General features: G+C 45.8%; 7 protein-coding genes across 10 annotated transcripts; 4 read left to right on the plus strand and 3 right to left on the minus strand.

The window, feature by feature from the left end:
• Positions 1–32,902: 32,902 nt before the first annotated feature.
• YTHDF1 (YTH N6-methyladenosine RNA binding protein F1) lies at positions 32,903–46,727 on the minus strand. Of its 2 annotated transcripts, none has more exons than XM_083873119.1 (5): positions 46,618–46,727; positions 46,205–46,229; positions 44,664–44,743; positions 39,306–40,832; positions 32,903–33,420 (listed from the first exon to the last, which is right to left on the minus strand). In XM_083873119.1, the coding sequence occupies exons 1-5, from the start codon at positions 46,642–46,644 to the stop codon at positions 33,394–33,396; spliced, it is 1,686 nt and encodes a 561-aa protein (XP_083729245.1). In that variant the 5' UTR covers positions 46,645–46,727; the 3' UTR covers positions 32,903–33,393. The 2 variants fall into 2 exon arrangements, with proteins under 2 accessions (XP_083729245.1, XP_083729244.1); XM_083873118.1 differs by having other exon boundaries at positions 39,229–40,832.
• Positions 46,728–54,768: 8,041 nt separating this feature from the next.
• Positions 54,769–63,374, plus strand: BIRC7 (baculoviral IAP repeat containing 7; the record flags this gene model as incomplete). Its single annotated transcript, XM_083873564.1, has 8 exons — positions 54,769–54,804; positions 57,076–57,604; positions 58,641–58,740; positions 59,329–59,410; positions 59,498–59,543; positions 60,448–60,666; positions 61,559–61,624; positions 62,116–63,374. 8 exons carry the CDS (start codon positions 54,769–54,771, stop codon positions 62,316–62,318), a joined length of 1,281 nt encoding a protein of 426 aa, XP_083729690.1. The 3' UTR covers positions 62,319–63,374.
• A 2,528-nt stretch (positions 63,375–65,902) lies between these two features.
• Positions 65,903–116,477, minus strand: NKAIN4 (sodium/potassium transporting ATPase interacting 4). Of its 2 annotated transcripts, none has more exons than XM_083873409.1 (7): positions 115,984–116,469; positions 91,552–91,689; positions 90,963–91,043; positions 82,455–82,652; positions 74,588–74,648; positions 71,445–71,529; positions 65,903–67,184 (listed from the first exon to the last, which is right to left on the minus strand). In XM_083873409.1, exons 1-7 carry the CDS (start codon positions 116,035–116,037, stop codon positions 67,175–67,177), a joined length of 627 nt encoding a protein of 208 aa, XP_083729535.1. In that variant the 5' UTR covers positions 116,038–116,469; the 3' UTR covers positions 65,903–67,174. The 2 variants fall into 2 exon arrangements, with proteins under 2 accessions (XP_083729535.1, XP_083729536.1); XM_083873410.1 differs by lacking the exon at positions 65,903–67,184 and adding an exon at positions 67,627–67,704 and having other exon boundaries at positions 115,984–116,477.
• A 9,977-nt stretch (positions 116,478–126,454) lies between these two features.
• On the plus strand, positions 126,455–146,897 carry ARFGAP1 (ARF GTPase activating protein 1). 2 transcript variants are annotated; one of them, XM_083873000.1, is made up of 14 exons: positions 126,455–126,546; positions 126,767–126,896; positions 130,325–130,388; positions 131,224–131,333; positions 132,318–132,489; positions 133,385–133,485; positions 134,156–134,242; positions 134,737–134,833; positions 136,167–136,223; positions 136,417–136,449; positions 139,542–139,598; positions 140,937–140,996; positions 142,132–142,208; positions 142,665–146,897. In XM_083873000.1, the coding sequence occupies exons 3-14, from the start codon at positions 130,329–130,331 to the stop codon at positions 142,990–142,992; spliced, it is 1,239 nt and encodes a 412-aa protein (XP_083729126.1). In that variant the 5' UTR covers positions 126,455–126,546; positions 126,767–126,896; positions 130,325–130,328; the 3' UTR covers positions 142,993–146,897. The 2 variants fall into 2 exon arrangements, with proteins under 2 accessions (XP_083729126.1, XP_083729127.1); XM_083873001.1 differs by lacking the exon at positions 126,455–126,546 and having other exon boundaries at positions 126,675–126,896.
• An 8,377-nt stretch (positions 146,898–155,274) lies between these two features.
• Positions 155,275–172,335, plus strand: LOC310916023 (DEP domain-containing mTOR-interacting protein-like). The gene is made up of 10 exons (XM_083873262.1): positions 155,275–155,307; positions 155,474–155,856; positions 162,634–162,812; positions 165,772–165,895; positions 167,079–167,257; positions 167,845–168,030; positions 168,387–168,527; positions 168,819–168,889; positions 170,506–170,610; positions 172,057–172,335. The coding sequence occupies exons 1-10, from the start codon at positions 155,290–155,292 to the stop codon at positions 172,180–172,182; spliced, it is 1,512 nt and encodes a 503-aa protein (XP_083729388.1). The 5' UTR covers positions 155,275–155,289; the 3' UTR covers positions 172,183–172,335.
• Positions 172,336–175,684: 3,349 nt separating this feature from the next.
• On the plus strand, positions 175,685–227,656 carry COL20A1 (collagen type XX alpha 1 chain). The gene is made up of 40 exons (XM_083873002.1): positions 175,685–175,785; positions 179,166–179,250; positions 182,122–182,232; positions 183,740–183,883; positions 184,100–184,258; positions 185,156–185,347; positions 186,558–186,713; positions 187,680–187,799; positions 187,985–188,149; positions 189,469–189,633; positions 190,573–190,745; positions 191,789–191,918; positions 192,671–192,816; positions 194,461–194,584; positions 195,243–195,382; positions 195,975–196,104; positions 196,631–196,773; positions 197,702–197,834; positions 202,674–202,816; positions 203,396–203,525; positions 203,999–204,055; positions 206,963–207,001; positions 208,752–208,890; positions 210,570–210,712; positions 211,103–211,212; positions 211,908–212,066; positions 214,027–214,104; positions 214,750–214,836; positions 217,089–217,142; positions 217,942–218,037; positions 218,555–218,608; positions 218,955–219,008; positions 219,324–219,377; positions 220,757–220,828; positions 221,509–221,544; positions 222,828–222,894; positions 224,340–224,528; positions 225,841–225,918; positions 226,710–226,862; positions 227,359–227,656. Exons 2-40 carry the CDS (start codon positions 179,178–179,180, stop codon positions 227,370–227,372), a joined length of 4,410 nt encoding a protein of 1,469 aa, XP_083729128.1. The 5' UTR covers positions 175,685–175,785; positions 179,166–179,177; the 3' UTR covers positions 227,373–227,656.
• A 5,596-nt stretch (positions 227,657–233,252) lies between these two features.
• CHRNA4 (cholinergic receptor nicotinic alpha 4 subunit) lies at positions 233,253–254,643 on the minus strand. Its single transcript, XM_083873438.1, has 6 exons — positions 254,170–254,643; positions 252,833–252,984; positions 249,265–249,309; positions 249,065–249,174; positions 238,976–240,356; positions 233,253–233,844 (listed from the first exon to the last, which is right to left on the minus strand). Exons 1-6 carry the CDS (start codon positions 254,228–254,230, stop codon positions 233,719–233,721), a joined length of 1,875 nt encoding a protein of 624 aa, XP_083729564.1. The 5' UTR covers positions 254,231–254,643; the 3' UTR covers positions 233,253–233,718.
• Between the last annotated feature and the right edge of the window lie 29,702 nt (positions 254,644–284,345).

Consider the following 284,345-nt stretch of genomic DNA (forward strand, 5'->3'; position numbering starts at 1 on the left):
GTGTATTCCTGCCATATGGGACATTCTGGCTGACCAAACCAGAATAGGTTCTGTAATTATTTAATTGCTATAGCAGGATGATACCTGTTATTAATATTATAAATAATAAACAATATGTCTTAAACTATAAACGCCAAAAAAGCAAGTCAGACAAATGCATGGGGGGAAAAAAACAGCAATGTGAAAAATACTTCTCTCCAGTAAAGATGAAACAGTGGCACTGTAGGAGTCAGGGAAGTGGAAATACTGGGAAAATAACAGTGTGGTCCCTGCCTTGTGCTGAATCTGCACAAACACACACAATATGAAATAGTTTCTGTCCTGAGGACTTAAAATTCATGGCTTTGGCTGAATGAGAAAATGCCTTTATGAAGTCTCTCCCTCGTGTCTCACTGAGGAAAGATCTTCAGGGGTAGAAAGAGCCAAGCCAGTGGATTTTATCATCTCCAGCTGGATTTTCACCTCCATGCCCACCGAAAGCAACTCTCTCACATAAAAGGTTTGCAGAGGGACAGAGGGCAAGGACTGCCAGAGAGAAGTACAGGAGCAGAGACCAGGGCAAGGGAAAGAGAGCAAGAAAAGAAAGAGGCAGGACAAGGTCTCTGCTCATCTTTTTTCAAGAGACAATGGAAATGCTTTAGGGGGACAAGGCAGGGGAAGCCAAGCAGGGTAAGAGGCAGGGCTGGAAGTGATAAAGAAAGGTTTCAGTGCCAGGGAGGGTGACATTCAACTAATCTTTCCCTGCTGGCACTGAGCCGAGCCTGGACCTGACATCTCCACAGGCAGGTCCTGCATGGGCTCCCTGCCACAGCCACCTCCCCAGCTCTCCCCTCCTCTCATGTCTGTGCAGAGCAAGAGAGGGGGCAACATTTACCATGCTTTTCTTTATGTAAAAAACAGTGACTTGGATAGAAACTGCTCAACACCTCTTAACCCCCACCCCATCTCCTCTCCTAGAGAAACTCTTGTTGTTTTTTTTACTTTTTACTACCTCCATCAAACGAGAAGCAGAATTTCTCTTAGTGCTGGAGAGCCTGGTGTGTATCCCCATTTCTCTGCCCCCTCACCCTGCCCCTTCCAGCTCTGGAGGCACCTGCCCATGTCTCAGCAGCAAAACCAAGGAAAGTGCTTTAACCCTGAGGATTTTCCCTGAGTACCTTGGGAGAGGCTGGGAAATTTGGCAATGAGGAGATAAAGAAGAGGAGATAATAATAAGAGGAATAACTATACCCAAGCACAGAACTCCACATGAATGAACTGCTCCAAGGTCACCTGGTAAATGGCATGGAGACAGGTGGGGCAGATTTCCTCCCTGCTCCCTGTCCTCTAATGAAAGATGCACTTTAATGTGCTGATTTCATTTGCACCAACTTCTTTTAAGTGCAAAGCAAATGCAGAAACTCCAGAGATTTCCTGCACTGCTAAAAAAAAAAATCTTTAGTAAATAATTAGCTAAATCATGCATTTATGTATGTAAGTTTTGTGGTGTTTACAGATTAATAATAGTAACAGACTTTGAGTGGTAGGGTCAGGGCAGTGGGTTTTACACCTCATCCCTGATTTCATTGAAATTGTCCAGCAATATATATAATTTTTAATTCTAGGGTGTTGGTGATGCCACAAGAAGAGAGAAGAAATAAATCTCACTGGGACAGTGTGGACAGGAGTGCCTGTTTGCTCTGGAAAGGATTGGAAGAAGAAGAAGAAAAGGAGTGGATTGCTGTGGTACATTAATTGTACAAGAACTGCAAAATGGCTGAAAAGAGAAGGATGATATATATAAAGCTATGTAGCTTGGAAAAGATCAAAGGCAGAGGTAGGGAAATAATCCATTGGATGTGTCTAACTGCAAAGCGCATCTTGTAAAAAAAAAAAAAAAAAAAAAAATATATATATATATATATATATGTATATGTATATGTATATATATTTATGTATCCCTGGGTGTTTCCTTTGGCTCCTGCTGTGCCCGGGGCTGGGTCCGCAGGGCTGGGCGGGCTCTCCCCGGCCGCTGTGACAGCGCGGGGAGGACAAACCCTGAGCGCCTTTGGAGGATAGAGCTCGGGGCAGGTCACCGGGCCTGTGACACCCAGGGCTGCCACTCTGGGGACACGCCAGGGCTGGATTTAGGGGAAAAAACCATCACCCTTTGATGGGTGGTGGGAAGAGGCCGGATCCCCTGGAGAGCCGCCCCCAAGTGCTCCATGGCTGAGTGGGCTCTGCGGTTTATCCATCCCAAACTCAGCCATCTCCTCCCAAATCCGGGCACTGCTGTCCCCGCCAACCCCGGGGCCAGGACAGGCTGGAGGGGACAGGGACAGGCGGGGACAGACAGGGACAGGGACAGGGACAGGGACAGGGACAGGGACAGGGACAGGGACAGGCAGGGACGGGCAGGGACAGGCAGGGACAGGCAGGGCAGGTGGAGGTGGGCACAGCCAGGGCAGCATCAGGCGAGGCAGGCACAGGACACAAACAGGCAGGGCAGGGACAAGGCAGGGAGAGCAGAGACAGGCGCGGGGGAGGCTGAGGGAGGGAATAGTGCCCCTGTCCCTGCATTTTGTCCCAGGGGCCGTGTCCGGGCCGGCTGAGCCCGCCCTGTCCCCGCAGGCAGGAGGGCACGGGGGGATGCCCGCAGCCCCGGGGGCACCGCGGGGACGGGAGAACGCCCTGTGCCCACCCGGCTCTGCTGTTCCCCACTGCAAAGGGGAAGAAGCCGCTCCCCCGAGCCCACCCCGAGCTCTCCCCAGAGCCGGGAGAGGGGCCGAGGGTCCCCCCGGGCCCCCCGAGGGTCCCCCCAGCCCCCTCACCCCGGCGAGGAGCCGAGGCAGGGACTCAAAAGAACAATTTCACAATCGCCTATTAAAATGAGGCTGGGCGGAATTGCATTTCCCCGTCCCTTTAATCCAATAAGTCAGAAGTTCTTAACTGATTAATTACAAAATTAATGAGTAAAATGGCAGAGTTTGGGTGAGGCAGGGTTGGGGGGGATTTTATTTATTTTTTTTTTAATGTTGTGCTCTTTAAAAAGACTGATGGAAATAAAGTTACCTCAAAGCATCAGGGTGCTTTGATGCCTATAATAGCAATTTAGTTATTATATTAATAGATTTCCTCTTTATTTTTAACAAGGCATTGTTAAATATGGTCTTGTTTTGTCTGAAGGAGGAACATCGGAGTTCGCATTTCCCATTATACGAATTCTCCCCGCGCTAAGAATTATTTGGCATTATTTCTCTGCCTCAGATCTCAGGCATTAATGTGAGATTATCAGCGCATTTCACGGGGGGAGCAAGACTGGCAAAGCCCCAAAATCGAATATCCCCGGGTGTCCCAGCGCTGCTCCTGCAGCACCAAGAGTGTTTACACCACATTTCCCCTCTGGAAACTACAGCACCCAACCCCTGAGATCAACCCCTGTACCCACAGTTCCAGCCAGACAGGGCTGATGGTTTCAGAAGCACCACAGCAATAGTTCAACGCACACAAAATGTATGTTTCCCCTCCACTAAAAAAAAAAAAATCCGCTGGAGAAAATACGGAGGTGACGCAGCAGCAGCAGCAGCAGGGATGAAGGAGTTTTTACTCTGTCGTAATCAAGTGTGAGGTGCCTTCCCTTCACTCAGCGACTGTCACTGTTGTCACAGAGGGTGCGAGGCAGGGATTTGTGCCGGGATGGGACCCGCGGTACCTGCGCTGCCTTTTCCCCAGCGCGGCCCCAGCTCGGGATGCTGCGGCTCGGGAGCGGCTGCAGCGGCTCGGGGCAGTGCCCGCAGTGCTCACACCGCTGAACGTGTTTGGGGAGCTTTCTTGGGTCAAACAGGCTCCTGCCTCCATTAGGGGCTCGGATTTTTAGGGTAAATGTATAAGGAGATGGGAAACTTGATGTGGGTGGGAGATTTTTTCCCCTCTCTAAGTGCTTTTGGTAAATAAAGGAAGCGGGAAAGGGGAAGAGAGGGATGCTCAGTAAAGCACTAATGGGCATTTGTCCCCTCTGCAGTTGCTTGGAGAGTGACATCAGGCACAGGAAGGTGCCTGTCCCCTGTACTGGGACCTTTGCTGGAGATGGGCTGATTCAGTAAGCGAGGAGGGAAACCCACAATGCCAACCCTGTTTCCCCCCCATTCCTTAGGGTAAAACAGCCTCTCCAAAGCCCTCATGGCCAGGACCACATTTCTAGGGATGGCTCAGGATAAACACAATTCCTAAGAGAAAAAAAAAAAAAAAAAAAAAAAAAAAAAAAAAAAAAAAAAAAAAAAAAAAAAAGAGAGAGAGAGAGAATTTTGGTGCTTTCTCTCTCTCTCTCTCTCTCTCTCTTTTATTTTTTTTTTTATTTTTTTTCCTTTTTTTCCTAGGAAAAAGCTCTTCCCATAGCCTACCTGGGGGCACTCCCTAACACTGAATACTGAAGATACCTGCGGGAAGGGGTGTGGGGTTAGAGGGAGGGGGCACAGGGATGCTCCAGCCCCACTGAGTGGGGTCCTGCAGCTCAGCCTTGGCTCAGCCCTGGCTCAGTCACTGCTCCTGAGTGGAGGAAAGACCGAGCTGAAAGTGCTACTCAACTTCTGCAGGAGAAGCTGAGGGAACAACACCAAAATTCACACATGGAGTGGGGAAATGACACCTCTGAGGGCAGGACATGTCCTTGTGTCTGGACAGATGGACAGCAGCACAGCCAGCCCTGCTCAGAGCCCACGGGAGCTGTAGGGATTTCACAGATACATTCTGCAAAATATCTCCATGAAGCAGATGTGTCCTCCAGGCTCTGAGTGAGCCATGCAGGCTGCACAAACACAGCTGGGGGGACGTGGAGCACCAGGGAGTTACAGCATGAACTCACACACAGCCTGGCCGTGCAGGGAGATGTGCCACCCCACTATGTGTGTGCTATAGAAATAAACTCCAGTGCACTCAGCACATCCATGAGGAAGGAGCTGCCCCAACACATGGGCAGTGTCACAGGCATGGGAGAGGGGCTGTGGCTGTGCCCACCAGAGCCATGGGGGAAATTGTTCCTGTTTTCTCCCCCGAGGGAGATCCATGCTTGGCTGTGGGGTGCCCTGAGCAGATGGTAGGGAGCAAGGCAGGGGCACCAGGCCTGGGGGGTCAAAGGCTGTGCCAAGGGATGGAGGGAGCCCTGACCACCCCCCTCCTGCACCTCCTCACCCTGAATGAACATCCACAGCTGGGCTGAGTTAGGGGGGATGCAGGGGAAAGCGAAAGTCAGAGGGATGGGGATGGGGAGCAGAGAATTGTGGGGGTCCTTGAGTGGGGGGGAGCAGCATCAGCCAGGGATGTCTCCAGCCCTTGCACCCCCTTTCCCAGCATCCAGGACCCATTCACAGCCAGACCCCTCCTCTCCCACGGCCCTACCCTATTTCCCAGTGCCATTTCCCAACATTTTTGCAGAAACCCCGTTAAATAAGTGGCGAGCACTTAAACACAGCACTGCAATTATCAATTCCCCCCACATTCCCCCCCCACCCCTTTTCAAACGCCAGAGTTTAATTGGCTCCGAGATGAGGAAGCCACAAGCAGTGTTATAAAATGAACTGACCCCGCGAAATGATGCAACATCTGGAGGCAGGGCAGGCGGGGAGGCAGGAGCATCTCTGCGGAGCAGCGGTACGTGCAGCCTGCGCCGATGGGAAGGGCCCTACGGAGCTGCATCCCAGCTCCTGCCTCGGAAATCCCCCTGCTAGAAGAAAGAGAAGCCCCTCGGTGCTTACCTGCCCGCGGCCAGGCGCGTTCCCCTCGGCACCTGCACAACAGGAGCCCTCTCCTCTCAAACGGCCCTCAAAAATTTCCCCCAAGTCCACCCGGGTGATTATTTTTTTAGAGCTAATCAAGGAAATAAAGTTAAAGAGGAGGAGAGTTCCTCTTGTTTGGGGTCTGATTTGGGAGAAGGAGGGGGTGGGGGGAGTTAAAGAGACCAGTTGCTGCCCACTGCTTTGACCAGTGAGGGATTCAACCCTTATTACCATTTTGTTTTTGTCCAGATTTCCAAGTAGGGCCCCCTGCATTCAAATCATCGCCCTCCATCCTTATTGTAAAGGACAGGCCTTAGTGGGCCCCCTTTGGATTGTCCTCCATTAACAATCCCTTCTTTTGTGGAGGTGTTTCTTTTTCTATTCACACACATCGCTGATGGTACTTCAGGCCCAGCTCTTAAAGAAACTGTTTGCAAAATTATACCTTTCCACACACTACTCCACAAGGAAGCGGGGAACTGTAGTTAGGAAAACATTATTGAGGCTTGTAATTTAATTAAAAATGTTAAAGCTGGCAAAGGGGAAGAGAGAGCATAAGGGTGCAAAAGCAGGAACCAGGTTTATTTTGTCTTTGAGCTCTGCAGTCCCTGCACAGGCAGGGCTGGGGGTGTGGGGCAGTGCTCACCCTCCTGCCCGTGCACAGCCAGAGTGTGTCAGCCTGCACAGGGACAGAGTGTGTCAGCCTGCCCACGGCTGTGTGTGTGCCACGCTCCCGGGCCAGGCACAGAGCAGGCAGCCAGACACCCTTAAGCAAATAATGTGTTTAAAATGTGAATGCAAGCTCGGACATGCGTGGACAGAGCCCCGGGGGCACGGCTGTGCAGCGGGCGCCTGCAGCTGCCGGGTGCTCAGGGCAAAGCCCTGGCCTGTGCTGACTGTGGGGGGTTGCACATTGCACCCCGTCAGCCTCCTCCTGAAAACATCCCTCTTTTTACGAGTTTAGGCTGAAAGAAAGCTGGAGGAGCTCAGCATCCCTGCTCCCAGAGAGGCTCAGGAGCACGTCTGCAGCGAGGATGCCCTTCCTTTGGTTATTGTTGTTATCCCCGTCGCCAACAGATCTGTAAATGTTCAAAGAACAACACGACTTAAAAAAAAAAAAAATCATAATAATTCAGCTGGCGAAGCAGGGCAGAGCCTGACCTCCGGCTCCATGGATGAGTGCTTCGCTGGGACCCCTGCTGAGCCAATGTGGACCTTCAACATCAACTCAGAAATTGGTGTGATTTGCCTGGGAAACCAGCAGTCATAGAGCAACTGGCCTTGACAAGATGAAGAGGAAATGTATAGAAGACGTTTAATGGGTCGCAAAAGGAGGAGGGGGGGAGAAACTCGGCCTGGAGTGCTGCATTTTATATGTCTGGAGGGGCCCTTGTGCAGGAAGGGAAGGAGCAGGGCTGGGGAGGGGAGACTTTTTCAGGTTGGGCTTCATTTCCAAGCCATCCAAAGCCATCCGGGAACTGCTCTGCCCTGCAAAAGGTTATTTCCCTGTCCCTGGCTGGGACTCAGGCCCGGGCTGGGCTTCCAATAAACCCGGTGATTTCTTTAATGTCAGTGAATAGCTGAAGGCAGCCCGGCTGGCGGGGCTTTGTACGTCGGCGCACTGGGCTGGGATTATGCACGCCTAATCGCCTAATTTTCTTCGAGTGATCTGGATGCCGTACTCTTGGGCTGTGGAACATTTTATAAATAGCTGTGCTTGGAGTTAATATGATTTACTGGAGAAAGACCAGTTAAGCAATTCCCCACCTAAGTAGAGCAGTAATGAACAGGCTCTGGAGAAGATGCCTTCCCCACCGGCTCCAAGAGGGGGTGGGCAGGGAGGCAGGGATGCAGAGAGGTGATGTTTATTTGTGTGCGTGCACAGAGTGTCATTGATTTTTAATTGTATTAAAAGAATTGCAGTAGCCACAGGCTGCCTCTAGGACTGGACTTTTCCCTTAAATATGTGCAGTGAAGCTGTGGCCTCCCCCTCCTGCTAATGCTTGTACTGCTGCAAAATCCCACTGCGGGAGCGAGCGGGGACAGCAGAGCCCTGCCCCATTGTACCTGCCTTCTTCTTCCCCTTCCCCTTCCCCTTCCCCTTCCCCTTCCCCTTCCCCTCCCCTTCCCTTCCCTTCCCTTCCCTTCCCTTCCCTTCCCTTCCCTTCCCTTCCCTTCCCTTCCCTTCCCTTCCCTTCCCTTCCCTTCCCTTCCCTTCCCTTTCTGAAGCCAAATCGAACCAGACCAGGAGGTCTCTCTGCTCTCCTGTTTCCCATTCTGAGGAATCTCCATTGTCAGGGGGTGCCAGCAGAGCCAGGCTGAGCCCTGAGGGACAGGAGCACCCCTTGGCCTGTCCCCTCCACCAGGGAGGGGACAGTGGCTGCAGCCTTGGCCAGGAGAGTCAGCAGTGCCTGGAAACCCAGTGAAGCCACTGCGGAGCACAGTGTCCCCCTGCCACCACCACTGAAGCCCTGAACCAAAACCACCAGGGTCTCAGTGAGAACCCCAGTGGGGTCTCATTCAGGGATGGCCCTCCTCCCCATTCCCAGGAAAAATACACCCTGGGACAATTCCCTGGAGCTCGGGGGAGCACTGCTGGGATCAGGGGTTCTCCTTGGGGAAGAAGGGGGAGATCAGCAGGTTGAGATGATGAAAATAACACTCTTCTCTTAGAAAATTCGAAGAGGAGATATACACAGGCTTCAAACCTTGGTGGTGTTGGGAAACAGTATCCAAGGCTGGTCCTGGCTCTGTGCAGGCAGCAGAGGATGGAGATGGGGATAAAACAGCCAGGCCGGCCCAGCTGGCAGGGGCAGAGGCAACATTGCTTGGTGGCCCATTGAGAGATAGGAGACACCTCCCCATGGTGGGGCAGGAGAGGGTCCCCCATCCCCACCAGCACAAACCCCACACCCCAGCTGTGCCACCTCAGCAGGGAGGGAGCTGTGCACCCCCTGACACCAGCACAGGGGGGACCCCCAGGCACGGGGGAGCCCCCCAGGGCAGCCCCTGCTCCCCCCACACCAGGGGATGTCAGACCCCACTCCCAGCCCCACACAAGGGCAGCATCCACACCTCAGGCACACAATAACCAGGACCCCCCCACACACACCCCCAGCACCTCCCCTCCCTCAGCTGTGCTTTCTCGAGGTGACCAGGAAAAATTAGGCTGGAAACTGTCCTGGTGATTGATCCGACCAAATAAACATCTCTAGGGAAAGGGGGGAAGGAAGAAAAAAGCCTTTCTGCAGCGTGGAGCCCGAGAGGGGAAGCAGGTAATTAGCTATGTGATGGAGCAATCCTCTCCCGCCGAGGAAATTCTTGACACCAGAATTCTGCCCTGGGAAACCAAGTGTGACCCAAGTGAGGATTTTTATTTTCCCCTCTTCCCCTTTTTAAAATTAAGATCATTATAGGTTTTTTTTAAAATGTCAAGCCCAGGAAGAAGTGGCGAGGGTGGGGGGCTGGGGAGCTGCGGGCATTCTTCACTTCAGAAGCTTGAATGTTTCAAAGTTGCTGCTGTGCTGTTAGCTGACGGCTATTGTGTGTGTTTAAGGCTGGGGGGGGCCTGGGGAGGGGGCTCGGACCCCCCGTTGGTGTGGATTTGCTGTCCAAAGACCGTTAGAAAGAGGCAAGAATGAATGAGATTGAATGGAATTGTAATGCACAAGGCCCTCCTCCTTTCTCAAGGAGCTGGGAGGCCAGGAAAGCGAGTCGTGGGGAGAGCAGGCAGCTTTCCTCCACATAGGAAGAGGCTTTGCAAATCAGCAAATTGTATATTTCTAGGGGAAGAGGAGAGGGAGGGGGGTTATTTATTTTTTTTTTATTACAGATCTGGAAAAAAAATAAAAAAGCCCTGCAGCAGCTCAGAAGACCAAAAGGAGACAGAGAGAGAAAAGAGGGAGAGGAGACTTGATAGAAAAATCTGATTCCCAAACCTCTTGTAAGTGTAATTACTTTCTAAGAAAATGAATTGCTTTCTAAGAAAGATAAAAAAAAAAAAAATTGCAGAAGAATGTCTGAAATTATATCAGGGACCAAACTCTGCTGATGCCTTTTCCTACACAGAGAGATTTCTGGGGGCAGCAACCAGAGGCCTAGAACCCGCGAAACCTTTGTCTGAGACTTGAAAGGGATCTGGGGCTTCATTTTAAGGAGATTTTGCTTTCTCCCCCGGGCTGTGGGTGAGCTCTGGGGCGATGCTCGGGCTCCCGGAGGGGCAGCGGCCGCTCGGCATCGCTCCGGTGCCTGGGCCGCGTCCCGGTGGCATCACACAGACAAAGGCTGCCTTTAATCGACTTATTCTGCAGAAACCAGGACGGGGAGATGAGATTTTTTGGGGTGTTTTTTTAGCGCTCTGCAGTGTGTGTGTGTGTGTGTGTGAGAGCACGTGTGTGGTGTCTGTGTGTGTGTGTGCGTGTCACGTTGGCCAGGACGGGGCCCAGCGCACGTTTTTGCCGCGGTTTGTTTGTGCCGCGGTTGATTCGGGGTTCGGCCTTGTATATTTTTCTAACGTGGTCATCTGTGCACGGTGGAGCAGGGGCTTGGAAATGGAAGGAAAGTGGAGGCATGTTGCTTGTCTCTGGGATTTCTTTGTTCGGGGAACAGTAGGTGGTAGGTTTAAAAAGGCAGAGAGCGACAGAGGAGGAGAAGAAGAAAGAAATGAAAAAAAAAAGGGGGGAAAAAATGGCCCTGTACGAATCATCTGACTATTTTCTTCTGGGATGGAGAAATGCTGCATTAGAGATTAAGGAAGGGCTGTGCTTAAGACAAAATGTCTCGCTGGAAGTGTTGGTAAAACAGCAGCCGAGCCCAGGCTGCCTTTAAAGCCTGGGATCAGGAAAAGGCTGCAGGGCCGCACCAGCCGGGGATGAGCTGGTGAGGGCATTTAATGGCAAACTTTGGAGGGGCCGAGCCGATGGAGGGTTTGTTTTAGAGGAGAAATAAGCCCTGCTGCCAGCCCGCCGAGCGGCAGCGCTCCCCCCCTCCCCACCATATGACACCGCTCAGTCACCGCCACGGGGCTTGGCATTGACAGGAGGCTCCGAATACCCCAACCCCGCCGCACCGGGGGAGGGCAGAGCCAAATCACCCCTTTGGCTTCTCGGGGAAGGGCTGGCGGGGGGACAGGGGCAGGTGGAGGGGGACAGACAGACAGACAGACAGAGGCAGCGCCCCGCAGGGCCCTCAGCCCGGTGCGAACCTGTCGGGACGGGCACGGAGAGAAATATCCCCTCGGTTTTGGGGAGAAACAAGCCGGGAGTGTCCCCCCCAGGGCTGAGCCCCGCGCCCCCCGCGCCGCTGCTGCGGCTCCGCGCCTTCAACACCATGGACAGCGAAATGGGCCCGGCCGGGGGGAGCACGGGGACACAGACCTGGGACCGGGGACACAGGGCGGGGGGACGGGGACAGAGCCACCGCGGGGCTCGGGGATGCCCGGAGGGGAGGCCAGAGGCCGGGGATGGGCAAAGGGGGAGGCTGCCCAGCCGTCCCCGCATCCCGGGCATCCCTCCTGGAGCCCCTCCGCATCCTCATCCCCGGCCCGGAGCAGCATCCTCGGGGCTGGGTGCGGGTACCGGGTCCGAGCTTCCCTCGGGGACAGGCCCCGTGCAAACGGTGAACCTGAGCGTTTTTCCTCCGTGTTAATTTGTTTAGGTTGTTTTCTTTGAAATCGATAAAAGATTGAGAGCCTCGGTCTGGCGGAGTAAATAGGTCAATATGGAACAGGCTCTAAATAAGCAGAATTTTTTTTTTTTTTTTTTTTTTTTTTTTTAAGTTTCAGAAGATGAAAAGCGAAGGGAAAATTCCCTTTGCTGTGTAATGTCAAACGCTGATTGTACCTGGTTTGTGCCTGTCATGAACCGCAGCATTATAAAAGAGGAAGGGGAAAAGGCACACAAACAGGGACAGGGGCTCTCAGTGCTGTAAATATGGCTCTTGAGTTTGGGAGGTGATATTTCACCTCCCTGCAGAGCATTTCAGCAGGCAACGGGGCCCAGCAGTTTTTTACGAGCTGCTATTTGGAGGCGGTTTCCCCTCCGGAGCCTGGCCTGGCGTGGCACGGCCACCAGCGAGGGAAACAACGGCCTCAAAACAATTGTTTTGCTCCAGCGGGGAAGGGAATAGATCCCTCTTCCAGCGGTTGTTGCCCAGCTGTCCTGGAAATGCTCACAGTGCTGAGGCAGGGAGAGACTTCCAGCGCTGGAGCAAGACACCTTCCATCAAAATCATTGTGTCCTGCCTTCCCCCACCTTACACCCTTCCTAGCATGAAGGAAAATACCACAGTGCATGGAAATACACCCAGGCAAATAAATCCTGGCCTGAAAGCTCTGCCAGAGAGCACGCACAGCGCTGCTGGCCATAAAAGTTACTCCAGGCGGGGAATAAGGGCGTGTAGAAAGCCACAGAGCTGCTCATCCTGACACAAAATTGAGTGATGTACCTGTGTACAGGTTTTTTGGGGAATGTGTGTGTTTGGAGCGGGAGGGATGGACAATTAGCACTGAAGAAGCAGGGTGCTTACCAAAAAATTAAATGCATTGCAAGGCTTCTAAACAAGACCTCTACTAACTGGACATGGTCTGCTCGTTATTGAACACGATTTCTTTTCCCAGAGATGAAATTTGGTGACCTGAGATAAATAAATAAATCAATCTCAGAGCCTGTTCCCACTGTAGCAGCCGCCCTGTGATGAGGTCTGTAAGTTTAACCAACAAGAGCTGCAGCAAACCCATCTCTGCCTCCCAGCTCGCAAAATGGATGTGGTGGAAGGATATAGTGAGGCACCAGCTAAACTGCAAGTGCAGGATGCCTGAGAGGGATGGGGAGATGCCTGGGTGCCACGGCATAGGTTAGAGCGGGTTGAGGGCAGCAAATCTATACGTGCTTTCAATGTTTTCCACAGTGGAAGTTTTAGCTTAAAGGAAAAAAAAAAATAAAAATAAAAATACTCTCCCTGTTTGTCACTTGGAAGTCAAACCCATTTCCTTCCAGGTCCTCGCTCCTGTGAATCTCTGAGCTCATGCAGCGTTAAGTAAAAAAATCTAGCATTAAACCCCAAATTATAAAATTCGTATTGTATATTTAAAGGGAGCCTCTTACTTTATATAACTCAGGACACATTGTCTCTTCTCGGAGAGAACGGGGGTGAAATCCTACACATTACTTTAAAAAAATATATTAAAAAAAAAAAAAGAAAGAAAAACACGTTTTAAAATTACATCCATGTCAGCTTTAAAGAAAATTATCGCTGATGTCTTTTTGAGCTTGGAAATATAACTGTAGGATTCAGCTTTCCCCTCCCCCTCTGCCCCTCCACCCCCTCCCTTCCCAACGAAAAAAAAAAAAAAAAAAAAAAAGAAAAAAAAAAGAAAAAGCAACAGAATATATAAAGCTCCTCTGATTAACAGTTTAGGTGCAGAACCCTATTTATAGGGTACACGTTCTCCTGTGCCGCCTCGATCCCCCAGCCCGGAGCGGTGCATTATTGATGCAGCTGCAAGTGCTCAAAGCTTAAACAATATTTTTTTTTTTTCCGAAAGCCCCAGCAGCCCGCCCGGGAGGAAGGTGGGGACGGGCTGGCGATGGAGCCCTGAATGTTACTCCTCCAGTTTCAAGGACATCTTGCTGATGAGGATTTGGTTAATGGAGGAGAACTTATGTCCTAGCGGTGACGTCATTGGGTCCCAATGTAATCCTCTTGTGCTGAACCCAATCAGCAGATGTGCTGAGAGCCGGGATGCGGAGAAGAAGCTCTAATCCCTTAGACTGGATGAGATCAGCTGAAACAGCCAGGACTAGACCCCAAACCCCTCTGCTAGGAAGATCAAGAGAAAAGGGATAAATTGAGAGAGACGCCTCATAACCCCTTTAAAGAGCTTCGGAGAAGAGAAGAGAAAGATGGGTGGTGCACCAAGTTCATCTTGCTTTTAAAGCCTAGCGGGAGCCTGGTTTTCACTCTGATGAGGTCCTTCTGCATTGTTCCAGGGCAGGAGGAGAAAAGAGGAGGAAAAAAAAAAAAAAAAAAAAAAAAAAAAAGAAAAAAAAAAAAAGAGAGAGAGAGGGAGAGAAAAGGGGGGAAAAAAGAAAAGAGAGAAAAGAAAAGTCTGTAATTCAAAGATAATAAGAGACTAGGCGCCTTTCTTATTCATCTCCAGCTTGCCTACACAAAAACAAGCGTCCTGAGCCACGGGAGGGCGTTTGCACTGGATGTGAGCGAGGAGCGGAGTTTGTGCCGCCGGAGCCGCCGCGACCACGAGTGGGTAAATCCGCTACGAGCGGGGCTCGGCCGCGGCTGCGGCTGCGAGCGCGGGGCGCGGGCGGCACTGGCGGGGAGCGGCCGGCTCGGCCCGAGCGCTCACTTGGAACAGCAGCAGGAATTTTTTTTCCTCCCCTTATTTTCTATTTTTTATTTTTATTTTCCTCCCCTTGTGCAAGCGACCTTAATGGGCTTGTGGTTTTATTTTTTTTCCTTTTTTTTTTTTTTTTTAAAATTTTTAATTTTAATTTTTTTTTTTCTTTTGAACAAAAAAGAGGGGAGGAAGGGGAGGGGGTGAGAATTTTTTCAGACGCGATATCTAGAGAGAGAAATCGTCCTAAATTCTAAGTCTGACGGCGATCAACGAGACCGGTTTAATTGCTTTACTCCTTTTCAATCCCTCTCAATTTTTATTTTTTTTTCTCCCTTTTTTTTTGCACTGCTGGTAATTTTTTTTTTTTTTTAATGAAGCCTATTATTGTGCCAACCACGGCGGAGCGGAGAGATGGGAAACGCGTGTTTAACCTCCGCCTGTTTCCCTTCAAGAGGAGAGAAACGGGCTCCTTTGCCTGGCCAGCAGAGACGAACACACGGGCGGGATTTTCATTTCGGTCCCCGCATCCCCCGCATCCCCCGGCGGCTGCCCGGGGCTCGGGGGCGGCCCCGGCGTGGAGGGAGAGCGGCTCTTCAGCCCCGGCACCGGGGGAGGCTTGTGCAGCATCTCCAGGCGCTTCCCCGCCTCTCTCCCTCTCTCTCCCTCTCCCCGTGCCGGGACGCGCCGCACGGCCCCGGCAGCCGCAGCCTCGGTGCGAGATTTCCTCAGCGCTGCCGGCTCTGTTGTTGTTATTATTGTCGCTATTGTTGTTATTATTATCGTCACCACCAGCCGCATTTTTCAGGCTGGTGGGGCCGGAGCTCGGGATGTGTCCTCTGCCCCCGGGGCCGCTCCGCACCTGCCCGGGGGCGCTGGGAGGAGCCCGGGGGGCGCTGCCCGGCCCGGCAGGGCGAGGAGCGGCGGGGAAAGGACGGGCAGCGGCTCCCGGCCGCGGGGCAGCCCCTCCTGGCCGCCCTCCTCCGCTCCCCGAGCCCCCGGGCCGGCGGAGGGGGGCCCCGGGCGGCGGGAGGGCGGCCGGCGGTCCCGGCGGGGCGGACCCTGCACTGACAGCCTCTCTCTCTCTCTCTCTCCCCCCGCTCTCTCCCGCAAGCCCCGCTCGCCGCCTGCCCCGCTCCGAGCGGGGACAGCCCGAGCCCCTCTCTGCGTGTTCACAGCGGACCTTGATTTAATGTCCATACAATTAAGGCACGCGGTGAATGCCAAGAGAGGAGCCTCACAGCTTCATTTTCATGGAAATTGGGGACATAAACCCTCTAATTACACTTAACAACAGCCACGGAGCGATCTATGGAGCATCCTCGGCCTTTTGACAAATAGGAGTAACAATGCGCCAGCGCCCGGCGGGGCAGCTGTCTCCTCGCATTAACGGGGGCACGGGGGGAGGCGGGGGGAGGCCCCGCTCCGGCCCCGCCGGGGCTTGCGGGGGCTCCCGGCGTACAAAGGGCAGGAGGAGCGGCAGGACAATGCGGGCAGAGCTGGGGGGGCCGCGGGCAGGGAGCGCTGCGAGGAGCGGGGCGTGGGTGGGGGGCGACGAGCGGCCCCTCGTTGTGGAGCGAGGGACCCCCCCACCCCACCCCTGCAAAGGGACACCCCCCTCTTCTCAGACTCCTTTTCAGTCCCTCCCTGAAAAAAAAAAAAAACAAAACACCCCTCTAGGGGATTTTAGGAAGGGGGGCGCTTTTTGCTTCATTTTTTATTTTTTTCAGTAGCTCTTTTTTGGTTTTATTTTTGCCGTTGCCCCTGCAATGCTCCTCCCTCGCGTGGGGGCTCGGCCATGTGGCTCCCGCTGCTCTGCGGAGCCGCAAGGCAGGTCCAGGCTCCTGTCCTGCCCCTCTGAGCCCCTCTGCGACTCAACTATTCACAGAACTAAATGATGAGCCTGCTTTTTTTTTTTTTTTTTTTTTTTTTTTTTTTTTTTTTTTTTTTTTTTTTGTCAAAAAAGCAGGGCTGGCAAGGTGAGGGGCTGCAGCACTGCAGCGTCCCCAGTGCCACCTCCGGCCCTGTCACCGCAGCCTGCAGGGTGGCACACGTCCCCTTTCGCAGTCTCCAGCGAGACTGCAGCAGCACACACCGGCTCCCAGGTTAGGCTTTAGACCTCAATAAATCTCTGTTGTCAGACTCGTGTATTCAACTTCCTAAAGACATAGCGAGCCCCAAGTTCCAGCTTCCTGAGGACTGTGCTTGGGCAAGGGAGAATTTGATGATCTGGCAGCAAAAAGCCATCATATAGAGCCGGATTGAGCAGCACACACCCAACTCTCTGTGCCCCCTCCCTGCTTCAGCTCTGCTCCACTTCTGCCAGCACTGCGTCTGTCCAAGGAACCGAGGCCGTGGATGTCTCCATCCTCCACCCCTGCAGTGCCTGTGTGGGACACACGACCTTGTCTGCAGTGGAAATGTCAGTGGCACAGCACTCGCCTTGCTTAGGAGGGGGGGAAAGGAAAACCTTCCTGTGCTTTGTGGGATTACTTGACTTCAAGCTGGCCTATGAAAAGCAGGGACTTTCAGGTAGGTTTCTCCTGAGGGAAGCGGGGAAAGGGAAGGAGCAGAGGACATGGGCTGTGGAGGACAGGAGTGTGGTGTTGAGGCTGTTCTGCTGCAGAGGTTGAGCACAGATGAGCAGTTGTGGATGGGTCATGCCTCCAAAGCTGTCAGGAGACAGCAGTGAGCACCCGATGCCCACAGGGCTCCATTGAGGGGTGCAGCCACCCATCCCTCCCCTGGACCTGATACTGAGCATTGCTCCAGCTCGTCGCTGTAACTGCAGCAGCTCATGGGGCAAGAGGCTGCGAGGTGCAGGATGGCCCAGCTGCATCAGGAGGGCTCTAGGGGCACAGAGATCCTTAAAAGAAGCTGGATTTTTCCCCTCCCTCTTTCCCAATAGATCAGCACAGATGTTGGAGACCTGCTTGCTCTCACATCCATCATGTGCTGCAATGTCACAGGACACATTTTGACCTCGTTTGCCCCATGCATAAGCCGGGCTGTGCAGTGACTGCATTCACTGCTGTGGGATGGAAACACCCCTGATCTCTCCTCTGCAACCCTGTGGGGACAGAGCTCCAGCCACAGGGCACTTCTGCTCTTGGACAAGTGTTTGGCTCTTTGTAAAGCTGGGAGGAATAAGAGGCAGAAATAAGTACCAAGTGCAGGGAGACAGATCCTGGTAAAGCTGAAGTTGACATTGACAGAAGGGAGTGAGCCGCTCCAAGGTAATCTGCAGTGCAGCAGGAAAGCTGCTGGGCTTCCTCCAGGGGCCACCAAGAGGCCAAGGACAGCTCTGAAGGAATGCAGGTAACTGGTGGGGGCTGTGTGGGGCCCAATGGACCAGACTGGGCCTGGTCCCCAGATTGGGATTGAGAATGAAGATTGGTTGTGCTAAAATGGCGCAAGCCAGATGCTTATCCTGGACCAGATCTCTCTCCAGGCTTGCACAGGCTCCTCAGCAAGCAGGACTGCCTCAATTCCCAAATGTTCTCCCTCAGGTTTTCTGTGTGCTCCCTTCTTGGACAAGAGGGGATTTATTAAATTTGATCACTTCGATGTAACCCTCTTTCCTCACACAAAGCCCCCTCCTGCTCTACCACACCTCTTGCTCCAGAGTGCCTGGCAGCCTCCATCCCCATCCCTGCTCTGTGCAGAGCCAGAGGCTGCAGCACTGCTGGGAGGGGCCACACAAACACCACCAAGCCCTGGGGCCACCACGCTGCAAGGAGCCCTCCCGAGTCACCTGTGTGGCACCCAGGGGCCACAAGGGAAGGAGTGGGGAAGGCTGGCAGTGCAGCTGACTGTGATTTCCTTCTGCACCTTCCCTGCCCCCACACTGACCCCTCTTTAGGTAAGTCAAGGCTCAATCACCCGGGAGCAGAGAGTTACTGCCCAGAGAGCTCCATGTGCCCATAAACTGCTCTCTCTTCTCTGTCGTCTTTGCTGCTCAGTGTGGATTCACAGGTCCCTCGAGGATATGGTCCCACCTCAGTGCCAGCTCCTTGGCCGTGGTTGGTGGTGATCCTGCAGTGATTCCTGGCTGGTTCAGAGGCTCAGCTCTGCACTGGTTCAGCTGGAGGCACCTCCTCCAGGAAGTCACACATCCCACAGGCTGCTCAGCTGAAAAAAAGCCCCCAGAGCAACATCATTAGTCACACAGCCAGGACAGCACTGCCACCAAGTCACCTCCAGTCACAGGCACCACCTCCTTGACATTCAGGAGGAGGATTTATCCAAGATCAGATATATTCCTGTGCCAGTCACAGCTTTAGTCCAGTTTCCTGGTGGGAAAGCCTTGGGGAAACCACGAGCTGCAACAATGGGCCTGGATCAGGCTGTTCTATGATAAAGTCACCACGGAGGAGAAATCATCATCTCATTTCCCCTGTACAGCTCTCCCCCATTCAGGGGTGACACAGTTTCCTCCCCACAGGGAAAAGCATGGCTGGAGCCAAGTTGGGGTGAGAAGGAAGCATTACCTTCCCCCTCCAAGCACCTCTTCCTTGTACATGTACACAAAGCACCCCATACACAAGACAACTGCTCAGGGAATGGCTTTGCACACAACAGGCTCATACTGTACCAGTCCTGACATCAGCCACTAAGGACAGGTTAAAAAATAGGTGTCTTTTCTCCCAAATCACCACAGGGCAGACGGAGCTGCCTCCTCAGCCCACTGTGTGTGCCAGGGAGGCCTTGGGTTTGAGCTACATTCAGAAATACAAGCACCACTTGCAAATAAGATAAGGAGAAACCCAACCTGGGCAGAGGCCTGACTTTTGATGACATGAGAGTAAACCTAAGAAAGAAAGAGGGTGAGAGTGAAGTGCATAAAAGGCTGCTGCAAGGAGAGGGAACCAGACAATTTCCATGGCTGTGTAGGTAGGAACAGGCCCAACCTGCAGCAAAAATGGTTCAGGCAGTAGGAAAAGAACCTTCTGGTGGAAAGGATAGAGAATCACTGGTACAGCCTGCGAAGGAGGAGAAATTCCTGCCCAGAAAATCACCTAACACGAGTCCCAAGGTGGCACTGGCCCCTCCAGCCTTCAAGTGCCACAAGCAGAAGGTGGCATCACACATCTATTTCTCCTGAAAATATGGCAGAGTCCCCAAACACCTTCAATGCCTTTTCCTAAACCCAGAGGGCTCATCTGTGTCTCCACAGAGACCACAAAGGTGCCACTGCTCAAGTGACAATAAAAGAGTGCAGTGCCTTGTTGTTCTCATACAAAAACAAGGTTGAGGCATCACAAGAGAAGTGGTAAAATTCAAATATCTTTTTTTTTTTCTAAAATGATAGAAATCTTCAGCAGTCCTACGGAAATAATCCTGTTTGGGATTACTTCCTCACATGGTTTGTCCCAAGGCAGCTCAAAACCAATTGAGAGCATTACCAAGGTATAATACCCTCAGGTGCCATCCCAGAGGGATTGCCACTTTCTGTCACCTCCTAACAGCTCCCTTTCCATTGACTGCACACCTTCCTGGGTACAGCTGCAGGAACAGAGGAAAACATCGATAATCTCATGTGTGTAGGATTATATGCATACTATACAGGTGCATCTGAAAAGAAATATAAATATAAATAATATAAATAATATAAATAATATAAATAATATAAATAATATAAAATTATAAAATTATAAAATTATAAAAATAGAAATAGAAATAGAAATAGAAATAGAAATAGAAATAAATATAAATATAAATATAAATATAAATATAAATATAAATATAAATATAAATACAATGCAGCTGCCTCTGTCCAGAGGACCTGCAAAGTCAGACAGGGAAGGATGCAAAGCACTGACTCAAGGACCCTAAACCACTCCCTACCATCGAGGGAAGGGAGAGGTGATTTCTTCAGGCCGTCAGGACAATTCACCTCACCTGCAGCACAGCTTTCCCAGCCTGGACTGCCCGAGTTTTGCCATCAGAAAGTGAAGGGACCTCCAGCACAGCATCCTCCCTCCCTGCAGGCCTTGCCTGCATTTCACAGCAGCTTTCCTGTTGTTTGTGGAGCTGCTCCAGGGCAGGGAGAGACCAGGGATCGCTTTCCCTGCCGCTCTCAGAGCCCTCTGAGCCCCCCCAGCACCAGCCGCTGCCCAGCCCGGGCAGGCAACGCCTCTTTAAACTTTTATCACCGTTAGCACAAAGGGAGAAGGAGCCGAGACAGAAGCGGCTCCTGCAGAGCAGAGAAGACAAAAGCGGGACAAAGCCACCGTGCCTCCTGCAAAGGGCCAGGAGACCGCAGGATGGCACCAGTGTCGCTTCTCCCCCGGGACAGCGGGGACACCGCTCCGGGCCGGGCGGGAGCTCCCGGGGCAGCCCCCGGCCCTCCCTGGTGGCCTTTGTGTCACCGACCCGCCCGTGAATGACCCGGTGTCCTGCACCTACACACGCCCCGAGCTACCAATTGGGCTTCAAGACTGTGCCTTGAATTAAATCTCATTGTGAATTGAGGAGGAAACGCTGCCTCCTCCTGCCAGTGCAGCCCCAGCCCTCTGCTCTGGAAACAGCCAAAAGGGATCTCCTGCTATACCAAAGGGATCTTCTTCTACATTCTTCCATCCTCAGCATTTTAGGCTATCGCCCCTGTCTGCTTCTAGCTTTGCTGCTTGGAAATTCTGTGTGCTGGAAAGGCAACCTGGCCCCATCCCGGTCCCCCATCTGGATCCCCATCCTGGTCCTCATCCTGGTCCTCATCCTGGTCCCATCCCGGTCCCAGCCCGGCTGTCTCCCGGGGCTGCTGTCCCCTCCGCAGGGCCGGGGAAGGGACGGGAGCCGTGGCTGCTGCCGGGCACACGGTGGCACTCGCTCTCCATCCCAGCAGAGGCTGCGGGGAGCGGCAGCCGGTGCAGGAGGCAAAGCAGGCGGTGAATGGCTCTGTCAGGAGCTGCGGGCTCGGCTCCTTCCCTGCACCCCCCGGCCCCTCTGGATCATCCAGACACGGCCGATCTGCTCCTGCCCCTGTCCCTGTCCCTTCTCTCACACGCAGCGGTTCTGGATGTCAGGGCTGCCACTTGCTCGGGATGTTGGCCAAGAATTCGTGTCTAAAATGACAAGGCCGGGAGTGTGCAGGGAGCAAAGCCTTTCCTGCTGCTCTGCAAATGAGCACCGTGATAAACCAGACAGTCCAAAGCCCTTTCACCCCAGGAAATGGGTTCTCTCCTCTTTACGACGAGAGAAGATTACAATCTTCACCTAAAAACCAATTCTCCCTCCTTTCCCTAATTTCTAAAGGCCTCCCAGCTGAGATCCACATGAACATGCCACTTCTCCATCCCCAGGGGCAGCACAAGCCTCCTCTTCCTTTCCCTTGCCCCCCACAAGTTAACACAGCCTCCATGGGGAATGGGAGCTCCTCAGCACTTCACTGCACCGTGGCAACATCCAGCCTTCCCCCACCTCATTCCATAAAATCCTGTATCCCTTCCCATATGGAAATGCCAGCTGATTCAGAGAGGTTCATGTTTTGTGCAAAGCAATGATCAAAGGCTTTGCTCGCAGCTGCTGAGCTTGATTTGAGCTATTGCACAACACAAGAAGCTGCCTCCTAACCCACCTTATCCCCAACAGCATCTCCAAACGAGGAGTGGTATTTAAATGAGACCTGCAGAAATCACCTAATATGATGTGTCAGATCTCTTGCATTCAGATGGGAAAAAAAAAAAAAAAAAAAAGAAAAAAGAAAAGAAAGAAAAAGGCAGAAGCAAGGGAGAGGAGGAGGTGGTTTGTGCACATGACAGAATTTGTCAGGAGATTGTGCATCAGCTCACAGAGAGAGGACTTTCATCCCATTCTTGGAAATGGGCATTTTCCATTTTAAAGGGGTTACTTGTAGGGTGGCACACTCATAAAAGGCATCCCATGGGGTCCTGCAGCAGGAGAGGTTGTGCAGTGCTCATGCCAAGGCACAGGGATACCAGATCCAGGGACAGCAGTTGCAGGCTTGCAGCAAAAGGCATGAGGAGCTGACACCCAAGTGCCTGCAAATAAATTAAAGCAGGGAGAAGGGAGGTGGAGCTGGGATGGAGCAAAGCAGCACTGCAACCTGGCCAGTGAAAGCAGGAGGACATGGGGGCTGTTTTCCTGGACTGCCTGGCAGTTTTCTGCTCTAAACTCTGCTGGCAGCACAAACCCTTCCCACCCAAGGCTGCCCCTTTTCCCAGTGTGAGTGACAGCCAGCAAAGCCAGGCATTCCCACTGTCAGATCCTGATGCAAAGCCTTTCCACTGGAAACCTGTCATTCCACAGCCACGCTCAGGTGCAGGCCCCAGAGACAGAAAAGCTTTTGGCATCGTTACAGGAAAAGATCTGGAAGTGCTGTAGGAAGTTACATCCCAATTAGCTTCACGTAAAGGTGGGGTAAGCATTACAAAGCATTTAAAAGATCAAATGCAAAAGCACAGCTTGAGTAATAGGGACCAAGGTGATTTCAGCAAGGAACAGTTGTGGTTAATCTGGTGGAGCTCTTTGAGGCTGGAACTGCTGCAGCAGCCAAAGGGGAGGGAACAGCACAGCACAATTAGGTTTGCAGCATGCAGTGGACAGGGCTTTGCAAAAGAAGCTAATGACTGAGATGTGGAGTCCCAGAATAAGTGGATGTGCTGTGGCTTAATGCTCTGGAAATTGCCCAGAAACAAAGATGCAAGCAGGAAGGTATTAATGGAAGCCTTCTGTGTCAGAAGGAAATGATTCCAGGGATGCAGCAGTGCAGCCAGCTCGTCTGGAGCAGAACAAAAGGCAGTGAAGGAGAACAGATCTTCCTAGGGCAGGGGGCTGCATTTCAATCCTGAGCATCATATCCTATATCCCCTCATATTCCAAATCAATATTCTTTTTTTTTTTTTTTTTTTTTTTTTTTTTTTTTTTTTTTTTTTTTTTTTTTTTTTTTTTTTACAGAGCTGCTGGAACTTTGCTTTGTTGTATTTTTTCCCATGATTTTTTTTTCTAACAGAGTTTGTTTTTTGGTTTTTTATTTGGGTGGTGACGTTTTTTGCTTTGTTTGTCTGTTTTTAGTTTTGTTTTTTTTTTTTTTTTAATTTTGTTTTTTGTTTTTCTTTTAACAAAACCAGAAACTACTTTCAGAACAAACTGTGCCAGCAGCACCCACAGGCCCCATCAATGTGGGGATGGAACAGTTGCATGGCTGTGATCACTTCCTATACTTGGAAGGCCAAGCATGAGCTACGCCAGATGGTGCCAACTGGGAGTTACATTCCCCATATCCTTCCCTGCATTCTGCAAATCTGCAGAGAAAGGGGAATGGCAGGTGAGGAACAGAAAAGCCTCATTTTGTACCCTTTGGTTTGATAAGAGCCTTGCAGTGCAATAATCTGACACATGTGAAAACAAATTCCGAGCAAATGGCACCTAAGAACCATCTCAATTCCCAGGAATTCTCAGCAACCTGAGAGCAGAGACTTAAGAGAATACTCCAACATGACTAAGACTGGAGCTGAGCTTTTAGCTCTAGTCCTTGAATTCATTGCTTGGTTGTAATTCTCACAAACCAGGTTGATTCTCAGCTTGAGCTACACCCCTGCAAAGACCCCAGTCTGAGGGGTTCCCACCTTGTGGGAATCACATCCAGAATTCAGAGCTGAGCATGGCATAAGCTCAGGAGAAGAAAACAAAGGGTAAAATATTCTTGGCTTCTGAAGCACCCAGCCCACAGGGAACAGAAACCCAGCCTGACCTGAGAGCAGCAGAGCACACACAGGTTAAGGAATCTGTTTGCCAGAGGAGGATGCAAAGCACTCTGAGGGGTCAGCACAGTCACACAGTCCACCACAAACCAGTTTATTTCCACTTCTCCACTCAACAGAACTCTGGGAACAATTTACCAACTGCATCACTTGATCTCAGAGTGATCCACAAAAACCTGTACATTTAAACCAATTTAAAGGCATCCGAAACATGCAGTTGGACCTATGGAAAGAGCCAATGCCCTGCCCAGCTCTCTTAGGCTCATCAAACTGAGCTCTGCTGATGGCCACTGAAATGGCAAGGCTGTTAACTACAGCAGCAACACCAAATTAGCACCATGGAGATGATCAGGATCTCTGCAGTTGGCTTCTTGGCATGGAGTGTGCTATTACATTTCCTCCAGCTTTGCTAATTCTGATCCTTTACCCTCCACTAGCTGTGCTAACTGTGCAGCTCGAGGTGCAGATCCAATCACTGAAATAAGGGATTTTGGGTTTTATAGTTCGAGTTCAATTAGAAAACAAAGTATGGGCAGGATTGTAATGGGCAGGGGAGCAGCTCTGTGACAAAGCCTGTGCTGTAAGCCAGTGTTGCTACTGGAGAAAAGGAAACACCGAATAAAATCCTTATTTCACCAGCACTTTTACACTGTAAAAGAATTGCAGAGCTCCCCACACCCATTGCTTTTTTTTTTTTTTTATTGGCAAGTTCTTGCAGGAAGGAGAACCCACCCTTGCAGAATCCCTTTGTTGGGCTGGAACCACCCAACGTGGGATGTGCTTTTACAGCATGGGCAACTGGGCAGGCATCACACCAGACCAACTGTCTGACAAAAGCTGTGAAAAAGGGGTTGCTTTTCCTGGTTTGCATCTCTGACAACAGTCTCTGATGCACACTGAGCCTTCCAGACCTCCTACCTCCTTTGCTATTTCATTTCATTGTTAATCATCCCACTTTCCTCTTTGTTAGCATCATTAATACCTTTAATGCATTCTTATAAAAAAGCACAGTGAGATTGCCAGCTAGTGGAAATCAGCAGCATCTGGGGCTGTGCCAATTCCCTTCAGCTCAGACACACAGTGATAGTTACCACCTTCCCATTTGTATGAAGAAAAAGCCATCACTATTTGTCCGTGCACGTCTCCTCTTGGAAGCAAATGCATCTATGTGTGTGCATAAATGTAATATACACACTGATATACATAAGGCTATTATATAGAGGAAAAATCCCAGTGTTTATTCCAGAGTGTGATTTATTTGAGAAGCTAATGGCTTATTACATGCAGAACGCCCTTGTTCTGCTGAGGGTGGAAAGTGCCTTGGAGAATGAAGTCTGAGAAAGCTGCAAAAGTAGCTGCATTGGAAAGGATGACATTAGATCACAAAGAAAACCATTTTAACTGTCCAGGACTCTGAGCCTGTGTTTGTACATTTCCTGTGGGCAGAGGTGTCAGAGTGGTCCTGCCTGTAAACCCCCTTTTCTCTGTGTGTAACTAATCTCTCAAACAGACTGAATGCTCACTGCAGTCACCAGGCCAGAGATGCTTTGTGCCTCTGGACAAACCTCACCAGACTGACTAATGGCACAGCTGGGATCCCGGGAATAATTCAAACACCACCTTTATTGCTCCATGAGCCACAACTGAGGGATGCTGCAGCAGCCACAAGCCTCTGAGGAAAGCCCATGTGGGCTCCTCACTGCAGGTGTGCTGGGGAAGCTGATGACAGCACATACTGTGCACCACTTGTTTTCCCTCCCCTCCTCCTGTCTTCCCATTTATCTCTAACATAACCACACCCTCACACTCTAAAAACAAGTAAGAACAAAACCTGCAGGGTTGTTTTCACATTTGCCACCTTCCCCCTTCCCTGTGCTCAGGTTTCTCTTCTCTAGCCCCCTTTGTGCCCCCCTGCTCCCCCTGCAGAGCCGAGCAGGGCTCCCTCATGATCCACTTGTAGCACAAGATTTCCACTACTAATGACCCCCACACTTGGGGTATTTCTGAGCAAAAACCTGCCTCTGTTCACTGACTGAAAAGCAAAGCTCCACAAATGTCTGGTGTGTTTTTACTCACCCCCTTCATCACCTCAGTGGGCCACTCACTTGGTGGAGGATCAGCCCATCAGGAGGAGGAGAGAGGGAAAGGGGCTGTGGGTTCTCTGGAGTCCCAACACAGGTCACAGTCCCCAGAGTGGATGACAATTTTGAATGTTTCTGAGGATGGTTGTGCCTCACAACCTGCTCTCATTTCACCAGGAGGCTTTTGGAATTCAACTAAAGGAACCTCTGTGCAATTTATGATCTGCAGGTTCACATCCTTGCTTGTATTTATTATTTAAAATAAACTCTTATGGATAAATAATTTTTAAAAATCTGTCTAAAGATCACCCTATCTGCTGGTCCTTTATTAGCACCCTCCTTTTCATCTTCCACTATCACATTCTCTGAAATAACTGAATTAGCAACTTGCAGTGTTTTCCCATCCTCAGCAAGGTCAGTAAGTTCAGGAAAAAATCTGAAATTCTACCTGGCTCATAAAATTACTCCTCTTCCCCCCGTACAATTTTACTCACTACAGGGAGATTAGATTTCCCAGGGGGACTCATTAGTGTTGCTCTTTCCTCAGCATCAGGAAATCTTTTGGAGTCGTTTTTACTCCCAGTTGATAAAAATTGCTCTTTATTTCTTCTCTCAACTCGCTGACCACGACTCCCCGGTTCTGAAGTGGCATTTTCAGAAAGACAAAGATTTTGGACCAAAACTCCCCACAATGCTTCTAACCTTGATCCTGCTGCTGAGTGTCAAGTTCTGCAAATCAAGCGTTCGGCCAAGGCACACTGAAAGATTGTTCTTTAAGACACTGACAGGTTAAAACTAGGAATTCTTGTTCCTTGTCAGAGCAAACAAGGAATTACTGCAGTTACAATGTTTTAGTTGTATTTTCTCCTTTACAGAGGTCAAATACATAAAACTGGAGGACACAAAGCAGTGTCCCTTGCTTTCATTTTGGAAATGCTGCCCACCAGTGACACAACATGCAGCTACACCTCTGTAATTGGTTCTTTGGTTCCAAATTTCTAGTGGCTGATCTGAAATTAGTGGGAAAAAAAGCCCCATAAATCCCTGAACACTGTGAAATATGCCAGCTCAGTTAAGCAGGTACTACATATAAAAAACAGGGCACAACAACACTGAATTTGGTGTGATTGAGTGTCTGACCATCCAACAGCTGCCAACAGTTCAATTTCAGTACACCACAATGGGGTATTTTAATTCAAAGGGAGATCTCAAAGTGACACAGAGAGAGGACTGAAAAGGATAAACTGTGAGAAAAATCTCAACAATTTGCCAGTGGCTTCAAAATAAAACCTGCTTTGATTCAGAATCTACTTCTGTCCCAGAAATGGGGTCCTAAGGAGTAACTGCTCCTTCCTGACACCTCCAGAGCCTCCATGCTCAGCCTTTTTGGCTCCTATCCCTGGTCTCTGCTCTACCTTAGAGCACCTGTGGGAAAGTACAAAATAGCTCCTTTAAGGATTAAACCTGAACTCTTTAAACAAATGGTTGAAAAATCCTCTGCAATGGCAGAGTTTTGTTGTCAGTCCTACCCTGCACCTTCCAGCCTTTGTCCTACCCCAAACCTGAGCAGGAGACTGGGAAGGATCTCAGCTTTCCTGGATCTCAGAGCACCTTTCAGAGAGGCTTAGCATGAGCTAAAGATTGGAGCAGAGGTCTAGAAACTTTACAGATAGTTGTATTTAACAAATGTGAATTTTCATGCCAGGTAACAAACATCCTGCTGTATTTATGAAATAAAGGGTGACATTTGTTACCTGACAAGAAAACATCAAAAGCACCTTATCTTTTCACCACAGTGTTTTCAGGGGCTCTGGATAATCAGCTTTTTCACAAGTGGCCAAAAGCCTCTGCTGACAGTTTTTGATGTTACAAGCAGGAGCTCTTTGCAGACTTCTGAGGAGTTCTTCCCCCAACAAATCAGACTATTTGCACTCACATAAATGCATACTGCCAATATTTTACAAATTTGTGTTGAACAGATTTCTATTAGAAAAGGATTTTCATACACACCAATGGAGTAAGAAAGCCAAACAGTTTCTATATATCCCCAGACTTTCCAAAATCCATTATTTCCTGAATGAGCTGATTGCCCACAAAGGGGGTGAAGAAGAAGCCACTCTCCACCAGTAAGTTTAACTGCAAACTTGGTAAATCCGGGCCTCCTGCAGGGCATGTGCAGCCTTGAATTAAAAAGTGACTCTCCCTCCAGGTGTAGACAATGATCTGATTTGCTACTTCTGAGCCTCCAAGCTCCCCAAAGTTTTATCAGAACTGACTAAACACTCTTTCAGCAAAGTGCCTTCAGCTGCAAGAACCTGAACATTCCACTTCTCTGCCATCAAGCTGAAATGTGTTGTCACAAGAGAGCAGCAGCAGCAGCAGGAACAGTTCCTACTGCATCAGTGGTTTCTAACTCAGGAGGGTTTGCAGAAAACTTCCAGGGAGATGCTGAGCTATCCTAGAGACTGAAATGTTATCAATAATCAAATTGCTCAAGTTACAATTTGCAGACCCACAGAGCAAAGCATAAAATAGATATAAATAATGAAAAAAGCTCCCTAATAATACCTGTATAAATTATTGTATCCTTTACTGATATAAATTATTTTCTTCCTATTCTCACATCCAGATGGTGGTGGGGGGGGATATTTAAGGAGGTTGCTTGTAATATGTATTACTGCCCAAGGCACTGCATTAATAATCTAAAAATACCTGGAGGATGTATATTTGGTAAAACAAGTATTTACACCTCTTTCCCACTGTCTTCATTATTGAAAGAACAGCAAAACACCAGATCCTACTGATTTAGCAGCAGTTGGACATTAGAAATGCATTTGGTGAAGACTTTACTGTCTGTCTGTTGTCATGGTAACATCCCAGGTAAAAATAATTTCTTGAATAACTTATAAACAGACAGATGGCATAAAACCTCCCACGCTCTCCAAATTGAAGGATATTCAGTAAAAGAGTGTTGATGCCAGTTCCATGAAGTCCTGCATGTTGAAGAAGGCACATCTCCAAGGTCTTGCTTGTGCTGGCAAGAAACTCACCTCAGAACATGAACAAAAGGGAGATCAGGGATGCTACAGGAAGTGAAATGAGGAGACACAAGTCAAGTCAGCACTCTTGTGTGCAGCATTTCCCAAGGGATTACAAAGGTGCCCTGAAATGATGATCCTACATTAAACAAGGAAATTAATCCCATATTGTACCAGGGAACAAAAGCTGTTCTTGGAACTGCTACAGCCCTGCCCTGCTCATGCTCTGACAGGGAAATGAGAAACATCCCTGACTGCTACCACACTGCCTGTGCAATGCAGTGCTGCACTTCCAATAGGCAATTTGAAAGCTTTTTTTATTTTAAATCAACATAAGCTCTCTGAAGACAGGAAAGCTGTGACATTGGTAATGTTCATACCCAAGGCACTTTCCTTCACTCTCACATTAAGACAAAGCACCAAGAGAGGTGAACTGGGAAGTTGCACTGTGGGAATGATGTCAGCTGTGGAACAGTCCATCGGGCTGGACCATGTTTCTTGTGAAATTCAAAATCTCCCTCTGCCAAGTCACACCCCAATTAAGTCATTTCAACATTCTGACTCAAGTCCTTTAATTCTAAAAATAGGCTGAACAAGAGCTGTTCCTTCTCAAAGGAGCTGTGGACAGGGCAGGCTACAGCCAAAGCAGTGATCACAGCCCCAGCCACAGCCACACTTGCTCTGTTCTTGGGCAGGATCACAAATTCCAATTAAAAACCTGCATTTTCCCAAAAATAGTCAACAGCTTTCTCCTGAAATGAGCAGATGCTGAGCACTGTTGTCAGCAAGAGCTGGAGCTTTTTCCAAGGGAAACAGATTGTTCAACATAAAGAATTCAAAGTAGCTGAGAGACCAGGAAAAGGAGCATTACATCAAAACACACTTCCCTCTGTCAGATGTTTGTGCTTAGTTTTGCATTTATCTGCTATTTTAACTAAATTTCCCTTACTCCCTCACCTTCTTTTTTCAAGAGGTGCAGAAACCAGAAAAGGGCAGTAACACTACATCAGTTAGTTTTCTTTTGATAGCTTTGTACTATCTCTGCCTACAAGTGTTTTGGTTTTTTTTATGGCTACATCCATTGGAATTTCCAACTTCTCTGGCCAAATAAAATCCCTCATTATTAAAGAGGAAAAGCAAACCACTTACTCATGCTCTGTAGTGCACTGTGGTCAGTCTAATGCTTAGAAATAAATACTACTCTCTTCTTCACTGAGATCTCACTAATGCCCTTTGAGTAAATTCATAAATACCTTTAAGTTCTCCAAAGAAATGCCAAGTATTTAGTGAAGAAACACATCTTTGAAATATCAACAGCAGTGTAAATTGGTGAAAGAAAGAAAGGAGATTTTTAATTTTACATCCACTATTTCCATCTCCCAAAAATGGGAAGTAAAAAATCAGTCTGGCCTTATGAACATGATGTGTTATGGAAGAGAAGTAACCTTGAATTTCTGTCTGCCTGTTTCTGCCCTCACACCTCAGTGTAAGTTTAACTTCATAGTTTTCTCTACAAGCTCAAGTGACTCCCACTGACAAACACAATCTCCATAAAGATTTAATTATTCAGAACTATTATTTTTGGTGTGACTACTTGCAAACAAATAGGTTTTTTCCCTTCGTGATGCATATTCAGAGCTTCAGAGCAGTACAATGTGCTACCATCACCAACCAGTAACTGAACCAGAGAAATAATTTAACTTTTTAATCAGCATTTGGTGCTGCCAGCTCCATTTGGCTTAGAAGTGAAAGGCAGCAGCATTACTGTCACACCCAAACTCCAGAAACATCAAGCAAAGCAACTAATTTTAAGGAGTGAGTTTAAGCACCAATTCCAAAAGCACACAGGAACATTCCTTTAGAACTATTACTTGGACTAAATAAAGAATAAGCAAGACTTGTGACATGAAGTTATTCTTCAAGAGACACTGGAAGAATGTTTCTTCCCCCTCACAGTGAAATGTGAACTCTGTGAAACACAAAAAGTGAGTCATCCCTTGGAATTGCAGTGGCAGGGGATTGAAAATCAGAAGGACCAGCAGGCAGCACTGCAGTTATCCGAGCACCCAACGTGCTTGTGATGAACAGGATTATTTCACCCACTGTTAAATCTTCTCCCACCTCTGATAGGGCTGTACTGCAGTGTCAGTAACAAATCTCTTCTTACTGAAGCTGTTTTCTGTTGCCCACAAAGCCAGACAGCTGAAACACATCATCATTTCAGTAAGTCAAACCAGTCTCAGCAGAAGGCTCCCAATTATTTCACAATTATGGTTTTTTTTAGAAAAGACAGAAGTCTATCAATATATTACAGCAAAGAGTGTTTAGATTGAAAAAAAAAGTACTTTAGTTGTGTAACTAACTTTTCTCTTGAGGGTCCAGGTGCAGCAGTTGTTTTTGGCTCTAGAATCACCAGTGGAAGGAAGTGCTCTGATGTAACAACTGAAACTAACAGCAGGTGCTTTTAATGGATGGCAACACATTTATAAAATGCAAAATTGCTTCAATAAATCAGTTAAAAAGAAGATATCAAAGTAAATTACTAGTTAGAGCTGGGAAACACAGCTAAGTGCTGGGAAAGAAACTGGTCAGAGCATTACTGGATTTGGGAAGTTCTTTTCTTACGATGGTGACCCAAGGCTGTGCTGCTGCCTCCTCAAGGCCACAGCACAACTTCCACTCCTCTCCTCAGCTTCTCCACCGTACAAGGAGAAAGGGAAACACAAGTGATAACCACTGCACATGAATGTAGGTCCTCTAAGGAAAGGGAATAGTCAAAACAGCCTAAATGTCCTCTGCAGAGTCCTGTGAAACCATTCAGGTGTGCTGAGAGCAAACAGCTGAGTTACTCCATCAAACCACTTCTCAAGTTAGATTCAATTGAGGAGTCAGCATAAAGGGTGATTGGGACAGAGGAAGAGAACTGAATATAGGGAAAAAATGAAAATGACATCAAGCTTGCTAAATATGTATTGTTTATTAAGGCTTGTATTCTCCTAGAGGAAAAAGTTAATCTGATGCTGTCCATTACTCCTTACAGGCAGTAACAGTCCAGAGACAGAGTTATACGTTCTAAATACAAGTCTAAATGATACAGATTAAACTTTATTTAAATTGGAGGTCCTTTTGGAGTAAATAGTATTCAGAAGATACTTGCTTTCTAATATAGTAAAAGATCCTCTACAATAAACACGTGCAGATTCAGTGTGCTAGAGCAGCGGACATGAGCACCATTTCCATGCTTAACTGGAACTCCAGTTGGTGACAGGTTCTCCGACGGTCCCCTCACTCCACAAAAACATGACAGCAAATTCATTTTCTTAAAACAGGTTTTTTTACTCATCCAACAGAAAAAAAAAATTAGACATACACACTGTCAATTTTAAACATCTGAGGCATAATCCATCATATTATCCGTACTATTAGTTCCTACGTTAAAGCTCAGCATTATTGGTATAAAAACTTTAAATGGCGTTAGGATTTTGGGGAGGGGTTGGGAGAGAGTAATGAAGGGAAGGATTAAAAATGATCTGCAATTAACTAATAACACCTGAAAGCTGAAACAGGTTTAAACACATTGTTTAAAACCCCTGCAATGTCGATAGCATCACATTATTATTTAATTAAGCTACAAAAACCGTAAAGCAGAATTATGGCTGAGAGAAAGCGTCTCGCTCACCCTCGGCAGGATATGGAATAACAGATGCACACTGAAGCACTGGTTAACAGAATGTGAAAGGGAAATATTTTCCAGAGAAACAATTCCACTGACAATTTGATTTTCTACTAGACAGAAAAAACCAACATGGCGCATCAGCAGTTTGAAAAGAGTAATTGTACAGATAAATAAAGAGGCAGAGCAGCTGCACAAAGTGATCAGAAATTTAGGGGTCTTTTAATTTTAAAATTCTGAAGTGCAGTATCTTAGGAGGTTGGTTTTTTTCTTCTTTTTTTTTAATGAGAAAAAAAAAAAATCAATGCATGGTTTCTTACTTCTGCCATGAAGAAAAAGGGATTGGGAGGAGGATAAAGGAAGATTTGTCATGTATTCTCCATAATCTCTATATCTGGCTAGGAACATAATTCGTGCCAAAATAAAGTCTTTGGGAAGCACTGACACTTTAGTATGCTCATGTATAGGTCCACATTAGGTTAATATAACTGTTTATCAACTTAAAAAAATAAAAACAGACACACCTTTATTAATGATCTCTACAGAATTTTACATAGAAAAAAGATACAAATTAATGCAGATCCACTTGGGCAAAAATAAACTACAATGTACTTAAAGATGCAACAACTTAATTTCCCCTGCACGAGAAGATATATTGGAGCTGAAAGCTTTAGTTTGTCCTGATGCCAGGATACAGCACCAGTTATACTTAATTTTGTTTCTCATAGTCGAATTTAATATCAGTTCTAGTATATATATCAAACTGTATATGTTTATTCTTATTGTTTGTTTCGATTCTGACGTTCCTGCAAAGAGAAAAAAGTTAAGATTTTAGTCAAAGGAACAAGCAAAAAGTTTTTAGTAGTTAAACAGTAACACTAATGTGATCCCAGATAATTATACACTTAAAACAATGCTGCTATATTTTATAAATATATCCTTTATACCCAACAAACCCAAGGACTTGATAACAACGTTTTTAAGTGCAGCCTCAAGTGGAACATCTGGATGAATACCTGCAGTCACTTCAAACCAAGGTCACAGAGAAAGGTATGAAATATCAAAACTCCTAAGGAGAAACAGGATCTGCAATATTGTACTTTCTGCATTATTTTAGCTACTGCAGTAGTAGCACAACCAATACACGAGCAGAAAGCAGATGGCAGATTAGTGAACTGGTCTAATTTTGAAGCACTCAAATGACTTTGGAGTTTAGTCACATTCAGTAAAAGCAGAAATTTCAACTGTCGAGAAATTCTGTCCCTAACTCTTCCTATTGGTTCAACTACTCTGGGAAATACTTGGGGGTAAGAGATAAAAACAATATTAGGTAGAAGGAATTTTGTGCTTCTACATAGTCAGATCAAACCCAGCACAGTTGGACTGAACAACCCAAGCATGCCCCAAAGTGCCCCAGCACAGCAGCTGGGAGGGTCTTTGAGCCTTTTACCAAAGTTTCTGCTAATCACAAATCCTGAAGGCAGCTAAAAGTCACCTAAGGGATAGAGCCTGCAGGTGAGCTCCCCACCATGACCCTGTGCTCTCCCACAGCCCCCTGAGCAGTGCCCAGCACAACAGGGAACTTCTTCACTCAGGGTTTCAGGAGCCCCACAAGTGCAGGACAGGAGGACAGCACCAGCTGCTGTGTCTGTCCTGGGCATCCTCCAGCTAAGGCACCACTGCACACTCAACAGAAAGGGCTCAGCCCCCCATCTTTGCTGCTCACAGTGGAGAACTGCCATGGAAAGACTCAACTCTGTACTTAAAGGCACCAAAATGACACCAAATCTATTCCAAAGGAAACTGTGAACTAGCCCAAGCACCATCAACAGCCAACTCCTGAACTAACACCTTCAGATTTTGTTTTGCGGGCACATCCTGTATAAAGTTCATCTCAGAATTGTTTCTGTGGTGATGTAAAGCTTAGTTGCAAATATATCAACCATTTTAAATGTAACAGACTGCATTTGCTGCTTCAGCTGGTCACAGCATAAAAATCAGAAGAGATTTTTCAAAACTGAATATACTGATTTCTGCCTCCAGACAAAATATTAGTATTTGAATTTTCATAATAAAATTAAGTCAACAAAGTTCAGAATGAATTATTAATCTATAATTTAAGACAGAAGTAAGAGATAGCAAAGTTGTTTCACCAAATCAACAAAACAAGCTGTGTAAAGTGATAGGATTTATTATAATCTATATTCCTCCTGTCTTTTAACTCTCAACTATGATGAATTATCAATGAAAGCCATTTTTTAATGGCAGAGTGTCAGAACATTACATGTTGTTCTTAATAAAAAGTGCTTATGTCTGCCTGACCTTTCAAAGAAAAGGTGGTTACAAAGTATCTAGAACTGAATCATATGAACTTCATTTTCAGGCTTCCAAAAAAAGTAATTGTTTCATCCTATTTCCTACTTCCATTTCCAAGGTGGCAAATCCCCTTAATAGTCCCTTTAATGTTCATGAGCCCAACTCTTTCCTATTGCCACCTCATGTAACTTATTTTCAGTTTTCTGTGTAATCATCCACTGACCTCCCTAATCCCATTTTATTTAGCAATGGAAGCTTTCCATTCTCATGGACTAGCCCCACGTAAAAAGAGGCAGGCTATCACCTGAGACTCCCACAGGAGGTGCTCATGGCATTCAGAAACTCAGCTCAGACTCTGTAATTCTGTAAAAAACGCTCTTTACTGAGCAAGTTCCCAAGCAGTTCTTCCTACCTTGCTTTTTGCTTTCTCTCTTGGGGGCTAATCTGAGTCTTCCTCTTTACAAATGTCTGAAACCACATAAACTGATGCAACAATTCTTCGTGCTCTCGAGCATGGCTGCTTTCTAGAAGCTCTAACTCTCAAATTCTCTTCCTTATTGCTACTTAGCACTACTGCAAGGAAGAACAAACAGTTTTTTTAAGCAGCTAAGAAAGCTGTGCTCATTTTGGTTCTGAAGATCCGGAGCCTTCAGTTTCTCTTCTCCAGTGGAATACTCTTGATATCTCACAGGAGAGCTCCAGCTGCACACTGCTCCTTCAGGACACTAATCTGTATGGTCTTCAGACACAGGGAAAGTAGGTTTCCACAAAACTTGCAGAGATTTCCATCTTGAAGACACTCATCCCTGTCAAACTTCTTTTCTCTTCACCTCAGGCTAAAGTAGCTTCAATTTTCCTACTAAACTTGGTTAAAGTCAGTGGGATCAAAGCATTCATCTTCAGACACAAATATATATATATATATATATATATTAATCCCAACATGGTATTAATCTTAAAATGTGTTTTTTAACTAGAGCTTTGGAGGAAGGACAATATTCCTTTTAAGTTCTGTGATTGTGTTCACAGAAAGCTCCTCACTTAGAGGAAGCACACAGTGCTAGGAGAAAATGAGTATTTCCAGGTGCCAACACGCACCAGGCAATGCTTTTCAGTATTTAATCACCTAAAGCAGAACTGGCAATCCTGGTGATTCGGGAGCTTTCTGAGACTCTGCAGCTCTGCCAACACAACACCAAGGTGCAGAGCTGAGTGCCTTGCCCAGATCAGAGGTGACAGCACAGCCCAGTACAGGAACTGGGACCATCTGCTTTGGTGCAGATCTGGGGGCACGAGCTGCTCACAGCTCATCTGTCACCTGTAAAGTACCAAGATCTGCAACAAGTTTGTCTTTACAAGCTTTTAAGCTTTGGAAGACAACTTTGTTAAGGCTCTGATGTCATGCTTTTACGGAATATTAATAACTAGTACCACATTACGCTCTATTTTCTTTTTTAAAAGAAGCTCTCTCACACGTCACAACTTTTTACAGTTTTCAGAGCATGAGTTCTGATGACAGAAGTAGCTCTTTAAGGGCACTGAAGCAGCTCTGTAAGTGACTGAAAAAGGCTGTGAGGGTCAGGTGAGAATTCATGGCACTCAGTGTTTTGCTATTTCATTCCAGACCCCAATACCCTCCTATTACTCCCCTCCCAGGTTCTGGGTCACCAGACTGAGTTTAAGTATTCCCATGTGACAATTCAAAAGCTGGACTTATACCCCAGCATGACCAAATCCTCTCTCAATTCTGGAGGGATACCTTTTGTCAGCAATGCTGCAAAGAGATGAATCTGTGCCACCTGAAAGGATTTCATCCAGCATTGTACCTGCCAAAGCCTCACCAGATGACACTGAGGCTCCTACATCAGTTCAACTCAGCAGCACAAGCTGGAGCTGGCTCTGCACACAGCAGCCATGGAAATGCTGGTTAGCAACAAACTGGAACCATCTAAAGAGCTTGCCCTGCACAGATTACATTATTAGTCTCTACTAAATATTTGCATATAAATGAAATTGTATCATTTAAGCTCTCTACGTACAGCTTTTTAAGAATTGTGTCCCTTTGTAATCACAACAGCAGTGAAATGGAAGTACAAAATTACAACGATTTTACAGCTAAACAAGAATATTATGAGTTAAACCCAGCAATCTGAAAACCAATTAAGGCACACACATATACAAACAACTATCTGAGAATGTCAATTAGGTCATAAGATACTTTAACTGGCAATAAGATTCTTCAAAAATTACTGTCATAGGAAGATTAACTTTGTTAATAGGAAAGTTTGAATTTCAATAGCACAAACTTCTTAACAAGAACTTTAGGTGTGTATATATCCTGTAAAAAACCAAACTCTTCTAGTAATCAGCTGGACTTCTAAAATTCATTTTGTCAAGGAAGGGGAAAAATAGTGACTTTCCAGGCAAGTTTTATAGAGTACAACCTAACAAGCAGCATCTTATTTTTCATTCCTTCATTGCTGCTCTGCTTTAGCTCTCTAGCACTATTATCTTCCTCAGTGCACTTTGGTGTCCCATTTTCTAAGCTATTCAGAGGAATCTAAGAAACATTAAATTAGACTTCATAGTTCATTTTGTGAATGTGTAATACAGCTCTGCTTTAAATGAGGAAGGAAAATCATTATTTTGAAAAACTGATCCTGTTATAAATAAAGCAGACCTGGGTAAGAATATTTTTGAGCAGATAGTGGGAATTAATTGTGTTTATTAAATCAACCCAAAATGAGATCAGCTCAACAGTCAAACACCAGCCCTCTGAGATCCTACAAAGCACAGGAATTCTGGTGTTTGTGCAACCACTGGGATCTTGCTCAGGCCAGGGAGTTATCTGTGCAAGAGTAGATCTGTTATTACTTTCCCTGTGCTCTCACTTGTGGAACACCCACAGTTCTCCCCTCCAGCCTTGGCAGCAGAGCACAGGGAGACAGAATTAAAATCCCAAAGCAATCACACCCCACTACACCACAAACACTGGACAGAGGAACCCACGCTGCCTCACTTTGCCAAGACTCTCCTACATGAGGGAACACCTCTCTAAGTCACAGGCTGCATTAAATATTGAATTACTGATTACCTACTGAAGGAAGGAAGTGTTCAAGTAAAGCCCTCTAGGTTTTACTTTGTGGGACCCCACAGGGAGTACACAAGAAAAACTTGCAATTTTAAGCTGTCCTTCCCTGCTGTGCTGAGGTCAGCTATGCACATCTATCATGGCCAGGAAAAGTTCAGTCACAAAGTTTTAAAGACACTGAACTCCTTTTCTCACATAATTTAAAGGTAAAATCTATGAAGACAGTTTGAAGCAAGTTTTATCTACACTTTTAAATGGCAATAAAAACTTTAAAATGGCAGTTTTAGAATTTAAGCTGCAGGAACATGCATTAAGTCTTTACTTTAAAAACATCTTAAAACAAGTGTTTAAAACAAGCTACCTTAAACTAAACCAGCCTGTCAAACAAATGCTGTATTTGCAATGCTATACAAGAAAGGTCTAGGAAACACTATCAACACCAAATTTAAGTGTTACTTCAGTAGCAACTACACATCCTGACATCTGTTATTTTGTCAGGTCATTATTTCTAGACTGCCTAATTAGAGAAAGGCATTTTTGAAACTGAGGCCGTGGGATGGAGAGGACAGAGATCCCTTGTGATAGACTTAGGGCCATGAAAGGGTGTGGAAAGTTTTACTACACTCTCCCAGTTACTGCCCAGACTTCTCTCACTACATCTTCACTCAAAACTTCAAGAATTAGTAGACAGATTAAACCTGGGAACTGAAAACCTTTATTTATCCAAATAATACATGTGACTTCAGCAGCATAAATGCACTCTTTCTAGCACTATTCCAGCAATATTATGCAACTCTTTCTTTTCCAGAGAGATAAACTGAATAAACAAAATCAGGTTTCTTATTCTTAAAGGTGATGTACAAATTTCAAATACCAATACAGGTATCAATTTTGATAGCCCAGTTGCAGTCAAACAGTGTTAAAACACCTCATATTTAAGGCAAAAAAACTTAAGTGACAATCACTGACAGAACCCAATTCTGAAACAGAAACTATTTACTATTAACCATTTTAAGATAAAAAAATAAATCAAACTCCAATAAACTGGACATAAAGTCCTTTACCCGTATTACTGCTTAGCTTTCTGCTTTGAAACTCATTGACTTGTGAAACTTCCACAGAGAAATAAGCATCAGCTTTGTGTTGTTAAACACACAAGAAACCATAAAGTTGAGACGTACTAAAAGCATTTTGAATTCCTACTTACATTTTTTCCACCATAGCAGCCTTCACATTTCATTTTCCCCATATCTGTGTATAAAATAAATTTTTTAATAAGTTTACCTTCCGCACCACCTCCTCCTCTTCCTGGCGCTTTTCATAATGAGAAAAGTCATCAAAGATGGAGGTCGTGTGCTTGTAAGTAGCAATAATTTTAAGCACTTGTTTTGCTTTTTCTAAGGGCACCTCCTGTGTGTCACGGGAGTTTGTAACGGGTTTGTTGTCATTGTTCTCCAGCCTGATGTGTCTCAGTTGGTTGTTGGGCACATCCTTCACAAAGATCCACTTGACATCAAATTTCCCCTTCCACTTGTCCTGAGACCAGACACCTGCACTGGTGCCGTAGTCCACAGGTGATTTCATCTCTGCTACTCCACAGAAGTGTCCACTGCCATTGACACTGAACAGCAGGTACACGGGGCCCTTGCTGTTCATGGAGCGGAAAGCGCTGTCCAGGCGTTTGTTGCCGTGCTCCGTACTACACCAAATAGAATATTTAATGGAACGATGAATATCATCCTCGGAATAGCTCTTTATTATGAACACGCGTCCATTTTTAAGGTTCCATTCGAAATCTTTAGGGTTATAGCTGTGAGCAGCTTTCAGTTTTTCAAGGACAGGATGGGACTCACCGCTGGGAACGGGGTTGGGCTGGGTGCTGCCAGCCGAGTTGGTGTCGTTCCCAGTTCCCCCACTTTGGCCAAAAGCTGCGTTTCTGTTGCGAGGAGCTACCCAGCGGTTCTGGGGCGGCTGCTGAGGGGTCTGGTACTGTGGCTGAGTCAATGGAGGAGGCTGAGCTGGAACAGGCTGAACAATTGGTTGCTGTGGCTGTGGAACAGACTGAGGAGAAGGTATCTGTTGGGGGGCAGGAACTTTCGCCACAGGACCCTTATTGTCCCAAGTACCTATGTCCATATTATGCTTTATAGGGGGAGGAGGCAACGCTCCTCCGATTACAGGTCCAGATTTTGTTTTCATTTTAGGCTGTGGTTTTGCAGGCTTGCTGGCAATAGCAGCCCAAGAGGTTGGTTTAGATACTGGCAAGTTTACATTAGATCCACCATTCCCAGAGAGGGCACCTGTCATCCCGGCACTGTTAACAACAGAACCTACTGTTTTCACTGCAGAGGTTGTAACATCTCCACCAATCTTAAGTCCAACCATTCCCTGCTCAATACTGTTCATTCCAGGAGCTTTATTTAACGTGTCATTATGAAATCCTGTTTGTCCATCCACAATGGTACCCCCCAGGGAACTGGGTGGGTAGCTGTAACTGCTCCCATATGCTGAGCTTTGTGTCTGCTGTCCTTGGGATCCACTTGTTCCCCAAGCTGAGAAGGCAGGATTTTCAGGGAAAAAGTTAAACCGGTGTTGATAGATATTATTTCCCAGACCCCCAGGCTGTCCAAAAACGGCATCGTGCATAAAGTGATGATCCCCATTACTGAGCTGTCCATAGGTGGTGAGATAAGGGATAGGAGGATCTCCTCCTGTAGACCATGGTGCTTCACTGAGAGAATAGGGGAACCCAATAGATGGTGGATAATAACTGGACAGATAAGGATCAGTCATTGATGGATAGCTACTGTTCTGTTAAAGAGAAAAAACAGTCACCAGATAAATAAACCCTTCATTTATAAATAGCCACAACACCAAACAGAAAAGAACAGTAGAGACAAGGTAATGTAATTTCTAACGACAGATCTTAGTTCACGCTCCAAGAAGGATTCAGGGCTAAAATGAAGTATCTGGGCATTTATAATATCCCACGACTAGGGGCTCACATTGAGGTTAGTACTTGAAATTTTGAAACCATGTAATCTGACACTACTAAGGTTATTTAGTAGCCAACACCCCAAATTATCGCAAGGAACATATCAAACTATATTTTGTAGCTCACAGAACCAAGGATATTTAGCTACATGGAAGAAGCTTTCGACTAAATTACCTTAATATGACAGTACATCTAACCTACTGTTACAACCCTCATTATGGAGTTGTTTTGAGGTGCCTACAGTCTCCAATAAAAACTCCACACCTCAAGCAGTAGAACATGCACAGGCTGCTTCTGACACACATGCCAAGTTTGCCACAGGTAAGAGATACAAACTGACATTACAGGGCCTGGTGCACCAGAGACATCCAGGCCAAGATGGCACAGGCCATCCAAACTCTTGGAGAAAGAGCTCCTTTCCTGCCTTCTGCATAAGTCTTTTCCTCCCTCAGTGTAGTAAAGTTACAACTGTGCAGGAGTGTCCTTCCAAACAGGACATATCACCCACTCATGAAATAAGAGAACAAACATTTATGAACCAGCAGACCCCCTCTGAAATTTCCTCCCCTTCAGCTGTTTCTTAGACCAAGCTGAGAAGCTTTTCCTCTCTAACACTCTCTAACACTTTGCTGGCACCTGATTTTGAAGCATTCCATATGATTGTTACATTCAGCAACGCAAAAGAACAAAGCCAGGATGTTCTAAAGTGGGTTTTATTCCTCTTCAAATCAACTTGAAGCACATATATTGGAGACTTTCCAAAGTGACACTCCAGCAGTAATTACCAGAGAGGGGGTGGGAAGGTCAACATCTCCTGTTAATGAGTCAAACAGCAGCTCGCCTTTCCTTACTCATAAAGACTATTTTAAGAAGAGGAACTCTTCTTTCAAACTGCTAGATTTCAAACTTGAAAAGAAAAATGTAAAAAGAAAAAAATCTGCAAAATCAGGAGATTTGCACCAGAACTGCAGCCATTTTCCTCAAAATCTGATTATTTCTCAGCTTTCTAAAAAAAAAAAAAAAACACCACTCCTCCTTGCTGCAGATAAGCCTAATATCCAACTCATACAGAATCATTTTTGCTGCTCATTTTTCAATGATCTCTTTTCCATGACACCCCAAAGCCAGAGTAATTCAATACCCTTATGTTTCATACACAGAATTATACCACAATATCCCTCCAAGCCTTCCATACAGTACTACAAACACTTCAGAGACTGAAACAGCCTAAATCCAATGTTATTGATTCAAAAGAAATGATCTCTGCCACTGTTCAAGCTGCCTTTATTTACACACAAATTCTATCACTAACAAGAGGTACAGAAATCATCTTCCTGTGAGATGATCCTCTAACATACATTGAATTTTCTGTGCCTCCCAAGCTAATGTAATCAATATTTACCATAAAAGCCCCACTTTCTTCTGAAAGACTTTGACACTGTTGAGTGTTACATTTTAAAGTGTTAATTTAAGAAAAAAATAAAAACAAATGCAGATGAAAGAGAGGAGATATAAGCAGTTCTCTGAGATACTCATGCTCATATTCTGTAAGTTTAGATTTTAAGACCAAAAAAGAGTAAACCTGGAGAAAAGCAAGTATTTTGTCTCAGAAATATTTAGGCTAAAGGATTTTAGACAATTCCTGCAGCTGTCATCTCTTCACACAGCCTGTAAAATCTCCTCAAGGATTTTAAGAAGATTAAAGGAAAGTTTCAGCATCCATCCTTACCAAACATTCCATCTATTTTGACTGGCTTTATGCCAGAGTGTGTAAAAGAAACCCTGACAGAAGTTCTTCCCTGCAACAGCAGAACAGTTTATTTCAATAAACTTATCCTTGACCTTTCTGCACCCTTCTGTATCTTTTTTTTTTAATTAAAAAGCCCCAAACAAAACCAACTCAACCATTCTGTCAATTAGGAAAGAATCTCTTTTCCCCCAAAATATGCTACTTGCTGGTGGTTCCCTGTTCCATAGGAATAATCTCTTGGTTCTGAATGCCTTTACAGGAGGATGATTTCTTGCTGAGTGTAAATCTGTATACAAAGAGTCTACTTGACTCAGTTCCCTCTGCTCTTTAAAATACTTTTAATACAATATCACTAACCTACATTTGATTTTTGATGTCAAATATATTATTGTGTCATCTGAGGCTTAAATTTTTAAAGTTTTTTTTTTTAAAGATCCAGTTGGTTTCAAATCTTTTTTTTAAAGTCATTTATACTTTACAGTAGTTTTCAACGGCTGAATAAATCTGACTGGATAACTGGATAATAAGGCTTTGTTCAGCAACGTGGTTGTCTTCAGTACAAACTCTCACAGTCCTAATTAATGCTACTGTCACTTTCCACTTAAAATTGTAAGAGGACCTACACAATTGTTTCTTGTGCCATGCCAATTTTTCACTGCAGCATAAATAAATTGGTCAATGGAGCTACACTTTCATAAAGAAAACTTTTATTATAATTATGAGAATTCTAACAGCCGTAGCAATTTTTCTATTTAATCCTAATGACTGGGCTTGTTGACAGCAAAGACAGATTTCCTAGAATAAAACTATAGTAGATGGGTCCATTTTTCCTATGTGAACATTCAATGTATTTCACAGTTTAGTTTTAAGTAATTAAAAATTACATACACATGTGATGAAGCACAATTTTTAAAAATCAGAGGGACATGAAAACCTCAATCTCTTTTATAATTAATTTTGCATTAAAAATTAAGACTTTTTTTTTGCCTACAGAAGCTTTGCTACCTTCCACAGCATGTTAACTCTAAAAGAAGGAATGCCTCCCATTAAATTAAGTCTGGAGAACATGTCTGTGCTGCAAGCAAACTCAGTGATGTCATCAATATTAACACTGGCATCTGACAGCTTCAGGCTGAATTATAAATTTCCTTTTAAAAATGTAACATTTAACCTTCCCATCATGTACCTCTGGTAAGTGTTTCTCTCTGAAATGGTGTTTCATACTTGTGAATGAAAACTTTTTGCTTCTCCAGTTTCTATATCTCTTGCTCCCTTTGAAGATTTGAATGTGAAGTCAAAAGTTACTTCAGAGTACACTTTCAATTATAATGTGTTTTAGTCATGGATGTTGATCTCATGTACATTACAGTAAATGTAATATAAACTTAAGTAACATTTTAATTCTTCAAATGTATCAGAAGACATGAAAGAACAACATTTGCTGAAGTGCAAAAAATGGGACAACTCTGCAAAGTACCTAGAGAGCATCCAACCCAAATCTCACCTACATTAATTTCTATGATTCTATAAATAACAGAAATCAGGAGAGGCCAAAGGCAGAATTTTCAGACTCCCACAAGCATTTCATCTATCAAAGACCTGTAAGATCAGTCTGTGACAGTCCAGCCACACCAATAACCTGCAAGGGGAGGAGGAATCAGCTCCAGCTCCTTGGAGCATCAACTTCATTTTCATTTGTGGCCATCTGGAGGTGCAGAGTAATATTAGCTTTGGGAACACAAATGCTGGTTGTATCACCAAGTAACACAATATGCTGTCATTTCTTTTTCCATTTCTATTTAAGGCATTTGCTCCCTCCACACAATCCTATGAATGGAGTGCCAACAGCATGCCTAAGGAAAAAAAAAACCAACAACTAAGTTAAAAATACACTAACCTGATTTGACTGCCCGGAAAGGTAAGGTTCAAAATCGTTGTCATGAACTGTGTCCTTCTGATGTAATGAACCATTTTGTACTAGAAAAAAAGGGTTACAGCACATTAAAACACCAGCAGCAGCATTGCAGGAGTGATGTTCCACCCTACGCTACTTTAGGAAAAGCCATATTTCTTCTGCAAACCAGGAAGACTCATAAAAAGACCAAGGGATGACATTTCCCATCCCCCAGATAGTTTCTCTTTATATTACTGCTTATAAAACAAAGTTGGAGTAAATTTAAAAAAAAAAAAAAAAGGAATTAAAAATTCTACAGCTGAGTGTGAGTAAACAACTCATGTGAATTAACTCCAAACAAAAAAATCATTATTGAGAACAATTTTGTGAAAAAAGATTGGGAAACAACATCTATTGTTCTGGCTCATAATTAGAACACACAAACTCACAGTTCTCCCAGCATGTGTTATTCACTGCTTAAACTGGCTAAAATAAGATGAGGTGAGGTTACATTTAATTATGAAATGAAGACTGCTAAGTGCTTTGGTATCCTGATATTTTCAGGAAAAGTTAAATCTCAACGTTCTCATCTGTAAAATAAAGATACCTGCCATAAAGTCCTACTTCAGCATAAAAGAATGTCTGATAAGCATCCAAAACCCATTACTGAATGATATACAAACCCAAAATGGCTATTAGGTCCCTTACAATAATTTCCTGTTTGCTTTAAATTTGAAAAAAACAAGGTCAAATACACGGTGTGATAGTTGCTGTATTTACCTATTTCACAGAACAGCTGAACTAAATACAACACTACACCAAATAAAGTGTTTAGCAAACAAGTTTGGGGATTTAGCAGAATATTTCTGCAAAGTTTGCCAAGGTTAGTAAAGGTAAAAGAGTTTTTACAAACACAGGGAATGTGTTTCTTCAACTAGAAGGAGCTGGATTTTCAAGGCAGGTTAAAACACATTAAAAAGCATTTCTGAGTTGGATATTATTACTTACTAAGTCTTAATACACTTGTTAGCAATCACAGTAAGAATGAAGGTATTTTTTTGGCTTTAAGTTTAATTTCAAATGAAGCAGGAGAGTTATAAAAATGCCCATTATCTCATGAGAAGTCAACTATCTTTTAAATTCCCTAAACTATTAAGTTTATGGGCTTAAGCAAATATCTCATCCAACAGCAGAGCAACAACAAAACTGCACTAACAGAGCGTGCAAAAGCAGGTAAAAATACATATATTGTACAGGGATATCTTTGTGACTTAATGCTGCTTCATCTCAAATGAGGAGAATTATTTAGTTCCATCACAGAGTCCTTCCCACTGCAAACCCAGCAGCTTTAGGTGGGATGCAGGCAAGCTCGGATGAATGGCAGCCGATGTTATTTTTGAAACAAAGCACACATTCCCTCACTCACAGGTTATTTTCCATACAGAGTAACAGCGATACAGTCCTGCTCACCTACGGGTACCTGTGTAACTGATCTGCTACAGTAACAATTTAAGCTGTGACCAGATCACAGCGCGATTTCTCACCTTTATTATCCTGTCCTTTCGGTCTCTGGGAAGCCACAGCACGTGATTACAGAGAAAAAAAAAAAGGAAATAAAAAAAAGTTAATTTTAGAAAAACGCTTTTATTATCACACGCACTGCAAACTCCACAGGTTCTGAGGGCGGTGAAGAGACATAAAAATAGCCAGCAGCATCGCAAGGTTTGTTTGGACCGGGCTTGGAGCAGCGTGTTCCACGTATCACTCGGCACCGGCCTTCCCGAGAAATGGCCCCGGCTCGGCGGAGGAGGCGGGAACGTGCAGTGCCCGCGGGGGAAGTTGAGGAGAACGATGGAGGGCTAAAGCAGCCAAAGGGGGAGAAGAAAAGCCTCGCGGGGCCTACCAGCCGCAGGCCCGGGAATCCCCCCGCCCACGGGCCGCCTCGCCGCTCACTTACCTGAGGGTCAACGCTTGTGGCAGACATAATTCATGCACAGGGCCGCCGTGGTTCAGCAGAGAGCGCCGGGGGACGAGGCAGGGCCGCTCGGCGCGGCGCGGAGCTCCGGGGCCTGGCGGAGGGGCGGCGGCGGCGCCTCCTCTCCCCTCAGGCGGCGGCCGGGCGGGGAAGGGGCCGGGGCCGAGGGGGAGGGAAAGGGGCCGCCTGGCGCCTCTTCGGGGCTCCTCTTGAAGGAACGGCGGTGCGGGCGGCGGTGGCGCGGCTGGGCCGTGGCGCTGCCGGTGCCGGAGGCGGCCCGGTCTCTCACATGCCCGCGGGCCGGGCCTGGGGCCGCAGCGAGCGGGGCAGCGGCGGCCGCCGACTCCAATGGCGGCGGGCGCCGGGCTGCGGTGACGTCAGCGCCGAGCGCGCGCGGGGCGCGCCGGGAGTGCACGGGGCGGGGAGCGGGGGAAAGGCGCGCGGGGCGGCGGCGCCTGGTGCGCATGCGCGGGAGCGCTGAAGGGGGGCGAGGGGGCGCATGGCGGGCGCGGGGGGCATGGCGGGCATGGCAAGCTTTCTGCCCGCCACAGCTCTGTTCTCTGCCCTCCGCCCGCCTACAGCGCTGCCCCTCCACCCGCCACGGCGCTGCCCCTCCGCCCGCCGCGGCGCTGTCCCGCCGCCCGACACAGGGCTGCCCGGCCTGCGGAACAGGAGGCTGAGGGCACAGACCGTCGCTGAGTGCGACATCCTCGGGAGGAAAGGGTTCTTCGCCCAGAGGGTGGTCGGGCACTGGGACGGGCTCCCCACCTGGTTGCTCAGGATGTGTGTGGAAAATGGCACATGGAGGGGTTCTTGGGTGTCCTGTGCAGCGCCAAGAGTTGGACTCGATCCTTGTGTGTCTCTTTCAGCTCAGGATGTTCTCAGATTCTGTCCTTTCTCCATTCCTCTCTCAGCCTTTGTGAGGAGTCCTGGCCCGCAGGCTCGGCTGTGCGGGTTCACAGGATCACTGAATCAGTGAGACAGGATCACTGAATCAGTGAGACACAACCACTGAGCTTCCCGAGTTGGAAGGGGCCCAGGATCACCGGATGGCTTAGTTTGGAAAAGACCTCTGAGATCAAGTCCAAGCTCTGACCCAGCACCCCAGTCAGCTACATCATGGCACTGAGTGCCACAGCCACTGCACCACCTCCCCAGGGCCACCCATTCCAATGTCTAATCACTTTTTCTGTGAAGGAATTCCTCTTAATGTCCAGCCTAAACTTCTCCAGGTGCAGCTTAAGACTGTCATCTCCTATTGACAGCAAGGACCATCAAAGACCAACTCCTGTCCTGGCACATGATGCCCCCAACAATCCCACCATGTGTCAGGGCACTGTCCACATCTCCTGGAGCTCCTCTCCTCAGGCTCCATCACTTTCCTGGGGAGTCAGGAATCTGAACTGTTCCAGTTCCCCCAAGAGCTTTGGGAGCCCCATTTCCCCTCACACCAGCCCATGGTTGCCTTGGCTGGGATGCCCTGGCAGAGGATCACAGCCAGTCTGGCCACTGCCAGCAGCCGCCCTCAATATGGGTTTTTATCAGATTCTTTTTTTTCTGCCTTCCAGCTATTTTGCAGAACCTGGATGGAATTTGGGCCACTTAGGTAAATTTTTGTTGATTTCATCAGTGCCACAGTCTATGTCCCGCAATTTACGAAGTCTTGTAACATCTCCATGCTAAATTTTGGTGGTAGATGTGGCAAATTCTGGTCCTTGTGAAATACACTAAACAACACAATCATGTTTCCTTTAAATGCAGTTAAAACCAGAGACTTCTCTGTGTTCACATGTTTGGAAACTGCTAGTTTGAGTTTGTACTTACCATTCTAATAAAATATCTGAAACGAGGAGTCCACTTTTGTACTTTTTCTGATCAGACATCCAGAGATAAGGAAGAAAGAGTGGTGCTTTAATCCTCAGCACCTGGACATGCTTTGCATTCTCTGTTTGAATTAGGTAGCAAGAAATAATTGGTATTTTCCTAGATTCCCAGAATGATTTGGGTTGGAAAACACCTCAGAGATCATCTTGTTCCAATCCCAGCCGTGGGCAGGGACACCTCCCACTATTCCAGGTTTCTCCAAGCCTTGTCCAACCTGGCCTGCTCCAATTCTCTTTGCCTTTGGTGTAATTATGGAGCAAGTCAGTAAATCCCTGCTGTGGGCAATCCCTGAGCGAGATGGGAAGTCTGTCCAAAGAACAGAGGTTCAAAACACAGGACAAGAAAAAGTGATCAGTGTGGCTGGAGAGAGGAACATGTGTGGAAGGAGAAGGGAAAGGCTGGATGCCTGGGTGATGGGCACTGCTCCGAAGTCCATGTGATTGTGTATGTTCACATCTCGATATAGAAACGATGTGACTATGAATCATCCTCGCCAGGAGAGCATGTGGGCAGAATGTTAGAGCTCTCTCTGCTTCAGCATCCCAGTGTACAGGGGGCTGCTCTTGGGCTGTACCTGTTCAATTAGACTCAATGGCAGCATGTCACATATATACATGCATGTACACATCTAAGTCTTGATGGGAATATTTTTTTTCTGTCACATTTGGAAAATCCAAATTTTTTTTCTTCCCGGTGATGCTAAGAATGATCTTGTCTATCTGTTGAGAAGTGCACAGTCTTTTAGAAATAAAACCAGTAAGATGAAAAGTCTCAGTGGAAGGATATGGATAAGAAAATAGTAATCTTTTTATATATATTATATAACTTAGGATACTCTTGGAGTATAACACTGTAGCCCGGGGGAAACACGGGGTTTGAGTTTGTCTTAGTTGAATGAAAGGTGTTCTTCTAGTTTAAGAAAAAGTTGCACTTACCTTTTTCTTCCGTGGCTAACACTCTCTGAAATCTCAAGAGAGTTCATGTGTAAGCTGTGACATACTTTTGTTGGTGTTTTTATTATTCGTTTTTAATTTAGGTTTTACAGGAATTTTATGTAGCCCTCTCTGTTATAAGCATGGAAGAAAATCAAATATTTCCATAATGTAATCATCTCCCTCCTGCACCTTACACCCCTGAGGAATGTTCCTAAACCAAGGATCCAGCATCCACTTCCATCATTTTAGGGTGAAAAATAAAAGCAGACACAGAGAGAAATTGTATCTGTTCTCCTCTCCTGTTTCTCATGTCACTGACACATTGTTTGTGAAAACATGAGGAGGGAAATCATATGCAAAGAGTGTGGCCTGTGAACAGATCCCATCTGACATCAGCATCACACATGCTGTTCCCTGCAAGACAACTTCCTTGGAAAGCTGTGGCAAGGAGCTCAACGGAGCAACAACTGAGCACAGGGGCTCTCCCCTGCCTCCCTCTTGATCTTCATCCTTGGCAACTCCTTCTTGCTGCTGTCGTGGGGTTTCCATTCAATTGTAAGGTCAGTCTGTCTTTGGTTATTTTGTCGTGCGTTTTTCCCTTCAGCTCTTTGCAGTGACTTCAGGTTGCTCTGTTGTCTTTTCTTCCTCGTCTTTCAATCTTGCTATTGATTATTGATGCAGGGACAAAATAAACTCATTCCAAGCCAATTTGCATGGAGAAAAGCAGGTGATTGTAGTGTGAATAGCTCAAGAATAGATCTTTCTGCCTGTTGCCCAAGCAATATTCAGGCAGTCAGGCACATTCTCTGCAATAAAAACAGTCCAAACTATAACAGGATTTAATTGGAAAATCAGATGCTCTATGATCCTCGATGGCTGATTTTGTGCCAATTATAAAGTAGGATGAGCTCTGTTAGAATCACAATATTGTGTGATTCACACAATACCTGACAAATCCTTCTTTACAGGTGAGTTAATGGCTGAATGGTGGACACGTGGCCACAATCAGTAAGGATCTCTTCTGAGGAGCTGTTCATTTTATATGTGAATAATTTAGAGTTGCAATGCCACTCAGTTTATGTGAGGCTCCAGGTCTGTTTCTGTTCCTCCTGGCTCAGAGTAGGTAAAGGGAATAGAGCCCAAATGTGAGGCTCCTCTATGTCAGGATCAGAAGGAATTGGGAAATGATCAAAGTCAGTCAGAGGGAGAGGAAGAAGCACAATCCCAGGTGCTACTTAGAAGGAAAAAAACAAGGGAATATAATTTATATTTTCCATACTCACTGTGGGAATGTACTTATCCCTACAGTTCTCAAGTTTTAATTTTTATTCCCAAACCCTGTGCTGCTGCTCAGGCCTCTAAACACTCTGTGTGCTTTTTGGATCATTGGATTGTTGATCTGCTGAAAAGTGAAAATAGTTCATTCAATTTGCAGGAGCAGTGAAATTTTACAGATTTTTTCAAGTATTCAGAATGTTATGGCAAACAAAAAAAAAAAAAAGACAACAAGTAGTGGATGGGGTTCGGGGTTGTTCTTTATTTCACTTTTTCCCCACATGATTATTGGGTTTGTTGGCGAGGGCAAGAAGGGCTAGAAAACTAAATGAAGAGAAAAAATGACCCTTAAAACAGAAACTCGCATTTTTTGGCCCCAATAGACATTTAGAAAAATAAAAGCTATTTTCTACAAACACTTTCCTTTGAAAAAGAAATGAACAGTGGTCAACCCACTCTTCAATAGCAGAAATATATTTTTATAATAGGCTGGACACTGAAACCCTGAAGTTTTTTAGATTTTAAGGCCAGTTCCTCTACTGATTTTTTGACTATCTGCTGTGCTTTGCAGATTTTCCTTTTCATATGTACTGTGTTCTGTTCTGTGGGCTGGGATATTAATAGGATTTGATTTGAAGCACTTTCATGAATCACGTTGCAAGCTACATTTAGCTATTCCTAACTATTACAATACCCAAAGTTTTGAGGCAATCAAATGCCATGGTAGTGGGGGCCAGGGGAAAGAATTAGGGCAGGACATGAAAAGATTTGAATCCCTAGGAAATCACTTCACACAACAGGTATTTGTTACACACCTGTGCATTAGTTCTAGCAGTCTCTATGTGTATGTGCACTTTTTACAAGAGCACACAGTGATAAAATAAGGAAGAAGTGATTTAAACTAAAAGAGGAGAGGTTTAGGTTTGATATTAGGAGGAAGTTCTTTACTCAGATGGTGGTGAGGGCCTGGCACAGGGTGCCCAGAGTAGCTGTCCCGTCCCTGGACAGTGTCCAAGGCCAGGCTGGATGGGGCTTGGAGCAACCTATGGAAGGTGTCTCTGCCCATGGCAGGAATTGCAATGAGATGAACTTTAAGGTCCCTTCCAACCCAAACCATTCTGGGATTCTGTGATTTAGTTCATAGCAACATTTTCCAGGCTTGTTATGGGAAAAGAAAAACTTGAGCTGCATGAAACAGCAAAGTGAGACTTTTGAGCTTTGCCCTGCCCTGAGGAAATGGCTTTGTGTTTGTCCCAGGGGCGAGCAGTCACTTTTCAATGCATCTTGTCGCTATTCACTGAGTTGGATCCTGTTTCCTGTCCGCAGTGGATTTGTTTTATGGATGCTGTGGAGCTCTGTGTGTGTTTTGATCCCTCAGGGCTGCTCTGGGAGGCAGCTGAGCAGATGGGCTCCCTCCTGGGTGTTCCTGTGGCAGGAGCTCCCCAGGGAGCAGCAGTGCAGGTGCTGTGCTGAGCTGCAGGACCAGACCAGCAGCTCCTTCAGTGGGGAGGAAGGGGGAGGACAACACGGAGGGAAGAGGCAGCCAGAAGAGGAAAAGAGAGGCCCTAAATGGAGAAACAGCAGCAGTCATCTGCGTCTAGGGCTTTAGGTGTAATGATTTTGTCTACTCTGCTTCAGGCTGCAAAGCAGTTATATCACAGGGTCTGAATGTTTCATTCTGCAAAATGGATCCACATCCTAATATAGTGGCTGCTCAGTGACACCTGCGCAAGTGGGAATGGGAACTATGCCATAAATTTGCTTGGTACCCAGTTTCTATGCATCAGCTGCAGTGGCAAGGTGTGGTGTCTCCTTTTGTGTTCCAGCCTCTTTGTTTCTTCACCAATGCCAGCTGATACCTTTTTTCTCTCCTGTTATAAAAGCCTCTTTCTTCGGTAAACTCTTAATTTATTGATGAAAGCACAATGGTCTTCCTTGAACTAAGCCACACAGAGCAGCTTCAGCCCCTTACAGCTGTGTGGCACCTCCAGAGTAAAGATGCTGAATTCTGCTGGAGTTTTTCCAGGGGCTCCAGTCACTTCAGTGCTTTCAAGCTCTTCATTATGCTGTCTCCAGATATACTCTGGCCCTTGTATTTATTGATTGTTTTCCTTCCGAATCAGGTTGATAATAGCAAGCAGATTTTTGATTGATTATGTTTATATTGCTTTCTTCATTGAGTGTTTCCAATCACTGTCTAGTGATGGCACTGTTGATCACTATCACTGATCTGTCCTGGGCTCCTGATTGAGGTTTACTGATTCCCACATTTGTTTATCACTAGCTCATGACACTCCTCATTTTAAGAAGCATTCAGAAGTTCAGTAGGACATCTTAATGCTCTGAAAAGAAACTGAAAGTGTATGACTTGCTAAAAAAGATCAGTTTAAGCTGCATACAACAGATTATATATGTTATTTGCTTTCCACATTTTGGTGTGCTAAAATAAAACTCTATCATTTATACATGGTGACTTGTTTTTACTTGCTCTCAGCACCACACTTGGTGTCATTTCATCTTCTTCTGCTACAGTCACCTCACTGGTCCTCCTCAGCTTTCCTCTGTTGGTGAAATGTTCTCCCCAAAACCACATGAGCATATCCCCACAGATAATCAACCTTAAACCTGTCCTGAAGTTTTTATGATGGAAGAATGTTATTTATATAAGCGAAAAAACATAACCATTGCCAGAAATAGACCAATGTTGTCAATTAACTTAAAAGCTGCTTTTGTGCTCCTCTGAAATTTCTACAGCTTTTTCCTCTTTAACAATCAGGCTGGGGCTTCCCCTAAAACAGGTGGAATTGTGCACTCCTTTGAGAAGCCAGGTTGTTATAAGCAGTAGAAGATGAGGTCATTGCTTGTAAAATGCTTCATAAAATCAGAATTATCAATCACTCTTATTGATTAACAGGTGATTTGCTATAATCCATCAGCAGACCCCGAACAGCTTTGGCAGGAGGGATTTTGTTAACTCTGTCCCTTGGATTTTTAGGATGCATTCTTCAAAAATCAGCATAGACTTAGAAAGGACAGGGTCCATGGAGTGGAAGATAATGTGCAATTATCTTCATATGTATTTTATTACAGAGAAATCCACTAAGGACAAACCTCCCCAGCACATTTTCTTGTTACAAGATTCTGTAAATGTCATATAAAAGCACTGCCCTCTACTGCTCAGGGACTTTCATTAGTGAGTATTTAATTAGCAAAAACCCAACACTGTTCTTTTTAATGAGAATGATTGTGTGGGCTCGTCTGCAAAAAAAAAGAACTCTGAATCACTTTATTAAAAGAAAAATGCTAATTTATCATTTCTAAGAAACATGAACCACCCATGTTCTTATGTTATCTCATGGAGAGATGATATTTTGTCGAGTTTAGAAGAAGCTTTATGTATCTTCTCAGGCTGTGGTAAAGGAAAATACCTTTTTAAGTAATTGCACCTTTCAAAACTGTCCTTAAAAATCTTCCATTTTGTGGAATTGTGACCACAGGAAGGCAAAGGAATAGGAGGATTTCAAGTTGTGAAGATGCAATTGTAGAAAAAGACTTGATTCCCAATGTAAAGGCAATGCAACCTGTTCAAGCTGCCTGGGGAAAATTATTGTTGCTATTTATCTGCTAATTTTACAATATATTTTCTTAAGAAATGTAAGGTGCAAAATACATGTGAAAAATCTGAAAAGGGTGCAGAAACACTGTTAATAGAGGCACAGCAAAATAGAGATGTGACAGCCATTATATCATAGGGGTCAGGATAACCTGGCACTAGACTAAGTTTTAACAAGATCTGTTATTTTCTGGAGAAAGTTTGAGCTTAACTTCATACCTTTGCCTTGTGGCTCCTTTTTATAAAGATGAAATTTGGAGTGGTCAGCCAATGGAGAACTTCAGCCCATCCCAACCAATTGGGGGCAACTAAGCATTATAAATGGCCTCTGAGTCAGGTGGGCTCACTTACTCCTTGGCAGTGTTTCTGCTTTGGGAGAGACTTTTTTTTTGTGTGAAGTTTGAGGTGTTGAGAGAGCTTTAAATCATGGAAGCCTTCTGGGGTTTAGTTAGCATGTTTCAGGTAAAGTTTGTTTTGCTTTTTTAAAAAATAGTTTTATTTTTATTGTGCTAATTGTCGGTACGAGCTGTAATGTTGCTTTGGCTTTGTATTGCTCTGTAAGTAATGGATTGTGGTAGAATATTGGTTTTTAGTGGTGTTACAGCTATTTAAAATTCTAATTTGGTTTGGGGAGCCTTGTTAGCAGAATTAATGAATCTGCTGCTGATTATATGAATATGCAGGTAAACCATAATGAGCTTCTTAATAAGCAAAAGGTAAATGTATTTGTTCTCCTATCTTGCACCTCTTATTAAAAGGTCTTTTAAGGAAGAAATAATTATTTTTGTGCAGACACAAAGTAAAGAGCAGTGAAGCTTGCTCTCAAGTGCTTTCTAGGTGGAGGAGGGCTAAGATAACCTGGCCCTCATCTCTGTGAAACCTGAAATTTGTTGTAGCTTAAGAGTTACAGCTTTTGCTTTGTTAAGGCTCAAGAGTAGAGCAGTGCTGATTGTGGAAGAACAAGTGTCTGTGTTCTGGGAGCAGAATCTGCTGTCAAGGCAAACAATCTGTCTCTCCTCAGTTTGCTTAGCTTGCACATTCTGCTGGCCATCAGTGGCTAATGGCTTCAGAACTCTCTTTCTCTATGAACTTTTCCTTATACCAGTGACATGGTTCTCAAGTAGCTTCTTTATTGCATTAAATAAAGCACAGTTTCTGAAAGGGACTTCTAGAGCCTTTTCTTCCAGCCCAGATTTCCGTCCCTGTCATTATAGAAGGAAAATTCTGCTTGTAATAAACTTTCTCTTCCTTGCTGCCTTTTATTATGAGAGGCATGTGGTTTGAGTAAGTTTGATTTTGATTTTAAAATCTCACTGAATGTGTAATACCTATGGAGGACAACTGTGGGTTTTGTGGCTAAAATTACCTGTAAGATTTTACTTCCCTAAATGTGCTGCCGCTCTTAATTAAGAGAAATAGTTCTTTGGAGATGCTACTGGCATGAGTGTTTCTTAAGCCTCCTCAGAGTCTCTGTGATAGTGTTTGCTGCAGAGTAGCTGCTGCATTTCTGGTCTCCACTTTTTTGTATTTTGCTGTGTACTGCTGTAGTTATCTGTTATTTTAATGTGCTGTACCAGCCTCGAAAAATTGTAGCTTTTAAAGGTGTGTATTTATATTCTTTTTGCTTGATTTACCATTTTCCTGTGTGACGTTTTGGGGTCTGTGCACTAATAAAGCTTAGCCCTGATAACCAGTAGATAGGAAATGCAACTTCCTTGAGTTGAACTCGCTTGTTGAGTTGGGTGGGGAAGGGATTTTGAGTGCCCTTAATTAAAAAAAAAGGGGAGTTGATTGCACGTTTCACTTATCACATTGTGTAGGGACTTTATTCCAAGGGGATTAAGTTGGTTTTGGTTCTCAGTTCTGTCATTGTGGAGCCTTTTGCAAGTGTCTTTGCCAGCCATAGGGAAAGTGTTGGACTCAGTGGCTGAGTTGCAGTTCAGCTTAATCACCCAGGGAAGGGCTGTTAATTTAAGCAGGATGAGAGCTTGGAGAATCAGGCACTTGGTGACTTCTTTAATCTCACTCTTCTTCTTACACAGAAGCAGCACAGGTAGAGTATGACAAAAACTAGAAAATCCTTGATTTAAGGACAGCACCTCATAGAAATTGCACCTAATTATTTTAGGCCATGGCTTGGAAAAGTTCTCTTTTATAGAGCTATTTCTAGATAATCACTGCTTAATAATCATGACAATAAAGACATGAGAAATGTGATTTTTTTTTTGTGTGTGTGTGTGGTGTTTGGCTGTAAATGGGAGATTGAGACATAATTTGTTTGGGTGTGGCCGTTCTCTGTTTTATTATGACACGCCTGGTTTGGGGAATAAAAAGCAGAGCCTTTCTAATGCTCGTTTAAAGGCTTAGCAAAACGGCTGGGGATTTGTCTTGCAGATCAGATGCCAAAGGCTGGCCTGGTTCAGCCTGGGGGGCAGCGCAGGCTTTGCCCTCCCCTCTCCGGTCCATCTTTCCTGTCCATTGGCAGAGGGCCTTGGAAAGCGCTGGGCTCTTCCTGTCAGACCCCAGCGAGGGCTCAGCAAAAGTTCAACAGCAAAGCACAGAAACACCAGATCCATGACTGGGCTGCAATTCCGAAACAAGCCCGGCTTTGTTGAGAGCAGGAGCTTTCTGGAATGTGCACGGGGCCGGGGATAATAACGCGGGGTGAGTTGGTGCCTGGCAGCCGCTGGGGATGCAGCTCACTGCCCTGGGCTCTCCCGTCCTCTCTTTCAGAGCGCGGCCATGGGGGATGCAGCACCGGCACAGCAGCCCGAGCCCAGGGGTGCTCGCTGCCAGCTCTTTGATCCCGGCATGAGGAGCGTGGCCAGGAGGATGAGGACTTTCCAGCAGTGGCCCCGCAGCGCCCCTGTGTCTGCCCGGGACCTGGCGGAGGCTGGATTTTTCTATTTGGGTCCCCGGGATGAAGTGCAGTGTTTCTGCTGTGGTGGTGTCCTGAAGGACTGGAGACCTGGTGATTGCCCCATAATAGAGCACCTGAATTTCTTCCCTTCCTGTAAATACCTCCGTGGTAAGGATGTTGGGAAAGAGGAGATGCTGTCCCTGCAGGAGATCTTTGACACTGTGGACGGGCAGTTCCTGAGTGTCCTGCAGGGGATAGTCAGTGAGGACACAGCCCTGCCCAATGAGCCAGAGTACCCCGAGATGGTGACAGAGGAGATGAGACTGTCTACATTTGAGAACTGGCCACAAAATTCCAACATGCATCCAGAGCAGCTGGCCAGAGCAGGGTTCTTTTACACAGGTAAGGTACTCTGGGGAAATGTCCTTAAGTCTGATTCAAGTTAACTTTTGAAGGTTTCGCTGTTTTATTGCTCTTAGAAGTACCTGTGTGTACATGAATTGTAGTTAAAAACCACATCCTTCCTTTTTGCCTGTGCTGTTTCTCTTGCTGCTTATGCAGAATTCATTTCAACATTTAACCCCTTCTGGTACCGAGGGGGTCTGCTAGTAAATACCTCCTTGCCAGCAGGAGAGGGAAAGGTGATGTGTTTGAAACAGATGATTTACTGACAGAAAAGTGTGTGCTTTAAGATCCATTGAATGTATTTAGTCCTTGCACTTCTAAAAGGACTTGCTTGGTGTGTCATGTTTTGGATAGGCTCTGTCTTGCACTGAAGCCTTTTCTTCTCAAAACCCCAAATCTGAGTGACAGCTGTATGGACTCAGCCCATCTGGCTGTTGCTGTAACTTGTTTCTCTAAGGACTCTTCATTTGAAATACAGAAATCAGATACTTTTTTTTTTTTTTTTTTTTTTTTTTTTTTTTTTTTTTTTTTTTTTCAGAAAATTGGCAATATTTCTTGTAATCACATGCACGTGAATATCAATGCAATGTTATTCTTTCCCTCTGAGAATGCTTTGCTGTTTAGGTAACAGGTTTGAAGGAATACTCCTCTCTGAATTGACCAGTCAGAGGAAGTATTGGCACTATGGCAGATTGCGGTTAGTGAGCAAAGTGTGTTCACAGGTAAAACTAATTACAGCTCTGCTCTAAAGGCAGGCAGAGGGGTTGTGCATGGGAGTTCAGCTGCTCCCATGGGTGCTGCCTGTTAGCTTGTGACCCCCTTCTGGAATCATCTCAACCACCTGCAGCTCTGGGAGCTCACACCGAGTTCCTGCCCCTGTACAATGTGCACTGTGTTGGTGAATTGTCATGTGTTCATCTCTTCTGTCCAAAGCCTGTGCTTTGTGCTGAGTTTCACCCCAGGTTCTCACCCAGGGTTAGAGTAGGGCATGCAGTGTCTCAGGTGTCAAATAATCTCTTGATCTCCCTTTCAGGACAAGGAGATGTAGTGAGGTGTTTTTACTGTGATGGAGGTGTGAGGAGCTGGTCTATTGGAGATGACCCTTGGAGGGAACATGCCAAGTGGTACCCAGAGTAAGTCGGTCTTGGTTAACAAATACCCCTCATAGCAAGGCCAAAAATAGGTCATGCATTCCACACTGATACTTTTCTTTCATAGGATAGAAATATTTATATCCTCTCACCTTAAAAGTAAAATAAAATGTTCAAGCTCAGGTGGAATGGCACAGTTCAGGCCTGAGATTCTCTAATTTGACCTAGAGTTCAATAAAATAACTTTCTTCAGCATCAAAGAAGAGCTTTCATTACTCCTACTCTGAGGTACAAGAAGAAATGTATTGTAAGCCTTGGGTTTCTGCAGCAGTTCTTGTTGCTTTCCTGTGAACTGCTCTCTCATCACGGTTCCTGTGGTCTAGTGTAAAGCATGTTATGACTGAGCTCATCTTGGGCCAAAATGAAGACTGAATTAAGGGGGAGGGATCATGATCCTTTTACTGTCGACCTTTGTGCATAATGAGAGCAGGTGAAACACCTTATACCCTGTCTTTACTGGATGTATAACAATTTGCTCATTGCCCGTAACACCCTTTGCTTCTAAATTTCAAACTGCTGTTTCCACTTGGAAGATCCTGTACTAACCTACTTAAACTTTTCTGCTCACAGGTGTGAATTTTTACTGCACTCAAGAGGGAGAGAATTTGTTAGCAGTGTTCAGGCAACCTTTTCTACCACCCTGCTGGCTCCAGTGAGTCATGAATATTTTGTGTGCATTGGATTAGGCTTGGTAGATGGGAGAGTTTTGAACACATGCTTCTTTTTGTATCGTTTTCAGAGACATTCCTGGGATCAGACTGAGCAGGACTCCTCTCCTTCCCAAGGTCAGTGCTGTAACTCCATGGTGTTTTATCTTCTGGTGAATGTGGTGTAGTCCGAGTTCTACCAGCCCACCTCAGCTGCTCTGTCCTCTGTAGACATGGTGCTTGTGAGATGTTTTGATATTCTAGAAGCTGTTTCACTGTGGTTTTAGGAAATGTCTCTAGCTAAAGAAACAAAATTACTTGTTCTCGTGAGACCTCTTAGTCTAAGGGCAGAGACAGTTAGTCTGGATAATCATGTGAGTTTTGAGTGCTTACCTAACTTACCTTTGACTTTTGCATGCTCTTGCTGTTGATGTTTGTCTGTAAATCCTTCACTGGAACATTTTAAACATGCTTGATAAGAAACCAGAGAACAGTAGAGGGTCTAGATGTTCATAAAAATGTTGATCCTGGGGTTTATTCCCATTTATCAGTGGCTCCCAGAAATGTAAGTACATGAAATTTGGCTCCCATAAGCTTGAGCAGGACTTGAGCCTTTGAAGAGACTGCCAGCTGAATTTTCTACTTCTGTTGTTCTTGATGAATAGTTGAGGTAGGAGAAGCTTCAACTGGGATGTTCCACTTGATGTTCATGAAAGCAGCTCTGAGGCTTCTGTTCTGGGATGTGCATGCAGAGATAAGGATTCTGGACTGATGCCAAACACAGGAGACTCTTCACTGATAACATGAAATAAGCCATTCAGAATAAGTGTCTGGGCTTTTCTGAAATTGGCTTTGATTAACTTTTGTGTGAATTATGATTTGAAGTAAAAAATAAATGTGGAAGTTAATCTAGCTATATGGTAGCTTGAGGATTATTCTAGGATCTATTAATGCCATTTTATGTAGAATGCCTTCAAGGAATGGCACACCTTTTGCCCAAAGCTCTGCCTTTTTGGTAAAATACCTGTTCACTGCTTTACAGATCCTCTGAGGAATTGGGAATTGCTGGCTCATCCTTCTGAGGATCAGAGTCTCATAGTGCAGAATGTCCTGCAGATGGGCTTTGACCCCACCTGGGTGGCAAACCTGGTGGAGAATAGATTTTTGCTGACTGGGACTTTGTACCCGTCTGAGTCTGAGCTGATTTCAGACCTGCTGCAGTCAGGCTGGGGGGCCAGCAGCAGTGCAGCAGGAAGCAGAGGTAGGCCTGACTCACAGCTGGGCTAGGGGGTGTTTAATCTCTTCCTCACTACACCTGGAGCACTGCTGGGACTGTGCTGGGGCTCTGCCTTCACTCTGCCCAGCCTGGAACTGGGAGGGGTAATGTCCCCAAGCCTGCCTTTCCTTTGTAGGCTGAGCAATGAGGGTCTGATTTAAAGGAACCTGGAGAAGCTGTGGTTACTGGGATGTCAGTGGCTGTATCTGCCTGCACTGGGCTGTGGTGGGGGTATCCTTGGTGTTTCCTGCTGCCCTCAGACCTGCACTAACCAGCAGCTCCACAATGTGCAGGCCTGTGCACAAATTCACAGCTGATCCAGACAGAGGCAGTTGTCTGAAGCAAAGCTCTTTGGATGGATGGTTGCTCTGAGCCTATTTAAAATTGGAAGCAATAACTTGTTTAGAAATAGGCACAGTTCTTGTCTAGATAATATATATCTTCTTTAGCTTCTGTCTTGTGTTATCTGTTTTGTGAAGTCTGTTTGCCAAGTGAAGTTTACTTGGAGATGCAGTTCTAAAGCTCCTGCTTCCACAGCATGGTCTGCCATTCCTGTAGCTAACATGGAAAAAAAATTCCACAAAACTGAAATTTTGATTAAATAGTAGCACAGGAGCTGGAATGACCAGCTGATGTGACAGATAAACCAACTTTGAGGAGAGAGTATGATGTAGACAGACAGGCCTTGGCAAGGAGGTGAAGTGAACTGAAGTAGCTACGGAAGCACCACAGAGAACATCAGCCACACCAGGATGAGTTAAGAAGTTTTTAACCAAATGCTTCTGAGGTCCAGGGTAGTTCATCTTTTCACACAACACTGTTGGGAGAGGGATAAAGGGGGCAGCACTGAATACCATCTTCTCTTCTGGTTATACAGGTGCTGTTCAGAGAGAGCCTGGAACATCAAGACAACAAACACGATCTGTGCAGCAAAAGGAATCAGGTGCTCTGGGCTGGCAGTGATGGGGAATTGAGCTTAAGCATAACTGGGAGGAGTTCTAGAGTAACAGTAGTCATTATACTAACTCACTTATTTTAAAGGGGACTGTGTGTTAGAGTGGTACCTGAGCACAGGAACCTTTATTCAGGGATTGGAGTGCCCCTGTGAAGCAGCTGCTACAAAAAAATCCAGTTATGGGGATGATTTATGTACCACAGTAAATTCTGTTGATCTGTGTCCCTGCTCAGTCCAGCATATGTAGATAGGCTGAATCTTGTGTAGATAACCCAGTCTACAATAGCTGTAGTTTTTCAGCTTAAAGAAAACTTGCTTGAGAGATACTTTTGCCACCTTCACAGTCTCTGAACAAAACAATGGGCAAGTTGCAGTGTGACTTCCTAAGCTGTCACAAGTGGCACTCTGGAGCTGTGACAACACTAACAGTTTGGGCTTTTGGTTTTTTTCTTTCTTTTTTTTTTTTTTTTTTTGTAAAGAAGAGTCTCAGCTGAGCACAGAAGAACAGCTCCGCCGCCTGCAAGAGGAGAGGATGTGCAAAGTGTGCATGGACAAAGATGTGTCAGTTGTGTTTGTTCCCTGTGGCCACCTGGTAGCTTGTGAAGAATGTGCCCTCAACTTGAGGCTGTGTCCCATCTGCAGAGCTGTCATCAGGGGCAGTGTGAGAGCTTTCATGTCCTGAGCCATGATGCACCCTAGGGGAAAGAGAAGAAAGAGAAGTCTATACCCTTAAAGATTTATCTTTCCTTCTAGACAACTCTTTCACAACTCAGCAGAGGGAGAAAATAAGGAAATAGTTTGCTGGAGCAATCTTATTTGCAGGGTAACTCAGCATAAGTGTAAAACCTCACTAAATGTGTCTCCCATGCAGTGTTTCTAGGAAGAACTGCTGGTTTGATCTATTCTTGCTTTAGGAGTGCTCCAGGAAAACTCTGCTGGGTTCTGTTGGCCTCCAAAATGAGGCTTTTATTGACAGAGATCCTCCTTCTGCACTTTTTTGTGTTCTCAAGTGAATCTTTGCTCTCTGTGTTGAAATCAAAGACTCTTTTCAGCAGACTCTCTGGTTCTTTCTCACTCACTTAGCAGTTGTCTAGAGATTATTCTGCTAGGGATTCTTTCAGGAAGTTTGATTGAAAATGAGAGTGTTTTTTGTACAAAATTCATTCCACTGAGACTAGAATACTCAGCAGCAATGTGTTGTGGGGGAGGGAGAATCTACCTTTTTTTCCCCTTTTTGCTGTCTTTTTTTTTTTCTCCTCTTTTTGTTGAATTTTCAACAACTGATGAAACGTTTCAGTAATACTCAAATTTGCATAACTAAGGGGAAAAGCCTGGCCTGACTCTCCAAACTCTCTGCTCTCAGCTGACTTTCCCAGGTGGAAGGCTCTTTGCTCAGGGTCACTGGATGGTCTCTCTGATGGAGCTCTTCCCTTGCTGTTGGGTATTATCCTATTAGAAAACAGCTCTGAAAACATACTTTTTTAGAACGTGTGTTTGCTGGCTAAATTGGTAATTCTTATTTAAAGTGAAATATTCTATCACGTAGCCAAAATGAGTAAGTTTCATCCACACTATCCCTCGTTAAGTGGAAGGAAAGGAAATATATTTTTAAAAATAAACTTTTTCATGGAATAAATTTTTTCCTTTGTTTAACTTTGAGGTCTGAGTATCTGATTTGAGTACAATTCTCCACTGGGGGAGGGGTGTGGTGGTGTCCTAAGATGTTAGAGTGGCATCAGGGTGTAAATCACATCTGTCCTTCAGTGCTACATGGGCATGAGTAAGAAAAGCAACTGTTCTTACCATCCACTAGTTTCCTTTGGAATTTACCAGACAGCACTTGGGTCATAGAGGCTTAGAATGCTTTGGGTTGGAAGGGACCTTAAAGCTCATCTCATTCCATGTCCCATCTTGGGCAGAGGCACCTTCCACTATCCCAGGTTGCTCCAAGCCCTGTCCAACCTGGCCTTGGGCACTGCCAGGGATGGGGCAGGCACAGCTTCTCTGTGCACCCTGTGCCAGAGCCTCACCACCCTCACAGGGAAGAATCTGGCTCCTCAAGATTCTCTTAGACTGCAAAAGAAGGGATAAGGATGAAGGAGAGTAAGGATCTGATTACATGAAACTGTGCAAATGCAGAGTAATTCTGAACTTTTGTAGAGTTTTGATAGGGGGTTCTGTAGTGTATTTGTGGCTCTGGAGCTGCTTCTCTTTGGTTCCAGCTCTGGTTACTAAACAGCTTAGGGACTTGCCTATGAGTAATTTAAGGTGTCAGTTATCTCTGATAGGAGGGCAGCTCTCTTCATCCCTGCCTTCAGAAGAAGGGAATATTAGTGCAGTTCTTGGCAAAGATGAGAGAAATTACAACTTGAGTGGTTTAAACTCTGCAACTCTTGGAGGAATTGGTAGAGTCTCTGCCAGACAGCAGCTTTCCTAGAGAGCAGAGTGTCACCACCATGCCGAATTCAGTGTTGTCTGGGTTCAAGATACCATTGACTTTGTTTTGCCTCTATAAATACAGCAAAAACTTATAAATAGTTGTCCTAATCTGAGAAGGGAAAACACCAGCTCAGTGCTGGAACAGGGTTATTTCCTTCCAAACTCACCTCAGTGTGACTGGAACCCCATGGGGCTGGACATGCACCAACTATTTCTGGGGCTTCTCCTATAGACCAGTGTGAGAAAAGTGGCTTTTCCACATGAGGAAGAGGGAGGAGCTGGTGTGTTTTCCTGTGGGGAAATGTCCCTTCAGCAGCAGGTACCACGCTTTGGCCAGAAGCATCTCCAGCACTGTCTGTCCCCAACAGAGGGCACTGCGAAACTGGAGATGAGGGAACCCAGCACCTCCAGCTGCTCCAGGATCGGCATGGGATGGAGTGGAATGGTCTGGCAGTCCCTGCCCTCACACAGCAGGGTCACTGTGTCACCCTGTGGTACTCAGAGGGTCTAGCACAACCAGACCATGAGAGGAGTTCTCAGGGCATGAGGAGGAATGGCTTTGCTGATGAAACCTGGAGGAGATAATTTATTGTGGAATATGACCCTTGGTAGCTTTGTTTCTTCTCAGACTGATTCTTTTTTTTAGTTATGATTAATGGCACTCATTGCTACTGTATATTATAGGCTTACCTGAATATGGGCTTGGTTTTTATTTTACTTCTACTAATTGGTGCTTTATGCTACAATGAACACAGGCAATTGAGTGGTAGCTCTGAAGTGTCTCAGTCAGCCCACACTTTTATTCCATTGATCTTCGCCAGTGTGTATTAAAGCCAAGGGGCAAGGCTGTTAAGTGCATAATTTGATGCTTTATATCTTTAGAGTACCTGGCAAGTGGTTTTGATCAGTTTTATTGGTGAAAGTGGCATCAGAGCTTGGTCAGGTGGAGAGGTGTAGTGTTGAAGACATGCAGACGTCAATCCCAGAAATCCTTTCTCTTACCATCTACAGGAATTCTTCCCAAAACTACCAGTGAAATATTTCAGGTATTCAGAGCTGAAACTCTGCTCTTTCCACCATCGGTGCTGAATTTTGGTTGCTCCCAAACAAGGCTGATAAAGACTGCTGGTATCTGATGGATGATAATCTCTCTCGGAGGAAACAAAATCATATTAAACCTGAAAAGTGTGAAGTCAAAGCTAACTGAAAAAATATTAATTTAAAAAGCCCCAAACAAATGAAATCTTTCACGGGAAAATCTCATTGAATAGAGAATGTGTATTCTTCTCCTTTTTGTTTTTCTGCCTCTCCAGGGACCATCAGGTGGGGCAGAGAGGAATGAGTGTAACCCAGAAATCAAGTGAATAAAGGAGAGGTGGAGAAAGTGTTAACAATGTGTGCACACTGCTGTGTGTGATCTCAAAATGGGGAGAGCAGCTTGTGTTTCACTGGTATTTTTTAACTTGGTAGTGACACAATATTACTAATAAGGGAGGTAGTTGTGTTTTGTCACACAGAGCTGTCAGGGTTGAGCTTTTTTCTTTGAGGTGTTAAACTAGGATGGAACTAGTTGTTTGTTTTGCTCAGTCAGAAGCTCTGGCTTTTGGTGGCTAAAAGAAGAGGAAAAACACCCTAAAGAAAACAACATTTTTACTTGCAGCTGCACCCAGGCAGAACTCAGGATGTTTGGGTATCTTCTATATGGAATAGAAGTCACATAAAAGTAAAAAATATTCTCAGTGCTTATACATTTGGGATTATATAAGAGGATTTTGCTTCCTGGGTTCTTTAGAATGAGACAAAAATAAAAAGCTGCATCATTCTGTCTTTGATTTAGCACTTAATGTTTTTATTTTTTTTTTAAATTCTTCCCTCACACTTCTCCCTAGCATGGCTTCGAGCTTGACCCTTCTGAAAAGCATTTCTCAAAAAATGCCAAGTAATCCCAAACAAATTAGGAAGACAATAAGGAATTACAACAGCACTTGAAGCACCAGCCCACAAATGCCAGGGCTGGCTGACAACTGCTCCTCCTCTGCTTTTGACACTTAACATGCTGGGAGTCACAGCTAACAAAACTGGACTTGGTTTTGTTCTTCTTTTTAATTAATTGCTGCAGCTCATTAATGCCACTTAATTGCGTTCCCCCGTCAGCCCTTTCCCTCCCCTCAAAAAGCCTGTCACAAACAAACCTCTTCCATCAGGATGTTACCATGGAATAGGTGTGGCTCTAGCTGAGGAAGGCAGGTGCAAACCCACCTCTGATCCATGAGGATCTGAGCCTTTTCCCGTGGCCTGCAGCAGGATTCAGCTACACCAGGGTTAACTCAATGTAGCTGGGCTGACCCAGAGTAAGCTACAGCTGCTCCAAGGATGGCTTGGCTGGTTGAAAGGGGGTGGTGAAGCTGCATGCTGAGTGAGGAGCTGATGGCTGTACTAGTTTTCAGCTGTTGAGCATTACAGGAGTTAAGCCACAGAACCCTGAACTCCAGGACAAATGCCTACTGCCATGTCTACAGAGAACAAGGGAGTCCTGGATGGGTGGGGACCAAGAAGGGAAAAGTTCTCATCTATAACTTAGAACCCAACAATGCCTAAGTAACTCAAGTGTAAAGAGCCCCCACCTCGTTTTACACAGGCAGGGAGGAGATGAAGTTGTGTTAGGGGATTTAGGCTCTGTTCAGAAAAAGGAGAGGAAGCTAACTACAGAACATATGGAATGTCCCAGGGAGTCACACAGTGCTTCCTTCTTTCTGGATCCGTGGTGAAGGAAGCAGCTCCGACTTCAACTGTAGCTCTTGAGAGAGGCTCTTGGTGAACTTGTTCTGCCAGAGGTCTTTAGGCCTGTGCCATTTCTGGGCCAGTACAGCAGACTGTGGTAGGAAAGGTTCGTCAGGGCACTTGGAGAATTAAAAACCAACCGTGTGGCCATTCTTTGATGTACATTCATTGCGTTTGAAAAGAAGACAAGGAACAAAAAAATGGAATGGAGTTCACCATCCTGCATTTCCTCTGCCAAAGATCCAGGCCCCAGGGGACTGTTTCCTGCAGCACCTTTGGTGGAGTGCAAGGTTGATCCATCCTCTGGCTCCTCTTCACTTACGCAGGCCTATAAAGGGGGGAAAAAAAGGTGAAGGCAGGATGTGAGTGTAGAGCAAGTACTCAATTGCTTTCTCAATGTAACAGAAATGGTGTGGAAATAATGAGGACAATTTTTTCTTTCCTCTTCTGGAGTTTCAAATATGATTGACTACAGAGGAGGAATAGGATTGAGAGCTCAGAAGTAATGTGGTTAAGTAGTCTTCAAGCCTGGAAAGAATGCTATGCATATGTCAGACCTGAATATGCTGCAGTTAGCTCAGGTGTTAGATCTATGGATCCTCAGCATTTGGAGCTGCATAAAATTTGGTTAAAGAAAGCTAAGGGGTCATTTCTAGGATAAAGGGGCTGCTCGAAATTGCAGTGATGTGCTTTTGGTGTAGGTGCAGCAGGATAAGCAGATCTACTTTTGGAGCCAGCAGTAAAGGTGAGTGAATGCTTTTGGCTGAAACATCACCTCTTACACATGCAGCTTCAGGATGATCAAAAGAGTTTGCAAATTCATGTTGTTTGTTTGGGAAAAAGTCTACCTAGAAAGAGAAGCAGAAGTGTTTTGTTTTGTGTTTTCTCTCTCCTCAGAGCAAAGTGGGATTTTTTTTCCTGTTTAAGTTTCCTTTGTAAATTATTCTGCTTGTCAAAGCTTGGAGAAGATACATGGGAAAACAATTCATAAGGAGTTTTCCTCCCCCTCCATCTTACTCCAGTGTTTCAGTCTTGGATTCTGACTTTTTGACTTAATGTTATTTGTGTACTTCTACACATTGGTGTATTGAAAACCCCCTTTAAGCCAGTAAGGGATGATGGTTGTATGGGGACAAGTCCTTTAATGCTCACAGCTGCTTCGTGCCTGTGGCCAGCAGACAGTGCCCCACAAAAGATTGATCAGGGACCATTGAAGTGAGAAATTGCCAACTGGAGCCTCAGATCCCTCAATTAACCAATACCTCCTGTTGCTGCTCTGTCAATACTGAGGTCTCCATCTGATGAAAGTCACACCCTGTGTTAACACAGGGCCCTTTCCACTGGTAGATCTGAGGGAAGGAAAGTCCATAAAATCTGGTGACACAAATTAAAGCTCTGAAGCCCCTCATGTGATGTGCTTGAGGTGCCAGATGAGTTTTAGGGGCTGGAGCCTCACAAAGGTGCAGTTCACTGCTTGGCCTTGCAAACACAGTCTTGCAAGGCAGGAAGAGCCAGTGCTTGTCCCTTTACCTTTTAAATAAACAGAAGATCCTTCCTGTCATCCAGCAGGTTCTTGTTTTAGCACTGCCCTGGATACAAAATCATGCTTTGAGGCTATTCTGCTTTATAAAGAGTGCACAGTGCTGCTTTCCAAAACAAATTCGGAGAGTGATGTCAGGAAACTGAAAGGATTGAGCAGGCAGGAGGTGCTGACAAATGCTCAGGATGCTCTGGGTACTTGGCAGGTAGTGCAGGGGCTTGGAGAGAACAGCTTGAGTGAGAGATGACAAAGCTGGCTTGGCCAGCACTTCCACAGTTATTGGTGCAAAAATGCTCTTTTGCCTCAAGGGATGAGAATTCTGTTACTACAAATGAAAAAACAAAAAGAAAAGCAACCCAGAGCTGAGGTCTTGTGCTGTGCAGCACAAGGGGGGCCAGCAGGCACAACCTGAACTTCAGTTGAAGGAGGAGAAAGAGTTCAACCCTTTCTCCCTAAAAACTCCCTGGAAATACTCTCTTTTAGCCTCAGGTGAGCAACTTTGTCTTTCCAGAAGTGATTTACCATCCTTTGGATAAGTACTTTGTCACAGAAACTTGGGCACTGAAGACTTTAACGTGTCCTCTACCAAGAGTGCTAATATATTATTATTAAATAATTAGTGTGTTGCCTTGATTGGTAATCAGCAGTGAGATTAGGGCAATTCTTTTGTGCAGTAAAACTTCCAGAACATTTTTTTTTCATGATAATTTGAGCCTCTTTTACTTAAGGTTGTGACTTCAAACTGTAACCATCATAATCAAACTCCCCTGGAGTCAGTGAAATGTGGAGCAAAAGCAGTTGTGGAATGTGAAACAGAAATAACTTTATTTTTAGAATACCATTGTTGCTGTGTGAGTGTTCAAGGTGTGAATTGAGACCTTAAATCTTGCCTTTGTAAACAACAATTTCAAAATGATGGTTGATTGTTGTTGCTGGCTTTTTTTAAAAAGAGAAAAATAACACCTGACTTGAAAAAATGGTGAGGTTTTCCACTAACTGGAGGCTTGCAGCTGAGGTCAGGGAGATCACTGTAATAAAGCTGGGACACAAATGGATTATGGTGTGGAAGTACCTATTATCAGTAACAGTTTGGGGAGGTGGTTTTCCTCCTAGCAGGAGGCAAAGGTATTTAGGAACTTCTTTCAATGCTGTGACTGGAAGCTGAAGGCCAGAACTGGGGTGCACAGTTTGAATACTGAATTTAGCAGCTCATATCATTGTTCTGTGGGGTCTCAGATCTCTAAAAACTCATGAATTCAGAGATATGGGGAAGAGAGACTAGAGAAAAAATGCAGGAAAGGGCACAGTGGGAGGAAAGTGTGATCTCATCAGAAAAGGACAGGTAAAACTGGAGTGAATAGAATAATTCCATTAGGGAATGAAGGAAGTGATCCTGTTAGAGAAGTGTGGCAGCCCAGAAAATGCATCTGACTGCAGCCAAGGGGGTGATGCCATCCTAAAATGGAAGTTCCTGCTTGCAGTCAGCTCCAAGTGATCAGTTGTAGAATAAATTCAGTTTCATTCAGCATTTCAGAAGGAGTTCAAACCAGAAAGCCCATGTTCCTGATCCTTAGTTCTTCTGTGAACTTAAACTTCAAGTAAGTTGGATGTAGTTGTTGTTTCTCATCTTCTTGAACAAGATAGAGATAAAAAAAGAGATGCCTTCAAGTCATCCCTAAATGATTTCCACAGCAGGACAAGGGCATCTGGCAGTCAGTGCCCCAGCCTGCAACACTCCATAACCTGGGAATTAATGATCCCTTCCTCCCCTCACTCCCATTCACACACAGGGAAAAAAGGCAACAGGCTGAAATAAATAAACAAAAATTGCTATTTGGTGGCTGCTGAAATTTATAGAGGATCACATTATCTACAGCTCAGCAGCTGTTTTCACCTCCTGTTAGCCTGAAAGAAACATTATTTTGTGCTGGCAGAAAATATCAGCAGAGAAGTGATGGGCTGAAGAACAGGAGGGAAGAACAACAAAATTATCTGTGGACTTGAGCAGCAGCTTCCCCTCTTACTGAGGCCCAGAATAAAGTTTTACATTTCTAACTTCTCTTCATATAAAAGTGTCAGCTTCTTTCAGAAGCAGAACTGGTGGTTTTAAGAAAAAAGCAGCCCAAAACCTGGACTGTAAAAATGTGATGCTTCTTCAGCACGCTGCTGCATCCAGCCAGTAAATCAGGGAGCTGCTTAAAGCTGCACAGTTTCTGCAGACTATGAAAAATTCCACCCCACTGTGACAAAATGAGAGAGAAATCAATATTTAATCTCCTGTAGCATCTCTTGTAACAACACTATAGAACCCCCAAAGTTACAGGGAATTCAATGGCTTTGCAAAAATTACTTGTATTCCTGATCTTGTGCTGCAGTGACAAAGTGGGCAGTAAGTCCTTATGAAATTAGAGGGGCACATCTACCAATCTACCTCAGGGAAGTTTTTCTTCCCTCAGCCCCACTCTTTCCCACCATCCTCACATCCTTCTTTTTGGCAGGACTCTGGTAACATTGTTCCTGAAAAACAGCCTCCCTCAGCAGATGCTGTGAAAAACTTCCATGTGTTGAACTGCCTCTTGCAGATCAATTTAAAGAATATAAAATCAGATCTCACTGCTGCTTTGAACAGACAGAACAGGCCTTGGTGTTTGAGAATCTCATTAAGAACCAGCTTTTAAGTGGACAGAGTGAAATTGTGATCTTGTGCCTCAGAGGGCAGAAATGGGAATTCAACAGTGGCCCTTCATTATTGGTATGAGAGAAGCTGCTGTGGGCAACTCCCCTTTCTGCTCTCAGCTGAATTCTTGGGCTGCCCCACACATGGAAGGCTCAATTCTTGGAGGCAACAGAATTTAAAATAATTCTGGAGCTGAGAAAGGGCAGCTTCAATCCTTCTGGTGTCAATTTGCTCACTCCTTCCATGCCTGAAAACCTGCTGGGGAAAAGCAACCTGCAAGGAGGAAAAAGCCCCTGTGGTTTTTCTCATGTGGTACCCTCGAGCCATGAAACCAAGACCAGGTGGAGTCTCTTAGCACAGATGATACTTACAGGTATGTCTGCTTGAACAAAAGGTTGGTGGGTTTTTCATTGACATGGTAGAGAGGAAATGGATCAAATCCACCAATGAAATCAACTGAAAAAAAATCGAAACTCAAATAAACAAACAAACATGGCCAGAAAGTTGAACGGAAATGAAAGAAAGGCTCGGTGCATGTCATGGCATAAACACAAAAAATTAATGACAGAACAGAAAAGTGATTTTTTTCATGTATGGATTTCTGGGCTCTCCTGTCAAAGAGGAGATTCCAGCTAATACAAAACTTAAAGCAGAGCTAACAAAAGGTTCTAGAAAAGCCTCCTTGGGTATTTCCACCATGCTGTGACTGCACATGAGAGGAGCAGAGACAAAGCCAGAGCCAAGGGAGGAAGCTGGGGAACAGCTCCTGAGCAAATGCCAGGGAGAAGTTGGCAGCACAGCCCTCCCCGTGAAGGTCACACAGTGAAGGGGGAATTTTCTTGCCCCACTTGTCTTTCCTGCAAGGCAACAGCAGCTTTGGAAAACTGCAGCCACCTCATTATCTCCAGCTCTGGTATTTTTCGCGTCCCCTCTGCCAACTGAATTTCTTTTAACTGTGCACAAACAGGAACAATGCTTCCCTTCTCCAGGGCTCACGGAGGGGCAGTGAAACTCAGCAGGGAGAGTCCCAAGTGACAATTCCCTCAGTAACCAGGGAAGAGTTTTCCAAAGCTGCCTCAGCTCCCAGGACTTCAGGCCAAGCCTGCAGCACAGAGCTGGCCAGCACAGTCACCAGGGCAGGAGGAGTGTGAGGTGCTCTGATTTGTGACTGACCTCACAGGCTTTGCAAAACCCTTTAAAACAGACCTTTAAAACAGTTTGGATTGTTTTTTGGTGCCAAGTTAGTACATTTTGCATGGAAGTGTGAAAGCCATCCTGTCCAACTGCCATTTAAAAGTAACTGGAGAGTTTTATTAACTATTTAAGCGCCTGTTTGTTTTTCTTTCCTGAAGGTGGCACTATTATTTAAAATTTAAGCTGAAGAGGTTTGAGGGTTTTGCTGATCAAATAATAGAAAAAATATTCACTAATATACTGGATGTGAAAAAAACCCAAACTTCTTAAAATATATTTAGAAACCTAAGGACAACAGATTCTGACAAATTCCATCTTGATGGGGAGCTTCATGCTGATACTGTGATTTTGGGATAAATGACATGTAATGGGTGAAATCTGTAGAGGCTCTAAGTTAATTGTGAGGATAATTCCCAAATAGTTTCAGTGAAACTTTATCTTTTCTCAGCCACTTTAGAAAGCATTTGAGTATTCCAAAATCAAAACAGGCTGCCATTTAAAACTCCCCAAAACATTAACTTCATTACCTCAGTTATACTCCTAAATTGAGAAACTTTAAAGAACTGCAGTTTTCAGTAACTATTGAGCTTGAACAAACACAAGTCTTATCATCTGAACATACAAGCATCAGGGCACTCAAAATCCAAGACACTAACAAAAAAAAACCAAAAAAAACCCATAAGTGTGGTTCCTTGTGATTCAATACATTGCATTAGCACATCTAAAATATTCTTGTCCACAATTCAGCATTAGTAGGTCCCTACTGCTGTGTTTTCTCATGAAAATCACGTTAGCATGAGCTTCCTGATTAATGTGCCTCAGCACTTATAATTACTTCATGCTGCATATCAAAGCAACATTTAAAGGAAACCACAAATGGAAAAGAAAATTAAAACGCAGCTCAAATTTATTCAGGTCACTGGAAGCATCTACCCCTGTGAGTGTGAAATATTGATGGTTTGTCATTGTTAATTATTCAAGCTGGCATTTTAACTCCAAGCTGGGAAACTGGGAGGGAAAGTAAATTTGTTAGTGGGAAGAAGAAAAAAAAAATACATATCCTGAAATTACCAGCTCTGTGTTTCCTAGATAAAGCTTCCTTCCATGTTGTTGCCTCTCCTAACAGATCCCTACTAGAAAAATGAGTTCTGTCAAGTTATTGCTTTACAATATTCAGCAGGGGCTCAGAACTGGAGCTATTTAGCTAATAGAAGAGCTATAGCCTAATTTAAAAAATATTACTATAATGTAGCACCTTCTCTAAGTGCACTGCCAAGCTCTAAAGAAATGATCAATAAAGCCAAGAGAATGAGTTCAGCCAGGAAGGAAGGAAGGAAAAAACATAAGGACAAGGCAGATAAGTAATGCATCTCCTCTCGCTCCTATGAAAACACATTCTTCACATACTTTCAAATATTCAGTTCAAAGCTGTTGTTTTCCAGCTCTCCTCCATGCCAGCTGCTCTTTAAAACAACAAAGCTACTTGCACAAACCTAATCAATGCCTTAAAAGAATTGACACTTGGATGTAAAACCTTTGGATGAGATCCTCTGCTGGAGTAAACTGGCCTAGACCCAACACGGTGCCAAATAAATCTAACTTTGTGTTTACTTTAACTTCATGCATCCCTTTTTCTGTTTGCAAAATTACTGGTCTCAAAGGGTGTTTTTAGAGGGACAAAGCAATCCAGGAGCAGGTGGGTACCTGCACAGGCCCCACAGAGCTGTGAGTCTTCACCTTGACATGTGTCACAGTGACTGGCTGTCACTGAAGAGATTTGTGTACCCAACACGAGGGACCTGGCTCCTTCCTCCTTGTAATTTAAGAGCAGAGGAAGTGCTGTGTTTGAATTAAGTGGTCAGATTGGTTCTTGGCAAGAACTCTCATGATCTACTTCATCCTCAGCTTGTGGCACATGAGGCTCAGCAGGTCTCCCACTTGAGCCCTGGGCTGAAAGCTTTGTTGTAGGTGCTTTTAATCACAGCAGTAATATTTCAGAACCATTATTCTCAGGCTGTATGAGCTTGAGAACAGAAGCAGCTGCCCAGTTTCTCTAAAGCTAAGTCCAGCTGAGAAGCCAAAACCAAGCTGGTTTTGTGCCCTAAGTGTAGCAGAATTACAGCATCTAACACAGAGTGACACGGGGGAAAAAACCCTCACAGTAAAAATAGCTGATCCTTGAAGGGTAATTAGTGCCATAACACACAGAGGCAGAGGTAGAAAGAAGTCTGATGGCAGCTCAGTCCTGATAGACAAACATCTGAGAGGGAAATAAAATTTACTAAAACCTTTGCCAAAGGATCTGTCGATAAATACTTACAGCTGTCTTCTTCTTCTGTAAAAACACTAACCACGTAACAGGCATACACAAAGCCCACGAGCTGGAAAAGAGAGAGAATAAATCATTTTAGCATCAGCCAGTGTGAGCCTGGTCAGAACCCACTGGGCACAACTTCAACAGGCACTGTTTACACTCAGCTTGGCAGCATTTCTGTAACTGTGGAGCCAAGTCATATTTGCTGCAGGCAGGGGGGCAGGTGTGGGTGTCAGGGAAGGCATTGATGGAGCACACCCAAAACTCGAGAAGGAAAACTTGCAAGACCCACCCTCACCTTCAGAGTAGCACCTTCAGTTGCTTGAATGATTGGCAAGGACACGGGTTGGCTCTGTTGAAAGTGAAACTGCTGTGTAAAGTTAACTCTCTGTAGGAAGTGATGGAGATACAGGAGAGGCCCTTGTGGCACAGACAACAATGCCCAGGAGACACAGAGTTTCAATGACAAGAACTCATCAGCTCAGCATTCCTGTCACATGGGGTAAATTACCAATTAGAGGTAAGTAGTTTTTATGCAGATGAGATAGGAAATTAGTTAACCATAAGAATGGTGCTATATTGGCAGAAATGCTCAGAGACACCATAATCTTTAGTAACTCAGTAGTTTCTAGAAGCTCTAAAGCATCAGACCTGCCTCCTTTAGGCTCACTGTCAAGGTGCTCCTCAGCCTAAACAGAGAAACAAACTCCTGGTACTATGGGAGTTAAGCATTCCAGATGCAGCAGGGTCTTATTTTGCTTTGCTTTCTTCCTGTTAATCAAATATCCTCCCCATCCTTCATTTTACATCTTTACATAACACCCCACTTAGCGAGATCTTGGTTGACACTAACTGCGTTAGTAAAGTTATTGTGAGGCATAATTGTTTTCCACTGTGAACTCAATTCCTGGGAACAAGAGTCAGCCTGTAACACACAGTGACTCACTCCAAGTGGAGACAGGATGATGCATGGGAGGGCTTGAAAAGTAGAGTCCATTCATTTTTAATACGACAGAAAAATACATCACACCCGAAAACAAAAGGCAAGATAATGAGATTTCTGCTGGAGAGCTATACAATGTTTGTGGCTCCTCCAGCTCTCCCTGACAAAACATGCCTTGTTGGGAGGAAATGGAATGTTTTCGTGGCATCTCTAAACCCTGCTTTTCCTTGAAGGTTTTTCTATAATCATCTGAAAGAGAAGGCAGCTCGCTCCTTTCCTCTTGGGTGAGCCTTATGGGAGCACATCCCAGAGGCTCAGTGGAGGAAGGGCAGCTCTGGGGACTCCCTCATTCCTCTGCTGGGCATTTCTGAAACCAAGGCTGCCTCAGGCCAAGCTGCTGTGAGCTACAGGGAAACATGAATCCTCTTGGCCACATGCAATGGCCAGTCTAATTGTACCTGCTGCCTTTTAGAATTGTCTCAGAATAGAACTAGCGCTGTTTAAGGCAGACAAATCAAAACCAAACAGAGTATCAGAGATTTTTCCTCTCTCCTATTGCTTGTACTGTCTGGAAATTGTTTTTTAGTTGGGGTTTTTTTTGTGTTTTTTTTTTTTCCTGAAGTTTGTGTCAGTTTTTGGGCAGGTCAGAACAACAAAGCTGGGGAGGGGTCTGGAGCACAGAAGAGTTTGATGAGGAATGGCTGAGGGGGCTCAGGAGAAAAGGAGGCTGAGGAAGGACTTTAATGCTCCCTGTGACTCCCTGGAAGGTTTTAGCCAGGTATAGGTCGCTCTCTTCTCCCAGGAAACAAGCAGACAACAGGAAATGCCCTCAGGTTGTGCCAGGGGAGGTTTAGATTGGATATTGGGGAATATTTCATAATTAAAAGGGTTATCCAGCCAGGCACAGGCTGCCCAGGGCAGTGATGGAGTCACCATCCCTGGAGGGATTTAAAAGACAGGTAGATGTGGCACTTGGGGACAGGTTTAGTGGTGGGCTCGGCAGGGCTGGGGGAGCTCCATGGCCCCGGACACTTTCCCACCCCAAAGCCCTGCAGGACTCCCGGCTCTGGCCGTGGTGCTGAAGCCCCAGGGCCGCTCCCTGAGCCGGGACACTCCCGCCCATCCCCGGCTGCGGGAGCTGACCCAGACGCTTTTGGGAAAACAAGAGTGCTTCCTGCACGTCCCAGCGCTCCAAGAGACATCCAACCACCCTTCTGCACACCCTGATCTCCGGCATAAAGGCATTTGAACCCAATAACAAATTCGGGCTGTGCTGACACACATCCTCTGTACTTGCTTGAGCATTTTTAGAGTTCCAAGATCCAGCCTCTTACATCAGCCAAATCACACAATTTACACACACACACAAATTTCCAGGCAGGAAAGATGCATCCTGAATACACATCCTGATTCCAAGGGAACTCTAGGACGGTTTTCTCCCTCCCCAGGTTTCCCATCACCTCTCAGGGTGGGAACTCTGGGTTTACAGCCATGCCAAGTGGCAGCCCTGAATCCACTCACTATTATTATGCTCTACAACACATAGACACAAATCTTATGTGGTACCTGTGTCAGGAAACTCCTGATAGAATTAACAATGAAAATGATTTACCTGCCCAGTTTATGAGCAGAGTTGGGAGCAATTATCAGCTGTACTGTCACAGCACACCTGATAAAGCTCTGGACATTTTTCACGGTTCAGAAGCACCAAGCAATGTGATTGACTTGGGAAGTTTGTTTTGCACAGAAATTAATGCCCCATAACCCTCAACCATCACTCTGCTCACCCCATATATTTTTCACTTTATGACTAAGGTGACTTTTTGCATTCAGAAAAACAAACCAACCAATCAAAAACTAGTGAATGAAGTGAACTTCCCTAAATCTCTAATTCCAGCTCCATTGGAGTGGAGGGTTTTCTTTTTTGATTCCTTCCAACTTCTGGCTTTGTTTCAAAATCATCTGCTTAGTGTTTAAAATTTACTTTTTATTGACTTTATAATCCATTCCTTCTTTAGATGCATTTCAGCAATTAAAAAAACCTGTTTATTTAATGGAACTTTTTATTCAAAGAAGCTTTGTCTTGTGATCTGGCCAGAACAGGAGAGTTTCAGTTACAACGTGGGAAGAGATGTACAACATAAATATGAATTCCAGGTTTTTGTGTGCTGACCTAAACTATTATTAAATACTCTAAAGGATTCATCTGTAATTAAATAACCTCAAATTATATACTCTCAAGGGTTAACTGAACTCACAGGAATCCCCATGTCTCACCTTTGGAATAAATTATGAATAGAGTTTAGGAGGAGAAATGCTGCTCCTATTGTCCAGTCTTCTCCCTGGAAGAGTCTGCTGGAGTGTGGAATGAGCAGAATCCAAGAAACACCTGAAATTCTCTTCTGACTACAGCTTTGATAGTGATGTGTCCAGCCCCCAAACACCACCCAGTTTATCAGCAATTAACACAGAACAGGGAGCTTCACAGAAGTCAACAATTTTGAATCATTTCGCCCTTGCTCCTGCTGATTTCAATACAAAGGAGGGGTTTAAACTCTATATCCCAGAGAAATACCAATAATTCCTGGATCTTTGCAAATTACATCGGGCAGGTGGAAGAGGAGGGGAAACGTCAGCGATGTAAAATGACACTAAGCCACTGCTCTAATTCCCCAAGGAATGTTCTAGGGCTTTAGCCCCTGCTGCTGTTTCTCTGCTTGTTCTGCATGTGCAGTACCAGCTTTCTCCAAGCTGCAGAAGGATCCGATTAAGCTTTTTATTAGGAACACATGTTGAGGGCAGGTGTGTTCTGTCAGCCTGGGAACGCACACGCTGCTGCGCAAGAGAGGATGGAGCTGGGGTGCCCCGAGCACTCTGCAGGCAATCACAGTGGGAAAGACTGGAAGAGACAAGTGTGCCCCGAGGGAATGAGGGAAACATATGTCTGAGCATCATCCCCCTGCCCCTCAGACCTCTGAAGTTAACTTTTTAATAGAGAGTTGAAAAACTGTTCATAAAACAGCAGCGTTGAGTGAAGGCGCTGGAGCCAGGAGGAGTAAATTACAGAAAAACCTGGAGAAAGGGACCAGCTGGCTGCAAGTGTGCAAAATACACACAAAGGATGGGAAGGCAAATTTTAGGAGGTGTTACTGTTACTTGTGTAAGGTCTTAGCTGTAATCTACCTCTGTCCTAGTGGAGATTCTCCAACTCTCCTCTCAACAGACAAACTTGCCACTGCTTTTTCCACCACAGAGAATAAGTGTGAAGTCTCTTTTTTTAGGGTGAAGTCTCTTCTTTTAGGGAAATGCTTTCTAGGCTTCACTTCTAATCAGATGAAAGGTGCACACTGACATCAGTGCAAGAGAGGAAAATGAAGGGAAGCCTGCTATGAGAAAGCAAAAATCCAGCTTGTGAAAGAGCTATTGTGACAGACAGCCAAAGAGAGGCAATCAAAATCCTTTAATTCCTTGACCTTCTTTACTCTTTGGATGCAATTACAACCACTGAAAATCTACCTTCTGCCAAGAGAGCAAGGCATCTCTTGTACACTGGTTCTCACATAACATCTGCTGTCAAGGCTTGCCTTGCTGCCTCCCTGGGAACCTTCCAACCTGTCAGTCTGAGTGAAAACAACAGACAGGCAGGCAGTGAGTTCTGCTGGCTGGGAAGACATTTCCAATTTCTACCCCTTTTAGTGCAGCCTCAGGAAAAGCCCAACCCTCCCCACTCCCAGAAGTACCATATGGAGAGCCCAGAGCTATGCCAGGTATTTCAGAGCTGGGAATCACTCCTCTCCCTGCTGGCTGGCGAGCTAGGGACATGCAGGATGAATCCTTGGTAAGGAAATAGCAAAGCAAATTCTTATATTGACAAAGGAATTGCCGCTGCATTTCCTACCTGGGCTGGTAGGATTATCTTTGCAGTTCATTTCTATACCAGGACAGAATTTTAGATGTTGCCACAATGAGCTTTTACCTCCCGTGTGTTTTGTGCTAAAGCATTGAGAAAGATGTTCATACTGGACCCTAGAGCAACTTGTATCATGTGTGGTGACTAATATGCCCAAGTTTGATTGCATTCCAGATTAAAGGAATTGCTTTTGCCTTCAAGGAGTACAGACAAGCTCTGAGCAAAAGCAGACTGAGACCTTATGTATCCTCAAATGTATGCCCAGGAGCAGGATGATATAATCAGCAGGAGTCAAGCTGACAGCCAACACTGTGCTCACCATATGGGTCCAGGTTTGCCTTCCCTCTCCTTTGGCATGCAAGACTGAATTCAGGGAGCCTTGCCCCAAGTACACAACACTGCAGTACAGTCCCTCAGTAATCTCAAGGAATTGGAACTTCCAGAAAAATAAAAATAAAAATAAAGCTATCACAGTTGAGCACTGCATATTCAAACAGTGTGGATTTCACAGTGCTGTACCTGGGGTGAAAACCAACCCAAGCAGAACAAACCCCCTCACCCCGCAACTTTTAAAAACCATCAGACAAAGCAAAACCAAACTACTGAGAGCACAATTTTACCTGTCCTTTGCCCTTCCTAACAGGGAACTGACTATTCTGGTCTCAGACAAGGAGGGAACTGGGTCACGTCTCTTGCTGCATCCCCTGAGCCTTCAAGCTGCTGCTTGTGTTTTTGTGCTATTGATCTGTGTCCCTGCCTGTCTGCAGCACTGTACCTGCCAGCACTCTGGGGACAGCTGCCCGTAATAAAACCTGCCTCAAAGTGAGATAAAGAGAACACAAAAAGATACTGGCAGGGATCAAAGAGTTTGACCCTCCCAGAGTAAAAAGGGAGAGAACTGCCTGACTGCTTCCAGGCAAGGTCTCAGGGAGAAAGAAGACTTGCTTTTTGCCTGACCGCAAAGAAAAGGGGAAAAGCTCCATTTCTCCCAATACATGACAAAATTACATGAGCATTTCAGAGCCAGCAGCAGCTACAGACCTGGGGCTTCAATACTCTGCTTTTATTACAGGACAAGCAGAAATTTAGTTCACTGCATAGCTCAGCCCATATGGGTTTCTTGCCTACAAGTATATCCAACCCCATTTCCAGGGTTTAGGATTCAAAAATTTATTGCACCTTAAATCTCAGGGAGAAAGAGAGAGAAAGTATTTCCTTAAATCCTGTTTTTTCTTATATTTCCCTCCTGTCTCCCCCTCTGGCCCTCAGTGGTGTTCTGCAGATGCACAGAGAATATTGGCATGTGCTTTTGGGAAGAAGCAAAGGAAAAGCCACTGCCAGAGACAGAGTTCTATATATCAGGGTGATCACTTAGCCCAGGGCCACGTGCCTAAGTCAGTAAGCTGCCAAAAAATGAAGATCTACTCCAAACAAACTCAGGACCATTTGTTGGCTCAACCTCTAGCCCAGGGCACAGGGGCTCAGGAGCTCAGGAAGGAAGCTAAGAGTGAGAAACCTCTGGGCTTTAAAAAGGGATATTTTGACTGCAAAGTCTGCCCTTGTTTCACCAAACTCAGGTACAGCACCAGTCCCGTTCTACCTAAAATCCCTCTCTAAAAGACACCAGGTTTCCTCCTGGACAGACAGGTTTGCCTTTCTCCCACACAGGCAGAGAAGCAGCTCACAGACAGACTCACACAGATCATTCGCCCCGAAGGAGAACTGACAGAGTATTAACAGCCAGCACACGTGCCAGGGAGCCCATCCAACTCAGGAAACAGGAGCTTCTGCCTCTGCCTCTTCTCTGTGACATGGCAAGAAAGGAGCCTGAGCCTTCCCCCCTCCCTGCAGTTCACTGGGTCACACAGACCATCCCAGCTAATAGGAAATGCAGGATCAGGACAGTAGAAATCTGTACCAGAAATGTGCAGAGAAGTACGTGGCACTCCAGAAACTTGAAAAATCTCTATTTGTTATCCTTCAGCATTTAAACAGGACAAGTCTCCTTTCTTTTTATAGCCAAAACGTGAATGCTTCCCCAGTTTATGTTTGTAATTAAAGCCATTTAACCCCAAAGTAACAACCCAAAGCAGATTAGAGATGTGGGCTACAAAATGCAAGAGCACCACAGAAATGAGAGGCACAATGAACATTCTGTTTCAGGTAATTTCACAGAAAAGTGAGAAACAATTAACAGTGAAAGTTAAGGACACTGCATTTTTGCAGAGTACTTTCAAAAGCCTGAGGAAGACTGTGATGAGGAAAGAGTGGATGAAAGCATCTAGTGAATATATCTTGGGTATCAGCAGAAGGAAAATATGCTGCTTACTGCCTCCTAAAAGTTGATTTCAGTTTCTGGAGATTCTTCACAAGAAATGTGCAGGTATGTGCTCCACCACCCATCACTGAGTCATGGGGAGTAAGAGCAATCCTTCATAGAAACATGGAATTAAAGTTGGAAAAAGCCTTTTAAGATCAAGTCAATCACCAACCCAGCATCAGCACCACATTCATCACTAAACCATGTCCTCAAGTGCTATACCCACACATTTTTGAACACTTCCAGGTATGGTGGTTCCACCACTTCCCTGAGGAGTCTGTTCCAGTGCTGTACAAACCTTTCTGTGCAGAAATTGTCCCTGGTATCCAAACCAAACCTCCTCTGCTGCAATTTGATGCCATTTCCTCTTGTCCTGTCAAAACTTTTCCTTTTGACCCTCCTCCAGAAGGGTCTCTGTCCTTGTCAAAACATGAATTCCCACACCCTAACAGGGATTCAGAACCCTTTGTTACTGCATGGTTGCACAGATGCATTACTTCAGGCCTCAGGTGGCTGACACCCATTTCCAACTGCTTCAAGCAGTATTTTTTGTAAGAGAGAACAGGGGAACAATCAAACAAAACACATTTACTGAGGCTCCTGCAATCAAGCAATACAAAAAATACCTCCATGCCTGCAAAAAAAACCCAAACCAAAGAGCATCTCGTGAGGAGGTGCTGCCCCCGAGGGAGGCACTCACCGCGATGAGGATCTGGAAGGAGCTGTGCATGACCTCGATGTAGCGGTACTCCAGGGCACAGCCGATGACTGAGATGTAGGAATGGTTATCCAGCCCCTTGATGCCAGACATTGAAGCCTCCTTCCTTACACATCCAGGCCCATTTTCACTCCACCAGGACTGGTGCCGGGAGATGTTGAATGTCAGGAGTTCGCTGTCCTGAAGGGAAGAGTTGCAAAGAGATCTCTGTTTACTCTGAGTGTCAGACCTGCTGTCAGATGGTGGTTGTATTAAATCAATGGAAAACTTAGTTTCTGAGATCCCCACTCCTCAGAAATGCTGGCACAGATCAAAGCACATTGGCTTGATACTCCTTCATGGAATCATGGAATAGTTTGGTTTGGAAGGGACCTTAAAGAACCTTCCACTATCCCAGGTTGCTCCAAGCCCTGTCCAGCCTGGCCTTGAAAACTTCCAGGGCTGGGGCAGCCACAGCTTCTCTGGGCCCCCTGTGCCAGAGCCTTCCCAGTCTCACAGGGAGGAATTTCCTCCTATTATCTGATGTACACATATTTCCCAGGCAGGCTGTTGTGGTGAGAACCACTCCCGAGGCAGCTCTGCAACAAATCTACTTCACCATCCTGTAGCACAGTTTGGACGCAGGCTGAAGACACAAGAACATTTTTCTAGTGGTTTCTTCACTCAGAAAAGAATTCTCAAGTTTTGGGCTTTGGAGATGAGCCCTGTAAATCTAGGGGGAACGAGGCAGCTCTGAGTGTCCTGCCAGGCTCTTCCCAGCATGGGAATCAACACAAGCAACAGAAAAATATGAACTTCATAACCCCAAAGTGAGTTTCAAAACCCAACAGATCTTCCTCTCTTCTTGGCTTTTAACATGTCTGACAAGATCCTGTACCATTTCTGCCTGATTTCCTTCCACACTCTTCCCATCTGATGCTTCTGCTTCTCCTGGCAGCCCCAGGTCAGCCTACCCAGCCCAGCTGACCTCACAGGGCTGACTGCAGCTTCTTGTAAACATCTCCCCTGCAACTTCTTATCAACTTCACCTCGAGAGGCTTTTTGTTTCACTCCCTTGTCTTTGCTAGGTAAATACTCTAAACCACTTGAGGTGGTTACAGAGTGAAATGCCACACAAGGAGTGCAGGGTTTTGGTGTGCAGCCAGGTGCTTATTTAAAAATGACCACACTTTGCTCACACTTGAGAAAAGCACAGTGTTTACAGTAATACTCAGAAGAGTTTGGGATTTTGAGCTTGCAGGACATGGCAAAGCCCTCCTGCAGGTAAAAGACAAACTCAGGACTGGCTGAACAGCTGCAACCCATAATGGATGAGTGCCAAGTGCTGGCTGCCCCTGAGGCCTCTCAGGTCACTTTGATGCAGCATCAACACTCCCTTTTGACCACAAAACAAGGCAAAGGGTTGGAAGTTTTATTCTGAAGAACAGATTAAAAAAATTGAAGACAGACAATCTGTAACTCTGCAGAGAGGGATGAATGCTGGATATACACACGTCACCCACCCATTACTAAAGGTTTTAGCACCTATCCATAAACTATTTCACACTGCTCATGCTCCCAGAACAGCAGCACTCGGAGCTTGGGGTATTCACACTGCCCAACGTGGAAAACCTCACATGGCAGCTCCTTTGTGGCAGCTCCCTGTGGAGTCAAAAGGAAAAACAGATTCAGAGCAGCTCATCCAAGCCCCTGCTCCAAATTACCCTCTGGAGAGAGGGCCTGTCTCCACAGCCAGCACAGGAGCCAAGCCAGGCAGTCCTGCAGATATAAAACACAAACACTGCAAAGCATATCCAGGGCCAAACTCGAGTCACAGGGGCAGGAACCTGATTGCCAGCCAGAGAACCAGTGAACAGCCCCACTCTGCACCTTGAGTGGGGACCCTCAGTCCAGCACAGAGCCCCTAAACCAGCCTGCAGAGCCGTGATCCCAATCTGCTGCAGGAAGCAGGAGTTGAGAAATGTGGACAATTAAGTGAGAAGACAGCTGCCAAGCTCCTGACATAATCACCACAGCAGATGGCATGTGCTGCACAGGAGATGGAGGAGGGCACGGAGATGGAGTGTGGCACCAGGGCAAAAGCAGCAGAATAGCAAAGAGAAAGGAGAAAACTCCATTAACAGTTAGGAGTTTAGCCCTTTCCTGGGCTTCACCCTTCAGTCACGCACACACAGCTCAGAAAGTCACCAAATCACAGCTTTTCTGCAAAGCTTCTTCTTTTTCCCCCAAGTTTGTGTGTGATGAGGCTCACGGATTTTCCCCAGACAAAGCCAAGCCTCCAAGTGGCTGGGCTCTTCTCCCTCTCACTAGCCAGTCACTGCTTTGGTTGGGGAAAGAAGCAATCATTCTTTCTCAAAAAACAAAACAAACTGCCACAAACAAACAAACAAACAAGAAGAAAAAAACCTCCAAAACAACTAAGAACCCCCTCGCAAGTGAATTCCTGTTTCTTTGCCTGGGGCTCCCCCATCAGCACCGAACCAAAGCTGTTCCCCAGGGCACCACAGGATCTACTCTCAACCTCAGTCCCCAGGGCTTCCCTCTCCCAGCTCACAGATGGTGCCTTCCCAAACCTTCTGCCTCACTGATGCAGACAGACCCCTCAGTGTCCTCTCTGCTCCTCACAGAGCCACCAGTGTGCGTTTGGCAAAGCAAGGAACAGGCTGCTCTCCTTCCAGAGCCTCCCTTTTGTCAGCTTTCAGAGATTTGGCTCTGGCTTAACGTCACTGCAGAAGCTGAACTTGCTTGTAAATTCAGCCTGAAAAAGCAGAACAGGTGTGGCTGGAGGTGGGCAGGTGGAGGAACAGGAGGTCCTAACCAGCATTCACTGCTTTTTGCCCACAGTCACACTCCAGCTCTGAGCAAAAAAGGAAAAAAAAAAATTAAAGAGTTATACATCAATGAAGAGCAGATTGGCACAACTGAGCACATTTGGATTCCAAAAGTGCCACAATGCCTTGAACTCATGAGCCATCCATCTCAGAGATGGAAAGTGAATGCTGATTGCACAGGGGATCAGGGAATGTCTCTGTGCTCAGAGCCACCTTCCTGAACCAGCTCGTCTGGAGCACGAGGGTAGCAGGAACGAGAGGGTCCCAACATGCAGAGCAGAGCTGCTCCATCCCTGGGGGACACCTGTGTGATGGGGCACAATAAAAAGAGCACTCAAGAAAATCCCTTAATTGACCTCCTGCTGCTCAGAGCTTGCTGGGAGATTACAAAAAACAACTCTGGGATGTCTCCTGTGGTTTGCCAGCTTCGTTGGTGAGAATACAGCTGGGGAGGAGTGAAACCATGAACTAGAGCAGCACACAGAAATCAGGAGAAAAGAGCCAGTTTTAAGAAGGTTGAGGGAACAGCTGTTTCCCAAAAGCTTTCTGTGATGCATTTGCAATCTAAACAGACTGAAATGCTCCCAGAAGAGGAATGTGGGTCGGGAGATGTTGATCAGCCCCAGCAGAGAGGGAGAGGGATGTGTGTGTGCCCAGCCCCTCCTCATCCCCTGCCAGGACATCACCGCCTCTTTAACCTCCAGCCTGGAGGGAAACACCAGCCAGAAGGATCCAGGCTCCTTCCCCAGAGCACCTTGAAGGGCAGCCAAAAAAACCAAATCTCACTCTGACCAGCGCGTGGCTGCCCTCCCCCCCCCCACCCCGTTTGCCACCAGGGTGGGGGGAAGACAACAGCACCGAAACTGCAGCACCTCCATCTCACAGAGCCTGTTTTCCCCAGTGTCCCACGGGAACCTCACACCTACCTCCAACACCCACGGAGCCAGCTGTATTCCTTTGCTAAAATAGCTTCCTGAAAGCTGTGCTGAAATTATTTTCTAAGGGACACTACCAGAGATGGTTTCATTTCTTGTTGTTAACAGCATTCTGAACTGCCTCCCCCAAATTTCCTTAATTATCAGGCAAAACCACACAAGGACAGCTCTGGAACAAGCTGAACCTCGTTTGGGAGCCACCAGAGCTTGACATCAGAATCATTTTAAATCTTTTTAGATGGAAACATTTCTTATTAAAATAGGAAATATGTTTATCTTTCATTCCTGTGTTTGGAGTAGCTGCATCACCTTGAGACTCAGAGAAACATTCCCAGTGTCTCTCAGTGGGCTTGTTGACAATGCCACAGCATTTAAAAGCCAAATCTCAGGCTTCCAAGTTCTAAATTTAGAGGGAGTTGACGGACAGTTTTACATACACATGAATTTATCCATCCTCCTGGATGTATTTTAACCAGGTACAAACTCATCCCAAGATGCCATCCAGATTCTCTGAAATACAAATAACCCCCATTTGACTCACAAGGGCTGCTTCAATTTCAAGAGGAAATTTAGACCACCACGGCTCTGGATTCAGATCAAAGCAGTGCATAGACAAGAGAGAATATAAAGGAAGGATAAAAAAAAAAGAAAAAAAAAATTAGAAATCACCATTCAAGAAGAGCAATTCCAGAGGGAAAAGACAAAGGAATACATTGAAATACAGGACAGCAGTTCCTCAAACCTCTCTGAACATTTCTCAAGTATGTGAGGAAGAGTCAGTCAGCATGGCAGCTGGACAGACATATGCTCATATGTCTTAACAGCAGGATTTTAATAATTAACTCAGACTGAGGGGTTGCAGGAGGGATGCGTTTCACGCTCGAGTAGACAGGGAGAAGCTTAACATATTATTGCAAACACAGCCTGGAAACTTCAGAGCTCACTCCCAGCAATTCACCCACCCAAATGGCCAGATGGACACAGGAAAAGAGGGAGATGGGACAGGAGGAGGAACAGCAACCTGGAAATTTGTCTCTGAGCCCCACCACAGAGCAGTGGCAAAGCACTTGGAGCTGCAAGTGTGCTCAGGAGCAGAGCAAGTCAGCAAGGCAATGGTGCCAAAAGCTGCTCTGAGACACATCACCACCTCCCTGCCAGGGCTGAGAAGCAGCTCTGCAAATCCAGGCTGCTCCAGCACTCGCCTGCTCACTGGCAGAGCACTCCCAGGAAAGCTGGCACGGGCTGTGTGCTTGGGGAGGCCCTTCCAGCAGCAAGGGAAGTGCTTCCTTAGACACTTGTGCTGATCCACCTGGGTCTGGCCATCCAAGGAAGTTCTGCTGGGCCATATTTCACACTCTTACTCCTGCTAAGAAATGATTCCAAGATAAAAAACCCAAAAAACTGGCAGGAAAGACAGAAATCAAGTCAGTTTAGCTCTTCTAAGAAGTAGGGAATAGATTCAGCAATCAGTGAAATGTGTTTTCCTTTCCAATAAAAAATCCAGTGTAACTAGTGATTGGTAGCTGGTTAGTAATTAGTTATAACTCTCCTGAGCAGGGCTGGAATCCTCAGCAATTCCATGGCCAGGAGACATGGAATGGACATGCTGGAATAACCTGGATAAAGGAGCACTGCAAGAAATGTGAAAGACAGGAGGAAAGAGAGAGTGAGAAGTGGTGACAGACAATGGAATGGAGGAAGGACACAGCAGAGAACAATTCCTTGGTAAGGGAAAGCAAACAGCCAAATTGCACCTACCAGCCCTTATCCTACTGCTGACCTGAGGTTTATAACTGAGAGATTGTCTCAACCCCTTTGCCAAGTCCTTCATGGGCTGACATGGCACTGTGGGGTCCCTGGTTTCTGTTCATTAAATCAGCCAGGCACTCAAAGCAAGGAGGGCACAAAAACAACATCCCTGTTCCTGTGAACAGCACTTCCCTGCTCCCATCCTGTATTCATCTTTGTGAAATCAGACCTAGGCAGCAGAGCACAAAAAATTGTTTGTAATGAGTGCACACAACTGCTTCCTCATCTTTTCAATTCCCTGGGCTTTCCATAAATCTGTTACATCAGAAACACTTGAATCCTTTATCTCCTTTCTCACCCCACCTGAGTTATCACCAGTCTCAGTGGCACTGGGCTGTCATTACCAGGCCCCAAGTTAACAAACTCCATTCTCTCGAGCTCCTTGTCCTTTCTGCATTCTCTCACTGTAAATAAGCTGCTGACAGAGCCTGTCCTGGCAGGCTGCCCTTGTCAGAACACAGCAGGGTCAGTGCAGGGCTGGCAGGAATGCCACTCTCCCACTCCCCCAGGCTCACCAGCAGTCACACAGGAAGCAGCACCCTGAAGACCTTCAGAGCTCTCAGCCCCCTAAGGGACTTTCACAACTCTGTCCAAGCACTCCCCAGGGTGTTCATGCTTAGTCTAGTAGTTAATGAGTTAGTGTTTATCAGATTAGCTCCATCAGCTCCCTCCACCAAAGCTTTTCTCCCGATATTTGTGATTTCCTTGCCCAGTGCCAGGCTCATGATGAGCTTTGACTTTGACTTCTTGTCAGGACTAGAGGGCAGAGTCCTCCCCAGGGCCCTGGGGGCACACAGAGGTACCTGCAGCCATTCACTCCCTGCTGACACTGCCCTGCCCTTGCCCAACACTTGTACAGCCAAACCCAGATGCCTTTCTGGGGTCTGATCCCACCACTGAGATCAATAAAACACCAGCTGGCTTTGGATCAGCTTTCCAGAGATGCAGCAGGAGACCCCAGCCTGTGAAGTGTCCTACAGAAACCTCAGCTCCTGCTTCAGGTGGATCTTTTGGTCTCTTGTGGAAGCGAAGATTTGTTTTGCCACTACAAAGACACAAATTACTTCAGTGAAAGTGGAGGAGGATGGAAAGCAGCATCATTAGTTTTCCTTACAAAACAGCTTTTTAAAGTGAGAATAACTCATTAAGAACAGAGGCAAGGCTGTCAACTACTTTGCAGCCAAACAAGCACAAATCCTCTCTTGGTTTTGCTGGTTGCCAATAAATGAACTAATTTCTCACTGCAGCCCAAGAGGAAAGTCCACTGAGTCAGTAACAACTTACACTGCAGCCCAAATCTATAAAAAAACATCCCCAGTCACAAGTGTCACCCTGTAGGCTAAATAAAGCCTCTCTGTGTGCTGGCTTGGCTAAAATGAGCCCCAGCAGAGAGCAAGGTTACCAGGTGAAGCTCCTTTGTGGCACAAAAAGAGGAGTTTGTGGTGCTGTTTGAATTGCAGAACAGCAACCTGACATGTTGCAGTGCAGGTTGGGATTAGCAAACACGAGTTTCCAGCTGGCTGGAAGCAAACACTGGCTCTGAGGAGCTCCCAGAGCAGTTTATCAAGCCAACATTTTCTCTGCAGAAGGGAACATTTAAACAGTTACATAAAATTCCTTTTTTTTTTGTTGGTCACAGCCATCATCGAGATCATCTCAGGCTGAGATTTCAGAGTATGAATAATCACTGTTTTGGGCAAGAACTCCCTCAAAGTTTATGGAGATAATTGAGAAGGGAAATGAAGATGAATTGAGACATTAGGAGGTTACATTTTCTTATCTGCAAAGGATTGAGGCTGCCACTCCTGACTTGCTGTAGGCCTGATAAAACCACAGAGCAATTCCAATTATGGCTGCAACTCCAATCCATGACCTGGGAATTCAGGCCAGATGTGGAGTGCTCTGAAGTGAACCTGCATCCCACAATCTGAGTCTGCTGTGCTACAGCAACACTCCCAATTCATTGCTTACAGCCCAGGCTTAATTTAGGGCCTGCCTCCCATTTTTATTATTTCTGACTCACCCCTCATTAGGCAGACAGCAATACTCAGCTAATCTAGTCTTCAAAGAGCTTTGCACATTAACTCACAGCACTCTGGCCAGCAGCCATGAGTAACTACCACTGTACTGAAGAAGGAAGAATTCAGGCAGGGAAGGCACATCCCGAGGAGATGAGCCAGATCCCTCTGGGGAGGGATGTTCTCTCTTCAGCAGACAGGGGAGCCTCTCCTCAAAGGTACAACAGGAAATATTTTGCCTTGTGTGACAACAACCAGGTATTTATCCCTACTACAGCAAGTCTTCAGCAGGACTGGGAGGCACAAAAATATCAAGAGCTGGTCAGGGGTAGAGTTGCAGCAAAGTCCTTGGTTCAGGTGAACCCAGGCAGACCCTGCTGCAGCCCTTCCCTGGGACAGGCTGGCAGAACACACTCAGTGTGTTCTGTGTCATTCCTCCCCTCCAGCACACACCTTCTTGCTAAGGTGGTCTCAGATCCCAAGAGGATCAGCTGCAATCTGGTTACCTCCTAGCCCTCCTCAGCCTCCTCTGCATCACTGCTGGGAATTGGCCCTCAAACCCCCTCTCCCCTCAGGATGGCTCTGCTGCCAGCCCTGCTCTCACCTCTGGAAAGCAAATGCACTCCACCTGCTGTGAGGGCAGGGTTTATTCCAGCCACCACCTGCACCAACCAACCAAGTGCTGAAGAAATCAACAGTGGCTCCTCAGTTTCCCACAGAATCAGCAGTATTCCCCATCCCTGATAGAGCAGCCCTCTCCACAGGCAGGAGGGCAGGACCTGCTCCCAGGCAGCCCTCACCCAGCCCAGCCCAGCCCAGCCCAGCCCAGCCCAGCCCTGCCCTGCCCTGCCCTGCCCACTCAGCTCCCTCCCCTCTGCTCAAAGCCTGGGCACTCACCTTTGAGAGCCCTCCCACTTCTAAGTAAAAGCAGATGATGAAGATGTTCCAGGTGACCCAGACTGCAGTCCAGATGGCATACTGGGAAGGAATGGGGTTGGGGTGAGAGAAGCAATAAACATTAGGAAGTCACTGGAATTAGTGTGTGTGTACATATATATCTATCTTTATACTGAGGTATGTGTGCTCTAGCTAGGGGCAGTGGCATGCTCTGAGCCAGCACTGAAATCCTTTTCCTCTCTTTGTTTTCCATATTCAGATGCTCTCCTGCCTGATAAGACACACAGGGGCAGGAGTGTGGAGGTCTGGAAGAGCTCCTGTGCTGCATTTGTCCAGCCCCTTGCCCCCGCTCTCTGCTGGGCAGTGTTTGGTCAGGGCTGCCTTAGCAGCAGTAAGAATTATCTGAAACCTTCCAGGTTTGGCATGAGAACAGTGGACTCCTGAGCACAGCCAGGCACCTCCTGCTAAAGCCTGCAGGGCTCGTGCCTCATCTCCCAGGGGCTTTGCTGTGTCCCTCATCAGGTGGCACATCCCCCTGGAGCAGAGCTGGGCCAGGCTCTGGGGGCTGGGGACCAAAGGTGTCACTCACCACCACGATGTAGCGGGGTCTGTACTGGATGGTGCCGAACAGCCCCAGGATAACGATGATGATGTGCAGGAAGTTGGCCAGGATAGGGGCCCACTGGTATCCCAGGAAGTCAAACACTTGCCTCTCTAGTGCAGCAAGCTGGAAGGGAGAAGAAAAAAGACAGTTACAGCTTCTGCACCCACGGTGTTTTCTCCCAGGAGTGTTTGACACGCTCCCTGAGCAAATCCCTGCAGCAGCTGAAGGTGGGACTCTGTTCCCACAGCAATTTGCTGCCTCTGAACCAGGTCAGTAGGACACAAGGCTTGTTCACACACCCCCCTTCCCCTCTGGTCTCATCCCAGCTCCTGTGATGGCTGAGCTCCAGTGCTGTGTGGGGCATTCCTCTGTGGTGTGCACTCTGGGGCTCTGGCAGAGGACAGAGAGGAGCAGAGGGGTAACATCTGAAATGTTGAACAAGAAATACATTCACAAAGATGTCACTGTAACTTTCTAGAGCTCATTTGTCAGAGCCTTCAGCATCACTCCATCACTCCTGACACCTCCTATGTTTCTGCTCTCCAGCACACATCCATCAAAGTGAGGGAGAGGAGGAAACTCTCTCCTCCACCTTCACCCCTCAGAAAATGCTGCCACCAGTACGGAAATTCTGCCAACACATCAGTTTTCCCGGGCAGGCTGTGTTCCTCTCCAGCAGTAATAACATGGTTCAAGGCTAGTAGTGTGTTCTAGACATAAAACTCCATTACTGTTGGAGTGCTGGGGCTGATTTTCAAACCATATCTGCATAAAGATGTGCTTTTTACCTGTAGCCATCATCTGTGTATCAGACATCTGGCCCCTGGCCCTGAGCCTCTGTGCAGCTGGAAGAGCACAATGGACATGCAATTGCCTGCTGGCCTTTGCATGCCCACAGCCTTTAAATTATATATCTACAGGAGAAATATAGTGAGTGTAAGGGGCAAAACTGTTAATGCAGGCTTTTCTCCTGTGCCCGGCCTTGTGTGGAGAGATCTTCTCTTTTTTTGTCTTTATTAACTCAGTGCAAGCCTCTCCGTGGACCTGTGTCTTCCCTGTCAGTGCAAGATTTGAAAATATGTTTAATTATCACAGTAGGCCACTGGGATTGCTTTATGACATTTCGTATTTATTTTTTTGCCTAAATAAATCATTACAGTTTACTATCGGCAGTCAATATTAATTTAACTCCTAATCAGGCATTAACCATGAGTAATCCCGGTCTGCTGTGTGTGTAATCAGCTATGTGACACCTTCTCCTGGCTGAGATCTAAGCACCAAGGCTCCTGTGATGGTTTAAAGCCTTTAAGGATGTGAGCGGCTGCAGGTCCCTCTCAAGCCCAGTGATGAGAGAAGCCACATCTATTAAATGGCCATTATTCCTCCTCCTTCCTGGCTCAGTGGGGAAATTGCCTTCACACTTCTCTTGGGCTCGGAAGGTATTGCAATTCCCAATACTGCTTTGAAAGTTCAATAAAAATCTGTATTTCAAAGAACTCTGCGGTTAAGGGCAATCAGGCAGGGAGGGGAGAGTAGCTTTCCCTCTACGGAATCTTATTCCTGAGTAAAGGAGGACAGAGAGTGGGGAAGGAATGGAGGCAGTCACCAAATCTCCCTCTTTTGCCAAATAATCTTCCCTTAGAAGCAACATCCTCTGACCCCCCTGAAGCACCTGGAAGATGCTGTGGCCACACAGGGGGTTGTGTGGCCAGTGCTGCTCCCCCCAGCACAGCAGGTTTGCCACACCAGCCACAGGTTAAACGCTTAATCCCTCCGGAGGGGATTAAGGCACATACCTCAACGATATTGGAGATTTGGGATCCTGACTGGCCGGCAATGGGCGGCTCGACTGTGACTGCTTCATCCAATCAGGCAATTAATTGGCTTTGTGTGCCCTGTGAGCCTCACCCAGCCCGGGGACAGCACAGGGTGCCCATGAGCCACCGCCCTGCCCAGCCTCCCCTCTGCCTCTGAAAATCAGCATAAACACAGATCCCCACATCCCTGCCTCCTGCCATGAGTTCTCCACAATCAGGGCAATCCATGCCTGGAGGAGTGTTTTTCCTCTCCATTCTACTCCACCAGTATTTGCCATTAGGGCTGTATGAAAAGGGGAAAGTTTGTCCTTCCACAGCCTCGTGGTGTTCCCTGGTTTGTTGGCACCAGGGAAGAGACTGGGCTGTGAAGTGACAGATAAATGTCCACCCTGGAGATGGACCTGCCAGTCTCCACAACTTCAGATTTGGGCACAGCTCCTTGAGAAGTCTCTGGATTCTTTCCCCATAACCCTGAAAACTACCTTCACTCCATACTTCCTTCTCTCTCACCTCTCTTGTCCCCAGGTTCTTTCCATCCTGATTTACTTTCTTTTGCCACTTTCCCAGCATTATTAAACTGTTTTTGTGTACCTGGGAGCTGCAGGCACGACTCAGCTGGTCCAGAGATGGGCTGTGCCCATCTGCTGGCTCAGGGAAGGAGAGGGGATGTGGGATGTGTGAGCTCACACAAGCTGCTTCCTCATTTATAGAAATAAAATTACGGTTTTCTCTAAAACATGTGGGTGACAAGCAAATGCTACTGATGAAACTCCCAACACTGTGTTAGTGACAGGCAGGGAGTGAGTCTGTGCTGCAACCCAGCCATTGGAAATGCAGCCTGAAGTTATCCTGGGCTTCCCCCTGTTCCCTCAGGAATTTACCATAATTAAGGAAATATTTGCTGAAAACAAATTGATAAACAGCCATTTCACTCATTACACTGCAGGTCTGTGTGCACAGATTACCCACAAAGTGCTGCTGAGATCTGCAGGTGAACAGGGCTGATGTTGGGGCTAAGTTGGCCTTGATTTGGGGTTGGGGTGTGAAGGATGCCACGGTGCCCTTCAGTCCTGGTCCCTCCAGTCCTGCTCAGAGATGGCAGGGTCAGGGTTTGCCCTGATTTATCTGTCCCCTGGCACTGAACCTCTCTGGGTGCCTCTTGCTGGCAGGGAAATGCCATCTTTCTCTTGTGCTGCCAGGTTTGTGCAGAGCAATATCCTCACTGTGATGCTCCTTAAAATGATTCACACTGTCCTATTGAGAAAGCCTATTATATTCCAGAGATGCTGGTTGTAAAGAGAAATGTCACAGATTGTGGCATAGGTTTCAACCCACTCAAAGCTGACAGGACCTTTCCATCAGGGAGGACAAATTTTTCTTCTTTATGGCTGTTCTTATTAAAACCAGGATTCCTTCTCCTCCTTTTGCTTCTCCAACCCATAGTATACTTTTACCTTTCATTCTTTAAATTAAATGATTTATTGCAGCACTAAAATCAGAAGAGCTGTGGCAGAATTTTCTCTCCTGAAATAAACCACATTTCTGCTGATCTGAGTGAAACTGGAGTAGCAAAGAACCACGTGAAGGAATTGTTAGCCAGGAAAACAAGACAAGCCAAAGCTCTCTCTTGGGCCATCATTCATTTCTACAGCTGGGGACGAGATGAAAGGCAGAGGGATGTTCTGCAGCTTATGCAGCCCATCCCATTGCCCACACACAGGGAGCACAGAGAGCTCTGGATGTGCTCAGGGGCATCACACCATATTCTCCTCCAGAGAGGGAAGCTGTACCTGAGCTGGAGAGGTGCCCACAGCAAAATATGAAAAAAAAGTGCCAGAAACCAGCTCAAATCATAGGACAGTTTCTCACTGGGGTTTCAAACCATTCCAGTTGCTTTTCCAATGGCTCTGGCAGGACAGTGTCACTGGCAGGTGTCACTGCCACCAGGACACTCCGAGCTGCTTCAGCATGGGCTGGGGGATGGTTGTTTAAATTTTAGTCCCTCAAATCTTTTCTATCCCCTCAACTTTGTCTTCTATTGCTCCTCTCCTGCTGATAAGCTGGAGAGTCCAGCTTGGTCCCCTGTGGCCCCACACTGCTGAGGAGGAAGGGATGCTGCTGAACAATCAGGTACCTGTAATTCCTTAACTCCCTGTCCTTTACAGCCTAATATCAAAGCCATGTTATCAGCTAGATTTGCTCTTCTTAATTTATTAAGCTTTTAAAGCCTTTAATCTTATTTGGTTTGTATCTGTCCTTCACTGCATTTCTGAAATCAATTGGGACATAAAAGAAAAAAATAATCAGTCTCGAGACATGTTGACATGACTCACAGACACAGGAAAGGTGCTCAGAAAACTCCACAAGAGGTACAGTCACACATCCATTTGTGTCTGTTTCTGTAAGCAAACCTGCTCTTAACCTTTCCAAGCTCAGCTTTAATAGGAGATTTATTTTCAAAATGAAATGTTAGAAATAAATATCCAAGTGTGCAATAAAGGGAACAAATGAGAAAGGCTGCTGCAAAAAAACCCCAAACCAAACCAAAAAAAAAAAAAAGAAAAAGAAAAAGAAAAAAAGAAAAAAAAATAAAATAAAAAGAAGAAGAAAAAAATGTTTTGCCCAGAAACCGAGGCAATTTTCCACTTGACCTATAAGAAAACAACCTGAAAACTCCTTTGCTACTCCTTGTCTCTCAGTGCTGTGAGGACACAGCCTCACAGGCTGCTCCAGCTCCAACTGGGACAAAATCTGCCACTTAACCCCCTGTCTGTTCCTTCTCTCCTGAACCCAGCAAGAGCCTCAGCTGCAGCCCTGGGCCCCCACTGCACTGCTGGGATGATGTTCTGGGCTCCTGGCTGATCCCAGTGCCCTGAGCCAGGGTTTGGTTTCCTGCCAAGTGGCTTCGCTTTTTAAGAAGATGCTCTTTCTTTGTCTGCTGTGCAAACACCCTCGGAGCTTTCACTGGGAAAGGTCACAGGCCTTTTCCTGCACTGGTTTCCTGAGGTATTTTGGCCATGAGATGTGATGGCTCACGCTCAGGGCAAAGTCTCAGTGCTGCTACCCCTATGAGGCATCATACAAGGATGGAAATTTACAGCCTGCTACCTGAAACAGTAGGAAGAAATTAAAAAGTCTCAGATTGTATAATTTTAAAATTATATCTATTTACGTTTTGAACACAAATATATCTTTTTTTGGTTCTTCCATATGGTTTAAGTTTGGCAGTACTAAACACCTGTCTGCTGTTTATTTTTATTAATATATTAGTATTATTATGATCTAATGTTTAATTGTACACAGCTTTCTATATAATTCCTTTGACTTTGTAAATGTTGGGACAATGCTAGAACTAGAGAATCCTAAACCCCAGCTGCTGTGTGCTGAAACTATCAGAAGTGAGCAAAAAATTCCCTTCTGTGCCAGTGCTCAAGGTGGAGAAGATTCTGTGAGTAGAAAAACAATTAAACAATAAGTCTGCTTTTACCACAGTGGCTGCATATCTAAATAAATATGAATGGTCTCAATAGCTCTTTAATTAAGTTTATCTGAAAAAGTAGCTCAGTGAGCCATTACTCCCCATCCCCAAATGGAGGGGCTGGTTCTGAGAGGTGCCACGTCCTTGTCTCTCCCAAAGTCAGCCTCTCACGAGCTCACACCCGCTGCATTCATGAAATCTCATTTTTCTTCAGTAAGTGTTGTCAAGGAAACCTTCCTTGGGGCCTTGTGATCCACAGCCTCTTTTCCCAGCATCCCTCTGCCCAGCACAGAGGTCAAGAGACTAATTGCACAGGAGGTCTCTGTTTGTCACTCGGTCTCTCAGGCATCTCTGGTCACTCTGGCCACTGCACACAATGTGCCCCATTCTCTGCTCCTCTGCTCTGTTTTCTCCCCAGAAGCTGCTGAAACCTCTTCTGTTCCCACAGACATTAGAGAGGCCTCCAGCAGCTGGGCTGATACCTTGAAGTAATTTATATTTCACTGGTCACTGTGCTGGCCCTGCCAAAGGGCCCCACAGGGCAGCACAGAAAGTCCCCATCATGGTCCCACAGCAGGTCACTCCCTGCAGCAGGGCCTGGCTGCTCCTGCCCATCACACTCCAGCAAACACAACTTTTAGGCTGCCTTGTGCCACATCCAAGGAACAGGACTTCTCCCAGCCCAGAACATCCTGTGCAGAGCCTGGGCAGGAGTAACACCCTCCCTGTGTTCATCACAACTTCTCTGCTGAATCCTGGAGCATCCTGCTGTTAAACATCCCAGTGCTGAGCCCTCACCTCCTCATTCCCCTTGGCCTGGCACCTCTGAGCTCTGAGTTCTCCCCTCCCAGCATCATTTTGTGTGTGGGCAGTGATGCTCTCAAGAGTTCCACTGCTGTGACCTTGAGCCCTGAGCTTTCTGCTGCCAAAGCCTTCCAGAAACATCTGAGCTGCAAAGAAATGTCATTATTCAGTCCCACATGTCCAAGTCCTGCTTAGCATTCCAGGGAAGGCACAATCCTGCTGAACATAAGGGATGAGACTGGCACTGAGAGTGCACAAGGCTGTTTGTGTCTGGAGCTGAGGCTCTGAGGTTTCCTCAGTACATCTTAGAACCACCAGCTCTGCTCAGCTCAAGACATGGGCCATGCACAACAATCCATGGAATCCTTTAGGTTGGAGAAGTCTTCTAAGATCACTGAGTCCAACTGTTCCTCAGCACTGCCAAGGCCACCCCTAAACCATATCCCCAAGTGCCACATTTGAACGTGTTTTAAATCCCCCCATGAATAGTGAAATAGTGACTCCAACACTGCCCTGGGCAGCCTGTTCCAATGCTTGACAACCCTTTTGGTGAAGAAATTATTCCTCATATCCACTGTAAACCTCCCCTGGAACAATTTGAGGCACACGTCCAAGCAAACCTCTTAAGCCTTTTTTACTCCAAGTGTTGGATTGTGCCACAGAACTGGCAAAACATCAGGAGATGGCAGTACTTTTTCTAGCAAAACACCACAGCCCACAGTCCCTGCCCCATCCACAGGTGCTCTCTCCTGATCCACAACCTTCTCAGCAGGACAATGAATTAACTGAGGTTCTGAATGGTGCTCAGAATCCTGGGAAAAAGACTTGCTTCCTAGGAGGAGTGCTTAAGGAAAGTTATTGCTCTGGATTGCCTAAACACCTCCCAGATCAGAGTCAGTGACATTTCTGATGAGGCTTGTGCTCTGCTTCCCTGTTTGGTTTGAGGGATCCCATCTCCCCTTGTGGCTCAGAGCCCAGGGATGCAGGCAGCATTGGATGTGGGAGCTCCTGCCTGTGTCTCCTGATGGTACCTCAGCTCTGCACTCTGCTCTGATTGCTGATTGCTGAGAGCAGCAATCAGGCTAAATTAATAAGCAGGTGCCTTTGTGATCCAGGCAGAAAAGCACTCTGACAGGCATGACAAACTTGTTTGATTTGAAACCTACGTCAACACTCCAACCTAAGTTTCCCAAACATAATTAAATTAATCTGTGGTGCCCACAACGTTCTCCCCTAAGCCCTCCCCAATGTTTTTCTCCTCCCTCAGTTTCATGGCTCAGCTTTGAGTCTCCAGCTTTGGGACAGAGGGAGGAGACACTGGGGTGAAGAGGATGTGGCTGCATTTGCAACAGACATAAACCCCAGTGAGTTCCTTCAACAAGTGCCTGACATTTTTGTCACCCAGATGCCCAAGCTCAGGCTCCACACTCTTGGCTTTCCCTCACCTGTTGAAGAACTTGCTGAGGTATCTTATCCCACCTCATGCTGCTGAGCCTGGGCAAACATCCCAGCTGCTCCCCCAAACAGCATCCTGGAATGGCTCCAGCTCTGGGGGAAACTTCTCCCACCAGGAGCACAAATTTCCCTGTTGCGTGAAATAATGTATATGAAATGTGTGCCATTAACTCAGCAGCCATTTCCCTCTGGAGATCTGCTACCAGTTATGAACCCATCGAAACACTCCAAAGGTTGTGAGGCAGAGCAGTGCTGGAGATCAGCAGGAACTTAATTTTCTAATAGAGAGATTTATTCCCATCCAACAGGGCTTTATATTGTGTGATCTCTGCCTCTGCTCAGCAATGAAGGCTATCCGAAGTTTGGGCTTGTTCCCATGAAAGGGATGCAGGGAAAAAAAGTGAAAATACTTGAAAATTAGCCAAGGGGTTGTTGTGTTCAGGGAATATAACCCATATCCTTTTGACCTACTATCCTGGGCATCATCTGCTTAGACAAAAGGGAAGGGAAACCATCGACAGGGCTGGCAGAGAAGGCACAAGGCTGCCTTGAAGCACTGCTTGGGCCAGTACTGCCCAGCCTGTCTTCTCTTGATGGAGCCCTCTGGAGTCTCCTGGCCATGGGAGCAGCAGAGTGCAAAGAGCTCAGAGATCCCATGAACTCTCAAGTGTACTAGAAAGACTTTCAATTATTCAGGGGTCTGGCCAAAACTCTCAGTGCGTATAAAGCCCATGAGACACCAGCTGGACTCACCCAGTTTAGAAAAAAATTCTCTCTCTCTGCTATTTTATAGGCACTTAACTGCAAACTGCAATTTTATTTCACTGCTGTTTACCCCAAGGCTGAATTGTGGCTGTAAATATACCATGGGCAGTTTCCCCAAGGGAACAGTAACTCTTGCTTCAGGCTCGAAAAGCCAAGCTCAGTTTTCCTCTGTCCTGTCCACACACAGTCTAAGAAAGACTCACTGTGACCAAGTGACACTGAGACCACCCCCTGCTTTTAGCTTTATGAACAAAAATGTTCACTGGCGTCCCCTGCCAGTCTAATTCATGGCTGGCACCTGCAGCACTTCCTCTTCAGGAAGGGTCAGCCGTGGCCTGAGTGACAAAAATGCCTCTCTGAAGGCAAAACATCTGCAGAAAGCCACCTGAAGCCCTTTTTCTTATCCAGCAGAAGATGAAAGTGAGAGTTTTTTGATGGCCATGGAGCACAGCCAGCAAAGCCCCACTCTCTGCACAGGTCTGTGCCACAGCAACCCTCGCTCCACAGGATGCTCCACCACATGGGGCAGATGTTCTCTGTGCTGCTGAACTTCCGTAGGAACCCTCCAGGGCCTTGTGAATCCTGCTCTGTCCCCCTCCTGCACCCAGAGCTCCCACCCTGCTCAGTGCCCTCTCCCCCAGCTCCTGCCCGCACATGGCACTGGGAGCTCCAGCAGCTGATCCCCTTAATTAGGTCACAAACCCATCACGTGTGAAACACTTGCACCAGCCAGATCCTCTGAAGGAAAACACGCTGAGCCCTGCGACTGGGGTAAAAGCTCAGGAGAGGAAAAGACACCAAAGCTGAAATAACTCTTCAAAACTTTGTCTGTAAGAGCTTTTTGCTTCAGTTTCTGCTCGACAGCTGGGCCCCTGCTCCCTGACACTGGAGCTAAGTGGTAGCGTTGCTTTAATTTCCTCTTGCTTCTGCTGCAATGCCAGATTGCTTGGATATTCGTAAACAGAAGGAATTTAATGAAAATTATAATTAGAGCCCTGCGGTGCTCTTGCAGGTCGCCTTTACACTGGGCTGCCTATTTACATTACAAATCAGGCTGGTGTCACTGCAGAGTCTACAGCAAGGGAGGAGAATTCATTAAAAGGGAAGCGCAGGGTGGGTGAGAAATAGGGGGAGAGAGAGAAAATGATATTGTTATTATTAATAATCTAGGAAATTGGGATCTGCCACGGGCTTGCTGCAGCTTTGCTCCTTGAAGGGAAGCTCATCCTAATCAGCCTGAAGCAGGAGGGGACACAGCACCACCACCCAGGGACTTCCATGGCAATTACTGTACAAATAACCCTTTTTTCACAGAGCAAGGCTTTCTCACCCCACCAGGACACAGAGAAGTGCTCTTAGCACCTAGCTGTCAATTTGGGGGTGTTGGGAAGAGACAACATGAAGCCAAAAGGACGCAGTTCCCATTATTTTGCAGCTTTCCCTGTCCACCTGCCAGCAGCTCCTTATGATGCCTTTTACCCCCTGTAATGCCAGGGGCAGCAGCTCCTGCTCCTTACACCAAGCCCTCAAGCACAACTGGGGACTGTCTGTCTTCCCATCTATGCAGTTAAAATTAGGAATAACAACCTCGTTTTACACAGAGGATTGCTGGAAACTTGGGTCCTGTTTGTAAAAAGCTGCTGTAACATTCCACACCAATTATCCTGCCTCAGCACTAACAGCATCTTCACTGCCATTGTGGGGTTTTAAGACACGCACCTGCCCTTGGTGGCAAAAAGAGGAGGCTTGGGAACTTCCCATAATGACAGCAGCACCAAGCCTAACCCCTCACCTTTCTCTTCACTGTCACATTCTCAAAACAGAGAGGAGAACTCCCCCTGTTCCCGTGGCTGCATCCCCCAAATGAGAAGCTGGAGGTATTTCAGGAGCTGGGCTGCAAACAGGCCAAGTGGTTTGTTTGCATTTCATCCACACCATCATCATATGAAGTGACCCATACTGTGACAGCTGGGTTTTAATCATCACTAGTAGCACTGATGTCTGTGCTTTGCCCCAAAAAAAAAAAAACAACCCAACCAAAACACAAAAATGTGTTTATATCAGTTAAAAAAAAAAAAGACAAAATGAAAAATTGTAGTTGAAAAAACATGTAGCTATTTTTCCAGCTGAAATATAGATATCAGTGAAGAAATACTGACCAACCCTCCCCTAATGAATGTACCAGCGAATTTCCAGGCCTGTCATCAGAGCATGAAATGAAAAAGAACTGGGAAGAAAATAGTATTTTGGACAAGAAAAGCATTTAGCAGTTCAGCTTCTGGTTCCAGTAAAATGCTTCTGACAGGAAGAGTTTTAAATTGGAACAAACAGGAAAACAACGATTTTGTTCAAAACCGGGACTGTCAGAGGCTTTCTGGGTATTGCAGGAATTTTCCAATAACCACAATCCCCACAAAGAACTTCCCTCTATTAAGTGGATAGAAAATGAATCAATCACTATTGATTTTCATCATCTGATTGCTTCTCTGGAAGAAAATCAGTCCTACTTAAGCAATTGATTAGTTACCTTAGCAATTACAGGTAAAAACCCCTGGCTTTCCCTGCCTCCCTCAAGGCATGTAAACTAGGGATAGTCCAGTTTTCCAGCTGTTTCAGGAGGCAGAGACAATTTTATGTGATGAAAGATGAGTTCTGAGCTGCCACCCACATCTCAGAGTCACCAGCACCCTCAGCATGGTCCCTCAGAGGTGAGGAAGGCTGAGCACCTCCTGGGCTTCTTCCTCAGCTGTCTCTCCCCACGAGCACTGCAGGCTGCAGAGCAGAACCCCAGCTCTATTTCCCTCAAATAAAAGCAAGAAAACAGCATCACACAAAGTGCTCCAACAGATTAGTCAAGTACATATCTAAAGAGGGAAGTGGCAAAAGGTTTAGGCACGATTTGAGGCTGAAGATGTGCCTCTCTCCTCCACGGGTGATGGAGTAGTTTGGGAACTGCACTCCTGATTCTGGGCAGTCATGAAGGGTGACAGCACAGCTCTGCTGCAAAACACAGTCTGAGTGCTGGGAATCAGGGCTCCAGGGTGGATTTTCTGGGATGCACAGCGTGAGAGTGGCTGTGGGGGAAGTCACTGTGGTTTTCTCATGCCCACTGTCCCCTGCACCGCTGAGTTTCCTGCTGTACTTGAGAGGAGCTCAGCAAAACCAAAGATTCTCATCAGGGATTCATCAGCAGTACAGAATCATGCTGAAAGCCCACTGAGGTTTACCAAATTCTCCCAGTGGCACTGATAGCATTGACCACCTCACTTTTGTTGCTGCATGCCCTTTGTTTTTGCTCCTCAGCCCAAGTGGATGATGAAATGAGAGCCGTGACGTTCACTTTGATGGAGGCGAGCTGCTGCCTTTCCAACAGGGTAAATAGGGATTCAGTGCCTTTTAAAAAGCGTTATTTTTAAAGGAAAGCCCTTTTGAGTGAGGGCTAGAATGGGGTTATTTTCCACATGACCAAGCACCAAAAGGAAAGCAGCAGCCCAGTCCATGCTCTTATCGCCCTCCCTGAGTCACCCACTGGATAGATTTGTCACAAGGTGAAATAAGAGCAAGTCCTCAATTTATTATCATTTTCTACTTGTTCCCCTTAATGCAGTTCCTGCCAGGATGAGTTTGCTGTGGGAAAGTGGAATGAAACCAGGCCTTTCAGTTTGCTGCTAAATGGGACTGAGGGGAGGAGGCTTCCAGGGGGGGAGGGAAAATCTTCCTCATTAAATAGGGAAAATGTGCAATGCAGAGTTTTCATCGGATGCTGCCCAGCCTCCCAATTAGGGTGGCTGGGACAAACAGTGGTGTTATTATATGTAACTGTTTATCCAGTGTCACTCAGCCATTGTTTATTTTATGAGCATAATTTATCTCCTCTGTTGTGCTACCCAATTTGTTTGCATTTTCAGTCCACTCAAGTGTCTCTCTTTCATTGTCTACATCTTTTGGCCTCCCACCAACCAACTCTCCAGGTTTCCAGGAGTGTCACACAATGGCCAGGCCCCTCCTGTGCTTCATTTTTTGCATGACATTTTTGTCCCCTTATTTCTGCTCTGCCCCTGCCCCTCCCCTGCTGCAGACTCACAGCTCCTCAATGGCCTCATGGTTTATTCAACAGCAAAGCTGAATTTCTCTTTTCCTTCTTTTTCCATTTTCCCTTCCTTTTGAAAACAGAGGCTGGTCAATAGATGCCACTCTGGCAGCTCTGGAGAACAAAGTTCACTTGCAGCAAATCTTTGTGATCGTGTCTCCACAGGGCAAGAGTTTGGTGACCCTGCAGGGGCTGAGACCCAACCAGCAGCTCACCCATGGGGCCCCCACAGACTCTTGTGTCTCCTTCAGCCATGGAAAGGGACAAAGGTTTGTCCTCTATTAATTTGTGACACCAAAGCTTCATCCACACCTCTCCTTGGAGGTGTGAGATAATTCCTCATCCCTGGAACAATGAATGGCATTTTTGGTTTGCTCCTACTCCAAACTTTCTGGCTGTTTTTTTCCACTCCCAAGTCCTCTGATCTTCTTGCTTGTGGGTCTGACTGCAAGGATTAGCTAAAATAGAAAAGTGTTAATCCACATTATGGAAATTCAAATCCTTGCTGTTACATTAAGTAACTTCAAGGAAATTTAATCTGGCAGGACTTCTGGGTGACTCCAGACAGTGACAACAACATCTGTGCATGGCCTCTTCCTCCAGCCTGGTGACACTGCAGCAGGAAGATGCAGCACTTTCCTCCTGATTGTAGCAGGACACTATTTCTGATGGGTTCTGCTGAGCTCTCAGCCCTGGCCTGCAGCTGAACCTGAGGTTTATTGCTTCATTCCCATTGAGTGTGCCAGGATTGGGATTCTGGAATTTTTGACTGAAAATCTGGACAGTGTCCCAGCACCAAACCCTGGAGCTCCATCTGAAATGCCCTTTGTTTAGAGGTTAGTGGCCAAAACTGGGAGTGAGGAGTTTTATATGGCCAAGGGAGGCTTCATGAGGAAAAAAAAGTTGGCAGCCATGAAACCTGGGATACGCCTCATGCAAGGAAAGCATCCTACAGGATACTGCCCTGCCACCTCCTGTCACTGTGAGCTGCTCCAGAAATCCATCGTACTCGAAATTATTCACTCAAGTATCCATTCAGTCTCAGTTCATGGATTGCAGAGCCTTTATTGCACACCCATATATTTAGCACTGGGATAGTTCTCAGCAGTTCTAACAGCCCTGTCATCTAAGGGATAAAACAAAGAGCCATTATTCATCACAAGGGAGACACAGTCTTTATTGTCTGAAGCCATGGCAGAGTTTTTCTATCACCCTATCTATTCTTTCTCACTGTCACACAACTCAGCTTTAAACTGTCTCAGTGGAGAGTCTCTCCAGAGCCTGGAGGCCCAAATGTTTTGTAGCTTCTCCCAGTGAAGTGCCCAGCTAATGCTGGATTGACTGCAGGACTGACCCCAAGCTTGCAGGAGCAGAAAGGGGAACCTTTCCAGAAAAGCTTGAGGTGAACATTCATCTCTGCTAGGTCAGGAGTAAAAGCCAGGCAGGGTTATTTAAAGAACATGGGGAAGCACAGCTACAAGGAGAGATGGATGGACGTGAGTTTTGGGCACTGATTATACCCAGAAGATCTGGGGTTTGGCCCTGGCCTGATGGCAGAGCTGTGCTGGCTGCAGGACACACCAAGCTGTGCACATCACCTGTCCCAGCCTCCCTGCAGCCCTCCCAAACAGCCTCAGGGTTTCCTTGCTGGATCTGTGTCCAGCACGCAGCTGGAGGAACCAGTCTGGTTATCTGGATCTGGATATGTGGGGATTAATACCTTGGGATCTAAGCATGAACCACCCTCCATCCTGCTCAACATCTGCCTGACTTGCTCTGTGCCTCTGGGAAAAGCAGGCCAGATTGGGGCCACAAGACCCCCTAAGGCCAGATTTGGGGCCACAAGATCCCCTAAGGCCAGATTTGGGGCCACAAGACCCCCTCAGTGGTGCAGATAAGCTAATTAAATGCAAATGAAGCGGCACCATTCAGAGAACCAACTACATCATGGTCTCATCAGGAGCATTTGAGGCTGTGCCTGTGTCAGCACAAGGCAGGACAAGGAGTGGAACAGATCCCTCTGAGAAGGGGCTGTGCAGGGTCTCTCACCAGCTGTTTGCAGTAAGGCAAATTCATCCTTCCCTTGGATGTCTCTGCTCAAAATAATGAGATGGGAAACTTGGAGACCCACAGTCGTAAAAAGTGTCAGACATCTGAAAAAAAAAAATTGCACTTTCCCAGCTTTTTAATTTGTTTTAAGGTTGGCAATCACATCTCCAAGCATCCAAGCTCACTTTTCTCCACCTGCTCAGACAGCAAAGGGCACAAAACAGCCTGTGAACTCCCATCACACTTCTCCCAGCACCCACTCTGCTCCCTGCTGAACAGCCAGCAATCTCCCAGGCTAATTAGCCAAACGGTATTCTGCACATATTTAGCATTTCTGAGTAATTAGGATAATCAGATTTCTCCCCTAATTCTGTACATCCACAATACAAGCAGGTGTATTGCCTTTCCCACAATGATATCACAAGAAGAGTGTTGTCTGCTGGAGCCAGGGGTGCCAGCAGCCTGTCAGAGCCCATTCCCATCTCCACATGGAAATCTGCTAAGGGATTAACAGCAGCCACGGGGAATTGGGAACTGGGTTTGTGTTGGCTAAGCAGTCAGTACTTCAGACATTCATGCAAGTTATCTAAATGCACAGTCCTCAAATCTGGCCAGGGATCTGGATGTTCCCTTCCCCACCCTCCAGGGATCAGCTGTGGGAGTTGTTTTGTGCTGCAGTTGAACACCAGGTGTTTGGCTCAGAACCTCAGAGGTGTTTTGGGTTCTGGCCAAGACTCAGGGCTCAGGTTCTTGGTCATTCTCCATGAGGTTCATCAGCCCATGGCCCTGGTCCTTATCTCTGTAACCTGTGAGCTGGCAACCACTTATCTCTGGTCTGTGCCACTTCCAAGGTCTCTTGAAATGAATGACCTTAAATGAAGGTCCAAGACAGCCATGCCAGGCCAGCTCTTTCTTGTCCTGCTGAAGTGGGTCTTTGATTCGAGAGGAGTTTTTCCTCTAGCCAGCTTCACTCAGTAATCCCTTCTCAGGGAAGCAGAAAAATTTTGGGTTTTTTTTTTAAGTGCCCATGAGTACATCCTGGTTCAATCCAGCATCTCTCAAAGAAGGAAAGATTGCACCCAAGCCTCAGGGCACAGAGTTACACTCTCCCAATAGCAGTCTCTGGACCATAGCAGTAACATTAAGCAAAGACCCTGTCACATTCCTTCCACAAAAACACCATCCATCTGCTGAGCTTCAGGTAGGGAAGAAGTTTGTTGGAGAGTAGAGTAGAACCCAGCGTACTCTCAGCTCAAAGAAGTAATTTCTAACATGCAGGACAATGCTCTTGTTGTAGTACTGTAGAATAACATCCAAACTCCCTAAATATGAACAAACCTCAATAAAGCCAGGACTTAAGATTCCTCCTGATCTCCAAGTAGGTCAACCATGCTGGTGCTGAGATTGAGCTCTGGTTACTACAGAGGTAATGTTCAGGTGGAGCTGGAGATAGACAGTGACAAACTGTTAATTGTGGGGAGCCTGTTTATCCATGATGGATGACCACAGCACTCAGAGCACGCCATGCAAGGCTACACTCAATATTTTATAAGTTGTGTGTGGGCAACAAAATGCTCCATCCCCTTCTTTAGTGTCCTCTATCTCACCTTCCTGTTGAGATGAAATGGTGCTCACAGATGAACCATCCTCAGGGAACAGCATTTGGAAAATATAAATCAGCACCAAATGCTTTAATGGGTCCAAGGCTGTTGTCAGGGTCACCACAGACACAAGACAGGTCCCTGGTCCCCTGAGAGTTGTCACAGGGGACCATCTCACATCTTCCCGGGTTTTGTATATTTGCTGTAACTGTGTATTCATCTGAATCCATTCACCTGAATCCATTTTTTGTAAGGTCTTAGGACTTCTGGAGAAATGAAACTGAACTATCCTCAGTACTGTTCAATTCTTGCTCTTTCCTCTTAGCCCAGATGACCAGCTGGCCAAGAGCTCACCAAGGAAGGACAGAGTGTGTCCTGTATCATTCTGACCTCAGGTCAGGGATGTCACAGGGATGGCACAATGACAGAGCACAGCACATCCAGCCCTCCCACCCCACTGCTGGGCACTGGGATGGCTCTGCTGCTGAAACAGGGAGCAACCTGTGCTCTCACACTGCTGAACATCAGGGCTGGGCACACACCTGTGTGCTTGCCCCACTGGTTCAAAAGAACACAATGAGGATCCTGGTTTTCTTGAGTTTTGAGCATTGGAGGGAAAAATGAAAAAAAAAAAAAAAAAAAAAAAAAAAAAAAAAAAAAAAAGGAAGAGGGAAGAATGCAGCTATTTTGCTGGCCAGAGAGAGCCTGGGGAGCAGGTGGGAAGCTGCCTGCAGGGCTGGCCAGTCGCTGAGAGGTGGCAAAGGAAGCTGGCACAGCAAGTCCTGATGTCTGCCTGCCTCGAGCAGGTGATGAAGACAAGCTGTTGCCTCGATTCCCACAGTATATTTCCATTAGGCCCAGGCAGATGGCAGCTGAGGTCACTGCTTCCACACCATCATCCTTTCAGCCCAAAGGTGTCAGGGAATCTGACATCTCAATTATTAAACCTGGAATCAGCCAAGCAGCACCTGATGGATGATGGGGGAAAGGGGATCAGAAAAGCTGTGCTCCTGATTTCCCTGAGTTCTCACCTTTGAGAGAAAATCTGGAACGTGTGCTTCCCTGATAAACAACATATTTGTGTCCAACGTTCTGACACAAAACCAGCTGTGCTAAGAATGAGCCACAGACATCAGGAAAATGGCAATTAAGCCCTTGTGGAAACTAGACCAAAAAGCACCCCTTGGAAAAGACATTTGATGTTAATGAGCTACAGCAAAGTCAAGGGAGGAGATATTGATCTTGCCCCAGCAGAGATCTGCTGCTCGCTCCTCCACAGTCTGTGAAGCCTCAGAACACAGAACAAAATAAAACTTCTGTTCTTCACAAGGACTCTCAGATGTGGGGCCAGGGCTTGGCTAAGGCAGGAGGAGCCACAGCAATGCCACCATTGACTTTTCTGTGCTCAAGGTGAGACACAATTCTGACACGCTGGTGAGAAGCAGCAACTCTGCTGAAACATCATCTCAGGGATTTCTGCCAGGTATTTCAATCATTTCTGTTTTTCTCCTCCCTATTATTAACACCTACTCTCCTATTATTACTTTACTACTACTGATTCTCAGCTTTTTACTCCGTTAATCCATACTTTTGTAATCCCTACTATTATCCCTGGCAAGGAGAAGGTGAAATAAGATTCTGACTCTTACCAAAGATCAATAAGCAAACGAAGCAGAAGTTGTTTATTCGTAGTCTGAAATCTCATGAACTTTAAGGTAATATTATGACTCTGGAACCATTACAAAATATCTCAGATTCCAATTTCCACAGGGCGTTTATTCATTGAGTTTCCTTCTGCAACAAAAATACCCCAAACCGCTGTGAGCAGATGAGTCACTGCAGCAAAACACCACCCTGAGCAACACCCAAACCTGTGCTTTCCCTCTGAGGGTTTTTCTCCTTAAACCCCACCATGAGCTGGATTTGGGGGAGACATGATGATGTCAGAGAGATTTGAAAGGGGGGAACATCCAGGATGCACAACCCCAATGAATAAAACAACAACAAAACAACTTCTTTAGGGAGACTTTTCAACTTTTTTCAGAAGTGTTTTCAAGCTTCTGTAAAAGTTCAAAATATTTGGGGTTTGGCACAATAAACACCCCCATAATTTTCAGCAAACATTGCTAAATGCCGGGGGTATTTTCTTCCTTTTTTTGTCCAGAAATGTCATTTTTTTCCCTCCTTGCATTCTTTAGATGGGGAAGGGGTGAAGAATGTGCTGCTTTTGAGACGAAAGTTTCCACTTGGTTGAAAACTCTCTACCAAAATGAAACATTGAGACACAACCTGTGCAGTTGGGAGTGCTCATCACATCTACTGCAGGAGGAGTGGGGACAAAGGGAACATGAAATCACAAATTATCCCTGCTTTTGGGAGGGGTTTTAATGAGAAAGAAAGGTTCAGTTCTACTGACCTCAGACCCAACATTTTGCTAATGGGAAAGGCAATGCTACAGCCGGGGTACTTGCTGCTCACTGGATAATGTGCATTTTCTTAAGCGCTCAAAAAGCAATGGGCTAGTCCAGGGTTTTCCTGGAGGAAAAGTGATCACAGTCTGGCCTTTGTTATCCAGTTTGTTTTCCAAGAGTTCATACTTGAGGGCCCCTGGAGCAGATTCTTGGAAGAGCTCCACTTTGCACCCCAGCCAAAATGATCCGAGTTTCCATATATTATTAGCACACAATGGAGCAACGTCAGCTCCCTTAACCCCACACCAGCCAGAGGGAGAGGGTCCCCATCAGGGAAAACCAGCTCCTTCTCTTCTTCTACTGAGAGGAAAAGGGGAAACCAAAAGAGGAGAGAATGACCAGGAAAAATCAGAGTGGTCAACAAAGACACTGTGTCAGCCGAAATAAAACCCCAGTTCTCCAAGGAGAGTTGACTTCAACACTGCCCTGCCCTCAGTTACTTTTTTGGCTTGGCTTTGGCCAAATTTCATTCCTGGTCTGAGTGGGTTTGGTTAGAGGACACAGTTCCTGTGAGTCATCTGCAATCTCCAGCACCACCATAGGAAAGGCGGATGTGGGGAGCCAGGAGACCTGGGCACGTCTGAAACACAGACCCCAAACTGCTCCTCCCTTGTTCTTCCCTTCTGCTGCAGTCCACTGACTCCAGCTGCTCAGGAAAAACTGGGGAAGAAAAATCTCATGCAAAAAATTCAACTTTTTGTAAGAAAAGCTCCACCACTCCAAAATTAAAAATGTTTGCCAGCACAGCAAACATTTGCCAGCACATTTTTGACTTTTTGCCAAAAGATTCTGGCCAAAACTTGGGAGAAAAAGTCAGGATTTGTCTATGGAAAGCAGATACTTTTCATGAAAATATTCATTTAGTCAAATCCCCAGGTTTCTACTGAAAGTCAGCTTCGGTGGAAAATGCTGACGAGCTCTATTATTGGCACAGCTTTAATTTTCCTTTGTCTGGAACAGACACGGAGAAGACAGCATCTGTCAAACGGAGTCTTTAGTCTTACGTTATGATTTAGCCTGGAATATTGTTCAAGGACTTCAGGATAGTTTTGAGCCATCATAGAGCTGGGTGCTGTGCACATCCACCAAAGATGGCCCTTTCCCTGGAGGGATTAGAATTTAAGCATAAGCCATGGAGAAGATAAACAGCTGGGGAGAGCACAAGGTAATTTTGGAGGGGTCCTGAGCGGCGTGATGAGCAGAGGGACGCTGTGCTTCCCCTTGCACCTGCTCTTCCCCCCAAGGCTTTGTGCTCAGCCACACGGCAGCTGTGCAGGCTCACAGCTCCCTCAGGGCAGCCTGACTCTGCCCTGGCTCCAGAGGCAGCTGCAGAGGAGGGGAGAGACGAGTCCTGCTCTCCTCTCCCAACCTCCAGCCTAAATGACCCCTGGGGTGGAGAGGAGAAAGCCAAGCCAGTCATTTCTACAGCCCCCAGACACTGCAATCCTGTCCCCTCCTGTCCCTGGAGAGGGACATGCTCTGCCACCCTCCCCCTTGCAGCCCCTGTGAGCTGATGGGTCACTCAGACAATCAGGATCACAGAATGGTTTGGGCTGGAAGGGACCTTAAAGATCATCTCATTCCACCTCTGCCATGGGCAGGGACACCTTCCACTATCCCAGGCTGTGCCAAGCTCCATCCAACCTGGCCTTGGATATTTCTCAGGATGGGGCAGCCACAGCTGCATCAACACCCTCACAGGGGAGAATTTCTTCCCAATATCCAATCTAAACCTACTCTCTTTCAATTTAAAGCCATTCCCTCTTGTCCTATCACTACATGCCCTTGTAAAAAAATCCCTCTATTCCAACTGTTTTAACTCACACTTCATTTTTGCCCAGATCTGGCCTTTCCATGGCATCCACTGCCAGTCTGCCACACTCCCCTTCTGCCCTCACTCCTCATGTGCTCTGCATCATTTTATGCCTCAATCAAACCAATACAACCACTTCAAGAGAGCAGTTAGAGAAGGATCTGTGCTGGTTTCAAATAGCTTCCAGAACTGGTCACCCTCTTCTGTAAAAGATTAAAGAAGAATCACTAAGAAAGGAGTGAGGCAGAAAGAGAGCACAAGGAAACAAATAAATAAATAAATACATAAATAAATGTATATAGTTACTTTTGGTTAGTTTCGATGTGCAGCCCCGTCCCAGGGCGCCTTGTTCTGTGCTCATTTGAAGTATTAGTCACTTTTTCCATTAGAAGCTGTTATTCTAGGGGGATTTATAATATATCTGTAAAATTGTCTCCAGGCTTTGCTTGGCATCAGAGCTCTCAATCCATGGACAGAATGTAAAGAAACTACAGTTGTTTGATTTATAGGGACAGGGCACGAGGAGCGAGGGAATTTTTCCGTGCTCAGTGGAAATAAATTCACATAGTGCCTCCGGTGCACTGGCACTTACTGCTCCAGAAAATTCACCAGTTGGGTGCAATCTCACACTGGCCGAGAGGAAAGCAGCAAATCAATGATTATTTAATATCTCCCTGCCTGAGATCCAGCCCTGGTCTGTGGCTCCCCAGCAGGACCCACCCAGCCCACTGGTGGGTGTGACAGCCTCATTCCACTCAGGTTTGGAAGTCCTGCCCTTGGCAAACCTTTTTCAATTCCAGTTCCTTCAAGGGGCATTTCTTAACCCACTACAGAGGTTCCCTGACAGAGAACCTCATTACTTTTTCCTGGGGAGGCCTAGGGCTCATTTAAACTTTGCTCTTTTTTCTTAATGTGCATCTGCCCAGAAGTTGGGAGGGATGAGGAAGGGCTGGTCTGCTGTAGGTGACAACAAGCTCCTGGATGGCAGAGCTGTCTGGGCAAAGTGGGAATGGGGAGGTGACAGCCCCTTTGGGAATTACAAACCCTGGAAAAACACTCCAACATTTTGCTGATGGTCCTCCTCTCTGCCATCCATGGAGGAATAGATAAGCCCTTTTGCAGGGTAGCTCTGACCTGGGCCAACTTTCACCCAAACTGCTGCTGGAGGTAGGGCTGGACCAGGAAAAAGGCAAGGATTAGGGACAGGGATGCACACCAGGACAGAGGGAGGGAGAGCCAGAGCCTTCTTGCAGCTTCCCCGCAGCACCGCTCAGCAAAGCACCGAGCCTAATGTGGATGCTTCAAGGAAACAATAATCTAAAATTGGAACACGGCAAATTATTTATTCAAACTACAGCCTTCCCTCCCCCCTTGATTAGCAAACCGCTGGGGAGTCAGCCCTGATTTCCTTCAGACAGATGCAAACGCTCTCCTCCTCTCCCTGTGCCACAAGGCTCAGCCCGTGGGGGGCTGAGGAGCTCGTTGGTATTCACATTGTGTAGCAGCTCCTTCAATTCACACGTTGTTCTGCTCTCCGGCTGGAGCACAAACTTTTTCTTTGGGAACACACACTGCAAATGATGAATTTGTTTGTTTTCTGCCTTTTTTTCTTTTTTTTTTTTTTTTTTTTTTTTTTTTTTTTTTTCCCAGGGAAACATTTAGACTGCAGTGTGCAAACACTTCCCCGCACGCTCACTCAACTTCTTGCTCCTAATAATAAAACAATTTATATGAAGCATTGCAACTCAGATCCCTGACTCGAGTTTTTTGGGGGGTTGTTAATGTTTCCATTCATCATTTATATAAAAAGCCCTGTAAAGCTTTGAGGAACAGACATTAGAACATGTAACAGATCTCAGGGGTGTGCTGCAGAACTGAAGTGGGAGATCCCAGCACCAAAATCCTCTCCCCACTTAAGGCAGAGGCAAAACATCCACACAAGAGCCAGAATTTCCCCCCTGGGACTTGGGCAGTGGGAGATACAGAGCTTGGCAACAAACAGGGAAGGCTGTGAAGGGTTCAAAGTATCAAATGAAGCTGAGCAGAGACATGAGAGGAACAAAGGAAGTTCACGTCATTATAATTTATTGATGATCTTGGCCTGATTGCTTCAGTGTTTTGTCCTAGCAGAGCCCAGCCCGGGCAGCAGCGAGCCCTGCACGTCACTTGGCCGTGCGGATGTGGAAGTGATGTGATGATTTACAGGCAAAGTTTGCTTAATTAAATAATGAAGTAAATAAAAAAAGCACCACGCTGGATCTCACCCTCACCCAAGCTCTTGCTGGGAACTGGCCAGGATCTCCTGACCTCACCCCCATCAGAGCACAGCTCCAGAAATTCCCTCACCATAGTTCACATTTTTCCAGCTCTACCAATTCACCCAGCAAGTGCCATGGGAAATTGCTATGGCTGAGGCATCCAAACTTGCTTAAGAATGAGCCAAACTGATTCTTTTCTTCAAGGAGGAGGGTCTTCAGGAAAATAAAATGCTGGGGGTTCTTTGTCCCTGTATCTTGGATACAAGAAAACTCCCACGCTTGTCAGAAATCAGAACAGCACCAGTAGCTCATGGCTTTTTCTTTTTCTCATTCCCCCCCTTTTTTTTTCCCCCAGTGTGTGAGTGTGTGCTTAGAGCAGGATGACACAGTGATGGGTTTAAGAGACAGTGAGCGCTGAGACGCCAATTTCTAACCTAATACAGGGTGCAGCTCCTTTCTTGTGTGATCACGGGTGAAAAATCAAAAGAAATAATCCAGCAGACTAAATACGCTCCCCAGCCATTCAACTCACTCATAAATATGCTGAGCAAGACGCTTTGTGCAAAAAAAAAACCCCTCATCACTTCTATTCTGTATTTTGTTTAATCGTGAGTCAAATCCTCCACACTCATCCTCCGATTGTGCTAGTCTGGGTTCTCAGGGGTGCATTCCCACCCTCTTCCCTTTCAATTTTAGCCTGCTGGGTATCAATTCAAAACTAGCAGGTTCCTAGTTTTCCTCTCCCCTGTTCAGTCCTGCGTCTGCTCCCTGACTCTTTGCAGAAAAAGAAACGTTGTCAACAGCACCCAACTCCAAAACAAAGCGTTTTAACTAAACTCGCCCCTTGGCACCAGCAAACTATTCAAAAGAACTTCGCAGGAAGCCTGCCCTTTCCTGAGCGCTGCTAACGCTCCGAAATAAAGCAAATTTGGAAGAAGTCGATGAAATTAAACCCCTAGATGCTGTCATTTCCTTTTTAAGGCTGGAGGAGCCCTGGAGCCCATTAGCTGTTGACAAGAAGGGGACCCTCCAGATCCAGGCTGGATGCGCAGACACCCAGGGAACAACCAGACCTTTGTTTATCCTCTGTGCAGATGTCACAGGGACCAGGGACCCGCACCCAGCAGGGACCGACCCGTGCCCACAGGGACCGCACTCTCTGCACGCTGGAAGTTTATTCCTACATGAACATTTGCGTATTAAAAGGCACGTTCTATCTAAGCACTTCATCCCGAGGAGGTTTGAAATAATTCCTTCCAAGGCAGCACAAACCCCGGCAGGGTGGGATGTGGGCGACCAGGGTGAGATGCAGGTGGATTCTCCATGAGAGAGGCTGAAGGCACCGCTGGGTTTTGGCACATACGAAGTTTGGTTTGGTTTGCAACATCGCCACCGAGCCGCCGGGACTACTACTCTCACAGAGTCATTTTCTTCTTTTTTTTCTTTTTTTTTTTTTTTTTTTTTTTTATAAGCGCAAACTTATTAATCGAAAACTTTTTTTTTAGGTTTGTTTTTTTTTTTAAAGTTTTTTTTAGGGTTTTTTAGGTTTGTTTTTTTGTTTTGTTTTTTTTTTTGTTTTTTTTTTTTTTAGTTTTAAACATGGGTAAATCCCCCCTGGTGCAGCACAGCGTCCCCGGAGCGCAGCCCGACATCCCTCCACCTTTCCGCTCCGAGCCGAAGTTGCAGAGGAGCGCAGCCCTGCCCTGCCCTGCCCGGGGCATCGGGCACCGAGGCGCTTTTGTTCCCTCGCCCCGTCCCGGGGAGCCGAACCCGCGGGTCCCGCCGGCTCCCCCCGGCCCCCAGCGCCTCCACTCACCAGCTGCAAAGTGCAGAGGAAGATGAGGGTGCAGCGGCCGGTGCAGCATCCCATGGTCCCCGAGCAGCGGGGCAGGGCAGGGGCAGCCGCCGCCCTGGGGGCTCCGCGCTGCCCGATCCGCGGCCGCGGGGAGCGACAGGCGGGCGCGGAGGTCGCTGGTGTCGCTCGCTCGGTCGGTGCCGGCTGCCGGAGCCCCTCCGGGAGCCGGGGAGGAGGCGAGCCGGGGCCACGGCTTAAAAGGGCAACGCTCCGGCGGCGCTGCCGTCCCGCAGGCTGGGCTGGGCTGGCGGGGCGGGGGCTGCCGCCAGCGCCGGGATGCGCCCCCCGGGCCCCCGCAGGCGCGCTGGGATCCCCCGGCCCCGGCCCCGGCCCTCCCCCGGGAGGCGGGGGCAGCTGCGGTGCCCCGCACGGGCAGTCCCCTCCTTTTTCTCTCGGCCGGACGCGGGAGTGACCGCTCCGTGCTCAGGCAGAGGGCTGTGCTGACCTGTGCTGGCCAGGTGTTGCAGGACACACGGTCTGTGGAGTCCCTCTCCTCTTTCTATATATAGTCCCCCCGTGCGGGTGCTGGCGTGTTCAGCCTGGACGTTATGGAGCCCCAAACGAACCTAAAATGCAGTGGGTTTTCCCATAAAAATTGTCAGAGAGGATGCACATGGAAGATAAACTCCTAAAGGGCGGTAAGACACAGGATTCTTTAAAATGCACGTTTGTGGGTATTTTAAAGTATACTCAGGCTTGGGAAGGAATCCCAGCTGACTGGGAGCAGGGGGATGTAGGAGAGCATCTCTCTACTTCCAAAAAGTGCTTCTATCTGAGCACCACGCACACAGCACTCGCTGTACCCTGCACCTGTAGGAAAGCAAGTCAGACAACTTTAATTGTGAACAGCAGAGCAAACCCACAAGCACACAACCACCTCCTGTACATGCCCGAGTCGCTGCCTTTGCCTCCCCTCCCAAGGAGAAGCAGGATCCTGCACACACTTGTGGCCGGCCTGAGGAGCAGGTCACACACCACACGCTGGGACTGGGACAGACTTGCTGCTAAGCTCAGCACAACAGGATAAGAAGCTTTGGGAGAGCCTCATCTGGTGACAAGGTCGTCTCTTTGCAATCTCCGGCGGCTCCGGCGTCTGCACAACAGTTTGTTCTGTCGCCTCTGGCTGTCCCTTCTTCCTCTGAAGCGAGTCAGGGTTTCATTTCTGCCTCCAAAGCAGGGTGTGACTCCCCAGCAGCAGTGATCGGCTCCACTTTCATTTTAAATAAGCACAGCCCACTGCTCCTTGCAGTGGGGTGAGAAGGAGGTGACAGCTGAAATTATAGCAACTCTATCATTTCACTCGAGGAAAACAGTGCCTGCCTGTATCCTAAGGAAGCAGGATTGGTCCTCAAGTGCTAGGAATGCTTAAAATCTTATATTAACAACATTATTGTTATTCACATCAGCCACAGGGAGAAACAGAACAAACAAACAAAGTCTGAATACCTGAGATTAGAAGGCAGACTCAGAATTGATGACAAATTCTTCTGGTTTTAATGGTAAAATATATTGATTATCTGACCTGTGCACTGTGCATAACCGAGGCATCAATTAATGCAGTCAGGTACAATAAAACACATTTTATTGTAGGTGAAAGGAAAACACCCAGAGAAGAAACACCCAGAGAAGAAACCAATCTATTTCACCCAGAAAACTGTGGACTGAGGAAGCTTTGGCATTATTCATGTTCCCCAGAAGGTGGATTTTGAATAGAAAAAGCAATGGAGCAAAGATCGGGGTTTTTTTTTCATGAATGCAGATAAAACATTCCTTACAAACTGCACAGGAAGGTCTCACTCTGCACTGTAGGATCAGACAACTGACATCAGAATTTGAACAGGACCTCAAGTTGGCCAAAAGCAGCCTGGGGTTAGGCTGGACTTGTTATGTCCTCTGGAAACTGCTGGGAACAGCAGGAGAAAGCTGGGACACAGCCATGCAGGTCAGAACCTGGCTTTTGTGCCAGTTCTTAAGGTTTTCTGCATCTCTTGTTCCACCTCCTGCTTCTAAAAACCTCCTGTAGGCATTGCTATTTTCCAGCTCAGTTGTACTGCAAAGGAGACACAGTGGGAAACAGCAAAAGGTATTGCTGCTGAAACGCTAAGTTTGACAGAAAATGGATCTTTTTCCACCTGCACTTTTATCTTGATAAGCTGTGCAGAAAGCAAGCATGGCTTGGCTAGGATTCCACATGCTCATGAAGGAAAACACAGACTTTCCTGAGGTTTTTAATAAGGGTGAGGCCACAGGAATAACACAACCTGTATTTCAAAGAGAGACTTAAAACTCCCAGAGCCTGATATTATAATCTTCATTCATATGATTTCTTATCTGTGTATCTGACCATCTAAATTCCTGCACGAGTGCTGCAGGATCACACATCTACCTTGAAAGTTTAATTCATTAAACCAACTACAACTTTAATTTAGAAAAAAAAAAGGAAAGAAAACCAAAATTGCTCAGTATCCTGATTTTTTTTTTTTATTATTTCCTGAAGTATAAACTCACCCTCAGCTTTTGATGGATGAAATGTTGCTTCAAGAGTCCAGTCTGAATGTTAAGAAGGATTTTTCCTGATTAAGGGGTTCTGGATGGGGTCTGAGGGATTCTTAGCAGGGATTGGTGTACAGGGATATGTGTACACAGAGCAAGGCAATCACAGGCAGCTGCATCCCTCACCATCAGGAGAGGACCAAGGACAAAGAATTGGTCAAGTAGTCATTACTGCAGCCATCTCCAAATGTCAGGCCACAGGGACATTTAAAAGATCCTTATTGTTTCTTTTGTCCTCCTTTAATTCCTGAGGATGTCCCTGTATTTAAAGATTCTGATGCATATCTTGGCTTCAGGGAGGGAATGGAATCCCCCCATGGGATGGGGAACATCCTCAGGTTCAAACGATGCTCCAAAGGCTGAATGTCCCTGTTCTTAGTGTTTGAATCAGGAACCTCTTCCCATCCAAATGTATTGTTGCACGGATCCAGCTGCATTGCCAGGAGTGATTAACCTTAGATATTGGGACCTTGTTATCACCTGTCTGATTACATCCAAATTTCTGGGAGAAGTCACAGGTTTACTTTAGAAGAAATGAAGAAACAAAGTTAGCACACTTGAAACAAAGCAGCAGTACCTCACCACAGCTTGTTATCTCTAATACCTGCAGCCTCCTCGCTCTGACAGATCAAGAGGAGCAGCAGAGGCTAAAAGTATTAGCTGGGGACGTGTCTCTTCACAGCCAAACCCTGTAATTGTCACAGCTGCTGAAGGCTGGAGATGGTCTTACATCCCACGGTACCATGGGGTGCTTTATTCCACTCACTTCATTTACATCCACCTCCTCTCCATTTTAATAACACCAGCTGGGTCACGGTGCCTTTGCAGATGTCTGATCAAACACAGCGGTGTCAGAGTGTTCCAACCTTTCCATCCACAGCCCAAAGGCAAAGTGTGCCTGTTCCACAGCTCCAGGAGCTAATCAGCCAGCCCACTCCCCTGCTCCAGGGCACACAGCAGCCTTCCCAAGGTGCCATGTCACATCCTATTTCTGTGTCACTATTAGAAGTAAGCCCCGCTGCCAGTGGCCTGAGTGCTGGCAGCTCAGCACTGCACACAGCAGGATTTCTTGCAGACACATCCAAAATGGTAAAAGGGAAGTCTTCACATGCAAGGGGAGTGAGCTCTAAAGCTTTCTCCCACAGGACACTGTGCAAGTTTAAAATGTACAGTTGAATGAAGATAAATCATCTTCCTGCATGAGAGGAGGAAAGGGCTCTGTCCTGTCTCCTCAAGACTAACGTTGGGTGCAGGGAGAGGATCTAACTGCCGGTTATCCAAGGTTGCCTCCAGTCACCTTGGGCAGCCAGATCTGGCTGTAAAAACTGGACTCTGATGTGTCCCATGTGTCTTATTGAAGACTTTCAACATAGAGAAAGATTACTGGACCAGCTAGAAAGACAGTATGAAGAAAAGGACGAGAACTCTTGACCTTCTAATTTTAAACTTGTAATTTTTCAAACCTGCCATTACCCTGGGTTAATAACTGCTGCTCTGGAACTGAAGCCAGCTGAAACCAAGACTGTCACAGTAGAAGACCCAAGAGAGGTGGCACTAGCCCAGACATGTCCTTCTTCTCTCCAGAGGGACCAGGGAGGCAGAGAAGCCCGAACTGAGCAGCACCACAGTGGCACACGCTCAGCAGGTCATGGCCAGAGGAACTGCACACTGATCTTCCCCTCCTTTTGCAGCCTAGTGAATTAATTGCTGAGGAAAACAGCCTGGTGACAGCAAAGCACAATGTTTCAAAAATTGTTCTCATCACTGCACAAGAAAGGAAAAATTCTCAATGACTTTTACGCTTTGAAATGGTTTCCCAGCAGCCCAGGGCAATCTGTAAAATTCATCAGAACTGGTGTGTGAAATCTGTCATTTTCTCTCTGATCCCTGTGAAGTCTTCAGTGTTGGGGGGAGGCAGCTCCTAATCAGGGCTTCTCGGCACTTTTACACCACCATCGTCTGCATTTCACATTTGTAATTCTCTAATATTAACTTGCTGAGCTGCACAACAAATTCTCATCACTCTTTGATGAGCAGGTGGAGGATGGCAGAGGTAGAAGGCAGATTCCCCAAGTTCTCTGCTGCGTCAGAGTAACAGCAAGGTGAACAATTTGTCCACATCTGGCTGATGCAGCTGCCTTGTTTCTGTGATCAAGGCCTGTATGAAGGAAATCTGACTGGCATTGTTCCTTCCCTGGATCAAACACATCAGCAGCACCCATTTACCTCTACACTGGAGTCAAGGTTCAAATTCACACCTTTACAGCTTTGCTGATGTGGCAATTCTGCCATAACATCCCACAAACAGCCTCTCACAACCCTCTTTCTTTCTATTTCTCCATGGCTATAAAGGAAAAACATTGAGACACACACACCCTAGAAGCTGCCAGCATTTTTGTTAGTCTGAGGGGGTTCCTTGTGCCACAGACCACCTGAACAGCAGCACTGAAAATCCTCCCTCATCCACTGAAATTCCTCACCTGTCCTATTGGTCTGGAGACTAAAAACAACCAATGAACTTGAGAAGGGCTCAAACTAGTGTTGTAGTAGCCCTGGGGATGACATGTGCAGGGATAGGACACAGGGAACAGCATGGAGTTGTGTCAAGAGAGGTTTAGGTTGGATATTTGGTACAGGTTCTGCCCCCAGAGGGTGGCTGGGTATTGGAACAGCTCCCCAGGGAAGTGGTCTTGCCTCCCAGACTGGCAGAGCTCACAGAGTGTTTGGACAATGATATCAGGGACATGAAGGAATTGTTCTGTGCAGGGCCAGAAGCTTGTGCTTCCCAATCTAAGATATTCTATGATTCTGTGTCAGCACTCCTGACAAAACAGGCACAGGCTGGAGCAGAGGGGAGGCAGTGCCCGAAGGGTTAAACCCTGCAGGGAAAGCACAGCTGACACCCCAGCACCTCAGCCATGCAATCTGAGTAGCTGGCATGATTGCAGCCACATTTCCAGCCGCAGTTTCGCTAGGCACTGTGACCAAGGAGTAATTCAATGCAGCTGCCAAGGTCCCTGGGTATTGATACCAAGTGATTATTCAAGGTTTCCATGCAACAGTTGCATTTCTCAAATGATATGACAAAAAAGAGAGCCTGAAGGGTGAGAGCAGTCTCCAGTTTTGGGCACTGGCTTAGGGCACTCTCAATTAGAAAAGCTGCTTCCCCATTTGCTTAGGAATCATTTTTTCCTCTCAAATGATTACAAACTTCCCCGAGCCAATTTAACAAGCCTCAAGTGATGTGATGGAGAAGAAATCAATGCTGAGTTTCTTTTAGCATGTCTCTTGAAGGACATCTGCAGCCGTGTGGGAGTGCAGTGTCAGGAGCTGAGGTTTGTGAGTCCTGTCCCAAGGAGGGGATGGAACATGCAGTCCAAAGATATTCCAACACATACACACATAAACCCTGCTATTTTTCTGCTGTGTTTTCAGTGATATTCTCTCCAATCCCAGCCAGGGAGAGCTAATGCGTATTAAGAAGTCAGCAGTGTCAGGTGCCACCAGGCTGAGGGAACATTTTTTACACACATTTACTTAAGAAAGACTTAATTGCCTTGGAAATAAGCCACTTGAACCAGCCTCCCAGAGTTCACTATGAATATCCACAGAGTAGATTCAAGCAGCACTTCCAGGTTTTTTCCCTCTCCTGGACGAAGCTGGGCACTTCAACAGCTTGGACTGACAGTGCTACAAACTGTGATGTGACACACATGGACGTGACATAAAGTTGAAGCTGTGTGCAGTAACAGCTGCTTTTAAAATAAAAGGTTTTGCTTCTCTGTGTGCTGTTCTAATATCAGAGTAAAGCTTCCTGTGGTCTCATATAAAAGCTTTACAAATTTCGTTCAGTTTTTGAAATGAAAAGAATGTGCACAGGGAGAAGGACTGATGGGGGTTGATAAATACAAGTATCTGCTTAAAGTTTGGTTTCAGCTCTAGCCCTGAGGTGGAAAAATAATGAAAGGATGTCTGAGTGAAGTGATGGGTAGTAGAAATACACACATTAAAATGCCCTCCCAGCTGTGTGGGGGAGTGGGCACAGGGAGCTCAATCAGAAGTGAATTCCCGATAAATATGCAGAGGAAGGATGGGGGCTGATTACTGTCCTGATCTTGTTTGTGCTTTGAAGGGCTGGACATGAATATCAGAGCTGGAGCCAGTGGTGTGTGGCCATGGCACAGTCAGGACTCAGTGATTTAGCTGTAGGACTAAATCCCTGCCTAAACTCCGGCTTCTAGTGCCTGACCACCAGCAGGGCTGTGCTGCTCATTAGATGGAGTTACTGATTTTGTCAGTGTCAAGTTAACTGAGGAAATGTATCAGAAAACATGGGTTTCTCAGCTGAAAAGGAATGAAAAAAGTAATGTTCCCTTGTACAAGGAAAGGGAAGAGACTGTTTCAATGAGTGCATGTGACATTTCTGCAGCTTAATGACAATATTCAGTGTAGCTGGCTAAGTTTGCTAGACTGTGGCTGCCAGATGCAATGAGTATCTATAGCCCCGAGTGCTATGATTAATAAAAATAAACCCTATTCATTCAGCATAATAAATAATAACAATATAAAAACAAGCACTTAATAACAACTGGTGTTTCATCAAGTGGCAGAAAGTATTTCATGTATTATTTTTCTAGTATTTTTAATGTGACATAACATCAGTAGGAATCTTCTGTTGAGATATACAAAGATAAGACCCTCCCAAAGTCATTTTGAACTCTCAAGCCCATGAAGTTGAAAATGAAGTGAAGCCTTTGGTGGCTCAGGTGACAATTTGGAGTTCCCAGGGTGCTACTCAGAGCATGCAACCCACAGATGTACCAAAAAACCCTGCAGGAAAAGGGTGTTATCACAATCCCATCAATTAACCAGACTTCTCCTGGCTGACTTTGGGGTTGCATTATTATTATTCACGCAGTTACAGACACAGCTCTGTGTTACAGACACAGTTCCAGGTTACATTCACAGTTGTACTTTATTCATGCAGTTACATAAGTCACACACAGTGACAATGAAGAACTCCAGTGGTGACATTTATCATGCAAACAGGTCCATTCCTCGCCTCCTTGCTCCTCAGATTTATTAAGTAGATTTATCTAAGAAGGGATCTGCATTTCTTCTTGTTCCCCCTCAATTTAAGTGTTGTGACATCCTGATATAGTGGCTCATCTCAGGTGTGTTGGGAGGGAAAAAGGCAATAAAAATTCACAGTTTCTCGGTCCATGACAAGTGCTGCTACTAGTGAGGGTTGTAATTCAGCCCACATAGGCATCAGTAAACAAGTCCAAACAGGGTTTTGTGGTATCTCTTTTGCCTTTAATATTTGAAACTCAGGCTGTCAGCTATTCTAGAAGAGAATTTTTCAGGTATTTTTGTGTGATTCAAACTGAGTGGTCACTTCATTTATGTCAGAGACTGCAATATTTAATAACTAAAATCTAGTCTTATTAATAGATTAAAAAGGGTTTAGTAAATCTGTAAAACAGGAAAAAGTGAAAATGAATGCTCTTTGGTTTAAATCCTATTCCAGAGATTTCCTTTCCCCTAAGAAGTTCCAAAGACATCATACAAAATCATTAACTTACAAGCAAAATTGCACAGTAGGTAGCTTATCTCAGTAAGTTTCCACTTGCTATTAGTCTTCTTCATTGCAATTATGGTGAACTTATTCATGAAATCTCTGCAGAATTTGGCTCTAGCTGTTTTCTGTGCTCTCAAATCAGACTGACCTTTACATGTTTGCATATTGTCCTTTTGAAGCCAAGCAAAATGATTTCTATCTGGAAAATCTCAACATGGAAAACAGCTCAAGGATACTGTGACTGCCTTGTATTATTTTATGGTGTAATTTGTTCCTTATCATCATGTTTCATATGTTCTTGACATTGGGCATAACAATTACAACAATGGCAATTGTGCTAAAAATATTTGTCATTTAGTTTCAAGCTAGAAACAGTTCATAAGCAGATAAAGGGAACAAGTAGGGAAGGCAGTGCTGGCTGCCTTTGCAAATGTTTCTCCTTGGCATTATCTATTATCTCAGAATAGACATTTGCCACACATTGCAGAGATGGGGAGAGAGCTATGCACCCATCCCAAATTCCAGGAACGGTGCAAACTGGACTTGCCAGGGAATGGCACACATTTATTGGCTTGCTGAGAAAGACAAATGTTTTGTGGCATCCCTTCATTCCTGCTGCACAGCAGACAGTCCCATCCTGCAGCTCTCACATAGGTGAGCCTTTTCTGCCCACTGTGTGTCTGGGGTTGAGGATGACTCCTGGCTCAGGCTGTGAGCACACACATTCACCCAGAACCACTGCACAGCCAACGCCAGCACAAATCCCTGGATTATCTACCAATTATATGGAAAAACAAAGATTAATATGCTCATTAGACCCCATAACACACCATTTGTGTAATGGGAACCTCATTGCCTGTTGGTTCACGTTTACCAGAAAATGACGGCGCTTATGAGAAGAGATTACTTTCTTCTTAACTGGAAAAGCAAATTATTTAAGCCGAGTTTGCTTTATATTTCATACCCTTTCCTCTGTCGGCCTTACACACGCACACTTAAGGGCCCATTATCTTCTCATTGATGTGAGGGCATTATGTGTGTAGCCACCATTAATGGTAATGAAAATGGCTCCTGTTAATCTCCCGTGTGCTGATAGTCAGATAATAGCCTACTTATTAAGTACAGAGGCCAGACTAGGAGTTGTACTGAAATGAGCAGCGTATTGTCTCTGTGGGATTCAGACGTAAACACTAAATCACTGCCCTGTGCCTACAGCTGATGATTAAAAAGAAGTTAGAGATAGAATAAATGTGCCTGGTCTGTGCTTCCAAGCACCACACAGCAACTCTGGGTGCTCTTTCCATCTGACCCACCCTCACCTTTGGGAGATCTCTGGAGACAAAATCCTGAGTTGGAAGGGACACAAAAGGATCATTGAGTCCAACTAGACTTTCTGGGGTTTCCCTGCACAGGAAACCCCCAAATCCCACTCTGTGCATCCTTGAGAGCATCATCCAAAAGTTCCTTGGAGCTCTGGCAGCCCTGGGGCCGTGACCATTCCCTGGGGAGCCTGTTCAGTGCCCAACCACCCTCTGGGGGAAGAAGAACCTTTTTGTAATAGCCAACCTAAACCTCCCCTGACCCAGTTTCAGCCATCCCCTTGTGTCCTGTCACTGGTCACCAGAGATGGGAGCTGCTCTTCCATCTCCTCTGATGAGGAAACACAGACCTCGGTGATGTCTCCCCTCAGTCTCCTCTTCAAGGCTGAACAACCCAAACTACTCCTCTTACGGCTTTCCCTAGACCCTTCCTCATCCTTGCGACCTCCTTTGGATGCTCCTTAGTAGTTTTAGATGCTCCATATGTTGACTGGGGTGCTCCAGACCACCCCAATGCTCCAGGTGTGGCCACACAGCAGAGCTGGATGTGAAGCTGGGGAAGCCTGGAAGTCAAACCAGCCCCTCAATCTGCTATTCCCAGCCTGGGAGCAACACGGGGCCTCACCCGAAACCCCTGCTTTCCTCACATCAATAAGTGTGTGAGGAAAACCCACATAATTCCATAAAATCCACCCGCACGGGCAGCCTCCCCTCAGGGATAAACCCCCGGGGGTCGTTTTTTTGCCGCCTGGAACCGCACCGAGAGCAGCGCGCGGGCAAGGTTCGCTTTAAAGCTTTATTTCAGCTTTGTTCGGTTGAAACAAATCCCTTAAACGTCTCTCTGGAGCACGGGGAGTTTGATATAATGGGGTATTTTCACCGTCCCTCACCCCGTCCGGCTCAGCCCGGCCCGTAGCGGGTTAAGCCGCGAACCCACAATGCCCCGCGCCCTGCAACGTCGGCGGCGCCGGGCGGGACCGGGCCAGGGCCGGGATCGGGATCGGAATCGGGACCGGGACCGGGACCGGGATCGGGACCGGCACACGGGCAGCAGTGCTGCTCTGCGTTGTGGTACGTCCCTATCCCCGCGGCTCCCCGCGCCGGGGCTGGCTGTGCCGGCTCCCCGCAGCCCAGCACAGCGCTGAGGTGGCGGCGCTGGGGCCCGGCCCCCGCTGTCACACGGGACGGTGCCGAGGGCGGGCCAGGTGCGGGTGCCAGGCTGGCGTGGCGGGCAGGAGGCGGCTGCCTTCCCGCTAGTTCAGCTGTTTCTATGCCTTGTTTTCTTGCCTAGAAAGCAGAGGCCGGAGGGCTCGGCGGAACCCGGCCATGTTCTGAGGGAGGGAGGCTGCAGGACGCCGCTGGGATCCGGGTACCGCAGGTGTGCCTGAAGGAATCGCCCTTCTCTCGGCTCGGTCAGGCGGGTGAGTGTGGAACTGCGCCGCTTTAAAACTATGCAGCGGTCTTTGATGTATTAGTGAAGGAGAACCGTGATAATTCCGTGGAGATGGGCGCAGTGTGTGATTCCAGAGGTTTCTCCAGCCTCTGTGGCCTTGTTGCGCTGGTGGGATTCACAGGGAGCCTTCAGGACCGTGAAGTCACCAGGCCACGTCACCCGCTGACTCTTCGTGTGCTGAATTGCAAAGCCCTGTGCAGGCTGGCTCTGAATTTGCTGCTGTGTCAGAGGAGCAAAGTCCTGTTATGTGTTATTTCCACTTCTAGTCCACTTCTGCCTTTTTGCTTGTTTAGCAAAGTAAAGATTTCATAACCAGGGAACTCCTATGGTGTACTTCTAGTTTCTGTTTTGGGAGCAGATTGTTTGGGAAGTAAGAGTATGAGATTGGTCTGTGTGATGCTTTCTCTTTCCACTTTCCTTGTCAATAATATTTATATCCTTGAATGGAAACTTACTCAGAAACGAAACATTTTCTTCTCTGCTTATGTCCATTTATATTAGATCAAAACAATGTATATTTCTTTAAGGTGGCTTTTTTCTTCAGGATTTAGTCAAGAAACTTAAACAGCACAGTGGTTATATATCCAGTCAGCTACCAGGGCTTGGTTTTTTGTTGGTAATCAATGATAATCTGAACCCTTAAAACTTTGTGGCAAAATCATTAAAATAAACTAGGCACCTCTAAAGACATTACCTGTAAGAAAGCATGACATTTTTATTTTGTCCTTTATTTCCAAATGCTTTGGTGGAGGAGGACAAAGTGAAAAGCTGGTGCCTTTAGTTACCTCCTCCATTTCTTGGCTGTCGTGGTGTGGATGAAGCTCTGCCTTCCCACCAGACAGATGTGGTTGGTTTGGGCAGGGAACTTGGTGGAATAGGTCTATGTTCAGATTGCAGTTGGCCAAAGTATTTCAGTTTTTGTTTAAAAAAAGTAATTTATGGCAGAACCAAAAGCAACTGCTTCCTCTGTCACCTTAGAGCTGGAGATCTGAAACTCATGTATAAACACTGAAGGGGGCTGGATGTTCAGTGCTGGAGGATGGATGTAACTTTCTGCTTTGTAGACAATTCCTGGCACGGGCAGAATTGGGGAGAGTGGGAAGAGTCTTTCCTGTTCAGCTCCAGCAGTGCTCATCTGCCATTGAGGCTGGAAGGCCTCTGCATGTAGACTGCCTTTGTTGGTTATTCTGATTGAAAACCTGTGAAAAAGGAGGAAAAATGATAAAGGAAAGGTAGGGGTAAGAGAATTGAGCATCCAGCCAAAGAGAGGAGCCTTGGAAGCTGTCAGTAATGTACAGGAAGATGCTGGGGAAATTAATTCCTGGGGAAGAGGCATTGATATGCAAAGATAAAGCAGCAATAATGGCAGAGAGGAGGGCCCAGAGGGTGCACTGTTGTCTGGCTGGCTATTCCTGCTGAGTTATTTACTTAATTTCTGTACTGCAGAAGGAGAATTCTCCATTGTCTCACCAGGAACAAATAGTGAAATTGAAGACATGGACTGGGAGTCATGTAAATGTGTTTATGGTTGTTATTTAGGACAAGCAAATGCATGTAGTGCTATCTCCCTCCCTGCTCACATGCACATGAGTAAGTTAAGGAAGATTAAATGTTATTGCTATTGGAAAAGGTGTGTCATTATATGAGGAGTCACTTGCCACACTTTCATTCTCCTGCTCTGAAAGTTACACAATTTTTATTATTGATAAAAATAACTGTGCCAGTTTTATTTTAATGCAGGATGACAGGAAGATTTTATTCACCGCTATTTGGAGTAACCTTCTGAGCCTAAAACACCTTTATCACAACTACCTGGTTTTGCCTAATACAAAGTAATTAAGACTGAAAAGGTAGCATGTTCTAAACATCAGTGAAAACACTGTCCCTTAAATTCCACAGAATTAAGCATTTGTCCACAAGATGTTCACAGAGGAATAAGTGCTTTAGATAAAAGGCAGTGAGCTCTGCTACAAACATCTGCTTTTAGCAGGTACAACACTGAGCTTTGTCCTCTCTGAGTCATGTTATCTTAGCTGGTGATGCACAGAACTATTTATTGTACTGCTCTGCTCTGGGGATTTCTGTGAAGTTGGTGTCAGTCATACAAAAGAAATGTTTCCTTACCTGTAGCATTTTACCTTTTAAAATGCCCTTCCTTTACTTATTAAAGATACATCGTCCCTCCATCCCCTCGGGCTGTGGCAGTTGTATGTGACAATCATTTACCTTCTAAAATTATTGTGACATTGTTAATTTTATTGATGTTCCAAGAACCTTTGACTATTTAGTCGAACAGCACAGTGAACCAGTATCAGAGAGTTGCATAAAGGCATTTTTGCCTCTCACACCAGTGTTTGGTGAAAATATCAACCTGCTGTTTTATGGTTTGTATTTTGACTGGCCAATCAGCTTGACATTTAGTGCTGTTTCTAGTCAGCTTGGTGACTTCTGTCTTCTATTACATCTTAGAAGTTTGTTTTCTGGAGTAGAAATTATAAGATGGAGAGGAAGTAAAAAGGGAGAACAGATGCTATTTATTCAAAGTTAATTTAAATATGATGCTATTAGTTGGTAATAGGAATTTATTTTTTATCTAAATTGCAGCCTTATGCTGCACCTTACACTATCATTCTTCAAATCATGAGTGCTTTATGTACTTTAGGTTTTTCCAGGCTGTGCACTGTGTGTGAATCACATTTTTTGTCTTAATGTGAATTTTATCCATAGCTTGACACTGCTCCCTGCTGTTTTCTGCATCATAAAAATTAGAGTGAAATGATGTGGTCTGCCAGCAAGACATGCCTGTTGAATTACAATTCTAATTTGTGTAAAAGGTCCCAATAATTGCCTTAATTTCTTAGAATTCAGTTGGCAAACAAACTCAATATTTCTGGAAAATTAGAAGTTCTTGTTTCATCTCGTAAGAGGCTCTTGTAGCAACGTGTTCTGCACTCTGAAGTGTAAGAGTTTCTGCTATTTTTTTGCGTAGGTCTGATGAGCTGTGTGCATGAGATTCCATGAAATCATGGATGTTGGGAAGTGCTTTCAGGAAGGGTGGTGGATGGGTCTGGGGGCAGCATCCACTAGAGTCTGTTTAGATACCACCTGTGACATAGAACCCCCCCACCCACTTTTCAGCCATGGCTGCATTGCACCTTTCCACTGATGGAGTTAAGATGAATAAATCCCCCCAAAAGTGCAAAGTAAATGGAAAAATAAGGTTGTGGGGGTTTATGGCGGTTTGGTTTGTCTGTTTTTCCTCTGCAGCTGGTTGTGAGTCAGTGGTTTAGATCCCAGGCTCTTGTCACAGAGCTGTGCTTGTGAGGTACTGAGTGTCCTACCAAAATCAAATCTGTAATTGTGACTTAGGTTTTTTTTCTTTTTCTCCCTTTGCAGAATCATGGCAAGTCCAAGAACAAGGAAAGTCCTCAAGGAAGTCAGAGCACAAGATGAGAACAATGTGAGAAAATTATGATCTTTAGATCAGTTTAGAATTGAATTTGCTTTTTGTCTACTCCAGATGTACACTGGCATCTGCTACAGCTGCTGTTGTCTTTGTGCTACGGCTCACTAATGCTAACATAGAAATTTGGGTATCTCATGTATGCATTACAATACATTGCTGCATATTTGGCACCAGTATTACAGAAGTTCTAGTAATGCTGGAACCCCTGGGGTCTTTTCAACAAGTGGTGTCTGGGGCACAACTTAAATTAAAATGCTCTATTTCAAGTAGCTTGATTATACCTTAAATATGATAATCCATAGAAAGATTCAGTTTTATTTATATCAATACATTCTATCTTGAGTGGTGAATCCAAACATAAAACTGAAGTTGTTGCACTGTATAAGCAATAAAGCTATTTCTAAAGAAAAAAATCTGTTTAGATCTGCTACCATTTACTGCCAAATTGTAGTGTGACTGAAAAAACGTTCCAAACTTTAAATATTGCATTTTTATTTTGCCAAGGAAACCTCAAGAATTCAGTTTGGTTACTTTCTTTCAAGGCAATGAAAATGAAGTCAGCACGAATTCTTTGCATAGTAATTTCTATTTGCTTGTCTGTATTTCCTCACTGGTTTTTGGTAGTTGGTGGAATAAATTTTATGATCCAAGCAGCATAAATAAATACCTGAAGGAAATTTATGATGTCAGGGAAGGTGTTTCCAAAAACTAAGAACCTTTCTGAAATTATTTTCAGTGTGTGGTGTTTTGATGATTTGCCTTTTTGAGCTGCTAAAACATCCCATGGGCAGTGATGCAGATTGCAGAGATAACTGTTTTTCTCTCACAGGTCTGTTTTGAATGTGGTGCATTTAACCCCCAGTGGGTGAGTGTGACCTATGGAATTTGGATCTGTCTGGAGTGCTCAGGAAAACACCGAGGGCTGGGAGTTCACCTCAGGTCAGCCTTGCCAACAGACCATGGACTGAGAGCTGCCTTACCTCAGGGTTCAGTGTGGCTGTGAACAGCATGTGTTGGTTTGGGATGTATAGAATGTCTCAAATCCAACATTTCACTGGCAGTTTTGCTTCATGCTCCTCTCCAAAGTGGGCTTTGCTCTCTGTGCCTTGTCTGTAACTAGTTGGGTCTAAAACTAGTCTAAAATCCAGCTTTATTCTGTTTAGGAGATTTCTTTTTTCTTTGTAATATTAATGGTAGTTTTTGTTTTCCAAGAACTGTGCTCAGCTGAGATGAGTGTCTATGGAATAAGAACTGTTATGGGTTCTGGAGACTCACAGTGTGTGTATGTAATAAGGCCAAAGTTATAGTTACTCAAATGAGGAAAGGAGAGAAAGTCCAGGAGGGAAATCACCAAAGCAAGGAGGCCATTCAGAAGTACATTCTTTGCTTTTTGAGGGGTGATTTGATGCTCATTAGTGAGTAGATGTCGCATAGGAAAGGAGCATTTGGAACTGTTCTGTATGTGGCATGGAAAAAAAGATGAAATTTCTGAGATGAGACATAAAATCATAGATTTGCAAAGGTTGGAAAAGACCTTTAAGATCGTCAAGTCCAACCATCAAAATACATGATAATAGACAGAAGAAGAAAGTTGCAGAGTGAAGTATGGGGAAAGTTTCTGTTACATAGTGGGTAGATTAATTTCTGGACTTTGAAGGAAGCTGCTTTTTCAGTCACTTGCCTTCTGTTGACTGTCTCCTTTAAATGCCAATAAGTGACATGATTTTGGCTTATTTCAGTGAGGATCTGCCCACCTTCTTATGATGATCTGTCTTTCTGTACTTGGAGAGTCTTCTCTAACATGTTTATACTCTCAACTTTTGAGATAGGTTGTAATAAGCTCTTTTTGTCACTGTTGATACAGCAGGAAATCATAGCAAGCTGTGATCTAATTTTTAATTTTTTTTAAAAACCTGTTTTCAGTTTTGTGCGTTCTGTAACCATGGACAAATGGAAGGATATTGAGCTGGAGAAAATGAAGGCTGGAGGTAACAGCAAATTCCGACAGTTCTTGGAGTCTCAAGATGATTATGATCCATGCTGGACAATGCAAGAGAAATACAACAGCAAAGCTGCAGCTCTGTTTAGAGACCAGGTAAGCTCAGTTTTGCTTGTGTCTTCACCTCTATGATCTGAAAATATAAAAATGCTTTGCAAGTACTTGGTTTTGAAAGGAGGGAAAGTTGTAATATTTTGAACCTCTGCAGTGGTTCTTGAAAAGGTAAATGTGAGAGAGTGAAATCCTGGAAGAGTTAATGGAAACCTGGATGAGTTAATGGCTCAAGTATTTGGCAGAAGAGAAAAGGAATGTTGTCCTGCCAGGGAGATAAGGTGGGGTTAGAAAAGAGTGTCTTGGGCAGGTAGGAGCTTTTCTGGACTAACTTCCTTATTTTGGGTAACTTTCTCTAATTTAGCCCAAGGGTAACCCAAAGGTCTGGTACCTCAGAGTTGGCAGTCCAGGACTGCCCACTTGGGACCCTAAAGATCTTGGAGTGCTTCTTCCCAAGTCTTGTAAGAGTTTTCTATTGAAATTTTCAGTTCTGCATTTAGCTGAGGTAGCTCGGATTTTCAGTGCTGCAGTTGAGTCAGTGGAGCTGTCTCAGTCCTCAGTTCACTACTTCAGCTGTGCAGGTCTATCCAAAGTGATTTTTGATAAATCTTTAGTGTATGCAGTAACATACAACAATAATGTAGTTCTATTCCTCCATTATTGTGTGCTTACATCTCTTCATTAATCCGGTTCTTCCTCTTCAAACCAAACCTGCCTCTTTGAGGAAATTGTCTATTTTCTATTTCAGTTGCCTGAAGTAAAACCAGTGTTCAGTTCAACATCACAGCCCAGGAGTCAGAAAAAAAATTGTTTCTTGTGAAACAAAGTTAATTGATCCAGCAGCAGATTGGAAAAATGACTTGTCCTTATGTTACAGAACCGGTTTATAATTTGTATGAGATCTCTGACTTGGCATTCTTGATTGTTCTGCCTCTTGTAGGTAGCTACAGTAGCTGAAGGCAAGGAGTGGTCGATTGAAACTTCTCCTGCCAGGAACTGGACCCCACCTCAGCCTAAAATGTCTCTGTCTTCTGCTCACCGGTACGTGCCCTGCTCACCCACTGTTGGTACAGACACAGCATCAGGTGCAGACACAGCATCAAAACCTGATGGTTTCATGTCTGCTGGGTTTACCCTGTTGGTGCTGGTGTCTGAACAAGCTGAAGTTATGGAGGATGAGGTAACAGGACTTTGTTTTTATAATAATTCCCACCCCTTGCACCTAAACCTTAAACCATGGCAGAGAGAAGTGAGAGCAGGGGACAAGCCATGCTTGTTTTATCCTGACTTATAATGCACCTGAAATGACACATTTGTGTCACTCACATGTAGTGTGTGACATCCTCATCTTAACTGTGAGGCTGTGTCAGTTTGGGGTTGGATGCCAGGGAAAAATAAACAGACTTTTCCCTCCTGGTGCTAATTACCAGGGGAGCATCAAAGCTCTGTACCACAGCAATTGCATTGTTCTGCTTTTGCATGTAGTGTTTGTTACTCTGTGCACTAAAGATCCAAATTAGCTGCAAAAGCAGTTGTAAATCAAAGGAACAAGAGCTTCATGCCTTTTAGTGGTTGCATTAGAGTTCCCTTCTTGATAGATGAAATAAATAATCAATTTTTATCCTGGATTATGGTGATATACATCAAGCTGCACTGCTGAGCTAGTGTTTTTTGCTTAACATGGCTTTGATTCTTCGATGTTTTATTTCAGTTCTGCTGGACAATCTCAGACTGCAACTGCCTCTTCTGACAAGGCTTTTGAAGACTGGTTAAATGATGATGTCAGCTCCTACCAAGGGTAATGCAATATTTACTGACTTTGAGTGCCTCTCTCTCTAGCCTAACAAAACGTTTGAAGTATTGAATAGAAAGTTTGTAACTCCAAATATTATTTTGGTGGATTCCAAATCAGAGAATTCTAATTATATGTTGTACCTTACAGTGATTTGAGTTAAACAGAGGCATTTATAAAGCTTCTTTCATTCCTTTTCTCATTTTCATGTATCACTTTATTAGGATTTACTCAGCTTTCTGATGTCAGTGATCTGTTAAACCTGGAGAATCATTAGGACCACATTAGCTTGCACAGAGGAAATTGTATTGTGCTAGGATTCCTCAGTGGATCCTTGGTGTTTGTATGAAGTGAGTAATTTTGTATTTTGGGTGCTGGGTGCTACAGGACTTTCTTTTCCAGGTGCAAAAACAATTGTCATTCTTCCATGCTTTTCTTGTTCAATGTTTGTAATGGCTGCATGCTGATCCAGGTATTGTTTATTCCTTTTCCTGTGGTAGTGGCCAAGAGAATCGCTATGTGGGGTTTGGGAACACAGTAAACCCTCCAAAAAAAGAGGATGACTTCCTGAATAATGCCATGTCCTCATTGTACTCGGTAAGGAATTGCTTGGAGCTTTCTGAATTACTGTTTTCTTCTAGTTTAGCACCTGTTATGGCAGAATATGAATGGAGAGGAGAAACTAAAGACTGCAGGTGGATATGGAGAGATGCAGAGTATTGTTTGTATTCTCAAAGAGTGAAGAAGATAACTGGTGGACTTTAAAAGGCAAAATGGAGAAACTTGAGCAGAATTTAAGAAATGTGTCTGGTAGCAATTCATAGAAATAAGTGAGGATATAGCAATGGATTAAGAAATAATAATCAACAGGGCTGAAGGAAAAATGTGATTACCTGTAGGGAATAGCTCTAAATCTGTTAACCATCTTAAGGATGTTCAGAGGAAAACAACTGAAATGTGTGTGTATGTGGGTGCCAGAAGCCCTGAGCAGTGGTGAAAACATTTAAAATACTTGTGACAGGGTGTGAAGAGATAACAGCATATGGCTGAACAGTTGTCACGATTCAAGTAGAGATAGAGAAAGATGCATTGTTGAAATAAAATGGGAATAAAGTCAGAGGCAGTCAGGGCCATACTGGTGCTTTGATAAGGCTCCAAAGTCACAGTGCTGAACAGTATTTGGGGTTAGGGGCCAATAGCCCTCTGTAGAGCCTCACTGGCCTAAGTACTCACACCAGGGTTCCACTGTTAATTCAAAATAAATAAATAATTTCACTACAATTTACCAGGGGAAAGGTAATGCCTGAGCCTTTGAACAGGGTGATCACCATATTCCAGGTGATCCCACAGGCTGCTTGGTATAGATCAGCTAAATATTTTCTCGGTGTCTCACAGTTTTTAGGCCAGAGAGTTCAGAGAAGAAAGCACACTGCAGTGTATTGCAGGTGAGCTAAGACAGCTGAGGAGAGGTGACACTGGTCCTGTTCCTGTGAGCCATTCTTTGAGTCCAGATCTCCCTTCACATCCTGGCTGGAATGCCCTCGTGTGAGCACAGACAGACATTGCAGTGTGCCCTGAAGTCCTGTATTTCTGGGAGGCTGAGTTCCTTACATGGGTGTTCATCCTGGTGAGAAAAACAATTTGCCGTTCACTGCATGGGAGGATTTTTCCCCACACTTGTAGCCATTTTTAGCAGAGCAACATCCAAAGCACTCTGACTTCTTCAAATTTACACAAATATTGGAAGTTCATCACTAGATTTCAGTTAAATGAAGGGCTCTAATTTTTCTCTCAGTAGCAGGTTGTTCTTATGACTACAGGACAAGCTGTATTAGAGCATTTTGACTTAAGCTAATCTGTTTTAATGAAAACTTGGTTATTTGCTATTATTATTCACAAGTAGCTCATGACTTTCTTGCTTTCTTTAAAGGGATGGAGCAGTTTTACAACTGGAGCAAGCAAAATTGCCTCAGCTGCTAAAGAGGGTGTAAGTAAATAAAATGGGGTTTAGTTAGCAGTGGAATGCCAGAGGTGGTGATATGGATATTCTCTTTTCACTGTGAAATTCTGCCAAAGCTCCATTACCTTGGAGAGGATCACACAGCATTTCTAAATGCATGTCTTTAAAAATCAAAGGGTTTATTCCAGGTAAACCTGAATGTATTTGCTTCTCTTCACAGGCTACCAGATTTGGATCTCAAGCAAGTCAAAAGGTGATTATAGATTTAGCTCTTACTCAGTCTAATTGTCTTTAAGTGCCATGTGTTTGCCTGCACCAATTGACTTAGATTTGATCATCAGCAGATCCAGTGTGTTTTGCCTTCATAGTGCACAGCAGTGTTTAGTTGTAGCTTTTGATTCCATGGGAATTGCAATCAGCTGCAGTGATCAAATTAAGCAAGAGATAAACAGGGATACTCTGCTGTTTGCTCCTGTTGGATGTATTGGAGAGCCTGCAGAGCTGGCAGACTTAACATACCTCTGTTTTACTTCTGTGACTCTTAAATGTGCTTGAAGTAGTTTTCTTAGTGATACAATACGGTGCAAGCCATCTTCTCATGGCTAAAGCCTAGTAAGATGTTAGAAATTTGAACTGCTCAATATTATTAATAAATCAACTTGCTTGTGTGTGTTTTAAAAAGTAGCAATGACAAAAGGATTTCATTTATCAAACTGGGGTTAAAACAGAGACAGTCAGACCTGATTACACAGGGCTCTGACATAAGATCTGTCTTTGAGGAAAAGTTTTAAATCAAATATAAAAATGTATAAAAGAATAGGATTCTTAATTTGCCTGGTTCTGAGTGAGATGCTAATATTTATAGATGGTTTAGGAATTTTAATTGAATTGTAACTCTTGTGTATGTGCAGCATTAGCCTGGTTTGCTTTCTGATAGACACAGAAAGTATTGCTCAAAACCAATGTGCAGGTGCTGGTGTTCAGACAGGTCTATGCACTGGGATATTAATCCTTCTAATGGCCAAACTTGGACACGTTTGCTGCAAAAATGTCTTGTTAAAGCACCCAAACTTCCTGCTTCAAAGCTTTGAAGTATTTACTGCTTGGCTTAAGAAAAACTAAGTTTTCTACAGGTCTTCCTTTTCACTCCCTCTGGATTTTTTTTTTTAGAAGCTGCTATTTCTGTAGTATTATTAATAAATATAGTATTTAGTTTAAAGCTCATCACATCTACTGACAAGGACCACAGCAACATGGTACTCTAGAATCTAAGCTGTGTTACTGAAGGTTAAATTTTGTTCCTGGAACTTCTGACCCTTTTCAGAACAGATTTAACACATTTTTGTATCCACTACATTGGCTAAAAGTGTACTTGGGGCCCAATGACCAAACACATTTCACTATTTCTCTTGTCAGTAGATGTTAAAAGTTGGAAAAGGTTCTTGCTACTTAACTTGCCTGAAAAAATGCTGCCAAATTTTTGCTAAAAACTGCTTCTGCCTTCCTTGCTCTTTTCTCTTTTGCTCTCTGGGTAAAGTTTTGGGGCTACAAGCAGCAGCCAGAGCCGGTAACACCCTCAACATCTGTTCTTGTGCATGGACTCCTTGTCTGTTCGTGCTGAATATGTGCATTTGCTCCTGAGCTGTCTTTTCTTTTTCTGCCTTACGTCAAACCTGTTTAGAATAATGTTGTGTGTTTTGTATGGTAACATTTCTTCAAACCTACTTAAAATCTGTGAAGTTGGATAGAGATACCCAAGCTGTGCACTGTCTGAAAATTGACTGTGCTGCTGTCCACACTCTGGTGATTTCAGGATTTCTGTTTGCACGTCTGCCCCAGGAATGTGCCAAGAGCTGGGTCAGACATTGAGTGAAATGTTTGTAATGGAGTGCTGTCCTAAATTCAGCAATAGGAAGGAAAGATGAAGTGATTTAGATGAAAATACAGTTGTACCCAAATCTTTCCATTCCACATTTACAAAATTATGTGGTTGAGTAAGAGGGATCAGATAAGAATTCTTCCTAATTCTAGCAGTGACTCCACATGGACGCCTGAACTGTTAGTCTGTGTGTGTTACACTCTTTATTATAAAACATAAACAGTTTGCTGGGTTCAGTAGACTCGAGAAGGTTTTTTCAAAGGTGAGAACAGCCCTCTCTTGTTTTTCTTAAACACTGTGTAGCCTCACTTCCAAAGGTAGCAAGCCCTTTGTGATTTGCATTCATGTTTCTCACTAGATGGGATTTCCTTTTGCCTTTGCTTCTCAAAGAATGTTTATCCTGTAAGGAGTGAAAGTACTGGAGTTAGTGGCTGGAAAAAGGGGAGATCCTGGGAATGCTGTGGCTGAGGGAAAGGCTTCTTAGACACCTGAGAGTCTGAGGAGGAAAGTTGTTTAAGGTGCTCCATTCCCAGGAGGAACATGAGTGAAGGTTCACACCCTGACCAATGGTAATAATCAAATATGAACCCTAGGAAATGAAACTTAATTGCCTGGAATATTGGCCCTTTTGGATTAACCAGGATAATTCTGGAGGCACTCAGTATGATATGGTAATTCTGAAGAAAGTTTAAATCGGTCAAAAACCACTACATAAGCCTTTGACAGCCTTTGTAGGGCAAGGAATGATTTCAAACTCTTCTAAACCTGCTGTCCTTGTCAGCATTGCCTTAGGAAAGTAATTTGTGACTTAGACTGTGGGCTTACATTTTTGTAAACTGCCTCTGAAGTACAATATCCTTGTGCATCTTGTTCTGGATTGCAACAGATTTCTGAAGTTCATTCTTTTTTCTCCCTGCAAACCTGGAGCTTTAAAGAAAACAAAACTCTTCTGTCACAGCTTTGGCTCTTGTGTATTACTCAGAAACACTTGGGCTCTTACTAGCAGATGATAATTGGAGCACTACAAGACAGAGAAATTGGAGGGAAATCAGCCAAAAAGATCTAAATCTACAAGTAATTTAATTAGTATGGAAAAATAAGGGGCAATGAGGACAATTCTTCCAAATGTTCAGCTGCAGGCATTAGCAAGGGGCCCATCCTTGAAACTGTTGCTTGGTTTTACCATTGCTTCTGCTTCAAGTGCAAGGTCAGACTTTGCTTGGGCTCTGGGCATCTATTGCCATGTGTCTCTGATTTTAATTTATTGTCTTTTAATGTCTCCTGCAGCACTTTGCTGTGTGTGCTTTTCAGCTTATTCTGCTTGTACGAATCAAAGCAAAAGGCTGCTTGTGTTCTTGGAGATACTGCTGAGAAATGAGCCTGCAGAAGGTGTTGGCTGTGGGTTTTTATTGGGTTTTTTAAAAAGAAAATATAACTGACTTTGTTTTTGTTTTGCTTTTAAATAGGCATCAGAGTTAGGTCAGACATTAAATGAAAATGTTCTCAAACCTGCCCAGGAAAAGGTAACTGGTAATTTCTGCTAGTAAATGGCTTGCAGAAAAATGCTTGTACTCACTCAGTGTGGTTGATTCCTCCTGCCTCCTGCCACAGCTGCCCAGGTTCTCAGGGGGTTTTTCTGTAAAGGGGAAACATCAAACAACTCAGAGTTAGGCTGTTATCAGAGAAATGTTAATGAGGGTAAACTCCCTACACCTACCTTTCTCATGTCCACCAGAGTCTGTCACATTCTTTCTTCTTAGATACCATTTTATAGATTTCATGCTTTCAGTAATGGAAGATGGAACAAGAGGAAAATGCACCCTAAATGGATACAAAATCAGTTGTTTATATATATATATATATATTTATATATTAGTAGTTGTATTTTGGAGTGTGAAGTTCCTAGTGTTCTATCTACCTGCCAGCTTTATTTTAATTCAGTAAAACACCTTTGAGCCATTTGAAGAGAATGTTTTAATCATACTACAAACTAATTTCTCTTCCATTACCTTTATTAATTCACCATTCTTTACGTGGCATTTCAAACAATAGGAGGAGACTCTAATTGGTTTTCTATTCCCTAGAATTATCCACAGCTTATTTCATAGAGCTTAGATTAATTCTTTTCAGGCGTATTTTTAGGGTGCATTTCCTTAAACTGATTTTTATTTTGTAGGACAGTTTAATGAGAAATTATGCATTCTGTGTTTAAAAAAAAAAAAATCCATTTTCCTTAGGATGTTGTGCTGTTAATTCTAAATAAGTGTTACTTTCTGAAATAAGTATTCACTCTATGGTTATACAAAGTCATTTGCTTTGGAACAACTGCCATTTATTAAGTGGTGAAAGGTTCCTGTTGTATTGTGTTCCACCAAAATTCAAAGGCCTTTTAATATTTAAATAAGCATCTATAAAAGATAGAGAATAAAAGGGATCTGCTAAGTTTCTAAACACAATCATCATACACAGTAGAATATATTGATAAAACTTCATGTTTGCAAATGTTTTTTGTACTGGTGTTTTTATGTTCAACAGTAGTGTAGTGATACCTGAACTGTGTTTAAAGGATACCTTCCTCAAACTGGGTGTGATACCTTCCTCAAACTGGGTTTTTAGCCACAGAAAATTCCCACAAACTCAAAGAACTGAGTTTCACTCCACTATAGGTCAACAGTCTTCATAAATAATTTTCTTAACTTGGTTAGTTTTGACTTAAATCTATTTTGATTCAGTCTGGGGTTGGGTTTTTTGACATTTTAGCTGTTAAGCACAAATGAGCTTGTCTGGAGATTTCAGTAATAAACTTCAGTAATAATTACAGTTTGTTTTATGACTAATTACCAATACTTTGGTCCACATAGGTGAAAGAGGGGAAAATATTTGAGGAGGTCACCACGGGGGTATCGCAGTTGGCCAGCAAGGTATGAGGTGGCCTGCCTGGCTTTAAGGAGGCCAGAAAAGTCAAGCCAGTCTCCATATTCTTATGAAAAATAATACAAAACCCCAGTGCAGCTTTGCTCTGTGCTTGTGTTGAATAGAGAAATTTGGAAAATGGATTTTTCAGCAGGCAGCACTTCTATTGGGGTGTTCAAAGCTGCACAGGCATGGTGGTGTCCTGTTTGTGATTTGAATGAGGACATGGGGTGGTTATAAACAGCCAGTGTCTCAAAAGAGCAAAGAAAACGTGTGAGGGAATATGGAGACAGCTTGTGTTCACTGTTACAGTAAAACCTGCTAATGCTCTGCACCTTTCTCTTTGCCTTCTGCTGCTCTCGGTGCTCGGATGTGGTAAGTGCTGTGTGAGGCTGCCCAGCACAGAAACCCTGCACAAACTAACACCTGCTGGGGTGACCTGCATGGTGGTACCCAGGAATGTGTGTCTGCTAGCACTGGGAAAGTCAGCACTGGCAGCTCCCCCATAGACCAGCTCAGTGTCTTAGGTTTTGGTACTATTTGAATAAAGTAAAATAAACTATGTTACCTGTTCTCTTTAGAGCCTGGCAACTCTCAGGCTGAATTCTGGGATTCATCCTCCCTATCCCTAACTCAGAATAGTACCTTCCATGGTGTCACTTCAGAAGTTGTATTTCTAATCCAGTTCTAGGACTCAACTTTTGGCCTGTTTTACGAGGGTAGTGAAATAATGCTGAAACAGAGTGAAAGTAGCTGTGTAGAACAGTACAATTATAAGTACAGATTACATTAATCATAAAGCATCAGTGCTTTCATTAAGTTTAATTTTATATAAGGACTAATTCCAGTATTTTTGTCAAGGAAGTCTAGGAGAGAATTCAAAAGGTGTTTCAGCAATGGGTGGAAAAATCTAAACCTGACCTGCTTCCCACCTCTTCCAAAGAGGTGCTGTTAAATGTATGTTCTTTACATCCTCCATGTCACTGCCCTTCAAAAACATTATTGAGCTGTGAGATAAATGTGTTTGACTTATGGGAAGAAGTGGAGAAATTTGTTCTGGCTTTTGCTGTTGGATTTGGCAGAGACGTTGGTTCAGTTCAAATGAATGGAGTTTCTTTTTTTTTTTTTTTTTTTTTTCTCTAGGTTCAGGGAGTTGGCAGTAAGGGATGGAGAGATGTCACCACTTTCTTTTCAGGCAAACCAGATGATAATTCTGACAGGTAATTTTTTGTTCTTATTTTCTATCTCTTTGAACACATAATTTTATCTCCTGTACATTCTCTGCAGTATAGTAGTGAAAGGTAATTTTTCAATATTAAAAATTTATTCTGGCTTTGCTGATAGCCCTCCTCTATATAATAGGGAAGAATTCAAAATAACTTTGTTTATAACTGTTTTTAAACTGAGGAAAAAGCAGTGCACAGATTTTGGTTTAAAAAGTTACTCCAAATGCACATTCCCTTTCCCTGGGCCTGTTAAATCTCTTAACAAAATCTGTGAATTAGACAACAAGCTTATGTCATTTGGAGCAATATTTAATTCTTCCTTTATCATCAAGGGGTTTTTTTAAGCAAAGAGCAGTAAAATTATGATTTTCTTTGGGGTCATTTATTTTTACTGTTATGTTTGGCATAACTAATTTATTTCTACTTTCCTTTTCCCCCACCCCCCAAAAGACCAGCTGAGGGAGACAGCTACCAGAACAGTGGAGGGGAGGGCTACCAGAACAATGCTGTAGATCAAAGCTTCTGGGAGACCTTTGGCAACTCAGATCCACCAAAAGCTCATAAATCTCCAAGCAGTGAGAGCTGGACCTATGTGGACAATTCCACAGAGAAGAAGAGCTCGGATAGCTGGGACGTGTGGGGCTCGGGAACGGTCTCCAACAAGAACAGTAACAGCGACAGCTGGGAGAACTGGGAGACCAACTGGGAGAACACAGGAGGGGAGAGCAAGACCAGAAAACCTCCTAAGGCAACAAAAAATGCATGGGATGACTTTTAGAACTCTGTTAACCCTGCTCTGCACAGCTGGGAAAGGGAGGCTGTGCTGGCTGATGGAGGGGAGGAAGTTTTACACACACCTGGAGTATCATGGTTGACCTTTCTGATCTGTTTGTGCTTCCCATTCATTCTCCTTCCTTCTACCCCGGTATAGGGAAAAAAAAAGTAGCATCTGAATCTTTTCTTACATAAAGGTGGCTCTCCCTTTTTTAAGGATAGTGATAAGTATATTCTCCTTGCACTATTGGAGCTGGCTACAGCAACTTCCTTAACACAAATGTTAAAGGAAAGAAATCAGTGCAAGGACACTTCCATGGCACAGCCTTGCATGTGTAGGTTAATAGGTGTTCATCCAGTCCTCATCTAATTGGAGATTTGGGGTGTTTAATGCAAACAAAGGACAGGGTGTGACTGGGAAAGACAGCCATTAACTGGGCAAGCTGCAGTTGGATACATCGAGTTTCAATGCCTTATGGATTGCTCTGACTACAGGAGGTCTGGCAATTCAAGATGATCTTTAACATATTTTTTATTGGAGCTTTGTTTTTAAACATTGTGATATTATTATTATTATTATTTTTAGTAGTCGAAAGCTTATTTTTCCCCTGTAGAATTCAGAAGGAATCTAGAGCTAGATAATTACTTGTGTAAATTTACAGGTTTGACCTGAACTCTCAAGGGATATCCAGAATGGCTCTACTTGCCCACCTTACTCAAGGGATTGAGTTTGCACTGTGCAGCTCTGCTACACAGAAAAGCAAAGCTGGGGTGTTTTCCTTCCTCACCTAAGCCCTTTCCCCTGAGTATTTTATGTACTCTCTTTTTTCTCTTTCTTCCTTCTACCTATGTAGTATTTTATTAATGCTGTTCAAAATGAAGTCTTTCTGCTGCTTATGTCACTCTGGACATCTGTTTGGCAACCTGGCAGAAAAAAAAAAAATTACAAAGAAGATTCCAGCAAGAACAAAAGGGTGGAAAATACAAGAACATTGAGGAAAGAGCCTGGCAGCAAGCCCTTTTCAAGATGAGTAGATGTCTGGATTTAATAGTAAAATTTAATTTAAGCAGATGTTTTCCAAACTATTCTTTAGTGTGTTAAGCTGTATCTCTGTTTCTGTCATATATTTCTCCATGTTTTCTTCCTGGATCTTGTTAAAGAAACACTATTTTGGAAACTTGAGAAACTCTTTGTCAGCATTAAGGACTGCAACAGGAGATTCAGTTACGTGTCAGTTTTGACCCAGCAAATTGCTTTGCATGACACAAACCATAACTTCTAGAGAAGAATTGTGACTTTCAACATCCAAGTTATCACAGGTATCCCATTTTATTTTGAGGGGTGGGTTGTGAATGTACCCTCAGCACGAAAACAATCAGCTCGCTTGAAAACTCAAATCATGATCTTCTCTGTGATCTGCTTTTCCAGCATGGAGTTCTTTCTGTGAACCCTGTAAATCCCATTACTTACCTAAAAAGCCTTTGCTTTTAAAAACTGATTAATTTGTTCAACAACCAACCAAAGGTGTCAAAGTTACCTTAAATAACACTCCACTTCTTTTACTCCTCACAGAGGTTTTTTGAGCAGATAGTAGTATCAGTAGTTGGAAAAGGAAAGAAAATTAATTTCCTCATAAGTAGCAGATTTTAAAGGCCCAAGTCTGAGTAGCTCTATTTACAGCCTGAATCTGTATTTCTATTACTAGGATCTTTCAGATGGTGAACAGAATATTTTTCCAGTCTTCCCTTGCCCTGTTCTGTGAGAGTTGAGATTTCTCTTTTTTCCCCTTTGCTTCTCCTGAGAGCGTGGTCTGAAGCTCGTGGTCTCCGAGCCTCTGCAGCAGGACCCAGAGCTGCTCAGACCCCAGTGCTGCTCCAGGCTGAGCCATTCCCAAGGTGTCCCTGCTGTCACAGACCCTTTGGAAGTGCCAAAGGCACGAGAGCTCTCAGTTTGCAATGCTGCTCATGGTACTATTGGCAGTAGTTCACAGCCTGCATTAAAACAAGGATTTTTTTTTATACTTTTTCTCCAGTTCTAAGTAAACTTTGTCATAGCTTAGCTGCATATCAAACATAGCTTTGGTTTTTTATGCTTAGACCTCTGTTGCCTCCTTGTCAGTGTGTCTGCTGCCCAGTCTGAAGCTGATTCAGCTTCTTATGTACAAGTTTCTCTTTCATAAACCTCCTGAAATGGCTCGTGGCAGGAAAATCTTTATTTCAGTCCACTCAATCAGTGGTATTGTGATGTGTGTGTGCACATTCCCCTCAGCTGTGAGCTTTTCCTGGGACAAAAGTGGTTTATTTATGTATCACTTGCAGCCACAATTGGCATGAGCCATTTGTTTGTTCTTCTGATTTGATTTTTGTAGCTTTTGAAACTTTTATGCTCTAAATCAAACAGCCAGAGAGCCCTGCTCAAGGCAAAAGTTTTGGGTAAGGATTTTTCCTCCAGTTGAGACAGGGACAGAACAGTTGACAGTTCTCTTTCTGCAGTGTTGAAGGGAAGCAACAAAATGCTAGAACTGACAGAATATCCAAATAAACCAGTATAATGGCAGAAAGTGTAACTGCAGACACAAAACCAGTGTGCCAGCTGGTCAGTTTGATGGGCAAATGAGCATTTTTTAATGACTTGTCTGAGCCTGAGTGTGTGATCATGCCTTCCAGAGGAAAGGACAAAATAAGGGCATTTTCTTTTTGCACACCCGCTGTTTTATTGAATTTTACTTTTTTTCAGAGTAGGTGGCTGGGAGGTTTCTGCACTATGAGGAAATGCATCCCATCAAGTTGCACATGCGGAGCAAGTGTTCATGAATCAGATTTTTTTTATTTTTTAATTCCTCCTCCTCTCCCCCAGATCCTCCCCTTTTGGCCTGATGAGGAGCAGAGGCATTGAGTGCAGGCTGCTGGAGCTGAGGCTGCCTGGCTGAGTGAGGATCCAGCCGTGGATCTGAGCCTGTGGTTTGGCAGGGCTGTGGTGTCACCAGGGCTGTGCTCCCCTTCCATCCCACTCCTGGAGTCACAGGCGTAAGTCACACCAGCAAACTGCCAGGAGATATTCAATAGGTGAAATTGCTGCACCAGTTAGACATTGCAATGGCTGGTTCAAATCCCCTGGTGACCAAACTTATTTCTTTGTATGGCTTCAACTTTGGAAAATACAAAGCAGTTGGATTCCTGCAGGTAGTTTGATACAAGAAGAATGTCAAGAAATCAAACTAAGTGCCACTTGCAAAAGAGTGAAAGTCCTGGAGAATGCTCCCAAACATAATCCTGGGAGTTAGGGATTATTTTAAAATGTTTCATTTGTGTCTTGGAACCTGTTAATAATAAGTACAATTCAAGAAGTGCTTGGCCAGCTCTCCCTCATGGTTGAGACTTCAAGGATAATGCTGCTGCTTTTATTTTCCAGGCCAGACTGTAACATTCCATGGGTTCATAATGTACTTGTCAGTGTAATGGTCTGTGCAATAATTTAACAAGTGTAGATAAAACCTTTGTTTAATCCAGGATACATTTAAAGATACAGTGGTCCTCTGGAGAGTAGCAGTCTACACAAGTATTTCAGTTCTTAGCTTATTTTGGCTGAAATACTAAATTTCAGTGACCCAAGTAAAGGTTTTAGCAATCAGTGATTTAAACAGAAATCAAGAAACATTTCCATGGCTGTTATTAAGAGTCTGATCTAATGGCTGAGTGGCCTCTAGCTGCAGAACCCTCTTTCATTTCCATGCCAGCAGAAACTTGGTCAGTCTGGAGTACTGTATCTTTAATTTTCCTGCTCTGTTTATTTGTGAAGTTCACAGGAATGGCTATTTCAGTGAACACTATTCATTGTTCTGTAGAGTGGTTCTGGACTTGAACTGCAGTGTCATCTTTTAAAGAGTATTATAATAAAGCAAAGAGATATGGAGCAGAACGGTGGTCAGCCCTTTTTCAGGAGACTTCAGTTAATTTTCAACCCAGGTGCTGGTGTCGGGCATATTCCTCCTTGCCAGTAACAAAGGGGAAAAGAAGCTGCCAACATTAATAGAGCCAAAAACATCTTTATGTTTCATTGGAGTTTCACAGTCTAACTTCAAACTCTTACTTAGGAGCAGTTTGGAGACATTGTTTGCCTCCTTATTTAAGGAGAACCACAAATAGAAATTAAAGTGTAGATAAATTTAGGTACTCTCAGATTTTTATTAGCTTGTCTACAGAGGCATTTAATACAGCAGAAAACGAAACTTTTTAATGCAGTTTTCCTGAAAGAAACAAGGGTCCTCTGACAAATCCTTCAGCTGTGGTGGTGTTCCACATTCAGATTCCAGTTTCCTTCATGAGCCAAACAGTCTTGTGGGTACTCCAGATGACTGCACCTGGCTTTGTGCAAATCTAAAATATTGTCTGTTATGTTCTTGGTCAGCAGGACTAAAGCCTACTTGCCCTGTAGAGGTAATTTTGCTGATTTTTTTACACAAGGGGAAAAAAAAAAAAAGGACATTTGTGTTTGATAACATCACTGATATTATTCCACAGACAGTCTGTGTCCATTCTTGCTGTAAGGGCTGCTGTACGGGGTGCAAAGTTCTCACATGGGATTACTGGACATAAACAGGACATGCTGGTTCTGGCGAGAGGATTTGGGCCCTTTATTCTTGACAACATCCAGAGTTAACAACCTAAAAACAAAACACCATGGAAACAGTGATGTGAATACTGAATTTCAGACTGAGCAAAGGCAGATAGAAAAAGTGGAGTCTAGACCGGAAGACCCAAGTCTTGGACTTGAGGGAGGACAGGTGCATTGCTGCATTGCCATGTCCCACTCTGTGCTCTGATCCCAGTACCAGCAGCAAGTCCAGCTGGAGCTTCCTGCCATTACTGAGCTCTGTGAGTGCCCTCCAAGGCAGATGCAGGCTCAGAAGGCGACTCTGGCCTTCACAGCTCACTCACTTAACAGACACTGGTGCCCTCTGAAATGTGCAGGCAGGCACTGGGGATGTGTCCTGGTTTCCCTCCTCGTGCTCTCCACCTGCTCCAGAAGGTTTCTCCACAGGAGCCATCTGCAGTAGGCTTTGGGCTCAGGAACTTCACCATCACTCCCCCAAACTCCACAGGCTCAGCCCAGTATCCAGGGACCCCCCCTGAGGCTCTGCACCTCCCCACTGCTTTGGCAGAGGTTTTTAGGATGTAGCCAAGGGGTTAAAACTGAAAATCCCATGCGGAAAACAAGATGGAGCTGCATTGTACTGTTGGGAAGCTGTAAACCCTGAAGCCCTGACAGACCTGCAGTGTGATCATGCCTTGGCTGTTCAGTCACTGATTTGCAGGAGGCCAAGAGAGGCTGCCTGGCTGTGTCAGCTCCAGCCATTTGTGCTCTGTCAGCAAGAAGCTGCATCTCCTCAGGAAGGCAGGAAAAGAAAGGTCAGCTCCTCCTCTGAGCAAGGCACTGACGTTTGCTTTAGGTGAGATGAAACCGCCCTGGTTTTTTATCCTCAAATGCTGCTTTGCCTCCAATCTGAATTTCACCAACGCTGCCCTGATGGCAACATTTAAATTGGCTAAAAACAGAAGAGATAAAAGAAACACTTGAGAAGATCTCCTAGGAGAAGCCTCCTTGTTCTTGCAGTTGCTGAGAATGAGTGGGAGAGATTGTCTCTGGCAGGGCTGGCTGCAAGGACTGCCAAGAACAGTCATGTTGTACCTCACCAGGATTGTGACCGCTGCTCAGGCAGGAAAATCCAGTGCTATCAGCTCTGCACGCTTTGGAAACCAGTTCTTGTCTTTCCCTCTAAGACTGCCAAAGTGTGCTCCCTGGGAGAGGCTGCTCAGCATTGCTGAGGCTGGTGTATTTTACAATAGATAAATCAGCTTCTGCCAGGAAAGGCTGGAGTGTGTCTTTTATTAAAAAAAAAAAAAAAAAAAAAAAAAAAAAAAAAAAAAAAAATTCACCACTTCTGATTGAGAAGTGCTGCTGCTTGGTATCAGCAGCTCTGCACTGGATTGCTCATCTTGCCTTCAATGGGATGGTGTTTTACTACCCAGGGCAAAAATCCCTTGTATACACATTTTTTCCCTACTCTGCTGACATGGATGGTTAATATATGTAAATTGATGTGCCAGCTTATATAAAGGCTGTTGTGATCAAGGTCAAACTAGAAATTTTCTTCCTTACAGAACCTTTTCTGTGTGTTGTTGTTGCGTTGAAGGTTGATACCATTCAAGAGGGAATTGCTATTTTAATTCTGTGTTCACAAATTGCCTATTGACTCCAGCCATCAGCTGTCACGTTTGGGGAGCAGCTCAGTGCACTGGACTTGAATTACAAATCTATTCTGCCCAGATGGGGCTTCACCAATGAAGCTGCCCAGTGTTACTGCAGGACTGGATAGAAGAGATAGAATCTGAAGCTGAGGCTGCTGCAACTCTCTTAAACTTCTTACCCACACCAAGGTGTGTCTCTAAGCTGGTCCCAGACCTTGGGAGGGAACACAAACCATATCAGAGAAGCAGAATAAGTACTCCTTGTGTAATCTAGGCTGCTGATGAGATCCCAGCTGGTCAAATTAAACCTCTGCAGAACAGACTCCCCACTCCCACATCTGTTAAATGCCTGTTCTCTCTTTGATGGTGGTTGTGAAGGGCTTTTGCCATCTGCTAAAGGCCACCCAAACCCTCTCTTGCATTGGGCTTGAGGAAGGACTGGGACAACACCAGCTCGCACAGATGATGCTGATCTAGTGAAGGTGTCCCTGCTCATGGAGCAGGGGTTGGAACTCAATGACCTTAAAGTCCTTTCCACCCCAAAGTCATTTCATGATTCTGTGAAGATGCTCCTTTCAGAGGAGATGGCAGACCTTCACTTGCAGACGTTCACTTGTCACTTCACCTTCCTTCCTCTAGAGGGGATTGTGCCACTGGGCATGGATAGCTTTGAAGGAACCTCAGGTGAGGTTTGAGTAGCTGGATGCAGGGTTGGAAATGTGTTCCTGCTCATGGATCTGCTTATCCACAGCCCCATCCTGTCCTCTGCCTGGGACTTTAATGCTGCATTAAAGCCAACACAGGGAAAATTCCTGTCCTCCAACCACACACTGGTACTCCTTTGATTTTATTTACTGCCTTGGGATTGCAGCTCTCCCATCTCTCTGCCGGAGTGCACCAGGCTGGATGGAGGCTGCTTAAAGCTTGGGCTGTAACAAACACCAAATAGGCTTTATGTTAGCCCTGTTATCCTGACCCTTGCTGTTCAACCAGTGGAAGAGCTCTTTTTTTATGAGGAGGAAGAGCAGACTGGTGTTGCAGAGCCAGGACAGGGCTCTCTCACTGCTCCCCATACAGGTTGGCAATAGCCAACAGCTCTTTTTAATGGATCATGACAGGATTACACTTCCCCTGCCAGGAGTGGTTCCTTTGGCTGTGTTCAGTCCAAACTAATTGTACCACAATTAGCACATTCCCATCACAGCAGGAGACTGGAGACTTTCCCACCCCTGAAGCCTGAGCATTCCTTCTCTGAAAGAAATGTGGGTCTAGATTTGGTCCTGACCCGAGTCAGGGTGTCCAGACCATGCTGGGGAGCTCTGAGTGCTGCTCTGCTTCTCCCTAAATCACAGAATCATTTGGACTGGAAAAGACCCCCAAGATCCTTGATCCTGAGAGGTTTCTGTGGAGCTGGGGCAACAGAGGTGCCTCTTACAGATGTCCCAGAGCAGGGAGAAGGAATTCTCTGTGTCCCTGTCCCCATGATCTGCAACACTTGATTGATCTTTAAAAAACACCCTGAAGAGCCTCCCCCTGAGGGGGAACTGGGGGAATTAAACTCCTCTGCCCTGCTTTGAAGTCTCACACCCACACACTGGTATGGGAGGTAAAAGTTAAGGACTATTGACTGTTCCAAATGTTTCTTCTGATGTTGAGGAATGGGGAAGTGGAGGTGAGGAAGGTTCCGTGTCTTGTTGTGTAAGAGCATTTCTTTTGTTGTCATTTGTTCTTTGTTGGTTTTCTTTTTTTGCCCTGATGAAAACTTTTATTAGTTCATAAAGAAGGTGAGTACTTGGTGGTGTTTTCATTAAAGCTGCAGGTCCTGAAGCAATGCCAATCATAAGAGAATTTACTTCTTCAGTGGGGTTTTTTTGGTTTGTTTTGGGGTTTTTTTTCCAAGATAAAGTTCTATTCCTTGTAGTTCTGGAGAACTAGAACTGAACTGTGTTTGTTTACAACTTTAAAGGCAACAAAGATCCCCCTATTTGTTCCTTTGAAGACGACCTAATTATTTTGGCTTGCATTTGATTGCTTGGTGTTAGCAGCCTCTCTTTTCTGTGGAAATATACAACATATTGCTGAAACATCCCTATTTTTTTGTTGGAACAAAATGAAGGACACTCAATGACAGGAGAGCTCCAGCTCGGATTTATAACTGGGTAATAAGAAATTGCTGAATAACGTGCTCGTTTTCTGCCACTAGATGGAAATAAATCTTCCCACTTTCCTGGGGCTCTGAGAACACTGCTGTCCCCTCCCAGCTTCCAGCCCAGGAGTGGAGGATTCTCCAGAGTGCAATGTCCTTCCCTGGTGCACAGCAACCTCCAGGCTGCCTTCAATGGCTACAGGACCATTCCCTGGCTGCTGTGGATGAAGGATCTCCGTGCAAGATCCCCCACAATTGCTGATGTGCTGTTCCAAACAGAGGGGTTGATGCTGGGTGGCCTCCAGTGTTTGCTGTGTCACTGACACCAATGAATTAAACACAAATAGCCTCGAGGGTGTGACCTTTACTGCAGGATAAAAACAGCTTTTCCCAGAGCAGCAGGCAGGGCCTGGCTCCCAAACAATGCTGGGCACTCTGGTGCCAGCCCAGCTGTCCGGGCTGCAGCCCAGGTGAGCACACCTCGCTGGGCACAGGGATTTACCCCCAGGGGAATGCTCTCTGGCAAGGACAGCCCCGTGTCAGCAGAGGAAACACCAGCCCTGCAAATCAGGGATTTTATTGTGTTCATTTTGGCAGTGATTTTTTTTTTTTTTCTTAAGTTTAATCAAATTTGGTGTGTGGAGTGAGCAGTGCTGGCTGGCTGCCATCTGCAGCCTGCTGGCATCAGATGTGCCAGCTCAGAGCAGGAAAAATCTGAATCTGTCTCTTGCCACCCTCTGCTCCCCTGCACAGGAGATTTCTCCAGCTCTCTGCTTGAAATGCAGAGCCTGAATTGCCACAGAGAGGACAAAATTTAGGTAAAGGACTAAGGCAAACTCTTAAGTACAAGGACAGCTGTGGCAGCTCCCAGGGTCCTCTGTGCTCACTCCCGGCAAGATTTACAAACACTGTTTTTATCTTTTTACATCTTTTCAAAACAAACTCATCTGATTTCTTCCTGTCTTTTCCTCAGCCCTGCCAGGGGAAAAAGAAGGAAGCAAAAAAATCAAAGTGTGCTGAACCTTCTATTTGATGTAACAAAGTTAGGAGCTGAAAATAAAGATATTTGGCTGTACCCAGAGGTGTCTCTAGCTGTTCTAATGAGTCAAACTATTTCCTAATCTATTGAAAGAGAAAATTCAGACACTGCAGTTCCTCTGGAGAGGAGACCTAGGTGAGGGGACTCTGCACATTCATTGTGGATTGACTCTGAAGCCATGCTGTGGAAATAACTTTTCATCTGTAGATTGAGCTGATAATTAATTCAATCTAATTAATCCCTGCATGGATGGGGAGTGAGGGAGACATATTTAGGGATTGTTTTTCCCAACCTTGAAATTCTGTCACCTCCAGGATGGAGTTAGCAGCAGCTTGCTGGGTAAATTCCCCATATTCCCTTCAAAAAAGGGAACAAAATGCTTTGGGGGAAAGCTCAGACCTGCAAAGGACACTGCTGAGGTTAAACACGAGCTGGGTGCTGTGAGAACGGGGCGTTGGTTTAACATCCCTTTCCTCCTGAATTGGTGAGATGCTTTCCCCACTAAATGTCAGTGTAAAAAGCCCTGAGGTTGTGACATTCAGAGTGCTGAGCTGATGGAGAGCAGAAGTTTTTCCAGGCCTGGATCCTTGCTCTGGTGTGGACCAGTAGCAGAAATCAGGGAAAGAGGAGAAGAAATTGTGAGTGAACTCTCCACTAATTTATTCTTGCAGCTTCCATCACTGAAAACAGAAGTAATCACCTGGATTTCCATGTTCAATACCAAGACCTGTCCTGCACGAGTTTACCCAATTCCTTCTTTTTTAAAAAATTTAGATTTTGAGGTTTAACATTCAGTATTAATAATCTGCACAATTTAATTTTATGCAGCTAAAGGGGGAAAACCCTTCTCTTAAGGAGTTTGTCTTGAGGCTGCTGACTCATTTCATGAGCTTGGCCCTGGTCCTTGTAGGGAAAACAGCCACTCCAATCACCTCCTCTATAACGGCTGCAGGTTTACAGTGCTGCTCTGTCCTCTCAGGAGAAGTTTTAGTCCATCTCCCTGCCCATCATCCTCACAGGCAGCTTTCCAAGCACAGCTCCATCCTCGGCAGCCCTGAATATCCCTGGCTGCTGTGCCCTAACTCTGCTCCCTTGACTCTTCCCCAGGCTTAAGATGGGGAGATAATATATTTTCAGTAGCTTCTCTTCCTTTTTTGTGTGTGTCTTAAGTAGAAACATGAGTCTAATTTAGAGGGCACATTTTTCAAGGTTATTTATGGGACAAATAAACTCTTTTCCTCCTGTGTTTTTCACGGAAGAAGCTGGCAAGAGCTGAAATCCTTTACCTTGTTACTGTAAAACACCCTCAGGATTAGAGCTGAGTATTTTGGGGTTTATTTGTTTTGGTTTTTTTGGTGGGTTTTTTTTTGTTTGTTTGTTTGGAGCTTTTGGGGGTGTTTTTTGTTTGTTTGTTTTGTGTGTGTGCGTTTTATGGGGGTTTGTTTGTTTGCTTTTTGGTTTTTTTGGAAGATAGTTATTCTCCAATGACTGAAGACAGTTATTATCCAATGATTAAAACAGCAGCGGTGTCTCCACAGCTGAAGCAGCACAGTGAGCAGTGGGATGGGCAGGTTTGGGGAGCTGTCCCGACTGTGCTCACATTAGGAGTGAAGGATGCTGCAGGAGGGGACTCAGAGTCCCTTTGGCACGGACAGCCCTGGGCAGCTCCAGGAGCACAAGGGGAGCCTGTTCTGCCTTCCCAAGAGCGGCCCATGGCAGGAGCTGCTCTAGAGAGCCCGGAGAGAGGGAGCCTTGTTGGCACAGCCCGTCCTGCTGCTCCCCGGCTGTTTGCCTTGGATGGCAGCACCGAGGTTTGTCCAGCCCCGCTTTGTCCCCTCTGCTGCTCCTCCAGCGGCAGAGAGCCAGAGGAAAACCAGCCTGCCTCTAGCTACAGTGGGGCCTTTACCCCCAGTGTCCTGTTCCTTCTGGCCCTGGCCAGCCCATGCTGCACTTCCCAAATCCCCAGCCCAAGTGGTTGGATTTAGCAGCATTTATGGGATGGAGGAATGGAAGCCTGGAAGTCTGTGCTGATGAACTCACTGCCTGCCTGCTGATGAATTACTGCTACAGAGAAGCTAATTAAAGACAGTGTTTAGTTTATTGATGCTTTATTAGACTTTAAATTGGAGCAGAACCTCTTTAGCTGATAAAATTTCCTTCCCTGCCCTCACACCCATCTTCTCCACACTCGTTTTCAGTAGGTTTCTTTTGTGTTTCTGAGGTTTGGTCTCCTGTGCCAGGCAGTATTTTTCACTGCTGATTTAACTGGTGGAAGTATGACTGCACAGGGATCTGACAGTAGTGATGGATGTAATTAACCCTCTCCACATCCCAGTTCCTCTGCCTTTTGCTTTGCTGCTCACCATCCCTTTCAGGCCTTGCAGAAAGTTCCTCTAATAATGGGAATGATGAGTGGTGGCTGAGGCAGGTGCCTGGAGGCAGATTTTAGAGGTGCCATCAGAGTCAGCTTGGCACCAGCAGAGCTCCCAGACTCACCAGTGCCAATCCTGCCATTCACAGCCTGTGCTGCTCCATCCCACCTCCCCGGTGGCCCCTGCACAGAGGGAGGGCTCAGGCTGCTCCGAGCCCCCTTTCAGCAAGTGCTGGCTGGTGTTGGGGCATCCCGACCTGGGGAAAGGCAGGGAAGAAGGTGGGAACCAGGCACAACAGGGCTTGCTTTGGGCAATGGCACATCTTGAACCCCTGCAGGAAAGTTTCTGTGGGGATTCACGAGAGTGAGACAGAATTAATCAGCACATCTAGTCTGGTGACTGGGATGCCTTGGTGAGGACAAACAGAATTTTGAGCTTATGAGAAGATGGGATTAGAAACCTGCTTAAGGAAGAAGAATCAATCAACCCCCTACGATGAAGATGTTGAAAAATGTATTAGTTGTGTGTATGATCTTTTAACCTAATTATTGTAGTAGAAATTATTAACCTGACTGAAATGGTATATAAGTTCTGAGAAAACCTGAGTAAAATCAGATTCTGATCAGGGTCAATCGCCGATAGTTTTCAGCCTAAGGAAGGAACTCTTTGTCCCTCTTAGGGCCCGTGTGTGCCCGCAGCCTGCAGGGCAGAGGGGACACTGTCACAGCCCGCCTTGGGAGCATCCCTCCACCTTCCCGGCTCCCAGGCGGAGGCAGCGGGGGAGCAGCGGGCAGAGCCGGGCTGGGATTGCAGCAGGCTCCTCCTCCGGAGCCTCCCGGGGGGAAGGAGAGGCGTGGAGCCGCAGTCAGCAAGTCCGGGCCGCCTTTACCTGCGCCGTGCCAGCGGCGGGGCCGCGGGGAGCAGCAGCAGCATCCTCCTCCTCCTCCCCATCCATGGGGAGCAGCGCCCGCCCGGCATGGAGAGCCTCGGCAGCGGAGTCAAGAAGAAAGCCACGGAGCACCACTACAGGGCCGAGGTGATGATTGCTGGAGAGCAGCTCAGGTAGGAGCTCCCGGGGTCCTGCTGCAGGGCTGGGTCCCGTTAGCAGAGGCCTCAAGGCTTTATCCTTGAGCAGGCTCTTTCCCCCAGGTGCTGGTGTCCCCTCTCCAGTTCCTCTGATCCTTTCTGCACCCACCAAAGGGTGCTGGACCAGGTCATTTTCTGTCTTGCCTTGTCCTGCTGCTCCTCTCTGGCGTCTCCCACCCTTCACCCCCAGGTACAGGGGACTGACGGGTGAGTTTAGATGGCAACAGGGTTTTTTGTCCCTTTCCACCTTTCCCAAAGCACAGAGAGTGATGTGGTGGCCCTGAGCAGCCCCCAGGAGGTCCCTGATCCCTGGCTGGATGAGGACAGCAGCATTTCTGGGGATGCTCAGACTTTCAGGGTGACTTGGAAGGGCACCATGTGCCTGAACTGCATCTTCCCTTTCCTGAAAGTCTCTTTTGGTTTGCAGTCCCAGTTCTTCAGCAGCTTGTGAGGGTTTTCTTCTTATGAAGACAGAAATCCATTCTCCTGTGCAATGTGTGGCTGAGAAATCGTGTTCCTTGTGTATCTGGGGTCAGAACTCCCTCCTTGCTTCCAAAGCATCTGACTGTGGCCTTTCCTAGCTCTGGAGCAGGGTTTACTTGTCGGTATCTGGAGCCATTCTGGTTTGTTTTGAAATGTGGGTGGAAAAAGGAAATATATCCTTGATAATGTAAATAGTCCAGAGCCTGAGTGTGCTCTCATCAGATCCCTAAAATTAACCTGATGTAGGTATGTTGTCCATTCTCAGTGAGCACTATTAGCTTTAGCTTTATTATTTGTACTGTATCAAGGATTGATAACTTCCAGCTAAGGGTTGGGGGCCCATCTTGAAGATACAGCCAAGGCACAGAGCAGGTTTATTCATATTTATATTTCCAGTATTTTACTCATCTGGAGTGACTGAGGTTTAAGTTGAGCCCCATAGGCTGGGCCAGAGGAAGGGGTCAGATATTCAAAGAGAAAACAAAATAATCAAGCTATGTGTTAAAACTGTGTTCTGTATGTGAGAGGTGACGTGACTTCCCCATACCTGTTGCAGGACAGGAGCAGATCAGACCCTGGACCATTTGGTGATTGTGGCTGTAAGCATGAGAAGGGAATACAGTAAATTTTTTTGTGAATAGAACTCTTCCAGTACACTGTACACTGGGCTGAAGTTGGATAGAAACCCCAAAGTTTTGGGGACATCCTTTTTTTTTTTTTTTTTTTTTCCCATAGATGCAGTGCCTTGAAGTTTCCTGGTTTAGGGAGGTCCTAAAATCTGAGAGTTCACAGTGAGGGAGAGGAGGGTCCTGCTGTGTGCCCTGGGGCTGGGCACACTGCAGTTGTGTCCTTCTGCTTTGGTCTGGGCAGGAGGCTGTTCCCAGTGCAGAAGGATGGGAAGGAGCTGCTGGTGTCAGACCTGGGGAGGAGGATGAGGAGATGGAGACCAGCCTGGAGCTGGGCTGCTCCTTCCACTGGACCTCTGGCTGGAAGGAGAATGGAGTGAGGCAGAACACACAGAGTTTGAATTTCTCTCTTGTGTTTTGGGGATCTCACAGCCTGGCAGGTAAGGAGTTAGTGGTGTGCATCTTGCTGGGACCTGGATAGCCAGTGGAGAGCAATGGGGAAACTGAGGCAGAGAGGCTGGGTGATGTGTCAGACACCAGCAGATGGACAGGGCTAAATGTCCACGTTGTCCTCCCCTGCTTTTCCCCAGATGTGGAATACAGAGGCATGGAAAGGAGCCTTGCAGCTGCCCTGACTCAGTAAACTCCACCAGCAAATAACGCTGCTGTATCCACATGAAACATCAAACATTTGTTTTTCCCTGCTCCCCGCTTCCTGCCCTGCCTCCCCACTATTACATTAAATCAAACAAACCTTTGCTCCATCTTTACAGTTCTTTGGCTTCCCAGCAAGTTTGCAAAATCCCTCAGAGTTTGGTTTGGCCAGAGGGGTGAGTCTGTTCAGTGTCAGGGTGAGTTTCCCAGCCCGGAGCAGCTGCACAAGCGAGGGCTGGAGGAATGTTCTGTGAGGATGGCCGGGAATGAAGCGGATCCTGGAGGAATCAGGGGGAGATTGGCCAGTGTGGTTTGGGTTTGCCTGTCTGCCACAGCCCCTCTGCTTCAACAGCTGTCTGGTCCAGAGGGGAGGGAAAAAAGAATTTTATATTTTGAGTGTCTCTCCGCTAGAAAGACAAAAATAAAATTTTCACTGGTGTTTTGGCCTTGAGTCTGACAGAGCTGCTGGCTCGGGCTCGTTGCTCATGTCTGCTGTCAGTCCTCCTGTGTCAGACATACAGACTTGCATGAAAATCACATCAGTTTTACTGGGTGTTGTGTGTTCCTGGGTGGCATTCTCTAAGAGAGGCCCAATTAGTCACTTCTAATTGCAACAAATGGCTTATCTGCACAGAGAGGTTCTGGAACAGCTTCCTCGCTTTGCATTCACACCCTGCTGTAATCGGAGTTCCTCAAGTATGGACAAGCCCTGGTGCTCTCTTGTCTGGGTATTCCCATGGTCAGGAGAAGCAGCTGTGCTCTAATAGCTCTGTTAAACTGCATTAATCACTCCTAAACATGAAATATACCCAGAAAATTTATGTCTTGCACAGAAAAAGTGAGAGGAGAAGGAAGCTTTTTTTTTCCCTATGAAGAATAAAATTGCAATTTCTGCCACTACACAAAACTTTCAGAGCTGACCAGTGTTCCATTTGGATACTCAAACTGCAATGCTGTTAAATAAAGTGCTCGTGCTTTGGGGCTCTGGAAATTTGGCTCACTAAAGGTGTGTGGCTGAACATGCCAAAATTTGTATTCTTGCCCAAAAGCCATTTGTCTGCAGGAGGTTTGGTGGTTTTCTGTTGGACTTGGATCTCTTGTGGTGAGCATGACTTCCTTGAGGAATCATGGAATCATGCATGCTTGATCTAGCAGTGAATGTTATTCAAAGATGAAACTTTAGAATGACCTTATAAAGCTAATTATTAAATTTCTAGTGCTGGTGAAAGGGAGGACTGGAAAGTAGACTTGTGCTTGCTGGGATTTCTTTTCTAGATTTAAGTCTTCCTATACCTAAATTTAAATATAAAACATCTCAGTACCACTTTGGGTTGTCACAGGGGTGCAAAGCCCTCCCATTGTCCCTAGATGTAAAGTTTTTCAGACTGGGGGTGACACAAATTGGGGTTTGCTGAGTGTGTTTGCAGCAGCTCATTTACCTGAATGTGCCTCTCCAGCAGCAGCTGCTTTGCAGAAATGCTCCTGTGTCTGCTGCTGCCTTCTAGTGAGCACTTAGTTGTTTGTTGTTTTGGTGGAGGTTTTTTTTTAATTTTTTGGTGTGGTTTTTTTTTTTTTTTTTTTTTTTTTTTTGTTTTTTGTTTTTTGTTTTTGTTTGGTTTGGTTTGGTTTAGTTTGGTTTGGGTTTTTTTTTTTGTTTTGTTTTGTTTGTTTTGGGGTTTTTTTGGTTTTTTTTTGTTTGTTTGTTCCTGTGAAGATAGGAACAGAAAAGATCTTTAGGATGGTGCATCTTTTCCAAGGCCGCTCATTTGTACTGAGCTGCTGTGGGAATGCGAACTGCAATTAATATCCTTGAAAGATCCACCTTGCCATTTGAGATGCTCAAGGTCTGTTTACATGGGAGGTGAGGGAGAGTTTATTCCTCTTCTGTTTGGATGTCCCTTTCAATAAGGTTACCCAGGATGAATAATGATGGCTTTGTAGTGACCTTGACAAAGAAACAATTTGCTTACCCAACACAACCTACCCGAAGCAAACGCACGTGGGAGCTCTGCCTGCCAAGCCAGGAGTGTTTCATAAGAGCCCGTTCTCATGTTCCAGCAAGTGTTTTATCCTGACCTTACCTTTTTTTTTTTTTTTTTTTTTTTTTTTTTAATCCTTTTAAAGAAGTAATGTTTCCACAGGGTGGATTTTGCCATCTAGAAAACTCATAATATTACATATTATTATATATTTCCTTTTTTATTATTATTATTATCTGGAAGCTTGATTAGAACCCGCTCATGGTTTCACCAGCTCTGTTTTTGTAACGTCACACAAGAGCTGTTACATCCTGTGCTGAAGGACAAAATTTGTCTCTTCAGGGTTGACAGGAAACAGTAAACAAGAGAAAAGTGAAAAGTCCACAAGGACACTTGAGCCGAGCCTCTTCCTCTGCCCTGAGCCTGCAGGACAGAGAGAAAACTTACCACAGCCTCAAAACAGCCCTTAAAGGTCCAAGATGCTGCTCCAGAAGTGTTGAAATAACACTTAATTCCCGTCCTGGTAATTGCTCCCAAGCAAATATTTTCAGAATAAGTGTATTTTAAAATTTTTGAATCTTTGGCCTTAGCAGCATTGTTCCCTAATTTATTTATTTTTTTAAATTTTATTCAACTCCTTCAAAATCTGTGCATTTTTTTCTGTATTCTGAAACATGATGAAATAAAGGGGATCAAATAGGGGCAATAGTGTTCTCTTAACCAGTTTCTATTCAGGCCTTGTGTGATTATGGTCTATGTATTATTGTATGTATAGAGGGTGTGTGTGAGTGTAAATATATATTTATATATATTCTTTATAGACGCCTGTAGACTCTTGATGGCGATAAAGCACTCGTGGAACATTTCTTATCTTTACCAAACATTCCTCTAAAGTGCCTTCCCACCTGCTGATTGTGAAGGAGAGAAAACATAAATATTGGCCGTGTCTTTCCCCATAGGTGGGGAGCCTCTGTTTGCAGCCTTTGCTGACTGTGTCTGGTTGCATTTTGACAGTGGACCATGAAATAAAGGAAGAAAAAAGACAAAAAACTCTAAAAATAGCAAGGCAGCTATCTATGGACTGTTCTTTCTGGATAAGATCCATCTGCAGAACAAGTCCTGGTCACATGAGGGATTCAGCCTTCTAGGTAAAGACTGAAATGCTGGATACAGACCTCAGGATGTGAGAGAGGTCTGTGCAAGGCAAGGCCAGGAGCTGGTTCTGCATGAATCTTTAGCTGAGTATTTTGATTAGCAGGAAGGTCTGAAAACTCCTGTCAACTTCCCGGCATTAATTGCAACAAATCAATTACTAATTATTCCTCTAACAAAACCTTTATGGTAAAACTTCTAGGAACTTAGTATATATAAATCCTACAATAGAGGATAATCCATTATTAGTTGATAGTTTTTTAAGGTATTTTTAGGGTATTTTTTTGAGTATTTAAACTTCTTGTGAGATACCTAGGAGTGTTGTCCAATAGGCAAAACTTTCCCAAAAATAACAAAAGAACTTGAGGCATGAAATAACAAAAGGGTGCAGTGTTTAATGCCTTAGTAAAACTCACTGGCCCGGGGCAAAACTGGGAATTGCGATGAATAATTTGAAATGAAAACCATCCTGTAGTTACAGAGATGTTTAATTAATATCTCCCCTCAGAGCCTGCTGCACACACCGGGCATTTTCCAGCACTGGTGTTTTGGGAACAGTCATGGCTACAGGGCAAAAGTTTGGCCCCTGGACAGGTCTCCTGCCAAAGTGGGCTGGCTTTGGCTGGAGCACAGAGGAGCTCTGTGCCTTGTGGCTCACTCAGTCGTTAAGGTCCTTTTGAAAGTCAAATCCTTGCTCACCTGAGTTACCTTCCCCCATATATCATCAGGGTTGTCAGGATAGGAGGGTTGTTGTTTGGGCAAATTGTCCCAGTCAATCCCAGCTGGAATCAGAGAACGTCAGGACTGTTGTGCACTGCTGCTGTGGGTTAGGGGGTGCATGGATTAGGGAGTGCTGGGATCCAAAGAGTAGTGGCACTCTTTGTTTGGACAGAAGAAAGGAGGGCTCCTGTTACTGCTCCCACCTGGAGTTATGAACAAGGCTCTGTCCTGGGGGCAGCTTTATTCCTGCTTTCATGGCCATGCGGAATGAGAAATAGACATAGAATCATGCCAAGATAATAAAAAACAGGTACTACTAGTTTTTTTCTGAGTTTTGTCCCCTCTTCACCCCCTTTGGTTGTCTGCCATGGGTTTTAGAGGCTTGTTTAGAATGAAAAGACACGTGTGGTCACACTACATCTGCTCAGGCAACCTGAGTTGTGGCAGGAGTGATGCTTTAGGAAGGCTGACCTGAAACAGAGACTAGACAGAGCTAGAGAATAAAGTAGATAATTGTTGAAAGGCCTTTAGGATACACCTTGGGCAGGACAAGAGCCTGACCCAGGGCTACACCCAGGGTGGACTAAGAATGGTCACAAAACGGCTGACTGGTCACGAAGTCTTGCATTTTTATAAGTTTTGGTCCATTTGCATATTGGGATTTAATTATCCAATTACAACTTCAGGTTGTGAGGTCCCATCCTTCTTGTTCTCTCTTCAGTCCACTGTTGTTTGTGCTTCTGGGCCTGAAAGTTGTCCTTGGTCTTCAGCAGGAAAAGAATTTGTTTTGTCTCCCTGCTCTGTGAAGAGCTGACTGACACTGAATATGAGGCTCAGAACTGCACCCCTGGGCAGCACAGAATCTGAAAAACATGAAAGCTAAAACTTAAGGCATCAGGAGGAGAGAACTTAAGGTATCAGGAGGAGAGAACTTGAGGCATCAGGAGGAGAAAAGGGGATGGTGGAGAGGAGTTGGGATTGACTGCTGCAGTCAGGCAGTGCCAAGGGGTTTGGTTGAACTGATCAGTACCTGCTTGGCCCCAGTCCCAGCACATCCAGGGTGCTCTCTGCAGGCTGGACAGCTCTGGGCCATCAGACCCAAACTGCCCTGAGATCCCAGCTGTGCCTTTCCCCCCCAGGCTTCGTCTCCACGATGGGAAGCTGATCAAGGACAGGAGGTACCACCTGAGGACATACCCCAACTGCTTCGTGGCCAAGGAGCTCACGGACTGGCTCATCGACCACAAGGAAGCGCCCGACCGCGAGACCGGCATCCGCCTCATGCAGAAGCTGATGGATCATTACATCATCCACCACGGTGTGTGTGCCACCCCCAGGGCAGGGCTGTGTGCCTGCTCACCCCCTGTGACCCTCAGCCCAGCAGGCAGGAGCGTGGCCAGGTCCCTGTGTGCCACCCTGCCACGGGGGAAGGCTCCTGGAGCAGCTGGGAGAGGTTGGATGGGGCTGGATCTGTGTGGAGTTGTGTTGCTTCTGTGCTGCTTTTGCCCAGCAGAGAAGGGGCTTGGGCTGTGCACTGGTGGAATGACATCTAAAGTGGCTCCTCTTTGAAAGCAAGCTGACTGTATTCCTGCAGCCAGGCAGGTGGATGTTTGTACAGCAGCTGGTCTGGCTCACGTTTGTGTTGCACAGAAATGGAGGCTGAATTACAGCATGTGCTTCACATCTGTAGGAATATTCCTTTTCTTACCATAAGACCCCAGTGTTCCTTAGTTTGCCCATGATGGGACAAACAGGGCTGTGGAGTCCACATCACTCTGAGGGAAATTTAATCTGGCACTTGTGAACTTGGAGCTGGAGGAATCCTGCTTCCCTTAGGATTTAAGTGTGTGCTGCCAATGCAAAGGCTTGTCTGTGGAACATAATTAAAAATAAAATTAAAAAGGAAGGAAATTAAAAAGGAAGCATAGAGAAAGAGCAGCTTGATGCTCAAGCCCATTTCTTAGCAGTTTTAAGTTTTTTTTCTTTTAAAAATTTTCTTTGGAACTTTCAGGAGTTTTGAATTAACTCAGGTCACATACTGAGCTCTGTGCTGCAGAGCAAGGTCCAGCCCTTGGTCCTGATATAACAGCAGAAAAACGGTTGTGCTTCAGATGGGCAAAAAGCAATTTCTGTCCATGTGGTTTCCAGGCCCAGACAAGAGCCCCAGATTTGTTAAAGAGCCCTGGGACACCTCTGCCATCTGTGGGAAGGGCTGTGGCCAAGCTCTCCTGCTCGCAGGGCTTGGGGACAGGAGCTGTGGCAGCCTGGAGCTGCTTTGTCACACAAGGATGTAGCTGAGGAGACAGAAGCAGATGACCACACCAAACCAAACCCTCTCCTCCGCCTGTTTCTCTGGGGTCCAAATATAGCTGCCTTTGACCACTGCAATGCAAACACTCCCTGTTGCCATCTGCTACTTGCTGAGGGTTTACATTAAACTGCCTTGAATAAAAATAAACTGCTGCTGGGCTTTATCACAAAAAGCTGAAGCAGGGAATTCTCAGTTAACCATTAACACTTACACCTGATTATTTTTCCATCTCTCCAGCTGACAGTTTCAAATAAATCCATTAGTTAATTAAACCTGTGCAGTGCTGGGTACCAGCACTGTTTTGATTGCTTATTAGGACAAGTCCCTCCTGCTCCTGTGACAATTCCTGGCAGGACACAGAAGTTGACTTTCCAACTTGCCTTGTGTCCATTAATTTTGTTAGTGCTGTGGAAAGAGGGCTGCCAGCTAATGCAGCACAGCACTGGGTGCTTGGCAATTGTCTGGCTGAACTGTTTGCCCTCTTCTCCCCTGGCATCCAGATAATTATCTCATGAAAATCATCATGCTGCCTCTTAATTGTCTACTGTGCTTTGAGCTTTGGTTCTATTACACGCTGGAAACACATTGAAATTGGTCTTTAAATAGGAAAACCGCTTTGGTTTTCTATGGGCACAGTCCTCTAGGATTTTTCGTTCTATTCCTGGTTGCAGTGGCTTTGGAATAGCTGCTCCTTGGAATTATGAGGCTGCAAACTTTCACTGTTAAAACAACCCTCTCATCCTGCCCTCGTGCTCGGTGAGTCACAGGCTTCAGAGCCCTGATTGCATCTGAGACAGCTGCTCTGCAGGAATGATGAACCCGAGATAATCTGACAAGTTTTGGCATTTTGCTGCTCACGTGAAGGGGAATGTGGTTTTGCTGGTCTACTCAGATGGATGAAAAAGTGTTAAAATTTTCACAAGAAGTATCTTGAACCTCTTGAATTTCACTCTAGTGGATGATGTTACTTTAGTGAGGAAACATTTGTGTTTTTTCTTTTCCCCTTTAACTAATTTTCTTTATTTTCCAGGCATATTCTTTATTCTGATATTCGTTGTTTGGGGTTTTTTTATTACTTGAATTTCTTCTTCTTGCTTCAGATGGGTGGACCTGAAGGCAGGCTGACTTTTAAGAGCTGAACTAAGATTTTGGGGCTGGTTTGTCTTTATTCTAGGTTTTTGGGGGTTTATTTATACTTGTAGTTTAGGAGACTGTTTCAGGCAGCTTTATCTCACAACTGTATCCCAAATATTTACCTGCTAAAGGTGACATGAACTATAAAAGTGTGCACTTACAGACTGTGTGCCCATCCCCAAGATGAATCTGAGGCTTTTCATACAGATTTAATTATTCCAGTTGTATTGCACCTGGCTCTGAAGGAAATTTTCTCTTGAGGTCAGTTTGCCATGCAAAGGAATTGGGCAAGGTCGGCACAAAATGATGTGGAAGAGTTTGTGCCATTTTTTAGCTTGTGAGTATTTCTGGAAGACAGAAGTGATTTTATGGAGGTTTGAGTACAGTGTGGCTTTTTTTTTTCCTCTGTCCTCCAAGTCTGCTTACATGTTGCTGTAGCTTTTTAAAAAAAGTTGATTGAGGCAATTCTGTTCATCCTCTTTTAGTCTAAATCAAAACATCAATACTTAAATGAAGAAGAAAGGCCTGTATTTTTCAATGAATAATATTTTAGTATCTGGAATAAAATGCACACCCCAACTCCAGCTTTGCCAAGGTCTGTACATTGGGACTGACCTCTCCTATCACCATGAGCTTCAGGCACTCATGAGCAGGTAATTTTTGGGGACTGAGGGCTCAGATGCTGAGTGTTCCATGGGATGGGGGGCACAGGACACAGGACACAGGACATGGCACGAAGCCCTCACAGCTTTTAGCCTGCAGACAGCACCCTGCTGTGCATGGGCCCTGTGTGTCCATCAGGGCCTGACATCCCTGCCCTGTGTTCCTCCAGTCTGTGACGAGCACTCGGATTACAAGGATGCCAAACTGCTCTACCGCTTCCGCAAGGATGACGGGACCTTCCCCCTCAGCAAGGACGTCAAGGTGTTCATGCGAGGGCAGAGCCTCTATGAGAAGTATGTGACTCCTCCCCTGGCTTTGGGGCACTGGGGCTGTGCCCTGCTGCCTGTGCTGGTTGCTGGTGCCCTGCAGTTGGGAGCCACAGCTCCTGCTGGCTCTGCTTTTCCTTCTCTGCCCTCCCTGCTGTCCCACTGGGAAATGCTGCTGCCTCAGCCCTGTCACAGCTGCAGAACAACCAGAGTCCTGCAGGGGATGGGACAGTTTTACTGTGAACTCATGGATGCTCCCAAGGGCTCCAGCCCACATGCAGGATCTGGGATGTGGTACAGGGAGGTGCAGTGTGAGCGCTCCTGGGATGAGCACATCCAGTGCCCATTCCCAGCACTCTTCCAGCCTTCTCGTGTGAGCTATATTAGGACTTATGTCCCACCAAAGTCAGCAGGGTATGGGTTTTTCAGGACCCTCATGGGCCTGGGTCCCTGCCCCTTGCTCAGCCTATTTGCAAAATTTCTAATGGGAAAGGTTATTCCCAGAGAGTAGAGAAAACGCCTTCCACCTCCAAGTGTTTCGTTTTCTTTGTGTTGATTGTTTCTGGTTCTAAATCCAAGCCATCTTTCCAGAGTTTAACCCCAGCCCACTCTGTGGACCTGTTTCCTTTAACAGCCTCTTCACAGCTGCACATCCTCCCACTCTGGCAATGCGGGTCACAAACTGGCCCTGAAGGAGAATCCTCCATCCGGGTGGTGGTTTGGGGTGTGTCCCTGCCCCCGTGCCAGATGTGCATCCCTTGTACTTTGCTCTTGATCCGCAGCAGTGCCCGTGGGATGGGGAGAGCATCCAGGCAGTGTGATGGCTGGGCCGGCTGCACCCTCTCGTGGAGACACTGGATTTAGCTCTCACACGCTGCCAGCGGAGCACCTGCTGACTGAAACCCACCTTATCCTTGCCTTTGGACTGTCTGCCGTGTGTTACCCACGCTCAGCTGCTTGCTTGGCTTTCCCTGTGATCTTTAGCTGAGCTCACAGCCCAACTGGTTTTGCTGGAGCTGCTGCCTCACTGTGATGAAGATGTACAAAGGTGCCCGACTGCAGCTCCGTGTTCCTCCCTCCCTTCCTGCTGTCCCTGGCAGGAATGTTCTGCCTGCACTGCTTTGCCTGCTTCCCTCAGCCTTGCTTCAGTTCCCGTGGGATTGGCAGGGATGTTTGGCATCACGGGAGCCTTGTCCCACCTCTGTGCCAGGCTGGTGAGCGTGGAAGAGTCAATCCTGAAGGTGAGGGAGGAGAACTCGGTGAAGTACCAGAGGACTTTCCTGGGCTCTGAGATGATCGACTGGCTCATCCAGGAGGGAGAAGTGGAGAACAGGCAGGAAGCAGTGGAGCTGGGACGGGCACTGCTGGAGCACGGGATCATTCAGCATGGTGAGCCAGGCTCTGGCTGGAGCCGGGATGGGAAGTGAGGGATGAGTGTGGCCGTGAGAGGAACAAATCCCCATTCATGCCATGCAACAAGTGCTGGTCAAGTGCCCACTTGGAGATGGCAATGGAGCCTTTTAGTTCTATGTTTGGAGCTGGTGACCTTTGAAACTGGAGCAATCTTTTACCATCCACAAAGGCTTTGAGATGAAATGTGAGCTCTTGCTCTTCAGTTCTTCAAAGCCACCGGCCACAGGGACAGGCTGCACTCCTGGGCTTGGAGGGCTGGGACGTGAGGATGTAATGTTAACTCCTCTTGGCTGGAGATCATATCCATCTGCTATAATTAAACTTCCAATTCAGAAGGCAGGGAGTCCTCTGAGTGTCTTGGGACAGGGGCAGGTGGAGGGCTGTGACACCCCTGGGAGATGGCACCTCTTGGGGGGTGACCCTGCAGGCAGCATCCCCAGACAGGCAGAAAAGCTGCAGCAGAGCACAGGGGCATTGAAAGCAATTTTTGAGGGTCCCTCAGGATATTTTTAATCTATTTTTCCACCCCCTCAGCCTCTCCCTCCTGCCCTGTTCTCTCCTAGTCTCCAATCGGCATCACTTCTTTGACAGTGACATCCTCTACCACTTCTGGATCAACTTTCGGCGGCGGCGGCGGCTCACAGAGTTACTCAATGAGAACTCCTCCCGTGCCCTGTCCGAGAGCCCTGACAGCCCCTTCTGCCTTCGCAAGCTCAACCCAGACCCGGGCAACACCAGCTTCCTCTCTGGTAACCGTGGGTGTGAAAGCAGGGATTGCATCACCAGAGTATCCCAGGGATCAGGGTGTCGCTCCAGCAGAGTCTGAGAGGTTCCTCTGGGCATCCCATGGAGTGAACACCCATCCCACTGGGCTGTGGTGGATGTCACAATGCAGTGACAGTCTCTAGCACAGCCCCCTGCCCCAGGAAAATAACTGAGCATCAGAGCAGCTCTTGATCTTTCTTGGAAGCTGGTTTTACTCTAAGCTCAAATGCCTTCTTCAGTGCACACATACCTTTCAAGTGTAGGTCAGGCTTGGAGGGAAATTGTTATTTTTAAACTGCTCTGTTTTTTTAATTGAAAAAATTTTATTTGCCTCTTTCAGTCCAGACCAACAAGGAGATCAAAGTTGTCTCAGCAGTTCGAAGGAGCAGCATCACTTCCCTCTCTGGAAACTCCAACGCCTACTTCAGTGCTCCCCCTACGCTGGTCTTCCCTCCTGTGGCTGAGTGCAACCCCAAATCAGGTCTGGGTTCTGCATTGCCTCTTGTTATATGGGACACATCTATTCCTTCAGGGCACGGGCTCAAGCCCAGCTCCAAACCCATCAAACCCCTCAGCCTCACCTCTGCATCCTGATGTGAAAAGTTGTGTGTGTGTCTGGAAAAGGGCTGAGATGAACGTAGAGGTTCCTGTGTGCAGGAGCTGTGGTTCTAACATCTGTTTTCCAGCCCAGGGTAATCCTCAGGCTGCCTTGTTATGCACTTTACCATATAAACCCCTTGATTCTGATAGAATCTGACACCTTCTGTTCTAGTGTTAAAGAGACCCGTCACCAACGAAGAGCTGCTGTCCCCGGGGGCCCCCTATGTCAAGAAAACGCTGACTGTGAGTGACCATTGGGAATGGCATTGCTAGTCCAGCAGTATCCAGCTCCCTGCCTGCTCTCTGGTGGTTTTCTGTTGGCTGCTCTGACCTCTCTATGCTAAAACCTTGACTGCATGTCCCATCATTGTGGCTTTTTTTTTTGGTGACCCTCTAGGGTCTTCACATATTCTTGTGGGTGGAAATGTGCTCAGCCCCTCTGAGAGCTTAATGTATATCCATGAGGTAGATCAGGGGAAAAAAAAAAAATCTGGCCAGAAAAATACTTACCTTTTGGAGATCTTTTTGCCATTGGTCAGTCCCTGGCACAGGGTGCCCAGAGAAGCTGTGGCTGCCCCACCCCTGGAATGTCCAAGTGGTTGGACAGGGCTTGGAGCAACCTGGGATAGTGGAAGGTGTCGCTGCTCATGGCAGGGGGGTGGAACAAGGTGATCTTTAAGGTCCTTTCCAATCCAGCCCATTCCAATATCCTGTGATTTCTGTTCTATCCATCTCCATGCAAACTGTAGAATGAGCAAGTCTTGTCACACTTGGGTCTGTGACACTCACCCTCTGTCACACAGCTTTATGCATCTTTCAGGTCCCTCAGCAGATCAAGGGTATTGATTTGATCCATCAGCAGCTGATGGAGCTACACTGGATGGGGGAACATCCAAGGGCCAGTACTACCTTACTTGTGATAACCTTTTTACATGGACAAATCTCCAGGATGCTGCAGACAACCTGAGTTTGGGGCTTTTGCTTTTAAAATTATTTCTAAAGCTGTAGGACTGGTCAAGTCAGAGCTGGTGGGTGTTGGGTGGAAATGCTACAAGACAGCTCCTGCCCTGGGGATCCTGTTGCACTTGGTTAATTTTGTGTCTATCCCTTCATTGCCCACCCCTGAAAGGGGCAATCTCACAGAGAGCAGTTTAGGAAGTGTGAGGGCTGCCTGGCCATGCTGGGTTGGCACCAGGAAATGTGGATGAGGTTCCCAAATTAAGTGTGCTGTAGAAAGTGGTGGGAAGGAGGAAGAAAAATGAAGCTGGTGATTAGCATGGCTCATCTGAGGCCATGCTGTTCATTCTCCTCCTGAATGCTCTTGCCCTGCCCTTCAACTCTGCCAGCCTGGGCCTTTCATGGCTCATTTCCTCCTGCTTAGCTCTGCAGTTGCTGTTATTTATTTATGTGGGCAATGTGCAAAGTCCCTTGGGAATTCCTTTTCTCTTTTGGTCACTTCAGAGGGCCGCAGAGTCACAGCAGACTGCTCTGGCAGGCTGACATCAGCGTGGGGCAGGGCAAGAGCAGCCTCTTGCACCCAGGAAATTCTCTGCTGTGCCAAGGAAAAGGCCCCATGTGCATGCCCTGGGAATGTTCTCCAGCATGCTCATGGTGCATGCCTTGCACTTCTGCTTGATGCTGCCTGTGATTCTCTTTCCTGCACAGGCTGACAGGGAATTAATCAGAAAGCAGCTTTACAGGGAGCAGTTAATCAGTTCTGCACCCCACTTGGTGCAAGGCCCTTTCCCTCCTGCCCAGAGCAGGTTGGGATCATGAGCTCTCTGTCTCTCTGGGAATTGTTGCATCTCCTCTCCCCAGCCCATTCCTTGATTTTTAACCCCCTTTTGTTTTCCTTGTAGATTGTGGGGGATGCAGTGGGCTGGGGGTTTGTGGTTCGAGGAGGAAGACCTTGCCACATCCAGGCAGTGGACCCAGGAGGACCTGCTGCTGCTGCAGGGATGAAGGTACTGCCCTCCCTACTCATGGAGGCTGAACAGGAGACAGGATTTGTGTCCTCTTTGAGCTTTTTGGGCTGAACGCATCCTCCATGATATTCCCACCTCCTGCCCTGGGGATCAGACACATGGAGCTCTGGGAGAGATGGAGGGAAGAATTCATCTCTGCAGCCAGGGTGCCCTGTGTGTGGTGGCAGAGTGGAGGATTTGCCTTTTCCAAGGGCTGTGGGCAGCTAAAACTCAAAAAACTCTCAAAAGCAAACCATCCCTGTGCCAGGCCTTGGAACTGTCAAAACTGTGCTACTAAAAACCAAGCAAAGAATTCCCAGGTCAGTTCCAGGGACTTTTTATAACCCCAGTGTGGCAGAGAAGGAGCAGAGCTTTGTCCTTAGTCACCTGCTCTCACAGTTCCTGAAATCCTCCATTCCTGAGCATTTTGTACCCTGCTATTAGCAATGGACTTCTGCATGGAGCTGTTTTCCATGTACAAAAAACCATAATATTATTAAATTGATACCTTGATTTGAGTCATCAGGTAACTTCTAATATTTCCAGCTCAGGAGAAATGAACTTACAGCTTGAAACTCACTCTAGGCCCGGGCATGTGAGTTTAGTGTGAAGTCCTAGGCATGAATGAAGTGTAGAGTTTCCCACTTCCCTACAGAAACCCCAGCAGCAGGGGAGTAATTTCTAAAAGCTGATATAAATCTAGAATCACATGAATATTTGAAATAATGTGATTCTTCAGAGGCAGAGTGTGACTCCTTGTTTGCTTCAGGCACGATTGGAAGGGGATGGATGAATTTGTTTCATTTACTCAAGAGCCCAGTTAATTTCTCCTTACCTAATCTCATTTGCTACCAAATTGCTGGATGTTAATATTGTGCTTCATTTCCATCTGTGAAATGAGCCACTGCTCATAAACGAGTCTTTTTTTCCTCTGTTAGCTCACAGCCTAAATCCCTTTGGTCCTGTTTTTATGACACAGTGATTGCAGCACTGTGATTATTGATGTAGCCACGGGGTGGTGATTCTTGAGGGTTTCCAGGATTTTAACACAAGTTATTTGCATCACAGCCCCGGTTCCAGCTAATCCCAGGCAGGAGGTGCTGTGGCACTGGAGGTAACCTGTAGCCCTGGTTTTGTGCCTGAGATGTTTTGGTTTTCTGAAATTTTTTTCCCAGGGAATTTTCTGTAAACAAGAGGAGTGTTTTTGTAACTGTACTATGTTTTCATTCCTTTTCCTAGGAGGGACTTCTTCTTGATGTCCCTCTGGTCTGACCAATGTGAGTGAAGAGGTTTGTCTTTGTTTCACCAATCAAATTGGTCTGTGCAGAATAGTATAAAAGGGAGACACATCCCAAAAATAAGAGTCATTTTCAGCCTTCTGCAGTTCAGAGTCTGTGTCGTTGTGGTGTAAAACAGCATCAGTCACCTGTCCCTCCTCTCGTGCAGGTGTGCCAGTTTGTTTTCTCAGTGAATGGGGTGTATGTTCTGCATCTGGACTACCAGACCATCAGCAGCCTCATCATGACAGGACCACGGACTCTGGTGATGGAAGTCATGGAAGCCATTGAATGAGCCAAGGAGCCTCATCCCACTGCTGTTGGGAAAGGCAGGACTCTCCACTTGGCACGGATGGACTGTGGGGAGGGACCAAGCTCGACCATTCACTGTGATGTGTTACCCAGGCATTTTGATGTATTTCCAAATAAATACATTCTAATGGATAAATCCTGGATTTTTTTTTTTTCTGCTCTTGAAATATTTGTCTCTACCTGCTCTTAGAGTGTCTAAGCTCTTGCAGCTCCTTTTTAGTGCCAGTGTGAGAATTCAGGAGTTAATGAACCCCACCTTAAGCAAGCCCTTCACCAGCCAGGCTGTGAGGCAGGTGGCAAAGCTGGTAAGCAGCAAGAAGTTTATACCAAGCGAGTCTGTCTGAGCTGCCCTGAGCTGTCTGTGCACTCTGCTGAGAACACAATGTATTCTCCAGATGGCCCCATAAGCTGTGCCACCGGCTCTGTCAAGAAAATGAGGAAGTGAGTACAGGAATGTGTATTCCTTGTAAAGTCTAAGGCTCCTGCTCCTCTCCCAGCTTAGCCACGCTCACAGCCAGGGCTGGTCACTGTTCCCAGCTGTGTCTTGAAAAGGTGACACTTCCATGATTGTGCTTTTTGTGCCCCCACCCCTTAATAATGCTTCATTTCATTAATCAGCTTTACCTCAGCAAGGGGGCAGGCAGAGATCCCCAACAGCACAGGCTGCTGCCAACCTAGGGAGGAGCAGTGGGTAAAGGAGGCACCAAAACCAGAGAGTGCCCAAAAGGAAATGTGTCCTAGTCTGAATCTGGTTCTGGGAAGGAACAAAAATTAGTGAAAACCACCAAAATCCAGCCCCCTGTCCCCTGCTGCTTGCAGGAGAGCTGTATTTGCAGCCAGTGCAAAATATTCCTTGCAAACTATCCTGAAAGTGAACTAAATATAGAAAAACAGGTAAGAACAGGAAACTAGGGAGGTTTCCTTCTTTCCAGCTCACAGAGCATCCTGTTTGTGATTAGCCTGCCGTGCTGTGCACAGACAGGATGATTGCCAGCACTCCTGCTTAGGGCAGGGTCCTCAGTGCAGCTCCTTTGGCCACAAACCAAGCCTTAAATAAACCCCCCAAAAGGCCAAAAATAGTAATTTTCATTGGTGTTAAAATGGGGTTGACTTTCTTGGAGAATTTGGTGTCAGCTGTGTATCAGGTATTGCTGTACTGCTGGCTGCCTTTTTTTCTGTTGGTATAAAGGGATATCTGCTCCCCCAGTGCTGGTGCTGAGGTAATGGGATTACTTGGAGCACAGAATTCCTGGAACAGGGTCCAGGCAAGATGTTTGCATTGATAATTGGGGTCCTTCCAGCCCCTAAGTGGAACCAGACCATCTCCTCAGCCATTTGTCAGTAAACTCACAGTTGTTATTTGTTGCATTCAGTGCACGAGTCCAGCAACCTCCATCTGCCTCTTTGCTTTTGAAATTCTCTGTAGGGAGAGTTTGGGTGTCTGTGATGTCCCAAAGGCTGCTTGGCTTGCACTAAGGTCAAATGCAGAAGGTTTAGGCATGGTGTGGGCACCTGGGGAAAGGCAGCTCAGGAAACAACACCCTGAACACAAGCACTGAAAACAGCTCCAGATTTTTCTGTGTCAAAGCAGGAATTTGTAATTCTGGATCTGAATTCCTTGAAAGCACAGGAGATAAGTGCTCATTTCTTTCTCTCCTTCTGCTTTTAAAGAAAACTGTGGCAGCTCTGAGCAGAAACTCAGTAGGAATTACAGAGGAGGTAATTTGTGGTATTTACACCCAGGGCAGTGACAACCCTCTCTCCATGGGGTACAAAATGCTCTGTGTTTTGTTTTATTAAGATTTGTTGCCCACTTTTTGCCCAGGAAAGCTGTGGCTGCCCCATCCCTGGAAGTGTTCAAGGCTGGGTTGGATGGGGCTTGGAGTAACCTGCGATAGTGGAAGGAGTTCCTGGCCATGAAGGGGTTGGAATAACATGCTCTGCTTTGTCCCTTCCAACCCAAATCCTTCAGCAATTCTATTATTTAAGTGCTTCCTCTTAGTGTTATCCTTTGGTCTGTACATTGTGATGCTTTTAAGCACTTACAAGGTTATAAAACGGAACAGCAAAGAGCTAACAAATGTTTGTTTATTGTGCAAAATACTTTGAAAACTATTGGGTTTTTTTCCCATTTAACTTGACACTTCCAGAGGTATCCGTGTTTCCTGCTGAAGGGCAATGAAAATGTCTTTAATCTTGGTTGTGACGGGAGACTGATGCTGACAGTCCCTGAAAATGTGGCCTCTGTAAGGAGCAATGTCACTGTCAGTCATTCCCTCCTGGCAATGAGGACAAAATCAGCCCAGAGGAGGTTCTGGCAAGAGCTGGGCGTCTCTCCCAGGTGCTCCCGGTGCGAGGATCCCCCCCAGGGGCTCGGGGCTGGATCCCACAGCTGGGAACCCGCGGCACCAGCTCATCATTCAGCCTCTGGCCCTGCAAACCTCACAGATGTGCTGAATTTCCTTCAGCAAACGAAACACGGCTCCCCTTCCCGCACACGCTGCGCTCTCACAGCCATTCCCTGGGACGGGATGGGGCTGGGCTGATTCCATCCCTAAGGGCTGATTGATTCCATCCCAGGGCTGATCCCATCCCAGGACTGATCTCATCCCAGGGCTGATCCCAGGGCTGATCCCATCCCAGGGCTGATCCCAGGACTGATCCCATCCCAGGGCTGATCCCATCCCAGGGCTGATCCCATCCCAGAGCTGATCCCATCCCAGGGCTGATTGATTCCACTCCAGAGCTGATCCCATCCCAGAGCTGATCCCATCCCAGGGCTGATCCCATCCCAGGGCTCATCCCAGGGCTGATTGATTCCATCCCAGGGCTGATCCCAGGGCTGATCCCATCCCAGGGCTGATTGATTCCATCCCAGGGCTGATCCCAGGACTGATCCCATCCCAGGGCTGATCCCATCCCAGGGCTGATCCCATCCCAGGGCTGATTGATTCCACTCCAGAGCTGATCCCATCCCAGGGCTGATCCCATCCCAGGGCTGATTGATTCCACTCCAGAGCTGATCCCATCCCAGAGCTGATCCCATCCCAGGGCTGATCCCATCCCAGGGCTCATCCCAGGGCTGATTGATTCCATCCCAGGGCTGATCCCAGGGCTGATCCCATCCCAGAGCTGATCCCAGGGCTGATCCCATCCCAGGGCTGATCCCAGGGCTGATCCCATCCCAGGGCTGATCCCATCCCGGCCGGTCCCAGGGTGGGCGGGAGGCAGGACTTGTTGCTGCGCTCTAGGAAACCAGCGTGCAGCCTCCCAGACAGAGATTTTGTTTTATTTCATTAGCAAAGCCCCTAAAATCTGCTCTCTCCTGCCTGTAAAAGCGGCCCCTTGCTTTTCATGCTTTATTTGGCCGCGCAAGGGGCCAAGGAGAGAGGGAGGTGGGGGAATCCCATCCCTCTCCCTCCGTTCTCCCTCCCCTTCCCTATCGCTCCTGACGTCTGGGAATTGAAATCTTTAATCACGCCGAGGAGCAGATGAGGCGCCGGGGCAGCTTCTCGCACAATTTCAGGATCAGCTGGACCCGCCGCCCGTCCCGCCTGCCCCGGGGGAACCCGCTCCGCTCCGAGAGGTCTGTGCCTCCTTTTCCCCGGGGATGGGTTTGCAGGAGTGCCCAGGAGGGGCTCTGCTGCTCTGGGACATGTGTGGCTATCCCAAGGAGGGAATTTCTGCAGGGATTTGCTCTCTGGGAAGGCTGGAGCTGGGGCAGGTGATGGTGCCGGGCAGGGGTGACAGGTCCCATCCTCTTACAGGGTGAAGTGACTTCAAGAGACATTCCCTGAGAGTGTAAATACTGCCAGGATTGCCTTGGCAACTCCTCAGGGGCTGTGCCTGGGAGAAACGCACTCTGTTTGTGGGTTTGATTTTTTTTTTCCTTCTGCTTTGCGGTTGATAGTACAAAACTGCAGGATACTGCTGCCAGAGAGTTCTTGGAAGGGTTTGTTACCTGTGTGGGTTTTTCCCACCTGGAGGTGTGGGTGGGCTCAGCCTGATGGGCTGGGGGAGCTGCAAAAGCCCAGCCTGGATGTGGAACTTTTTCCTGACTTTTTTTTAGTCTGATGCTGCGATGTTTGAGACCTTTTGTTCAATAGTGGAACTGAAATAGAAGAACTTTCCAGGAGAAAATAGAGAGAGGCTGATAAATTCATGGTTTTTAGTTTGTTTTAGGTCCTTAAAGCAGCAAAGCACTCAGGGAATGTGGGACAGATTTATTCCCTGCAGTTGGCTGCCTCGGGCAAGTCCTGGTCTCTTCTGCAGGGCTGTCCCTGGCACTGCTCCTGTGTCCAGCAGTGAGGTGGGACTGCCTCCAAAGCCTCACCTTTAGTTGTGCTTATTTAAATACCTGCCAGGAATTTTGTTTCTTTAACTAAACCCTTTACTTGCTAAATTTCCTGTACAAAAATGGGGATCTCTGACTGCCTTAACCTCCAAATCTCCCCTGAGCACACGGCTGGAGCAAGTGCAAAGTGGTGTGTTCCCCACACACCCCAATTTTCCAGGTCCTGGAAACACTCACCACTTGCTCCATGTGCTGATGTCTCCACATTCCTTCCCTGGGGGGGAATAACAGGAGAGAGGCATCAGCCTGCTGTGGGCTCCCTGCCTGCCAGCAGTGCCAGGGCCCACACTCAGCCTGGCTGGTGGCACCTCTGATGGCAGAGATGGATGGGGAGGAACCAGAGTCCTGGAGTTGGGGCTTGGGATGTGGCAGGCGAGTTGTGGAGAGGGAGCTCCTCCAGATGTGTGTCCTCCACCACTCCAGACAGGTGTATTTGTTGTTGCTGGTTTACAGACAGGAAAGTGAATGCTGGAGAAGAGGCAGAATGATGATGGGTTTGCCTCTGAGATGGCAGAGGAGGTGCAGTCCCTGTTTCTTGCTTTAAAGTTACAGAGGAGGTCCACACTCTGTGGTCTAACTGTGCCCAATCTGGGTTAAAATCAGGATTACTGAGGGTGGTGAGCCCTGGCATAGGGTGCCCAGAGAAGCTGTGACTGGTCCATCCCTGGAAGTGTCCAAGGCCAGGCTGGACAGGGCTTGGAGCCATCTGAGGTAGTGGAAGGTGTCTCTGCCCATGGCAGGGGATTGGAATGAGATGAACTTTAAGGTTCCTTCCAATCCAAACCATCCTGTAATTCTGTGATAATACTGAACTCACTCTTACTGACACCACAGTATCAGAGTCTGCAGTAAGCCCAGATCAGTGCAGGCTGGAGGGGTTTATTTTTCTGGACTTCAGATCTCATATAACCCTGGTTAACATGCAAAGATCACACACAAGCCAGTGCTTTTGCCAGAGTTTGGCATCCTGTTTGTCAGCAGAGTTGCACAGAAACCTCAAAGAAATCAAGAGCAGTTTGGTGGCATTGTAAAATGGCCAAAATGAAATTTTAGTTCAAGGAATTTGAAAAATGCTGACTTTTTGCTGCTGTTTGGCACACAAACCTCTGCAGCCAGGGCAACCTCTGCTTTCCTGGTGGCAACAGCCAGAGTCCTGAAACCCACCTATAAAATGTTTGCTGTTTTTTATAAACAATGACCTCATTTTATTAGCTGGAAAAATAAAGCAAGTGTTTCCCGTGGCTAAAGGATTTGGTTACACTGCAGTTGTTCCATTCATCTTCAATCAAAAACAAAAAAAATCCCTCAGACAGAGAAGGGTGGTTAACAACTCCCTGTTACAACTTGCATGTTTTTCCATTCATTCTTCCAGCAATTTAGATCTGATTCAAACAGATCATGCCTGGGTCACTCACATGCATATTTATTTTTCCTTGAAATGGCTACAAAGCTGCCGTGTTTGAAGGGAAACAGGCATTTGCCAGGAGCCTCTACATACCTGTCCATCAAGGTGAATAGAAGTGAAATGTCACTGCAGGAGGCAGAGGAGGGAGCTGGTGCAGGGGCTGGTTCTGCCAGAAGCACTGAGGCTGAAATGTGGAGCACAGAGATGACAAAAGGCCAACAATGTTGTGCTTAAAACCTCGTTTGCTGAGACCCAAATGAGGGGGTGGCACTGCTTCCATCAGGGTGGTTTTCTGCTGACCTGGAGTTCCTGACCCAGACTGAACAGCACTGAAATCCAGGCTGGCAAAGCAACTGTGGGTGCTGGAGGTCCATGGGCTGAGGCTGGCAGTCAGCTCTGGCCGTGCTGCAGAGGTGATTTCTGAGTCAAACTCATCCTCTGCCATGGTTTTAAGTCTGTCCTGTCTGCTTTCAGTCCGTTGAGGTGAGCAAATTAAAGCAAAACTATCCCAACAAGTCCTGGATATAAATTCTTTGGAGTGAAATAAGAAATAAATCCCTTCTTTGTAAACTGTTCACATACAAACTCCACTGAGTCTATGGATCCCTCCTGCTGCAAAATTGTTTTATCACAGCAACTGATGTCATTAAATCTGTGGTTTGAGGAGCCTGGCTGCCACAGAGTGCTCCTCTCTGTGCTTTTGCCCTTGTGATTGGTGTGTGCATCCCAGGGACATGAGAAAGGTGCTGTCTGTGTACCTGTAATGATCGTGGTCATGATAATCAGAATTAATTACTTCTGTAAAGTTTAAACCAGAAGTTATTCTGGAATCTACCTGTCCAGTCAGTTGCCAGTGCTGGTGATTTCCATGCTTAGAGCAGAACCCATCCCTGTGAGTTCCACTGCTGAGATTGTCCTGCCCAGAGAGCAGTGCTGAGCTCCAGGCCCAAGCAAGAGGAGAGGAGTGTTCCCCACCAGGTTTATAAACACAGTTTAGTCCAAGGCACTGATATTGGAGAGATCAAAAAAGATAAAATAATGTGTAAGGGATCACAGGAAAATCTGTGTGTTCTTCTCCACCCACTCTTTCAGTGCTATCAGTGATGCCCAGAGCTTGTGGTGCCTTAAGTGAGGATAGAAAAAAATGGATTTTGACGTGGTGAAATACAAATTTTACTTCTCCTTCCTGACATTTGCCCTTTTGTAGGTCCTGGTCACAATGCTGATCCACACTTGGTTCTTTCTTGCCTGCCTGCCTGTGGTGAGCCATGTCTGGGGACGAGTGGGCCAAGGTAAGGATCCTGCCTGCCCTTGAGGGGCTGGTCCCTGTGGTCTGTCTGTCCCCTGGGATAGCCCAGCCCTTCCCCTTGGCAGTGACCCCACTGTGGGGGCATTCCCAAAGCCAGGCAGGATTCCAGGGGGCTGCTGTGCTCTGCTGTCTGCTGGTGAAGCTCCAAACAGCCTTTCCCAAGCAGGGAGAGCAATGAGGGGTCAGGGGGCCCATCTGGGGAGAGCCACTCCATCCCTTCCCACCCCTGTCCTCATCTCTGGCAGCAGTTCAGCCACTCCCTTCCATCAGGGATGTATTTCAGCCTGTGCAAGCAAAGAAAGGCTTATGTGATCTGTGGGAGCCTGAGAAACAGGAGGAAAAAGGGTGTTGCTTCTTTAGACACTGCACCTTCCTGCTCTGGCTGTTTGTGGTGAGACGTGGTGCAACATCTGGGGGAGAAAGCACGAGGTGATTCCTCTTGTATCATCCTGCTCCCAGAAAATGCCTACAGCACCTCAGCACAGCCTCTCTGGTGTGGAAGAACCACCTTAATGTTATGTCTGAACGTTCTGTGGAAGGGCACAAAGGTTTCTAGAGAGGTGGTGGCACTGCAGGGCTGGGCCAGATGTGTCTCCCTGCTGTGCATCTTCCAGACTTCTGCAGTTAAGCCTGGGCTTAACTCCCTGAGAACTGGAGAGCAAGGTTACAGCATCAAACAGTGCACATCCAACACAGGGCAAGGAAACAGTGGAGCTTTCATGGCACTGGGGATCATTTGCATCCAGCACATAATGGTGCTTTAGAGGAGGATGTCCTTTCTGGTCTGTCTGGGGACATTCTTGTCTTTTTAGCTTCTGGGCTCCTAGAGTGATGCCCAAGGAGCTGGACCACACTTGGCCAAAAGAAGACAGCTCCGTGTCTAATCTAACTATGAATTCCCCTCATTGTTCCACGATCTTTTACCATTTCTCTTAGGCATGATTTGGGGATTTGCTTTTTGCCCTTCACCCCTCTTTCCCCTGTTTTCTTTCTTCCTCTTCAGATTTGCCTGGGGTGAGATGTGAATCTGAGCTTTGTTTTCCAAAAATAGTTATCTGTTTGTTGGGCAGCCCGCAGGAAGTGTCTGCAAGGAAAGGTTAAGGCACAGATGTTGGGCTGAGACAAGCAGGAACCTCACTGCCAACTCTCACTGCTTTCCTGGGTGGTGACATCGTGGCAAGGATGTCAGGAGGGGTCTGGGCATCATGCAAGAACAGATTAGGGAGTTGAGGAGCCTTGGGTGACAGTTTGGCAACATTGAGCAAAAACTCCAGATCACTCTGAGATTATATATTTTTTTTTTGTGAGTAATTGTAAAGGAAAAGAGATTGTTAATAACTGCAAATGAGGGGGAGCACTTGGGTGCAGATGTTTATAGTGTGCTCACTCACTGCAAATTAGGGCATCCTGCTGGAAAGGCAGCTCTGGGCACCGTGTCAGAAGGAGGGGAGGGAAATCTGCTGAGTTGCCATCCTGCATCCAGCCGAGTGAAAAAGTTTCATATGGTGACATTTGTGTGACAGGAATCATTGATTCAGGGAGTGACACATGAGCTCAGACATCTAGCTGGGGTTAACAGATAGCTGTGAAATTTGGGGATGATAAAGGAATGTGAGCTTTCTTCTCTTTACCTCCTTGTCTGATACTATTTTTTTCCTCAGGATTTGTCATTTAGTTTGCAGCTCCCTGCAGCAAAGTGATACAAGCTGGTGCCCATGAGTTATGGTCCTGCCAGGAGCTGTTATTTACACTTTATCAGGTTTTCTTTTTTTTTTTTTTTCTTTTTTTTTTTTCCCTTCTTTCTAAACCCATCTGGTCCTCGGAGCTGCCTCTGAGATAATCATTCTGCAGAAGTGTGGGATCCATCACCTGGGGAATTTCTGTATTTCTCAGCAGCCCAAGCCCATTGAAGAGCCTTGCTTGAACTCATTTATCCGTTTGCTTCCCTCCCATTTCACATGTTTGCACTAAACACACTTGCTGTAAAAAAACCATTCAGCATGAAAGCTCCTGGGAGAGCCCTTCAAGACATGAAGGGTTCAGGGAAAGCTCCCACCTTGGGAGAGGCTCCTTTACCTTTCTGCAGGGGTATAAAATGAGAAACTCCTCTTGGCACGAGAGGCTCCAGGCCTGCAGAGGTGCAAGGGGACTGCAGGAGCTGCCAGGCAGCCCCAGGGGATGCTGAGGACTTGCCTGGGGTGAGGAAGGTTCCCTTTTGTCGTGGTTTGAAAGCAAAATGAGTGAGAGGCTCCAAGTCAGAAGTACAATTTAATGAGAAGAATGGTAAAAAGATAAAAATAAAATAAAATAAATGCAATAACACAAAAGACCACTGACAGAGTCAGAATACAGCCTGAGCAGGGTGGTGGAAGCAGTCCAGATGAGGGGCTCTTCCTGAAGCAGTGATCCTGTAGAAAGGTCTGGGAGCTCTGCTCCTCTGGGAATCCAGTGGGTCAGGGCTGCTTGTCCTGTCCCAAATCCCAGATTCTCTCCAGGTGGGAATGCTTGGCTCCTCCCCCTGGGTGGAGCATCTCCCAATGGGATGAGGAGTCGTGCAGTGGGTCCTTGATGGCCCATTAAACAGAGAGAGCTCCTGGAGGGAGTTCCCTGTGAGTCCTGGGCAAGGCATTGATGGGCCATGAGCAGAAGAGCCCAAAGGAGGGGCCTGGGAAGACACTGCTCCACCTGGTTTAACAGTTCATGAAGATGGTGATAGAATAAATAATTTGTGCACATCCTGCACTACAACCCAGGGCACATTTGTACTACAACTACTCCCATGTCCCTAGAGGGGACAGCACATGTGGGTTTGGTGGCAGGAATTGCACCTGTAACAGCATCTCCCCCTCCCCAGGGTCAGGCCGGCTGAAACTCACTGTCCTTTCAGAAGACAGGCTCCAGATGAAGTGGAAAGAGACTGAAGGGAACATCAGTGGCTACAAAATTCGGGTAAAGCCCATGGCAGGTATGTGCTGACACCCTGGACAGGAGTCCCAGCAGAGATCCATGTGTGAGAGGCACTGAGCTCCACCTTGTCTGCAGCACAACAGGACCCCAGTATGAGCATTATTTAGACTTTAGGGAATAGAGACAAGGCAGAGGGAATTATCCACAGCCTGTTCTGGTTCAAAGGGTTGGTTTCACTGGGCTGTACATGCAGCACTGACCAGGAGCCTCTCTGGCCACCATGGGAGCAGTCTGCAGTGCCACCCAATGCAGGCACAGTCCCTTTATCACAGGAAAGAGATGAAATTCAGCTCTCTTCATCCTAGGGGAAAGGTTTAGCCAGAAATGCCATTTTTTGGGGCTCTGTGAGACAGAAATGAAAAAGGTTTATTTTCCTGGCTCTTCTGTGGGAGCCTACAGCTCTCCCATCACCTGCAGGGACATGGAACGGGAAGGCTCTGACCCTATTTGTGAGGGCAGGCTCATCCCTCTCCCTCCCCACCCCTACTCCTTGATTTCAGAAGCTGAACCTGGTGCTGTTGGAAGGACACGATGTCCCTCACTCGTGGCTGGCATTCGGCTCCAGGGCTCTGCTGCTTTCCCAGTGAGCCGGAAAAGGGAATTGCCGGGCGGCAACTCCTGTGATCATCCACCCGTTTTTAGCTCAGCCCCCACCTGTTTCCCGGGCTGCGGCAGGAGGTTTCTCATTCTTTCCCTGCCCTGCTCCTCCCCAGAGGCTCAGCTCAGCAGAGATCCATGAGCATCCTGGGAATGCAGGGAATCCCCACCGGGCTCCCAGCACATGCCCCAGGCTTTCCCTCTTAGGCTGGGGAGCTTCCAGCCCCAGGCAGGAGCGCAGGGATGGCTGGGGCACAAACACATCCTTCTCCATAACTTAAAACTTGCAGACCTTTCCCAGAGGGGTCAGAGGGGTTCAGGGAGCTGCTGTGCCTCTCTGGTTTGGGCAGGGACCACTGCCTTGCTCCCTCTGCTCCCTGCCCTGCCAGCACAGAAACGCCCCAGTTCTTGGCTGGTTGAGGCATCCCAGCCCCAGGACAGGGTCCAGCAGCTTGGGACATGGCTGTGGAGAGGTCTGGAGGCAGTGCCAGCCCCAGAAATGGGCTGTGCCCTGCAGGCAGCAGCTGCCCTTGGGGACAGATGGGGCAGGGACAGCACAGCTGGGGTAAGTCCAAGTACCAGCAGTGACCTCCAGAGACACCGAGTCCCTTCCTCATTTTGTCACATATTACCTCAGTCAGTTGGGTGTTTTCATGAGCAGTTGCCAGCCCTTACACTCTGAACACCAGCTTTTCACTCTACAACTCTTTGGGAAGTTGGTGAGAGTTGCACTAATACTGGGTGGGAAGTAATTTTCTAATTTGGGCACTCCTCAAAATTTAAAGCATAAATAGGAACTGACTGTGGTCCCTAGGCAGACATTCCCTGCATTTCAGTGCTGCTTTTGCTACTGTCAGCTTAAATTTAAGCTCTGACAGGCTCTGAACTGTGTCTTCATCCCACCCCAGGGGACTCAGAGCAAGAAGTCATGCTGAAAACCAAGACCCCCAAAGCCACAGTGGGAGGGCTGAGCCCCACCAAGGAATACACCCTGCAGGTCTACGTGCTCAATGGCTCCCAGGAAGCACTGTTTGCCAAGAGGAAATTTGTGAGTAAGTGGAGAGGGCTAAATTTTACCTCTCAGAGCTCCTGAGGCTCTTGGGGATGTGGCTGCTCAGAGCCCAGCCCTACAGGCTGTCACAGAGCCTGGTACTCTTTTGGTTGGAAGTTTAGAAAGGGAGATGGGGAAGACACAGGGGATGAAGGAGGGACTGTGGCTCACAGGCCTCTCTAGATGGGCAATTTCTCTGTTTTTGGTCTTCCTACAGTAGAGGAACTCAAAAATGCATCCCAGACTAGAAACAACCGAAGGAACTCAGGAGCTGCATCAGGAAAGAATCTCACCTCCTCAGAGAGCTCGGCAGCTGAGCACAGTGGGGTGGCAGAGGTCCCCTCACCACCCCTGAACACTGCCCTGTCACAGGCAGGTGGGTGCTCTCACCATCCTGGAGTCACACAGGATTGGTTTTGAGCCACAGCCTGTGCTGTGCTACCACAGCTGGAGCATTCACCTGTCCTTAACACCATTGCCATTTTTTTCTTGCAATCTTCCTTTGTCAGAGATATTCTTTCAGTGAGTCTTGCTAGTCTGGTCTCATCCTTTGCATACAATTCTTAGCTACAGAAACACAGTAAACCACCTAAAAATATTTGCCCCTCATTCCAGCCAAGCTGAAAATGCACATCCAGGAGTCCAAATTCAGCAGATGCAAATTTATCCTTTAACTGAATGTGGATCCTTTGAGAACAAGCTGCTCCCTTGAGCTCTGGGTCTGATGGTGTTTTTTTCCCTTAAGCTCCGTAGCCCAGGGCTGGCTGCAGTGCTCTACAAGGATTTCCTCAGCCTCCCTGGCTGAGGACTCTATGTAACTACAGAGTCTCATGTTTCCATGAGCTCCAAAGGGAATTACACCTGTTGATGGAAGAAAGATCCATCAGGGCCATTATCCAAAAGGTCTTGCAGTAGCTCAGGGTGTTTGCAAGTCACAGATTGCTGAGCTCTGGAGAACAACTGGGTATGAGGTGCCATGGCATGTTTTCCCTGATTTATATTAATTCATTGTTTTTCATCATCAAAGATAATGGGAAGAACAAACTTGCTGATGTGACCCATTTTTAATATTAGCTCCTGAGCACACATGCAGCCCTCTCAGAGAGGTGTGAAGGTGGTGTCAGTTTATCCACCTATTTCCATAAACTTGTAGGAATTTTACCCTCTCTGGGCCCCCTACACCTGTGCCAAATGTGGCCTAAATCAGCTGAGGATTGAGGTTGCGTGGGGTAACACAGGTAGGGACTATGGGATTTTTCTCTTTGGAGCACAGCAAAGGACAGAGCTGAAAAGAAAAAACAGAAGGGGATTCAGCCCAAGAGCTCAGGAGAAACAACCAGAAACCAGCCCAGTGTGGAGGCCAGTGTGACAGAAACAACATCAACGACCCCCAAATCATCCCAGCACACTCCTGTGCAAGAGTCTCCAGGAAAAGAAAAAACCCCAAAAGATTCACTGAGGCGAGGTGAGAGTGGATTCAAACCTGTCTTACTCCTTCCCTGCTGTTTTCCCCAACACTCATTGAATTCAAGCTTTCCAGCCCACCCTCTGCCCCCCCTCAGAGTACAGTGCTCCTGGTTGTGCTTCCAATCACTCGGTCATGCTTTGGGAGCTGTCAGAGCTCACTGGAGAAATTTGGAGTTCTGTAGAACATGAATTCTCAGGAAAGCTGGAGTTAGGCCAAAAATTCCTTCCAGATGATTTAATTTATTGATTTTAATTGATTTGGCACCATTCTCTCTTCATGTTGTCATCTCCCCCCGCTTCTGGCAGATTCATGTAAGAATTTGTGTTCTCCAGCAGAGCACCCCCAGCCATGGACCTTTCCAAGGTGTTTCCTTTCCAAACGCCAGGAGTGTTTGTTACCTGGCCTGCTCCTCCTCCTGGGCTTGTTCTTCGTGTTCCACAGATAACTGATCCATGAGGATCCCTCAGATTCACTTGAGATTGTGATGGCTCCCAGCTCTGCTGAAATGGTGGGAATGGGATGGGCCAGAGCATCCCCTTTGGCCCAGCAGAAATCCACGTCTGTGGTAGGAGACATACCTCCTTGGAGCCTGATGAAACTTACTGGGATCATCTGTTTCCCCTCCACCAAAGATGGAAAACTTCCCATCTGAGAAATACTCAAGGAAGATGCATTCAATTAGCACCATGCCCGATCTTATCCTCTGTTGAGCTGAAGGCCTGGGGTGGGGAGGAAGGCAGAGCTGGAGTATCCACAGTGCCAGCAGGTTTTTACAGAGATTGGATTTAATATAAAGCCATGAAATAATTGTAGCCCACAGGGGATCTCGTGATGGAATGGAATTAAGCAATCACCTGCAATTCTTGGAGACTTAGGCTTAGATAAAAGGAAGCACTGGGCTGGGGCAGAGATGGAATGGAGCTGACAGCTTGCAGAGAGCAGTGCTTGGGTTAGCACACACTTCCTGACAGCTTTAACCCCTTCTTTGCAGAGGTGCAGCTGCACACCACTCCATTTTGAGGTGCTGAGATGGGTTACCCTTGGCTCCGTGGTTTTCACAGGATGCTGGCATGTGCCAGACTGGCAGATGGTCCATTCCACCATCCAGACAAGGCCTTGCACAGCAGATTTGCTTTTTATCTTAAAACTGAAGCCCTGTTTTCCTCTTTACAATTGCTTCTCTCAGTATCAAACCTTTTCCCTGCAGGCTCCCAGTTCCAGTGTGACACACCTGCAATGATTGACATTGTCCTGCTTGTGGACGGGTCCTGGAGCATCGGCCGCAACAATTTCAAGCTCATTAAGGAATTCCTGAGCAATTTGATTTCCCCATTCAGTATTGCAGAAGACAAGATAAGAGTGGGTAGGACATGCTCCTGTTTCCTGACCTTGGGATGTTGATGTTTGAAGGGGCCTTGGTCTCTTGTCCCTGTGGTTATGTGCTCCTCTTGGGAGCTGTTATTTCTTTAGGATGAAGTTGGTCTTGGAAGTTTTTCCCATCTGGCAGCAAGCTCTGGCCTCTAGTGGCTGTGAAAAATATCTGCACAGTGAACAGAAGCCCTGTCTTTGGGCAGCCCTAGGTCGGGTGGTGATGCCGAGACACTTTTGGGATTTGCTGCCATCTCTGACCAGGTGCTCAGCCACCAGTGCACTGGGTGCAGTGGCAATGCCACACTGGGGTGCTGTGAGCTCAGCAGGGAATGGGACTGCTTCCAGCTCTGAGTGATGCTGACAGCCAGGCTGTACATGAAATAGGATGGTGTAAATCCTTCTCAGCCCTTGCAGCTGATTGCTTGACCCAGATTAACCCTGACACCTTGTCAAATACCTGTGATCATCATGACAGAGGTGTGTAACCCTGTACCCCGTGGGGTCTGAAGCATCACTTTGCTGACAACAGGGCAGGGCCATAGAATCACAGAATTGTGGAATATCCTGATTTGGGGGGGACCCACAAGAATCATCAGGTCCAAGTCCTGGCCCTGCACAGAACACCCTGAGGATCCCACCCTGTGCCTGATAGCATTGTCCAAACATTCCTTGAGCTCTTTGGGGGCTGGGACTGTGACCACTGCCTCAAGGAAAGTGTTCAGTGCCCCACCACCCTCTGGCGGAAGAACCTTTTCCCAATATCCAGCCTAAACCTCCCCTGACTCCCCTTCATGCTATTTTCTCAGACCCATGCAGAGAAGTGGAGTTAGAAGCCCCACCTGCTCACCCCCAGTCCCTGTCATTATTTTGTGTCATCCTCCCAGACACCAGTTCCCAGAGTGGGCCTCCTGCAGCTCAGCTGGGCTGGCTGGATGCCCACAGCTCCTGTCTCCCCCAGGGCTGTCCCAGTACAGCAGTGACCCCCGCACAGAGTGGGATCTCAGCTCTTACTCCACGAGGGAACAGGTGCTGGAGGCCGTGAGGAGTTTGCGGTACAAGGGTGGCAACACCTTCACAGGTAACTCCACCTTGCAGGGCTCCAAACAGCTGGGGCAGCCACGGTGGGGGAAGCTGTTCCCATGGGTGATGGGCTCTGGGGGACTGTGGCCACTGGGGAGCAGAGGAAACAGTAAAGGCACGGGGTTTTTTGTATTTTTTTTTTTGGAAGGCTGTGGCACAACCTCCATCTCTGCCCCTGCCCAGGTCTAGCACTGACCCACGTCCTGGAGCAGAACCTGAAACCAGATGCTGGTGCACGACTGGAGGCTGAGAAGTTGGTGATCCTCCTGACTGATGGGAAATCCCAGGATGATGCCAACCTGGCTGCTCAGACCTTGAAAAACCTGGGCATAGAGATATTTGCCATCGGTAAGATCACAGCCATTGATAAGCTGTAGGACACAGCCAACCTATTTTTGGTCACCTTCAAATTGAAGGTTGTGTTCCCTCAACTTTGACAGAAGCATCCTGAGGCTGTAGAACTGAGGTAGTGGGTGGCACCTCATTACACGGTGGCTCAGATGAAAATTAACTCATTATTCAGCCCAGGCAGTGTCTTCAAAGGATTTTTTTTTTTTTTTTTTTTTTTTTTTTTTTTTTTTGAGAAAGTATTTATATGAGAGATTTCACACCTCCCATCTAAAGACCTTTGGGAGCTTCAGGAACCAGTGCCATGAAAAGAATATTCTCAGCCATGGAATTAGGCAAGAGAACATTGTATTGGGGATGGCAGGAGACCTCCTGTATAATTACTGCCTCTCACAACTTCCCATTCCTCTGAATAACAACATTATCTGCTTTTCACTGTCTGGCAGCAACACTGAGACACAGAATGGCCTTGAGCAGCTCTGGCCTTGAGTACCACAGGAGGTCTGCTGGAGACTGATACATGAGCAATAAAATTACATAAAAACTCCCCTAAAATTGTAATCTCCAAAAGTTTAAGTGCTTATTTATGTTAGGAACATGCAAGTGAGGGTTTATTGCATCGGGTTATGCAGGTAAGTGGTTTTTATGGAGGGAGGAGGGTTGCTGAGCCTTCTTGGGCAGTGCTAGGGAACCTTGAAGATAGTTCTGGGAAGAAAAATGAGTTGTACTGTGGAGCCTGGTCAGCAGAGAGTTAATGAGGATGGGGAGCTGAAGGATGGGGATGGAGGATGCTGTGTGATGGAGAAGTTCTGTTATATAAACGGGCTGCTTTTTGCTCATCCCTGACTGTTGAAATGCAATGTGATGTTCTGATGCACAACAGGCTCTCTGTGGGGAGCGCTGGCACCTCATAAATATAAAATGGTTGTTTGTTCATTCAGTCCCTCATCCGTTTATGCCAACTACAAAAATATCTACCTGTCTGATAGCAAAGCCTGCAAGTGGTGAGGAGGCAGGAAAAGAGAAGGAATATTCACCAGGCTGTCTCCAGGCCACTAAAGAACTTCTGAGCTGGAAGCTCAGCCCAGGCTGGGCTGAGGTGGTGGTTGCTGCAGCAAAGCCCAGGGCACTGAGACACTGAAAACTCAGCCCAGGCTGGGATGAGGTGGTTGCTGCAGGAAAACCCAGGGCATTGAAACACCACTCTGGCAGTGCAGTGATGGGGAGGATGTGCTGGGAGGGCAGGGTGGTGCTGAGCCCACCCCTGGGAGTCTCTCTGCTTGTCTCTGGGAGTTTCTGAGCTGGTTCTCTCCTCGCAGGGGTGAAGAACGCGGACGAGGCGGAGCTGAGGCAGGTGGCCTCGGAGCCCCTGGAGCTCACTGTGTACAACGTGCTGGACTTCCCCCTGCTCAGCTCCCTGGTGGGCAAACTCACACGGGTCCTGTGCACCAGGATCAAGGAGAGGAGCCACAAGGAAAACACAGGTGAAGTGGGACCTCTGTGGTGAGGGTTGAGCTTCCTGCTGCTCGCCATCCCCCTTCCTCTTGGAGGGCAAAATCACCTGATGACAGCAATTACCATTACAGGGAAAATCTTTCCCTCTTCCTTTATCATATGGTGTGATAAATGTGTTGGAACCATCTCCTTTTCTCCTTTCAAAAAGAGGCAGAAAAAGCAGAAGAACTAAGATGAAAATATACTAGGAAAGTGTATGGGGTAAATGTGGAGGTAGGATGAGATGATAAAACATCTAAACATATTTTTTTTTTTCTCTACTAAACTGCATTGTTGGATTTACAAGGAATTTTCAAGTTAAAATCAAGCAGCCGTTTCTTTCCTTTGCTTGGGAACAGCCTGCATGATGAAGACAATGAAGAACCACTCCAGATGTTAGTTTAGATTCTCAGGAGAAATATTATGTACATATTTACACCACTTTTTGCTCTAAGATGGACCTAAGCAGAATGGGAACATCTAAATTTCAAACATAGTTTTATTTTAATGCTCTGGACAGTCATGTAAATAAATTCATTTATTCTTATTGATTTGTATTTGACATAATTAGACATTTTACAAAGGTGAAGGTTAGGCTCAAGAAGAATGAGCTTCTCCAAAAAGAAACCAAAGTAAATTTTGCTTGTTAGTTTTGGCAAATTTTTGTGATTGAGGAACGCAGACTTGTGTTGAAGAATTATTTGCAGCACCCAGCAAAATACACAGCCTGCTCTTTATGGAGTATTTATGTTCTCTGCAGATTCAGTTTTAAAATATTTATTTCAGAGCAGTCTGGAACAGTTTCTGTACTCTACAGGGAAGGAGGCTGCAACTTGATTTGAAAAATGTCACTCATATTTATGAGCTGGGAAGTACGTTTGGCATGAGAAGTATGAATATATGAAAATAACGACGTTTTTAATTCCTAGGCAGCACTGTGAAAGACACCCCTGTGAACACAGGTCCTCAGCTCAGCCCAACTGACCTGAAAATATCAGCTGTGACCTCCAAGAGCATGCACTTGGCCTGGAGCCCTCCTCTGAGACCACCGAAGAAATACCGGGTTGTGTATTATCCATCCAAGGGTGGGACCCCCAAAGAGGTGAGAGACCTTTCCCGGGACACCTGAGACTGCCACAGCTTCCAGAGGGTGGCTGGGAATTTAAATGGGCTTGGGTGGACACAAAGAGGATGGCAATGGGGCATCAGTTAAGCCAGAGATGAAATTAAATGCACAATGAGTGTAAATGTGATGAGGTAATAGGGCTACAAGACAGAAGATGTTGAATTTTCTCTTAGCCAGTGTTATCCCCTCCCTAAATCATGTGTTTTGACTCAAAGAGGACCCTCAGGTACAGAAAGCTGTCCAAGGATGCTCATCTGTGATGGATATGATTTTAAAAAAGCAAATCCCAATTGTGAATGAATTTCCATTGATTTAAGTGAGAGCATGACTAGTCTTGTGCTCAGTGTTTGCACAAATCCCAGGCTTAGAGGACAGGAATCCTTTCTGCCTCTCACCTCTCTGTTTTGGAGAGATTTTAGCTAGCACAAAGCACAGAGGACAACTGCACTTCATGTTTCTGGGCACAGATCTGACACTGAGAAGCCACACAGGCCAGGGATGGCCAGTTCAGCCATTCCATTGCTGAAGAGCAGTGATGTCCTAAGTTTGAGCTTTCACGTTTTTCAGATTCTGTGCTGCCCAGGGGTGTAGTTCTGAGCTTCATATTAAGTGTTAGTAAACTCTCTTCACAGAGTAGGTAGACAAAACAAATCCTTTTCCTGCTGAAGACCAAGGACAACTTTTAGGCCCAAAAGCAAAAACAATGGTGGGTTGAAGGGAGGAACAAGAAGGATGGGACCTCACAACCTGAATTGGACAATTAAACCCCAATATGCAAATGGACCAAAACTTATAAAAATGTAAGACCTCGTTACTGGTCAGCCATTCTGTGACTGTTCTTACTTCACCTTGGGTGTAGCCCTGGTCAGGCCCTGTCCTGCCCAAGGTATATCCTAAAGGCCTTTCAATAAATACCCAGTTTATTCTCTAGCTCTGTCCAGTCTCTGTTCCAGATCAGCCTTCCCAAGGCATCATCAGCAGCATCTCCTTGCCCTGACAGCCGTGCCCTGTGCTTGCAGGTGGTTCTGGAGGGGGCAGTGTCCTGGGTGCAGCTGTCCAACCTGACCTCACACACGGAGTACCTGGTGTCAGTGACCCCCGTCTACGGCGTGGCCGTGGGCGATGCGCTCAGGGGCGTCACCTCCACACGTGAGTACAGGAGATTGTGCTGGTGGCTGCTGGTGGAAGGTGAGCAGAGCTCCCTCTCTGACCACCTCAGACTGGAGCCTGCCTTCTGTACTTCCCAGCTCAAGTTCAGCTCTCTTTATCTGTGGAGATGCTCAGAACTCAGACAAGAGTGTCACAATAGGACATGAAATAGATGCTTGACTCCAGTCAGAAGGCAGTAGAAATCAGAAGGTTTATTTACAATTCATTCAGCCCTTTTATAACATGCTTCGTTAAGAAGGCACGTTATTGGTCCATAGGGCTGACACCTCTCCCATTGGCTGAGTAACAGAAATAGAAAACAACACCTGTTGTTATGGGAAAGGAATATTGTTTACACAAGGCTATTTTGGGAGAAAGAAAACTGTTGAAAAGTTTCCCTTGGGAAGAGCTCAGGCTCAGAAAATATCGGGTCCACACAAGACCCTGAGCAACCTGTTCTTTGAGCAGCTGGTTGGACCACAGACCTGCAGGGGTCCTTTCCACCTGTGTCATTCTGCAAAGCAGAATGTGGCAGTAACATACCCTGCTGGAAATTTTGCAACTCTTCACTTTTTTTTTTTTTTAAATCTACAGTCTCCAAGTGAATTAAACTCTCTGTAACATAGAGACTGTGTTAGACATGGGGTAGGAGCCCACCAGCTTGCAGTAGCTGTTGTAAAGCCAGGTGTCCCCTGGGTTTTGGGTTGTTTCAGAGCACTGAAGGTACCTTTCTGCCTTATTTTTCTCTTTAGTGCCTTTGTCTTCCCCTCGCTCTCTGCGCGTCTCTGAGCTGAGCCACAACAGTCTGAGGCTGAGCTGGAAAGCAGCCCAGGGAGCCACGCACTACCTGGTGCTCTGCTCTGCAGCCCCTGATGGAGCAGAGGACTATACAACAGAGGTAGAGTTTGTGACAATAACAATAATGTTGTTTTTTCTCTGCCTGGGCTGAATTTAGTGCTAGCTTTAAGCTTTGGCAATTGATATCGTGTGGTCAAAGAAAAAGAAAATGTATCAGAATTATTGTCAGAAACAGCTTTCATAAAAGATCCTTTTTTAATGGTTTGTCTCAAAATGATTTATAACTGTGAGGGTTTCATGTGGGGAATTAGAGCATGGGAGAGATCTGGCTGCCTCCTGGGGCCTGGAAACCCAGGCACTGAACTCACATCCTTGCAGCCCCGAGTGTAATCACTGTATCCTTGAGGCTGTACATAAACATCTTGACTGTGTGTATCTTTAAATGTTAATTGAAAATGTGTTCAGGTGGATTTTGCTGACATCTGAAAACAAAGCTACAACACTGCAGATGAACAAAACAATGCTTGATAATGGAAAAATCCTTAAAAGCATCTAAGAACCCTTTGTTGTGCATTTTAATGCCTTATCTGGAGTACCTGTAGGCTGCTGATATGAATTCAAAAAAACCCAAAGTGAGTGGTGAGGAGCATTTATTGCCTCTTTGACTAAGATTCTTCCTTGGAACACACAGCAATTGTAGGATGGTTTTCAAAACAGAACAACTAATATTCTGCTTTCAGGGCTTCATAATCATGGGATTTTTATAAGATTCAGAACACTTAAAGCAACACCAACATTCAAATTTCCATTTCATCACACTAAAACATTCCCACAGCTGCCTGACCTGCTCCCTGCGAGAGTGCAACACTCCAGACCTATGGAATGGTGTGCAAAACCAGCATTAAAATGTTCCCATCCTTTTACAAACTGTGCTGCGATGGGTGCAGGCTCCAGAATGTGGCCTTTGTGCAGGAGCAGGCTGCAGGAGCCGAGCTGTGCCCTGCCGTGCAGGCAGCAGATGGCAGCAGCCCGGCAGCGCTCCTGCCACAGCCTCCCCTGGGCTTGGGAAAAGCGGGATCATCATAGATCCCCAGTGAATATACCCTGATCCAACATGCACCAGCAGCATTTTGGTGTGAGGGCTCTGCAGGGCAGGGTGAGGAGGAGGGGCTGTGCATCCCCAGCTGGTTTGGGGTCCCAGGGTGGGTAAGGGAGGCAGAGCACTGCAGGGCACAGCCCAGGTGGGGAAGGGACTGGAGGAGAGGAGAATGAGGGGAGACATCATTGAGGTCTGCAGTTTCCTCAGGAGGGGAGGTGGAGGGGAAGCTCCCATCTCTGCTCCGTGTGACCCGAGGGAACAGCTGGAGCTGTGTCAGGGCAGATGTAGGTGGGATATCAGGAAAGGGTTCCTTACCCAGGGGTGGCTGGGCACTGAACAGGCTCCCCAGGGAATGGTCACAGCACCAGGGTGACAGAGGTCAAACAGAATTTGTATAATGCTCTCAGGCACATGGTGGGGCTTTCCTGTTCAGGAACAGGATTTGGATTCTGATGACCTTTGTGAGTCCCTTCCAGCTTGGGATATTCTGTGATATTATAATTCTGGGACCAGTCTAGAGTGGAGATGTCCCCTTAGTGTAACCAAAGGGTCCTTGGGCTGTGTCTCTGTAAGGTCCTGCTCTCTTAAATGCTTTAGGAGGTACCTAGAGCTGAAGAGAACCCTAAAACCCCTCTCTGTTGGCAGGTGAAGGTGACCGAGCCCGAGGTGCTGCTGGAGGGGCTGTCCCCCAGCACTGGGTACTCTGTGGCAGTGTATGCCATGTATGGGGAAGATGCCAGTGAGCCAGCCAGCATCCAGGAAACCACCCGTAAGTGCTGCTGCTGCTTACTGACTTGTTATTAAACACTCAAGGCAGAAGAGACGTGTTAAATGAGGTGCTTCCCATATTGTGCATGTGGCTTGTACACACGCTGCCTCTTTTCTGCTGGATATGAAGAGAATATTGGTCCCCAAGGGGATCTCTAACTGCATGGTGAGCTGTGAAAAAAGAGTGGTGTTCTCCTGGTAATAAAGGAGCCCCGAAAGAGGTGTTCCCTGAAATCTTTGTAGTCTGGGGGGAAAAAAGGTGATCATCTGTTTCCTCACCTAAATCCACAGCAGCCCTTCATAACTCCCTAGATGTGTGTGTGGTAGTGAATAAAGGGAATATTTTCCTGCATAATGAACAAGGCTCTTAGTTCAAGGTGGGATCATTTGAGAGCAGCAGGAGGCAGCGAGTGGCCTTTCCTTTGTGCAGCCTGTGCAGTCTGGGAGTGCTGTCCCTGACTGGAGTGCTGTCCCTGACTGGGAGTGCTGTCCCTAACTGGGAGTGTTGTGCCTGACTGGAGTGCTGTCCCTGACTGGGAGTGCTGTCCCTAACTGGGAGTGTTGTGCCTGACTGGGAGTGTTGTCCCTGACTGAAAGTGTTGTGCCTGACTGGGAGTCCTGTCCCTAACTGGGAGTGCTGTTCCTGACTGTTGTTGCAGTGGCCCTGAGCCCTCCCAGGTTCCTGAGTTTCTCTGAGCTCAGCCACTCATCCGTGCGGGTCAGCTGGGAGGCGGCAGCGGCCGCTGTGCGCGCCCACCACGTCACTTATGTCTCTGGCAGAGGGGGCAACGCTGGACAGGTGAGTCCTCCAGGGCTGGGGGCAGGCAAAAAGGGACTCAGGGAGTTGGTTAATGCCCAGTTATCCTTCAGCTGCATGGTTCAGGGAGAGCTTGTGTGCTGGCACAGTGTTAACTCTGAAATGGGCACTTTTGCTGCAGCTATCACCACATGCTGTCCTCTCTGCAGCTGTACCCTCTAGAATCACAGGAGGGTTTGGGTTGGAAGGGATATTCATGACCATCTAGTTCAACTCCCCTGCAGTGAGCAGGGACATCTTCAGCTGGATCAGGTTGCTCAGATCCCCATCCAATCTGGCTTTGAATGTTTCCAGGGATGGGGCATCCACCACCTCTCCAGGTAACCTGTGCTGGTGTTTTACCACCTTTGTTGTAAGTCTTCCTTATATCTCATCTGAATCTACCTCTTTTAGTTTAAAGCCAGAACTCCTTGTTCTACAGCAACAGGCCTTGCTAAAAAAATCTGTTCCCATCTTTCTTATAAACTCCCTTTAAATACTGAAAAGCTGCAATGAAGTGTCTCTTTCACCAGGCCGAACAGCCCAAGTGTCTCAGCCTGCCTCTTACAACACTCACACAACTCCCCCTCTGCAGGTGGAAGTTCCTGGCACCGCAACATCCACTGTCCTGAGACCTCTGTCCTCCCTCACTCAATACTTCATCAGTGTCAGATCTACATATGATGAAGGGGACTCCTTTCCAATTACTGGCAATGTCACCACCTGTAAGTAAGGAACAGAAATACTTCTGGCCTCAGTCAGAGGTGACAAAGTTGGTTTGTGTGTCTCTGAACTCGGATGTTTTGAAGACTGGCCCCAGCAGCTCATGGTCAAACCCTATGCACAGAGCACAGATGGCTGCTGTTCTCTGTGTGTGGAATATGTCCAGCTGTGTTATGTTCAAAAGGCGGTGGAAGGGATAAAGAAAAGAAGGAAATGAAGAAAACCATGATATATCACTAACCTCTGCATCCTTTAGAGCCCTCCTAGCCTACTTCTCTTTACAAAACTGATGTGATATGTGTGCTCTCTGTAAACGAGATAACCTGTCTTAATTAGAGCTTTAAAAATAATTTCCCCCTATCTGTCCTGATGACTGTTGTCATATGGGTCTGCAGAAGCGACAGACAGGCTGGTCTCAGACAGCTGCTCGGGTGATGTTTTGCTCCCCAGCCATCTGCTCCCCACCTTGGCTCTGACAAGCTGCTGTCAGATCCTGCACTTCAGCTCCTGTTCCTTGTGCCCCCCCAGTGAAGGTGCCCCCTCCCCGTGCCCTGAAGGTCACTGAGATCTCCGGGAACAGCCTCCGCCTGCAGTGGGAAGCCGTGGCTGCCTCGGATGTGGTTGTCTACCAGATCAAGTGGAGCACAGCCAGTGGAGAGAAGCCTCAGGAGGTATGAGCCCACACACAGCTCTGGGGAGGCTGGGCTGGCTCAAGATTCACCTGCTGGGGTGGTGAGAGCTCTGTAAAGCTATTCAGGGAAATGCTCTCCAGCAACTGAACAGTTCAGCAGGATACCCCCTGGGTCTGGCTTTCAGTGGAGCAGTCACCTTGAGGGCTGGAAGCAGCAGGGACAGCAGGGAAGAGTCCTACAGGCTCTGGGAAGATTGCAGAAGGGTTCTGGGAAGCCTCAAGGATGAAATTTAATAGGGACCAGCAGAAAGTATTAAGCTTAGGCAGGAATAATTAACCACGGGTATACAGGATGTAGAACAAATAGCTAAGAAGCAATTCAGTAGAAAAGGATCTGGGGTTGCAGAGGATCACCAGTCCCCAATGTCAAGATACTGTGGTTAAGAAAAAGACAATACTCAAGTATTTATAGCTGGAGATACTGCTTTTAAGAAGGTGAAGCATTTTCTCTTCCCCTCAGTGCTAGGAAGCACTGATACTTTTGGGATACTGCTCTTTGGGAAGGATGAGGTCCAAGTGGGGAGCACACAAAGGAGAATGACCAGAGACAGAGCTGGTGCAGGAGGGGCAGGGATGGACCAGGTGCCCTCTTCCATCTGAAGCTCTATTTCCAGTATGAGGTCAAACCAGTTTAAATGGAGGCTTAACAAGAGCTCTGTGTTGTGGTGCTGAAGGAGCTGCTGACTATAACTGGGCTGCCATGCACAGGCATCTGCTCTGCATTTTTCACTGGCTGGAATTTTTCCTTTGCTTACACGTGTGCAGCCCCAAACAGTAAACTTTGGCCCCAAAGCCTGGTGCTAACTCATTTGTGCCCACAGACAATCTGTGAGCCAGGCACTTGTGTGGCATGAACCAGCCTGGGGATGCCTGGGAGTGGGACTGACTCATTTCCTCCCCTGCTGCAGCTCTCCCTGGCTGGAAATGTGGTGACAGCCGTCCTGCCCGGCCTGCAGAAGAACACTGACTACAAAATATCCATCTGGGCCTACTACAAAGATGGTGCTCGAAGTGACACTGTCTCTGTTCATCACAGGACCAGTAAGTGACCAGTGCTGGGATCCACAGCCCAGGGGAGACAAACAGGGCATGGGATGACTCACAACCCAGCACACACCTGCAGCTCAGACTGGGTACCCCCAGCTCTGAAAACCCAACCACAAATGTCTGAAAAAAGCTAGAGGTATTTAGATTTCTGTCTGAAAGTGTTCTCAACCTGTCCTGAGGACAAGAGGCTGGGCAATCACATCAGGCTGGAGCATTTTAGAGGCACCTGGCAATCTGTGTTTCACCTAGAGCACATTTCATCCCTCCCCTGCCTCAGTGCAGTGCATGGATGGAAATGAATTCTGAGGGTGTTCAGCTGAACGTGTCACTGTGCTGCCTAAGGAATGGTTCTTGCTAATAAAATATTGTCTGTAGGGAGGGTGAGGATTTCCTGAGCTCTGTCATTGCTGAGCTGTGCCTCACTGAGGGCATTTACAAATATGGGAGGGAATCCTGCAGGCACACTCTGCCTTGGAAGAATTATCTAAATCTGGCTTTGCACAGGCAGGATATGAGGTTAAAAAGTGGCACTCCCAGAGGTCCTGATAATTAATATTGCCTGTAAAATGGCTTTGTTGGAAGTGAATGGAACACAATCCTTTCAACACCAGCAGTCCTCCCTCCCCTCTCAGATCTCATCCTCCTCTGCAGAATAAACCCATTTAGGCTGATGTGGAGCTGATGAAGCTTGAAGTAAATGGTATTCTTGGAATGAGAAACTCAGATTTTATTATTTATAAATAATGAAAATATTTTTTTATAGGAAGCTACTTCAGACAAGTACCTTAGAGTGCATATTGACAAAAGAAAAGAAAAAACCAAACCAGCAAGCATCCTACTGATATATGTTGACAAGAGGACAACTAGAGCTGTTTGGAGGGTGTAGGAAAATTAATTACCATGTTTTAAGCTGTGAATTATGAAATGTCAGAGGAGCTCTCTCAGCCCAACCAAATGACACGTGGCAGTGCCCTTCTAGGCACATTGCACAAGGCAGTCCTTGCTGCTGCTGGCACCACAGTGGGACAGGGAAAGCAATTTGATTTCTGCTCGTCAGCTGCTGTCCTTGTGCAGGAGCCTTGGGAGTTGTCAGGCTCTGCTTTCTGCATGAAGAAAATAAAATTCTCCAGGAAGCCAGGTGTGCAGCTGGGCAGCCAACACAGGGTTCAGTGCCTCGGTGCTGCTGGGCCCTTTGCAGGAGCAGTCAGGACACTGCCACACTTCTCCCAGGCAATATTTGCAGGTGAAATCAATGGATGCTACTTCTTTTCTAGTGTTTCAAGTAAGAAGTGCCCACAGAGGAGAAGTGGCACAGAAAAGTGGCTGGTGATTTCCAGTGCTGCTCTGGGGCAGGTCAGGGGAAACTTGGGGTTGCCAGAAAATTGCTGAGGGGTTGTGCAAGGAATGCATGGGCTGATGTGGCACTAGGCAGGACTCTGGGAACTCATGGGATATAGTTGTATTTCAAATCTTCAATATTTCAAGATAAAAAAGCTTCCACCCTGTACTGTGCCTGGTCAGGATGTCCAGTGGTGTTAATCTGCCATCAGAGCTGGTGGATAACAACACATCCAGACACAGCATGGAAATCTCTGATGTCATCTGAAAACCCAGACCCCTTGGTCTGATTTTTGAGCCCTCTCCCCCTTAATTTTCATTATAAAATGAAATTCTGAGTGCTGAAACAGTGATGAAAGCTCTGTGGTTCTCCTCAGGATGGCAGACTTTGGGTGGCAATGTGGTGAACAGCATTGATCAGGCTGTGCTGAACAATACCAGGAGTGTGTGCTAGAGGAGGTTGTGGGAGGGAGGAAGTGCTTTCTTTTGCTTTTATCATTGCTTTTCTCTTTTTCTCTCCTGGCAACATTCCTTTATGTAAGGATAGGTCAAGTCATGAAGTTTTTCTTAAAAATGTCTCGGTAGAATTTCCAAGAAATGCTGAACTTTAAGGGCAAGGACTGAAGTGAAACTCAGCAGGAACTGGTAACACAAGATTCTCTCCCTGTCCTTCAGCTTCCCTGGAATACTTTCTTCCTTGAAGGTCAAGGGAAAAAAATTGCCAGGTCAGAGCAAAGTTCTTTGCCTCTGGTTTTGTGAAATGGAACCAAGTTCCTCCCCTAAGGTGAGGTAAAAACACCAAGTTCATTTTATTCAGGGCCAGTAATGCCTCTTGTCTCACCTGAAACACACATTTTGAGACCAAATGTGTTACATTCACAGGACTCTGCAGACACCAACCCATCACAAAATACAGGTCACCAGAAACATCATCCTCTTCTAAAAACCAACAACATTCATCACTGTGATGTGTCATTTGGAAGGACTGGAATGAGGCCACTCATCTTTCTGGTAGAAAGAAAAGTTGTTTCAAAGTTATGGTTTGAGATTTGTCATTTTATGAACTCAAAATCAGTGAGTAGCTTTAGCTGGAAAACAGAATTCAGAGACAGTGATATGGTGCAGGTCCCTTCTTGCCTTGGAGAAATTGGATTTTTTAAAGTTCTTTGTTTTGACTAGAGGAAAGAAAAACTTTGGGATTATTTTTCAGTAACCCAGTTAGCAAACTTTTCCCTGCAGACTTTTCAAGAGGCAGAGCAGGAACAAAAGGATGCTGATGTATTTCCCACAGACAAAAAAATAGTCAAAGTGTGCTGCTTACCCACAGTTCTGATGTTTCTTCTTTTCTCTCTGTTATATTTAGACTGAATTCTCATTTGAGTTGAGCTCTCCTTTCAGCCTGTTTTATAAATTGTCAAGTGTAGCAAAGTCCTTTTCCTTGACCAAAGGCTTTCACAGCGATCACTTGTCATACTAATAAACAGCCTTAGTGGTACTTCAAAGCCACACAAACCTTCCAAGCAAGCACAGGGGAGTGCAGATGATTCTTTCCTGAGAGGAATCTGCTGGGACATGGAGGTGCTGCTGAATGGTGATTCTTGGAAAATGCTGGAAGGGGTGGCTTTGGTCCTGCTGAGAATCAGACAAAGACCTTCTTTTGTACTGAGAGAGAGTTCTTTCATCAGGCTGGGGAAAAAGAACTTGAGCAAAAGAAAAGAGTCCCTTGATAATAGTCCTGAAGGACAAGGAGAGGGCAGTTTGGATGGGAGCTGCTACTGAAACCTGGTTGAGCCACCCTGGCTGGCTTTGCATGGAAGTGTTTTACAAAGTGTTGGTGTGCCCTGCTCCTCCAGGGAAATCTCTTTATCCAGCTCCTCAGTGAGCTCTTCCTAGCAGAGTATGCATGGCAAATAAAAGACTGAAATGTGGGAATGAAGCTTCAACCCATGGCAGGAAGAAACAAGGCTTGTAGTTAATATATAATAATCATTGCAGGTGAGAATTTTGGTGGAGTGGAGCCCAGGGTTTTCTTCTTATTTGAGTATTTTTGTGCCTGTGATGCTGGTTAGAGCTGAGAGCATGCAGGGATTGCTCCTGTGGAGGAGCAGAGGTTGAAGAGGTAAACAAAGACACAGATGGTGGCAGAGATGCTTCTATCCTCCAGGGCAGCTTCAGGAGGTGGCCTGTCCCCTGTCTGTCACATCCATGCCATCAAGTTCTGTCAGGCCTGAGGGCTTTCCAGAATAAACCTGACTCTAAAGACTTCCCCTAACTCTCCCTTAAAGTTTACTTAAACAGTGTCCCCTGACCTCAGGTGAAGGAAATAGCCAGTGCAGGCTCAGTAAAAGTAAGCTCAATTTATAAACAGAAGGGAAAGAGGATCAATGAAGATGCAAACGATCTTCACCCAACCTGGGCTTTAAGGTCACCCCAGGCTTTGCTGGGTGGGCAGAACATCCTTATAGCAAAACTGCAGAATAAAGACCTCCTCACCTGGGTGTGTTTCTTCAACTGTCACCCACCATTTTTAGTGTCTTCTGAATAAATTCTTCTTTTTCTCTGCCCAGAACTTCTATGTCTTCACACCAGCATGAATTTAAGGACAGATACATGCTTTTATGCTTGGAAACAAGCCCCAGGAGAAGATGAGCCCATGTTCTTGAGCCTCTTTTTGAACTGATTTAGCCCCCTCTGCCTTTCCCTTCCTCCCTCTCAACCTCTGCTCAGAGAAATCCCTCCAGCATAAGAGCCTCTGTGGTCAGATCTGTTTGCTGCACAGCAGGACCCCAGGGAAATAAATACATTTATGTAATTAAAAATTGCTCAGCTTTTGTCTCAGGCAAACTCTTTTCTGGTTGTCTGGCTCAGCCCATCACCTGTTTGGAATCCATCCATCCATCCTAGGAGAGGGCCAGAGAAGAGGGGGTAGCTCAGGCACCATGTGTGACCCATTGCAGGGCTGTGGGTGTTGGTGTCAGAAGCTCTAGACAGAACTCTGGTGTGCTGGATGCTCTGGGATTTTTTTTATTTAAAATAATTTTAATACATAAAAAGCTGAAAAATATTAGAAATTATGATGGATTAACTCTGATGTGTGATCCAGGTTTAATTGCCAGTAGAGCTGTTTGTCCAGCTTGATGAAATTCAATTCCAGTTTGAGCACCCTTGGTGTTTGTTCATGGTGTGTACAGTGGGTGTCTCTGCCTTGTGCTCCAGGACTCTTTCACCTTTCCAAGAATTTTTCCCATGGCCTAGGCTTGGAATTGCTGAAAGCTTGAGTTGTGGTGTGTTGCAGTTGGGCAATCCTCATCCCTCCAGGATTTATTTTCCCTCTTGCCCAGTGCCCAGGGTGCCTGTGTCTGCTCTGAGTGTTGGTTACCTGCACAGCAGAGCACTGAGGTGTTCAGAAATGGGCCTGGAAGAAAACACTGCTGGCTCCACTCACAGAGATCTCTCCCTGCTTTTTATGCTGCTCACCTTCCACCCCTGTGACAGATTCCAGGAGCCCACCCACCAACCTCTTCATCGACTCCGAGACCCCCAGCAGCCTGCAGGTGCACTGGACCCCTCCTGATGGTCGTGTTCAGCACTACAAAATCACCTTCAGCCCTGTTTCTGATGCTGCTGCCCAGCAAACTGTGAGTGTCCAGCTCCTCTGTAGGGCACAGACACTGGGCCAGGGGCTCCTGGGGACAATGTGACCAGAGGAACTCTGCCCACTCCAGTCAGGTTTACCATTAGCACATCAGGACTCAAAACAAAATCTCTTCTTGCTGATGTGTTGCTTTGTAAACAGAACTCCGAGACTCTTTTGTAATTAATATATTTTTCTCCATCAAAGCTTTCTCTGCTCCCTGAACTGGGGTGGGGAATTCTTGGAAGCAGAGGGGTGGGGGATAAACCTACTGCCCCTCTGGCTTATGAGATTAAATATTATCCCTTTAAAACACAGATTCCCTACTTAAACAGCTGGGTTATCCTGTTATAAGGCACTTCTGCATTTCCTTGGGGAATATTGGGAACTTTGTATGGGAAAATGGTTTTCCTCTGGCTCTGCTAGTTCAAGAGCAACACAGAGCCAAGCTTTCCTGGGCTGAGCCAATCAGGAATGCTGCTCTGAGTCTCACACTCCAGCAGTCAGCACTACCTAACCCTTGGCTGTGAGAGCTGGACTAAGAACCCCAAACTCTGATATGGTTTTTTTTTTCCCATTGTAGATCATGGCTCCTGGCAAAAGCAGCAGTGTGACCCTGCAGTCCCTGCTGCCTGACCGAGCCTACAAGGTGACCATTTCTGCCATCCACTACACGGGGGAGAGCGAGAGCACATCCACCACGGGACGGACAGGTACAGGGGGCAGCTGGGCTGGGCTCCACCTGCCACCCTCCAGGCCACCTCTGCTGGGACAAGAATAGCCTCACTTGCACTGGGCTCTGCCTGGGGCCAGGGTTTTGCTCAGCAATAGAGTATTAGCCTTGAAAAGTGAAAATCCTGCCCCGATTTCTATTGGCAGTTCTGGGGTGAGTGTGAAGGGCTGGTGGCCCTCTGGGTTTTAAGCCAGGCATCACAATATTGAATACCAGAGCTCAGGCATGGCCTCAGGTTGGGGTATTCAGGTCAGATATTAGGAAATATTTCTTCACAGAAACAGTGGTTAAGTGTTGGACAATGCTCCACAGGGAAGTCTAGGGTCACCATCCCTGGAAGTGTTAAAACATGATGTGATTGAGTGGACCTGGTGGTATTTGGTCAAAGGTTGGACTTGGTGACCTTTAAGGTCTTTTCCAACTTTATGATTCCCTGATTGCTTTTTCTTTCAGCTCCAGTGCTGTCCAAATTCCCTTCCATCCGAGGATTCATCCCACCTAAAACAGAGGGTAAATCATCTCCTCTAAAGTCCTGCTTTGTGTCGTTGGTTTGGGATTCAGCAGCAGACAGCACAGTGTGGGCCCTGCAGAGCAGCAGGAGGGTCCATCAGCTCTTGACACGTGCCCCTGGGGACAGCCCAAGGACAACCAGAAACCACAGAACTTCCTAACAGCAGGCTCAGCAAAGAGACTGCAACATTCTAGAGGATTTCTGCACAACTTGACTAAAATGTAGTGCAGGGAAGTGTGACATGTTTTAAATTAAAATTCCCTGTAAAGTCCCTTATTAAATTTAATGAGCATATGCTCTCATAGCTGATAGAAAGCAAACTATGGAACGGATTAGTGAGAAATGTTGAATTAATGGGGTTATAAAAAAGTTCTTAATAAGTAAATATTAGAATGCAGATATTGTTGCAGTGCTGGCTTTCACTGACTATTCCAAGCAAAATTTCAGTTTTAAAATTTATTGAGTGAAGTCAAGATTGAAGAATCAGTCAGCTAAGATGAAAAAATTTAGTTTATAGCAAGCAAAGGATGTACAAAATAAAGTGGTTTATTGAGGTGTTCAGATCACAGTGGAAAAGTCCTGTGAACTTTCAAGCAGAAAACAATCCTCTCAAAAGGCTGATGAGTCACCTTGTAGAATTTAATATAGATGTTTGGCTATGGTAGCTGAAAAGACAATAGAAGAAATACTAAATTCTTTATGTTTCATAAAGTATCTCTTTTTGAAGAAGAAGACACAGTATGTCACAATGCTGGGAAAACAGTTGGATGTGCAATAAAAGACTCTAATATTGATACACAACCAAATTATTGAGAGAAATGGTCTGACATTGCAGGAGTGAATGTTTATTGAACAGTGAGTAACTGCATTGGGCTGGGATTTGGAGAGAAAAACAAAAACCAAAGAAGATAACAAGACAGCAGAAATCTTAGGCTGGAAAGTCTAGGGAAAAATCTTCAAAGCAGAAGTGAAACTGCCAGTGTCAGGGATCCTTGCCCTGACTCTGAGAGGCTTCATCCAAGCTGAGCATGGCCTGATCAAAGGGCTGTGAGCAATCCCAGTGCTGCCAGCTGGGAAGGAGGGGAGAACTGCCAGGGATGTAAGCAACAGGGACCCTGAGGCCTGGGCAAGGGTCAGAATGAGCTCACTGAGTCCAAAACAAGCAAGTCAGATACCTGGAAAATGGACAAGTTTACAGCCTGCTTTGGGATTTTTGTTTTTCATTCATCGTGCTTCAACTCCGAGAGAGCTGGAGAGGGACTTTTCACGAGGGTGTGGAATGACAGAACAAGGGGGGATGGCTTCAAATTGTCCAAGATCAGGCTTGGATTAGATGTTAGGAAGAAATTCCCTCCTGTGAGGGTGGTGAGGCCCTGGCACAGGGTGCCCAGAGAAGCTGTGGCTGCCCCATCCCTGGCAGTGTCCAAGGCCAGGCTGGATGGAGCTTGGAGCAGCCTGGGATAGTGGAAGGTGTCCCTGCCCATGGCAGGGGGGTGGAACAGGATGAGCTTTAATGTCCCTTCCAACCCAAACCACTCTCTAATATTTAGAAAAGTTGGTTTCCAGAAGGAGAGGGGAAAGAGCAGTATATAGGTTGAAGATCCTGCATGCAAGGGCTGGCCAAGTTCAGCATTGCAAGGCTTAAGTTTCAGAAACTGATTTTTTTAATGGATTTCTATAGATCCCTAATAGTTTTACACCCAGTTCTACAGGAATTATGGTATATAAAAATTAAGCAGCAGTTGGAACAATGGAGGTCACAGCACCTTGTTATGTCTTTGTGGTTTCAATCCTGGCTTTAGTGGTCCTGTGGCCATCAGAGTCATAGTCTGGGTGCCCTTTCTTCACCACTAGGAATGGCATTGAAAGTCTTACAGGCTTAGGAATCTCAGGTCTTTCGGGGAGTGTGAGTCACCTCCTTTAAATGTTTTGCACATTTTATAAAAGTGAGGCTGCTGATGAGGTAGGAAATGACATTGATGGAAGAATGACAAGGCTGTGCTGAAGCCTCAGTACAATGGCCTCTTAGATTCTATTATCCTGATGAACACCCCTTGTGAAACAGCCCATCCTGCCAAGTATCCTTGATTTTCAGGGACATTTCTCATTTTGCGTCAAGCATTCCCTTTGTCCCAGCTCCATCTGGCATCCACGTTTATAGCCAATCCATGGCCTGGGATTTACATGGCAGCAGATGATTGAAAGTAGCATTCAGGAGCTGTTTACTAAAACAATTCTTTACCTGAGTCTTTAAACAGAGTTCTGATGGCCCTGGTGCCTCAGGTTCCAGCTTCACATCCTTGTCTTTTCTCTGGTCTTACTTTTTGTCCTGTGGTGTCTCAGAGGATTCATCAAGAGGATTTTTGAAAGACAAACTACAAAACTTTTCAAAATTCTCTGTTTTCTGAAAGAAATCAAAAGCCAGGCTCTCAAGTTGAGATATATTTTTTTTTCCTGTGTGTATTTTTAATTGCAGGGTACAAAATTTGAAACTGCGTATACCTTTATTTTTCCACACTACTATTAAAAGAACAAAAAATGTTTTGATGTCTGTTTTTTTTTAAAAAAACAACTTGCTAAAAGTTGTATTTTCATATCATCAGGTGCCAGGTGAGTTAGTCGAAAGTGATCATGGAGATGTTTGATGATGAAAGACACTATTTTTATTCTGGTGATAGGCAAGCCAGGAAACAACTTTTATGTTTGCACAAACATCAATTCTCTCTTTCTCCATATATATATAGACAAGGTTAAAGCCCAAGCTCTGAATGAAGCTGCAGGATACTCTAAGTTTTGTTACGTTTTTCCTTTGCTCTGTCTAAAGGAACTGTGTTCATTTTGCTCCTACAATCCCCTGGTGTCTTTTTTTCCTCTAACGGTTTTCCCCTTTTATTCTGTCCTCACAGCCTGCCCCACCATCACCTCCACGGAAGGTCCCCTAAGAGGTACAGTAGCATATCCAAGCCCTGGTGCTGCTGGGCTGTGAGTGAAAACACTGCCTGGTCTTGATTTGGAGACCTGTGCAAGAGCTGAGTGTGGGGAAAATGTCCCAAGGAAAAGGGGAGAAGAGTGAGAACCAAAACTGGAACATATCTTTTGTCAGGTAGAAGAATGTTTTGCAGCACCTGAATTGTTATGCTCTGCTGCTCCACCAGCTTGTGCTCTTGGCTGTTAGTGCTTAACACCAGGATTTTCACCAGCCTTAAGGAGGTGAAGCTTCAAACAGCCCTTGAATTTCAAGAGGATTTGGATTCCTAGCTCACAAAGGCTCCTCCAAACTCTCAGTCTGTCCCTGGGGTCACCTGTGCATCCTGCAGGGTCTGAGGAGCTCTCTGCAGTCAGGCTGTACGGGCTTTGCTGGGGCAGGAATTTCCCCTTTCTCCTCTCTGTGCCAGGGGAGCTGTTCGTGCTGTTGGGTTTGCTGCAAGTGTTTCTTACTGAGAAAACAGTGAGTTCTTCTTAGAAAGGGGCATCACCTCCTTCCCAGAGCATTCTGAGTTAGAGGTGAGGCTGAGGAACTGGCTGCAGCTCTCAGCTCTGGTTGGTTACTCTGGTTGAGTCACTTCATCTTTGCCCACGGCCAGGCTGGCTCTGAGCAAACTGATCTTGCAGGGAACATCCCTGCCCATGGAACTGGATGATCTTTAAGGTCCCTTCCAACTCAAGCTGTTCTGTGATTCCATGACTCTGTGATAATAATGGGATTATATTTCAATACGTTTTTAATTGTGACTCAAGCCTTCTCCTCCTGGGCATCTTAAAGGAAGTCTCAGTGTTATAAGCTCCATACCAGAGATAAATGGCCCTCAAGTAGGTAGCTTATTTTGCCAAACTCCCTTGTACTGCTGGGATATGAAAAAAAAAAAAAAAATAAAAGCACCCTGGGCCAACCCCCAGGCAAAATAAAAACTCATGCTAAGAAGTAGCAGAAGATTGTGAATGGTGAAGGGGTGAGGGAATCCAGACCAAAAGCACCACACTGAAATGAAGCCCTTCCATTTGCTCAAGACGGAACCATCTCCTTCATGCCAGTCTGGTGCAAACTCAGATAAACTCAAACAGAATCCAAATGGTGAGATCTTACTGAACAGAAAACTGCAATGAAAATGACTTGGAGCTTTAATGATGAGCTGGGGGAGAGAGATGAATGAGCCAGAGGAGATGTCAGAGGTGTCAGAGGAGAATCTCTGTAGCCCACACAAGGCAGGTCAGCCCTGGGTGTCCCCTGAAAATAGAGAGAAATGGAAAAGTTTGTATTTTAAAGTTTTTTTCCTATTTTTTTCTGGCTCTTACACATAAGGCATTTCAGAGTAGAAATAATTTTCTCTCCCAGCTAGCAATTACTGGACTGATTCCATGCCTTTTGAAGATAATACTTTGTGTGTAGTTGAAAGGAAGAAATCGTTGGAGTAACATCTTTCTCATTCGGGTTTTTTTCATTTTGAAGATTTGAAAACACAGTTGTGAAAGGCTCCATCTTTTATCCACTCTCCTCCAAGAGGAAGAGATCACAAAAAATGTGCACACAATCTTATTTTCCTTGGCTGCCATTTGAGGGGTACACTCGAGCTGGTGTTGTGCCATTAATGGCATTTTCTCCTGTCGCCTTCTCTGTGCTAATTCAACCTCCTCTTCAAACACACTTCTTTTGCTCTCCTGCCTAACCACTGATTTCTCTGTTTTCCTTTGTTCTAGGATTTGATATGATGGAAGTTTTTGGCTTGGTGGAGAAGGAATATTCCTCCATTAAAGGCGTGGCCATGGAGCCCTTTGTGTTCAGCGGCTCCCGCACCTTCACCCTGTTCAGGGACATCCAGCTCACCCAGAGGACCAGGTGGGAGCACAGCTCTGGCTGTTGCCATCCTCATCCTCAGCCTCATGCCATGTAAAGAGCAAAGAAAGGTTATTTTGGGGAGGAATGGTACAACCTCACTGGCAACTTCCAAATGAAATGATAAATATGATCAGCTAAATCAAACCGTTGGTAGATTGAAAAAAAATAGCCAGAGGGTTTTTAGTTAATGTGTTAATAAATAACCCCCTGACTTTCCTTGAGATGTGTTGTCATGTAGAAATTAAGGGGACACAATAGCGTTTATTATACATTTGTACAGCCAAACATTTTCACAGTACTGTTTGTGGTTTCTACAAAATCACTCTTTTTCCAGCTTTTTTAGTTGCTGTGATGGACATGAGGGTCCTGTCACATATGGACACTGCACCAGTCTTTAGGCATTCTGTCCACAGCCACCTGCACTTCAGGGATGGCAGTTTGGGGTCACATTTTCATCTTCAATCCCTTCTCCTAAATATGTCTGGTTTGGAGAGAGAGATCATTGCTTTAGAAAATATCCCTCATAGCTGCTCTCTGCAGCCTGGGCCGCATTGATGAGAGGGAATAACCACTGGCTCTGGGTTGTGGCTTGACCCCATTCTGTGGCACATGAAGCTTCTCCACGGGGTCCCAAGCAAGCCAGGCAGGTCCTGTGACCTCATTCCCTTTTTATGATTATGAATCAGGAGTGATCTGACTCCTGACATTCATTGCTACTTGGTTTAAAGCCTAATTACTGAGCCACTGACTCCGCTTAATCTTAGTTAAAGAAGCAAAGCTTCTTAGAGTAAACAGAGTGGGGGAGATTCAGAGAAACCTTTGGTCTAAAAACTCAGGAAATGATGGGCAAATCCTTTTGTTCAGCTCTTAAAGATGCCTTTCCAAGGACACTATTCCTTCAGAAACTGAGAGAGAAAGAAAAAAACTTGTATTATTTATGAATCTGTCCTGAAAAGATGCCTGATGTGTTGCGTTTATGCTGTGCCAATGTGTCCTGTTTCAGATTACAGGCGTGTTTCAGGAAAAAACAATTTGACCTTCCCTTGTTGCTTTGTATCCTCTCACTGCTGCTGAGCCTAAATCCTGCAGCTGGGATGTGGGGACCCAGAGGGGGCTTTTCTGTGGGCTCAAGGCTTATCCCTGAAGGGCATTTACACTGATTTAGGATAATAGAATCATTTAGGTTGGAAAAGTCACCAAGTCCAACCATTACCCTAATGCTGCCAGGTCTGCCACTCAACCATGTCCCTAAGCCAAGAGTTTTGTGCCAAGGTTTAAAGATTTACCCCATGATATATGGCAACCATTCTACCTTCCTGAGGAGGAGGCCTGGGGGAGTGCTTTGGAACCTGGCAGGGATGTTTTGTAAAGCCTCCACTGAGCTCTCATCTCCAAAGCTGAGGCTGCACTTGCTGTGGCTTGGCATTCCCTAAGGTAGCTCTGGCAGTGATGGGTTGACACCAGCTGCTCCACCTGAGCATCCCCCAGGCATCAGGAGAAGGCCCATGAGTGCTCATCACTCACCACAGACCTCACCAGGCTCTTTCTGGACATATCACCATCAGCTCCTGGGAGAAAAGCTTTTCCAGCCCCTCTGCCCAGCAAACACCAGGATGAGGCTGCAGGGTGTTGCCTGGTGATTTAAATCCCTGATGTTCCCTTGCTTTGTGCCATTCCAGTGACGTCCACCTGTTTTCCATCCCACCTGAGCACACCATCATCATCCTCCTGCGCCTCCTGCCCGACACCCCCAAGGAGCCCTTTGCTGTGTGGCAGGTCACAGATGAGGACTTCCAGCCTCTCCTGGGAGTCAACCTTGACCGTGAGATTTCTTGCTAAATACATTAAATATTACATTTAATACATTTAATATACATATGTACATACATTTATTACATTAAAACACCTTTCCAAGCAGCAGAACTCACTTAGAATGTTTTAATGGTTCCCTTACTCGGCAGCAGTTTCTTGGGGAGCTCTGTTGTGGCTGCCAGCCTCACATTTAAAACACTGCCCAGTGCAACTGAAAAACGTGTTTTCATTTTTATTCTATTTGTAGCATATTCTTTATTTTTACCTATTTTTTCCATTGTTTAGAAGGACTTCTTGATAACATAGGAAATCTTCCACCATGTTTAAGCCTAATTATTTACTATTATATATATGTGTGAAATCAATTTCTAAAGTGTTATTTGTCCTATTTTCCCTGCAGCCAGTAAGAAAACCTTGACCTATTTCAATCATGACTACAAGGCTGATTTACAGGAAGTCTCCTTTGATGAGCAGGAAGTGAAGAAGATATTCTATGGGAGCTTTCACAAGGTCCTTTTCAAGAGAAGGAGAAATGTGGCTCATGATTTCACTCTGGTCAGGGAGTTTTGTTCAAACTGAGGAATGATCATCCAAATGCTTTGCATCCTGGTTGGCAGGGAAGTGGCCAACCTCTTTGATATGCTGCAATTCATAATTGTAAAGAATTTAGGTGGATCTCATGATCAAAATATGGTTTCCACATATTGATTTTTCCCTTTTATTGATTTTTCCCCAGACTCCAAAAACTGTGGTGTTTTTTAGGTCTTTATAATCAGGATTTTTCATTTTCATTTATTTATTTATTTATTTAGAATTTAGGATTTAGGTAACCATTTAGTTCTGGATGAAAGGAAAAGAGAATCCAGCCTTGAGAAAGCCACTTTATCACTTATAATAGGGTGGGGGTTTGGTTGTCTGTGTCCTCAGAGTAAAGGGATTGCACCCAAATGAGCAACAAGCTCTTTCCGTGGGTGTCTATGGGCAAGTTCATTACTCAGCTCCAGAAAGGAGAGGTGAGGGGATCAACAGGGGAAAACACATACTAAAACTCACTCCTGAGCCCCCTCCATCCATTCACTGATTAAAAACACCCCACCAGTGCCAGCAGTAGTCTGGGGAGGGCACAGAAGGTGTTCCTGTCAGTAGGAGAGCCCCTCATCCCACCACAGAGCTCCAACATGGCTTTTTTCCCTCCTGCTGCCCAGGTCCATGTGGCCGTGAGCCACTCCAAGGTCAAGCTCTATGTGGACTGTAAGAAAATAGCAGAGAAACCCATCAACACCCTGGGCAGCATCTCCACCGCTGGTTTCATCATGCTGGGAAAGGTGACCCGGACCAGAGGGCCCCGCAGTGGCTCCGTGCCTGTGAGTGCTGGGATGTGCTGGGGGTGGTTGGGCTGGACACATGGGCAGGAGAGTCACCTCAGCCTCGTCTGAACCCTCCAACACTGCTGTGATGCACAGCTGTGTCCTGATCCCGCTGATCCCTGTGGGTTTAATGAGCTTTCCCAGCACTGGGAGAGTGTTCTTGTTCCCCCTGCTTTGGTGTGGGGACTGTGATAGGAGGTGGCAGTGGGAGAGTGTCCCAGAGGAGATTTCTGCTGGCTGCATCCCCCCTGCACGGAGATGCTGAAGCAGATGGGAGGGTTTGGGAATTGTTTCTGCAAGGAAACTTGGGAACATGAGCCCACGCAGAGTGGGAGATGCTGGTGGCTGAAGGCAGCAGAGCTGGGTGTGCCTCAGTCTCCAGTGTGTTTGGATTTGTCTGTCTGAATGCAAATGAGGGGGAAATACATCTCCAGTAGAGAGGCTCTTTATCAGCTGCTCCTTGGGGAAAAAAAACCACCAGTGAGTGCTGGGCTGGGGGTGTGTCCTCACTGCTCCACAGAGCTCTGCAGGGAGCTGCTCCCTGCCAGGGGACATGAAAAGGGGATGTGTGGACTCGGTGTCCTGGCCTGTGCACAGTCCTCAGGGCAAAAACACCCTTCTTCTGTCTGTTCCACTCTTACTCCCCGAAGCAGGAGTGTCAATTATGTGCAGAATCAGTGGCAAGTTCATCACTCACAAGGTCCTTATGGGGCTGTAGGAAATCATTCACCACTGATGTGAAGATCTTGCTCCTTGACTCTGTTTTTAGATCTACAAGTCCAGGGGAAAATGGCTCATCAGGTGATTTATAACTCCCTTTGCCTCCAAGCAGCGCTGTAAAAACACTTTGTCTCATCTCCATCCCCAGTTGCAAACTGAGAGGCAGAGGTCTGGGATAGACCAGGAAAAAAGTGAAATTGCCTGTAAAAAAGGGGTCTGCTGTGTAACAAACCTGGGGACAGTGTGTTCAATCACTATTTGCTTGTTTCCTAAATAAATTCTCTGGCATTTTGACCACAAGCCTGTGGCCATCAAGGCAGGAATCTGTGCTTTCCTTGTCCTTCCCAAATTCTCTCTGCTAGCAGCTTAGCTAGACAGGTCTGGCCAAATAATGAACAGCTTTGTGCCATCCCCACTCCCGCTGCCTTTCAAGCACAGCAACGTTTCACATCTCCCACAGCTCTGCTGCCCTTGAGAAGACAGAGTGCCTCATTATTGGTTATCATGGAACCTTATTTAATTTAAGAAATCTTTAAATGCCACTTGATCTGCAGGGCTCATCTGTATCCGTGTGCTGCCTGTCACCCTCCCTGGGCTGTAGAGCTCGTTCCTTGTTAAATGCATGGAGTGAAAAAAAAAAAAAAAAAAAAAAAAAAGAAAAAAAAAAAAAAGGAAAAAAGAAAAAAAGAGAAATTGTGTCAAGGAAAGAAAAATTAATCTCTGCCTCATTATTTTGTTTGGCTTTGTGCAGTGTATGCTTTTTTGATAATCAGAATGGGATGATGTGGCTGTTGAGAAGGAGGCAGTGAGAGACTGGTTGGGGTTTCTGGGGAGGGCATCACATCTGCCCTGGGAAATGCTGCTGCCACATTTAGCCTTCTCCCCATGCCCCCAAGGGGAGCAAATCAAAGTTTGCTTTCACATTCTGGTGGTGCTGAAGCCCAATTAGTTGAGAACCTGCTGCTCTTGCAGGGCTGTGAGTAAATTGGAGACGTGATGTGAAGCTGCTTTGTTGACTTGCTTAGCAGGACAGAGACCTGAGGGCTTGTGGAACACTCAGTCTGGGGGCAGTTCTCATGTTGTGGATTTTTTGGGGCACAGTTATAATTGGGATCACACAGAAGAATCCTGTCAAATCATACCCGAAGTTTGTTTTTATCACTTGAACTTCATAGGATTTGGTGATGGGTGGTGGGAGCCAATGCTACTTTCTTATCAAACTCTTTTTTCCCCCCAGTTCCAGCTGCAGTCTCTGCAGATCCTGTGCAGCAGTGTGGGGGCAGAGCAGGACAGATGCTGTGATCTCCCTGCACTGGTAAGACAAGGGGCACTGCTCTGCTCATTGACAGGAGGCTGGGGAGGATGGAACCAGTCCAGGGCACTGAAGTGACACTTCAAATTATTTTGATAGACTTTAAAGGGAAAGCATTTTTTTTTTTTTCCACTTGGGAGTAACATCAGCGTGGTTCTTGGTGAAATAAACAAAACTATGTTTGCTTCAAAAAGAATGAAAGCTTCCAATCCTGGTGCAGTGCATATTTTCCCTGGCACGACCTCATCCAGGAGCCCTGGCAGCCCAACAGCTTTGCTGCCATCTCAGCCCCGAGGCACAACATCCCCCACTCTTCCTTTCACTTCTCTGCTCAACACAGAGAGCTGCTATGTGGGGTGTATAAATATGTAGAAAGGAGAAAATTATCTTCCAATATGTGTTTTTGCACATTGCAGGCAGGGCTGGTTCATGTTTTTTTTTTTTTTTTTCTTTTCCCTACATTTGTTATTCAACAGAAAAAATGAAGCACTCGATTGCTCACAAAAATCACTCAGTGGAGGAGAAAAAAAATTCTGATTTTCTTCAAGTAAAAGACTGAATTTTGAAACGCTGAGTGCTGTGCTTGTGATCCATCCTGCTCTTGCTGTGCAGCTTCTCATGACTGGTTTTGGCTTGATTTAATTTCAGAGGGATGAAGACACCTGCCCTACCTTGGCTCCTGCCTGTTCTTGCACCTCTGGGCGCCCAGGCTTGCCAGGACCCCCAGGGCCCCCTGTAAGTTCCCTCTCCCACCCAGTGTGTTGCATGTGCTGCTGCTGCTTCATTTCTCACGGTGTGTTGGGCACATGGGGAACACCCCTGGGGCTCTGGGAGGTTTTAGAATCACAGAATCGTTCAGGTTGGGAAAGATCCTAAAGATCATTGAGTTCACCCATTAATCAGGGCTGCCAAGCCCAGCTCTAAACCATGTCCCCAGCTCTAAACAACCTCCCATCTCACTCTAAACCACATCCCCAGATCTAAACCACCCCACATCTCACTCTAAGCCACATCCCCAACTCTAAACCACCTCCCATCTCACCTTTTAAATCCCTGCAGCAATGGTGACTCCACCCCTGCCCTGAGCAGTCTGTGCCAGGGCTTGACAGCCTTTTTGGTGAAGAAAGTTTTATCCTCATATCTAATCTAAAACTCCCCTGGTGCAACTTGAGGCCATTTCCTCTCATCCCAACTCAAGGAGCTTTTCCAGGGCAAGGCTGAGAGTTTCCCTTTGGATTTTGGATGGTGATGAAATGGGGAGATGGAGAGTTGGCAGCGCAACAGCTGCAGCTGGGAACAGGCTGAGCAGCTCCTGGTTCCACATTAATCCTCTTAGGAGAGGAGGACAGGTCACCCTCAGTGTCTGCAGAGATTTCATGGATTGGAGGCTCTGAAACTCTCTGTAAATTTAAGGGAAAAAAAAAATCAACTCACCAAAAAAATCTTCCTATCTGGATGCTGTGTTAAATTGGAGCCTTGTAAGTGTCTGTGTGGGTGGACAGTGTAAAGAGAAAGGGGAGACTTTGCTATCCTGTCTGTCCCCAAAGCTCTCTTTCTGTTCAGTGAATTTCACTTGCAAAAAAACCCTGAAGAAATGAGAGGGAAGAGAAAACAGCCATTACATATGCAGAATGCTCAGGAAAAAGGGCATAAATTCTGCCTATAAATTCCATTATGGATGTGGGAAAGCTGTCATGGGCTTAAATCCCAGAAGAAACTATTCCTGTTAAACACTAGGAAGCAGTTATTAAAAATTTTGCTTTTTGAAAATCTGGGGAAGAATATTTGATTTGCACAAGGCAGCTGAAACCTGGCGGACAGCCTGTCCAGAGCACCTCAGTTCAACCACTCCAGGTGCTTTTCCCCTGGAAAATGACAATGATGGAAATATTTGCCCCTTTTTTCAAGTGAAAAGGTCTCAGATCACCTCCTGCACTGACCTGTGGTTTAGCTGTGAGTTCAGTTCTGTGCAAGGAGAGTGCCTCATTGCAGAGTAATTACTTGCTCGTTCTGGTGGAAGTTTAATTAACAGCACACTCCACTGTCACAGTTTGCTCCAATATCCTAAGTGCATAATTACCAGCTTGCATTGCCCTGTGGTTTAAGTATCTCCACAGACAACTCCTTAAAGAGCAAGACTCTTTAAAGCATTAGAGGAAATCGGGTTTTGACACATAACCTTCTCCTCACACCACTGAACCCTTGTAATTTGCTGCAGTTACCACAGCACTCACTGCTATTTTTAAAACTCCAGTTAACAAGACATGTCCCACCTTGTATTTATCACTGTCCTTAATGAGTGTGTCTGACGAGATCCAGCTGGCTTCTGAAATGAGATTCTGGGAACTTCTGAAAGCACCTTTCCCAAATTTCCCAGCCTGTGCTTCTCAATTCAAATTCATGGGTTTTTTTTTTTTTTTTTTTTGGATTCAAGAATAGCAATATTCAGATTAAGACATCAAAAATTCACACAAAATGAGTTCATGCCAGAAGGCTGGTTTCTTCTCCCCACCCAGAGTCAGGCAGAGGCAGAGCTAAGCCAGGTCTCCCAGAGCCAGGTCTGTCCCTGGTCTCAGCACATGTCAGTTCTGGGGTGAGGAGTGTGAAACCTGTAAAAGTTAAATTCCAAAGGAGTGTAGATGTGAGCACCCTTTTCTTCCTTCTCAAGAGTGTTCCCATGTCCATATGAGACATTGTCTCAGAGAGGGAGCTGGAGGGAGGTTAAACAGGTTGTAATTTTATCTCTCTCTGCTGGGAATAAGTGCTGTGCTCCCAGTGCTGGCCATGGAGGGGCTGGGCTGTTGTTTTCTTCTTCCCTTTCCTGCCTTTCCTGGACAACTCAATCAATTTTCTTCTTGTCTCTGTTTATTTTGAGCTCTGTGGGAGAGGAAATATCTTTTGGTGTGGGGCAGTGAAGTGCACAGAGTTCTTGTCCCCCAGGTTAGAGTGCAATAAATATGATGCTGTTCTTTGTGTCCCCCTGGCAGGGCAGCCCTGGGAGGAGAGGACCTCAGGGGGAGCAGGGGGAGCCAGGACCCAAGGTGAGTCCTTAGGCTGGAGATTATCTCACTGCACCAAGCTGAGCCCAAACAGTCTCAACAACACAGCAAGGAGGATGGGGATCACTTATTATTAATTAAATGTTCAGTCGGGCTTTGGAAATTGAGATGATGAGCCTGATTGTGCTGAATTAATGCACTGTACATGGTCAGCAGTGTCCTCTGAGAGCAGCTGGGCTGTGGTTGCTGTTGCTGCCAAATCTCCTGACCAGACACACTGGTGCTGCCCTGGGACAGAGCAGTGTGAGGAGGGAGGCAGAGAGGGAACCCTGAGGTGAGCATGGGGAATGGCTGGGTCTGAATCCACAGCCCTGGAGACTGGAGCAAACCCTGGTGCAAATGTTCACAGCTCCATGGATCAGCACAGGGCAGAGCCAGAGCAGTCCACTGGTCCCATTTTTTGGGGGGTGATATCTGGGAAAGCAGCATGGCTGCAGGGGAAAGGTTTGGGGGAAGGGATGAGAATGGACACAGATCTCAGAAATGGCCTAAGGAACATTTCCCTTTGATTTCTGACCACCTTGAATAACTGCTTGGGAAGGTGAATTGTGCTCTGCAAAGCACCTCTGCAGCTTTGCTGTCTGCTCTCATGAAAGATGGACCTAAATCTTGGACCTAAACTACAAAGGCAGCTGAGGTTGCTGGAAATGCCTCAGTGCCCCAATTTAATCCTGAATTCTATAGACGCTTCATGCTGACCCAGGCTGTGCAGTGCAGCCCATGAGGAGACCAGGCACCAACACTTCCTTCCCCTGTGATTGTTTCCTTTCTTTGCTTTCAGGGTGAACCAGGCCCCCCTGGACAAGTAGGACCAGCAGGTCCCAGTGGCCAGCAAGGCTCTCCAGGTTCCCAAGGAATCACAGTTCAGGGCCCTATGGTATGTCACCTCTTCCATTGTCTTTTTCTTTCACTCTCTCTTTGCTCTTCACAGTTAGAGCCTGTCTCAGAAATGGGTGCCAGTGCTGTGATTTATGAATTTACATCCCCCTCACCAGCAGCTGAACAGCTGCAGAGGGAGAGATGACAATCAGAGGGTTTTATGCTGACGAGGCCCTGCACTTAATCATTCTGGCCAAAGCCTGCTTTTGTCCAGACTCTCCTTAATGGGCTTTTATTGAAAGCAGCCCAGTGGGGTCCCTTCCAACTCAGGATATTCTATGAATATTCAGGCATTTCTCTTTCCAGTGATCATCATTGCTTGGCAGGGAGTAGTGGCAAGGGCTGCCACATGTCTGGGATGGCAGAATCCCTGTGCACATGCTGTGGCTGTAAATTACCCTGGAACACTGCAGGGAGCAGGAACAACCTGGGACATGGATGTGGAGCAGCAGGATGCTCTTTGCTTTAAAGGGTTCTGCCACACACCCGACTGTGTGCTTCTGTTTTAATCCAAGGGGCCACCAGGAATTAAAGGAGAGAAAGGAGACACTGGAATCCCTGGCATGCAGGTAATGGTAAACACCACTCCTTCTATTTGTCCCAAAGATTTGCCCTTTTTCTTCTGAGTAGCTACTTTAAGCAAGTCTGAAAAGTTGCTGCTCTTGTCTGCTTGGAAACTGTCTGTCATTTTGGATTGCCATCACTTTCCCAGGGGAAACTGAGTCACTTGGTGTTAGAGAGATAGACCTATCTGGAAGCTGGATATGATGGAATTAAAGCTGGGATAACAGTCTTTCCTCTATGTAATGAATAACTCTCCTTCTTCTTTGACCTTTCTCTTCTGTCCTCTGTTACAAGATGAATTAGGGCAATGACAATCATATGCTGACTTTACCCAGCATTTCTGATTTACAGGGCATTCCTGGTGTGCAGGGAGCTCCAGGCAGGGATGGACTTCAAGGTGCAAAGGTAAAACATCTCACCCCTGAGGTTTTATGCATGGCTGCCTAAAAATCTGCTGGGAGTGTCCCAGCAGAGACCAAATGCACTCAGTGCAGAAGTGAATAATCTTTTCACAAACCCACAGGGATTGGGGGAAAAAATGTGATTATTTCAGGTCTGGCCAAATTTGAGCAGATACTGCTCTTCTTGCTGCTTAACAGGTGCTTTTTTTATCCATCTTTAGCAAGTTCCTGTTAAAAGCAGCACATGGGAAAACATCTCACTGCTGATGAGGTCTCCTAAAATCCTCTTGTTAGTAAATGACTGGATTTGGCTTTGCAGGGGGTGAGGGGACTAGAAGGCACAGCTGGGCCTCCAGGACCTCCTGGACCAAGGGTGAGTACTCCCTGTGAGTGATGCACTCTGAAATCTGCTCCTCAGCAGAGTTTTCTGCTTTCACCTGGAAGTGTCAGGGCAAATCCCCTTCCCAGGGTACCACAGGGAACACCTGGAACATTGTGCAGGTGCCCCTTTCCCTGCCACTCTCTGTAAGAAGAAAATCCTTGCCTTCCTCTGGCGAGTCCTGAAGAAGCTTCATCCCAGTGAGGAGATTTTTATTTTGCTATTTTCACTTTCCTGACACTACTGTTCTCCAGCTGTTGGGTTGAGTTGGATTTGGCTTGTTAGACTGAAATCAGCAGGAGCTGGAGGATGCAGGCAGTGGGAAAGGTTTTTTCCCCACCTCACTGCCAGTATCTGCTGCCAGGGCTGGATGGAGATGAATGTAGTTGCACTCTGTCATGCCCAGGGTAGCAGGATTTTTAGATCTGTTGATTTACAGCTCCTAATTGGAAGGCACCACAGGAACACTTCATTTTAATATGGAAACTGAACCAGATTTGGGTTTAGTTGATGGCTGGGGGTCCTGATAAGTTACTGATTCTCACAGCTGAATCTCACAGCTGAGTCTTACCACTGAATTATAAGGAATTTGGCAGTGGTTGTGCTAAGTTATTTATAGGAGACAAGGTTGAATTCAGCTCATAACTTTGACTTGTTCATCCTGGGAATATAAGGAGCTGGCAGGATTGAGCCTCAGCTTTTTAAATATGATGGGAGCACTGTCACCTTCAGAGCAAGCACTGGAAGCTGTTCTGGTGCTGCCTTGAAAACTTTTCTCATTTTCACTGCTCAGAAAAGTTGCTAATATCTACTGAGTTTAAATATAGTAGCTGGAGAGGTCTAAAACAAAATATTTCTCCTAGTTGTTTTTGGCTGATTTTTTTTTTTGCTTCCCTTTATGGCTCCAGAAGGCACAGACAGTTCACAAAGAGGAGATGACCACAGAAGGCACTTCACACTCTCTAAGCTGCTGTTGATGTTGTAAAGTATTAGAGGCCAGCACAGGCTTTAAAGGAAAAATAAAACAACCATGTGCTATTGGGAGGCTGAAGAAGAGGGCTGTGCTCTAGGCTATGTCTAAATCTGAATATACAGTAAAAGATCAAAAGCCTGTAGGGTATAAACTACATTTCAGTTTGTTGGCAAAACTCAGCTTTGCTGTCTTGGCCATAACTGAGATGGTGATGGGAAATGACGTGAGCATGACTCACACACGATGTGCTTTCAACAGTGGGCTCGTGGCTGGACAGGAAACTTAAGGCTGCTGTTCCCTTGCTGGAGTCCTCTAAATTCCCACCATGGGTGCCCCTGGAGCCCTTGAGCAGGAAAAAAAGTTAGGAAATAACTGGATATTTAATCTGTAATGTCTGCAGGGTTTCCAAGGAGCCACAGGCACCCGAGGCAGCAGCGGCGAGAAGGGACCGCCGGGGGATGTTGGGCCAACAGTAAGTTTCTGCTTTTGGGTCTCAAAGAAGGCCAAGATATGGAATAATTGAATGGAAATGATCTGTTCCCAGTGCAATTCTGCCTCAGACTCTGAAGAATGGTTTAAATTCACACTCATCCTTCCTAAGGAGATGTCTGGGCATTCAGAGCCCAGGCTACTGATCTGTCAGTAAAGCCTTCAACAAATCCCACCTCCCTTCTCCCTCTGCAGCTTCACCTGCTACACAAAATCTAAACAAATTTCTGGTGTAAGATTCTAGAATAAAGCAAGAAAGTCACTCCTGAGCTTGTAGGTAAAACCACAGATCTAAATGTCACAGGCATTTCTCCTCTTCAGATGTTAAAAACCTGTGTCCTGTTGGGAAATCTGTTATAAGAGCTCATCTGAGAAATTTCTGCATCCCTGTGGACGGTGCTTATCCCACTGCTCCAGTTACTGATTAATTATTATTTTTTAAAAAAAACAAAGTGTTTGAGTATGAGTTCACACTTTTAAGTATGGACTTAAAGCTCTTACAATCACTGCAATGAGGTCAAGGAAACTACAAGAGTGTGAGAAAGAACCTTTGTGCTCCACATTCCACTAATGTAACCCACACCTCCACTGAATTCCTTTGTTTGTTTTCTGTTCTTCCTTTCTTTAGACTTATTTTTTTATTATTTTTTGTTTTTTGTACAGGGGTTGCCAGGTCCCAAAGGAGAAAGAGGAGAGAAAGTGAGTTTTTCTGGGGCTGGATGACACTGTCAGTGCATCATACCCTCAAAAGAGTGGGTGTGGTATCCTGAATTGCAACCTTTACTTACAGTTACCAGCAGAACCTCTCCTAATGTTGGTTGTACCTATTGCTTGTTGCCTTTCCTTCCACCTGCACAGGCTGGGCTGGTGGGGTATCAATAATCCCACAGCAGACAGGAGCTCTTTAGTATCACTTGCAGTAATGAAGCAGAAATGTCAAATGCAAATCTGTTCTTTGCTGAGAAGGGAAAAACCAAACCCACTTGGCTCCACTTTGTTCTGGTTTAATGTGCTGGAAAAGGGGACTCATTTGTAATAATCATTGTCCGTGCCCCAGCACAGAACCCTGGGCAGTCAGGACATCCACACTGCCTTGGAAGGTTATTTCGTTGGGAAAAGAAGTTTTCCAAGTTTTTCTTGTCCTGACTTCTGGTTAAATCAAAATGCCATGACTTTGTAGGAGTCATTGCCAAGACTGACTTATGCAAATTTGTCTTCAGACAGGGATTAGGTAGTTTTGTCTCAAGTTAATGCCTCAGAATTATAATTTTTAAGAGTATTCTCCTTCCAATCCTACCAGCTTTTCCTTTTCTAACCTTTTTTTTACACTGGAACTCTCAATTTCCCCCTCCTTTGGGTATTGAACAGAGCAGTTTTTAAGCCTGGATTATCTGCACTGTGATCCAGCCAGAGATGTCTGTTTTATAAACAGTTCTGGAAGTAGGTCCATTAGGTATGAATTTTCACAGTCAGAGTTTATTTTTAAGCAGGTTTTTGCATTTTTATCGCTTTTCCCTAATTTACTAAAACTTTCTGAAGGGCCCATCATATATGATTTATTCAAAATACAGTAATAATCAATATTCATAGAAGATGGAGTCAAAGATAGGACATTGTAATATCTGATCATACTAAATGTTTTACATATCACAGAACACTGAGTTATAGACTTAGCATCTTTTCTGATAAAATTTGAGGGTGAAATTTGCTCTCCCTTTTTTGGTATTTATTTAGATTCGGTCCGGGCCTTTTGATGTGCAGGAGAAATGCAATTATTGATGTTTCCAATTTCAATTTTCTGGTTTCAGTGCTTCGTGATAAATAAATAGAGCTGCATTTCACAGTAATTAATATCTCTGGAACTCAAGCTGAGAAAATGAATGGGCTGAAAGCTATCATGCATGATGAGATCGATCCTTTCTAAAAGATATTAATACTTCCTCTTTTTTTTCTTAATTAAAAAAAAATATGCTTCGTTTTAGGGGGAACCACAGTCTTTGGCCACAATTTACCAGCTCGTTAGCCAGGCTTGTGAGCGGATGATTCAGAGTGAGTACAACCAACCCAGCTCCTGAGCGTGTTCGTGTGGTGATGGGATGGGGGAATGGCTGTAAGCTGAAGGATTGGATTTACATCATGTAGGAGCATCCGTGGACAGCAAGGAGAAGGAACTCTACAGACCTGAGATATTCTAGGGACTCGTGGTTTTATTGCAAGGGTGGTGGGTAAAAAGGGCTTTGCCTTCAGCCACCAGCCTGGGCTGGAGGGAAGCCCCAAAGAGAGAGGGAGAGAGAGAGAGGGTAAAGAGGCAAGAGAGGTAAGATAAGAGAGGTAAGGGAGGTAAGAGAGCAAGGACCTTGTTACAATCCATTATATCTCCTTTTGTGTTGAATATTCTAATTTACAGTGACCAACTGGCGCGAGATACAAAACCTACAAACTTTGCATGCAGCCTATGAGAACTACTATATTACCATATCATCCTATATTCCAAACTCTAAAAACTACTTTTCTTATCTACCTTTTCCCCGATACCTTGGCAGTGTGGAGAGGGGCTACACCTTTGGGTCCTTTTGTTTTCTGTCCTTCAACCCATCTCCATCTAATCACCATCTTCCTGCCTGCCATGATCACATCTCAAAGCTGGCCTTCATTTCTATTTCACTCACAGGTTTTACATCTCCAGTATTTCTTACCAGACAATCATACCCGCAAGCCCTTCATGTCCCATCTTTCCTAACAATATCAGATATTAAATTGTTCCTTGTGAGGGAGGTGAGGCTCTGGCACAGGGTGCCCAGAGAAGCTGTGGCTGTTCCATCCCTGGAAGTGTCCAAGGCCAAGTTGGATGGGGCTTGGTCTATGGAAGGTGTCCCTGCCCATGGCAGAGCGTGGAACAAGATGAGTTTAAGGTCCCTTCCAACCCGACCCAGGCTGTGATTCTGTGATCCTGTGACTCTCCAGAAGTGGGAAACCAGAGGAGAGACAGCCTGAAGCTGTAGTGATCCCAGCAGCTCCCAGCACCCTGTTCCCTGCTGAGCACCATGAACAGCAGACATCCCATCTCAGGCTCTAAGCACTGCTTTGGCTTTATCGGGTGGCATGAGCACAGAAAAGACCTGCAAAATATTTATCTGCAAAACTCTTTGGTGTTTTGCAAAGCCTCTTTTGCTTCTTAAATGGAAATAGCTTGAAACTAATTTGGGAGAAATTATTCTTTCAGCGATACGTGCCGGTTCCTCCCGAGGCGAGGCAGTTCTGTAAAGCTCCTGTGCTGTGATGCACAGAGAGAAGCAGTGCCTTGTCCAAGGTCAGGCAGCAAAGTCATCACTCAGCTGCCCATCTTCATCTTCTGCCCTTCTCAGTCTGGACTGACAGCTCTTTAGCACTAGCTGATCATTCTAAGTACCTTTTTAGACAAAATCCTTTGATTTTTATCTCTTGTCTGAATTTCCCAGCCAAGGAAACGTTTATTTTCTGTCTTGCCTTCTCAGCTCATGTGTTGAAATTTGATTCATTCATACATGAACATGCAAGGAAGCCAGTTCCCATTTGGGAGGAAAGGTTAAAACCAGGAGAACCAGGACCACCAGGTCCTCCAGGCCCACCTGGGAACAGTGGAGAAAGAGGAGAGAATGGCCCCCCTGGTCAGCCAGGCAAAGATGGGTACCCAGGAGAGAGAGGTAAGGACAGAAGTGTTCTTAAGCATTTTTCACTGCATCTTTGATACTTTAACTAAACATCTCAGTGCCTCAAGCAGTACTGTATAGATAATCTATGATATTATCTCATTTCATTGCTGTTTTCCTTTTGGACTTCTCCATTCTAGGAAGAGAGACCCAAATTATAAATCTCAACAAGCAGGGAGAAGCCAGATGCATCCCACTCTATTGTCAAGCTCTGCATGGAAGGAAAGGCCAGTTTAGCACCATTTGCAGGCTTGGGGGGATGGAGAGTTTAATTTTAGAGGGCAGGAGGCTTTTCCTACAGAAAAGCAGCCATTTGGGTGAACACATGGTGATGGAACAGATCAGCTTTGGGCAGAAATGAGAAGTGTTGGAAAACACTGATGGAAAGCATGAGGGAACTGAAGCAATCTTTAAAGGGGAAGTAAATTTCTGGAGCAGTAGCTTCAGCAATGAAAAGATCAGACATGACTAAAGAAATAGATTAATGTAATCTCAGAAGTGGCCTCAGTTACTGCACACGAATGAGTGAAAGGTGGGAATGTGCTTTGCTTGGATTCGCAGACAATGTTTGTCAGTGGCTCAAGTAATTGTCTGTCAAAATAAAAAGAAAAACATTGGTTTCAGCAGTTTCCTAACACCTCTGAGTTACTGGAAGTGTTCTGTTTAACTCCTTCCTCCTGCAGTAGTCAGTCTTAGCTGGTGTCTGCAGAGCTTATCAAAATGTCACTTCAGAGAGAAGGGAGTAACAACCTGCAGATTTTCCAGCCTGTCAAGCAGGAGAGGGAAGAAGATGGATCTCAATGAAAAACCACCTTGAAGGACATGACTGATCAAAATATTTTCATCTTAAAACAATGAAAAATCATATTTTGTCAAAATGTACCTGTTTTCTCTGACAGGTGCTGGTTTCACAAGTAATTTAACAGGAAAACATCAATCACGGCTAACCAGCACCTGGTCAAAGAGGCAGTTCAGCTTTGTGATTTGTTTGATCCACATGAAGAGCACAGAGGTGGACCTGACCCTCAGGCTGGTGCAGTAACACTGTTGCTATGAATTTCTCTGTGAAAAATGTTCACTCCCACCCCTATTGGGCTGCAAATCAGTGCTGCTTGGATCAAAGAAATCAGTGCCCTGTTGGTCACAGCAAGAGCAGGTGCCCAAACTGAATGAAAGCAAAAGGATGTTTCTCAGTGTTTCCAAGGGCTGTGACTCCACTTTGACAAAAGGAGAGACAGCTGGAGCCTCAGTTCAGGGTGAAATTTAACATACAGTGAAGCAACACTTATCTCTTGTCTGTGAATAGGTGCCCCAGGGCCCAAAGGAGAAAAAGGGATGTCTGGAGCCAGTGAGGAAGGCAGCCAAGGACCCAGAGGCAGAACAGGTAGAGTGACCACAACCCCTGTTTATTGATCCAGCAAGGCCATGTGGTGGCCACCAGCTCTCAGATTCAGAGCATCATCCAGCTGAATGTGGATTGGGTTGGATTCACCATCCACCACAGCCCTGTTGGCAGCATCCTCGATGGTTCCTCTCTGCTAAAATGCAAGAGATTATCCAGGCAGCTTCTTCCCTCTGGCACCCATTCCCAGGGGATGATGGATTTTGAAGACCTGAGACATGTGCAGGGAGTTTTAGCTTTGCTGCCTCTTTGCATGCAAGACCAGATGCTCGGAGGATAAAAGCTCTGAAAATTCAGCTCGTGGAACATAAGGGTTTGTGAGTAATCTGTGAAGATTTGGTGTACTCCTCCACCCTGATCCCTGCTACTTGGGATCTGTGGGAAGTTTGCCACTGGCATAACAAATCAGGCACAGTCAAAAGAGTGTGGTCAAACACATTCTTCTTCATTTAATTTTCTAAAGATGAGATGTAAACACACAAAACCCAATGACTCTGGGGTGGATCCTGGGGTTAAGGTGATTCTCTGCATTTAACATGTAGCTGGATTTGGGGTTCTCGTAATCAGGTTCCATTTTTAGCCAAGCTGGGCACCCTTAAGGTGAAGAATACTGAGATTCAGGTACTGGGATTCAGAACAGGTTTTCCAACAGGTAGGTTCTATTTATCCACCAAAATGAGGAAGCCATGTTCAGAAAATTACCTGCCATGTAGGATGGAGGAAAATACACCAAAGCAGATGTGCTCCAGCTGACAGTGCTTCTCCTTCTGCAGGCCCACCAGGAGAAGTTGTGCAGGGGAAACCAGGTGCCAAGGGTTACCCTGGGAGTGTTGGTCCTCCAGGTTTCCCTGGTGTCAGAGGGCAGCCTGGGCAGCCTGGACACCCAGGGGACTGTGATATCTCTGGATGTTATGAGGATAGAAGAGGTAAGTTCTGGCCACATCAGTACAAAAGTTATGATTTTATGGCTGGTGCCTGGTTACTTCTCCTGAGCCAGGCAGAGACCTCTGTTCATCCTTCAGGCACCATCAGTCCTGCAAAGCCTCCTCTGCAAAGCAGTCAGGGGGATCCCCCTGCAACCCACATGGATAAAAGCCAGTTCCATGGGCTGTTCCTCAGCTATCCTTCATGGATTAACACAAAACTGCAGCAGTGGTCGAGCAGGTGGGGAGTGATCACAGGGGATCAGTTCTTCATGTCCCCAGCAATGTTTCCATGGGGGATGGAGAGAGGAATAATTCCTCAGTTCCTACATTTACATTTCATGGAGGCTCAGTGGGGCAAAGACCAGGGTGATGAAGAAATTCACTGGCAGGGAACAAAAGGTTTACAAAGGAAAGGGATTAATTCTGTGCCATTCCTTCTCAGACCCTGACACTGATTTATTCATTTGCTCAGTGGCTTCATCCTTTCCACACACAGATTTTGCCCCCTGATGGCTGGGGCGGAGGCAGCTGAAGACATCACTTTTCCCCGGAAATCTCTGGAAGAAAACTCCACAACTCCAAAAGAAGCAGCAACCCAAATAGCAGATGTGTTATGTTTTTTTAATGCCCCATCACTTCTGTATGGACAAGTCAATCAAACTCCACAGCCACAGCCTGTGTCTGGCTGAGCCGTCTGTCTGCACAACTGCAGGGCTCAAACTCACATTGCACATCCCACAGCCAGAAAAAGGCACAGCTGGACACTCAGGCTCACAGACTTGCAAGAAAAAGAAATACTGTATTGAAATGCTCAGAAATAACAGATAATTTCTGCCTATTTGTCTGCTTGTGGTTTCTTTTTGGCAGTTGTTGTTCTGTGTTTCCAGCACAGAGAAAAGCAGCACCTCGTAACCAAAGAAGCAAATCCCACTGGTGCAAAGCTGCATTTTCTGTTGGCTGCCAAGGTAGCAAAGTCTAGCACCATCTTGGCTGTTGCTGCTTTTGGCAGAATGCTGATGGTTTCCTTGCAGGGGTGTTTTGTACACAAACATTGCAGCCAGAGATCACCTCACTGTGATGTGACAAAATCCTCTGGGGCTTGGTAACTCAGGCAAAGCCTTACATGAGTCACAACCCTGTGCTGAGAGGAGCTGGGGATTAACCTACTGCCTTTTCCATGTCTCCCTCCTGCAGGCTGAGTAGCTGCTTTACATTTTAGCAGGTGGAATATTGAACAGCTCTGAGTCTGGCTTTTGCCCATATGACATGAAGGTAATTGTCATGTTACACTCCTTTCCCTGCCATCAGCTGAGATGCGTCTGCAACAAACCATGCAGATACTGATAAAAATATTTCTCCTTCTTTGCAATAACTGCTTCAGGCTGTGCTGGATCATTGCCTGTAACCTGCCCCTGCTTCAAAACCAAACCTCCCTGAACTCTGATTTAAACCCTAACCCTAAATCAAAAAGTATCAGTATACAGATTTTTCAAAGCTGTAAAAAATATAAAAAATGGAGCATCTCATGCACATTCCTCTGCATTTATTCTGGATGTGTAATTTCTGCAGTTACACACAGGCTGGCAGCCTGGGTGTTCATACAGCCAACCTTTGAAAACTTGGCAGCAAATACATCACACTTAGAAAGTAGATTGTCACATCGGTACCAAGGAGAAAGAGGTTTACCTTAAGAGAACTGACTTTTTTAGACAAGGAGTCCAAATATTCTTCTTGCCATTAAGGAAAAATCCTATAGAGTTAAGAAATTCTGCTAAAGGAACACTGGAACATGTCAGACTTGTGTGGGAGCCAACCTACAACAAAAGTCAGATAAAATATGGTTAGTGCATTCTGTAAGTATTTAAAGTCATCCTTGGCTTATGTGTGCTCATTATCTAGAAACTCCCAAGAATTAATATTTTCAATATGACATGAAATCCCTCTCAAAAATGCAGGAAAATGCATAGAAATACCACTTTGATAGAAGCAACATTTGTGTTCACTGTGGAGTTCTCCAGAGTTGCCTTGACATATAAAATGGAGAACTTTTAGCTCAGATGAAGTGTTGGTGCAGACAAAGCTCTGGTCAGAAGAAAAAGGAGAGGTCAGAGGGGCTGAATGCTGCAGCACAGAGGAGTGCTTGTGTTTGGAGGAGACACTTTCACAGGAACACCTACACAGGTGTTGGGAGTTGCAGTGTTTCTGTTTATAAAAGCCAAAGAGCTTTGGAACTGTGTGGAACCCCAAAACAACAAACAAAGCCAAACCTGCATTAAGCTGGTTCAGAATAGTTCTGAATTCTGCACTGAGTATAAACCCAAAGCTGTGATAACTGGCTGGTGAAAACAGTGGGCAGCAAAGGCAAGGAGGCAAAAGGGCTTCCTTGCACAGCAGAACAGAAAATGATTCCCATGAAATGCTCAGAGTGGGGAAGGTGAGCAGTGCAATGAGGAACATCTGCATTTGCAGGTTATTCTGTTTCCTTTCTGACTTGAACCAGTGCAGCCAAATTCCCAGTTCTGAACTTGCTGTTCTGCCTGTTCAAATTAGTAACCACAGGTGATTTGAGACAGCTCTTTCCTGTTTCTTTATCAGCTGTTTTTGAAAATTGCTCACATCCCCTCACTGTGTGTCTTGGGATTTGGTCTATTTTGATGGGATTTCAAATGATATTTGCTTTTGTCTGGTTATTTCAGATACCACAGGAACGGTCAGACTGTAACAAAATTGGGTCCCAGCAGGGCTATTGATTAGGAGACAGACAACCTGTGCAAACAACTTGTCCATTTATCTTCCTAAACTTTGTCCCATGAGGGGTTTTACTTACTTGAAATCCAGGATATTTAGTGCATGTAGTGTCACAGAGCCTGTGCCAGTGCTTTGTAACCCAATTCCTCGAGCCAAGGGGCTTTTCTGCTGTGAGATTTTAGGCACTGAGAGTTTGACCCACCTGGCCAAGGTGGATCCTGGCAGAGGCTGAGGACATTTCAGTGACAAATATTTTTGCAATGATCATCTTTTTGAGGTGTTATCTCTGTCTCAGGAGTAAGATACAACCACAGGAGTAACCAGCAATGCTGTTAAAAAGCAGCAGAGTTTGTTATGCCCTTTCTCCATGACTCAACAGCTTGGCTGGACCAGAATTAAAGGGCTGGAAACAAAAAGATATCCTGGGAGTGTTTTAAGTGTCAGTAATGGACATCACTGCAGAGGGAGAGGCCCAGATGTGACCATTGAGCCAGGTGGGGCTGTTATGGGGGTGATTTTCTTAGGATTGTACATGAATCTTGCATCTCACATCTGCATCTCTCTGCCTCAACACCAGTGAATTTCCTTGAGTCAAGTTTCTTGATAAATGCCAAGAGAAACTTCTCCAAAAGGGAGGGGTTATAAGCTGTGTGGATTAGCTCATTGGGGAATGAGATGGAAATCAGCCCTGGAAATGCTGGGGAAATGGAGATTACTTAGATCATCCTACCAGCCAGCTGCAGATAAAATATCCTGAATCCTCTGGGGCTGGGAAGATGATCTAGACAAAGTGAGCATTAGGGAAGCAGGAGAAAGATGCAGGGAAAAACTGAACAATGGAGGTAAGTGAGGTTGTTACAGTCAGTTTTGTTCCATTCATGCCCAAAGGAGAGGCACTGGAGGCAAAGCATCAAACACCATGGTAAGGATTCAATCTCTCCTGCACAAGTAAAACAGAAAAGATCAACATCCATATCTGCTGTCTTTGATGCCTTTGGGGTCTCTGAGCTTAGTTTTGCACTCCTGAAACCTGAAAACCATTTACTTAGCTCTGGATCTCTTCCAAGACACTTTTAGAGCTCTTGTTGTGTCCCACTCTTGCTTCCTCACTCTTTTTCTGATGTCAGCTTGTTCACTCAAGTCCTGGGAATCATTTCTGAGCTGGGAGCTTTACAGATGCCAACAGTCTGGCTGCATGCATTTTCCTGAAGTCTTTCATATGCTAAAAACCTCTCTTTGTGTTCCATGGGTTTGAAATAGCACAATTATTCATTATTCTACAGTTTCAGTCTGGTTCATGTCCCAGTTTTATTCCAGTTTCTGATCACTGAATCCTATGGAGGGATAGCATCCTCCTAAACAACCTCTAAGATGGAACAACCTGCTAAGAAAGAACAGTAGGTGTTGTTCCTAATCTCATTCCTTAGACTTTAAAAGGAAGCATGTCAGAAGCAAAACCAAGAATTTATTTAAACTTTAACCTGGCAAACTACTTATGCAACATTTGAAGAAATGTGGTTATCTGTATGGGAACTGCTGTGACATTAACAAAGCAGGGGGTGCCAGGGACCTGCCCTGGCCCAGCTTCTCCCCAGACACCAGTAACACTTTGTGACTGGTTTCAGCTGTCACTTCTCATCCTGTCCCGCCAAACCCAGTGATCCTGCAGTGGCACTGACTCTTCCAGGACACAAGCCCATCCTTAGCACTCCTAATCACACCCGATACTTCTGAGGTGCTAATGGACCTCCTTCCTCCTCCCTCCACTGCATGGCAGGGCCTTCCTGCCGGGATTTCATGTCCTGCTCTGCTGCAGTGGAAGTGCCACACTCCCCTTGAGGCGCTGCCCTTCACACAGTGTGCACTGGCCAAAATTTCGAGCAGAAAAGGTGAAAAGGTGAAAGGTGAAAATTGGAGGCCAGCCTGTGCCTGTCCCTACCGAACTTCCCAATATGTCACCTTGAATATTTGGCTCTTATTCTGTCCTTAAATCTTTTCAGTTCTCCAAGTGCCTCTAAAGCATTCCCTGCTGCCCTCAGGGGCCCAGCAGCAGCTCTTGCTGTCCAGCCCCCCTGGCTGGGCTTTGGCTGTGCCTCCTCCAGTGTTTGCTGGGAGATGTGAGCAGAGACTGGAGCTGCTGCCGACTCCATCCCACTTGGAAACTGCTGGTTTTACTGCTAAAAATGTGCATGCAGAGCCAAGCCTCCCACCTGCTCTGCTGCGAGTGATTCCCATGTGTTCAGCAGGAGGAGGAGGAGGAGGGAGCTCTGAGCAGCTGCTGTGGCATTGCTGTGATATGATTCCCCTGAGCCAGCAGTGCCCAGGGTGGGAAATCTTCCACCTTCATGATGCTTTTGTCAGTGCACTCAGAATGTGCTGGGGATGGCCCAGGCTGTGACCCCGGGTGGCTGTGACAGGGACAGGCAGCCCCCTGTGTCCCAGCCCTGCACACACACTGCAGCTGTGCTGGTACATTTATCCGCTAGACCTCGAACATGTTCGGCTGTTTGTTTTCCTTTCATTGCCATAAGCAAACTCACTGACTGTGAAAAGGGATAAATTAGCATCTCCAAAGGCTGAGTCTCTCTTCATTCTGCAAACAAGCAGCGATCCTCGGCTCCCTCATCCTCCCAGCCCGACCTGTGCCAGCAAAGCTCTTTGTGCAACCGGCCCAAACCACGGCTACTCTGGTTTCTTTGTCAGCCAAACACATTCTAAGCTCTTGGCTGAGTCTGTGAACACGGAGGTCAGCTGTAGTTCCTTAGATGAGGCTGATCACCGCATTGATTTTTAACCTGTTCAGCTGTTCAGGCTGAGTGCAGTAACTTGTATTTCAAAGAAGTCTCTAAATTGCATTATTTCAGTTGCAGCATTGCTGTCACAAGGCTGAGCAGCTCTGTGCTGCTCACTGAGCCGTGTGGCAGGAACAGGCCTCATGTGCCAGGCCACCACACAGGGTGACACTTGTCCCACCTGGGCTCCCACCTGGCTCTGGCTCCTACTGTCCATGAGCCCTTCTGCCTCTGAGAGCTCTGGAGGAAGCAGGGAGAGACTGGGGTGTTCCCAGCTGGCACCCAGCACTGAGGATGGGAACAGTGAGCCAGACCAAACTGAGCTGGACAGACTGAAACACAAGAAGTTTCACCTCAACATGAGGAAAAGCTGCTTTACACTGAGGGTGGCAGAGCACTGAGGCTGCCCCAGGAGGTCATGGAGTCTCTCTCTAAACAACCTACTGTGGGTGACCTGGAACACTTCTTTATTATCCTGACATCATTCTGGATTTCTGTTCTGGTTTCCCCATGTCTAGGTACCTTCCCCACCTACACCAAGGGTTTTGTAGCTCAGGGTGACCCTCTGCTGTTTTTCAGAAGCCTTAACTTGGATCCAGGAGATTTCCTCTGAAAGCACCCTAAAGTGTTACCAATGTGGTCCCAATCTTAACCCCAAATCGTTCCTCCATTTGTCCGATCTTCATTCAGCCCCAGTCTCCAGTTTCTGGAGGGATTGGCCAAAGTAAATTCTGTATAAAATCTGCATCTGCTGTGCTGATGGTCACTGTTGGTCCCAAGCAGTCATTTAAGCCTTTCCAGACTCTCTGCCTTTACCAGCTGAACACAGACCACATCCTGCACAGGTATCCCAAATTTGGAAGTTTATTTATAAAATGACTCATACAGGGACACGCAGTCCTGAAAGACTTCAGTCTGACAGGGCAAAATCACTGGGCAGGGCACAGTGAGACTGCTGAAGGTGACTGGAGCTATTGCCAGGGGCTGCTTTGTGGATGCAGAGCCCCTTTCTGTGCTGCTTTAGGGACAAGCTCGTGTTCTTACACTGCTGAGTAAATGCCAATGAATGCCACCATGCTATGGACAGACTTGGATAAGAACTTTTCCCCTAAATTAGATGGAGGAGATGGAAATGGCTTGGCAAAACAATGTGACCTTGGAAAGGATTCTCCGAGAGCTCAGGAGCAGCTCAAGTGTGGACACACAGTGAATTATTCAAAGGGCTGCCCCCATTTCTCTGCTCTCTCCTTCCAGGTGAACTAAAATCCATAAGAGTGGGATAGTGGGACCATAATTTCTTCCCTTTGGTGCTAGATTTAGATCATTCCTGCCAGCCACGGTGGGAGGAAGAGCCCAACAGTTCCCAGCAAACACACGATGATGAACATCCAGAGGAAGATCCTGTCGATGACCATTGCAACGTACTTCCAGTCTTCCTTCACCTGGAACACAGAGCAGAGAGGCCAGTTATTAACATTTACTGGAGATTAAAAGCCATGAAAACTCTTAGAGCTTTACTCCAAAGTAGGATATTTTCATATCATTCCAGAGATAGGAGGAGGAGATCTTGTTCACACTTAGTGGTCCTATAAAATGGCAAAGGTTTATTCCATCAACCACCTGAGTGATTCCCAGACTGCAGAGATGTGCATGTGAAGTCACAAATCCCTATGGATAACACACCCCTGTGCATAATTAAGGTCACCTGCACACTCACTCTCCCATTTTCCATCATCAGCAGCTGTGACTGGGTGTGTAAATGAGGCTGTGATTCAAGCTGGGGTGGTGGGGGGTAAGAAATTACTTGTTTCCTCATGTTCATAAAATTATTTGCTTACAGATTAACAAAGCCAATCTCTTTCTGTGAAGGGATTTAAAGCTTTGGGTGAATAAGCAGTGAAAATAAAAGTACTCTCAGCCTCCTTTCCCCCCATTTTTGCCTTGCTGCGGGAGGATTTTCCAGCAATTCCTCTCTGGAGAGGTCTAGTACCACAAGGCAGAAATGGTGAATGACTGCTTCATTAAGAAACCACATATATGTGAACATTGCTGTTATTAATTTCTTTCCCAGGAAGAGGCCTGATCAGATGGTAAAGCTCATTTTGATATGACTGTACCCCTTATGATTTCCTACAATTTCCCACTTGGTGATTAATAGACCCAAGGGCTGAAATCTGGCACACTGCCTTGTTCTTTGGGGAAAACATCCCAGCAGGAGCCTGCTCAAACCTCTCCAGTGGCTGTGAGTGGTGAAAGGAGAAGGGGACAGCAAAGCTGCCAAAAATGCATTTTGGTAAAGGAAGCAATCCAGATATCAGTGAAATGCCATTTGCAGCAGAGGATGTTCACAGGTACAGTGGTGTTGCTGAGCTCCCTTGGCTCAGTGAGCAGCTTTGTGAGCTGGGAAATGAGGCATGCACTGGAGACCGTATTATATTTTCTCTGAACAAAGCATTTTCAATTTCAAGGACACCTGAGAGTTGTCAAAAGCATAAGAATGGGTTCAATGTTTTCATTCAATGGATAGATTTATTCCTTTTAAAACCAGCATTGAGTTAAGGTAGCCTTTACTATTAAATAGGCAGAGAAAACCTATTTTCATCCTGCATCTTGTCATCTTCTTGGGAAAAGTCATGTTATCTTATGATTGTACAGCCCTCTCCACAACCATCTGCAATTAGGGTAAGTAAAGAAATACATTGACCCTTGAAACCAAAAGGAATCCTCTCATCCCAAGCTTCTATAATTTCCTTGGGTTGTGATCTGTAATTTATTCAAATTTATAAGATCATGTAGTGACAGGACAAGGGGGAGTGTCTATAAACTGAAATGGAGTATTTTAGGTTAGAAATTAGGAAGAAATCCTTCACTGGGGGGTGCTGAGGTCCTGGTACAGTTGCACAGAAAAGCTGTGGCTGCTCCATCCCTGGAAAGTTCAAGGGCATGTTGGATGGGACTCTGCTCATGGCAGGTGGAATGAGATGAGCTCTAAGGTCCCTTCCAACCCAAACCATTCTGGGATTCTACAATTCTGTGATAAGAGCTCAGTGGGCAACTCCTTTTTGCTGCACCTATTTTCTGACCTATTCATCACTTGCTGAGAGTTGGAGTCTCTGATGCTTCAAATTCCTCATGAGAAAGGCACCTAAGCAAGCCCTGGGTGATTGCTTTTATGGGATTAATGTCTTATGATGTAATCAATGTGTAAAGCAAACCTGAATTTCACCACCTGATGTTCAGCCTGAGAGCTGGAGTGAGTAAATAATGCTCAGTCAGGTAAAATAAGTTTCTTTGAATATTTATGCTAGTAAAAATAAGTGCTAGATCACACAGAGAAAAGAAACTTAATGAGTTTCTCTCTGAGCAAAGAAGAGTAAAGTGGGGGGAACACAATTTGGACAGGAATTTGCTTCTTAATGTAATGGTGTAAGCAGAAACACTGAGCCCATCTTGCAAATGATGGCTGGCAGTGCATCAGACATTTGTAAAATCAATATCCAGTTTCAGACTGAGAGCACAGAGGGTGAAATTGGAAATTATGGGGAGATAATGAAAAAAAAAAAAAAAAAAAAAAAGAGGATGAGGGAGAGAAAATGATCTGGATTTTTTGTTTTGTGTTCTGCCACCATTCCGGCATTTCCTCGTGGTCCAGCAGCCCACGTGGAGTCTGATCTGCAGACGTCTCTGACATCCCTGCAGCTGCCAACATCTGCCACCTCAACTCCTGACCTCTATTTTGATTAGTTTTTAAGAAGCTCATTCAAAATTATTTTTGGGAAACAATCAGGGGGAGAACCAGCTGACTCCCCCACTCTCAAACTCCTGAAAATTGGGAGTCTGCAGCTCTTCCCTGGTCCAGCTCCTTGTGGGTGTGAGCCTCAGGATTTGAGTGGAGGATTGAGGTGCCTTGGTGACATCTGATCCCCAGGACCCAGAGTCTGCAACACAGATTAGAGCAGTCCCAGGTGGTTTTATTGTACTTTGTTAAAAATAACCCTGTGAGATTATCCTGTTTCCTCCCCCTCAGCTTTATTCCTTCCCATTTTATTTTTAAATATCTTCATATCAGAGTATTCTGGAGATGCACACAGCCATGGACAGAATGACTTCCCAGATGGTGCTGGTGGTGTCTGGTTATTTTGGCTGATGTGTGACATGGAGCTTGTTTTGCCTTTCAGTCTGTAATTAATTTCTAATGGCATTTCCATCATATGCCAGGACAATTCCGCTGTGCGTTTTCCCCAGTGCCCCATTGTGTTTGTATTGTTTGCAGATATCTCTCTGTAACAAACAACTGCCTCTTGCATTTCCCATTTTCTCTTCGCCGGAGCACTTAATTAAATGAGCTATTTACTTTTAATTTAGAAGCACTGCCCCTGTGGCAATGGAGCTTTAGAGGGAAAAAAAAAAAGACAAAAAAAAGACAGGAACTTAAAAGAAGCTCTGTTCTCCTTCTGAGAAGGTGAATGTCTCTGGAAATATTGCTCACAAGACAGTGAGGTGTGTCTCAGCAGCTGCATCAGAGGTGCCTGCTGATAGATTTATTGAAGACTTCCATGGAGAAATGCCACAATTTGATTTTAGGATGCAAGCAAATTTCTGAGTACTGATCTTTTCCCCCAATAAATCCTCATTTTATTAGATCAGTTCTGCTCCTCACAGTATATTTCACTTCCAGAAGATCATTTTCCTTCTTCTTTTTCATTTCCACTGGGAGAAAAAAAATTGTGCTTTTCTACTTGATGTTACTTGGGTCCAGAGAGAGAAAATAGTGCAGCCCCACAATGGAGTCAGCATTATCCCCTCTATCTGAAAATTCAAGCTCTGCCTTCTGTGCCAACCACAGCTGCCGGGAAGCAGTGGAGAAAAGTCACCCCAAGTCCCCAGGGGAGCCCACAAACCTGCCCACAGCTCAGTGCTGGAAGCTTTCCTGGTGCCTTTCCTCACAGCCTGAGCTGGCAGGAGGTTGGGTCAGAGACCAAAGACTCAAGGTTCCTCCTTTTCTTCTGCTTTTGATGTTTAGTGATGTAAATAGCTTTCTCCTCAAGATGATCGCTTGATTTCAAGAGGGTAGAGCAGAAGAAGGTATCAGAATAAAATTTGTGGCTTCTGAAGACTGCTTAATTAAAAAGAAATTAAGAGGAAGGAACCCAAAATACTAATTGAGTCCATTCTTGTTAACACCAAACCAGCTCAGCAGGGAGAATCATTTGAAATGGGAAGTATTATTGGAGTAATATTTTTTCATTTGCACCATGGGGAAAAAATTGAGCTAAACTCTACTGACATCCAAGGGTTTACTTGTGATTATTGCCAGAGGGAGAGAGCAGAGTTTAATTCCTGCACTCCTAATGTGCTTTTGAAATGCTTTACCCCTGCAAAGAGTTTTGGACTGGCAACTAATGAAGATGAGGATTCACAGCCCATCTCTGCCACAGATTTGTTCTGTGACCTTGAAAAGGAAGTTTGTGTTTTGGCTGTAACTCCTCAACATAAGGAATGAACAGTTCCTTCCTCAAAGGGATGCTGTGAAGTGAAATCCATTGAAAGACAGAGGCCCTTAACTATGATACCAAAGAGTGTAGAAATCGACAGTTGTATTTAAGCTTTTGTTGCTGCTGCTCAGAGCTGTGAAAAATGCAAATAAAAGACACTCTCCACGCTCAGGAAGTCTTGTATAAACACATTATGACTTGCACTGATTCTAAATCTTTGGAAATTTAAACTGTAGACAACGCTAAAAAGCACCTTTTGGGTATGGATCTGCCCAGGAAAAGGCAGATAAGACTTTTCTTTAATAAGAAAACCAACTTCAGGTTATCTTGTGCCTCCCTTCATTGTGGCCATAATTACTAGCACACAGTATCCATAGTCTGCAGGAAAGAGCTAAAAGAGCTGTGAAAGGATGTGGCATTTGTTATGTGCATTACTGCCTCCATGAAAAGAAATCCTTTCAGCCTCTACTCCATTTATTTGTAGCCGTATTTCCCTCCACAGGATAAGCAGGGAATTTGTTCCCCCACCTCCCTGCACAGAGCCAGTGGAAGTCCATTAATGAGGAATGATCATGATACATGAGCAGAGCTAAAGAGACCCTGCAGTATCCCCACACTACTACAGCTTCCCACACCCACAGCCTGCTTGGGCAATTTGCTTTCCTGGCCTCCACAGTCAGAGTCAGTGATTAATGAAAAGCAGAGAGTGTGAATTCCCCATTTGTCAGAAGTTTAAATAAGGAATAAGTCTCTGTTCCTGAGAGGTGGCTGCGTTTTGGGTCTCTCACAAACCTAACTGCTTCTTGGCTGCCTAACAATGACTTTACTGCTATTTTCTGCTGGAGAATCCATTGTTGTAGAGCAGCCCTGAGCATGACCTGGCTGTGCTGCCCCCTTGGCCCTCATTCCAAGACCCCAAGGACATCTCCAGCTGTGCCTACAGTGGCCAAAACCCACAACAGAGGTGTAGCTGAGCCTGCCTCAACATGTCCCCACTCTGCACAGCTCAAGGCTGGCTGCAGCTTCTTTAGCAGCTCATTTTTGACTTTCTGAAGGAGAACTCTGTTGGGATACTCACTGAGAAATCAGCGTCCTCTGCCCGCAGGTGGTCTGCGATGTAGTGAACCCCTTCCACTGCCAGCTTCAGGGCTGGGGACATCAGCAACAGGTGCTGCTCCTTGGGGCCGTGGCTCTTGCTCCCCTGGGCTGCTGTGCTGGCTGCCTCGCCCTTTTTGCACCTACACTTGCACTGAGGGAGCTTGTGCTGGGGCTGCTCCCCGTTGAGGTGGCACCTCTGGGATGCTGGAGAGCCACTGGAGTGGCCGTTGGTCTGGGAAGAGTCCTCCTGCAGGTAGCAGTACTGGATGCTCCTGGACCTGCAGCGGATTGTCCCCTCCTCTGCCTTGTTGGGGCTGTACATCTGCTGGACGCTCAGTGACCTGCCTTTCAAGACAGAGGTGGCCTGGGCGTCACTCAGGGGGTGGCAGGAGGGCTGTGGAGAGGAGCAAGTGACCTGTACAGGCTCTGGGTGCAGCACAGAGTACTGCCCGGAAGGGGACTTGCAGATGGGCTGAGGCTTGGCTGGCTCCTCGAGGTGGGCACAGAAGGAGGAGGTGGGAGAGGGCTCGTTGCTCTGGGGGCTGGGGGAGGATGAGGTAGTGAAGTTGGGTTCCACGTCCATCTCGGCCCAAAGCCTCGGAGCGTTGGTCATTTTGTGCATGGACTCAATGAGCTTCTTGCAGTTGTCCTTCACTGTGGAGGGACGTTTCATGAAGAGGATCCTTGGGACCACGTCGAGGAAGACCCTCCTCACCCAGTCCGGCATGGTGTGCGTGCGGGGGGAGCGGTGGTGCACGTTCAGCACAAAGACAGTGATGATGATGGACAAGGTGACGAATATCATGGTGAAGAGGAGGTACTCCCCAATCAGAGGGATGACCAGGGAGGTGGAGGGGATGATCTCCGTGATGAGCAGCAGGAACACGGTGAGGGACAGCAGCACGGAGATGCACAGGGTTATCTTCTCCCCACACTCGGAGGGCAGGTAGAAGACCAGGACAGTCAGGCAGGAGATCAGCAGGCAGGGGATGATCAGGTTGATGGTGTAGAAGAGGGGCAGCCTCCGGATGATGAAGGAATAAGTTATATCGGGGTAGATCTCTGTGCAGCACTCGTATTTCTTGCTGTTGTAATTGCCCACAGCATTGATGATGACCCACTCCCCACTCTCCCAGTAGTCCAGCTGGTCCACGTGGCTGTGCATGCTCACCAAGTCAATCTTGGCTTTGTCGTAGGTCCAGGAGCCAAACTTCATTGTGCAGTTCTGCTGGTCAAAGGGGAAGAAGGTGACATCGATGCTGCAGGAGCTTTTATAGATAGCAGGGGGCATCCATTTAATTCTCCCGTCGTAGAAGAGGTGAGCCTTGGTCAGGTGGGTGACTGCAAAGTCACCATCAGCACTGGGGACAGATGGAAGATAAAAAGAGACTCAGATTTTTCTAAGACAAGTCAATTCTGTTAAGGAAATATGATATTTACTGCCTGGCTTCCAAATGACCTGAGAGATGCAAGAGGGACATCATGTCCAAACACCAGATCCATCTACTCTGTCCAGTGGATTTTGAGCTCTTGGCTTACACAAACCCTGGAGTTCATGCACATGTCAGCCTTTCCCTGGCATAAGTCAGCTCCTTGATGTGACTGTACACAGGTTTTCCCCAAAGGTGTCCTAGATGTGCTCTGGAATGGGTTGAGTTTGTTTTAGAGGTGGGAGGAAGTACTATCAGATAGTGTAGCTGTGGGCTCTGCAGAATTATTTCTGACAGCTGCTAAAGGTGAAAGAGTGTTGGGTAATCACCTAGCCTTTTACATGAAAAACAGCAAGAACATCCTATTAATAGGAATAATGAACATTAATCGTCTGATTTCCCAGTAAGGAAGAGTATTGTCTTTTGTGGTGTCTTCTCACAAGAGCCCTCAGCTGGGGGTTAGCAAATAAATAGATAACAGCTCAGGAGTTTGTATTAAAATTGTATGAATAAATTATATTATCCAGACTTTTGGAGGAAGAACCCAAGTTACAAACAGCAGCACTGCCAGACAAAGGACAGGCTGTGCAGGGGAAGAGAGTTTCTGCTAAAAACTTGAGATGAATTATTCAGGCTGATACAGATAAAAAGCTCTCTGCTCCTGCCCAGCCCTTCTGGCTAGAGCCAGCCCAGCCTGCAGCTGTGTTCCTGCCAGTCCCCAAAAATCCCTGGGCCCTGCTCTGCTGCTTCAGTGCCCAGATGTGCCCTGACAGCAGGCACACAGTGACAGGGGTCACACCTCTCCTCCTCCCCACCAGCAGCAAGATCATCAACACACGGGTGATCCAGCAGGGCTCCTCAAGCTGCAGGAGGCACAGGAACTTCCTAAATTCATTTCTTTAGGAGACCATTCATTTATAAGCAAAATTGAGAAAAAAAAGAGGACTTTTTGATAGTTTCATAGAATCATAGAATCGTGGTTTGGCTTGGAAAGGACCTTAAAGACCATCTGATTTCAACTCCCTGCCATGGAAGTTTCATTTTATTCCCCTTCCACTAGACCAGGCTGCACCAATCCCCATCTAATCTGGCCATGACCAATTCCAGGGATGAGACAGCCTCAGCTTCTCTGGGCAGTCTGTGCCAGGGCCTCACAACTCACATCACATATTTCCACTTGCCCTGTGAAACATCCTAAAAATGAGACTGGTGTAGTATTGGGAAATAGCGGCAGGATCTGGCACTTGCTGAGCTGCCTTGGCTAATGAGATCTCTGGGCAGAAATGGAAATGTTCCCAATCCTCAGGATCACAGCCCAGATGTCCTTGAGACAATTTTTTAGGTTGCTTGAATTAATGGAAAAATAAACTCAGAAATCTTGTGTGGTAGAGAACCAGGTTTTACTAAACTCTTCTTTGTTCTTTGTGTTCTTTGGGGCCGATTTTGGAAAAACCAAAAGAACACAAAAGGACATAGTGCCTTTTGACCTCTAAATTGATTTTTTCCCAAGGATTAAAAAAAAAAACTTTAAAAAAAATTGGAAACTACATACAAGACTCTCACAAAGTGATTAAGACAAAATCAGCACCATGATCTACTCTGCAGGAAACAAACCTGAGGAATCGTACAATCCATCCAGCTCCTGTCTTACCTCTTCTTTCTTAAATCTAATTTACACTCCAGAACATGTAATTTCACTGAAAATCACCTTTTTTTTTTTTTTTTTTTTTTTCTCCTGGGTTTTGCCAGGAGCACAGTAAAGCCAGATTGAGATGTGAAATATGCACAGCAAGTGACAGTCCAGTGCTTGCTGTCCTTGGTGGTTTTCCTTTTAAATCTCAATAGGAATATGGAATCTGATTCTGCCTTTAATGATATCTCTGAGGCATGATTAAATCGCTCATTAATGGAGCAATATTTTTAATTGGATCTTATTAGAGAAAAGGGATTATGAGCATCCACTATGAGCATTTTCCTTCTTAGAGCAGTGTGTAAGTGGCTGGATAAACAACACAGGTGCATTTTTCTTTTGAAAACTCTTGGAAAAAAAAAAAAAAAAAAAAAGGTAAAGTCTTGCTAAAATAGCATCCAGGAATGATAATAATTAATGTAATTGTGTTTCATTTCCAGAAATGCCTTCCCTGGCAGTTTTGCAGTTTCTCTCATATCACCACACTCCTCTTCTGCAAGTGTAGATGGAACCATCATGAGGGTGCAAATCTTGTGTTTGTAAATTATCTTGTTTCTGTAAATTAGCTGCTTTTAATGAGGAACATATTTTTTTAATTTTTAATTGCTCGCCTAACAAACCCAGCTTCATCCTGGGTCCTCTTTGGCTCACATATTTTTACAAACAACACTGCCACTGCCTTCCAGGCTGGATTTTGCCTGCAGTGCCATGGCAGGAGTGAAACCAGCTGCAGAAAATCTCCTTGGATTTGGTCAGTTATTGACTCTGAGGAGCCATAAAACACCCTGGGATGCTCCTGCCTCACCAGCCTATGAGGACTATGAACTAATTCCTGACTTTACTGAGTGTGTTTGGACTCCTCATTGCAGCTCAATGCAGAGGAATTTGTAAGCAGGGTAAACCAACCATGCTGTGTACGTAGAATATATCCCAGCCAGCCACATCATGCAAAGGCAGTGTTCCCACTTGTCTCACCCTTCATGCATCCATATATTTTTGCCTCCTTCCCCAAGATTTCCACCCACACTGGACCTTCAGGCATATGTTTACTGGATTGGAAGCTGTGCCTGCTGGCACCCTGCCCATGCAGGGGAGCCTGGAGAGATTCTCTCTCTCCCCTTCTGTGTGAGGCTTTGATTCTGCTCCTCTCCACACACGAGAGGGAGCAAACAAGGTCACCTGGCTGTTGAGTGCCTTCCAAAGTCTTTCCCCAAGCTCCTCCAAGGGATGAAGGTCAGACAACCAACAGGAAACACAGTCTGCAGATGGGAGACTGGGGAAACCCAGTGTTCTTTTGGACAGCTTTGCTGTGGGAAAACCCATCCCTGTTCCTACAGCCCTGCCTGCACCATGTGAACATTGCCTTAGACAGGAAGGTGGGAGACCTGATGGAGTGGGACAGAGAAAATCTGCAGACATTCCTTTAGAGCAGTAGCACATTCTCATCTCACTCAGTGGAGACCACTCTGTTGTGACAGTTGCCATGAAAACCCATCTGGAGGGAGGCGTGAGTGCAAGGTAAACATCACAAGAACTGGAGAACTCAGATAGTCAGGCTCTCCTGGTTACTCTGACCTGACAGCTTTAAAAATATGTCAGTAATAAAGAACTGGAGCTATTATATTCTTATGTCAAACACAACAGTGCACACCAAAAAAGAGAGAAGAAAATTACTTATTTTTTTCCCAAGGAAAAAGCTGCTGTGTGCTGCAGCCTTTGATTTCTCATTTTGAGAATAAAAGCTGCTCTTCTAAATCTCCTAAGTTTATGAGGGTTTAAGGATGGCATTGTTTTACTGACATCTACAGCCATGTTCCACTAAAAAGTTCTGCTGATGGAGGATTTTTATTTTATTTTGCCACTTTCTATTTTCCTGCAGTTGGGAGATACACCATCTCACAAAATTAAGTGTTTTCAGAATGCATGTAAATGAGGCACACATTTATTTTAATTTCTGATGATGTAATTTAAATCCAAACAGACCTTTAAAAGCCTGAAAATTATCTATACACAAATATGGATATAGTAAAATGTCCTCACTTAAAGCATTATTCATCAAAGAGCAGTAACAAAGAAAAATTGTAGTATTAGCACCTGCACCCTTTTGGTGCAGAGATGCTTCTGGAATGTTCAGATTAGAATTCTCTCCAAAGGGAAACCAGAAAATATTTTGTTTAACTACTGTTCTGTGCTACAAAATGATAACTCAAATGCACTGCTTGGAAGGCACCTCTGGAACTGTCTCCTGCCCAAAACTCCCTGCCCAAAGCAGGTCAGCTACGAGAGGATCAGGACCTCACCTGGCTGGGTTTTAAATATCTCCAGAATCTTGGCAACTTGGGTACAAAACCTCTTGGGTGCCCAGGGGGAGATGTGTGTGCACTGATGTGACCTTTCAGTCAGTCCCCAGCTTTTGCTCAGTTTAGGTGTTTAGAAACCAGCACTAACCAATGATATTTTTATTGTTGCTCACCCTTCCCAGCAAAGGTTGTGTTTTGCCCATGGAATGAGCACAGGTGTCTCAGGAGGCTCTGACTGAGCTGGGTTGGTGCATTTTGCTCTGATTCTCCCCAAAGCTCTTGCTCTGTCCTTGGCGGAGTGGTAGGAGAAGCCCTTGGGTGTCAACAGAGCAGCAGCCCAGGAGAGGGATCCCTCCTGTAGATTTCCTTCTATCATCTCTTGTACCATTAGGAAGAGCTTGGCAGCAAACCTCAAAGCATATGAAGCTATCCCTCTCCAGAAAAACAACCTCCAAACAACCACTGAACCTCCTAGAACAATCAGGAAAGCTGAAGGGTGATTTTTTTTTTTTTTTTTTTTTGGCCCATTATAAATACAGTTGGTGCACAATGATGAGATCTGTGCCAGTGTACACAAAGAAAAATGTCAAGCATGTTTCCAATTTTAAAGGTTACACTGGGGCATCTTTTGGTATTTCTCCTCCAAAGAGCTTTGGGATGAGTCATGAAACCTGTGTTACTCCATAAATCTAACTGGATGCAAACATCACATTATAGTTCACAAGAACAGGCTGTTACAGTACTTTTCAAAAGAACTCTTTGTTTTTCCATGGTTCTCAAAAGCTGCTAGACAGATGATCTTCTTACCCAGTCCAGTAATCCCTTTGTGTCCATTTTATCACTGGATGAATTCCTCAAAGTATTTCCTACCCCTAATTACAGAAATTTGAATTTGATTTTCCTTCCTATCTGATCTTTTGGGTTTTTGGGGGTTTTTGTTGTAATTGTGAAGTCTAAGGCAGGGATTACTTTCTGGAACAGTTAGCCCCAGAAAATACCAGGAAAAGAGAAACTTCAGAGTTCTCAATATTCCCAGTAGCTTCTTCCCAGGTTTTACAATCACCAGGCTGGAATGGACAAATGCTGTGATAATGCCATGAATATCCAGCTGGAAACCAGCATCAGGCTCAAGGACATGGGCTTGGATTGCCCTGGGCAGCCTTTAGCAGCTGGAGCACCTGGATGCAAACCTGTGCTTTCAGGGGGTTCTCCTCTGGAGCCCCTGTGTTGAACAAATGACTCAACGCAGAAACACAGAGGTGGAAAAGCAAAAAAAACACCAAAAAACAACAACAACAACAACAACAACAACAACAACAACAAAAAAAACAAAAAAAAAAAACAAAAAAAAAAAAAAAAACAAACAACAACAACAAAAACCCAAAAGAACACAAAAAACCCCAAACAACCACCAGCAAAAAACCCACAAACCACCACAAACAAAAAATGCAGGAGCTTATTTCCCCTCATTAGAGAAAAAATGCAATTAATTTTTTATACTTCAAATAGACAAAAAAACCCTAAAAGGTGCTTCAAAGCCATTCATGAACAAAAAAACCAAATCAATGCAGACTATTAGATAATTCATTTATAAATGATTTGGTGGTGCCTGAAGAGCCTTTACAACCTCAGATAAGGAACAGCCTGGTTTCTTGGCAAAGAGGAGGCTTTGTCACTTCACTATGAACTCATATTCCTCTGTTATACATATGTTATGTCACATCCAGTAGAAACTATTTGCAGAGTCTTGGAACTCATCTCATCAAGCCTGAAAATTCAACAGCATATTAATTTCCCTGTAGGATATTAATTTGGTTTCAGATTCCTTATGAATGTTGACAACTACATTTAGTCTCTAGGCCAAACCAGCTGAATTTACTGATTTAATTTGGGTCTCTAGAGCGGGTAAATGGAATGTTTTTTACAATAATGAGCCAAGATATGAGAGTAACCTCACAACAAAGGGTAAGGTTTCCTTAAAGACGTAAATCTGAAATCAATTGAAATTTTACTATTTCTGTATATAGCCCAAAATGAAAACAGAAGGAGTATTTGTATATTTCCTAAAGGAGTCCATCCCAAACAGAAATACAATATTTCTGCCAGAGAATGTGATAAGCAATAATTAGCTCCACTAAACAGCCTGAAGACAGCAAAAGGTCAGTGTGGCCTCTCAGTCTCTTCCACCAAGGTTTCTTGGCACATTCTCTTGCTCTCAGAGACCCAGAATCATGTCCAGCTATGTTAAACTCGCTCTAAACTATATATATTTTTATATATGTATGTAAAATATGATATGGGCTCCTTGTTAGCATCACCATGGCTGACCACCATCATTTCCAGCTGAGATGCCCACCAGGAGAGGCCCTGGCTGGGAAGGCAGTTGATGAAATGCTCTGCAGAAGAGCCTCACCTTGGAGTCCCAGCACCCTGCAGTTTTTGCCTTGCATTTTTCCTGCGATCGCTACAAAATGTGAAACCTGATGAAGATATTGACTGCAGCTCCAGCTGAGTTTGATAGGAATTTAGTTGGAAGAGAGAAGTACATCTCAGTGCAGAAAACATTTTTCATAAGAACAAAGGGAAATATGGCAGTGAAGATACATGGAATTAATGGGAACCCACTAATGTCTGCTGCCTAGCTTATATCCATGTTTAATTCATGGATAAAGTAGCCAATTAAAAATGCATGATAGACTCATGACAACCAACAGACAAATGCATGATTATTAATGCTAGGTATGGATCAAGGGAGGAAAGTAGTTTGGATTTGGGGAGCTGGGGCACGACATCTCCCTGTGTCAGCAGCTCCCAGGACAGTCAGATTTGCTACTGCAAGGCAGAGCAATAAGGTGGGCAGGACTGAAAGACTCTCACTGCCCAGAACAGGTTGAGAAGGACATTCTGGAGTAGCTGCTGTGACCAGGAGATCAGACCCTGAGTCCCTGTAGACACTCAAGTGAACTACAACAACAGGGCAGAGGGGCAGAGCGTGTGAGGGGCAGGAGCCAAGGGCTGCCCAGCTCAAGGTCTGGGTGTCCTGGACATCTGGAGGATGTCTTCAGCATGAAACCCCAAAATATCCAGAGACCTAAAGGATACTGAGGTCTCCTGGAGCCTTCATCACCCCTGGAAGTGTTCAAGGCAAGGTTGTGCAGGGCTTTGAGCACCCTGGTCTAGTGGAAAGTGTCCCTGCCCATGACCGAGAGTGGGATGAGATCATATTTAAGATCTTTTTCATCCCAAACCATTCTGTCATTCTGTGATTCCTCATTTCCTGACCCCTCCTTGTATGGACCATCCTCATCAAGCAAGGCAGAGGAAGCTGAGGTGACACATCAGGTTTTTCTGTGCCAGTAACTCCAGCAAAAGGATGGTTTGACGCACGAAGGACGCGCAGCGATTTGTGCCACATCATTTCCTTTGGCACCATGGTCCACCAACACAACCACTAGAAGCTCAAAAAATAATAATCCTTGCCATTGTCATTAATTAAACAATGAGAATGACAAGGACATTCTTATATTTTTTCCTAGTGGAAGCTGTGAACACCTTTCTTGGCTGCCAAGTGAGGCACATGCAGTGCACTACTCATGCTCAGAGTGTGTCTCTGGAGGGCAGGAAGGTCCAAGTGCCTCTGGATGAGTCATTTCCATTGGGCTAATCTCCGAAAGGTGCTCAGTGAGGATGCAGTGATTTCCAAGAGGTTTGCAATCACTTCACACCACTGAGGATCAGGAATGAGCTAATGGGAAAGATAACAGCCCCTGTAGTCTCTAAAGCTCACAGTCCCCTGGGCAGATTCCAGCTTCAGCCATTTATTTTGCTTTTTAAACAGAAGCAAAATCATATCAAGCTAGAACCAGACTACTGTTTATTAAAACCGAGCCTGGCTGCTGCTGTGAGGGTTTTCTCTGAGTGCCAGCCACATGCAAAGATGCTTTTCTTTGATGCCTGCAGCAAGTGTTTTCTCTGGAGCCTGTGCTGGGGTGGGGGACTGGGATATCCGACATCCCGGGAGACTGGAGAGCTGTGCTGGAGGCTCCAGGGACAAAACAGCCTTGGCACTTGGGCAGCATTTCTAAGAATATCAACAGGCTCCAAAGGAAAGAAAGAAAACCACAACCTGCTCCTTCGGAAATGTCCATACAAGGGACAGATTCCAAGCCTCTGCAGTGAGGAACAAATACCTATTTAGAAATCATTCCAGAATGGTATTTAGCTGACCTGAAACCCCTGTTCATAGATGCACAAGCCTGACATGTTTCAGCATATTTTCCTTATTTAAGCCCATCCTCAGTAATTGGCTTTTCCAGTTGATGGTGATGAATTAGGGGAGCTTCTGGGTGAAATGAAATTGAAGAGGACTGAAAGCTCAAATCCAGCTTAATTGTGCATCTGACATGTGAAGAGAAAACAATACCTGGCATCCCCAACAAAACTGGCTGCCCAGAGGAAGGATCATTAGGAGAGCAAAGCCCTTATGATGAATGTCAGTCATGTCATTTAAGCCATGTTATAGAATCTACAAGAACTCTGACCACAGAGAACAAAATAAAGTGGAATAATTGCAGGAAACATTTTAACCTCATGAACAGAGAAAATTTGCAAGGATGGGTTTGCCCTCTGTTCACAGTGCTCACACTCACTTGTTGTAAAGGACAATGTCTGGCCTCCAGATGAGCTCTGAGGGGATTCGGATGGATGTGACATTTTCATATTCCTGGGGGTCCCAGCGCAGCTTGTAGTCGTGCCACTCCTGCCAAAAATGAGGTGGTTACAAAGCTGCGAGGGTTCAGCAGAAAAACTGAAAAGAAACACGGAAAAACACATATTTGGGGACACCCACCTGCTTCACCCACACATTTGTGGTCATCATTTGGTTTTTCTCATCCTGAAATACAAGATCAGATATTGGTTACAGGAGCAGATTAAGAGGCCCAAAGAACCCTCCTAATTTTCCTTAATTGTATTTCATTTATATAACTACAAATCACCTCTGTAACAAATGTAAGTTCCATCTTGGAAATAAAAAGCAGATGTTTCTGTCATTTGACATGGGACAGGGCACAGCTGTCTGATACCACTGAACAGCTGAGCCTGCACCTAAGCAATCCTGTGAGCAGATGGACTGGAATTTATTGGGATTTTACTCAGTGCTGATGGATTCAGCCTAGGATAATGATACCAGGTAGAGGAAAAAGCTCCCCAGCCTGCCTTTGACCTGAGCACTTAAAGAATGTAGTGATGGATATATAAACCCTTAGTCACACATGGGTGGTGGATTCCAGTGCTCAGCTCCATCTGCAAGGGTATTCTTCTGTGAAACATTACCCATGGACACAGTTCTGGAAACAAGAAGCTCAGCAGCATTTCTCCTTCTACCAAATACATGAGCTTGTGGCACTGTGGATTGGGTTTTCTGAATAAACCCCAGCTGCTCTGCTGACATGGAATTCTTGGGCAGCCTGGTGTATATTTCCATCAATGGGTAGACTTTTTTCCCAATTCTATGCACAAATAGTATGGAAAAGTAGGACTATATATATATTTAAATAATGTCAGGCATTTATAATGCTGACAGCCCTGCAGTAGAGTTACTGTTTGCTACTTGCCTTTTGTGCCCTCTGTAAGTAACTCAGATGAATGATGTAGGGCAAAGCCTGGTCTGACTGGAGTGTCCCACCAGAGCTCAGGGTTTATTTCTGGGGGTTCTTTTTATCTCTTGCCTTGGTTGGCATCAAAGCCAGCTGAGTTGGCAGGGCTCAGTTGACAACAAACTGCTCATCATTAACCTTGCCCTGGTGGCAGTTCAGGATTGATTGTGAACATTAAAACCCAGGAAGTCTGAGGGGAGCTCTGCCTCCTGCTCCCTCACCCTCCTCATTGCTGTTGTGGCACCAGATGCAGAACCTGAGCAGAGATTATCTCCTCTGGGGTTATGGACCAGAAGCACATGGAGGAAGGAGGAATACAAAACCACTCCAGTGAGAAACAAAGGGAGAGAAAATATCCAGCTTTTTCTTTGTGTGCCAATGGGTGAATGATGAAGATGAAGAATGACATGACCTGGACAAATCCAAGAGAACTTGCATCTCTTGCTACTTTTCAATTCAAGCACCTGAGGGTCTCCACCACAGCCCCTGCACTGGACATCCCAGTGTAGCAGGTGCTGCCTTTTACTGGAATTCTCCTCCCTGGAACCACCCTTGGAGGAAATTCCAGCCCATCACCACACCACCCTACTGACCTGAGTGAAGCACAGCTCCAGCCCCATGGGATTATCTGAGAGGGGTTTGCAATGTGGCAGTGACCAAGTTCCTCCTCAGCAGGCACAGCTGGATGCTCCCCATGGAGCCAGCCCAGAGGGAAGGGTCACTCCACAGCCATGGGGGTGTTGCACTACCTGGCCCCTTCTCCCAAGGTGAACACAGTCTGTGAGCTCCTGCAGGCTCACAGGATAGGAGTCCAAGTGTGACTCTTGGTGGCTGCTCCTGGACACATATTTGATCTCTCCCCTCTTATTTCTGGTCTCAGAAAACCCTCAGCAATCCAGGGTGAGGTAAGGATATGCAGGAATGTAGAGTTCCCCATTGATTTCTGTTCCCCTGCCCCCAGCTTTTGTCAGCAGGAGCTGGGGTTTGAATACAGCTCTGATTTCCCTTTCAGACTCCCTGTCTTTGGGAGCTGAGCCTTGTGTCTAACAATTGCAGCAGGTTTTGCACCAAAACTGTCACTGTCGGGAAAGGGGAGACGAGCTGAAGAGCCCCAGTGGTGGCAGCAGTGTCACCAGTCAGAGACTGGGGCTGGAGGGGTGAGAGCTCTCCTCCAGCCATGCCCACAGGTCCCAGCACAGCCTTGCCTGCGAGCTGCACTTCTAACCACTGACATGGTTTTGAGAAGATTAATTTTTCTTAAGTAAACTGGGAAAGCACAGTGGAGCAGGTGTATTGATCCACCTCTTCCACAATTCAGCAGCTGCATAATGGAAACTCTCTCTCATGCCTCCACAGTCACTAATGTCTCATCTTCTGTATTATCAATTATTCAGATGAGAACCATGCAACTTCAATATTAGCAACTGCAAACAGCCCTGGATCCCTCAGGCTGACATAAGAGTGAGAAGGGGAGTGGGAGATCATTGCTATGTTGCCAATCTGGAAGTGGATGACTTCTGCATGAGATGAGACTTTCCAGCAACTGGTGTCTTTGATTCCCCACCTCCTGAACCCTCTCAGCTGTTTCCTTTTCATCTCAAAAATCCAATTTCAAAATACAAAACTGTGTGGAGAGTCATCTGTTATGATTGTCCCACACCAGTAATGCCTTTAGGTTGCATTATTCTTTCCATTATCACAGAAATCACAGAATGGTTTGTACTGGAAGAGACTTCAAAGCTCATCCAGTTCCAACCTTTTCCAACACCTTCAACTACTAGACCAGGCTGATCAAAGCCTCATCCAGCCTGGCTTTGAACACTTCCAGGGCTGGGGCATTATCACGCCTTTCATTCTGCCTCATGACTACAGTAAAAATGACAGGGAGTGCCCTCTTCTGAATAATAAGAGGGTTGGACAAGATGGCTCTTAAAAGTCCCTTCCAACCCAAACTCTTCTGTGAAAGCTAGAACAATACCTGCCCAAGAAGTGTGCAGCTGCACAGACACTGTCCTGGGAAATGCCACATGCAAATAGAGACAGGAAGGAGAAAAATGCAGGAGCAGGATCTGCACAAGCTCTAAAGCCTGTGAGTGTGTCTGGCATCTGCAGCCCTGCAGGGACCTCCTTTGTCCAACACTTGACCCCAACACAGTGTGCCAGAATAATCCCATAAATACCATTTCAGTGCACATCAGTCTGTGTGCAGACCATTCTGTTTTGAACAGAACAAATACGGTTTGCACATCTGTGACTTCTATCTGAGCAAACACTTACAAAGAATTTTCTTGTTAATATCTGCCAGATTTGCTAAAAACCCTCAAAACTTCTTTGGCAATCTGTTTTCCCAAGGTATGCAAAGCACTGTCCCTATTAGCTTGTGTAAATTAGTGTTAATGATCATGGCTCAAATTCCAAATTAGGTGTTTGATTTTATTCTTTTGCCAAAATTCTCTGGCATTTATGCCAGCAGCTCCACTGCCCTGCTGTGATCAGTCCCACAGGTTTTGATAGGGAATTTGGGATTTTGCCTGTAATAAATGAAGAGCAAAGGATCCACTGTGATGACCAGCTACTCACATGAGTCACCTTGTGTTCCACCAGGTCTATCTGCATGATCACTCTTCTCTGCTGAGGGCAGAGCCTTCCCAACCCAACCCAACCCTGGATCAGCCAGTGAAGCCCACATGCACCAGGAGCCTCTCCCTGGGCCCCAGGCTGGGTAATTTTGGCTTTGTTGCACAAAGAGGTGTCACTTACAACATCAATGAGCTGGGCGATGGACAGCCCGAAGCGCACGAGCACCACGTCCGAGATGTTGGCCACGGGACGGGACCATTTGTTGTAACCAGAGAAGAGTTTCTTCAGGAGCCTCTCCTCGGCGTGGGCTCGGGTCTCCACATGGCCAAAGGCTGTGGGGAAGGAATGAAACACCTGCAGGTCCGAGGGCTGGCATAGCTGGAGCCTTCTCCAGAGGGAAACTCCAGCAAACCACAGTGACGGGCACTTGGGGACACGCGGGAGGGTGATGTTAATCCAGTGACTTGTGTCCCCTCTATCCCTGACATTACCAGGTGTTCCTCACTCTATTACAGAGCAGGATTGGTCTGAAGAAAGTGGGGGCACCAGTAATACCATTTAGAAAACACTATGTGAGCCATTCTTCCCTGAATCTGGTCTAATTTTTATGGCCACTTTGTGGCAAGTTTCTAGCACTGGAGTCTGCAAGCAAGGAAGAGGGGTGATAGAAGGGCAAGCCAGAAAGGAAAAAGCAGCCTCCTTCTGGGAGATAGGTGTTTTGGATCAGATTTAAACATAAAAAATTGGCATTATATGTATCAGGAAAAAAAAAAAAAAAAAAAAAAAAAAAAAAGACAGACTGAAATTCATCTCTTTAACCTGCTCTAGTGGGTATTTCACAAAAACAGTGAGAGAAGGAAGAGGATGGTGGAGAGCACGAGTTGGACAACGAGATCCCAGTTTTGCTCAGGTATAACTTTAAAAGTTGGAGCAGCGCTGACCCCGCACAGAGGCTCCAGGAGCTGTCAGAGGTGGTGTCAATTAAAAATTGAAGCCACGTTTGATCCAGGGGCTGCCGGAGGAGCTGCACTCCCGTGCCGGCTGTGCCAGACAGAGGGGAGAGGGAGCCGGGGGCTCTCCCCACGTCCCTCCTGGAATATGGCTTCTACTTAGTCTTTAGCTGCCCTGGATTATACAAAGGGAAGCATTAGCTGAGCGCTGGCTGTGCTCTCCCCAGCCGGAGCTGTAGCCCCGAGACACATTAACACACTTTACCCAGGGAAGAAAAGCCCGGGCAAGAAGCAGGAGGATGCTGAGCCCCCGTCTGGGTTCTCCCTCCTGTCCCCTTCCCACCGTGCCTTTAACCCTTTCTCCATCAAATCAGACAAGGAGCAGAAAATAAAGGCTCAGCAGAGGCTGGTGCTCAGGGGACCAGAAATGATGGGGCAGAAGGGTGGAGGAGTCAGGGAAATAAATTCCCTGTTGACACGGGCTGGTCTCTGCAGCGTGTCTTTGAGAGGGATAAGAGAGGAAAGAGTAAAGGGCAGAGCAGGGGAGAAGAGCTTTCTCAAACTTACCGGGGAAAATGCTGGCACACAGCAGGAGGAGGAGGTTTCCCTTAGGCACGAGAAATCCCATCGTGGAGCAGAGCTTTAATGTGCAGAGTCTCCCGTCGGGGCAACTTTTCCTCTCTGAGTCTCTGGATCCTCCAGGTTCATTCCCCTGAACTCCTTTCACTCTCTCTCCCTCCGGCAAGGGATAGCAGCTGGTGCTTTGCTGTTGGTTTTTTCTTTTTCCTTCTCTCTTCTGAGTGATCTCCAGCTCTTCCTCCTCGAAGGATGCTCTTTCCTGGGACGCTGCCGCTGCTTTGCTCACGAGTGATGCACAAGGGCTGCAGAGATCTCCTGTGAGAGCCCGGGGAGCCTCTCTGGGCTCTCCTGCTGCTCCTCTCCCCTTCCTGCGGGGCTGCCGCTTTATTTGCTGCTGCTGCTGCTGCTTTCAGCCTTCCCCCAGCCCTCGGGGCAGCCTTTGCTCGGCTTTTGCTGCTGATGGGCCACCGCTGATGCCTCTGGAGCAGAGAGCGAGCACAGCGTGTTTGTATATTTAATGTAGCCAGACCTGCCCGCCTCCCGCTCAGGAGGAGGAGGAGGAGGAGAGAATCCCTGCGCTCCAGCAAACAGGCTGCAGGGAGGAAAACTTTTCCAGGAGAAATAAAGGGGGAGATGCAGAGCCCAGCTGCAGGCAGAGGTGCATATGGGGCCAGCTGGGATCCTTACAGCACCGGAAGCCCAAACAGTTCTTAATTAACGTAAGCTGTCTCTTTAATCTCGTCCAACTGCTTTTCGAAATCACTCCAGTGTAATTAGACGGGGATATTTCTGGCTTGGGCACGCATCTTTGCTGTCAATAATTACTGGAGTGATGAACCTGCCCAGGAGAACAGGGCTCTGCTGTGCTTGGTGCTGTACAAACACGTAGTACAAATACAAATACAAATACTATTGTCTGCCCACAGGCAATATTGCAAACCAGGAGTGAGATCGAGAGAAAGTCACTTGAATTTATCTATATGTTCAAATCTACCTTAAATACATCACAAAAAAACTCTGTTAAAGTCTTGCAAATTTGGTGGAGGAAAGGATAACTCCTTGTGTTACCAAGGAATTATCCCTCCAGCCCTTCATCTCACATCCCTGATTCCCTGCATGGGAGACATGGAGTGGAGCTCTCCCCATTTCATTTCCAAACTAGCTTTGATATTAACACAATTACTTCCACACGGATAGCAAATGGATTTAATTTTCAGGCAGGGGTAATGTTGCCAGCCGCAAAATTAATCAGAGTCTGTTCTAATAATATTAGCTACATATTTTATGTATAATATTTTCCCTACTCCCAAAGCATCTCCGATATCTTGCAATATAATAGATTGCTCACTGCAAATGGGGAGGATTAGAGTCACAAGAGAAATTAGGTCTGTAGTGAGATTATAAATACCAAACTCGACTTGTCTTGTTTTTTTATCTCATCTCTTCCTCAATAATTGTCACCCTTTCCAGTGGCAAACCACACCATATTTTCCCATTTTGTGGATTCCTGTATAGTTGCCTGCTTTGCTTTTGGAGTCCTGACCCTCACTGCAGCACCTGAGCACCTGTGATATGCTATTAAAATCTGTAATGCTCATTCCAAGGAACCATCCAGCATTAATTTAATAAGCAGCAGATGTGAGATCAAATTAACTGGGAGCTGAAGCGTGGGACACGTCCTGAAAGCCAGGGGCTGTGCAGGTCTGAGCACCTCCAGCAACAGGGGAACAGAGGGACAATCACCCCTCACCAGGGTTAAAACAGCATCACTCTGTCACCTACTGCAGCCATACATTCCCATGAACAACTATAAAAAGCCTCCTAGCATTTCTTTCAGCACCTTTTATCTGTGGAATCTGAAGTCTGCAGGTTCTTGTACTCCTTGTTGTGTCCAGCCCTGCTCAGTGCTGACCCAGCAGCATTAAATGAGGGATTCCTGGGTTTCTGTCCACCCACATTCAGCCAGGAGCACCAAACACAACAAACAAATAGTGGGGAATAGGGTTTCTAAAGGCCATTTTTCAGCGAGGCTGGTGCTCTGCACAGGTCACACATTGAACAGCCAAACCCAAGGGATGCAAGATCAACTATTCCCTTTTGAAAACCTTGGCCATAAATAATACAGGTATCCTTGACTACAGGCCCTTCTGTGCAGAGCTGATTCAAATCCCATGGACAAACCCCATCCATCTTCACCTTGCCTGGCTTTCTGTGCTGGCGAGCAAACACTACCTTTAGATTAACCCTATAAATTATTTTGATTAAAAAAGGATTTCCTTCTTTTGGAAATTAATCGTAAATCACTATTTCCCATGAGGGAAACGTTTATGCCTCACCTCACTGGCCATGTGGGGAATGAGCATATTTTACAGTGGTTTCTGTCCCTTGAAGTGACCTTGTTAAATCTCACTGCCAGTTTCTTTCTGCATCATTGGGCCATAACAAAATTTCCATCAGCTCCTGTGTGTATTTGGAAGGCGATGAATTCCACTGGTACATGTGCAAGAGACTCTGACTGGAACAAAAGATGCCATTTAAAGGTCTTAATGATTTTTTTATTGTGGTAGGAAGCTGTAACTCCAGCCTGATTTCCAGGGACCCGGCTCTGAGTCTCCTCATTATTATCATCTTCCTTTGTCCGAAAAAGACGTGGATAATTTGGGTGATCCAGATGTTCACAAAAGCTGATTCAAACATTCCAGCTACTGAAGATTCTAGACTGAACAAAACAGAAACAAGGCAGTGTTTGTTCAAGGTCTCCAGTGAAATCTCAGACTTGTCCTTGGACAAAGGGCAAGCCAGTAACAAACTCAGTTTTGAGCCATTTAGTGAAATTCCATGAGTTTGCAAGGTTCTTGTAAGACTTGACTGTGCCTTCTTCCATTCCGCTCTCCTGCAAATCTCTTGTCTACTTTAACCCTTTCTCAAATAATCTTTATTTTATAAAAGACACTGGCAGAAGTGGATTGAGGGTCCCTGAGGGGTGGGTGCCTGCACATAAACGGTGCCTAAGCCCCCTCTCCTCATTCACTCATTCAATATTGAAAATCTCAGCTGCTCAAGGAAGCAGAAGCAGCTGCATTGCCAGGGACTAGGACTGCACATTTCCTTTGAATTCTCTCTCTCTCTCCACGATCTTGTCTTGGATGTCACAGCCAGCCCTCCAGGGTGAGCCCTTGACCTCTGTTTATTTTGTAAAATGTCATCTGGATGTTTAAATCTACAAGAGTGAGACATTATAATGATAATATCTCCTTTCCCGTTGCCCATTTGGGCTTGGCACAGGGGACAGCTGAGGTTAATGGAATGCTTGAGAAACACCATCTTTGCATTCAAAGGGGATTGGGATTTTTTTCCTTGTCTCTCTGTTCCTGTGATTTCCCTCTCCTGTTCCTACCTGCTTTGTCATCAACAGAGGCTTCAGGTGGAGCAAAACCTGAAAGAAGAAAACCAACAGTGAAAGGGAAGAGATCTCCTTTCAGTGAAATGTGCACTGAAATGAGCAGAGCAGAGGGATGTGCAGGGCTGTTTCTGAGCAGAGCAGGCTCCATCTGCCCCTGGGGAAACCTGCGAGGTACTGCTGGCCTCTCAAGAGTGACTCTGATTTATTCATACTCATTCCAGTTTGTTTCTGAAGTGACAGAAGGCTTTGAAAGACATTTTTAACTAAATCAAAGATTTTTTTTACTGTGTAAGAGACTCTTGGCCATGCAGGGGAGCTGAGACACCTGCATGGGAGTAAGAACAACAGTAAAACAACAGTGTAGGAATGTAAAAAGATTCAAATCCTAATGAGCACACAGAGAGGAGGGAGAGATTCTGCCTGTAAATGTAGGAAATATTATTTCCCAAGCAGTAGATATAATTATGGAGCCAAGCTTTTCCAAGGCTTCTCGTCTTCTTGGAAGTTTGCTGTGGAGTGGATGTGTTTAAGCCACAGAATTCTGCTATATCCTCTAATTATTTCCTGGAGCACCCTCATGGCACTGACCAGGCCCTGTAGACAAAGGCAGTGCCATGGCTTTGCTAAAGCTTTTGCCATGGCTTTGTTCTCACCCCCAGTGAGAACCCAGGTGTGCCAACACATCTGAGATGCTCCAAAGCTGATTCCCCTCCAGACCAGTGTCCCTCTGCAGGGGCACACAGTGAGCAGACACACCTGGCAGCCCAGCCCTGGGTGCTCAGGACACCACAGGTACACATTGTCCAGTCAGGGTTTTAGCTTTTATACTCTTCAGATCCTATATTTCTTTAGTGTATAACTCTAAAGCTCCACAGCCTGTTATTGCCTTTCCATTTTATTCAGACAAAACTATTCCTCTCTGAGCCTGAAACTCAAGGACACCCTGAGGTGTCTCAGGCCCTGGAAAGTGTAAACAAAAAGTAAGTTGGAGGTGGAAGAAGCAAACTGGGGTTCTATGGCTTCATTACCTGAAGCTGTAATTGGAGAATTAACCCCTGGTATGTAAATGGACCAAATTTATAACTGTGTGAAAAACTCATGATTGTTGTCCATCTTGGAGCCACTCTTGGAAACACTGTCCATCTTGTAGCCCCTCTTGGAGGTTTTTGACTGCAAAAGGTGTACCTATTGAAGGCCTTTAATAAATACCTACTTTTACTCTCCTAATCCAGTCTAGCCTCTGTTCTAGGGAGCCACTCCAAGGCATCAAGTGCTGATCCAGGGCAGCCCCACAGCTCCATCCATGAGGAGATGCTCAGAGGGGCTTGGAGCAGAGATGTGCACACTCCACAGCAGGGCAGGGTGGCTAATGCAGCATCTCCCCCTCCTCTCTGTGTGCTCATCAGGATCTGAGTCCCAGCACAGGAGCCCTGATGCATCAACCTTTCCTGTTGCCTTGGAATTCTCATGCATTGCTGGGCTGGGAGATAAGAAGGCTCAGAACCTTGCAGGATTAACTCCATAACAAAGCTGTGGGGAGAATCCAGTTGTATTTACCTCTGAACAGCCTGTGCTGATGAGAGCAGGGGGAATTCTCTTATTCCTTCTATCTCCAGACCTGTTCCCACCTCTGTCCTCCACAGTAACACATTGATTCTCTTTCTCTCTGCCCAATGACTCATTGTGCCTACAAAATGCAATAATCCATGCATTTCTTCCTCTCTGGATTTCTCTTCTTCCTGTTGCTCACTCAGGCAAATCCTGGGAATTTCTGAATAAGGCTCTTTATTAATGAAGCAACAGGAGGATTTGTGGTTCTGGCTGTGCTTAAACAAAGCAACAAACAAAGTGAGCCAAGCATTGAAAGAGGAAATGAAGCAAAGCAGAAAGTCATGGCCTCATTAAGACTTCCAGCTCTACAACTATTAAAGGGCTCATGTTACAGATCAGATGAACCTCTACATCTTATTTGTAAATGCCAGACTCCATTGTAAAGGGCCCATAAAGAGCAAGGAGGCAGCTTTCACTTCTCTTAAGATCTATGGAGATGGATTTTTAAATTAGAGAACTGATGCATGTTTCTCCAGACAAGTTTGTTCTCCAAGGATGGCTTTGGTTTCACTGCTCAGCTTTGTGGATCTAAATTAGGCTCTTGTCCTTCCTCACCAGAGGGCAAACACTGCCTAATTTACTCACTGAGGAAATCTGGAGCTGAGTGACTGACAAATCCTTTCCTCTCCCCAGTCAGCTCCAGCAGCAGATCACAACTTCCCAGCCAGTGCAGACCTGTCTGAGGGTGCTGCAGGCTACAGGCAAAGCCAGGGCTCATGAGAACAGGGTGTAATTACCTGGATGAGGTGACTGAGTGAGTTACAACCTCCCCTGAGCCCCTGGCCTGAGGGTGGGAAGTGTCATTAACCTGCTGAACAGCCCAGGCTGTGAAGGTCAGGTGCAGGACCTGCTCTTCCATCTGGAGAGCAGGAGCTGGGAGCTTCTCCAGCCACCCCTGTTTGCATCACTGGAGCTCAGGAGGTCCCTGATTTGAAGCCATTCTTGATGCCACTGCACAGACATGACCTAGAACAACTCCCATGCCAGGCCTGAGCTCCCTGAACAGAGGATATTTTAGCCAGGCATGGAGAGAAGAGTGATCTGAGCCTGAAATACCTCAAGTGCCCTCACCAAGGCTGCTGTGAAGACAAAGATCTTTGAGCTTTGCCAGATATAGACCCTACTCCAGGCTCTGTCTTGATGACTTCAGCCTTCATTCCCATGCCCACATCAGTGTGAATGTGATCTGTGTCCTCTGTGCAAAAATCAGCATTAAAAAAAAATGTAGCCAGTGCTAAAAACTTGGTCATAAATATTGTGCTTGGCACAAAGCTTTGGCCATAAATATTTCCTTGGTTAACCAATAGGAAATGATAGCTCTTAAATCTCAATTATAGTTGAGTAGTAACTGGCTCACACTCATTGGCACCAGGGTCCTGCCTCTCTTGTGTGGCAAATAAGGGCAGCTTTCCCACAGCTTTGGAAGCAACCCTGAAACTCTGATTTCTGATTTCCAGAGTTCAACAGCATTGGTTTTCTTTCCTAATTTAGAAAGAGCTGGGATGAAAAAAACCTTCATGTTTAGACTTCCTTAAGCACTGTCCAAAAGCTTCTTGCAATAGATGTTGTAGTGGCAGTTCATTTCCAGCTTTTTATTTCTCCATCAATTTATTCACTGGGTTCATTCATGTATAGCTCACAGACAGTCCTAGGATGTGAATCTTCAGAAGTGCTGCACAAACAGGAAAGGAAAGCTGTTTTTTTCTGGTGAATTTTTAGAATTGGAAGTTGCTGAGATGCTACCATCCTGTCTGGTAGTTTAGCTGTGATGGAGCCAGTTGAGATTCCTTTCATATCTACTATAAAGTCTACATATAGAGTTAAAAACACCCAAAAAAACAATAAAGAGGATTCAGAGCATCATCTTTCATGGCTGCAGACAAGCTGTGGCCACACTCACCACACTGGTACATGCTGGGGGTGCTGCCTCTCCCCAGTGTGCCCTGGGAGGGTGGAGGGGACCATCCAAGAGCTCCAGGAAGAGCTGCCCTAAGTCTGGATTAGGGCCAAAGAACCTTTTCCCCTTCACATCTCTTTTTGTGCAACAGATGAGAAAGCCTTGGGATAACCATGAGGGCAGAGCCTGATTTGTCTGCATCCTCCTCCCACGTTTCTGATACCTTCAGGCTCACATCTTCTCTCTGCTCATTAAGACACAAGCTTCTATTATTTTCCTGCTGACTGGCCCACAGAAAAAGAAACATCAGCCATCTGTTACTCCCACAGTTTTCTGGATCACAAGAGTGTTGTTGATTAAGGAGGAAGTTTTTCCAAAGGGAACCCATTTCCCACTGATTTCCCAAAAAAATATAGTGTCTTTGTCTAAAAATTACAGCTTTTTGTCCTGCGTGTTAACAACACACTGGCCTTTCCTTCAGACCATGTACAACACTTGTATTTGCACAGCAGTTATTTACAGCAATACTCACTGCTCAGTCAGAGTAGAGGAACACAAACACTTGATTTCAAGTGCCTGGATATCTTTGGAAATCTGGACCGTGCCCACCAAAGTATCGTCAGAAAGCCACAGCAGTCTCATGCTATTCAGGAACTCAGTTATTTTTTGCACTTTTCTACAAAAACAATTTATCATGATGTCTTTAGGCCTCATCCTGCCACTCTATACGTCCAAAAGTTCAGGGATATTTATACCTGGACTGCTTCTAATTTTGTCAAGCAAGATGATTGGGCTGGCAAGGCTACAGCAACTCCCATCATGATGACTGTAGAACTTGGAATTAGCATGAAGATACTTTGACATATTTTATTCCTGATTCTATTCTTCTTCTTTTGGCACAGACTGGTGTCCCATATGTCCCATTGTTGGACCCTTCACCAGCTGAAGGAAAAGCATCTTTGATTGACACTTGAAAATACCAAGTTGTGCCTTTGGGCTGGCTCAGGCTGAAAATGCTCTTGGCAAATGGAAACAGTCGTGTCATTTTTATTTCACTGTTCAAGAGGAAGGAGACATTCTATACACTGACTAATACACATAAAAGTTTATTCTCTGAGAGGATGAAATATTCCCTTTTTGATCTCCTGTAGCATGTTTCCAACTGGAAATGGGCTTCAGATCACACATTCAGCTCTGAAAGGAACTTGGAGGAATGAAAACCCATTCCCAGCTCTGGCCTCTGGGTTTAGAAATCAAATGGCTCCTTCCTTTGGGGAACACAACTCTTGGTCTGAGCAATCTCCTGCTCCACAGGTTCAAAACTCCTGTGTGGGGTTATGTACACCCAAAGAACAAGATCAACCACCTCCTTTCATCTGTGAGGATGGAAATGCAGCCAAACCACACAGAATGACCTGGGGATAGAAGGTTGGGAACACAAACACTGGAGTATTTCTTTTTGTAAAAACATCTCCAAAACCACAACTTGTCCCCACTTACTTTTCCCTGAAGTCCTCTGGACTATCCACACCATCAGAGGTAAAAATTATCTGTTCTTTCAAATTTTGCCATTACGGACTAGGAGAGAAATTAAAAAGGACTCCCCAGACCATTTCACACAAAAACAGGTGTGGATAAATGAGCAGAAAATAACAAAACCCTCTGGTAGTAGCAAGGCCAGTGGTAACATTATTTTTCTTGTAAACCTGATGAAAGCATTTTACTGCAGCCAGAGAGGAGCTGACTAATTTGTGGGCTCCAGCAGGAAGTTAAATTTGTGTAAAGGAAGAAAAGATGGGCACGGAAAAATTATTCTCTCTGCCTATCCAAAAGTGCTTATAATAGAATAGTTGCAATCCTCAAATATTCTCAGTCATGATCCTGTTACTGGCATGGGAATCAAGCCAGGTTCTTGGAAAAGGACAGCATTAAAATCACCAGTTATGTCCCTTTTGTGGGATGAAAATTTTGGTGGATAAAGAGCAGTTCCTATGTGGCAGCAGTTGAGTTTGATCCTATGGCTTAGGATATATATGATTTAACATACAACATAGGTCCTGTAGCCCATAAATTCTTTGAGCAATGGAGATTGTAAATGGAAATCAGACAGACAGCTCCACACAGCACAGAGTGAAAAATCAATCAACTATAATAGCAAATACAAAGGCTGTGCTGCAGGGCTGAAGAGCCATTTTGCTCCATGTATTCAAACACCTGCAGCAGAAGAGGCTCCTGTGAGGCATCTCTTTTCTGATGGAGAGAGATTTCTCATCTCAGTCCTTAATGAACACTCAAATCATTGAGCTGAGCCTTGCTTTGTTCAAGGAAGAAAGTGCTGACCACTTAACATAAAAAAGCGCCCACAAACATGAGTCATAGTCCAAAAAGCAGGAGTTTTTTCTTTAAAATCACAGGAATAAACGTGTGTATGTGGTTCTTTGCAATCCTTACTACCCCCATCCTACAGAGACCATACACTTCACTTCCTGACTGAGATTTTTTACGTCTATGAGAAGGGAAAAAAAAAGAGGTTGTCAGATATTTCTTTTCCTTCAGTGTCTGAGGCTGGTGGTGAGACATCACAATCCCTGTGGTGTAACCCCAAGATCTGGCAGCTCTGAACCTCAGCCCTTCCCCTGGCATCAGCCTCCAGCCCCTGCCAGTGACTCTGCTGCAGAATTCCAGGGGGGAAAGGAGCTGATAAAGCCAAACCTCTGGCCCTGTCTCATCACAGCCTGTTCTCTGGAATATGCTGTTTCCTGGAAGTGTGGAACACTTTCTAGATTCGACAACCCACACAGCAGTAATATATTTTTATTTCTGGGGTTTGTTATTTTTTTCCTCCTGCGAGTGAAGGTGATTTGGAATTCACGAGAGCGTTTCATTGAGGGATATTTGCTTCAATGCACTGCCATTGTTTGGGCCTCTATTTGCAGAAGGAAAACACAAATGTACAAATTATGCAGGCAGAAATCAGTGAGAGTTCTGAGGGGGAATTCACTGACAGTGGTTTGGAAGGCAGCGAGTGGCTCCTCTCTGATGTGGCTGGTCAGCTCCGATCACACCAGGGTTTATTAAAAATCCAGTCAGGTCCCACGCAGAATCAATGTTATTTTAATACCCCAATGGTTTCAGCAAGGTGTAAATTGCTGTGTTTCGAGGAATGACGCTGGCTGAGGCAAGTCACCAGCTTTGTGGAGCAGGGCAGGAGATCAGAGGTGAAAGAGACGCCACAAGAGCAGGCAGGGAGCTGACGGGGAGTATTTCCATCAGGATCTCAAACGTGGCAGCCAAAGCTTCAGACAGAGACAATCATTGCTAGGATACAGGGAAATGTGTCCAGAGTCAAAGCAACAACTGATTACAAGCAATTCCCCGAACGTTTGAGGGGATGGTTCACTCCAGTCAGCACTTCAATTTCTTGGTGATTATCCAAGATGTAAACATCTTTACCCAAATAATCCAGCTGTCAGCCATGAAAATCGATTAAAAGGGAAAGTGGATGTCTGCAAAATGGTCCCTGCAAGGATTTCTGTGTAGGTGGAATTCGTGGGGTCAGCAGTGCTGGTCCCAAAGGGGGAGCTCAGAGTGTGCACATCCTTTTCCTTTATCCACATCACATTGTCCAGCCCTGCCAAGGTGAGCCTTGGCCCTCAGATGCCACATTTAAGGGGAAAAAAAGCACCAAAAAATTGAATTTTAATTTATAACACATCTCTCATGAAGATGCAGAGTGTTTAAGGCAGCCAAGGGTAGAGATGGCCCTTGACTGGCTACAGGCACCCCTGGCAGGGTGGATGAGGGTGGGACCTCTGGGAATTTGGGCTGACAGCACCTCCTGGGGAGCTGAGCTGCTGCTGCCACCAAATCGCCACCAACACATCAGAGAGTGGCAACCATCACTCCTGGGACACTCAGCTCCTGGGAAAATACGATGTTGTCCCAAGCAGGGCAAGGATTTCCACAAGGATCCATGTTTTTGGCCTGTGCTCTGCACCCAGAAGGTGCCAGCCACGCTCTCCCCACTGCTGGGAAGAAGCTGGATTTGGATTTCCCTGCATTTCCCAGGTTTGGCAGCGGCCCCGCACCTCCGGCAGGACAGGCTCTTCCTCGCAGTCTCCCGTTTTAATTTCCCAGCTCCTTTCCCTGGATCCCTCCTGGCTGAGTGTGACAATGCCAGGTGTGAGCAGAGCCCAGAGCTGCCCTTCAGGGGAGGAAAGAACTGACAACAGGAAAGTCTGAACTAGTTAAATGTGCACAAGGGAGGCTTTGTGAGCCTAATTAGAGGCAATTAGAAGTCCTCCAAAGCCATCCACCAAAGCCCTGATGAATATTTATTGCTCTATTATGGACTGCTCCCAGATATTCTCCAAGAGCACTGGTAGTTTTTGGGGTAAGGCAGTGATATAAGTACTTCTAAAGCAATTCTTTTCCAGACTTGCAGTGGTCTGTGCAGCTTACATGACTTTAACATAGTTTTTAATATATCACAGAGGAGCACAATGACTTTTCTCAGGATATGTATGAAAGGTGACCTGACCTTAATAAAAATCTGTTATTTCTACATTATTTGGAGTTAAACTGACAAATTGAGACATTATTTGCACCCCGGGCTGTGTGAGCCATTGTCAATGGAGCCACACCAGGCTCTCAGGAGGAGGGGAAAGTTTCTGGGGCCAGGAGTAAAAGTCCAACAACGACACAGTCACAGCAGCTGCAGATTGAATGATGTTCAGGGGTTTGGGATGTGAGCCCTCAGACCATTCAAAGAGAGAAGGTAAGGCTGAGTTGCTGGGTTTAGTCTGGGGTATCAAGGTGGGATTTTGGAGGATTTTAGTGATACCTGCCTGAAAATTTTTACACATGAATAAAAGCCACTCAGAAAGCTGACTTGTGAATGCCTTTCCTTTAAAACTACAAATTGTGGAGCCATGAAACATCCTATATTTTATATTATTTTAAATGTGGATTCGTAAACCTTATCTTTTCCACCAAAGCAAAAAAGGAAATTAGTAATTCACAAACAAATCAAACATGAAAACCAATCATCGTTAAAACCTCATGGGTTTAAGCTTTTTCTTGAGATTTTCATTGAACTGACACATTGGTTTGGAGAAAAGGTGCTGTGCACAAGCAATTTGTCCCTCTCCCACACAGCATCACACATTGCCCCCAGTAAAGGCAGCACCTGCCCCATCTGCACTGAAAACCAGCAACCACATCCCCATGTGAGAAAGAACAGAGGAGAGGGAGAGGAGAGAAATCCAGTCAAGAAGGAAAGTTGCTGCAAGGCGTGTTCTGTGCAGAGAACTGAGGTGGGATTTCAGTGGCTTTTGTATTTTATTTTAAGTACAGTGGACGTGCTTTGGAAGCAAAGACCATTTATCAAAGTGGGAGTTTGTGTTCCTGATCCAAACACCAGCAGGGGTAAAACACGAGGCTCTGGCCATGCACCAACAATTCAAGCACTGGGAGTGATTGACACATCTCATGGTGCAGCTCAGTTTAAAATTATGGGATTTGTGTCTCTGAAAACACTCAGGGACCTTGAATATTCAGGCTCCATGTAAAAAAAAAAAAAAAAATGAATTAACCATTGATCCTACACCACCCTACAGCCAGCATTCCAGGCAGATGAACAGAAGAGCTCATTCACACTCGTGGTTACACAACCCACAAATCAACCCCCCTCCCAGCACACATCTCTGCAAGACACACAAGATAAATATAGAGAAGGCAGTATCTCAGCTAATTAAGCTCTCACAAAGGTGAACTGCTGCAAGTTTAATTAGCTCGGCGATGTTCCTCCTGCAAGGGTGTTTAAATCAAAGTCAGCTTCATCTGGATCTAATTTGCAGTGCACAGGGATGCGGAGGGGTGAGCAGACTTTCACCTTCTGCTGGAAGCAGCACAACATCTCAGGCACAGGGGAAATGAGGTAAATGACATCACCATGCTTCCCTGGGCAATGTGTTACATTTTTCTGTTGAAATTATTCATCTGTTATTTGGCTTCGCGTTTCCGCTGAAGATGCTCGGCTCGAAAATCTAATTGCACAATTCACCACAGTAATCCTGGTTTAATGGGAAAATGCTCATGGAAGGGCTGTGGAAGGCCTTGGGTGACCCTTTCCCAGTGAAACCCACCATGGGGATCCAGCTGGGGGTTACCAGAGCTCCTGGTTTGCTTCCCCAGGGACTGAGTTTCTCTTTGTGGCATTTAAACAGGAGATAAATCAGTGTTTTCCAAGGAAGGTAGAAATGTGAGGCAGGGGAGAGGGGCTGTAAACAATGACTCCTAAGTGTCCATTTCACCTTGTAGCCACAACCAGAGCTGCTGATCCAAGTCAGGGCTCTTCCCAGTGCTGGAGCGGCACCATTTCCCCCACAGCAGTAGTTTGGTTGGGTTCCTCCCTGTGCAATGGGGGCCACTTCATAAATCATTACAAGTGCTACTTTTAATTAAATCTTGAAACCATCAGCTTTTCTAAGCTAAAGTGAAAATCCTACCCATTAGCTGAAGACTCTCCAGAGCTGGAGAGAAGTGATCAAAAGCAGATGGAGAAGGAATAAACACATGGCAACTATTACAATTTTCAAATTGGGTACTTTACCAGCTGTGTGCAGAACTTTCTTCTCTCAGAAGTGTAAATCTTCCTTTGAGAGTGTAGTATAAACTAGGACCAAAATTTCAAGCAGCTTCCAAACTCTGCCCTACACCCCTGAAAGGGAAAAGTCCAGCACAGGCCACCCCCTGCCTGGCTTTCCTTCTCCATGGTCACTGCAGTAGGGTCCTCTGTAAACATGATTTTTTCATGCCAAATTTAACTGTACATGGAGAGATTGATCTTTGGTCAAAAATACTTCTCCCTGCCACTCTAGGGAGTGGTAATACACACAGACAAGTAGTTCAGACAAGAGGGGGAGATGTCAAAATTCTAGGAACTTGGATTTTGGGATTTTAATGTGTAGTACATGTGAGTTAAGATGGAGGACTTTGGACGTTGTCTGGGTCCTTCTTCTTCACCTTCTTCCTTCTTCTTTATGGGTTTGGGTGGTTTTCTGTAATTGAGTGAAAAAGGTCCACATTTCAGGCCTTGAGTGGTCATTATTGGGTCAAAAATATAAATAATATAGGTGTCACCTTGTTATTGGGTAATTAGGGCTTAAATAACCTTGGAAAGGGTTAGAGGTACTCCATTATAGAGCTCACGGCTTGTGAGTCTGTAAATAGGTGAGAAATTCATCCAAGTCCAAACTCGAAACCTCAGTTTCCCATGTATTAATCCTGACCCTGGCAAGGGAAAAAGGAACAAAGAACCTTCACAGGGTCCCCTTGCTGGAAAAGCATTGCCTGCATCTGAAATTCCCCCACTGCCCACACAGTTCCAGGGCAGTAAAAGCATGGAGAGTTTAGAGAGATTTCCAGCCCTTCCTCTGAATTTGGCCTCTCTCTGCCTCCCCATTACAGCCCTTGTGGTGTTTCCCTCTGGCACCAATGGTGCCTTTTCCTTTGTCACTGCTCGTCCCACAAGGCTCCAGACAGATAATGGGACGCTCATCAGGAGCATCCAAGGAGAAGGGAAGGTCAAACAACACACCAGACTTTTTGAGCCAAAACCTGCTAAACAGGAGATCCTCTGGTTCACAATTAACAATGATTTTCCATCTGTAGAAAACCAGCATTTTCCTACTTATGCAAAGAGACTGGACAGACAGTGGATTTAGATGGATGTAAATGGATCAATTTAAATATACAGCAGTAAAAGCATCTCTTCCCTCCTTTTTTTCTTAGATTTAAAATCTAAAGGGAATCTTAATTCTGCTTCTGTCTGAACGCATCAGCTGTTCAGGTCTGCCCATGTGCCATCTCTTATCCCAGAGTGTGTGAGAGCTGATTGGAAAGGGTTTGCCATGGGTGATTAAAAGTTTTTTTTCCAAAAGCAAATCTTGTGAGTCTGAGGCTGTCCTAGACATGAGAAATTATAATAATGTTTGTCTCCTCTAATTTAGAATAATCTACAGACCTTTGATTCCACATCTTCCCAGTAGTATCAACAAACAATTACCACTTTTGCTGAAACTTGTTTATGCTTTCCTTACTTTCAAATGAACAGAAGGTATAGCTTCCTAAAATAAAATTATAAAAAAGGGAGAAAACCAGAATATGTCAGTAGGAAGGAATTACATAGTGCCTGGAAGAGAACAATTAATAGCCTCTGAGAAGTTGAGTAAGAGCTACAAAATTCATTTGTATCCTAACAGGATTTTCTTTTGTAAAGGGAAACATGAAATATAAATCAGCGATTGACATTTCTCCTTGGGGAAAAACGAGAGGAAAAGTGACGGATGACAGATGGCAGAGAAGTGACAGCACACTCTGCAGAGATGCTCAAATCATTTGTTGACAAGGAGGGTTTAAAAGCTTGAACGAAATGAGATATTTCTGCTCACGCATTTAGTCAGATAGTGCTTAACTGGTTTTGTGATGAAGGCAGAAAATGCTATTTAAAGTTTCTGAAGATCTGGAAAAAAAATAGCTCAGGGATGATAATTTTCTTTAAAGTCCAAGTTGTGAAAATATGATAAAGCACTGGCAAAACATTTTCTTCAGGATAAGACTTGAAAGCCAGCACAAGAAATAGGTTAAATAAACATAACTTTACTGTCACAAGAAATTATAATTTTGCATTTTCCCTAAACATCTATTTATTTTAGGCAGGCAGTAGAAACTCTTTAAATCCTCACTTTAAACACCCATATATTTATATAGACACATATATATTTATATATACACACAAAATATATTTTACATGCAAATATATAGATAAATACATAGATAAGTAAATATAAACCCCCATATATAATTTTATAATTTTACATTTTGCTCTTTTTTTATTGTCAGTTGCTGATCAATGAGGAACAATGAGAGGAAACTTCAAAAGGTTCCAAATGGGATCAGGGTCAAACAAAGTGGAACCAAACTTCAAAGTCATGTCTGATTCTTCCAGAGGTTTCTCTGGAGCTCAAGAAGTCAATACAATCCCTTGTTTTGTTTGTGTGGATCAGCTTTGCAAAGGCCAATCTGTCAATAACAGATTTGGGCCATCCCAGACCAGAAGAAATCAATGCCAAGAGGTTTTCCAGAGCTGTGTTAAATCTGGTTCTTGTACATCAGACAAATGATTTCTATTTGGTGCTGGTTACACATTCCTGGCAAATGATGGATGGAAACTGGTTCATCTGCTCCCCTCCTCATGACATTTAAAATTGCAAATGACCAGGAAAAGACTCTAAAAAGAGCATTTTTCAGCTTTCAACAGAGACCATCATCTCTCTCCACATAGCAGAGAAAAAAAAAATCTTTTATCTAGGTACTTTTAAATACAATGTGTAATTATTGTATTGCTCACTGTGCTGTGAGCCAGAAGTGCTCAGACAGGACAGGGATGGTGGGATGTGCACAAGGACCCAGCCATGGGTGGTTTCCCACTTTAATTTTGCAGCATGGCACAAATTCAAAACCTAACACTTCAAAAATAATGGAAACAATTAGCAGAGCTACTTGACAGCCCCTGCCTGGATAAACCCACATGCACATTTAGACTGCAGTGGATTTAAAGTCTTTAGAAATGCAGGACCTTCCTCACAAGAGGATCACCTTTGCACAGGACCTGCTGCAGGATGGAGTCTGAGGGTAACTCTCCACCTCTTAAAAGAAGAAGAAGGAGACAAGAGAGGCTTTAACAAGAAGGAATTCACTGAGTCCTTGCAAATTGCGAGGTCTGGAGGTCTGCGTTAATGGGGTTAACAAAGCTTTGTTAGCATACAGAGATGTGTATTGAAAGGAGTTTTTTAGGGTTATTAACTCTCATACCTCGTTGGCTGGGATTATCATGCAGCAGAGAAATGTGATTTCTGTATGTTGCATTTGTTTCCAAAGCCTGGGGCGTTTCAGAGAGAGGACCACCCTCGGATCTGAGCTGTTTGCTCTGGCTGAGCAGGAGAGGATTCCTAATTCCTCCTCCTGCTCAGTGGAGCAGTCGGTTGTCTTCAGCAGAGGAATTCGCTGAGGGTCGAGCAGCGGGGAGATAACCTTGCCCTGCAGGGATGGGCCATTTTATGTATTCATCAGCCATTCCCTGGCATGCAACAACAGCATAGCAATGAGCTGCTCCCACCCTTTCCTCACCACTCAACATGTTAGGAGTCAGGCAGGAGATCAAGCTTAGCTTCCAGATAAACCTAGTTCTATCCTCTTTCTCTTCACTTCTCAGTTGAAAGACCAAAAAAAAAAAAAAAAAAAAAAAAAAAAAAAAAAAAAGAGAGAGAAAGGAAAAGCCTGGAGAATGAAAATTTCATGGGGAGCAACACTTTTAAGGCCATGAAGTGAAGACAGGAAAAAGCTGCAAAGACAAAGTCTAACACTGTGGATCTTCCATATTCCAAGTTCCTCATTGACAATACCTAGTCAAAGGCTTCTCTCTTTTCTTTTCTGCAACCTTATTTCCCCCCCTAAATACTGTCTTTCCAATGTTTTGAGGGTTTTTTTTTGTTGTTGTTACAAACTAAACAAGAAGAAGCTGATTGACAGAAATGCAGGCACCTCTGTTCTGGTGGGTCAGTACAACCCGAAGCCTCAGAGGAGAGACAGGAGAAAAGACTTGGGTTTCCAGCAATGCATGAAAAAAAGACAGGTGAACCAAGATGATAAATCATTTTCCTTTTGGTGTGTACTTCAAAGAAATGGGTGAATTCCATCCTTTCTCTGGCAGGAAGGTGCAGTCTGGACCTCTGTTCTTGTGGCTCAGCAGGAAGGGAGTGTTGGGGGGTCGTTAACACATATGGAAAATCTCCATCCCTTTTTCTGCACCTCATGGAGGTGCCAAATATCAGCTCCAGCAGCACCAGAGAAGGAATAAAGTTGTGAGCAGCCTGCTGCACTCCCTGCCTGTGTTTACTGCGGGGAGAATGACTCCTTGTCAGGACTAATTCCGTAATGGGAGTGACAACCATTTAGGGGCTGAGTGGTGTCATTAGATGTGGCTCGCCTGCTCTCCAGCTACTTTTGCTGGCAATTTGTGCCGTGTTGTCTTTCAAGATGTGTGGAAGGGGACGAGGGGAGGGGAGAGTGCAAAAAGTTGTCTGTTTCCAAACCTTTCTAGCAGGAAATAGCAAGATCCTGCCGGCTGAAGGGGTCACTTGGGTGAGGGATGGAGAAGGGGGAGTATGGGGAGTGGGGAAAAAACCCCAAATCTGCTCTTCATCACAATGTGTGGATCTCTGATGTTTCCTCATGTTCCCCTGAGCATTTGCAGGTGTCAGTGAACAGGCACCAGCTCCCAGTGGGAAGGGAACCCTTTTCCTGCACAGCAACACGTAGGATTTCTCACACACCCAGAGGACTGCTGGATCTTCATTTTCATATCACTCTTCTGTCACTTTTTCAGGCGTGAAAGTGCACATTCATCCAGGGTTTCCTTCCTGGAATTGAAGAGGAAGGAAGTGTTAAGCCCGTTACAAATATGCTTTTTGACACAGCTTAAAAAACCTTCAGATTGCAAAGAAATCTTGCAAAGAAAGTTGTCTCCTGGTCAAATATTAATTACTTACCATTATTCACCACGTAAAATAAAAGTTGCAGTAGCTCTCGGACACTCATGTCAGCTCTTAATAAGAGCTTGACTTTGATCAAGGACAAACAAAATAGGGAAGGAGAACAAGGTGCTGTTTGAGCTGGAAATGCAGTTGATGTTTTCATGTTTTGGGATCTCACCCTGAAGTCACAAACCACCATGGGCTTTGCTGGAACAACTCTTCCCATGGCACCTGGACTGGCAAAAGCTTTGCACTTCTCATTAGTCAGTAGGATAACATATTTCACTCTTCTTTTGGATAGAAAGAAACCAATATAATGACAGATAGATGTGGAGAGGGTAAAACTCAACCAAAACCTGGAAGACCCTGAACAGGATCCCCTTGGCTTTGTTCCACCTGCTGACCGCGGGCTGGCCTTACCTTCTCTAACTCTCCATGACCACAAGAACCCCTTGGTCCCAGCAGCTGGGGAGATGCCTGTGTCCCTCTGCAGGTGTCAGACCACAGCAGTGCCCAGCTGAGCCCTGGCCCTGTGTTGGGCAGCTAATCTGTTCTGACAGCAAATGAAGATGTTTTCCCCTCTTCCCCCGTGGACAGCCCTTCCTTAAAACAACTTGGATTTATTTTCAACGCTCACACTGAAAATGGCAGAGATGCTTTGAAATGATTGAATTGACTGGGGGAATATGGTTAATCACATTTAGTTGAGTGGCACGTTGGAGCCTCACTGCAGTGATACAGTTTTATGAATCATGTTGCCACAGGGCACAAAGGAGTTGCACAGTTTTATGTAACAACATGCATTTGGGTGATAAATCCTTCACGTACTTTATCTGGATGGCTCCAGAGATCCCCACAAACACTGTACCTCCTGATTTTTATATATTTGGGGGGGATTTTTGGATCCATTTGCATATACAATAGGCAGGGTAGACAGCAGCTATACTTAGGAGAGGGCAGGGAGGCTGGGATTTAAAATAAATACAGATGTTAGACAGAATTCATGTTGATAAAATATTTCAACTCTAATCTTGGTACAAACCAGAAGGCAGTGGTGGGTTATTATTTTTCCAGTTGTCAGGTGAAAGTTAGATTTACACAGTGCTGAAGGAAGAGGGTGGAAGAGAGAGCTGCTGGGCTCTCTAGCAGCCCCAAGCTCTTACTTGGAAATAATAATTTATGGAGCTGACATTCAGTGGACAGAAACCTGAGGGCAAGTCAGCCCTGGGAAGGGAAGGACACATCTGAGAGATGTGAAGTGTGAGGTCCACATTGCCATGAGTGCTGGCATGTGTGATGGATGGGCAAGAAGTTCAAGCAAGTGCAATAATGGATTATGAAAGCTGTCCTCACTCTGGGAAGAAGAATTGCCCAGGTGCTGAGAGAAGCAGCAGCAATGGTGCCACAGGGAATGAAACTCTTTATTTCTGCCACTGGAGCCACGCCAGAAGGCTGTTTTTAGGATCTGCATGTCAGAGAGATTCTGTATTGTCCAATTTCTTTTCTGTCTCCTGATGGTGATTGATTTACTGACCTTGAGTCCAACACCTTGCCCTGTGAGCAGCACACAACCTGTCCCTGCTGTTTATCCAGGCTCTTACCTTTAAGTTATCTCTCCGTGCATAATCCAGGAATCCCATGTGAATTCAGTACAAAATAACAGTTTTATGCTGCTGCATAACGTAACACGGGCTGAGCCTATTGCAGGGGCTTGGGGACATGCAGGTGAGGGGGAAACAACTCTAATATTTAGAGCTGAAAGACAGGGCTCTGCTGTCCTGGGGACTGTGGAAACTTGGTGAGGAAAGGTGTTCTTTGTAAAATGAGACACTTCTGAGGGCAGAGGAGGCTCGACCATGCCAAGGGTTTCCTTCAGCCCAGAGAGGGAGGGTGTCCTGCTGTATCCCTGCTTTGGGGGGAGGTGGATCTGAACTCTGCCCCCTGTATCCCCACGCAGAGCTCTGAGACAGCCTCTCCTAAAGCCAGCACATCACTGAATCTGGTGTCACCTGGGGACCGGCCGGGCCGAGCCGCGGGGCGCTCGGAGCTGTCCAGTGCTGAAACTGCGTGTCTGTCCCCGCTCCAGCACAGCCCTCTCTGCCTGCTCGTCCTGATCGCTTTGCAACCTTTTTTTTTTTTCCTTTTTTTTTTTTTTTTTTTTTTTTTTTTTTTTTTTTTTCCTCGCCTGGCTGCCCTTGCCTTTCCCTCCCCTTTCTTTTATTTCTACTTTTCCCGACATTTGCCCTCCTCCTCTCCCCTCTCCCCACCTCTCACTGTCCCTCCTCGCGTTCCCGATCTCTCCAAATCCTTTCTGACGTCTGAGCTTTTGTTCTGCTCGCTCTCCGCCCCTGCCGGGACCCGCGCTGCCTTTCTGTTTACACGCATGTCTGTGCGAACCCTGCGTGTGATAAAGCATGGAAAAGTGCCCCTCTGAGAGCCGTTTTCCTTCTGAGGAACAGACCGTCCTTTGTGCCAAAATAATGACTCAGCGCTCAGGAAAGGGGGATGCAGATGAGCTGCCCGGGCTTTGGGCTCCATCTCTGCCTCAGCGAGATGAGAAGGAGGAGAAATTATTTAACAACACAAAATGAACTTTTAGCTTTGTTTTTTTCCCTCTGCCTGGATGGACCAAAGGCCAGACAAAAAGCAGTTCCTCTCTTGCTCTTGCCTACCACAAGATTTCACAGGGCTTTACCCATTCCCTTTGTGCAACTTGAAATTTAATCATCTTATAAACAAAAATTGGAGCGTTTTGAGCTTTCAGCTAAGTGTTCTTGAAGGGTCACTTGTCAGTTTGACTCCAGCATCCTTTATCAGTCACTTTATGCCATGGCATTTCAGCTTGACAACCAGCTGCATCTTTCAACATTGCCCACTTGATCTGGCTGCCAGTTTCTCTCTGACTCACAGCATTTTATTTTAAGCAAAAGGAGTCATGAAATATTTATCCTTTTTCTTGGGAAACTTGAAACTGGAGAAAAAAATGTAACATTTTTGCTTTTCCTCTTCCACCTCCATGTCTCTGAAGTGCTCCATTCACTCTCTCTGGGATGAGAGAACTCAGGAGTGACCACCAGCCTCACTCTACAGATATTGGGATTTCTTTGTGGGACGAGGGTGTGAAAATCTCAGTAACACAAAATCCTTTCACCTTCTGCCTGTCCCCACAAATTCACCCTGTGCAGTTCTGTGTCCCCACATCCCCTCTGTGCCTTCCTGGTTCTGCTGGGGGTTTCCAGCATCACTTCTGGAGACAGGTAATTCCATACTTTCTCTATAATAAAATTATAAATATAAAATACAATAAAAGAAAAAACTTTCTTTATCCTAAAGGAAGTAGCAGAACCCAATGTTATGGTAAATTTGAAAGTTACAAAACAATCCACTGATTATCTTTGTGTATTTCTGTGCTCTTGGCATCCTTTAGAGATGGTTTGTCCTCTGCTATCACCAATAGGAAAAGGAGAAAGGCCCTACTAGAGCTTCTTGGTTGCCTCAGTAGGGATATAGTGGGACCAAGCTGACTTTACCCCCACGAGATGATAATAATAATAATAATAATAATAATAATAATAATAATAATAATAATAATCCCATGGGAGGAGGTGATTAGTGGAACAGATTCCACAGGCGCCCTGCTGGCTCTAAGCTGTCTGTTGTCATTCTGCTGCTGCTTTTAGGTCCAAAGAGCCAGGCAGGGACACAGCCACGCATTTCCCTGGGGTTTATGTCAATCTTCTGACTTTTCATTTTACTGAGGTGTTGTTTTTTTTTATTTATGGAAGGGATGGCGTTGGGCCTGGCTTTGGGTTGTGGATAATCTCCGCTTAGAGCTTTTTTTGATCCATTTTCCAAAAAGATTATTTTAATCTCTTCCTCCCTTCCCCCAGAGCATCTCGCCAGACCAAGGGATAATTATTTATCCTCTTGGCTCACCTCACTCCCACTGGCCACTGTTTAATGCTGGCCAGATGCCTGGAGCAGAGGAGACAGGGTGAGTTTTTGTGCAGGGGATGTGATGTGACGAGGTGTCAGTGATTTGAGACAGCAGCACAAAAGGAATAAATCCATACTTAAGTAAAGGATCACAAACAACAGTTTTGTTGCTTGTCTGTGCCCTGAGCCAGGCAGAGGCCAGGCTGACCCTGGTTTGAGCAGTCCCTGGGATGCTCTGCTGTGATGTGGCAAGTTGTCCTGCTAAGCAAGAGGAGAGCAAACAGGGAAACCCTCCAGGCAGAGCCAGGCAGGTCCCCAGCACCCAACACTCTCTATTTTACCAGAAAAAAGGCAGCAGCTGAGACCTTCTGCCTGTTCAGCTGCGCAGTGTAAACACCACTGAGTTTGCACTGGAAGAAATTATCATATTCATGTTCAGAACCCCTAAACTCTCCCAAAATGAGTCTGTTACTTCCTTCAAAGGCTGGTCTAAAGCCACGCTCTGGGAATGGCTGGGTTTGGTCTTCAAGATGATAATTAGAGAGAATGTCACCAATCTCAGGCCACATAGAGCAGGACAGCATGTACAGGCTGATAAAGGGAATTGGAAATTCACTCAAAAATACGATTCAGAATGTATATTTTCCTCTTTCTCTTCCTTCTGCTTTTGTCTTTAGCAAACCCCTCTTCCTACTCACCCAGTCCTGGAGGGTAATTTGTCAATTCATGGCTTGTGGAGACTACTTGAAAAGGTTCAATTAGTGAAGAAAGGCTCCAGCTCTGTATTTGCAGCACTTCCATTCCCTGGTTTTGCTGAACCTCTGTCTTCATGGAGATTACACACTCATCTTAATTAGGAAGAGGAAGAGGAAAAGAGAGGCTTTTTAGCCTGCATTATTCAACTTTGATCTGACTCATTCCCTTTCATTCTGGAAAAAAAAAAATTCAAAGACTTCCAGGAGCCTCAGTCTAATGGCATTGACCAGAGGCACTGTCAGTCTTGCTGGAGAAGAGAAGAATGCACTGATATCACAGTTTCTCACAGAGTGTAATAATGCCCTTCTTAGAAACCAGCTTTCATTAGACAAATTTCTAAATTTAAGGTCATATTCTTTTCCTTGGGTGATTCTCATTTAAGAGTCTATAATGCAGATGGATTTTATATTTTGGTTAGCTTTACCCAGGGAGAGTAAATGATTCATTGTCTCTTACTTTAGGTTTCACAGGCAGTCATTAAACACACTTAAATATACTGAATATTTTTAGGAAACTTCACAGGCTTTACCCTCAAAAAGGAGTAGGAACTCTAAATTCAACTTTCCTCCCTCCTGGTGTAGCATTGAGACTTTGAGAGAAATTATTTGCAAACGGGGCTGAGTTGTTCAACTATATCAAAACCACAACCAGCTTCTGAGGATTTTTGGGAGAGGGTTGGGTGCTTTTTGCCATCTTTTTGGGTGATATTTGCTTTAAACATTTAAATGTAGTCATGGGGTTGGCAATGTATTGCTGGGTACCCCCAGAGATGCCACATTCTGGGAAATGGCACATCATAGAGGAGGTAATTGCACCTACACCAAACTGTACCACAGATCTTCACAACCTCGGTCATTATTGTGGTTTGAAGAGCAAATGGCACCATGGGAATGTCCTGGGAGATGTCTCTGGTTCTGGAGCTCACACTTGTGCCTCACTGCTTTAGTTGCCATCCTGCTGTCCTCCTCCCCAGGCTGTGCAGAGCCTTCAGCAATAATGCATTATTAACATCCTCTTTCTGGGCATCAGAAATCAAACATTAATAGACTCATACAAAGTGCTCCAGTTCAGATTACTCCTTTCTTCCTCCTTTCTTTTGCTCACAGGAGATGTCAATACAAAGCACACTCTGAGCTGGGGGTTGGCTCAGGGTGGAATTTCACCCCAGAGTTACTGTCAGAAAAAGGGGAGGTTTGGTGAAATTTTGGTTCACTTAGTCACAACTAAATACCTGCTGTAAGATGGAAAATCCAGCTTTTGCTAATCTGTGAAACGTGGAGCTTCATCTGAGGTTTAATAATTGAAACAAAAAAGCAACCACCCCCTGCAGAACCCACCCACCCTTCTCATGTCCTTCCTGTTGAGCAGCTCAGTTTCTCACTGGGATCTCCCACTACCTTTATTTAAAATAATAATAAAAATAACTTCTTAAAAAGTGTATGTGATTTTCAAAATCAGGCAACTCTTTCCCCCAAAAGCTCCCATTCAGTGCTAACAATTCCTCTAGATTTCGATAGAGGAAGACCCAGGGAGACTCTAAACCTGTGTGTGAGTCTTCCTGCTGTCTCCAGCAAGAAAAAACAGTGAGGGAAATTTCTCAGTCTCTCAGCTGCCTTCTTCTTCTGAAAGGAGACTTTTCCTCCTTTCAAATGCCAAAAGGCTGGTTTTGGGGTAAATAACTCAAGCCATAGTGGCAAGATTTGTCAGATTGTTCTTTGAAAGGACCGTGGGAAACTGGGCAGTGGAATGGAAGTCACTTTGCAAGCTTGCTGCCCTTTTAAACATACAAATAATAGAGCATTATAAATATGATCATATCTAAAAATAGATTAGAGTGAGGAGACCTGCTTCCCAGGCTGCCCAAATTGTTGAAGATCTTGTAACTCCAACCTTAAATTTTCCATCCTGGTAAACCTGACCCAACAATGTCATTCAGGGACAGGGCATTACCAGTTCTGACCTAGAGATGTTTTGTCAGACGCAGAGGCTGGGAAAGAGTCCAGGATCTGCCATCAAGGGTTAGCCAAGGATCCTATTTAGAGACTGTTCTGGTGACAAATGAAATGTGAACCTGCCTGGCCAGGGCTGATGGCAGAGCCTGCCCAGGAGGGGCTGAACAAAACTCTGAGAGGTCCAAACTGAGCTGTGCCACCTCCCACCCTCCGAGCAGTGCTGTGTTATCAGTTCTGCCTCAGCACAGCCAGGTATGAATAAAATATCACATGAATACATTCATCCCACCTGGAGAGCTTGTCTGACACACTGAGAAACCAGCCAGCTCTGTTTAATAAAGAGCTTCCTCTGGTGCTTCAAAGGACCTGGTTACACCAATCAATTGAAACTTTCAAAAGCTGCTTAAATTGGACTTACATCCCTTTTTAAAAATTATTTATTTATTTTAACAAGACCCAACAAGGGGACAGAAAGGGAGAATCATCAGATGGTGTCAGATTTTAGATTAGTTCCTGTAATATGGGAAAATCAAATGAATTTCAAGCTCTAGCAGGAGTGATTTTATATTTAGAAAAAGGCAGAAGGGAGTGATTCCAAATGCAGCCTGGCTGAAGATGGACAATTGGGCAATAAATAGATTTCCAAGTTGTAATGAGGGGGAAGTAATTGGTAGGGGAAGTGTTTATCCTTGCAGTGTTGCCCCCAGAAAGAACTTGCCTGTTCCCACACACAGCACTGTCATGCTGGAGCAATCTGGAGCAGTAGAGCCTGGGATAAGTCCACAGGACCTGAGGACACATTTGGTGACCTCTGGGACATGAACTTTTCCAAAATAAGAGTGAGGTGGAGAAGAACAGACAAACCAGTGAGGAAAAAAAAAGAGGAATATTTTTTTCCGTTTCACTTCCCAAGACTAATATAGCACAAAGCCATTACTTTAGAGCTCACTCTGAATTTAATTTCAATGGCACATTTGGGGGAAGGACTCCTGCTCACCAGAAAGGTGTCACACACCGTGTGTCGGTGGTTCCCCTTGCTCCAAGCATTGAGCAAGTTTCTATATTTTACTTTAATGCAAAGGGTTTTCCCCTGTTGGATGAATCACATCCAAGCCAGGTTTATATTTGCCTCTGTAATTCAGCTCCTTCCTTTGTGGCCTTTCAGGATGGAGTGTTCTCCCTCTTCTCTGCCTCTCTAAATGTGTCATTAGCTTCCCATTTTATACCTGGTTTCCAACTTTCTTAAGGTACTGTTTTGATCACCTCAACCGTCCCAGCCCCTTTCTGTGTCATGCCTGGCATAGGTAGGGCCAGATCATCAGAGGGGATACAAATCTGCATCATTCCAGTGAAAATCATGGAATTCAGCTGCTTTTTTTGCAACCTCTGGATGTGACTGACAGATCTTGCAGGAGCCACATGAGGCTTTGCTACACCCTGGATTGTGGATGTCAGAGTGACTCAGAGCCTGTGGAGGTGGGAATAGAGCCTGGGCACAAATAGCATTTTACTTTTTTGTTGGGTTTTTTTGTTGTTTTCTCTGCTTAAGGTAAAAGAATGACCTCGATTAATTTTCTATTTATTTTCCCTTCACATTCTAACTCTCCTTCCCATAACAGTTTTTCCTTCACGGTGTCAACAGGAGCATCCTTCTCTACAAAATACCAATCAAGAGGATTCCAGTTAATTGCTTCCTGCAAACCCTTATAAGCTAAACAAGCCAATCCACTGTTCTTTAATTCCCTTTTGCTTTCTGTTATTACGGGTTGGTCAGTGCTTAGGGATGCTGCTGATAAGTTAAATAGCCGATTAGGACTCTCAGCACGTGCCATCTGGAATGAAAAGACGACTCTGGGGAGAAGCAGAACACGGATTTAGCATTTCTGAAGGAGAGAGATGCTGCAGGGCTCGTAGTGTGTCTATGGAGTGGCCAAGGGAGAGAGATGGGATGGCCAAGCAGGGCTGTCCTGGGGACAGGGATGGGGACAGTCCCTTTGCTGCTTTTGGTAGAGACAAATCTCCTGTCTCCTCCCCTGGCTGGGTGTGCAGGAAAGGCAGAGCTGGGTTTGCTGCATGGAACTGTTGCCACTTCTCTTTGAAGTGCTCAAGGAATATAATCTTGTTTTTCCAGACTCTCATCTACCTCATATAAACTGAGGGTTGGCAAACACTTCAGTCCTGCTTGGGAAGGCGTGAGAGGAACATTGATGTGTCTGTCCTTCACCCCAAAGATGGATTTTGCCTCACTTTTCCCAGTTGGGTTCTGGGTCTTTGTGCTGCAAAACCCTTCTCACCTCAGTGAGTGCCTGTGACCTGTGAATATCTGAGACTCTGACTCCTCCAGCTCAGGAGAGGCTTCCTTTGGGTCAGCTTGAGTGGTCAGGACCTGAGTGCTGTGACCTGAATGCAAGGAGCACAGCCCATCCTCCCTCCCTGTGCCTGAGATGGTAACAGGCACCTGAGATGTCCAGCCCAAACCCACAAAGGAACATCAGCAGGGCCAGGCTCTGCTGCCCAGAGCCTGGGGGTCAACAGAAAACCTCCACTATGGTCTGTAACCCCTGGTTAGAAAGAGAGCAGGCACAGAAAACAAAAGATATTGTCTGGACAGAGTCCTCTGAGCTCCTTTCTGAGGGCACAGATCAAATCACAGCTCAGTTATCCGGGAGAAAAGCTGGATCCTCACCTCCCCTGGGGGCAAAGCTGGATCCTCACCTCCCCTGGGAGCAGGCAGTTCCTGCCTCTGAGAGAAAGGAAGATGCCCTGGGTCAGGACAGAGTGCAGCCAGGCTTTCCCCTTGGACCTGTTTACAAGGTGGTCTATGGCACTGTGAAAATGGCTGTGAATGAAAGAAAATCCCACTTTGTTTTGGGTTTTTTTTCAGTGTGTGTTTAAAGAAAATGCTCCAGATGGTGCCAGCACCCAGGTGGAGCACTGTAGGATGGAGAGGCACCAACCCCAGCTGGAGCCAGTGACAGTGGAGCCCCATTTGGGAGCTGCTGTTGATGGGAGCTGTCAGTGACCAGGGGCTGGATGGGGGAGATCAGCACCACTCCTCCAAAGAGAGGGAGGGAAGGCACAAAGCCCTGGAGCCGTGCAGAGCTGCCTGCCTGCACCAGATAAGTGTTCTGCTGGACTGGGCTGCGTGAGCAGACAGGGCTGAGGGGATAAGCACAGAGGCTTTGTGTTCAGGTGCACAGAGCAGGGTCACCTCAGCAGCCAGGGACTGTCCCCAAGCCCTCAGTGCAGGCAGGTTTTCCTCTTCCAGAAGTGTACATTTTAAGGGATGAAAGAGGGTGTCTGTGCTTTTTAATTTTTTTTCTGTGAGATTTTTTTTTCCACTCAAATAAACATTTGGTATTTGAATAGTTTATTCAAGCAACTCTGCTGCTTATTTACTGCACCCCCTCCTGCCCAGAAGGTCTCAGCATCTCACAGCCTGAAGGGTGGATGGAGGAAACTGCCATTTTCATTTTACAGGGAAATGAGGGATGGGGAAGCAAAGTGATTGATCAAGATTAATCTGTGGTAAGGCAGATCCGTCCATCCCAAATCCTACCTTGTGTGTTATCCTTGCTCTGTGTGCCTTTAATAAGAACAGATTTTGGTCCTAGAAATCAGGCTCCATTCATGCTCAATGCAGCGTGAAATCCTCCAGCCTTTACTACATCTCTGGGGACTTGGGTTGCTTGTATGTGAGATCTGGCTTTCAGCTCTGGCTCCTGATTTTAATTTCTATCGTCTACAGGTGCTTGGCTCGAGAGCCTGCCCTGCTGCTGGTCCTGAATGCTAATTCCAGCCACGCTCTATGGAAGAGCTGCTGTAAATGTGATAAGGAAGCACTGGGAGCTAGTGCCAGAGTCTCAGCTGATTGCAAACTGATACTGCTGCCTTGTTTAAGTGGAAAATTAGATGGAAAAAAAATCATTAAAATATGGTAGACATTTTCTTCGGGCTCTTTTGAGGGCTGCTGTTTCTCCATGCATTCCAATAAGGTCTCTATTCCCTATGCCCTTGTAATACAGAGCAACTGCAAGTGCCTGTCAGAAAGTACATGACTAACTGCCGTCTTTTCTCTGTTCTATTGTAATTAAGGCACCAGGAATGTTTATGGGATTTGGGCTCTTGCTTTTAATGAGAGTTGGGCTCGTGCCCCCATTTTAATCAAGTATGGGACGGGTTATTATTAACGTAGGACTTTGGATGCACATGACTGCTTGCAGAGTTGATGAAGATGGATTCCTTTCCCAGAATAGATTACAGGCCCAGGTCCTGCAACCTCTGATTGTGAGGTGTTCCTGGGGAGTAAATCATGAGCTGCTCCAAGATGACAGAACTCTGAGGACCAGCAAGAACTGCCCCTCCTGTGGTGGGAAATGATTAGGAGGCAAATGGGATTTTTTTGCTTTGGATAAAATTTGGACTGGGGTCTAGGAAATAAAAACCAGGCAAGAAATGAGTCTTGGAATGCCCCATAGCTAGAAGGGTTCAAGGCAAGGCTGGACAGGGCTTGGAGCAACCTGGGATAGTGGAAGGTGTCCCTGCCCATGGCAAGGGGATGGAATGAGATGAACTTTAAGTTCCCTTCAAATCCAAACTGTTTTGTAATTCTGTGATTTCGAATTCCAAAAAGCCATTTTGTTCCAGACATCAGGTTACCGATTCTTGACACTTTGCTGTTCTCCCTCCTCATCCATCACACCCACCAGCATGGCTGTGTCTGCACCCTGAGACACAAACTCAGGCCTCCATTGTTACAATATTCCTTCTTCCTGTGTCCCTTCTGCCCTTCACGTGCCCTAAGGCAGATCTGCACCTCCATGTGTCTCCAACTGCAAAATAGAGACACTGCTGTTTCTTGCTTAGTTCGACAGTTTTCAGACAAATCACATCCATTTTGTATCTGTGCATCTTTGTGCACAGTGGTGCATGATGGCAGTTGGGGGTTCTTGGAGATGGAGTAATAGAAATACCAACTGAGTGAGAAAAATAGGGGAAAATAGGACAATGTG

The sequence above is a fragment of the Zosterops lateralis genome (assembly GCF_965231275.1).
Source record: "Zosterops lateralis genome assembly, chromosome: 16".
Lineage (NCBI taxonomy): Eukaryota > Metazoa > Chordata > Aves > Passeriformes > Zosteropidae > Zosterops > Zosterops lateralis.

Bases quoted from the DNA above. Each gene is read 5' to 3' on its own strand.
- YTHDF1 (XM_083873118.1), bottom strand. From the start codon at position 46,644: ATGTCTGCCACAAGCGTTGACCCTCAG. The intron at 44,744-46,204 runs GTGAGAAATCGC...CTTTTTTTCTAG, and splicing joins GAAAGGACAGGATAATAAAG to TACAAAATGGTTCATTACAT. The intron at 40,833-44,663 runs GTTAGTGTATTT...TCTCTTTAACAG, and splicing joins TTTCCGGGCAGTCAAATCAG to AACAGTAGCTATCCATCAAT.
- NKAIN4 (XM_083873409.1), bottom strand. From the start codon at position 116,037: ATGGGATGCTGCACCGGCCGCTGCACCCTCATCTTCCTCTGCACTTTG. The intron at 91,690-115,983 runs GTGAGTGGAGGC...TCTCCCTTCCAG, and splicing joins TCCTCTGCACTTTGCAGCTG to CTTGCTGCACTAGAGAGGCA. The intron at 71,530-74,587 runs GTAAGTATTTAT...ATTTTTTTTCAG, and splicing joins TACAGAAGAAGAAGACAGCT to TTGATTTCATTGGTGGATTT.
- ARFGAP1 (XM_083873000.1), top strand. From the start codon at position 130,329: ATGGCAAGTCCAAGAACAAGGAAAGTCCTCAAGGAAGTCAGAGCACAA. The intron at 133,486-134,155 runs GTACGTGCCCTG...GTTTTATTTCAG, and splicing joins TCTCTGTCTTCTGCTCACCG to TTCTGCTGGACAATCTCAGA. The intron at 136,450-139,541 runs GTGATTATAGAT...GCTTTTAAATAG, and splicing joins GATCTCAAGCAAGTCAAAAG to GCATCAGAGTTAGGTCAGAC.
- LOC310916023 (XM_083873262.1), top strand. The intron at 168,528-168,818 runs GTCTGGGTTCTG...CTTCTGTTCTAG, and splicing joins TGAGTGCAACCCCAAATCAG to TGTTAAAGAGACCCGTCACC. The intron at 168,890-170,505 runs GTGAGTGACCAT...TTTTCCTTGTAG, and splicing joins ATGTCAAGAAAACGCTGACT to ATTGTGGGGGATGCAGTGGG.
- COL20A1 (XM_083873002.1), top strand. From the start codon at position 179,178: ATGCTGATCCACACTTGGTTCTTTCTTGCCTGCCTGCCTGTGGTGAGC. The intron at 182,233-183,739 runs GTATGTGCTGAC...ATCCCACCCCAG, and splicing joins TCGGGTAAAGCCCATGGCAG to GGGACTCAGAGCAAGAAGTC. The intron at 210,713-211,102 runs GTGAGATTTCTT...TTTTCCCTGCAG, and splicing joins CCTGGGAGTCAACCTTGACC to CCAGTAAGAAAACCTTGACC.
- CHRNA4 (XM_083873438.1), bottom strand. From the start codon at position 254,230: ATGGGATTTCTCGTGCCTAAGGGAAACCTCCTCCTCCTGCTGTGTGCC. The intron at 252,985-254,169 runs GTAAGTTTGAGA...CCTTCCCCACAG, and splicing joins GTGTGCCAGCATTTTCCCCG to CCTTTGGCCATGTGGAGACC. The intron at 233,845-238,975 runs GTGAGTATCCCA...TCTGTGTTCCAG, and splicing joins CAGAGGACGCTGATTTCTCA to GTGAAGGAAGACTGGAAGTA.